The 288,358-nt window shown below is 42.8% G+C and overlaps 1 non-coding gene across 1 annotated transcript; it reads right to left on the bottom strand.

Moving 5' to 3' along the window:
• Positions 1-2,671: 2,671 nt before the first annotated feature.
• Trnat-ugu (transfer RNA threonine (anticodon UGU)) lies at positions 2,672-2,746 on the bottom strand. The gene has a single exon. It is a non-coding gene; the product is annotated as a tRNA-Thr (tRNA).
• Positions 2,747-288,358: the final 285,612 nt, after the last annotated feature.

The following is a 288,358-nucleotide window of genomic DNA, read 5'->3' as shown; positions in this document are numbered from 1 at the left end:
AGGCCGTCGGCCAATGCACTGTCCGTGGTGAAAGGTAATATCTGAAATTTGGTTCAAAAATGGTTCAAATGGCTCTCAGCACTATGGGACTCAACTGCTGTGGTCATTAGTCCCCTATAACATAGAACTACTTAAACCTAACTAACCTAAGGACATCACAAACATCCATGCCCGAGGCAGGATTCGAACCTGCGACCGTAGCAGTCGCACGGTTCCGGACTGCGCGCCTAGAACCGCGAGACCACCGCGGCCGGCTGAAATTTGGTATTCTCGGATACTTTTGACACTGTGCATCGCGGAATATTGAATTCTCAACCGCCTTCCGAAATGGAATATCCCTTGTGCCTACCTCCTGCTACCATTCCGTGTTCAAAGTCTGTTAATTTCCGTAGGGCGGCCTTAATCAAGTTAGAAATCTTCTCACATGGATCACTTCACTGCACTTTTAATTGCTGATCTTATCTTGTACAAAGTCATTGTTAGCTGCCGGAAGGTCCTAAGCGTTTTTCCCCATTGAAATCTGATCACATGTTACGAATTTCACTATTTAGAACATACAATTGCAAAATGATTTAAAGTAATACACAAGATCTTTAGTTAATTTTGTAGGAAACCATTTCCTGATAAAACTGAAAGGTAAAATTGCAATATTGTGTCTGCGGCTGATAAACAGTATTTTAGTGGATATTAGTGGCATTTTAACTAAACCTTTTCAATTAATTATACTTGAACACACAATTTTTTTTTTCTGATGCTTGTTCTGAAGTTGCTTTTATTTGTTTGGTGTGTACTATTACAGTCTTGTTCCAGCATGGTTCGATATGTTGAAAATTTGTTGTCATAAAACGAAAATAAGCAAAAGGGTAAAAGTATTCATTTCGATAAAAATACAGGGCTACTACAAATGATTCATATGTTTTCAAAGCTCTACGTTTACCAAATTATTGCATTTACAATGTGATTGATGCATGAATTGCATCATAAACTCACCATGTTTGCATCTTGCACTCTACAAATGCTCTATCAGTGTCACATTTCCAAGTGTTAGTTAAGTTCATTCTATACTTCTTGTAGCAACGTTCTGTCAATGGCCATAACAGCAGCACTGATGCCTTTTCAGAGCTTTTCCAGTGTTCTGGAGAGTGGGAGTATATAAACACTGCCTTTAAGTAACGCCCAATGAAAAAAGTCACAAGTCCTTAGTTCAGGTGACCTGAGCCACGTCATCTTCACAACTACAAACATTCTAGAGATGAGGAAGTTTGTCTTTCACGTAGTGGCGAACGTCGATGCTCCACTCAGGGGTGTCCCGTATTGTTGGAAGGAGAAATTGTCGGAGCAGTCAGTTGTGGAAATAACCACAGCTGCGTATCAAGGTAATGGTACTCGTCACAGCCTTCACACAGAAGAAAAACGACCCATGCAGCTTCGTTTGTGACACTGGACAGAAAACTTTAACCTTCGGCGAATCTCGTTCATGCTCCAAATTTCAAGAGATTTTTCAAAAAATGGTTCAAATGGCTCTGAGCACTATGGGACTTAACATCTGTGGTCATCAGTCCCCTAGAACTTAGAACTCCTTAAACCTAACTAACCTAAGGACATCACACACATCCATGCCCGAGGCAGGATTCGAACCTGCGACCGTAGCGGTCACGCGGTTCCAGTCTGAAGCGCCTAGAACCGCACGGTCACACCGTCCGGCGAGATTTTTTAGTGTCCCACACTCTCACACTGTGGCGATTAACCTTCCCAGATAAATGGAAGACTGCTACGTCGCTGAATATCACCTTGGTTTCTGTTTGTTCATCATCAAGCGCTTCCTGCTTTATGATCCGAAACTGGAGGTGCCGGCCATAATCTTCTGGTTTCAGTTGTTGCGAGAGCTGCAGATGGTACTGTCTGGAATGTAACTGCCGTCACGAAATCCACCTCACGGTTAGCTGCGGTATCCGAAGCTCCTGGCTAGCGCGGACCATTGATTACTTGGATTGGGTACACAACTTCCCCTCATCCTTTCCACTGTTATAAATGGCACACTTGGTCGACCGGCGTTTGTTTGGTTACAAGGAAAACAAGTGTCTGTAAATTGCGATGTGGAACGAGTCAATTTACAGGATATGTATAAAGGATTATCGTTAATATTATATGAAAAATGTGTAAAAAATCAGCCAACCGGTTGCATTGGTTTTCTGTGTACCTTGGCCAGGTTCTACTGATGAAACTAGACCTCTTCTTATTTTGCTATGTCTGTCTTAACCAGTAGTTTTTATCCTCTACAGCTACTATAAGTACCACGGAAATTATCCGTTGATGTCATAACATTTGTCGTTTCTTCTCGTAAGCATTTTCCACTCGTCGCTGCTTTGCAGAGAAGCTCCTCATTCTTTATCTTCATTCATTTTTAGCAGCCTTTTAAAGCTCCACGCTTCAATTCTCTCTGGTCTACCCACAGTCCATGCTTCTTTTCCACACAATCCGGTGGTCCAAACGTAAATTCTTAGCAATTTATCCTAGAAATTAAGTGTACGAAGACAGTAACTTGTTCTCGAAAGAACAGTTACTGTTGATGACCGTGCAGCTTTTCCCTGAAATAAATGATGACTAATTAACAACCTCAGCTGCTGACAGGTGTTGTTGTCATACCTCGATGTGGACAGCTGAAAATGTGTGTCCCGACCGGGACTCGAACCCGGGATCTCCTGCTTACATGGCAGACGCTCTATCCATCTGAGCCACCGAGGACACAGATGAATAGCGCAACTGCAGGGACTTATCCCTTGCACGCTTCCCGTGAGACTCACATTCCCAACTGTCCACAATTCTACATATGTATTGTACCTTATAGACATTTGCCCACCCACTCATTACTCGCGCACGCGTTGGCGATTCCCGTAAGAGTTTGGGCAACCTGTGCGCATTCGCACAGACAAAGGTCAATGGCTGGGTAGCCTTTAACTATATATACGAAGACAGTAACTTGTTCTCGAAAGAACAGTTACTGTTGATGACCGTGCAGCTTTTCCCTGAAATAAATGATGACTAATTAACAACCTCAGCTGCCGACAGGTGTTGTTGTTATACCTCGATGTGGACAGCTGACAATGTGTGCCCCGACCGGGACTCGAACCCGGGATCTCCTGCTTACATGGCAGACGCTCTATCCATCTGAGCCACCGAGGACACAGATGAATAGCGCGACTGCAGGGACTTATCCCTTGCACGCTTCCCAGCCATTGACCTTTGTCTGTGCGAATGCGCACAGGTTGCCCAAACTCTTACGGGAATCGCCAACGCGTGCGCGAGTAATGAGTGGGTGGGCAAATGTCTATAAGGTACAATACAGATGTAGAATTATGGACAGTTGGGAATGTGAGTCTCACGGGAAGCGTGCAAGGGATAAGTCCCTGCAGTCGCGCTATTCATCTGTGTCCTCGGTGGCTCATCAGATAGATAGAGCGTCTGCCAAGTAAGCAGGAGATCCCGGGTTCGAGTCCCGGTCGGGGCACACATTTTCAGCTGTCCACATCGAGGTATAACAACAACACCTGTCGGCAGCTGAGGTTGTTAGTTAGTCATCATTTATCCTAGAAATTAAGGTTTATGTTTGATATTAGCAGAATGCCTTGAGTCAGGAATGACCTCATCGTTTGTGCCGGTCTGGTTTTTACTCCTCCTTGTCTCGTACGTCAGGTGTTATTTTGCTCCTAACGTAACAGAATTCCTATGCTTTGTACACTTTGCTGTCCCCAATTTTGATTTCAAGTTTCACATTAATTTCATTGGCACTACACCGCATTACTGTTTCGGTTCTTTGATTTGCTGCTACTCAATATATGGTGAACTCATCAGACTGTTCATTCCAATTAAGCGGTCTATCAATTATTCTTGACTTTTACTGAGAGTAGAAAAGTCGTCAGCGAATCTTACATTGATATCTTATCAACGTGAATTTTAATCCGACTCTTCTTCTTCAATGTATAGATTAATAAACAGGAGAGCTGAAAGTCTGTTTTCCTGCCCAGCACCCTTTCATTCTCCTTTTTTTTCTTTTTTTTTTTTTCTTTTCTTTCAACGTCCGATCGGTCGCGAAATTAAAAATACAGTGAAAATCCGGTGAAACATTGCGCAGATGTGTTGCACAATGTCTGTAGTAAGCCCATCTATAGCGTTACGTTTTACTTTTCAGTTTAAAACGCCTAGTGAACAAACAACGATGGCTAGAAAATAGTGCTTCCCGCCAAGTGTGAAGTCCTGCTGAGGGGTCTCAACTGATTTCATGCAGGCCTTATAACGTAATTGTTACGCACTTCTTTCTTCATGAAAAGATTGCCAATTTTTCCACAGAGTTTCCTCAGAATTTAGGACAACTTGTTCAATTTATGTTGTGAAAAATTTTTATAGGTCGGCGAAACTTATCAGTGTGTTGTGATTTTTCTTAAACCTTGCATCCATTGTCAATTGTGTCAATTGCATCTTCAGAACTGTCCCTCTCGTGCCTTTATTTGTCCTAAATCCTAACTGATCATCCTATGACAGATTCTTAATTTTGGTTTTGCATACTTCTGTGTACAGAGTGCCAATAATTAAACTTTCTGTAGAATGAGAACCACTCTTCAGAATGACGTCAGATTTGAACAGCACATTATTGACGCAGGGTGAAACGTTGCAGAACAAAAGCACACCTACTACGGCAAGGTCGTACCACACCAGATGGGAAAAAAGCCGTTTTCTTAATTGTATTGGGACCAAAAACCACATAAAAATCAAAATGACTTAGCTTTGTAATTGGCGGTGGACTAGCTCAAGACATGTTCAACATGATGTCCACCATTTTCTGATACAAGCTGAAATCGGGAAACAGCATGTACCACAACAGATCGGAATGTCTCAGGGAACACGTCCAGAATGCGTTGGTCAATGCGTGCCTTCGTTTTGGCTACTTCCGTAATTGGAGCAGTGAACGCAACATCTCTCAGATGACCCCACAGCCAGAAGTCAAGCGGATTACGACCAGGTGATGTGGGACTGTCAGGCTGTAGGCAAATGACGGGTGATAATTCTAGCATTTACGAAATGCCTCAGCAACCCCCAATTTGGCAGAGAGTGCCTTCTTGCAAAGAAATGTTTCTGCGCAAACATCCGCGCTGTCAAAGGGTTGGAATAGCATTGGTGCCAAAAGGACTCTCATAGTTTTCAGTGACGACGCAGGTACCAGGATTCGCAGAACACATCTCATCGAAAAAATACGGCCCTACAATAAACGATGACGTTTACCCGAACCACAAAGTCACCCTTGCTGAATGCTTGAGGTGCGTATGGATTTTCTGTTGCCCATATTTTGCAATTCCGCGTATTGTCATGTACTTGGAAATAGAAATGGATTTCATCAGTCCGCAGGATCGTTCGAATGGCTCTGAGCAGTATGGGAGTCAACTTCTGAGGACATTAGTCCCCTAGAACTTAGAACTAGTTAAACCTAACTAACCTAAGGACATCACACACATCCATGCCTGAGGCAGGATTCGAACCTGCGACCGTAGCCGTCTCGCGGTTCCAGACTGCAGCGCCTAGAACCGCTCGGCCACTTCGGCCGACAGTCCGCAGGATGTTCCATGGCTATTCACTGTCCACTTCCATGCGAGCAAGAACTTCTAGAGCGAATGTTTGTCTTGCTGGCAGATCAGCAAGGAGCAACTCATGAACATGGATGATTTTGTTTGGATAGCATTGCCGGATGTTTCGTAGAATTTTACGCACCGTGCTCGGGCAGTTCTCCCTGCACTGCATGTTTGCACGTCACAGCCGGCCCCGGTGGTCTAGCGGTTCTAGGCGCTCAGTCCGGAACCGCGCGACTGCTACGGTCGCAGGTTCGAATCCTGCCTCGGGCATGGATGTGTGTGATGTCCTTAGGTTAGTTAGGTTTAAGTAGTTCTAAGTTCTAGGGGACTGATGACCACAGCTGTTAAGTCCCATAGTGCTCAGAGCCATTTGAACCATTTTTTTTGCACATCACAGTTCGACCTCACCTGCAATGCTGTGGCCATATTTTAGGCAGACGTCGCGTTCATTTGTTTTTCTCCCTTGCCACATTACATTTAAGAAGAATCTGCCTTTTCGAATTTTCTAATCATTTTCTTCATATCCTTGGGAGACACCAGGCTAGTGCCTTTCTTCATATATTTGAGTGTCCGGAACTTCCATAGGGCTATTGGCACCTTTCTTGTAAAACAGCTTTATCAACAGCGAAGGATCCTTCGTGGAGACTGTATTGTTGGGCGTCTCGGATGCACACAAAGGGGCAGCCGTGTGGCGCGTGTCTGTTGCATGCGTATTCTGACGGTTACAGCAACATCTATTCCATAAATTTTCTTGAAATTTTTTGGAAATTTGTGGTAAGTATTATGGGACCAAACAACTGAGGTCATCAGTCCCTAGGCTTACACACGTCTTTAACTTAAACTAACTTATCTAAGGACAACACATACATCCATGCCCGAGGGAGGACTCGAACCTCCGACAGGGGGGAGCCGCGCGAACCGTGGCAGGACGCCCGAGACTGCGCGGCTACCATGCGCGGCCATTTTTTTGTTTCACGGCGTTTTCCCCAGCGTCAATAATAAGCTGTTCAAATTTGACGTCTTTCTGAGCATTGGTTCTCTTTCTACAGCTTTTTGAAAGTGGCGCTTTAATGATGGACACCTTGTGTTATTGCGGATACACTTTTGCCGGCTACACATTCTGTAAACGTTGTTGTCCATGAGTCCTCCCACTAAGGTGCACCCTGGCAAACGTCAGCACTCTCGTAAGGAAAGAAATGCTGGATGCTCGCGTTCATCGTAACCACTATTAAGGCAAAAAATGCTACCCAGTGATGCCAACTTCAGCAATCTCCGTGTTTACATTGGCGCCTGTGTTTGCACCGTCTACAAGTTGTCCCTTTCTTGGCCGCGCCGCAGATCCTAGCATTTTTATGTACCGCGAGCAAATATTTGGCCCGTATTACGCCGTCCACGAGGTCTATCTCGGAGCGCTGTCAGATGGAGGGAAATCGTGCCGTAAGTAACAGATTTCCCGTCGTATCCGAGCGCCGCGCTGCCTCGCAGCGATCTCGGTGCCTTTCATTCTGTTCACCGGGTCTCTGCACCGCAGCGCCCGCGGGATCTGTGTTGGCGAGGCGAGCCGCAGGGCCCAGCCCCGGCGCCGCCGCCGCCGCCGGAAATAAACGCCTATTGAGTGGCGGCTGCAGCCGGCTGTCGCCGCCTAAGTGGGTTCCCGTGTAGCTGCTCAGGCGGCGAGGAAATTTCCTCGCTGATTACGCTCCGCAGTCGCGGCGGCTGCTCGCTGTCACGGCCGCGATGCGGCTTTTTGACATGTTTACCCCTCAGCGCTCGTGTTGCGGGAAATTGACTTTAAGATGGCGCGGGGAAGGGTGGCAAGAGCAGGTTCTGCTTGTCTTTCTCTGGGATGGAGAGCAAAATAATTCAACTCCGCCATGAATTCTCACACCTACACTATTCTTAAGTCTTGGGAGATTACAAAGGGTGACTTTTTTTTTCACTGTGTAGAAACTCTAGGGACTGATCGATGAGAGTGTACGGAACAGAAAAGGTCTGATAAAATGAAAGCCGAAAATGCGTGGTCTCCATGCTGGAGACCATTTATTGAATCATAATTTGTTACGGATACTGTATTCTAATACCCGCTGTACCATACAGCCACATTTATAGTATGTATGGTTTCCTCCAAGAGGGTGGTACTGTTCACATGGCTCTAAGCACTATGGGACTTAACATCTGAGGTCATCAGTCCCCTAGATTTAGAACTACTTAAACCTAACTAACTTAAAGACATCACACACACCCATGCCCGAGGCAGGATTCGAACCTGCGACCTTATCAGAAGCGCGGTTCCGAACTGAAGGGCCTAGAACCGCTCGGCCACAGCGGCCGGTGGCGGTCATGTCCTAGCGCCCTCTCCTGCCATACTGATTTTTAGTGTTGTGTCCTATTCACCTCCCTTGCTGACTCACCTTGTAGTGGATGTTACACAGCGTTGTACACAATGGTTCCGTATTTCAATAGAGAGCTGTTTACTTACGGAAAGGCAAATGTCAACGGGTGTCGGGCAGCTAGGTTGTATCAGGAGACAAAAACTACAGCATTCAATGTTCGCAGCAGTGTTTGTGTGAGACACGGTCGTTTCAGGAAGCAGGACATCATTAAGGACGTATCCCGAAATGTTCGGACACCATACTTGGAGGAAAAGGTGAGTAACACTGTGTAAAGCGACCGCCGTGTCAGTAGCATGCAGTTGGCGCACCAGTACAGGGTAAGCTAGACGACCTTGTGGAACATTTCTCATGACAGTTGTTACTACCCTTATCACTTACAGCGTGTGCAGGGCTTACTAACGACAGACATTCCACATTGGGAGCACTTTTGTCACTGGTTTCTTCACCAGGCAACCACTATTCCGGGATTTGTGTCATCAATTCTATTAACAGATTCCACCTTTGCGCGGAGTGGTATCTTCAACTTTCAACACAGTCATCTGTGGGATAGTATGCAGAACAGCAGTGGTATGGTGACAGCGAAACATCAACATCGGTGCTGCCGTAATGTGCGGTCCGGGATAATTGACGACCGTATTTTGGGACCACGGAGCCGGAACTATCGGCGTTACTTGCGGGTGAGTTTGCCTCCCTTGCTGGAAGAAGTGCCATTGATGATTCAAAGGGTTATGTGGCTGCTACGTAATGGTGCTCTATCCTACTTTGCCATTAACGCTCGGAGGCATCTCAGTCGTGTCTTCCCTCGTCGATGGATCGGACGAGAGGATCCAGTTGCATGGTCCGCTCGTTGATCAGACTTCAACCTGTGCAGTTTCTGGTTACAGGGCCATCTCAAAAGTATCGTGTCCGCAGAGCCACATTCCGGATGTGGGAACACTGGAGCAGCGTATTCAAACTGCATATGACACTGTTCGGATGTAGCGTGTGAGACAGAACATGCTACTGTGCGTACACGTATGCATGCGCTGAGGCACAGAGAAACCATTTTCAACTCATACTGTAACTGTGACTGCATGATATAGCCCTTATTATACCGCAGTTTTTGTAACAAAGTATGATTGAATAAATGGTCTCTAACATGGAAACCACACGCATTTCCGTACATAAGTTCATTAGATCTTTTTTGTTATATTCTCTCATCGATCAAGCCCTAGACTTTGTACACAGTGGAAAAAGCAACCTGTATTAATTATTTCTACCTTTTCTCTTCAGGTACAGTATACAGCTTCTTGCATAGAGCCCGACACTAGGCATGACTGTTATTCAGCTTGGCGTCATATTGTTACGATTAGTCGCCACAGAGGGTGCACCAAACAGGGACCAAATAACGCTTCTGCTATAAGTCAAATAGATAGTCTGCTCCATCCGCCATAGAAAAGCTCAGATATCCCATACGGCGCTCGAGACAGGGACTTCGTCTTGGTTCCACTTGACGGCAGACGAGTCTTCAAAGGAACATGATCAAAAAATTGGGAAGAAAAGCGCAGGTACAGCTCCACTCACTCAGTTACCAACAGTTATCGCAGTTGGTATCAGTTATCACAGTTATAATTAGTTATCGTCGAACAGCTTCATTGCAGTGTTGTAGTTTACGGTGTTTCAGGTGTGCATTGTTAACGGACACATAACGTAATTACTGTTACCACCAGCAGAACCATACTGGAACTACCGTTAGTCTAGTTAGTCATCGTTGAGTCAGGTTTAGACCAATGCCCAAAAATTTAACATCAGTGCCTCACTTACGCAACATCAAACAAAAGATGAGCATTTGTGTTTACAAGGTGTCCCAGGAGGAACGGTCAAAATTTATGGATATAACAGGAACGATGATTCGAAGAAAAAAAAGTCAAGTAAATATTGGCTCTGAAATGCATACATTAAGAGCCATGAGCACTTGATCATCTTCGCTACACTGAAGCACTTCTCTTCTACTGAACAAGTGCTCATAGCTCTTACGGCAGGCAATTTAGAGCCAATGCCTATTGGAATTTTTCCCCATATTACCAGCTCTAAAAATAAGGAAAGCAAAGAGTTTTCGGTAGAAGAGATTTATTTCACAGTATCGAAGATGAAGTAGTGCTCATAGCTCGTAAGGTATGCATTTTGAGGCCCATGTTTACAGGAGTGCTTTGCTTCGAAAGACCGCTTCTGTCACGTGCCCAAATATTGACCATTTCTCCTGGGACACTCTGTATATGATGTTAATAAATGATTGTCATTTGTTCCTCATTATGTTTCCAACATTGGTTTTAGTGTAGTCTATATTTTCTCTGTGAAAATAAGAGTTGCTACGTGCAGGTTGCCATCTATATGTACCAACCACTTTCTGTGGCTGATGGTTCACTTACTCCAACCATTATGTTTGGCGCCAAACTTATTTTATAAATGCAACAGACATTAAAATTGTACGTGTATCTGCCCGTCTTCGAAGTTTCAACATACCTTTGGTTTCTCTATAAATTTCGTGGTGTCCTGTACTAGGGATTCACAAGCATCACACACTTTCGCCACTTTGATATCTACAAACATAAATGAGGCAAAAAAATATCAGGATGAAAATTCATTCTGTGGAAACCATGTCCTATACTGTACTTAAGCTATTTCTCCGCGTTATCCTTTCTTCCAGGAGTGCTGGTCCCGCTATGTATGCAGGAGAACAACTCTGAAGGCTGGTGAGTAGGAGTGATACACCGTAAGAAGAAAAGCTTCCTGACATTTTAATATATATTCCTTATTAACAAAATTTCTGTTTCTCAGAAATTTTGGTCATCCTAGTGTCAACCAGCATTTTATATCCTGTATACAACGGTCGCTGTCCGTCAAATAACAAAACCTACTACTTTTGATGTCGTATTTCATAATCTAATTCCGTCATCATCGCCTGATTTTATTCGACCTAATACCATTATCCGTGTTCCACTTCTGCTAATATTCCTCGTGTAGTCTACTTTCAAGACTATCCGTTTGTTTCAACCACTCTCGCAACACCTCTTTCAGTCTCTGACAGAACTATGATAAGTACATTAAACCTCGAATTTTTCTCCTCTTTTCCCTAAAATCTAATGTCGTTTCCAGATTTCTCCACGATTTCGGTCCACAACTTGCTCAATGTGCTGGTCGAATAACGTTGAGGAGACGACCTTATTTTAGTGGCTAACTAAAGTAATTAGACCTTGGGACAAGTACATAAATTGGGGCCCCTTCTTCCCCCCACTCCCCCCCATACTCCAAAATTCCTGTCGCTTGACCTTTTCTCAACTCAACAAATGTCGCCCACATTCCATCTCTCACATCTAGCACTGCCCCCCCCCCCAAATACTTATTTATTTTTCTTTACAGCTTTTTTGTTCATTTCTTAGGGAAAGGGTTCTCGGTGCCATACATTTCACTGATGTCTAAAGCTTTGCAAAAGAATGTGTCAAACTGTGCTTTGTTGCTAGCTGTTTCTAACAGTGCTGTCTCTAAGCGGCCATATTCAACTGCAGTGTCCTTACTTTTGGTCTGCAAGACCTCTGACACGCTGTTTATTTCTTCTAGTATTTTGCACTGAATTACTGAACTCGTAACAAAGCTGTTGGATTTAATTGTCTTTAAACGTTTTTTTGGCTGGTTCAAATGGCTCTGAGCACTATGGGACTCAACTGCTGAGGTCATAAGTCCCCTAGAACTTAGAACTACTTAAACCGAACTAACCTAAGGACAACACACACATCCATGCCCAAGGCAGGATTCGAACCTGCGACCGTAGCGGTCGCGCGGTTCCAGACTGTAGCGCCAGAACCGCTCGGCCACCAGCGGCCGGCAAACGTTTTTTTTCTAGCGTAAATAAAGCTTCAGGCATGTTTTCATTGCCTTGATCGCATGTAAGTACACTGTACTGCTAGTTTCGGCAGGGCTAAGCTGTCATCTTCAGATAGGGTACAGATTATGAAATCGTGTTATATGGTAGAAGGCACGTTCGCATTTTTACCATCGTAAAGGACTCGTGGTGAGAAGAGACAAAAACATTAAAAAGTATAACTGTGTCCTCATGCCAACACAGAGTCATACAAGTCTGTCACGTTAAGGTGTGCAGCATGTGTCAGAGACTTGCGTACTTGAGGATGTAGCCAGAAGTCAACTAAGACACATGCAGCACGTCTTGACGTGACACACCTGTGTCACTCTGCTGCCATGACACCGTTATATGTTTTAAATATTTTACTCTATTTTCATGATGAGTCCATTACGGCCGGCCGTGGTGGCCAAGCGGTTAAAGGCGCTACAGTCTGGAACCGCGCGACCGCTACGGTCGCAGGTTCGAATCTTGCCTGGGGCATGGATGTGTGTGATGTCCTTAGGTTAGTTCGGTTTAAGTAGTTCTAAGTTCTAGGGGACTGATGACCTTAGAAGTTAAGTCCCATAGTGCTCAGAGCCATTTGAACCATATTTGAAGTCCATTACGATGGTTTGATGGTTTATCGTAAAGCGTCATTTCATAACCCGGACACTGAGGATCTGAAGATGTTAATTTAACCACACCGAAACTACTAATCTAGTGTACATATACGAGGTGTGGCTAGAAAAAAACCGGACTAGTACTGGTGAAACAATAAAACGAATGCAATGAGGCTGAAAGTCGCGTGGCCTGTCACGTGACTCTCGCTCCGCCTACTGCTCGAGTTTCATCTGCCTCCTGCACTCAGTCTGCCCGTGGCGTCTGTTTTAAGTAGTTGACGTTTTGTCTGTGCGTCGGAAAATGTTGAGTGTACAGAAAGAACAACGTGTTAACATCAAATTTTGTTTCAAACTAGGAAAATCTGCAAGTGAAACGTTTGTAATGTTACAACAAGTGTACGGCGATGATTGTTTATCGCGAACACAAGTGTTTGAGTGGTTTAAACGATTTAAAGATGGCCGCGAAGACACCAGTGATGACACTCGCACTGGCAGACCATTGTTAGCAAAAACTGATGCAAACATTGAAAAAATCGGTGAACTTGTTCGACAAGATCGCCGTTTAACAATCAGAGCAGGTAGCCACGGCACTGAACTTGTCATGGTTCCGCATCCCTGCCGGTACCTTGCACTACGTCACTAATTCTCGTACTGCTCTTCTCGAACCAGTCACCGCGCTGCAAAAGGTGATTACACATGCTTCTCACAGGTAGTCAAATTAATGTGACTGGACAGTGTATTAGCTGTTCTTACCAGGAACCTACTAAGGTTCATTTTTTTCCATATGTAATTTTTTATTGTGTCTAAGACTTTTTTCAGAGACTGGAATACTGTAATGATAGTTAATAACGCAATAGAATCAGATCAATAGTTCAAAACTTGTTACGAATTACTTTCAATATTGTATACACGTAGGTAGCTTGCCAGGTTCACTAAAATAAAGTGTTACTTGTTATTTTGTGATAAAACGACGCCATTGAAAGTCATCAGGCAAAAATTAAGCTTTAGGAGATCCTGAAACCGAAAAATTGGTGAACAGCATCTTATACTGAACTAGGGAAAATACGATTGGCGCCTTCTGGATGACATACACACAGAAAAAAAACGGGTTCCAATGGCTCTAAGCACTATGGCACTTAACATCTGAGGTCATCAATCCCTTAGACTTAGAACTATTTAAAGCTAACTAACCTAAGGACATCACACACATCCACCCCCGAAGCAGGATTAGAAACTGCGACCGTAGCAGTAGCGCGGTTCCGGACTGAAGCACCTAGAACCACTCGACCATAGCTGCCGGCTTTATACACACAGGAGGAATGATATTACGAAAACTGCGGCACAGATGTTTTCAAGCAGACATATTAAAAGTTCAAGAGTCAACAGCGGTCCTAAATCGCGTTGAACATCAGATCCTGTCTTACAAGGGAACCTCCCCATCGCACCCCCCTCAGATTTAGTTATAAGTTGGCACAGTGGATAGGGCTTGAAAAGCTGAACACATATCAGTCAAGAAAACAGTAAGAAGTTGTGTGGAACTTTGAAAAAAAAGTAAGCAAAATATACAAACTGAATAGTCGATGCGCAAGATAGCAAGATAGGCAACATCTAGGACAGTGTGAGCTCAGGAGCGCCGTGGTCTCGTGGTTAGCGTGAGCAGCTGCGGAACGAGGGGTCCTTGGTGCAAGTCTTCCCTCGAGTGAAAAGTTTAATTTTTTATTTTCAGACAATTATTATCTGTCCGTCCGTCCGATGGATTTGACGGTCTACACACGGAACAATTTGAAAACGTTAAAAACATATGTTTCGACAGAGCACAGGGAAAACTGTGCGACTGTGAAACTGTTGCATTCATTTGATGCAGTTTATGTGACAAACTCTTAGGTTTTCATCACTTTTTGGGAGTGATTATCACATCCACAAGAATACCTAAATCGGGAAAGGTAGAAGAATCTTTTTACCCATTCGCCAAGTGTACAAGTTAGGTGGGTCGACAACATATTCCTGTCATCTGACGCACATGCCGTCACCATTGTCGTTTAGAATATATCATACGTGTTTTCCTGTGGAGGAATCGGTTGACCTATGACTTTGCGATCAAATGTTTTCGGTTCCCATTGGAGAGGCACGTCTTTTCGTCTACTAATCGCACGGTTTTGCGGTGCGGTCGCAAAACACAGACACTAAACTTATTACAGTGAACAGAGACGTCAATGAACTAACGGACAGATCATAACTTTGCAAAAATAAAGTAAGTAAACTTTTCACTCGAGGTACGACTTGAACCAACGACCTCTCGTTCCGCAGCTGCTCACGCTAACCACGGGACCACGGCCCTCCTGAGCTTACACTAATCTTGATGTTGCCTATCTTTCGCATGGACTACTCAGTTTGTATATTTTGCTTATTTTTTTCATAGTTCCACACAACTTCTTCCTGTTTTCTCGATTGATCTGTGTTTTTCAAGGCCTATCCACTGTGCCAGCTCATAACTAAATCTGAGGAGGGTGCGATGGGAAGGTTCCCTTGTTAGGTGCAACATTCTGCTGGTTATGTTTGTATTACAGCAGTGCAATGAGTTTTCAAGAGCGGCGAGGGCCATACTAATAGCAGAGTGCATGGGTAAAACTAGATGCGATGTCCTAGCGGCCACCATCAACCGTCTGTTTGTATTGAGGTACAGGTTTGCATAAAAACATGGAAAACTACGAGAAACGCATGCTAGAAAATAAATGCAGATATTATCCAAGAATACAGGTCGCGCTGTTGTATTTGTCCAGGAACGGCACCTGTGTAGTGTCCTCACTACATTTCAAGTTTCAATTGTGGTCAGGACGGTGTTCTGTGTAGTTTTCAGTGCGTCAGGTCGGAGCTGAGTGATGTCGAACTTGGACACACTGTTGGTGCCAGCGTGGTAGGTGCTTCAGTAACCGAGGTAGATGAAGTGTTTGGTGTTTCAAGAGGCACTGTCTGGAAGATTTATACCGCGTAGAGGGAAAGCGGGAAAACGTCATACGCTGTCATAACTCCAAAGAAAGTCTATGTGGAGTGATCGGGGCGAAGGTCAATGAAGGGATTGTGACGAAAAGTTAGAGGACGACAGCAGCAAAAGTCAATGCAGAACTGAATGTCGCACCCAAGAGCCCTGTCAGCAGCAAAACGACGGGAGGCGAGCTTCAGAAGCTCGGAATCCCAGGGACGGCTGGAATTCCAAAACCACTCATCAGTGATGCAAATGCCCATAACAGGGAAACGAACACCTGAAGCCATAAAACCTGAACTATGAAATAATGAAAGAATGGGAAGTCTGCAAACGAGTGAAAGAGATGCAGCGGTTGAATCCAGAATTTTGTATATTGATCTCAAACACATGGGATGAAAAGTGAGGCCACTTCCACAGTGGGAGAAATGTCAATGAATTCCCAATTCTGGACTACTAGTGGCACAAGCAAGCTATCTGAGGAAAAGAATATGCAAAGCACACAAGGTAAATAAAGGTGGGAGAGCTTTCCAGTCTTTAGGAAGAATTGCTTTATGTATCGAGAGGGAACTAATCTGAAGTAAGCAACTAAGTAAGAAACTAACGAACCATAATAGTAATAGAGATGAGAACGTCGGCGCGGACGAATATGCACGTAGCTTACCACAGAAGCAATGGCGGCGCTCTGGTGCTAGGCTGCTTGCAGAACTGGCTGGGAGTGCAAGTTGTTACAGCGATGGCGGAGATCGGCTGCATCTTTCTGAGATACGGCTGACTTGCCACAGTAAATTCTCAATACACCTCTGACCCCAGGTAATGAGCTCACCACATATCAGAACAAAGTCGGTGGCAGACATGTACGAGAATCTCCGTTATGAACTATACCCAGCCGAGCACGACTGAATATTTCTTTACATTGAACTGGAGAACGTGTCTGCGACGATTTTATTGGCTTACCACCCTCAGCCAGAAAATTATAGTCCTTGGTACCAACCTTACAGTGGAGCCGGCGCTTACATATCCTTTTACTTTGTTACTGAGCGGCAGTGGTCTTTGGTTTCTTATGTTGGCTACGCCAGAGAGGCGCCAAAGCGCGCACACACACACACACACACACACACACACACACACACACTTATTTTGTTACTGAGCGGCAGGGGTCTTTGGTTTCTCACGTTGGCTACGCCAGAGCGGCGCCAAAGCAGACCAAAACACACACACACACACACACACGCGCGCGCGTAAGTTTTCTTCTGCGACAGCATGGAAAGCAAGTTAGAATGCAATGGCTTGTGCTTTTCTTCTACACTACTTTTACTATACTACACCATTTCACTATACTATACTATTTATTATGCTATTTTTACTGTACTATTTTAATAAACTGATTTCCAGCATTCTCAAAATTGTGTGGCCCTTTTCCTCGGAAACACCTCGGCCAGTTCAGAATCGTGGAAAAAATTACATTTACGGGGAAAATTTGCCTATTAGATTCATCAATTCGTTGATTATATTCATTGCCCTCAGTCACCCCTTGATGCAGTCATTTTTTCGTAATCTCTTCTAAAATTCGAATCTGTGATTGGGTTTGGTATTAATTAAATACACAGTTAGACAAAAAGCGATGCATCAGGAAGGAATTATGCAAATTGGTCAGAAATTGATATTCATACAGGTATCGATGGAAAACGCAAAATTGTAAACTTTGGTGGCTGATGGATGTATGTGTGACGCTGCAGTGCAGTTTCACCATGGAGCTTGCGGCGTTACTGGGTTAAAAGTCGCGTAACAGCTTACTGCTTCTTTCGCTGCACTGCCAACCACAAAAGTTCCACCTACCTCAATACGGCATCTGGTCACCAACCCGCTTCTCTGCAACGTAGATACTGTTCTGACGGTGTTAAAAGCACCGTTGAAGAAAAACATCGTCGATACTTACGTTAGCACAGTCCGCATTAACTCTGTAGCTAAATGTCATGTAAATATAACAATTTTCGGTCGGAGGGCGATTGTTTCATTTCTCATAAAAATGTCAAAATCCGGCAAATAGTTCTTTATTTGCTTTAGATGCCAAATCAAATAGGTGCCATCAGCCCGCATTTAGAACTAACAGCTAATATCACTGACTTCATCTCACACCTCATACCATCTAGTACACACATAAAGACAGCCAGAAATGAACCAAAGATCAACTCGAACTGTTAAGCAATTTTCACAGATTATACTCAGCTACAACATGAGTTTTACATTCAGTCCTTTTCAGTGGATTTCTTTAAAAGAAGTTGCTCGCTAACTATTTCGGAAACGATTACGAAATATGCCACGCGGAACTCTTCACAAATGCCAAGAGTTCACACGCGCTTATCTCTCCAACTAATTCCTTCACAATGCTCAAATTTTCACAATCTGTCCATAAATGCATCTGCTTTCACAGCGATATAAACGGAACCTTCTTCATTTTACATATAACTTTTTCGGACACATCAACATGACCTGCGCGTCCTACAGCGAGACCACGACTGCTCCATGCCGTTGCTCACAGCACATATACTACTTGATAGAGCGCAGGAAAGACTTCACTCTGATTGTTTGATCAAATGTATCAGCTCCATCTTTCAAGATCATTTTCGCTCCTAAACTGTTTTACTCCAATCAACTTTCACAGATGCATTTAGGTCATTTTATGCTGCAAACATTAATAAAATGTTCCACCCAACCAAACCAAACGAAAACTAATCTTGACATAACTTTAGAAAAACATTACTCTACAAATAACTATTCTGGCTGCCTCCTTACAAAAACAAGCACACTTGGACATACGTCATCAGCAACTAAGGGTACTTACAGCTTTCGTTGCAACAGCTTGTTGCACACTTTCCCATGACCATGTTACATAATGTTTAACAGGGGATAATATTGAATCTTCACGTATGTCCGACATACAGACTCTCATTTACTCTCATTTATTTACACAATAAAACAAATAGTCATTAAATGAATATTAATTCTTACTGAATCCTCTATTACGAAAAATAGTGAACGTTATTTAAGCATCAGGAAGCTAAGATTTTGCAGCCAGCTTTTTTTAATAACAAAAGGCTAAATACAAAGCTTTTTGAAATTGAGTAAGATTTAGTATAGTTAGTTTACATTCTTAAGGGTTTGAATATTCTGTCGCTGTAACTGACACAAGTAGCACTTCCCACGGTCGTGCTAGCGACAGGTGCGAGTGAATCACGCTGAGATACAAGCTGCTGTCACCTCCACTGTCTCCAAAGCTACGAGCCCATACTGCAAGGTAGCTTACTGCAATAAAATGCTATTGCGGTTTGACTCGCGACGTTATAAGCTGGCAGGGGGAGTAAACGGGGGACATTGAATACCAGGGCGTAAAGTTTTGGCGAATTTCATTCCGTGTACACAGTTGGATAGAAACTATGCGTCGCGGCTGGTCCCGGCGGAGGTTCGAGTCCTCCCTCGGGCATGGGTGTGTGTGTTTGTCCTTAGGATAATTTAGGTTAAGTGGCGTGTAAGCTTAGGGGCTGATGACCTTAGAAATTCCATAAGATTTCACACACATTTGAACATTTGAAACTATGCGTCTAAGATAGGCGCATTAGCATTGTACATACATGTCAGCGTTTGAGAGACGAGCCGCTAGGAGCAATCGGAGAATTGCTCGACATTTGATTAGGAGCGATGATACAGGAACATGTGAACCACGGTCGAACACAGCGCCAAGAAGAAAGCGGTGGACCAAGAGAGACGCCGGCCGCTGTGGCCGAGCGGTTCTAGGCCCTTCAGTCCGGAACCGCGCTGCTGCTACGGTCGCAGGTTCGAATCCTGCCTCGGTCATGGATGTGTGTGATGTCCTTAGATTAGTTAGGTTTAAGTAGTTCTAAGTCTAGGGGACTGATGACCTGAGATGTTAAGTCCCATATTGCTCAGAGCCATTTGAACCTAGAGAGACGACTGAACGAGAGAATCGAGCAGTCACCATATAGGCACTCATAATCCTGGATTTATCATTATCATTGATCCGACGTGTAACAGATACTTCAGTGACCACAAGGACCTTTAATAGCGGCTGACAGAAAAGGGGCTGAGTTCACAGTGGCCCTTTCTCCAACTACCATATTCCTCTGTACACAAAAAAGCTAAGATGAATTGGTGTCAGATACATTCGGCCTGGAACGTCATTGATTGGAACAGAACTGTCTTCAGTGACGAGTCCAGCTTCGAACTTAGATCCGATGACCAGCGAAGACGTGCCTGGAGACGTCTGAGATAGCAGTGGGATACCAACCTGATCGTCATCCGCCACACGGCTTAATAACCAGGAACGACGGTCTGGGGTGACCTCCACGGGAAGCCATCCGGGGATCATATTTCAGCAAGATAGTGTCCGCCCGTCCAGGACGAGTGTTTTTACTGCTTGTCTTCGTGCTTGCCAAACCCTACCTTAGTCAGCAAGGTTGCTGGATCTCACCCCGACTGAGATCGTTTGGAGCATTATGGGCAGCGTTCTCCAACTATCTCGGAATTTTGACGATCTAAGGCGCCAGTTGGACAGAATTTGGCAAGTTATCTCTCACGAGGACATCCAAAAACTCTATTAGTTAATGCTAAGCCGGATAACTACTTGCGTAAGTGCCAGAGGCGACCGAACGCGTTATAGAGTATCTCGATTTGTGATTCTCTTGAATAAATCATCCAGTTTGCCTTAAATTGTCCTCATTTGCTTGTCCGTACATGTACATCACCTCCACCTATTTCTGTTCTATTTGGATAACTATTTCGTGGTGCGTCTGTTTTTTTTTCTTACAGAGTATTTGATGAGTCTTTAGCGGGACTCACCACGTGTGAGAGCTGGAAAAGTCTCCGGTTCAAAAGCTGTTAGCTTTCTTTAGGAGTCGTCCTGCCATTCTTCGTTCCACACTTCCCTGGTTGAAGCTCTGAATCTTTGTGGGAAATTGAAAACTGGGATATCATAAAAACTAATTTAACAGAGGTAGAAAGTACTGCTGCAGTTGTAAGGTTCTTTTTATTTAACACATGACATGTTTCGGGCACTTATATTCCATCTTCAGGTGTCGTAACTTGGTGCTGTGACCTCGAGCGCCGCGGTGGACGTGTACAAGACATAATGAGCTACAAACGAGTGCAGAGCAAACTAATTTCTTCATCATGGGTTGCTCCATAGGCAGAAGGTCTACCGTTTCGTTGTGTCTGTAAGCGTCTTCTATGCGAAAAAGAAAGTGCAGTAGGTAGTTTTATCGGGAATCGGTTATAAACACATAACGGCTCGGAAAGTGTGTGTCACGTGGCTGCTGTATTCACAGTAATCTCCAAATGATGTGGCGGTTCACTTCTCTACTTAGCTGGCAGGCAGCCTTGTCACTGAACACTAATCGTTAACGGAATTTGTTTTCTTCCATGTCCGACCCGAGAATAAATTTAAAGACTCTACGCTGTTGCTTGTCACCATCACGAAGGGGACTATAGTGAATAAATCCTCCATGATTGTAATACCCTCGTCGCCACTGTCGAGTCTTGTAACGCGGGAAGCAGGGTTCTTTATTTACATGAACAGATAAAGCTGCTATTAACTTGAACAGAGTCCACGAGTTGTGGCACAAGCTCCTCAGTAATAGTCCTCTTGCAGACAATATCGATAATGTTGCTACAATCACAATTCTGGTCGCTATGTACTATTGTAGCCTGTGATCCACTTTGCGAGTGGACTGACAGACGCCAAACTGGAATGTGAGTTAGTGAAGACCTCCGGTCAATTGCGGCGGCTGCCTAAATACGTGATGTCGAGAGGGCGTTGGTGGTTTGTTGCCTGCAGGGTGTCTCTGGCCTCTCTCGTGATAGGTGCACTTGATCCAGGACCTACTATCGATCTTCGCGCTACATCTTTGCCGACCGGTGTGTTGGCGGCAGCTTACACCAGTAAAGTCATTCGGGTCACAAGTTTCGCCGCAAAAGACGTCAGACATATGAGGAATGGTTAACCCTAGCTACACAGTCCTGTCACATCAATGTGACCACACGTCAAAACCTGAATAATGATCTTCTTGAGTATGGATCTCTGCAAGACGTACAGGAAGAGTATAGACGAGGTTGTCGAAGGTACCGACAGGGATGTGGAGCCATGTCGACTCCAGTGACGTGGATAGCAGTCCTAGGTTTCTCAATTGTGGATCCATGGCACGAACAGCCCGATCGAACTGGTCATACAGATTCTCGATTGTGTTTAAATCCGAGGAGTTGGCTACCAGGCGAGTGCGGTAAATTCATACTGGTTCTCTTAGAACCACGCACGGACATTGTGAGCTGTGTGACACTTTGTACTTTGCTGCTAGATGCTTCCGTGCTGAGTAAAGACAAAATGCATATATGGGTGAACATGGTCGCCAAGAATAGATGTATGCTTGTATTGCTCCATTGCAGCTTCCAGAAGACGAGATCATCCAGGGAATGCCATGGAAATATTAATGCGCTTTCCTGGTTGCACAGTATTTGCTTTCAGACGACTCAGGCCCTACATGCCAACGCCCATCTGACCGATGGAGCGTCCAGCTGCGGTATTGGCGTGCAAATTCCAGCCTTCGTCGCCGATGAACAGCAGTCAGCATGGGCGCATGAACCAGGCACCTGCTGCAGAGACCCATATGCAACAACGTTCGCAGACCGGTCTCTGAGGAGGCAATGTTTTTAGCGCCTTGGTTCATCTGGCTGGCAGATGCTCAACAGTTGCACGTCTATACGCTAGCAGGGTCCCGTGGTCTAGGGGTAGCGTCTTTGATTCAAAATCAAAACGCCTTCGGTCCCGGGTTCGATCCCCGCCACTGCCTAAATTTTGATAAATAATCAGCATTGGCGGCCGAAGACTTCCGGCATAAGAAGTCAGCCTCATTCTGCCAACGGCCTTGTCAAAGAGGGCGGAGGATCGGATGTAGGTTCAGGGCACTCTCTTGTCCTATGGGTGGGAAATTTCCCCTAAAGGCGGAAGAATCAGCAATGATCAACGATATGAAGATGCAGAAGGCAATGGAAACCACTGCATTAAAGACACGTAAAGTGTATCCACAGGACATGTGGCCTGTAATTGAAGAAGTGTCATGATGATCTCTCCATTGGCAAAAGATTCCGGAATAGTCCCCCATTCGGATCTCCAGGAGGGGACTGCCAAGGGGGAGGTTACCATGGGAAAAAGATTGAATAATCAACGAAAGGATAACGTTCTGCGAGTCGGGGCGTGGAATGTCAGAAGCTTGAACGTGGTAGGGAAACTAGAAAATCTGAAAAGGGAAATGCAAAGGCTCAATCTACATATAGTAGGGGTCAGTGAAGTGAAGTGGAAGGAAGACAAGGATTTCTGGTCAGATGAGTATCGGGTAATATCAACAGCAGCAGAAAAAGGTATAACAGGTGTAGGATTCGTTATGAATAGGAAGGTAGGGCAGAGGGTGTGTTACTGTGAACAGTTCAGTGATTGGGTTGTTCTAATCAGAATCGACAGCAGACCAACACCGACAACGATAGTTCAGGTATACAGGCCGACGTCGCAAGCTGAAAATGAACAGATAGAGAAAGTGTATGAGGATATTGAAAGGGTAATGCAGTATGTAAAGGGGGACGAAAATCTAATAGTCATGGGCGACTGGAATGCAGTTGTAGGGGAAGGAGTAGAACAAAAGGTTACAGGAGAATATGGGCTTGGGACAAGGAATGAAAGAGGAGAAAGACTAATTGAGTTCTGTAACAAGTTTCAGCTAGTAATAGCGAATACCCTGTTCAAGAATCACAAGAGGAGGAGGTATACTTGGAAAAGGCCTGGAGATACGGAAAGATTTCAATTAGATTACATCATGGTCAGACAGAGATTCCGAAATCAGATACTGGACTGTAAGGCGTACCCAGGAGCAGATATAGACTCAGATCACAATATAGTAGTGATGAAGAGTAGGCTGAAGTTCAAGACATTAGTCAGGAAGAATTAATACGCAAAGAAGTGGGATACGGAAGTACTAAGGAATGACGAGATACGTTTGAAGTTCTCTAACGCTATAGATACAGCAATAAGGAATAGCGCAGTAGGCAGTACAGTTGCAGAGGAATGGACATCTCTAAAAAGGGCCATCACAGAAGTTGGGAAGGAAAACATAGATACAAAGAAGGTAGCTGCGAATAAACCATGGGTAACAGACGAAATACGTACTTCATTTGATTGATGAAAGGAGGAAGTACAAACATGTTCCGAGAAAATCAGGATTACAGAAATACAAGTCGCTGAGGAATGAAATAAATAGGAAGTGCAGGGAAGTTAAGACAAAATGGCTGCAGGAAAAATGTGAAGACATCGAAAAATATATGATTGTCGGAAGGACAGACTCAGCATACAGGAACGTCAAAACAACCTTTGGTGACATTAAAAGCAACGGTGGTAACATTAAGAGTGCAACGGGAATTCCACTGTTAAATGCAGAGGAGAGAGCAGATAGGTGGAAAGAATACATTGAAAGCCTCTATGAGGGTGAAGATTTGTCTGATGTGATAGAAGAAGAAACAGGAGTCGATTTAGAAGAGATAGGGGATCCAGTGTTAGAATCGGAATTTAAAAGAACTTTGGAGGACTTACGGCCAAATAAGGCAGAAGGGATAGATAACATTCCATCAGAATTTCTAAAATCATTGGGGGAAGTGGCAACAAAACGACTATTCACGTTGGTGTGTAGAATATATGAGTCTGGCGACAAACCATCTGACTTTCGGAAAAGCATCATCCACACAATTCCGAAGACGGCAAGAGCTGACAAGTACGAGAATTATCGCACAATCAGCCTAACAGCTCATGCATCGAAGCTGCTTACAAGAATAATATACAGAAGAATGGAAAAGAAACTTGAGAATGCGCTAGGTGACGATCAGTTTGTCTTTAGGAAAATTAAAGGGACGAGAGAGGCAATTCTGACGTTATGGCTAAATATGGAAGCAAGGCTAAAAAAAATCAAGACACTTTCATAGGATTTGTCGACCTGGAAAAAGCGTTCGACAATATAAAATGGTGCAAGCTGTTTGAGATTCTGAAAAAAGTAGGGGTAAGCTATAGGGAGAGACGGGTCATATACAATATGTACAACAACCAAGAGGGAATAATAAGAGTGGACGATCAAGAACGAAGTGCTCGTATTAAGAAGGGTGTAAGACAAGGCTGTAGCCTTTCGCCCCTACTCTTCAATCTGTACATCGAGGAAGCAATGATGGAAACAAAAGAAAGGTTCAGGAGTGGAATTAAAATACAAGGTGAAAGGATATCAATGATACGATTCGCTGATGACATTGCTATCCTGAGTGAAAGTGGAGAAGAATTAAATGATCTGCTGAACGGAATGAACAGTCTAATGAGTACACAGTATGGTTTGAGAGTAAATCGGAGAAAGACGAAGGTAATGAGAAGTAGTAGAAATGAGAACAGCGAGAAACTTAACATCAGGATTGATGGTCACGAAGTCAATGAAGTTAAGGAATTCTGCTACCTAGGCAGTAAAATAACCAACGACTGACGGAGCAAGGAGGACATCAAAAGCAGACTCGCTATGGCAAAAAAGGCATTTCTGGCCAAGAGAAGTCTACTAATATCAAATACCGGCCTTAATTTGAGGAAGAAATTTCTGAGGATGTACGTCTGGAGTACAGCATTGTATGGTAGTGAAACATGGACTGTGGGAAAACCGGAACAGAAGAAAATCGAAGCATTTGAGATGTGATGCTATAGACGAATGTTGAAAATTAGGTGGACTAACAAGATAAGGAATGAGGAGGTTCTACGCAGAATCGGAGAGGAAAGGAATATGTGGAAAACACTGATAAGGAGAAGGGACAGAATAATAGGACATCTGCTAAGACATGAGGGAATGTGTTCCATGGTACTAGAGGGAGCTAGCTGTAGAGGGCAAAAACTGTAGAGGAAGACAGAGACTGGAATACGTCAAGCAAATAATTGAGGACGTAGGTTGCAAGTGCTACTCTGAGATGAAGAGGTTAGCACAGGAAAGGAAATCGTGGCGGGCCGCATCAAACCAGTCAGTAGACTGATGACCAAAAAAAAAAAAAAAAAAGAAAAAACGCTAGCAGACATCTCGGCAGCCGGTGTTTAACCCTGGCATCTATGGCCCTTGGTGCACCACTGTTGCCTCCACGCTGGCTTTGGAAACCGCAGTTTTGCCATCCACGGTATACTTAAACCACCGCGGGGAGCGAACTGTTTGGAAACATAGCCATTTCTGAGGAGTTTGCACTCTTGGCCTTATAGCCACTGATCATGTCCTTTTGTATGTCGGATAAATCGCTCCGTTTCCACATTCGACGATGGTTTCTCTGTTTCTCACGGCCCTCCTTCTCACCTCCGCTACCCACACCCTCCTCACCCAGACACGCTACATATACCCTCCATTGAAATCGAACATAGATACTCGGTCGTGTCACATTAATGTGACCATCTCCTGTGTTCAGACCATTGTTGAATGCTGTACACACTTTAACGAGCGTACAGGTAAGACCTGAGAATTACCCTCTACGCAAACAACCTGCGTCTAAATTACCGGTGCCATCATTGAATGATCTGAGATGTAGGAGATGTAGTGCCATATTCTTGACCAAAATCACCCTGCACATTGTTGGAAGGGATAACGCAATACCCTTCTGTCCCTACATCATCACCGTCCCACACATCTCTCAATCCTGATTTTAGAATAGAGATGTCTGTTGTAAATACAAACTTAGTTTTTTTCATTCATGCTCCATATATCCCAGTAAGCACCTCCTTCTGTGTTTTGAAAATTTCCCGTCGTATACTGGTGCCACGCCCCTGTGCACATGAGTGAGTCCGTATGTAGTTTTCGTTACATTACACGTATTTTTCCCTCGTTGCCGCCACACTCGCCGTCCCTGCTCGAACTAGATCATCCGCGTAATGCCCCTCGCACGGTTGCGCTCCGTCCACAGGAGCGCTCCAGAGTTTGTTTGATGGTGGCGGGGAGAGCACTTGGGAGATTAAAGCTGTGCTTCAGGCTTGCGAGCCTGCCTCTTGTGGAGAACGCTACCAGATGATAGCGGTTCCTGGCCGGCCCATAGTTCCTAAAGTGGCTTAAGACAGTTCCGAGGAACAAGCAGGAAACTCCAATCACTATTTATGGGTAATACTCCTATTATGGATGTAGTAAACCACCATTAATTTGCTTCTTTATAAAAATTGGAATTTAACATTTGTCTTGTACGAGGTGGAAGTATTTCAACACTGCAACTTATACTAAAATACCATTTCTTGTTGAAGTAGCTTAGTAACGTGCGTAATTGTCGCATCGCCCAGTTATTGTTTTGTAGTTCCCTGGACACGTTCATATTTTTTGTGATTAAAATGATGCAAAGTATTTGAAATACTGAGAAAAGTAGGGGTAGCCTATAGGGAAATGAAATGTGTGTGAAATCGTATGGGACTGAACTGCTAAGGTTCAAAAATGGTTCATATGGCTCTGAGCACTATGCGACTCAACTTCTGAGGTCATCAGTCGCCTAGAACTTGGAACTAATTAAACTTAACTAACCTAAGGACATCACACACATCCATGCCCGAGGCAGGATTCGAACCTGGGACCGTAGCGGTCGCTCGGCGTCAGACTGTAGCGCCTAGAACCGCACGGCCACTCCGGTCGGCTGAACTGCTAACGTCATCAGTCCCTAAGCTTACACACTACTTAACCTAAATTATCCTAAGGACAAACACACACATCCATGCCCGAGGGAGGACTCGAACCTCCACCGGGACCAGCCGCACAGTTAGCCTATAGGGAAAGACAGGCAATACACAATATGTTCAAGAAGCAACAGGGAGCAATAAGATCGGGAGACCAAGAACGAAGTGCTCAGATCATAAAGAGCATAAGGCAGCGATGTAGTCTTTCGCCACTACTGCTCAACCTGTACGTCGAAATAGCAATGACGGAAATAAAAGAAATGTTGAAGTGCGAGATTACAGTTCAGAGTGAAAGGATAACTCTGAAAAAATCCCTGAAAGTGAAGAAGAATTACAGAATCTGGTAACTGGAATGTACAGCCTAATGGATACTGAATATGGATTGAGAATAAGTTGAAGAAAGACGAAAGTACTGAGATGAAGCCGAAATGGACGAAGTCAAGGAATTCTATCTAGGCAGCAAACTAACCCATGACGAAAGGAGCAAGGAGAATATCAAAAGTAGACTAGCACTGGCAGAAAAGGGCATTCATGGCCAAGATAAGTCTATTAGAATCAGACATAGATCTTAAACTGTGGAGGACATTTTTGAGAATGTTCGTTTGGAGCACAGAATTATATCGTAATGAGACATGGATGTGTTAAAACCACAACAGAAGAGAATAGAAGCTTTTAAGGTGTGGTGCACAGAACAATGTTGAAAATTAGGTGGGCTGATGAGGTAATAAATGAGGAGATTCTCCGCAGAATTAGCGAGGAAAGGAATATACGGAAATTACCGCGAAGAAGAAGGAACAGGACGACAGGACATTAGTTAAGATACCAGGGAATGAGTTTAGTGGCTCTCGATGGAGCTATCTTCTATGGTACCAGATGGAGCAACATAGGGTAAAAGCTGTAGAGAAATTCAGAGATTGGAATTCATCCAGCGAATGACTGAGGATGTAGGCCGCAACTGCTACTCTGAGATGAAGAGGTTTGTAAAAATCAAATGGTTCAAATGGCTCTGAGCACTATGGGACTTAACTACTGTGGTCATTAGTCCCCTAGAACTTAGAACTACTTAAATCGAACTAACCTAAGGACATCACACACATCCATGCCCGAGGCAGGATTCGAACCTGCGACCGTAGCAGTCGCGCGGTTCCGGACTGCGCGCCTAGAACCACTAGACCACCGCGGCCGGCGAGGTTTGTACAGGAGAGGAATTCGTAGTGGCGCGCCGCGTCAAACAAGTTAGAAGATACTTAACAGTGTGTGGATCGAGTTCCCTACATAAGCCCTCTGTTCCATTCGTTTAGAAATATCGTAAGTGCAACCACAGATTAAAATGCTTCCTCTTTTATCTGCAGTTCGGCGCTCCACTTACAAGTGCGATTGTTTGTGAAAATAATGTAAAGTTCTGTTCACTTTTGGAGCACTATGGAATAACCAATAGTCCTTAAACACACTGCGCATATTATTAAGAGTCCATGAACTCATACAAAAATTAAATAACTTTTAAACATCACGCTACCGTTCAGAATTAGTGTGTTAGATCTTCTGCGTCAAATTATTCTAAGTACACGTTCACACGAACAAAATTTACAAGCATTTGCATTAAAGCACACAGGAACGCTTAACTAATGCTTAAAAGTTATAAATTGTTACTGACTCAGCTTCAAATATCAAGGACCTCTCAATATTATTGAAAGTTAATTATTTTCTGTGATCCGGTCTAGCAATAAGATAACATATAATTCTTTTCAGATATCGCTAATTGGAATGTGCTTTGAGAGACAATATCCACTAACAGAACTTGTAAATTTCACTTCTGCTGAATCTTGTGTGATTTTATATTTTTTGGAAAACTTCTACGCTTCTGAAACTTACAGCATATCGAGTAATTTGAATATATTTCGAGATTTCCCGTTCAACGTTTCTATTATAATTTCCAAAACTATTTAAAGTTGTTTATGTTTCAGTGATGCCTCCGTCTATTAGATAACGTTTTTAATATAGCTGATATTTGAAGAGTAGTACTGGTTCAAGTTGACTGTCATTTCTTACAGTTTTTGATACGACTCTCTGATTTCTTCCGGTAGTCATTATTTTGAATTTTATCACCAACGTGATGCGGTTGCCCCCAGTGCGACAATTTATTCTCGTCGACTAACATATTTAGTAGCGCCAACAAAACGGTCGGAGCGTAAAATGTAAGAAGCCTGAAGGACTAAGGGAAACTAGAAAATATAAAATCAGAAATGCAAAGACTCTCCCTGGGAGTATTGGGAGCTCGGAAAATGAAGAGAAAAGAAGACACAGATTTATGGTCAGAGCAATATAGGGTAAAACCAACACCAGCAAAGAACTTTATAGTTTAGTTAGAGTTCTCTGTTCATAAGAAGGTAGGCAGAGAGACAATCAGTTAGCTTCAGGAAACGTAAAGACAGAACAAACCAGTTCTGAAGTAGTGCTTGTTAACGAAAACAAGACTTACGAAAAATCATGGTACCTTCCTAGGATTTTCCAACCTATACAAAGCGGCTACTATGCGAATTGGCGCAAGATATATTAATTCTTGCAATACCAACGTATTTTGCATAATGCCTACTACCCAGAGGAAGGGAAGTTTATGGCCAACACAAAAACTAAATTATGTTAAATGTTTTAACTTTTATTAACAATGTACTTTCTAAATAGGTACTAATTTTTAAGTAGTGTTCAGAATAAGAAAAATGTTTTAGCACAATCTTTAGCAATAGGAACGTATTCTCCGTAATGTGTATATCGTGCGGACAGGTGCTTTGTGACAACCACAAAAACTTTAAAAAAATACAGATTTCGTTAACTGTCGTTGACTTTTTTCATACCTGAACCTCAAAATACACACATAAAAAAAATTACGCATCACCTCGATTTCGAGAGTTCCGGAACCTGTACAGAAAATTGGAGTACAGATCAACATAAATATCATATTCGCCCTTTTTATTCCTCATGAAAACCACACATTGCATGTTGTACCACCATACAGCGCGACCTTTAGAGGTGTTGGTCCAGATTTCTGTCCGCACCGATACCTCTAATACCCAGTAGCACGTCCTCTTGCACTGATGCATGTCTGTATTCGTCGTGGCATATTATCCACAAGATCATTAAGGCACTGTTGGTCCAAACTGTCACACTCCTCAACGGCGATTCGGCGTGGATCTCTTAGGGTGGTTGGCGGGTCACGTCGTCCATAAACAGCCCTTTTCAATCTCTCCCAGCCATGTTCCATAGACGAATGCCTCGGCAATATTCTGCCGATATGGTTGCACTATCGGTCGGAGGATGGCATGCACGTATCGTACAGCTGTTACGGCTCCTTCTATGGCCACCAGTAGCGTACGTCGGTCCTACATAATGCCACCTCAAAACATCAGGGAACCTCCACCTTGCTGCACTTGCTGGACAGTCTGTCTGAGGCGTTCAGTCTGACCGGGTTGCCTCCAAACACGTCCCCCACAATTGTCTGGTTGAAGGAATATGCGACACTCATCGGTGAAGAGAACGTGATGCCAATCCTGAGCGGTTCATTCGGCATATTGGTGGGCTCATCTGTACCGCGCTGCATGGTGTCGTGGTTGCAAAGATGGACCTCGCCATGGACGTCGGGAGTGAAGTTGCGCATCATGCAGCCTATTGCGCACAGTTTGAGTCGTAACACTACGTCCTGTGGCTGCGCAAAAGCATTATTCACCATGGTGGCGTTGCTGTCAGGGTTCCTCCGAGCCATAATCCATAGGTAGCGGTCATCCACTGCGTTACTAGCCCTTCGGTGGCCTGAGCAAGGCATGTCATCAACAGTTCCTGTTTCTCTTTGTCTCCTCCATGTCCGAACAACATCGCTTTGGTTCACTCCGAGACGCCTGGACACTTCCCTTGTTGAGAACCCTTCCTGGCACAAAGTAACAATGCGGACGCGATCGAACCGCGGTATTGACCGTCTAGGTATGGTTGAACTACAGACAACACGATCCGTGTACCTCCTTCCTGGTGGAATAACTGGAACTAATTGGCTGTCAGACCCCCGTCCGTCTAATAGGCGCTGCTCATGCATGGTTGTTTACATCTTAATGCGGGTTTAGTGACATCTCTAAGCAGTCAAAGGCAATGTGTCTGTGATACAGTATCCACAGTCAACGTCTGTCTTCAGGAGTTGTGGGAACCGAGGTGATGGAAAACTTTTTTTGATGTGCGTATAAATATGATATTTATTATGAAATGTCACATTCACTACTATGACTTAAATTTTTCGGTTAAGTCTGACTGAAATTTTATAACAGTTATGGAATCTAGTAAAATAAGTCATTTTTTTTTTTCAAAATTTGGAAATCGTAAGCCCATGACTAAATTACGAACGTGGACGTAAAGTACCTCCCGCCCCCTCCCCCAATATCGTAAAGCAGTCTTTCTCCCTTAGTGTATAACCTGTACATCAACGAAACAATGACAGAACTGAAAGAAAAGAGACGTTGCGGAGACTGATTCAAATTCAGGGCGAAAGGTTGTCAATGGAAAGATCCATTGATGGCATTTCCATCCATCTTCAGTGAAAATCAGTTTATGTAACATGGTATATTTATAGGAATGAACAGTCTAATGAGAACAGAATATGTGAAGAGCAAACACAAAAAAAAAGTATTGAGTTGTAACAGGAAGGGTGTTAGCGATAAATCGAAACTGTCATTCACAAACTACCGATGCGAAAGAATTACGCTCCCTCGCATGTAAAGTAACTCAAGCCAGACGAAGTAAGGATGACATAAGGAGAAGGAAGAATTTAAAACCTAAATAGGTATACAAACATAGGCCTTAGTTTGAGAAAGAAATATTGTAGAACGCATGGTTGCAACAAAGTTGAATGGAAGAGGATTGGAGGTTGAGATAACATGTTTCGACAGATGTTTCTGTCATCTTAAGGTATAAAGAATCTTTTTGTTATGAAATGTGTTTATTTTAGTTGGACCTCACATCAATTTGTCGTGTGGATAAAAATCAACACTTTATAAGAGGTCCGTCATAACTAAAATATTTGTTATAGATTTTTAGTTATACTGAGAATTGTCTAGGCTGATTCTCCACAGAAACATCGACTGGAACAAAGGCTAGGTTGGTAGGACATCTACAAAAGCATCAAGGGGTAAACTTAGATTGTACTAGGGAGACCCACAGAGTACGAATTTTGTTGGGCAAGATAGAGCTTGGAACGTATACAGGGTGGTCCATTGATCGTGACCGGACCAAATATCTCACAAAATAAGCGTCAAACGAAAAAATTACAACTAGCGAAACTTGTCTAGGTTGAAGGGGGAAACCAGATGGCGCTATGGTTGGCCCGCTAGATGGCGCTGCCATAGGTCAAACGGATATCAACTGCGTTTTTTTAAATAGGAACCCCCATTTTTTTATTACATATTCGTGTAGTACGTAAAGAAATATGAATGTTTTAGTTGGAAAACTTTTTTCGCTTTGTAATAGATTGCACTGTAATAGTCACAAACATATGGCTCACAATTTTAGACATAGTTGGTAACAGGTAGGTATTTAAATTAAGATACAGAACGTAGATACGTTTGAACATTTTATTTCCATTGTTCCAATGTAATACATGTACCTTTGTGAACTTATCATTTCTGAGAACGCATGCTGTCACAGAGTGATTACCTGTAAATACCACATTAATGTAATAAACGCTCAAAATGGTGTCCTTGAACCTCAATGCGTTTGGCAATACGGGTAACGACATTCCTCTCATCAGCGAGTAGTTCACCTTCTGTAATGTTCGCACATGCATTGACAATGCGCTGAGTCATGTTGTCAGGCTTTGTCGGTGGATGACGATAGCAAACATCCTTCAACTTTCCCAACAGAAAGAAATCCGGGGACGTCAGATCCAGTGAACGTGCGGGCCATGGTATGGTGCTTCGACCACCAATCCACTTGTCATGAAATATGCTATTCAACACCGCTTCAGCCGCACGCGAGCTATGTGCCGGACATCCATCATGTTGGAAGTACATCGCCATTCTGTCATGCAGTGAAACATCTTGTAGTAACATCGGTAGAACATTACGTAGGAAATCAGCATACACTGCACCATTTAGATTGCCATCGATAAAATGGGGGGCAATTATCCTTCCTCTCATAATGACGCACCACACACAAACCCGCCAAGGTCGCTGATGTTCCACTTGTCGCAGCCATCGTGCGCAATAGTTCATATCATGCCAGTTTACGTTACCGCTGTTGGTGAATGACGCTTCGTCGCGTGCAAAAAATCTGTCATCGTCCCGTAATTTCTCTTGTGACCAGTGGCAGAACTGTACACGACGTTCAAAGTCGCCGCCATGCAGTTCCTGGTGCATAGAAATGTGGTTCGGGTGCAATCGATGTTGATGTAGCATTCTCAACACCGTCATTTTTGAGATTCCAGATTCTCGCGCAATTTGTCTGCTATGATGTGCGTATTAGCCGCGACAGCAGCTAGAGCACCTACTTGGGCATCATCATTTGTTGCAGGTCGTGGTTGACGTTTCATATGTGGCTGAACACTTCCTGTTTCCTTAAATAAAGTAACTATCCGGCGAACGGTCCGAACACTTGGATGATGTCGTCCAGGATACCTGGACAGCATACATAGTACATGCCTGTTGGGCATTTTGATCACAATAACCATACATAAACACGATATCGACCTTTTCCGCAATTGGTAAACGGTGCATTTTAACACGGGTAATGTATAACGAAGCAAATACCGTCCGCACTGGCGGAAGTTACGTGATACCACGTTCTTATACGTTTGTGACTATTACAGCGCCATCTATCACAAAGCGAAAAAAGTGGTCCAACTAAAACATTTATATTTCTTTACGAAGTACACGAATATGGGGGTTCCTATTTAAAAAAAAAATAACGCAGTTGATATCCGTTTGACCAATGGCAGCGCCATCTAGCGGGCCAACCATGACGCCATCTGGTTTCCCCCTTCAAGCTAGACAAGTTTCGTTCTTTGTAGTTTTTTTCCTTTGACGCTTATTTCGTTTGAGATTTGGCCCGGTCACTATCAATGGACCACCCTGTATATACAACAAATAAACGAGCAAGTTTAGTGTAAGTGCTATTCTGAGATGAAGAGGTTGGCATAGGTGACTTAAGTTGCGGCTGGTCGAATCAAACATCCGTGACCATGGATGTGCTCGATGGAACTATCCTTTTTGTTTATCAAGTTGTACCATTACTTATTCCTCCACATTCTGTTCAGCTACCCTGTTTACTCTTCTAATATCCACCATTCTTTTGTAACGTCTTATTTCAAAAGACTCTATTCTCTTCTTGTAGGAGAAAATTTTAGTTCCTTGTAAGGCAACAGCCTAAACAAGTATTTCTAGAAAGGACTGTCTAACGCTACTTAAATTCAGTAGTAACGTAAATTTCTTTCCAGGAAAGATTGTCTCATTATTGCCAGTCTACATTTTCCCTGAAATGACATATTTTCCAAATAAATGATACAGTCTCTCATCAGGTAAGATGTACCCATCTATGTAAGACCTTACGTTTCCCAAAATATTCAGAAGTAATATTTGGTTGACATAATTTGAATACATTTCAAACCAAATACACGCAAGGAATTTTGCACTGTTGAATTGCAAAGCAGTGTGGAAAGTTTGAAATGTGAAGTATGTACTAAATTTGTGAGTATGTCTCTGAGATGAACTTCGCTTATAACTAATCTCTAAATCCAAAGTACAAAACCATGTTTTGTTTTATTAGTAATTACAATCTTACAGGTACGATAATCTCTTATGTGCACTCGCCGTAGCTCCCTCTAAAAGTGTAAAACCGTGTCTGCAAAGGGTTGTACAATATACGACGGTATAATTCTAAAGACAATTGTTCATCAAGCACAGGAACTGAAGCTGCTACATAATCGTCGATTACAATGACACAAGGCTCGACAGACAGTTATCAGAGTAATCTTGTAGGTGTACCACTCCTGCGTGGGGAAAAGAAACTGGCTGAAGGAAAATAAATTGAGAAAAAGAAGAACGATGTTGTAGAGAATTGTGGAAGATGAATGTTGAGAGAGAGAAAATTTACGGTGATGTAGGGACGTGAAACCGCGCTGCAGATAACGCATTATTAACTCTCAGTGGCTCGTGTCACGCGACCGTGTTGAACAAATGGACTCCTGTGTCGCTTGTAAAATCCGGAGCAGAGATACTGAGCGCTTGTCACCCTAATGTGACAGGTCTGTCCATGTAATACGAAGAGACATTCCTCATTTGGATGTGACAAACTTAACGCATGCTATGTGCAACGCAAGGAGAGCTCAGGACACTGTTACAGACCACAAGGTATGTGTTTGGCCACACTCCGGAATCCGCCTGACTGTGTTTCGCTTAGCGTACCTCAGATACAGTTAGTTGTACGATAAACTAAACCTGATGTCCAACTTAAATTGGAAGGAACACATAGAAAAGTTTGTGGGGAAGGCTAACCAAAAACTGCGTTTTATTGGCAGGACACTTAGAAAATGTAACAGATCTACAAGGTAGACTGTCTACATTACGCTTTTATGTCCTCTTTAAGAAAACTGCTGCGCGGTGTGGAATCCTTACCATACAGGATTGAAGGAGTACATCGAAAAAGTTCAAAGAAAGGCAGCACGTTTTGTATTATCGCGAAATAGGGGAGAGAGTGTCACAGATATGATACAGGATTTGGGCTGGACATCATTAAAAGAAAGGCGTTTTTCGTTGTGACGGAATTCCAATCACCAACTTTCACCTCCGAGTGCGAAAATATTTTCTTGACACCGACCTACATGGGGGGAAACGATCACCATGACAAAATAAGGGAAATCAGGGCTCGAACGGAAAGATATAGATGTTCGTTCTTTCCACATGCTATACGAAACTGGAATAATAGAGAATTATGTAGGTAGTTGGACGAACCCTCTGCCAGGCGCTTAAATGTGATTTGCAGAGTATCCATGTAGATGTAGATGTTATGTAGAACGATATTAGATTCACTGGGCCAAATGCCCCAGATTAGTCACAGTAAATAGCAGTGACTGAACTTTTGTTCATCATCGCCTCAAAAGTTTGATAACTGTACGTGTAAACTGCATTCTCAGTTGAGTTACTCTTAAAAAATCCTGACTGTGATTCGTGAATGATGTCATTATTGTTGAGGTAGGACTCTATTCTAGAAAACATCACCTTCTCCAAAATTGTGGTTAATGATGGCTGTAGCGAAAATAGTTGGTACTCATTGTCACCTCTCCAATCACCTTTATTATTATGGGACTCAGCCGCCTCCATAAGTTTGAAAATGGTATATTTCAATCTCTGAAAATGATCTATGCTAGTAATGCATCACATATTTGAGTGATGACAGTACTTATTGGAATGGCTTTTAACTAGTCAGTTGGAAACACCAATAAAAAATGGTTCAAATGGCTCTGAGCAATATGGGACTTAACATCTATGGTCATCAGTCCCCTAGAACTTAGAACTACTTAAACCTAACTAACCTAAGGACATCACACACAACACCCAGCCATCACGAGTCAGAGAAAATCCCTGACCCCGCCGGGAATCGAACCCGGGAACCCGGGCGTGGGAAGCGAGAACGCTACCGCACGACCACGAGATGCGGGCGAAACACCAATAAATCAGAATGAGCTTTAGTTTTTGTAAGCAACTATCATTTTCCTCTTTCCTATACCATTCGCGAATGGTACGCAAGAAGAATGAATAACGGTGATCCTCCGTGATAGCTCGAAGTCTGTGATTCATCGCTCATAGTGATTTTACGTGATGTATGTCACAAGAAACAATACATTGTCTGACTGAACATCGAGTGAACCCCGCTCTTAATCCTCTTTCTGTTGTACAACTTCTGTCTTATAACATTTTTTAATGGAGATTGCTGAGTACCTGCATGACATTCTCGATCTCGCTAAACGAAAGAACTGCGAAAGCTGTCGGTTGTCTTTAGAACTTCTCCTTTAATCTTGACTGACTAAGGTTCCAAATTGGTGTGCAGTCGTCAAGAATAGATCGAATTGAGGGTTTCATGAGCTCCCGGTACCTCACTGCTTCTATTTTCTATTCTCATGCAGCTACTTAAAAAAAAAAGAAGGGGCGTTCAAATGGCTCTGAGCACTATGGGACTTAACATCTGTGGTCATCAGTCCCGTAGAACTTAGAACTACTTAAACCTAACTAACCTAAGGACATCAAACACATCCATGCCCGAGGCAGGATTCGAACCTGCGACGGTAGCAGTGGCGCGGTTCCGGACTGAGTGCCTAGAACCGCTCGGCCACCACGGCTGGCGGCTATTTTCAGCCTTATTCAACACTCTCCGTGATCGACAACCTTTCTGCGGCGTTAGTTCCATAGCGCCATTTCACTCAGGTGCGTATGATTAAATACCCTTTACACTGACCATTATATTTACCCGTCTGATCTGTTCCTGTTATATACCGGTTGAGTACCAGAACGAGTTTTCAATCTGGAGTGGAGTGTGCGTTGATCTCAAGCTTACTGGGAAATTTAAAATGTGTGTCGGCGCGGGATTCAAACCTAGGACCTATACTTTTCGCCAGCAAGTGCTCTACTGACAATCCAAGCACGACTCACAACCCACCAACACAGCTTTACTTATGCCAGACGAGTAATCCACGCAGAATGAAAGTTCATTCTGAAAACACTCTTCCAGTCTATGGCTAATCCGTCTCCACGACAACCTATCTTACAGGTGTGCCTGTTTGGAAGGTAGCAGGTGAGGTACTGGCGGAAGTAAAGCCGTAGGGACAGATCGTGAATCTTGCTTGTGTATCTCAGTCAGTAGATCACATGCCAGCGAAATGCAATGATCCCAGGTTCGAATCTCGGACCGGCAAACAATCTACCAAAAAGTTTCTCCGAGAAAGTATTCGTATAACAATTCACAGAAAAAGGAACCTAGGAAAGAAGTGTGGATAGCCCATACTAGAAGAAGGTACAGAGTTTTAGGACATCTGTTATGACAAACAGGCGGGATGTAATAGGGTTTGTGAATACCAGAAAATGTGGAAGGTGTTGTTGAAGTGGCAGCTTAAAGTAAACACGCAAATCAAAGAACATCAGCAGAAGATACGAGAATATAGGAAAGTTCACTAACCGGTCAAAATACTGAAGTAGTGAACGCACAAGTAAAGAATGCTAAAAAGCTATCGGAGTATTGGAGAAACTACAGCATCAGAACGCCGCTCACTGAGTGGCAGCCAGAGAATCAGCTAGGAAACGTAATTAACGATATGATAGATGGGGAAAACCGGCGCAATTGGATGATGGATCAGCGACCGAAATGAATGCACATTGCCAATTAACCCTACAGCAGACGTCGTAATAAAATGAATGAGTTTTGAACCAGACACGCAGAGAAGTACCTCTGGAACAAAAGAAACTGTTTACTACTGCTACCGTCATGAAACGCGCATTGTTATTCTTTGTGCTCGTCAATGGTTTACAAGTGCAGTTTGATTAACGTGCTTATCAGTCATGGTGGAAATGAGTAATAATATATTTTAAGAGTTGAACAAAGGCATGATGATGAGAAAAGTGCACCAGTAAAGCAGATCATACTACAATGCTAAATTATTTTATTTGCCGTTTTGCATGAATAACTGTTAGTCTCAATCACTTTAGGTAATTCTCTAGTGAATTTAGTAATTGGTGGTAATAAACGATGCTCATACAAGGCATCAACTATTTCTGGACCGTAATATAAGTGTCATTTCCTCTGAAGAAGTTCGGCTAAAAAATGGCCGTATGTCTGTCGACTGCATTGAGTATCGCTATAAATATTAATACGCTGCTTGGTTATTGACAACGAGTTTTCAAACATTTGTTTATGGATGCTAAATGCTTTTTATTTATCTGAAGGACTATGCTTGTGGAATTCGTAGAAACATAATTAAGAAGAGAGACATAATTACAATTCGTGTTATAGAAGAGAGAATGCCTAATTAGTTATTTAGTTAGTTACTTAGCTACTTCAATATTGCATAAATCGTTGCCACGATAATTCCTAATAATGTGGAGAAAGTAATTTTATATTTCAATCATGTATTAATTTGTAAATTGGGCTACTTGCTGGAAATTTATGACGTAGGTCATCAGGTCATCAGAACCTTTGGTTGTAGCGTTGTGGGCTCTTTTTTGTAGCAAAGACAATCTTATCTTCTGGTGTTGTAATTACCTAAATCATTGTTGGGTTGAACTGCAGCGGGTTATTTACAACAAACTTCATGACGGAATAAATATACTGCGAAGTAATAACTAGGTTCTGAGCACTATGGGACTTAACAGCTAAGGTCATCAGTCCCCTAGAACTTAGAACTACTTAAACCTAACTAACCTAAGGACAACACCCACATACATGCCTGAAGCAGGATTCGAACCTGCGACCGTAGCGATCTCGCGGTTCCAGACTGACGCGCCTAGAACCGCACGGCCACACCGGCCGGCGAAGTAATAACTAGAATGCCTAACTCCTTAAACAGACGTATATAAAATGATCGTGGTCGAGCATCACGTAAGAGTCTTACAGAACGTTTTTGAGTAATTAATAATTTATTTCTGAACGATAATTTATCCGATAACATTATTCCATATGACATTACTGAATGAAATGATCCTAAGTATGTCAGCTTCCTCTCCAAGATTTGCAAAGATTCGATGTGCAAATGTAGCTGCACTAAGTAACTTAAAAAGTTCCCAAATGCGCTCGCCATGTGTTACACTAATCATTGGAGTAGTACCCCTAGATGTGCAAAACTATGTTGTGTGTTTTTAAAATAGAAAGAGAGAGAATTCGTAGAAAATCAGTCAATGACACAGTTAAGAACGTTCTTGACCGTTTCTTCTGTTGCTATATGTATGGTCGGAATGATTACAATACTAGCTCAGTCCGCAAAAAGAACTAAATCTGCTTGTTTTATATTAGGTGGAAGACTGTTTAGATGCCTGAGGAACAATGGAAGACATAAGATTAAGCAATGAAGAACTCCATATTTCATTTTTTCCCAATCAAAAGAAACTCTTCTAATTACATTGATTAAATTAGTAAGTAAAATTTTCTTTTGGTTAGGTATAAATAAGCCATCGGTTGCCTGTATCATCACTTCGATAAAACCTCGGTTTTTCTAGGAGAGTATTGTAATTCACACAGCCACATGCCCTAGACAGGTACAGAAAAGGCCAAACTGAGCTGTTTTGGTATTTAATGCGAGTAAAAATGGTAAGCGAACGTGTAAATAGCATTGTCAGTAGAACAACTTTTCTGGAATTAAAATTGTTATTACTTGTGTATATTACTGTTGCAGAGTTGGCTACTATTCTGGAACACATCTTCTCAAAAATTTTGTAAAATGATGTCGGCAGTGAAACAGGCCGGTAGTTCTTGGCATCAGTCCTATCACCTTTCTTATGGAGGGCTTTAACGATGCCTTCAGTTAGTGATTCATCACGTGTTTCAGATAAGACAGGCCTTATTACATGGGCAGAAATCTTTAGAACTGTGTTGGAAATACCATCAAATTCAGATGACGCTTTATCTTTGAGAGAATATTTAATGTTCTTCATGTCAAAAAGAGATGTTAGTGGTACATTCATATGATTGAATGTTAAGAGAGTTGCTTCTCGACATACTGCTGTGATTTTCCCTGAACTGTTTGTCTTAGTTCTCTACCACATTTAAGAAATGATTATGGAACGCATTTGCTACCCGTGACTCATCGTTTCCATTTAATTAAACAGTGATTTTGTCGTGTACTTCGGCCTGTTGTCATTGTGTCTCCAGTTTCGCTACATTCCTTATAACCTTAACTCTGTTTTTGGAATTAGTGATTACTGGAGACAAACTAATCTAATCCCAGAATGAGATTTTCACTCTGCAGCGGAGTGTGCGCTGATATGAAACTTCCTGGCAGATTAAAACTGTGTGCCCGACCGAGACTCGAACTCGGGACCTTTGCCTTTCGCGGGCAAGTGCTCTACCAACTGAGCTACCGAAGCACGACTCACGCCCGGTCCTCACAGCTTTACTTCTGCAGTATCTCGTCTCCTACCTTCCAAACTTTACAGAAGCTCTATCTAATCCCGTACCACAAAAACAAGGGCGATGTAGATGGTTATGGAAATTATGTGCAATAAAAGCAACATCGCGAAATTTGAAGTTGTGCGAGAGAAAGCTTGCAAACAGATTAAAGACACTAACAACCACTACCATTGTGATTTTACCGGCGGAATAGGCATTGCATATCTTGTTCATACAATTAAACTCTTAATAGAAAAATATGAAAGTCTCAAGAAAGGCCTCTATCTTCTGTTTGTTGGATCAAGAAAGCTTTCGACCTATTGCCAAGAAAGCTTATATAGCATTGCATGCAGTGACGTACCAGAGTACCACGTCTATATTCTCAAAAACATCAAAGGAAGCAGAAGAAAACGACTCAAATAAATGTTGTAAGCCCTGCTGGTGTCAGCAAAGATTTGGAGGTAAAAGTTGGGGTTCACCAAAGATCTACTTTGAGTCCACTGCGCCGGCCACTGTGTCAGAGAGGTTCTAGGCTTTTCAGTCCGGAACCGCGCGACTGCTACGGTGGCAGGTTCCAATCCTGCTTCGGTCATGGATGTGTGACATGCCCTTAGACTAATTAGGTGTAAGTAGTACTAAGTTTAGGGGATTGATGGCCTCAGATGTCAAGTCCCATAGTGCTTAGAGCCATTTTTTGAGTCCACTGCTTTCAATCTCGTCACCAACTACGTCACGAAACATCTACAGAAACCAACTCAATGTAGACTTTTATAACAAGTTGTTAGCTGTAGCGTCGCTACCTAGTTTTAAGTGAAACTTGTAGAAAAGCCATCGTGTACCATTGTATTAGCTACTTCTGGCCGGTAAGTGCATGGTGGTGCCAAGCAAGATATAGCAACACGTACACAAAAGGATTACGGGACGGGCTAGCCACGCTCTGCAAAACCTGCATCACGCACTGACAACAGCTGGAGCGGCCAGGATAGTGTTACCATACCGGGGCAAGAACCTTGTTATGAGCTACATAGGTGCTGGATAACAGTGCAACAAATGATCTCCAGTACAAATAGCTGTGAATTTTGAGACAGATTCTTTCAGAGCCCAGTGACACTACCACGACTCCAGGGCTATTCTAGGCAGTGAGACGACTGGGTACGGCAAACTGCAGCCATGGGTTCAAGACTGGGTCGGGACAGCCGCATCCCACACTATACACCTGTGGAACTTGGTGCCTCAGCACAGCAGATTCGTCATCTCTGCCTGCTGTCACCAGACTCGTGCCAGGCTCTAGAGGAACATGTCCCGCACACGGCAGCCAACCCTCGCCATCATGGGAGACGTGAGCTGCGCCTGAGTCACATGGGCGCGGGCGTGCAATAGCAAAGGGCAGACGCAGCAAGAAGGAGTAATTCGCCCCAGACGTCAGAGCCTTGACTAACTGACTTTTGCTGGCCTGCAGCGCCAGAGTGGAGAGTGTCGCCCTCACATTGAAAATGGCGGAATGTGTAACTGAATTTAATGAAGTGTTGTTTTCGACCATACGTCTGTCACTGGGCCTCACCAGCCCATCACTACACCCGCTCACCTCTGAGTCGTACATAGCAGAATCTCTACAAGGAATGCAAGTCTACCCTAATGCTTCGTGCACCGCATTAGAAAGTAGAACACAGAGGACCGAAACGAAGGACACGTACTGCGACTTCTCAAGAAGAGCCACCAGTGTTAAACTGCTGCTGTACTAGACCGTGACCTTATAACACCAGCCCATCAGTTCAGATACGTCGGATCGATAATACACTGAAGCGCCAAAGACACTAGTATAGTCACGCGCATTCAAATCCAGAGATGTGGAAACAGGCAGAATACGTCGGTGCGGTCGGCAATACCTATATAAGACAAAGAGTGTGTGGCATAGCTATTAGATCGGTTACTGCTGTTACAATGGCAGATTACCAAGATTTAAGTGAGTTTGAACGTGTTTTTATAGGCGACGCATGAGCGATGGGACACAGCATCTCCGAGATAGCGAAGAAATGGGGACTTTCCCGTACGACCATTTCATGGGTGTACCGTATCAGGAATCCGGTAAAAAATCAAATTTCCTACATCGCTGCGGCATGAAAAATATCCGGTAAGAACGACTGAAGAGAATCGTTGAACGTGACAGAAGAGCAACGCTTCCGCAAATTACTGCAGATTTCAGTGTTGGGCAATCAACAAGTGTGAGGGTGCGAGCCATTCAACGATGTGTCATCGATATGGGCTTTCGGAGCCGAAGACCCACTCGTGTGCCTTTCATGACTGCACGGAACAAAACTTTACGCCTTGGGCCCGTCAACTCCGACATTGGACTGTTGGTGACTGGAAACATGTTGCCTAGTCGAACGAGTAAAGTTGTATCTAGCGGGCGGACGCTAGGTACAACTCTGACAGGTGACACGTAAGTAAGCATCCTGTCTGCTCACCTGCATCCATTCATGTCCATTGTGAATTCCGACGGACTTAGCCAGTTCCAGCAGGACAATTCGAAACCACACACGTCCTGAATTGCTGCAGAGTGGCTCCAGGAACACTCTTGTGAGATTAAATACTTCCGCTGGCCACCAAACTCCCCATGCGTGAACATTATTGAGCATATCTGGGATGCCATGCAACGTGTTGTTTAGAAGAGATCTCCACCCACTCGTACTCTTACGGATATATGGACAGCCCTGCAGGAACCATGGTGTCAGTTCCCTCCAGCACTACTACAGGCATCGGTCGAGTCCATGTAACGTCGTGTTGCAGCACTTCTGCGTGCTCTCGAGGGCCCTACACGACATTGTGCAGGTGTACCAGTTTCTTTGGTTGTTCATTGTATCGTACAGAGCTTCAACGGGTAAAGAGGTAGAAAGCTTTATAAAAACCAGGCAGCTGATATAGAGAGCACTACCAAGTCATGTATGTTGTAAAAATGCCTCTCGGAGTAAAAGTAAATCAATACAAATGAACGCTTCAAAACGTTTCAAAACGCTTAGCAGTGCATATATCAGACGAACGGCAGCTCCAGATTACAGAGACAAGGATCCTACGCTGCTCTGAAGAAGTAACCCTAAAAAACAGTGTGAGGAGCGATAACATGGCGAAAAAATGTTAAAGAGAATCACATATGCTGATACGGCCATATCAAGGGCCATCAAACAAATGACATGACAAGCACAGTGACTGACATAAAGGGCCTAGAACTGCGCCAAAAAGAACGATCGGACCGCGCCCTGAAATGTAACAATTTCGTTCACAATGACATAACAAGACTAGAAAGGATAGACCACAATAAATGCGGGAAATAACACAAGGAAGAAGAAAAGGAACATATACAAGTACGCGAACTACAGCATGTCCTCGCACTACGTTCGTGTATCTCCATACGCGTTCACCCTCAGACTGAAGCCAACAAATCGTGCCAGGCATTTGTCCTCCAACGCCAGCCTAAGACGGTTGTTTCTCGGTTCCGCCTCCGGTCATGACAGAATTAGGATTACGTACTTCAAACAGTAAAAACGGAGCTCTTATAGCATCACTGTGTTGTTCGTCAGTCTATCTGCCTGTCTGCTTGTCTGTCTCTACTAGTGTAAAATTCCTTTTCCTGATAAACAGGTAGAGGTAGCAAGCTGAAATTTGTGTTGTAAAACATTTAAGCTTCTTAGTCGGTGGAATCAAACTAACTCAACGAAACCTATAGGGTATTTTCCATTGACCTAGGATCGTGAAATGTAACAAGAGGTAAAGTTTAACAGTAAAGTAAAGGAAAAATTTCGAAACTTGTTACTTTGTAACCAAAGGGGCATTCAGTAAGTAATGAGACACTTCTTTCTGAAAGTGGATTGGTTTTCTTCAGGATTCCCATACACCATACTATTCCCCACTCTTTTTGCTACAAAAACAAGTCTTTCAATGCCATCTCAATGGGAGGGCATGTACGCGCGCCTGGGTCGACGTCGGGGTTAACGTCTTGCTGCAGCCTCTCGATCATCCACGTAGTGCTTCTTGTGGAGTGCATCCATCATTGGTCCAAATAGATGGAAGTCGGAAGGTGAGTGATTCTGGCTGTAGGGTGGATAAGGAGAACAGTCTAATGAAGCTTTGCGAGCTCCTCCGTGGTGCGCAGACTTGTGTGAAATCTTGCGTTGTCATGCTGAAAGAGAAGTTAGTTTACACTTCTGTGACAACGAACACGCTGAAGCAGTTTCTTCAATTGATTGAGGGCAGGACAATAAACTTGCCAACTGCCTTGCCGCAGTGGTAACACCGGTTCCCGTCAAATCAACGAAGTTAAGCGCTGTCGGGCTGGGCTAGCACTTGGGTGGGTGACCATCCGGTCTGCCGAGCGCTGTTAGCAAGCGGGGTACACTCAGCCCTTGTGAGGCAAACTGAGGAGCTACTTGATTGAGAAGTAGCGGCTCCGGTCTCCGAAACTGACATACGGCAGGGAGAACGGTGTGCTGAACACATGCCCCTCCGTATCCGCATCCAGTGACGCCTGTGGGGTGAGGATGACACGGCGACCGGTCGGTACCGTTGGGCCTTCATAGCCTGTTCTGGAGGAATTTTTTAGGACAATAAACTTCAGAATTGAAGCAGGAAAAAAAATCAGAATAACCCCTTTAGAGTCCTAGAAAACAATCACCATGACTTCACCGGCTGTGGGTGCGGCTTTGATATTCTTCGGAGGAGGAGACGCGATATGGCCCCACTCACTGCACTGCCGGTTTGTTTCCGTGATGAACCCGTGTTTCATCGCCTGTGACGATGTTCGACAAAAAGATTGTCACGATGAGCCTCATAACGCGCAGGCAGTTCCGCACACACGGTCCTCCGTTGCTCTGTGTGGTCTTCTATTAGGCTGCGAGGAATCCAGCGAGCACACACCATTGAGTACCCCACATGGTGGCGAGTGTGTCAGCACTACCAACAGAAACGTTCAGTCGCGCAACGAGATGTTCGTTTGGGATTAGTTGATCACCTCGAATGAGAGTGTCACCACGTTCCAACATTGCGGGAGTCGCAACTGTGTACGGCCAACTGGCACGCGGAAAATCGGACAAACTTGCGTGACGTTGTTGCGATGGTGATAAACGCCTCGCCCAATAACTCACCATGCTTTTGTTCACTGCCAGGTCTCCGTCGACATTCTGGAGGAGCCTATGAATATCTGCGATGTTTCGACTTTCCTCCGACTGAAACTCAATGACAGCTCTTTGGTGGCAGCGCACCCGCTTTACGGACGCAATTTTGAGAGCTACATATGTTTCTGCTACCTATCAGAACTTCTTGAAACAGTAAGGGCTGAAGTGAGAATATTCCACGAAGTTCCACAACAAATTTCGCATTTTTTCATCCGATACTGGCAGATAAAGAAATGTGTTGCATTACTTGTTGAATGCCTCTCGTACATCACGTAAAAAATTGTTTTATTGCCATTACAAACTTATCTTACGTTTGTCATCCCTCAGAACCCTCAGCAAGGATTTTGATGTTTTTCGTAATAGGTAGAGTGATCTTCGAGGAACGTTTGTGGGTGTAATTTGCAAATATTTCGTGCTAAGTGGCGGAGCTACGATAAAGCGAAGTCCCCTGACGCTGCGAAAACGATGCACATGTCATCTAGTGTTGATGGGAATAAGGACTGCTGATTCCACAAACAAACATTCTCTAAGAGTCTGTACCTACGACAAGTACAGCCTCTGCAGCGTTCCAAAGGAAAGAATACTGTTAACTGATGCAGTACTGCACTTGGACTGTTTGGGATTATTTCCGATATCGTAAGAAATTTTCGTTGTAGCATTACGCGGAACAATTGGAAATTTCCGTAACAACAACAGCCCCATGACCTGCTGTACAGTTTCCTTCTCTGAAAACATCCATCAAATCTTGCAACTAATAACAAGACGTACGAGAGCTGATTAGGTCAACGCTTCCAAATTTAACAATTAGCAAAGCATGTTAATAAAACTCCAAAATTAATAAAATAAAAGAAAAAATATAATATTGAGTGGGAAATTACTCAGATATTTTTTATGATTAAAACACTCTCGAAAACCTTGGAATTCCCAGGATAGGTTGCCTGTATCTATATCAATAACAGGCAAAAATAGTCGAGATTCTAGATTACTTGAACGGATGAACTATTAAATTCATTATTAAGTTTGCACTGGCACCCGGAGCACGTGTCACGCCCTCGTTTCCTACTTGTCTTACTCGGAATTTTTTTTACCATTCTCGTATTTGTCATCAAATTACGTTTTGTACTGTATATCAGTTATTTACCCTTTGGCTCCTAAATGGTTGTTAGAAGCCGAAGGCCAAGTAAATAAATAAATAAGTAAATAAATAAATAAATAAATAAAAATTACTTACTTGTAGTGGATTTGTTGCCGGCAGCAGTTTTCGATTGCCTGTAAAAGGGTGCCTATATCTGACTGCAATACTGTCTGAAACCGGTAAGTTGACAGTCTACAGGACCATCCATGTGGACCTTGTCTCAGACGAGCAACTGAAATGTGTAGTCCATCAAACATACCTAGTAAATTTCTAAAATTCCTAGCTATCTTTAGAAGTTTTCATGACATTTTATTTTACGAACATTATCTAAGGAACTAGTAAATTTCTGTGCGTAAAAGTATCAGATCTTTCAGTAAAATGTTCTTTAGTTGGGTGAATGACCCAACAGCCGTTTTTACTTTTTCTTATTTTAATCAGTACATTGAAAATCTCTCTTAACATTTGAGTATCGCCAATTGTCTGAAAAATAACAAGGAAAACGAGAATTACGTCAATGACGTGTTCAGCGTCTTATGTAACTCTTTTCATGTCTCCTCGAAAAACCTCACCTATATATGTTTCCACAATATTTTACACTTACGTCCTTTTTCTCAAATGTTAAAAATTAGGATGTACGTTCAGCAGCAAAAACCGAAGATTTTTCTGTTTCGCACATACAAGGTGAAATTTTTTCATTCCGCTCAGAGTTTTTATGTGGTACTTTTTAAATATCCAAATAACAGGAGTGATGTAGAATGTAGGCTGTCTAAAACTTGAATATTTGTTGCATGGAATTAAAACCTCAGTGACGATTAGAGAGAATAGCGGTGCCATTCCCAGTTTAGCCGTGCAGGTCTATGTCTTCAGTGGTTTCAGTAAATTAGTTATGGAAAATGCGAGGATAGCATTTTTGATTACGACTTGGAATTGCAAAAATCTGTATACAACAAGACATGAATCGAAACAAGATTTGCAAATAGAGCCCTCTTGATTTTTTGCCTGCAAATTATTTTAGCGTAGTACCTATGACGATTCAGTCTAAAATCGAGAAAAATGTGTATGATCCTAAGCCAATACTGCTCGAAATTTGCCACGATTGCATGCTGTATGAAACGTTCGTTTTCCCTGTGCGTTTTCTTGTCCGTGTAAGACGACGTTATCACCCTTCATGTGATACAAAGATAATAATTGGCATAATAAATGGTTTTCAGCGAAGACGATGTCCTTCATAACAAATGCTCTGCATTTCGGCCTTCATTCATCAACAATACTTGTAGTCGAGGGACAATAGCCGGCCGCTGTGGACGAGTGGTCCTAGCTACTTCAGTCCGGAGCCGCGATGCAGCTGCGGTCGCCGTTTCGAATCCTGCCTCGGGCATGGATGTGTCCTTAGTTTAGTTAGGTTTAAGTAGTTGTAAGTCTAGGGGACTGATGACCTCAGATGTTAAGTCCCATAGTGCTCAGAGCCATTTGAACCATTCGAGGGACAACGTTGTGTGTAGGTATGGTAAGAAACTGCTGTCAGGTGTTGTTTTCCAGAATTCGTAATGGCGTCGGACGATAGCGGTAGAGTCCCTATTTCGGGTAACCTCACAACCAATGATCACACGAATTGAGGTCTGGGGCCCTGGGAAGCCAAGCATGACGGACATGGTGGTTCAGTACGCGATCCTCACCAAACGGTGTGGGCAAGAGATCTTTCACACGTGTAGCATTATGGGATAGAGCGCCATCCTGCGTAAAAGTCCTATTTTCCAGCAGGATTTCATCACCCGGACTAGAGATGATCTGATTCCCTCCCTCACTACAACGTAAAATTCCTGACACGGCGTCACTGATGTGTTGAAATCCAGTGCCATCTGTTGGTCGGTTTCTGCACTCGTTGTTGGTTTCAATATAGCCCCAAGCCATTTCAAGCATGTGTGTCAACTTTAACGTCTCTACCTACCTGCACTCTTATATATACACTCTACCTGTATATTGACAGTAGACGAAGCTTCTCTTGAAACTTCCTGGCAGATTAAAATTGTGTGCCGGACCGAGACTCGAACGCGGGACCTTTGACTACCGCAATTACGAGTCTCGGTCCGGCATACAGTTTTAATCTGCCAGGAAGCTTCATATCAGCGTACACTTCGCTGCAGAGTGAAAATTTCACTCTCGAAACTTTCCTTCTTATTTTTTTTTACAGAAAACTGATTTATACTACGTAATGAATTCCATGTTACGTTCCGTTTCTTGCATATATGAGGTTACTTGTCAAAAGAACGGAGAAAGACCAAACATTTTCGCCTGGCAGACTGCAGTGCTCCTAGGTTTCGCTGACGTATTTCACTACCATCATCAAATTTCATTCTACATTTCACGACTCATTAGTGATTACACAGGTGACTGATGAACCCAAGACAGACGAACGCTATGTTCGAGCAATGATTTCAGAATATGTAATCTGCTGCATTACGAGTAATACTTAACACTTAATTTTTTTGTTATAGACATCACATCGGTACCGTTCCCAAAGCAGAATGTACAGACGTCATGAATGTGTGTTCCATTTTGAACAGTTATATTTAAATGTAATATACACTCTTATAACTCTTTAGACAGATATAGTAGTTGGATATTGCATTTTGTTGTCACCTGTAAATCTTTCGTGCAGAAAATGCTGAGACGGAAGTATCCATAATGTAGAGTATTTCGGAAAACATCATCTGTCCCGTTCTGCAATACCCGAGATTGTTTCTGCACGTCATAGCGTCGTCAGTAAAGGCTGTATAGCGTCTGACGTCTCAGTAAGCCGTCGCGCATCTTCTCGCGTGAGCGAAACGTTCCTAAATTAAGCCCTGCCAGCAGCTACCGCGATATAAACGCGTTGCAGGGAAAGCTATATTACGTGCCTGTTCCCAGAGATACCTCCCTCGCCACATCTGGCTCCGGACTGGTTTCAGTCGTTCTTTCATATGAAGGCACGTCTCCTGCCGACACAGTACTAAGATTAAACTGCTCCGAAATCCATTCTCCACTTTCAGTGTATGAGGAATAGTATTCTACTGCTTCAGTCACTGATTCTGAATACATTTTGTGAGCGTGTCTGATAATAATACTGAGAGGCTATAATTAATTTCCGCTACTTTAAGCAGTTTACACGGAAAGCTATTTACCGTATGGGCGCAACGTTATTGGAACGATGTTCAGGCTGTGCGCTGCAGGATTTGCGTTGTTAGTAGTGTTAGTATTCTGGCTAGCCATTAGGCCCCTGTAATGGTACGGCGACGTAGCATTCAAACAGAAGCATTACTGTGCATTACAGCTGCAGACAATCAACATGACTCTGGACAAGGTGAGTAGGACTTTATACGCAAAACTGCTCGTTTTGGTTATCGACTCATTAAAGGAATACGGAGATGTCTTTTTCCACAACGGGGCCGAAGAACGAGATTTGGGAGTTTGAATTAACTGGCGGTTTGGGAATTGGTCCTGGGAAAGACCGACGGCCAATTGGAGCACAAAATGTTGAAGGTTACTGTTGCCATGACTGAGAATTCTGTACGCACTGTGTTACTTCAAGCAGTTCACGAGATGTGTCACGTCGTTTGAAAAGTTTTGCGAACAGTTGTGAAATGGTTTCTTTACTGCGGTTTTAGACTGTTGTGGATGCAGATGGCTGTCACATTGAGCAAAGTTTGTAACTTGGAATGTAAACATGGTATGCAACTAACAAATGTTATCCTCTCACATGGAAATTGAAGTGTGTTTATTTCAAGGGTTTATTGCCGCGCGGAGTGGCCGCGCCGTTGGAGGGCACATGGAACCTAAAAGTGATGAAATTTTGGGTTTTCAGTTTATTGTGAAATAAAATACTACAGATCGTCTTCTTTAAAATGACATGTTAATCTTACCTGTAGCTCAACTCCGAGTATTGAAAATATTATTTGCAATAATGTGCTGTAGAGGGCATGTCGCGACATTGAAGTTCCATGCATACATGTTCATTGAAAACATCGTTTTTCAAAACTACTGGTCTTTACAAAGACTTTATATTATGTTGGCAACACGATTTGATAGGCAATTGTTTTGTCTGCGTGTTGTACTCTTTGGATACTGTTGTTTACATTGAGCATTTGGTGGTTATTGCACCATTTGTGTTGTATTTCTATTGCGTAACTGGAACTTATCAAATATGCCTCGATTTAGTAACAGAGTTTACAAGAGGAAGAAGCCTCCTCCGAGGTACAGTAGTGGAACTGTGACAGTTTCTTCGACCTTGGGAAATGATTCTGAAAATAGTGAGGTTATTCATGAAGTGAAATCTACTCCTGTATCTAGCACAAGCAAGAAGTTGCATGGATCAACTGAAAAATACTGCAGTTTACTGGAGAAGTGTAGTGAGGATAATGTGAACGAAATAATTAACATTTCATTGCTCTCAAAGGTGATCGAGAGTTCATTACGGTGTAAGGAACGTTGCAAATTGAGCATGTCAGTAAATGTCAAGCGACACATAGGACTTGCAGCAGAAATCTGTCTCCATTGTACTAGTTGTCATTAGAGTGTTTCATTTTGGAACTCAGAATATGTCGAAATAGGCAAAGGTAAAGCTGATAGTGAGAAAAGCAAGTACTATGGTGTAAATATTATATGTGTTTATGCTCTGAGGTCAATCGGTAAGTGATACTCTGCTGGTCAAATGTTTTGTGGTGTAATGAATCTTCCACAACCAGCAACGAAATTCTCAAAATATAACTCGGTTGTTGGATCCTGTGTTGAAGATATTGCCCATGAATCCATGAAAGAAGCAGTGGAGGAGGCTGAATGAAGAAATTCCAGATGTTCAGAATCCTCGGGACCTGACTGTCGCACTAGATGGTACGTGGCAGAAGCGCGGGCACACTTCACATAATGGGGTAATAACGGCAACAAGTGCTGATACTACAAAAGTTATAGATGTTGTAATTAAATCCAAGCACTGCAGGTGTCCTAAAAGAGTGAAGGATGTGCATGCAGAAAACTGTCGAAGGAATTATATTGGGTCTAGTGGGGCCATGGAAGTTTCCGGTGTGAAAGACATTTTCAGTCGCTCTCTTCTGTGGTTCAAGGTCAGATACCTACAGTTCTGGGTTATGGTGATTCGAAGTCTTTTGCTGCTGTATCTGAGCTGAAACCTTATGGAAATGATGTTACCATTACTTAACAGGAGTGCATAGGTCACGTTCAGAAACGTATGGGAACAAGGCTGCGTCGACTGAAGACTACAATGAAAGGCCAAGTACTCAGTGATGGAAAACCTTTGGGTGGAGCTAAAAGATTGACAGACGAGGTAATCAACAGATTGCAGAGAGACTATGGACTGGCAATAAGACAAAATACTCACATTGTTGATGCAATGGAAAAGGCTGTAATGGCACTTTACCATCACACCTTATCGACTGACGAGGAACCACCACATGGACTATGCCCACAGGGACCCAATTCCTGGTGCAAGTACAACAAATATCAGGGATCTGAACGTGTATACAAGCATCATCACAGTCTACCAGAAACTGTCATGAAAGCTATAAAACCAATTTTCTGAGATCTTTCTGCAACTGAACTTTTGAAGAAATGTCTCCATGGACGTACACAAAATCAAAATGAGAGTGTGAATAATGCAATTTGGACGAGAATCCCAAAAATGTATATAATGCCATTGCTACGTACAAAAAAGGTAACATTATAAAGTGCAATGTGCTGCAGAAGTTGGATGTGATGCCCGGAAAGTACATGGTGAGTGCAATGATGTCGATAGACAATGAGAGGAAACGGGATGCTGAAAGGAAAGAAAAGGAGTGTGAGAGGCAAGCCAGACATAGAATGAAAGCTGTGAAAAGAAGGTTAGATGGGGAGATGTCTAGTGACAGTGAAAACCCCTCTTATGGTGCTGAACTCCAGTAAAATGTTAGTGAAACTTTGAAACTCGTTTTTACAAGTTCACTTTTTTCCATATAAGCAACATTTTCTGCTAAACTATTAGAGATAAAGACTTAAAATTTTCAACGGATGTAAACAGTGCCAATATACACCTTGTATCATAGCCTTTTTGTGATACATAATTGATAACAGATTTTATTTCAAAGATACTATGCCAAAAAGTGTCAATTTTTTTCAGTAACAAAATAATTAATATCTTCGGGAAAACACCAATAAATTAAAATACTTATGGTACATGGTATTAAATATACGTAATATTATACTGTAAAAGTTTCATCATTCTGGTGTTAACAGTTCGTAAGAAAATGTTCCTTACATTTAACATAGGTATAGGACGTTCCGGGTCCCCTTGAGGCGCTATGACACGGAATGCGCGGCTCCTCCCACCAGAGGTTCGAGTGCTCCCTCAGGGGCCGGAAGTACGCTCCATTAAACATTTGCAAGCAGTTTTGTATGACAATAACGTTGATAGTCTAATGGCAAGCTACAAACCTGTACTTCAGTACACCGTGGACAGTAGGATGTGGAAACGTCTACAGTGTTCTATTTTGTCTCTTTAGTCACGCTTCCTTCATTCCTATTTGATCTAATTTGTGACCCTTCCTTCATTCCGTTCTATCCTTCCTGGCAGGCGTATGAATGAATGAAAGTACGCGTGGAGGCAACTAACACATGACTAACCAAACATGTTTAGACGGTGGTGGTTTACAAAGACAGGGTAGAAGGGAAGGTTGAGCAAAGAGGCTAGCAGAGTCTTCCGGCTATATCGACAGTCTAGAGGGAGTTAGGCCGGTAAGTCAATAAGGGCCTATATCCGCCCTCAGTTTTAAACGAGTGGACGTTGGCGGGCAGGTGGCATTGTTCGTCACTCTGTCACCGGGAGCTGATATGTTCAGTCGCCTTCACGGCAGATGTCGTCCTGGTAAGACAATGCTGCAGGAAAATGAGCTTCATCATCGTCGATGAGGGTAGAAACGTGTTTATTTAAGTCAACGTTGACGGTGGAATATCAGCAGGCGTAAAGTTTCAGAATTTTGTTCGTTTAGGTAGTCAAGACTTGGTAACTTAATGTGGTGCAGGCTCTCAACCTGGCGTCTGTGCGTGGATAGAGTTAAGCTAAATATTCAATAAGTAAAATCAGGAATAAAACGTTTCATTCTGATATAAGGTTATGTGTTTTTTTTTATTAAAAATTAGCAGTATTTTCTGTGTGTAGGTGTTGTACATGTGCCTGGCGCGAACAACTTTTTTATACTTTTTAAAGTTACGATTAGGGGTAAATTTTCATATTTTTGCAGTTTTCTTTCTCCTGTGGTGAAGTTCAGCGTAGCACAGCTAATGGTTGTAAAGATTGGTTGAGATGAAGTTGAATTACTTGCTGTATTAAGTTTATATGCATACAAAGTATGAAGCTGCAAGAGAAAATTAGTGCCACGGTCGGGAATCGAACCAGGGTCTTCTGCTTACCAAGCAGGTGCGTTAGCACTTTTTTTTTTAGGTACCATTTAAACATATACAAATGACTGTTAGTTAAACAAAAAATATTAGAGAAACATTAAATACAACAATATATATATATACTCCTGGAAATGGAAAACAGAACACATTGACACCGGTGTGTCAGACCCACCATACTTGCTCCGGACACTGCGAGAGGGCTGTACAAGCAATGATCACACGCACGGCACAGCGGACACACCAGGAACCGCGGTGTTGGCCGTCGAATGGCGCTAGCTGCGCAGCATTTGTGCACCGCCGCCGTCAGTGTCAGCCAGTTTGCCGTGGCATACGGAGCTCCATCGCAGTCTTTAACACTGGTAGCATGCCGCGACAGTGTGGACGTGAACCGTATGTGCAGTTGACGGACTTTGAGCGAGGGCGTATAGTGGGCATGCGGGAGGCCGGGTGGACGTACCGCCGAATTGCTCAACACGTGGGGCGTGAGGTCTCCACAGTACATCGATGATGTCGCCAGTGGTCGGCGGAAGGTGCACGTGCCCGTCGACCTGGGACCGGACCGCAGCGACGCACGGATGCACGCCAAGACCGTAGGATCCTACGCAGTGCCGTAGGGGACCGCACCGCCACTTCCCAGCAAATTAGGGACACTGTTGCTCCTGGGGTATCGGCGAGGACCATTCGCAACCGTCTCCATGAAGCTGGGCTACGGTCCCGCACACCGTTAGGCCGTCTTCCGCTCACGCCCCAACATCGTGCAGCCCGCCTCCAGTGGTGTCGCGACAGGCGTGAATGGAGGGACGAATGGAGACGTGTCGTCTTCAGCGATGAGAGTCGCTTCTGCCTTGGTGCCAATGATGGTCGTATGCGTGTTTGGCGCCGTGCAGGTGAGCGCCACAATCAGGACTGCATACGACCGAGGCACACAGGGCCAACACCCGGCATCATGGTGTGGGGAGCGATCTCCTACACTGGCCGTACACCACTGGTGATCGTCGTGGGGACACTGAATAGTGCACGGTACATCCAAACCGTCATCGAACCCATCGTTCTACCATTCCTAGACCGGCAAGGGAACTTGCTGTTCCAACAGGACAATGCACGTCCGCATGTATCCCGTGCCACCCAACGTGCTCTAGAAGGTGTAAGTCAACTACCCTGGCCAGCAAGATCTCCGGATCTGTCCCCCATTGAGCATGTTTGGGACTGGATGAAGCGTCGTCTCACGCGGTCTGCACGTCCGGCACGAACGCTGGTCCAACTGAGGCGCCAGGTGGAAATGGCATGGCAAGCCGTTCCACAGGACTACATCCAGCATCTCTACGATCGTCTCCATGGGAGAATAGCAGCCTGCATTGCTACGAAAGGTGGATATACACTGTACTAGTGCCGACATTGTGCATGCTCTGTTGCCTGTGTCTATGTGCCTGTGGTTCTGTCAGTGTGATCATGTGATGTATCTGACCCCAGGAATGTGTCAATAAAGTGTCCCCTTCCTGGGACAATGAATTCACGGTGTTCTTATTTCAATTTCCAGGAGTATATATATATATATATATATATATATATATATATATATATATATATATATATATATATATATTACATGAGAACGTGGGTAAGGGTGTTGCATCATGTGACAGGTAGGTATGGCACACCCCAACTTTGAGGGTGGTCAAGGAAGACGCTGCGGAGATAACTGGCAAACGTTTGTCGGTAAGATGGTTTTCGGGTGAGGGTGCTATGCGCGGTCACAACTTTGGACCAGAAGTCAAGGACTGTATGCGGACCACTCTGAAAGAGGTATTCTAAAGCCTGTCCTCGAAACCAGATTAGGGTATGGTGCTTAGCAAGAGGGTAGTGAAATGTCTGGGGCAACAACAGGAAATCCGGAGTTACCGTCGTTGGCGGGGCACGGAGGTAAAAGCCCACGATTCGATGGATGAGGAGCCATACGTTTCGTTTCAGGGGGCACGTAAGACGGTGCTCGTCGGTGTCTTCGAGCTGACAGTCAGTACAGAGTGGGGAGGTGGCCAGTCCTATGCGATAAAGTCGACTATTAGTCGGGAATTCGCCATAGACATAAAACATGCCAGAGAACGGACACAGACGACGGTAAAAAGGGTGCATGCACACACCCGCAAACCGTTCGCCAGTTAATTTCCGGGTGCTGTAGCACCATGGGATCGCAAGTGTTGGACAGCATAAACAAACGATAATAATCTCTTGTACGGGGAGGACGGTTGACTGGAAGACCGGCTCGAACGTAGCTGAGTTCTATGAAACAATTGGCGACGTGGTACAATAATGGAGAAATAGGTGCCACTTTGATCGGTGGATCGAGAGAAGCTGGTCTGAGGATATCTAAGAGACTGCGTGTTAAGGACGGGACCGTCCCCTGCCAGTGCCGCAACATATTGTGGACAAAGAGCGTAGAAGATCGTGCCCGCACGTTGACGAGTCCGAGGCCACCTTTTGTAGGACGCAGCGTTAGAGTGTTGTAGCGGACTTTGAAAAGTGCCCCTGCTGACACGAAATATCCAAAGGCTGATTGGATGCGGCGGCCAAAGAGTAACGGCATTGGGAGGATCTGAGCGACGTGTACCAGTTTAGGGCCAACATACATATTGACATAGGACACACGTTGGAGTTGGTTTAAGTTACGGTGCACTTGACCGCGTACATGGTGCCGAATCGACTGCAAAAGCCGCCGGTAAGCGAGGGCCACTGTGCGGTGTGTGGAGCTCGTAAATTCAATACCCAAGTAACGAAGGGTGGTACTGACTGGAAGTGGGGTCGGCACCATAGCCGGGAGCCTGCGCCCAATGTGCATCATAGTCGATTTACAGACATTAAGAATGCTACCAGAAAGACGTCCATACTGGTGGATCCATTGGATGGCGTCACTGAGTTCCGTGGAGGAGCAGGTGAGAAAGAGGAGGTCGTCCGCATTAGCCCTGCAGTGAAAGGTGTAATCACGTAAAGTGAGACCCTGCAGTCTTGAGGTAAGACCAGTGATGAGTGGCTCAAGTGCAATGGCGTATAGTAAAGTAGACATAGATCATCCTTGACGCACAGAGCGGCGTATAGGAATCGTTCCTACAAGCCTCCCATTGACTTGTACCATCGAGACCGCGGGAAGTAGTAAGCGGCGAATGGCATCGACAAAAAGTAATGGGAACCCCAAACGTGTCGCCACCATGAGGAGGAACGGGTGTCGAACGCGATCAAAAGCACTCGTGAAATCGATGGATACCAGTGCTGCACGAAGGCGACAAACCGACGCCAGCGCGATGAGCTCACGGCATTCTCCTAGGGCTGTTTGTATGGTAGTCTCACAACCACGTGCAGTCTGCTCCGGTGAAAGGACCGTAGGTAAGACGGTGCGTATGCGCGCTGCTAAGAGGCATGCATAGATTTTATAGTCTGCATTCATCAATGTAAGGAGGCGATATGCAGACACATGGGACCCTCCCTTCGGCTTAGGCACAGGTAGAAGAATGCCAGTGACGAATTCAGGTGGAATTGGGAAGGACGGAGTAAAGAGTTCCTGAATCATTTCCGTCCAGCGAGGAAGCATTAACGTGGTGAACGCCCGGTAAAACTCCACGGGGAGACCATCTGGCCCTGGTGATTTGTTCTTGGCCCCCTTGTTGATCGCATCTACCACCTCTTTTGCGGTGATTGCAGACATCATGGACGTTGACTCCGCTACGGTGAGGGTCCTATCAGGGGAAGGGCGGAGATCATAAGGAATTGGCGTTGCCAACGATTCACCATCATAAAACTGGCGATTATGTTCAGCAAAGGCAGACTCCACTGCCGCCTGTGTTGTGTGGTGAACACCGTCGGAGGTCGTGATGTTGGGACGAAAAGTCGACGTCGACGACTATGGTCGGATGCGGCATGGATTGTGGATGGAGTTTCGTCGTGGAGGAGGTCCTGTCGTCGGGAACGCATCACGACACCATGCAGTCGTGCACGTTGGAGAGAAAGGAGATGAGCTTTTAGTACGTTGTCGTTCCCTATGGGTTTCAGGTGATGGAGGGAGTGCATCGAGCTCACGGAGGACGGCGTAGTGAAAATTTGTGATGTCTTGATGCCATGCTGCTGCTTTCTTCCCACATTGCATGAAGACCTTTCTGATCGCAGGTTTGGGACATTTGAGCCACCAATGGAACGTGGATGTGTTCTGCGGGAGGCGTCTTTCGCAAGACGCCCGTGTAGTGGGAACACATTGTCGGCAATGTGGATCATTAAGGACAGAGGTATTAAGCTTCCTGTAACCTCTGCTACGCCACACTGACTGAGCTGGCAGAGCCAGGGAGCAAATGACGGCGCAGTGGTCCGAAAAAGCAAGGGGCCATCGTTCAGCTTGGGCTACTTTGTTGCCAAGGTGGCAAGGTGGGCAGAGACATAAAACCGGTCCAGTCTGCCCGCAGAATGTGCTGTATAATGGGTAAAACCGGGGGTATTGCCATGAATTTTCTCCCAAACGTCCACTAGATGGAAATCTTCGATTAAGGTGAGCAGCGCCGGGCAAGGCGAATAATCCCCTCCCATGATAAGGCGATCATAGCGTCAAGAAAACAGGGGCGCCACGTCATCTCCGAAGAAAGTGGACCGCTGCCAACGGTTCGTGGAGCCAGACGGACCGTAGATATTGATGACGCGCGTGTCAAAGATGGTAACAGCCATGCCCCTTCCACAGGGAAGGATTGTCGTGTTCTTGAGTGGGATTCTTTCGCGTATGTAGAAAGCCACTCCACGACTTGATTGATCACATGTGGACGTGTATGAGTCGTAGCCGTAGACTGCTGGTAGTGTGGCAACGCGTACATCCTGAAGAAGGGCGACGTCGACGTCAGAGGCCCGAAGCATGTCACATAGGAGCTGCAGCTTGGGTGCTGTGCCGATCAGCGTGGCGAACCGGTACGTTTGTTTCAGTGGTGGTGGACGCGCAACTACGATCACCAAGGGAAGTATGAGGAGGGCACCGACAGGAAGTCCCGTCCCATCAGCTGCAGTGCCTCGCTTTTGATGTTAACAGGCAGCCTCGTCCGGCGGAGGCAACTCATCCGGAGTGTTCCTCAGTGTCGGACGACGGCAAGGAGGAGCGTTGACCTGGTTCGAAGGCGTCGGAGGGTAGAACGAAATTGTCGAACAGGTGTTGTGAAGAAGTACTGGTCTCCTCAGCGTCCGGTGCGGGAGCCTGTTTGGCGGCAAGGTTGTCAGGTGGGACGTCTGCACCGTTCGCAGGTGACTGGGACGGTGGGACGTGCCGATCGGAAGGACCGGGCGACGGACCGGACGAAACTGTAGACGTGGCAAGAGCCGCTGCGTAAGTGATCGGTAGGGCGGTCATCATGGGTGTGACGGTCGCTTCCGACAACGGGAGCTGCTCGATACGTCGTTGAATGCATTCAGACCGTAGGTGAACTCCTTTCCCGCTAACGGAACATGTCCGAGGTTGGCCATTGTAATTATAATGGCACGGCAGCCTGCGATACGTAGATAGGAAAGCACGTGTTCCTGCAATTCGATGTTGACCTGTCTAACACCGTTTAAAACGGGATAGGTTAGAAATTGTACCCATCGTTCGGCAACATGTTCCAGAACGTTGCCATAGGAACGGAGCGCCTCGATAACGACGTCTGCAGGGAGTTCGAACGGCATTTCGAAGATCCTTATCGTTCGTGTGCCGAGACCTGCGTGATCGACGGTAACGGGTCCGACGTTGCTATCGGAATGACAGAAGCACAGTCCACGTTTTTCCTCTTGAAGCACCTTGTCGCAAGCCGCATCGTTGATCATTTTGACGTAGACGGTACTGCTAACTATGGACAAGTGGATACCAATTAGATCCGTTGGTGGTATTTGAACTTCAACGCGAATAAATCGTTCTACCTCCAGGGCCTTATTTCGGGCGAAGTCGGAACAAAAGTTAAAATGTAATGTCTTCTTCCGATAGTTGTGCGCCATGGTGGTCTAGAAGGAAAACGGCACTTACAGCGGCCGAAGTAAACACAAACTCACGGTGCGCGCCTCGCCCGCAGCGCTTGGCGCGTGACCGCCTCGCAGCACTGCCGGCGGCAGACTGCACTAATCCACCACGGCACAGGGGCTCACACAGCTGCACGGGTTACTCATTTACGTTCGATGCTGAGATGCTATTCCAGAACGTGAAGAGCCTCATCAATTCTGTTCTTTTGTAAAGATGAATTGATTGTGGACTGGAGCGGCAGTGAGAATCTGGGACGAGGAGGGGGATGAGCCAAAGTGGTTTACTGGATACCGCACCTGAGTCTTAAGCAGGAGACTCACGTTCAATTCCCAGCCTTAGTACGAATTTTCACTCGCAGTTTCAGTCTATATACGTAAATTCATGTATGTATGAGAACTGTGTCATTTCATTAGCCACGTTGTCTAGCTGATCTCAGATAAATGCGGAATAATTTTGAAAAAATTTTATTTGGATTTAGAGGTAGTTCTCCTTATGGAGCGAGGACCTGTACACTTCGCCCCAAGTGCGGTAGACACGATTCGCTGCAATTGATGCTTATTAAAATGCCTGTTGGCTACTGTGTAATGTGAGACAAGGAAGCCCGCATCTCGTGGTCGTGCGGTAGCGTTCTCGCTTCCCACGCCCGGGTTCCCGGGTTCGATTCCCGGCGGGGTCAGGGATTTTCTCTGCCTCGTGATGGCTGGGTGTTGTGTACTGTCATTAGGTTAGTTAGGTTTAAGCAGTTCTAAGTTCTAGGGGACTTATGACCACAGCAGTTGAGTCCCATAGTGCTCAGAGCCATTTGAACCATTTTTTTGAGACAAGGAAAATTGAGGAAAGATGTTGTTCTCCCGCACCACAATGCAACACCCCACTTGGCGCGCAAAGACAGGTTTTGCTTCAGCGTTTCCGACTTTAGTGATCAGCAGTAATGTTTTTAATAATTTTTTAAAGAGTTAGACTGAGGGAGGTGGCGCAGTGGTTGGCACACTGGACTCGCCTTCGGGAGGACGATTAAAACCTGCGCCCGGCAAAGCTGATTTAGGTTTACCGTTATTTCCCTAAATCTCTTCAGTCAGGTGCCGGGATGGTTTCTTTGAAATGGCACGGCCGACTTCCCTTCCCATTCTTCCCCAATCTCAAGGGACTGGTGACATAGTTGTTTGCTCCCAACCAACCAAAGAATTAGCACTTACTCTACTTGTAATAGATGTCGTGATTCTGACTCGGTTCTCTCTCTCAGTAGGGATCTAGCCACAGTGATAAACTGAGACAAAACTACATATATAGTACATGTATGTTGTATATATAAAAGGAATAGTCCTGACTGACTCACCATCATCCAGTCCAAATCGCTAAGGATAGAAGCTTGAAATGTTGAGGTGTGGATCTTATGCGGTAGGCGTCGTTTAACAAGGAATGTTTCGGCATTTCATCTCTAAAGGGGTCAAATACGGGATGAAGCTTTTTCTTGAAAAATGTCGCTATTAAGGCAATTTTGAAACTAAATCTATGAAAACTGGGATATTTGTTTTCTCTATCTGAAATAAAGAAACATGTTTCAGCATATTTGAAAATTTGACCCTATGGGAGTGAAATATGAGTGATAGCTTTTTTTGAAAATACATCAGTACTAAACAACTACTAAAGTATACCTGAAACCACGTGTATGAATGTTGGTATTTTAATTCTCAATTACAAATAAAGATATACGTGTTTCGGTGTTTTTGGAAATTGAAACCCTAAGGGGGTGGAATAAGGGATGAGATTTTTTGTGAAAATATTTTAATATGAAAGCATTTTTAAAGCTAAGTGTATAAAAATTTAAAATTCTCTTCTTGTGTGTCACTTGTTTTGGAAATTCAACCCCTATGGAGTTGAAACGGGAGATGAAAATTTTTATGGAAATAATTCATTGTACAAGTAGTTTTGAAGCTAAACTGTGGAAATTTGTATCTGGTTTCTCTGTTATAAATAAAATATAAACGTCACTTTCTCTGTAAATTCAACCCCTAAGTGGGTGAAATAGGGGGTGAAATATATTTCAATTAAATAGCATGTTTAAAACTATATCTTTGAAAATTGGTAATTGCCTATTCAGAGATAAAAAAATACGGGTTTCATTGTTTCTGGGAATTCAACCCCTAAGGGGATGAAACAAGGTCAGACTGATTCACTGACTCACCATCTCCCAGCCAAAACCGCTAAGGAGAGAAAATTGAAGTTTGGAGAGGGTGTGGATCTTATATTGTAGGCATCGTTTAAGAAGTCAATGTCCGAAATTCTACCTCTAAGGCGGTTGTAACCTCCCTCTTCCTAATTGGCCTAATGGATTGTGGTGTAATTAATCATGATCGCTTACGCCTAGTGAAATTTTACACTGAATAAGGCTGTCGTTATCGAAGGAAAATGACGAAAATCGCGTGGTGCAAGATCTGTACTTCCCGAAAAGCATCACCCACAGCTTTGCATTCTTGGTCAATCGTTGGCAACATTCACTATGGCTGCAAGCGGCATTGTATTCTGTCCACAAACCGTTCCAGTTTGTTGGTGCCATTAAGACGTTTTGACCACAACAATTGTTCAGCTTTGGAGTACGCTTGCACGTGCAACGTCATTTCATTCGCACACCCAGAACTCTCTGCGTAACACGTATTCACTTCTGACACTGCGCCATTCCAGTTGCTTCATGATCTTAGTGCGGGATGACACGTGTAACTTACACTTTGAAGTCACTACCTACTTGTCACGACACTGTTACGCCTAAACGAGAAACCGGCGCCGCACAGTGGATCTCTTCGTTTCCAGTAGTTAGTAAACCCAACAACCTATTGCTGTAATACACTGAAGTGGGATACTGCTTTTCCGTGGGCTCAGAGTAGCAAAGACGCTGATCAACGGAAGAACAATACATATGTTAAGGTGCGATGAATCAATATTATATTGATGTTTTATGTAAGAAAGGGTCAACGGAGAGAGCAGTTGCTTACAAGGGTTGGTTCAAATGGCTCTGAGCACTATGGGACTCAACATCTTAGGTCATAAGTCCCCTAGAACTTAGAACTACTTAAACCTAACTAACCTAAGGACATCACACACACCCATGCCCGAGGCAGGATTCGAACCTGCGACCGTAGCAGTCCCGCGGTTCCGGACTGCAGCGCCAGAACCGATAGACCACCGCGGCCGGCGCTTACAAGGGAACCTCCCCATCGCACCCCCCTCAGATTTAGTTATAAGTTGGCACAGTGGATAGGCCTTGAAAAACTGAACACAGATCAATTGAGAAAACAGGAAGAAGTTGTGCGGAACTATGGAAAAAATAAGCAAAATATACAAACAGAGTAGTCCATGGGCCATATATGCAACATCATGGACCATGTGACCTGAGGACCGCCGTGGTCCCGGGGTTAGCGTGAGCAGCTGCAGAACGAGTGGTCCTTGGTTCAAGTCTTCCCTCGAGTGAAAATTTTACTTTCTTTATTTTTGCATAGTTATTATCTGTCCGTTCGTTCATTGACGTCTCTGTTCACTGTAATAAGTTTAGTGTCTGTGTTTTGCGACCGCATCGCAAACCCGTGCGATTAGTAGACGAAGGACGTGCCTCTCCAATGGGAACCGAAAACATTTGATGGCAAGGTCATAGGTCAACCGATTCCTCCACAGGAAAACACATCTGACATATTCTACACGACACTGGTGACGGCATGTGCGTCACATGACAGGAATATGTTGTCGACCCACCTAACTTGTACACTTGGCGAATGGGTAAAAAGATTCTTCTACCTTGCCCGATTTAGGTTTTCTTGTGGATGTGATAATCACTCCCAAAAAAGTGACGAAAACATAAGAGTTTGTCACATAAACTGAAAATAAAAATTTAAACTTTTCACTCAATGGAAGATTTGAACCAAGGACCTCTCGTTCCGCAGCTGCTCACGTTACCACGAGACCACGACGCTCCTGCATTGCCACTCTCCTTGATGTTGCCTATCTTCCCATGAACTACTCAGATTTATATTTTTGCTTATTTTTTCATAGTTCCACACAACTTCTTCCTGTTTTCTCAATTGATCTGTGTTCAGGTTTTCAAGTCCTATCCACTGTGCCAACTTATAACTAAATCTGAGGGGGTTGCGATGGGGAAGTTCCCTTGTTAGAAGGAGCACGATTACAGAGACCTACAAATAAGAACATTACGTCAGACTGAATTCCAGGTCTGCGTAAACACCAAATGAGAAGGAATTTTCATATAGCACACTCAGGTGACAAAAATTCATGCGATGCCTCCTAGTGTTCGATTTGATTCATGTAGGGCTACCTGAGTAGCCAAGCTATTCGCTCGAATTGTCCAGAATTTTCTCTACACCAATCGCGAATTGTTGTGGCCCAGTAACATGGCCAAAATATCATGTACAAAAATTCGTTGTTTGGGAACATGTAGTCCATGAATGGCACCAAATGGTCTCCTAGTAGCCGAACATAACCATTTACAGTCAGTGATCCGTGTAGAAACAGGTCAGGTCGTTATGGAGCCATCACCAGTTTTGCACTGTGTCTTGTTGACAACCTGGGCCCATGGCTTGGTGTGCTCTGCGCCACACTCGAACACTACCATCAGCTTTTACCAGCTGAAATGGCGATACATCTGATCAGGCCTCAGTTTTCCAGTCGTCCTAACGGATATGTTCGTCCTACGTACCATATTGATTTCTGTGCTTATTACACGCAGTGTTACTTGTCTGTTAGCACTGACTGCTCTACGCAAACATCGCTGATCTCGGTCGTTGAGTGAAGACCGCTGACCATTGCGTTGTCCGTACTGAGAGGCAATGCCTGACATGTCGTATTCACGGCACACTCTTGACGCGGTGGATCACGGAATACTGAATTCCCTAACGATTTCCGAAATAGAATGTCCCATGCGTCTAGCTTCAACAACCATTCTGTCCGATAATTCCCGTATGCAGCAATAATCGTGCCAGTGACCCTTTCACATGATTCACCTGAGTACAAATGACAGCTCCGACAATGTACTACTGTGTACGTGATACTTTCCGCCATCTGTAGAGGTGCATATCGCTATCCCACGACTTTTGTCACCTCAGCGTACACTAAAATGTAAATGTAAACTGTGTCTTGCAATGGCTCATTTTTGAGGAAGTACAATTTCTTAAGTCAACGGATGCCTGGAAAAACTCCATGAGAATTACTGTATTACACTACTGGCCAATAAAATTGCTACACCAAGAAGAAATGCATATGATAAACGGGTATTCATTGGATAAATATATTATACTAGAACTGACATGTGATTACATTTTCACGCAATTTGGGTGCATAGATCCTGAGAAATCAGTACCCACAACCACCACCTCTGGCCGTAATAACGGCCTTCATACGCCTGGGCATTCAGTCAAACAGAGCTTCGATGGCGTGTACAGGAGCAGCTGCTCATGCAGCTTCAACACGATTCCACAGATCATCAAGAGTAGTGACTGCCGTATTGTGACGAGCCAATTGCTAGGCCACCATTGACCAGACGTTTTCAATTAGTAAGAGATCTGGAGAATGTGCTGGCCAGGGCAGCAGTCGAACATTTTCTGTATCCAGAAAGGCCCGTACACGACCTGCAACTTGCGGTCGTGCATTATCCTGCTGAAATGTAGGGTTTCGCAGGGATCGAATGAAGGACAGAGCCACGGGTCGTAACACAGTAACCAATAGCACCCCATACCATCACGCCGGGTGATACGCCACTATGGCGGTAACGAATACACGCTTCCAATGTGCGTTCATCGCGCTGTCGCCGAACACGGATGCGACCATCATGATGCTGTATACAGAACCTCGATTCATCCGAAAAAATGACGTTTTGCCATTCGTGCACCCAGGTTCGTCGTTGGGTACACCATCGCAGGCACTCCTGCCTATGATGCAGCGTCAAGGGTAACCGCAGGTATGGTCTCCGTGCTGATAGTCCATGCTGCTGCAAATGTCGTTGAACTGTTCGTGCAGATGGTTGTTGTCTTGCAAACGTCCCCACCTGTTGACTTAGGGATCTAGACGTGGCTGCACGATCCGTTACAGCCATGCGGATAAGATGCCTGTCATCTCGACTGCTAGTGATACGAGACCGTTGGGATCCAGCACGGCGTTCCGTATTACCTTAATGAACCCACCGATTCCATATTCTGCTAACAGTCATCGGATCACGACCAACGCAAGCAGCAATGTCGCGATACGATAAACCGCAATCGCGATAGGCTACAATCCGACCTTTATCAAAGTCGGAAACGTGAAGGTACGCATTTCTCCTCCGTACACGAGGCATCACAACAACGTTTCACCAGGCAACGCCGGTCAACTGTTGTTTGTGCATGAGAAATCGGTTGGAAACTTTCCTCATGCCAGCACGTTGTAGGTGTCGCCATCGGAGCCAACCTTGTGTTAATGCTCTGAAAAGATAATCATTTCCATATCATAGCATCTTCTTCCTTCCGGTTAAATTTCACGTCTGTAGCACGTCATCTTCGTGGTGTAGCAATTTTTATGGCCAGTAGTGTATTATTATTACTATTATTATTCGAGCTTGAACCCTACTGAACTGCGTCACGTAAGAAAACGGCAGTCTCTCAGTTTTGTTTGATCTCCTCTGTATGCCTATATTGCTGTCATTATCTCAGAATGGCCCCTTACCCGATCGCAGACCAATTTATGACAGTCTTATTGTATTTCTCTGGAAGGCTAATAGTCCAGTCATGGATCTTCTTCCTTCTTGTATTTTGTATCAAATTGCGTTATTCTTGATCGTTGCTGATGTTCGTTTCCTGCGCCAGTCCATATTATTGCTTCAGTTTTAGCTTTTGTGCGACTTTCAAAGACTTCGACAACCTGTCTAATAAATCTCGTTGGTTCCATTCTTTTAATTTTTGTCTGAAACAATTTTAGCCTGCGTTTTATCATGCCCGAAAAAATCTTGGTATACTTTCCAACTTTCTATTAGTTTTTGTGTTCCGTCTTTAATATAATTCTGACCTAAGTAGCTTTACTATATTTATTTCCATAGCATTCCAATCAGTTAGAGACTAGTTACCGCGTTCCGACAAGGCCGCCGAAACATTCTGAGTGAGAACATCTGGAGATGTTGCACTCCCTACGCACGCCTATGGCGTCGGTTGACGCAGAGATGTGCCTGGAGTTGCCGATACAAAGCGAGCCGAGGCATAAGAGGCGGCGCGTATTCCCCTCACGCTTGGCAGGCAACCGTACTGGAGCGAGATTCCGTGCGCGGCAAAACGCCTGTGATACTGATCACGCGCCCACGGAAACGTTCTCTCACGGCAGTTACTGGACAGGCCTATGTTTGAAGAAACCGCTCTACGATGTAATTAAGATTATCAATAGGTCACCACCGACGACGCAAATCGTACCCTATAACTCTAACGAGAGTGGAAAAACTTACATGACGAATAAGAAAGGCATCACCAGGGCTTTTAAGTTAGTTCAGCCTCGGTAGTTGCCCATCGTGTCCATGCAAGAACTACACTTCAGAACAGATACCGTTAAAACGTGCAGAGCCGGCCGAGGTGGCCGAGCGGTTCTAGGCGCTACAGTCTGGAACCGCGTGACCGCTACGGTCGCAGGTTCGAATCCTGCCACTGGCATGGAAATGTGTGATGTCCTTAAGTTAGTTAGGTTTAAGTAGTTCTAAGTTCTAGGCGACTGATTACCTCAGAAGTTAAGTCCCATTGTGCTCAGAGCCATTTGAACCATTTAAAACGTGCATAATAAACGACGTAAATTTGAAAAAGGTATCAACACAGTTGCTGAATCCCCTCGCGACAAATTTTAGAAATGTTTCGCAGATGCCTTGAGACACCCACCAATAACAAAATTGCAACTGTCCCAGTAGATTGTTAGATTATTGAAGTCTCCTCCAGTGGCTGCAGTATGAAATTAGGTACTAGCAAACTTTTCTAAAACGTTTTCGGTTGCATCTACGGTTATAAAGTGTGACATAAAGTAACCGAGGAGACTTGCAACCTTTCTAGTAAATATGCGTAGATCTGTGGTTAAGCTGGCTAGGTCAAGAATGACTTTTTCGATCACGAAGTATGCATGGCGCGTTTCGAAATTATTTCCACTCTCAGAAATACAAGTGCTTTGATAGCACAAGAGGTTTATCAGTTGTCAACATAACATGAATTGACAGACTACTTAAGAATACTTGAGAACTGGAATTAAAAACTTCTGGGTTGTTAGGTTGCGTTATATTTCTTCAAACAATCGACGTTTCGTCCCCTCCGCTGGAATATTCTTCAGGATCTTGTGGTATCCGCTGTAGACTGGACAGAGTCAGAGCCCAGCCTTCTCTTATACATGGGAGTATTCCCGCGCTTCTGCTGGAGAAGTGGGATTATTTGGTTAAAATCTTGGGCTACCATTTGTGGGACATCGTCAATCGATAGCAAGAGAAGTTTTTCCGCGCTAATACCGAAGAAGGGCGTATGGCTAAAACTTCTGTAGCTAGTACTTATGGGCCAACGTCGTTGGTTAGGAATGGATTTTTCCCCCACTTATGCTGGAGAAGAGTTATTAATTAAAATTCCTCCTACTATTATTGGTGGGCTCATATCATTTGCTGGAAGTGAAACGGGTAGAGCACGAGATGGGGAATGTTTATCCAAAATATTATTGACCGCAGAGTTGACTTTCAGGTGTTGGTTGTACTGCTCTCACGCAACCGCCGCGTATTCACGTACTTCATGGCGGGAAGACATGAAGCCAGAAGCCTATAGCCGTCAACTCTATTGAAATTTGAAGCATTCCTAGAAATTTCAATCGCTTCTCGGACTTTTCTTCTATAAATTTTGGTTTCCTTAGCCACGACAAGTACATTATGCCAATGCCCCCTTCTTCGTGATGCTTGCTACCGCCGATTTCATACTTTGTTTCAGCCGCATGTGGTGCTGGTATTCCTTAATACGTTCCTTAGCAGTCCTTCCCGTTTCACCTATATACACTTTGCCGCAGCTTCACGTCATTTCATGGACACCCAAAATGTGGAGGCAATCAGGTGCAATCGTTTCCCGTGGGGAACGTCTTTTATCTTGTTTTGACTGAATAAGTGGCATTAATACCATTTTTTCATTGAATTCTACATATTCGGTCAGGGACCTCATAAACAGACAATAACTTAACAGAGTGAGAAGATGGTTGCTCGTTTTTCCTGTTAGTTTAGTTAATATTTCGCTTAAAACTGTGGATAAACTGTCATAGCCATTGGCTTACATAGTCTTCTTTAAAAAAATCCAACTCCGATTCCAAGCTGTCGTCTTCGCTGGCACCGAACACACATGAAGACATAGTGTTGAGCACTGCTTGCTTCTGAGCTGGGTGGTGGTTCGAAGTGACATCTAAATACCTGTTGGTGTTAGTAGGGTTTCTATACACTCTGTCTCAGAGTGCTGTCAGATTGTATACCAGCACATCCAGAAACGGGAGAACGATCTTACTCTCAGCCTCAAGGTAAAGTTAATTTTTGAGGTGAATACCATTTAGGAAATTGTAGTAATCTGTCATCCCATTTTACGTACACAGCTGGTAACGTTCTTGTCCTTGTGCTACAATTGAACTTGGATTTCTAAAGATGGAAATAATTCCGAAATGCTTCATGTATACTTTGTAACCTTCTTCAGTTGCTATATGCCTTTTTATGTGACCTAGACAGCTTAACTAGAGATCTTCGCATTTTTACATCTTGGGTAGTTCTGGTGGTCGACTGAAGGATCCAGTTATTAGCTTATGCCATAGCTGCCACTCTGCCTTCCCGCAAGCAGCGTCAAATTATAATTCGGTGCAAAAATGGTTCAAATGGCTCTGAGCACTATGGGACTTAAATTCTGAGGTCATCAGTCCCCTAGAACGTAGAACTACTTAAACCTAACTAACCGAAGGACATCACACACATCCATGCCCGAGGCAGGATTCGAACCTGCGACCGTGGCGGTCGCGCAGTTCCAGACTGCAGCGCCGAGAACCGCTCGGCCACCCCGGCCGGCAATTCGGTGCATATGAGTTCCTTGTCTAATGCGACAAATACGAGTACACCACCGCTGTTTCCCTACCCTTTTGATGTATGCTCACATCTTCCCAAAAGCGTCACGCTTATAGATTTTGGGTTTAATCACCTTATTTAATATTATGAGAACTCCACTAAATTTTAGGGGCGCTCCAGCTGTGATTAACCGCGTGACCAATAGAAATACAATGTGCGGCAGTAGCAGATTTGCTGGCTTGGATACTGCATGGAATCTTGCCATTGGAAAACTTCCTGTTCTACGTATCCGACGCCTTCATGTGAGATTATCGACTGAAGATAATCTATCAGCTCTCCCAGCGTCTTGCTGTGGTCTATAGCCCTGTAAGAAAGTATTTCTTTTTGCAAACGACGTAGGTATCTGCTTTACTGTGCGTGTGAACGTTTGATCAAGTGTGTGTGTGTGTGTGTGTGTGTGTGTGTGTGTGTGTGTGTGTGTGTGTCACTGAGTGTGGGAGGCAGCGTAAGAGGGAGAAGTGTGGAAGATTACCACGACTGGCATGTTGTAGCTTAACGTGAGCCAACCCGCTCTGTAGTGTCGCTTTAATCCTACATGACACCTGTTTTAAATTCATGGAATAATTATTCACTCACCAGTTGCATTTTAACACAGTTCGCTGTATTTTTTCTTAATTACAGATACAATGAACGCCGCTGAGTACCTCAGATTTACATTCGTAAGCCGGTTCCGCATCGAATACGTCCCGCACACGCCGTTCCCCCGTTCCCAAGTTAATACAGCCAAAACCTTCTGACCGCTGATGCTTTTCACAGCTTCTCGGTCTCTCTCTCTCTCTCTCTCTCTCTCTCTCTCTCTCTCTCTTTCTACCTTAAAAGTATTGTGGTGCGTATGGTTGATTGCAGCATGTGGTAATTTGCAGGGTGAGCTTTCGATATTTACAGAAAGTCATGCGACGAACAGATCAGATGATGCTGAAAGGAGGCAAAAAGTTAAGAACCATTTCTTACAAAACGATACAGTTGTGGAACTATGGCTACTTTTCTGTAGATCAGAAACGAAAAAGCAGAACAACATGAAACTTGTCAATTAATACGTAAAACAATCATATAAAGATATTATGGAGTTGATTTACGTAAACGAAACACATTAGCCCTGAAAAGGCATGAATAAATCTCAGTAGTGAATCAGTCGAAAGACACTCACTACTTTGGAAACACAGCAAGGCCAGCAGAGCTACGTGGAATGTCGTGTCGCGCATGTGGCATACTTGTACTTCTACATATCCGTCACATATTGCTAACATGAACCAAGAAACCTAAGTGGAAGAGGAATACTCATCTTCAGATTGTCTGAAATATTATAAACATTAGGTAGTAAGCAGCGGAAAGTGTAAAAGGGGCCTGCAACATCTGCTACAGTCATTCAAAATTGTAACTGAAAAAATCCAGTCATACTAACACACCATGTAAGTATAGGTGCTTGTTATAGAGAAAAAGTTTGCCAAGCAAACGTAGACTGCACTTTATTGCCCAATAACTTATAGTAAGCAGCATAAATCCCAAAATGATCAACTCTCCATGTACTCTGTGCTACATCACCTGTCTCGGAGTTCTCTGCAGCTCGAGCGTACGCTATAGTGATTGAAAAATGCATGCGAAGAAGGAAGATACTCTACCTGCCGTGAGTAGTTTCTCGTTACATTAATTTTACCGAAGGTGGATTGTTTTCGGATAGCTGTAGCGGTATCAACTACGAATGTGGAAAAAGGATAAATAAGCAAATGTAAACTAAGCGTCACTGTCCGAAGTTATATAGATACGTATTTGTGGGAGGAAAAATAATAAAGGACTTGATATAACTCACTTTATTATTGAAGAAGTAAACAGGAAATTTCACAAACTTGGGATACATATCTTCTACACCAGACCACGTGGAAATGCAATACCACATATTATCGAAAAACAACTGAAAACGATTCCCATATATTTTCAGTTTCCCGTAATATTTTTAAAAGAGTGGGAAAGTAACATAACACATGACCTACTTTCACGGATAGCTTAGTGAAAAAACTGTATTGATACTTGAACTGTAGGAAAAGCCTCAATCAGGAAAAAGAAGTTGTAAAGGAACTTACTAAATTTTCTTATTGATAAATAGATAGATAGTTATTCGACTCTCATACCAATGATTAATGTGAAAAATATTTAACACTGATGGATAAAAGAAGCTTTACGCTCTTCGTTTATTAGTTTTAGTATTAGTTACCTTTCGTTATTCTCCTGCTCTGGTGATAGATAAGACGTGTTGTGTAATTTTAAAGTGACACGGTGTTATACAATGGAAGCAATTCATGGTCAATATGATTTTCTGATTTACGATACCGCGGATCCCAGCTCCTTTAACTCTGGGAGATTATAATTATTTTAATTTTATATGGAGAATTTAGATGGAGGCGACGAGATTCACTACGGCCCTGTTCAACAATAGAGGTACCTGAATGTGTTCATCGCATTCCCTTCGTGGTCGCCAATGTCAATTTCGATGTATTTGCCGCGACATTCAGAACCTGCTTTCTTTCTTTACATTTAATTTGGAAGTCCGATAATTTTCCTTCATAGATGAATAAATGCAATTTAATCACAATTATTTTTATGTAGGCCACGGGGAATGATAGTACTTAGAACGTACGTGCCTCTATCCCGATCGTACGTTCGCATACAACTGAGTGTGTACAGACGGAACTATATTTATGACCCATTTCCTTTACGGCATTAATTCGTATTTTGAACCACTCACTGGTCAATGTACGTGCCCTCTTATTTTGTGGAATCAGTACTCTATAATAACGTTACTTGTAATATCCAGTGGCTTAGTTTCCATAATTGACCTTTGCCTATGTCCCAACGGCGCTTCACGCGAAATACTTATTACGCGACCAGCATAACAACTCTCATTTCAAAATTACGACACCGGCTGACTAAACGTCCAACAATTTAACAGGGCGGTTACAAAGTCTAATCTCGTGATCAATGAAAACACGCCAGCAAAAAATTATGTAATACGTAATTACGCAACCGCAATACTAGCAAACATCGCTCTCACTATCAGTTCTGAATATTGCATACCTTGGAATTGTCCATCCCAGTAGTGCGCAAGACGCTACGTCTGAATTTGAGATACATTAGGAGATATCTGACACTGTTGCTGACCACGTGAAGATAAATCTCATGGCAAGCACGAGCATCTAGTGACAGAAACAGCCAACCAGGAAAAATCAATAAAAGAAAGGTTAAATAGTGACATTAAAATTTAAGGTGAAAAGATACCAATGAGAAGATTCGCTGATGACATTGCTATGCTCAGTGAAAATGGAGAGGAATTACACGATACGCTGAATAGAATGAACAATATAATGAGAGTATGGACTGAGATTAAATCGAAGGAAGACGAAAGTAATGAGAAGTAGCAGAAATGAGAACAGCAAGAAACTTAACATCAGGATTGGTGACCACGAAGTAGATGACGTTAAGGAATTCTGATACCTGTGAAGCAAAAGGACACTTGATGGAAGAGCAAGGAGGCCATAAATAGCAGACTAGCACTGAAAAAAAAAAGGCATTTGTGGCCACGAAGAGTCTATTAGTATCGAACACAGGCCTCAATTTGAGGAAGAAATTTCTGAGAATGTACGTTTGGATCACAGCATTTTTTGGTACTGCTACATGGACTGTGCCAAACCGGAACAGAAGAGTATCGAATCACTTGAAAAATTGTGCTACAGAAGAATGTTGAAAACTAAATTTACTGGTACGGTAAGGAACTAAGTAGTTCTCCGCTGAATCGGTAAGGAAAAAAATGCATAGAAAACTCTGACAAGTAGACGGGATCAGAATGATAGGACATCTTTTAAGACATCAGTGTATAATTTACACGATACTAGAGGGGGCTTTAGAGGGTAAAAACTGTAAAGGAAGACAGAGACTGGAATACACCCAACAAATAATTAAAAACGTGAGTTCCGTGGAGGAGAGTTTGGGCGGAATGGGAAACAATCAAGAATGTACAATTTATTTGTGTGCACTGCCATAAAATCACAACAAATTACTAGTAGCCCGCCTCTACAGCCATTTAGAAACAGCTTCGGATCCTGGTGACGGTATTATTTGTGTGGCCGCCAGTTCCCCTTTCTGCTGCCCCAGCTGTCCGGGTCATAGCAAACACGTCACATGGGGATGGACTTTAGCCAGATACAGTAAATGGTGGCTAGACAGGCAGTTCGTAAATCGTTATAGACGCTTTCTTATGGAATCCTTTTCACGTCAGTTTCAGAACCGAGTGTTTGATATGGAGATCTCTTTGTGTGTTGATACAAAGGAGATTTTCTCTTTGTCCATAGTCAGTGGTTTCAGCTCACGTTAATTGCAGCTGTAGCGTTTACGGCTATTGATTTAGCACCTATCTTGGTTTCCACTTGGTGTGTAGTTCGGGGCACTTAATTGCGTAGTTCGTGTCCGGCTATTTAAATTATGTGGCCACGAGGACTCGAAGGTTTGCGTGTCGTTAGTACATCACGAAGACTAAAAACAACACCAAATTCAGAGACAGTCAGAGATACTACAGAAACTGCGACTGAGTTCCTGAAGTGCTTAGCAGATAGAGAACATGTTCCTCCAGCAGTATTAACACCACTGACATCGATATCAGTGCTACCAGCACGTACATTTCTGGCGTTTGAGGTTTCTGTGGAGACTTGAGATAAACAGCTCCAACGATTTATCTTGTCTTGCAAGGCTGCTATAATTTATGATACACATGCTCTCCAACGATTTGTCTTGTCTTTCAAGGCTACTGTCATTTATGATACACGTGCTGAGTCAGTTATGTTACTGTACGCCGGCCAGTGTGGCCTAGCGGCTCTAGGCACTTCAGTCTGGAACCGCGCGACCGCTACGGTCGCAGGTTCGAATCCTGCCTCGGCCATGGATGTGTGTGTGATGTCCTTAGGATAGTTAAGTTTAAGAGTTCTATGTCTAGGGAACTGATGATCTCAGATGTTAAGTCCCATAGTGCACAGAGCCATTTGAACCATTTTATGTTACTGTACTACAGCAGTCATATTTACGAACTGGTTCGCAAATTATAGCCACTTGTTGAACGTAGTAGCTTATTGATGACTTCTTGTTTGTTGCCCACCCATTTCGAAATGGAAACTCGTGTAATGACAGGTAGTCTACTTTTCAGTCTGTGTCAGAAGAAAGTAAACCAAATGGCTCTGAGCACCATGCGACTTCTGAGGTCATCAGTCACCTAGAACTTAGAACTAATTAAACCTAACTAACCTAAGGACATCACACACATCCATGCCCGAGGCAGGATTCGAACCTGCGACCGTAGCGGTTGCTCGATTCCAGGCTGTAGCGCCTAGAACCGCACGGCCACTCCAGCCGGCGAAAGTAAACCACTGGTATAATTCGTGGTTGGGTGACTTAGAGGTAGTCAAGTGTGATACCTTCTTCACAGTGTAACATATTTTATGTTGAATCTGTAATTCGGTGGCTGGTTGTGTATTAGATCTCAGGCTGATTAACTTTCCCAGTTGCACAGTTCCTCAAATGCTAATCTCACCACGTAGTTTCTCCTTTTTGTGAAGTATCAGATGTTCACTATCGCTCAAAGTCATATAATAAACTAAAATATATTCCGTCCGAATAAGCACAATGGTGCCGTACTTAAGCATTAACAGTTGCAGTAATTTTCAAACAGGATAAATAAACAACTTCTTTCAGTCTTTCTCTAACGAAAGGCTTCGGGGGTTGTCATGAGTACGGAGCGTTTATCCGGAGCGGCCTTAAATGAAATGACCACATAAAACAAACAGTGAGGTAAGCAGATGCTAGACTGAGTCTCATAGGAAGAATCTTAATCAAATGTAATTCATCACCAAGAAACTGGCTTCGAAGGCGCTTGTTCGATTGACTGTAGAGTATTACTTATCGATCTGGGGCCCTTACCAGATAGGACTTATAGAAAAGATGGGAAAGAGCGAAAGAAGAGCGGTACATTTCGTCAACAGATCGTTTAGTCAGCGAGACGGCGTTAGAGAGATGCTCAAGAAATACCAGTGGCAAATGTTACAAGAGAAGTGTCGTGCATCACCAGAGTTTTACTGTCGAAATTCCGAGAGAGTATGTTCCGGAAAAAGTCGGACAAAATATTATCTCCTCCCACATAAGTCTCGTGAAATGACCTCAACGAGAGAATTCGAGAAATTAGACCTAATACTGAGGCTTACTGACAATAATTCTTCCAACGCGCCATTCGCAAATGGAAAAGAGGAGGACGGATCCAGTTAGTGGTATGAGAAGTAACCTCCGCCACAGACCTTCAAGTGGCTTGCGGTGTAGTGACATATATGATGCGTTCTGAATTTTAGGCGACTACCGCCTGTCGTCTTTTTCATTAGTTGTCGATATTATGTCTCTGAAAGGAGCGCTTCTCTGTAGACAAATTGGAAAATGAGAGTCTCTCATGAATAAGTTTACGATTGCTCAGACAGTCCACGGGTGTACTGCCGGTCCGAACAGTTTCTCCGAAAACCACTAAATGGACTACCAACATACCAGGGTCTTTGGCACAGACATCTAAATACTGGGACAGCGTCGTTAGAGAGGCTATAGAAGTTCGTACCAGGGACGGACTCATCAGCCCAGATTGCGACTATTACCTCAGTAAGGCAAGGGAACCAGCATTGAGTCTAATTAAAAAGACGCTCAGCGAAGAAAACGAACGGGCGACAAGGGCGGACGAGGCAATTACACCGACGCCACCACAGACGCCGACGCCAGCGACTCAGCGACCGCCGACGCGCGGCTGCGGGCGCGGACCGCAGAGAGAACGCCTCGGAGGGGGCAGGGATTTAAGAGGGCCGCCCGCCCTCAGGAGCTCGGTTCGTCAGCACGTTAACGTTAACGTTAACGTAATATTGGTAAACTGCAGGAGTATCCAGGGCAAGGTTCCTGAATTAGTATCGCTTATTGAAGGAAATAGTGCGCATATAGTATTAGGAACGGAAAGTTGGTTAAAACCGGAAGTGAACAGTAACGAAATCCTAGACACAGAATGGAATTTATACCGCAAGGATAGGATAAACGCCAATGGTGGAGGAGTATTTATAGCAGTAAAGAATTCAATAATATCCAGTGAAGTTATTAGCGAATGCGAATGTGAAATAATCTGGGTTAAGTTAAGTATCAAAGGTGGGTCAGATATGATAGTCGGATGCTTCTATAGACCACCTGCATCAGCAACCGTAGTAGTTGAGCGCCTCAGAGAGAACCTGCAGAACGTCGTGAAGAAGTTTCGTGATCATACTATTGTAATAGGGGGAGACTTCAATCTACCAGGTATAGAATGGGATAGTCACACAATCAGAACTGGAGCCAGGGACAGAGACTCTTGTGACATTATCCTGACTGAGAATTACTTCGAGCAGATAGTTAGAGAACCAACTCGTGAAGCTAACGTTTTAGACCTCATAGCAACAAATAGACCGGAACTTTTCGACTCCGTGAATGTAGAAGAGGGTATCAGTGATCATAAGTCAGTGGTTGCATCAATGACTACAAGTGTAATAAGAAATGCCAAGAAAGGAAGGAAAATATATTTGCTTAACAAGAGTGATAGGGCACAAATCGCAGAATATCTGAGTGACCACCATCAAACGTTCATTTCTGAGGAAGAGGATGTGGAACAAAAATGGAAAAAATTCAGAAACATCGTCCAGTACGCCTTAGATAAGTTCGTACCGACTAAGGTCCAAAGCGAGGGGAAAGATCCACCGTGGTATAACAATCATGTACGAAAGGTACTACGGAAACAAAGAAAGCTTCATCATAGGTTTAAGAGTACTCGAATCATAGCTGATAAGGAAAAGCTGAACGAAGCGAAAAAGAGCGTAAAGAGAGCAATGAGAGAAGCATTCAACGAATTCGAACATAAAACATTGGCAAACAATCTAAACAAGAACCCTAAAAAGTTTTGGTCATATGTAAAATCGGTAAGCGGATCTAAATCCCCTATTCAGTCACTCGTTGACCACGATGGCACCGAAACAGAGGACGACCGAAGAAAGGCAGAAATACTGAATTCAGTGTTCCGAAACTGTTTCACTGCGGAAAATCGTAACACGGTCCTGACTTCAGCCGTCGCACGGACGCCAAAATGGAAAATATTGAAATAAACGATATCGGAATTGAAAAACAACTGCTATCACTTAGTAGCGGAAAAGCATCCGGACCAGACGAGGTACCCGTAATATTCTACAGTGATTATGCTAAAGAACTTGGCCCCTTTCTATCAGCAATTTATCGTAGATCTCTGGAAGAACGTAAAGTACCTAGCGACTGGAAGAAAGCGCAGGTCGTTCCCATTTTCAAGAAGGGTCATAAATCAGATGCGAATAATTATAGGCCTATTTCGCTTACGTCAATCTGTTGTAGAATAATGGAACATGTTTTATGTTCTCGTATTATGACGTTCTTAGATAATACAAATCTCCTTCATCATAACCAACATGGATTCCGCAAACAGAGATCATGTGAAACTCAGCTCGCCCTATTTGTCCAAGAAATTCACAGTGCCGTAGACACTGGCGAGCAGATTGATGCCGTATTCCTGGACTTCAGGAAGGCATTTGATACGGTTCCGCACTTACGTTTAGTGAAAAAAATACGAGCTTACGGAATATCGGACCAGGTTTGTGATTGGATTCAGGATTTCCTAGAAGAAAGAACACAACATGTCATTCTTAACGGTTCAAAATCTGCAGATGTAGAGGTAATTTCGGGAGTACCGCAAGGAAGCGTGATAGGACCTTTATTGTTTACAATATACATAAATGACTTAGTTGACAACATCGGTAGCTCCGTGAGGCTATTTGCAGATGACACGGTTGTCTACAAGAAAGTAGCAACATCAGAAGACTCGTACGTACTCCAGGAAGACCTGCAGAGGATTAATGAATGGTGCGACAGCTGGCAGCTTTCCCTAAACGTAGATAAATGTAATATAATGCGCATACATAGGGGCAGAAATCCATTCCAGTACGATTATGCCATAGGTGGTAAATCATTGGAAGCGGTAACGACAGTAAAATACTTAGGAGTTACTATTCGGAGCGATCTGAAGTGGAATGATCACATAAAACAAATAGTGGGAAAAGCAGGCGCCAGGTTGAGATTCATAGGAAGAATTCTAAGAAAATGTGACTCATCGACGAAAGAAGTAGCTTACAAAACGCTTGTTCGTCCGATTCTTGAGTATTGCTCATCAGTATGGGACCCTTACCAGGTTGGATTAATAGAAGAGATAGACATGATCCAGCGAAAAGTAGCGCGATTCGTCATGGGGACATTTAGTCAGCGCGAGAGCGTTACGGAGATGCTGAACAAGCTCCAGTGGCGGACACTTCAAGAAAGGCGTTACGCAATACGGAGAGGTTTATTATCGAAATTACGAGAGAGCACATTCCGGGAAGAGATGGGCAACATATTACTACCGCCCACATATATCTCGCGTAATGATCACAACGAAAAGATCCGAGAAATTAGAGCAAATACGGAGACTTACAAGCAGTCGTTCTTCCCACGCACAATTCGTGAATGGAACAGGGAAGGGGGGATCAGATAGTGGTACAATAAGTACCCTCCGCCACACACCGTAAGGTGGCTCGCGGAGTATAGATGTAGATGTAGATGTAGACACCTGACGATAGCGACATGTCTGGTCAGCCGGCCGAAGTGGCCGTGCGGTTAAAGGCGCTGCAGTCTGGAACCGCAAGACCGCTACGGTCGCAGGTTCGAATCCTGCCTCGGGCATGGATGTTTGTGATGTCCTTAGGTTAGTTAGGTTTAACTAGTTCTAAGTTCTAGGGGACTAATGACCTCAGCAGTTGAGTCCCATAGTGCTCAGAGCCATTTGAACCATGTCTGGTCACCGAAATATTGAACCCGTTGAACACAGTGGACTGGCAGTACACCCGAGAAAGAAATACGCCGGGAGAAACTGAAGAATCACAAGTTTACGATTCATTCAGTAAATTCGTCCAACAGCCCATTTCCCAACAGAAAGTGTGTCGCTTTGATAGGAGGCTGTCAGGGTGCGATTTAACGCGAAATAACAAAATCTGTGGAACGGTGTGAAGTAGGGTCTGATCTCTAGTTAGCGAGGCAGCGCCTGGGTCTGTGGTAGGTGGGTGGTGAGTATCATGAGTACGATGGCAATGACAAGTGTGATGCTGTTGACGATGATGGTGATGATGAATATGATGATGGTGGTGCTGATGATGAGTAACTATTCACATACTTGTTTCTATAATTGTCCAATGTGAGCATTTCTTCCATCTCTACCATCCTACGACAGGAAACTCTATAAAGGAAGAACTGAGAAAGTGGTACTTGCTCATTTAACCCATGCTCGCTTGCGTTTCCTGAGAACCACCTGCGAAATTTACCGGAATATCTTACGAATGTCAATCCTTTTTTGTACGCCTACAATCAACATATGACCTAGAAATCGAACACACCTCAGTGGCGCGTAAATCTATTAGTATTTGGTAAAAGTTTTGCGTTTATTAGTATTTCTCTCTTCATAGTTGTCTATATTGATGTCTGCATTGATAGTTGTGCTATTTGATATTAATATCCTGTGGACAGTGGGCAAGCAATTAACAGGGCCACGCGCAGACGGTATCGTTTTATTGCTTGCGCGTAGTGCACCACGCAAACGAGCTTTCCTCTCTGTGAGCGCAAATGTTGCCGATAGCCCGTGTATATTAATTATAAAGAGCCATAACACGCCACACGTGCTTTGCAACAGGCGACACGTTTAATGGAGGAAGCCATTAGCAAGTCGTACATTATTCAACATACGGATACAAGGGGCATGTAAAAACTACTAATGGTATGACTGTTATCGTGAACTAAAAATCGTTAGTTTACCAGCGTTCGCTGAGTCGTCAGCGATTGTGGGGGATGTGGGGGACCTGTACTGTCGCAATGCATAAACGTAAACGTTTATGCCGTAAATAGCCGAAATATACCCTTGGTCTTTCAGAAATTCTAAGTGGCGTAATAGTAACTCTCCTCGAAACACATTCGTCACTCTTGTACAATACAAAAAAAAAAAAATTTCCTTTGCTTTGCAATAACGATTACATAAGGCTGCATTAATTGTAAGTTGCATTACGTCTATCAGTCAGTAGAGTGAATGTTTCATTCTGCGTATTTAAATTCAGTGTTGCACGGGGTGAAGAAAAAATGCCGCACTTGGAGGTCGGCATGCAATTGTTCATCCAGATGCAAGACAAAAAGTTTACCTTGCAAAATCAGTTCGGGTGCGTTTTGAAAGTACATGTAAGCAAACGAGGTGCTGGCAACACTCAATGAGTAGACTGCTGGGATAGCCTGCTGGAACGTCAAACCCACATCTACTAAACAGCCATGGTTCAAACCTTCTTCAGGTTCCTTTCTTTTGTTTTTAAGATGTCCGTTGTCCAGTTCTCGTCGTTCACAAGCAGGACTTTATTTTGTCACATGACAGTAGCCGGACACCTGACAGTGGGATCCATTCAGCTGCATGCATGTTTTTATTAACAGCGCAGTGCACAACCATAACTGGTCCCGTCAAGTTCGCGTTATAAACAAAAATCTATTGTAACCCACCTCCTCTTAACTATAAGCTGCACCTTGACCTGAAATATTTTGTAATTATAGATCTTGAGAATTATAACTCTAAAAAGATTCTCTGATAACGGAGATATACAAACAAATAAATTAAGTAGAGTAAATCGTGTATTATCAGTCACGGGGTAGGTTCCTCTGAATGGAATGAGATACCGCCAAATTCTTTGGGTTTAAAGACCTTAACTAATAGTACCCTGGTAAATATAATTAACATTTAAAATAATAGGGTATCTAATCCTAGTTTATTATTTAAATTTCACAGATTAATAAAAAGAGCTATAAATAAATTTTAACATTTCACCTTACAAATCTATATTTTAACCCTAAAAATATAAACAACTGTTTTAACCAATAATATTCACTTGTATCAATCGTATAACCGCGGCTGCTGGCACGAATTATGCCGATACTAAATCAATTGCTAAATCCAAAATCACTTGATAATTAAATCAAATTACTGCAAAAAGAACATTTAGTTTAACGAAACTTACATATAATACAAAGAAAAAGTCAATAAACAAGCAATAATAAAACTTTTGGAAACAAAAATAAGAAATTTGAAAATTTATAAAATTAAGAAAAAATAAAAGATTCAAATATTTAAAGAAAAAAAAGAAAAAAACACAAAAATGACAAAAAAAAGAAACGCACCCCCATATGACCACAACAACTTCTCTATTATATATAAATAAAGATTAATATGGAACTTGTATACCAATAAATGTATTATATTCTTTCTTATTTAATCTTTCTTTTCACTAATAATAAAGAAAGATTAAATAATATAATAAATATATTTTATACAATTATGTAATTTAATGTAATATGTTATTAACATAAAATTAACTTTATATTAAATTAACTTAAATATTAATTAGTTAAATAATTTAATCATAGAAAATTATGTAATTAAATTATTATAATTAATATAATTATTTATATTAATATAATATTTTATATTTATTATTATTAATTATATAACGATGAATACGTTGTTTATGCTTTTGGTGCTGGGTGCGTCCGATAACCAAGCTGCTCCTGCTGCTCGTGCGTATGCTGCACGATACCCTCAAAGGCGCTGTCTCCATAAGAATGGTTTTCGTCACCTGGAGGTTGTCGAAGGACTAGACGTACTCCACAATCAGAGGACGTGGTACTTGAAACCGTTCGCCAGTCACCTCGGCGAAGTACCTGTGATATTGCAAGGCGTTCCAGGTGTCTCAAAGACTGGTTCTTGAAGTGTTGTACGAGTAAGAACTGCATTTCATTTCATTACTCGTTATCTCAACACCAGCGGCCAGAAGTGCATTCGATGAGTACAATAATTGTGAATGGCTTTTTCACGAACATTTTATAAAGTGATGTGGACTAACGAATCAAGCTTCACTCGTGAAGGTATTTTAAACAACCCACATGTCACCCGTGGACGTGGCTTTCCGATGTCCTGTGGTGAAACTTAGTGGTGTGTGAGAGCTTCATACAGTCTTCGCTGCTGTACGAACACAAGCAGTCAGCATTGGAACATAATGGCACAGATTTTTTAGCGGCACCACCACCCCGAGGAAATTTAATCATTCGGGAGTATCTTAACGTGAACAAGCCGTCTGATGATGAACCTGTCGGTTCGAAACAGGTAACGACGCTATTTAATTAAATAAAAGCATTATAAAAAATGGCTGCTTGCCGTTATCTTCTCTATAAGAGAACAGGCGATGAAGGCCCAACGGTACCGACCGGTCGCCGTGTCATCCTCAGCCCACAGGCGTCGCTGGATACGGGTATGGAGGGGCACGTTGTCAGCACGTAGCTCCCCCGGCGGTATGTCGGTTTACGAGACCGGAGCCGCTATTTCTCAATCACGCCTCAAAAGGTGTGACTGCACCCCCGCTTGCCTACAGCGCTCGGCAGACCGGATGGTCACCCATCCAAGTGCTAGCCCAGCCAGACGGCGCTTAACTTCGGTGATCTGACGGGAACCGCTGTTACCACTGAGGCAACGCCTTTGGCAAGTGTCAACCAATTAGAATGGAATTATCGTGTGTAACATAACGTGCAATCTATTGTAGTTTACCAACCTTTTCTTTGTTTCCTGTTGGGTTTCTTTGTGTCACGGATGAAATAATCGTTTACGTTTCCAAGAAGTTCATATCACGTATTAATATTTAAATACAAGTAACAGGAACAAAAAGAAATACACAAGACACCGCATTGTGGAGGTGTAAATTGGATACAATCCGATGCGTTAACTGAAAAAGACTTTAGCGCGAACGCGTTTCCAATATTTCCTGTGTGCCAGAGCTAAAAGTACAGCTCCCTCACAACGCGGAGTATATGCCACTCATTCTTGGTCACGCTACACGCATTTGGAGCATTACAGAGCTCCACTTTTCGAATCGTATTTCTGTTAAACATATTGGCGGGACTATATTTTGCTAGCCACACTTTTTACTTGAATTGGGATGCGGAATCGCATGCCAACAGATACGTGCAACATTTTTTCCTGATCCAGTATACCGATGCATTACGTTTAGTAAAGTATGCACTTCAGATTCGACACAGAAAGCTGCAAATATGCTCCATTTTTAGCTGACTACTATCATTCGGTCAACGAGGACAGAATAGGTGAGGAATTAGACAGTTACAGGGATTACAGAAGGTAGTAATTATTACATTATGTCATGAAATGTATTCGCAGATTGGGAATACGGTTCCACAACAGCTACGCAATTTACTGGACTCATAAAAATTTGTGCCGGACTGGAAATCGAAACCGGATTCCCCGCTTATCGTAAGCGGTCGCCTCAACAACTTCGGTTATGTGAGCACGTTCCAGAACCGATCCCAACCTCCATATGTCCCACTGCATGAAGCTATACATTCACCGCCGAGTACAGACAGTGAACCAGTGTATTAGCTTTTGGTTTCTATCGTTCCAATACCGGGGTACTGCGTCGCCAATGAGCAAGAAATTCTATGAGAGAAACAATAAAAGACAGGAACCTAGCCATGATTTTGTGGCTGTCGTTTATGGAAAAGAGACATATAAAAATGATCAGAAAATGGATGTGGCCAGCCGGAGTGGCCGTGCGGTTCTGGGCGCTACAGTCTGGAGCCGAGCGACCGCTACGGTCACGGGTTCGAATCCTGCCTCGGGCATGGATGTGTGTGATGTCCTTAGGTTAGTTAGGTTTAATTAGTTCTAAGTTCTAGGCGACTGATGACCTTCGAAGTTAAGTCGCATAGTGCTCAGGGCCATTTGAACCATTTGAAAATGGATGTGCGCATACGAAAAACGATAAGTGATAACATCTACGAATGCCAATAGGCTGTATAATTTCAAACGTTTATTAGTATATGGACACAAGTCAGATACTGGGAATTATACTCACATAAAAAAAAAAAAATTGCATCACCCCCGTTCCCAGAACTCCTGAACATAGACGTTGACAGTGGGTATTGTACCACATACACCCGCACCAAGATGTGAAAAACGATGCATGAGCAGGGCCTAGTAGATGGAGGGGTCTGACAGCTTATCAGTTCAGTAATTCCATCATGGAGGAGGTACACGGCTCTTGTTGCCTGTAGTTCAACCGTGCCTAGACGCTCAATACCGCGGTTCGATCGCGTCCCCATTGGTTCTTTGTGCCAGAAAGGGCTCTCAACAAGGGAAGTGTCCAGATGTCTCGTAGTGAACCAAAGCGATGTTGTTCGGACATGGAGGAGAAACAAAGGGACAGTAACTGTCGATGACATGCCTCGCTCAGGCCTCCCAAGGGCTACTACCGCAGTGAATGCTCGTTACCTACGGGTTATAGCTCGACGGAACCCTGACAGCGCCACCATGGTGAATAATGCTTTTGGTGGAGCCACAGGACGTCGTGTTACGACTCAAACTGTGTGCAACATGCTCAAAATGAGCAAATGCGCAACTTCACTCCCAACGTCCATGGCGAGGTTGAGGTTCCCTGCTGTTTTGGGGTTGCATTATGTGGGGCCGACGTACGCCGCTGGTGGTCATGAAAGGCGCTGTAACGGCTGTACGATACGTGAATGCCATCCTCCGACCGATAGTGCTACCATATCAGCAGCAATTTGGAGATGCGTTGCTGGTCCCGGCGGAGGTTCGAGTCCTCCCTCGGGCATGAGTGTGTGTGTTTGTCCTTAGGAAAATTTAAGTTGTGTGTAAGCTTAGGGACTGGTGACCTTAGCAGTTAAGTCCCATTAGATTTCACACACTTTTTTGGAGAGGCATTTGTCTTCATGGACGACCATTCGCGCCCCCATCGTGCACATCTTGTGAATTTCCTTGAGGATAACGACATTGCTCGACTAGGGTGGCCAGCATCTTCTCCAGACATGAACCCTATCGTCTATGCCTGGGATAGATTGAAATGGGCTGTTTATGGACGACGAGACCCACCAACCACCATGATGGATCTACGCCGAATCGCCGTTGAGGAGTGGGACAATCTGGAGCAACAGTGCCTTGATGAACTTGTGGATAGTATGCCACGACGAATGCAGGCAAGCACCAATGCAAGAGGACGTACTACTGGGTATTAGGAGTACCGGTGTGTACAACAGTCTGGACCACCAACTCTGAGGGCCTCGCTGTATGGTGGTACAACATGCAATGTGTGGTTTTCATGAGCAGTAAAATGAGCGGAAATGATGTTTATGTCGATCTATATTCCAATTTTCTGTAGAGGTTCTGGAACTCGCGAAACCGTTGCGATGCAAAACTCTTTTTGAGTGAGACAAAAATCAAAAGAAACGAACGCTAAGATCATAAATTAAATAGGGCGTCAGATCATTTACTGCGTTCACGTTGACCAAATTGGAAGTTTACCCGTCACAACAGAAGTTTATGTACACTGAAGGTGGAGGAGGTGGAAAGGAAAGGAACTACTGATGTCAGCCGTATCGCGAATGTGAAATCAGTGGAGACGAGTGAAAATGTGTGTCGGACCGAGATTGGAGCCAAAGATCTCCTGCTTACGAGGTGTTAACCACTGCGCCACCCGGACACAGTGTTTACCACAATGGCGCAGACTGTCTCGGCAAGCCTCTCTCCCCACCCACATTCCTATCTAGTGCCATCTATCCGCAGGCCCCGTCCACGTTCTCCATACTTGCTACTTTGAGATTCTCACAGGAGTTCGAGCGTAACGAAGCATCCACACTGAAGGTGGTGGATTCATTGGCTATCGAAAAGAATCAGTTACAGCACGCACTTATGTAATAACTTTTGATGTATTGTGATATGATTATCGACATGTCAGGAAGCACAAGTGGTAAAGAACGCCTTGATACAACTCTTGGGTGCACAAAATCTTTGTTAAGTGAGTAGAGACTCTGCAAAGCAATGAATTTGTAAGTCATCTATATTAACGGAAAACTGCTCTTTAAATAGTATATGGAGTCTTCAAACGAAAAGGTAGAAAACATCATCACAAGCTCAAAATAAAATAGCTCTGAGCACTATGGGACTTAACTTCTGAGATCATCAGTCCTCTAGAACTTAGAACTACTTGTACCCAAGGACATCACACACATCCATGCCCGAGGCAGGATTCGAACCTACGACCGTAGCAGTCGCGCGGTTCCAGACTGTAGCGCCTAGAACCGCTCGGCCTCCCCGGCCTTCTCGTAACAAGCAAACCAGTTGAAAGTTGTATGTATCGCTTTGGGGTTACGTAATGAGACACCTTGGATCGCGAAGCTTGCATCGTCACCTCCCTGTAAAAAATTCAAAGATGTACCCTCCGCAGGAAACGTGATGCTCACTATCTTTTCTGACTCTCGACGTCCGATACACACCGAATTCCTCGAGCACGGAAAAGCCAAAAAGAGTGGACTCTGAGACATTCCATAGCCTACGCAGGTCCTCAAGAGCAAACGGCCTGGACTACTCACGGATGAAGTAATTCTCCTCCGCGACAACCCGCGTTCTCACGTCTTCAGCGTCACACAAAGTTTAATGGCCAAGTTCAAGTGGGAGCAGCTTGAACATCCGCCCAGTAGTCTGCATGCCACCCTGCGACTTCCATGTGCTTGAGCCGCTAAAAATCATCTCAAAGAAAAGCCCTTCAACTCGAATCAAGAACTGAAGGACGCAGTGGAGGACTGTCCCTCGTCACAGCTACAGGAATTCTGGGAAGAGGGAAGCCTTACGCTCCTGAAACAGTGGGTTGGTTGTGCTCATATCTCTGGGGATTACTTTTGAATAAGGACTTCAGTTATACCCGTAGCTTTGTTTCGTACCTTTCCTGTTGAACACACCTCATAAATGTGCTTGGTGTTAGCACGATGTTTTAGGCAGTGAAGTAAAGAGTGGACTCATACATCGTGTCCCTGAGGAAACCTCTTGCAACATGGACGGAGCTCAGATTGCTAGAGGTACCACGGTGTCATTAATTTTATTTTTGCTCGAACAGTCCACGGGTATAGTGTCCACGGGCCCGTTGGACACTACGGACCGGCAGTACACCCGTGGACGGTTCGAGCAAGAAATACGCCGGGAAAAACTGAAGAATCACAACAATTTTATTTTTATTTGACTAGACATATATTTCAGTGACACAGTGTCGTAGAATACTTTACGATACACTTAATTCAAGGAAACAAGACACACAGTTAAAATGTAGATGTATTCATTGCCCAAATGGAAATAACGTTGCAAGTAATAATAGTAATAAATATACACAATATGAATATCCTTTGTAACGCAAATTTAAATAACTAGCTGGCAGTTGTGTACCATTCGGCTATAGCCTATTGGTAGAAATCATATCGGAATAAGCCTGCGATTGTGGAAAAAAAAACATCAAAAACCTAAGTAAAAATGGGTGAACCATATGCGCAAGCTTGTACCTACTACACAAGAATGGCTTTCGTACTTATGCATAAATTTTTAAGAAAAAAAAAAAGCCTGAATAATTCACATGGATATTGCACTGTCAGCAAAAGTTTTCCACAAATCATATCTCCACAACATAATTAAGAGGAACTAAAGTATTATTACACAAAACATCCGTGACCAAACCAATTATCATATCAGGATGTGCTCGATGAAACTATCCTTTTTGTTTATCAAGTTGTACCATTACTTATTCCCCCACATTCTGTTCAGGTACCCTGTTTACTCTTCTAATATCCACCATTCTTTTGTAACACCTTATTTCAAAAGCCTCTATTCTCTTCTTGTAGGAGCAAATTTCAGTTCCATGTAAGGCAACATCGTAAACAAATATTGCCGGCCGGAGTGGCCGAGCGGTTCTAGGCGCTACAGTCTGGAACCGCGCGACCGCGACGGTCGAAGGTTCGAATCCTGCCTCGGGCATGGATGTGAGTGATGTCCTTAGGTTTAAGTAGTTCTAAGTTCTAGGGGACTGATGACCTCAGAAGTTAAGTCCCAGAGTGCTCAGAGCCACTTAATAAATATTGCAAAACGTATACGTTTGTTTCGATGCGCATCTATTGCTGCAGCTTTTATAACAGTTAGTGTTTACGTTTTCCTGCCCAGTGCTTAAAATGACGATCTCGATTTGGTTATGAAGTGAGTCGTCGCCACTCGGTCTCTGTACCCAGAAGGACGTATTATGCGAATTGTCAAAATAATTATGAAAATTTGTCGCCACTGATTACAAATCGGTTTTTCGGAATACGATGAGTGAAACACATGATATCCTATTAATATACTGGAGAATAGAGAACAAGCAACCTTAATCATGCAGAGAATGACTTCTGCTGATCCATGGACATAGCCCTAGACTAATACCTTGTAAATTATCAACACTTCAGTATCTATTCAAGCCACATTGTCTCTATGAGCAATCTACCAAAAACCTTATGGAAAAAGAGAAGCTACAGATTTTATAATATCGACCGCTCAAAATAAATCCAACATAACTTTGCTCAGTGTCGGCCGAAAGCGTCAGTTTATTTCCGATCACAAACAAGTGATTTTGAAAGCGGAATTTTACGTATGCATTAGATACAGCTGTCTGTTAGGATATTCGTTTTATCGATATATATTAACAGGAATGGCAAAACATGAATAACCAGTACTCCAACAGCAAATGAGCATCGCTGCTGTGTGGCGGTAGCAGTCAGTGCGAGCCAGGGCGGTTTTTCACTGTTAGAGTAGTGGTTATTCTTCGTGTTTTACTGTTTATGTCAGTGAGACGAATATCGCAGTAGACTAATTTGGAATCGCTCTATATAACGGGTATGTAAAATTCAGCTTTAAAAATTATTTGTTTGTAACGGGAAACAAACCCACGCTTTCAGTCGACACTGGGTGTCTTATGAAAGACTTGAAAAGCACTATTTATTTGGGCTCTCTCCAGATACAACCAAACTGTAAATATCTGCCGAAACACCAGAGAAAACTTATCTGGCGACTCCTAGGAAGAACATCCTGTATAATGATGTTTTTAGTACCGAGTATTGTTAATATAGCAAAAAGAAACAAACAGAATGTTGTAAATACAATTAAATGATACAATGTAAAATAAAATTAATATAATTTAAAGTCCCAAGTGACTAATGTTCAACGTAAATTACGAGGTGCATTCAAGTTCTAAGGCCACCGATTTTTTTTCTAATTAACTACTCACCCGAAATCGATGAAACTGGCGTTACTTCTCGACGTAATGGCCCTGCAGTCGTACACGTTTTTCACAACCCTGACACCATGATTCCATGACAGCGGCGAAGGCTTCTTTAGGAGTCTGTTTTTACCACTGGAAAATCGCTGAGGCAATAGCAGCACGGCTGGTGAATGTGCGGCCACGGAGAGTGTCTTTCATTGTTGGAAAAAGCCAAAAGTCGCTAGGAGGAAGGTCAGGTGAGTAGGGAGCAAGAGGAATCACTTCAAAGTTGTTATCACGAAGAAACTGTTGCGTAACGTTAGCTCGATGTGCGGGTGCGTTGTCTTGGTGAAGCAGCACACGCGCAGCCCTTTCCGGACGTTTTTGTTGCAGTGCAGGAAGGAATTTGTTCTTCAAAACATTTTCGTGGGATGCACCTGTTACCGTAGTGCCCTTTGGAACGCAATGGGTAAGGATTACGCCCTCGCTGTCCCAGAACATAGACACCATCATTTTTTCAGCACTGGCGTTACCCGAAATTTTTTTGGTGGCGGTGAATCTGTGTGCTTCCATTGAGATGACTGGCGCTTGGTTTCTGGATTAATGGCATCCACGTCTCATCCATTGTCACAACCGACGAAAAGAAAGTCCCATTCATGCTGTCGTTGCGCGTCAACATTGCTTGGCAACATGCCACACGGGCAGCCGTGTGGTCGTCCGTCAGCATTCGTGGCACCCACCTGGATGACACTTTTCGCATTTTCAGGTCGTCATGCAGGATTGTGTGCACAGAACCCACAGAAATTCCAACTCTGGAGGCGATCTGTTCAACAGTCATTCGGCGATCCCCCAAAACAATTCTCTCCACTTTCTCGATCATGTCGTCAGACCGGCTTGTGCGAGCCCAAGGTTGTTTCGGTTTGTTGTCACACAATGTTCTGCCTTCATTAAACTGTCGCACCCATAAACGCACTTTCGACACATCCATAACTCCATCACCACATGTCTCCTTCAACTGTCAATGAATTTCAATTGGTTTCACACCACGCAAATTCAGAAATCGAATGACTGAACGCTGTTCAAGTAAGGAAAACGTCGCCATTTTAAGTATTTCAAACAGTTCTCATTCTCGCCGCTGGTGGTAAAATTCCATCTGCCGTACGGTGCTGCCATCTCTGGGACGTATTGACAATGAACGCGGCCTCATTTTAAAACAATGCGCATGTTTCTATCTCTTTCCAGTCCGGAGAAAAAAAATCGGAGGCCTTAGAACTTGAATGCACCTCGTACAACAGTAGTTACTAGTTGCCTCAGAAGAAAATTTGTAAATTTGTGGTAAGGTCTTATGGGACCAAACTGCTCAGGCCATCGGTCCCTAAACCAGCACACTACCTAATATAACTTAACTTACGCTATGGACAACACACGCAACCATCCCTAAGAGAGGTCTCGAACCTCCAACAGGAGGAGCCACACGGACCGTGGCAAGGCTCCCATGACCGCGCGGCTACCCAGCGTGGCTGCCTCGGAAGAGCTTGAGGTTTCTCCCACTAACTACAGCTATGCCTGGATCTAGACATATTATTGCTATTTCGTTCTACGTTTCTCCCACTGGTATGTACGTTCCTTGGCAGTCCTCGTGTCTGTGCGCATACACACTGATACTTCTCTTCTTTTTATAGACTGTTTTGTGCCATGAAAGTGAAATTTGATGGTATTGCATCCCTTCGTGCTCACAGCCAGTCACGTCTACACACGTGAGGCACTGAACTCACTCCAGAGGGCGTGTGTTACGGAGCCAGTGCCTCACCGAGCTTACCTGTGGCAGTGTGACAAAAAGGAATGGAGTCTACAGGTTAGATTGTCAGTGGCAACATTGACTTGGGGCAGAGCAGGAGGTCAGTGAAATAGTGGTGGACGAGTTGGGGACGACACCGGTGCCTGCTATGACGGCATGCCAGCTGCACTTGTTTGATTTGTCATGCTTGACCCCGGTGGAGTGAGTCTCGTGGAGGTGGTAGTCAGTGGGATGGTGGGAAGGCAGCCACATGTGCCACTGCAAAGACATACTTCACCTCGTAGCAGAGAATCTATGCGTTCAGCACATGACACATCGGCCGCGCTAGTCTTCATATTTGGTGTTTCTGATCAAGGTGTCAGACGGTGACAGCAGAGAGTTTGTTGAGTGGCTCTGAGCAAAACAGACTAGAAAGGGTAACAATGTGGAACGAAGCAGTGTCGTACAGTACAATCTTCAATAGAAAATTTAGTGTGTGGTTTGCTGTACGCAGACATCATCGAGCTGGGTAATGGACGGCATTTTCTGCCAGTGTCCAGTATAAGACGGCAGCTCAATGTTAGTGAGGAGGAATGGTGGAGAAGCTGGTTATGGCGAGGCAGCACAGTGCTTAAAGTGGCGTGTGCTTTTGTGAGCCGTATCTGACTGCGGGAGTTGTTGAAAGTATTTGTTCGATTAATTTACAGTGCGTCAAAATAGGTGATATCGTTCTGAGTCAATAGTAGTTGTATGGAAGAATGGTAAGATTGTAAAGAATACTGATAAGTAAATTGCAAAACATTTGTTGAACAGCGTGCTGCATTTTCTTATGATTCGTGTCAGTTAGTTTTGTTTAGTTGTCTTTTGGGACTGGTACGGCAGATGGTGATAGTAGATAGTAGTAGATTTTAGATAATACAGTGAATTCGTTGCTTACCTCAGTGATCTGTATGCCCAATTCTAAAGTTAATCTTGATCTAAAACAAATTGTCATTTTCAGTTCTGAGCCCACTTGTTTATACGGGTCTTGTAGTTTTATTTTATCTAAGTAACATATATACATTTGTTTCAGAATGAGTTCTGATATGTAGTATTGTTGCCCATTTGAGTCAAGAATTATTGTGTTTCTGCCTTGGTCAAATAGTGTTTGTTTCTAAGATCAGCAGTTTATTGAATTCATTACTTGTGTTATTGAGTGCCAAGTATTTAATTTTACAATGTGATCGAATATTGCACCGCAAATAATCGTTTAATAAATACAGTACTCACGTGACAACCGAACATCCATCTTCTAGGTGAATGGGTGACATAATTGAAAACCGCTTGATACAGTACTACGAAGGAAATGCGCATTCTTCAGAGATAAGACAGTCTACAAAAAAGTATGTCATAGATAAAACACAGCAAATAGCGTCAGCAATTCTATAGCACCTGCGAATTACGTGCTTAATTAATAACGTTTTGGACTGCCAGAGAGCTTTGACCACTGTCTTGAATATCCCGTAATTCATGGAAATACAATACTTAGCCACTGAAGATTTCTTGAGGTGTCCGTTGTTGACGTGTATTTGGAAGCACCGTTCTTGTACATCCCATTTTCTTTGTGCGGTGTATTTTTTACCAAGTGACTAAAAAATTTTGTAACGGTTTTCTTTTCATAAAAGCATATCATCTTTCACAGATCGCAAAAGAGGTACAGAATTGGCCAGTGGGAGGAAGATGAGAGTCCGAAAGAACACGTACACTAGGGAAGTTCAACAATTAATGCAACATACTGTTGGTTTTATTCAGGATTCCAATACACCATTCTATTCCCCCCCCCCCCTTTTGACTAGAAAACTCTAACTTTCAACATGATCTCCGCTCAGTTTGACGCCCTTCCATCACCTTACTTGGGGGGGGGGGGGGGGGGAGGGGCTGTACGCTAGCATAGTACCACTCTACAAGTCCATCTTCGGAGCCAACATCTAGCTGCACCCCGTCATCCACGGAGTGCGTTCTTCACTGAGCCAAACAAATGGAAGTTGGAAGGTGCGAGATCCGGGCTGTAGATTGGATGAGGAAGAACAGAGACGTTTTATGAGCTCCTCTTGCGTGCTCAGACTTGTGTGAGGCTTTAGGTTGTCATCGAGAAGGAGAAGTCCGTTTGCATCGCCACGAATGAGTGTCCGCATGTTCAACATTGCGAGAGTTATAGCAGCGTGCGGCCGGAGGGAACGGGAGATCTCGGACAGGTTTGCACGACCTTGTTGCGATGACAACAACCGTCTCGTCCAATGACTCACTGCGCTTTTATTCACTGCCAGGTTTCCGTAGACATTATGCAAGCACCTGTATGCTCTGGTTTTCCGCCAAAAGAAACTCTATGACAGTTTTCTGCATGGGACGAACCTTCGTTAGCGATGCCATTCTTAAGGCTACGTATAGCGCCTCCGTCTTCATGAAACTAAAGGAGCCGAAGAGGTAATGTTCCACCATGTCCAATGTCAAATTCCACAGTTTCTGAACCGAAACTGACCGAGAAAAAATTCTGCATTCCCTCCCTGCAGGGAAACTGGGGCTAGTGAAAACATGATCTGCTGTAGGCCTATTACTTCATTCAAATGTACTTAGATGTTTCGGGTGTGACCATGACCCCTTAATAGATGCACCATACCAAAAGTAAGGTAAGTTTAGATCTCACTGTACCTGTCCCCAATGCTTGTGAATATGATGTCTTCTCGCCTACCAATGTTTCAGTGAGACTGTCATCTGTCTAATCTCCAGGCTCATTGGCTCCTTTTATTAGATATTGCTGCCACCAGATGCGCTCTCATGTCAGTAGTTTTGTCATGATGGGGATGATGACTAAGTAATCTGTTGTACGTGCGATAATGTCAGCTGTGCAGGAGCGCGCATCTAGGCATCGTGCTACTGGAAGAACGATAGATAATACAACGTGGACATTAAGCAAAAAAAATTTGACAATTTTTGACGTAGTTTATGTTCAATGATGTAAAAAAGAAGGATGTTCCATCACTAACGTCACGCTCTTCCTCGGGATTCAAGCTAACTCCATACGAAATTTCATCAAAATCAGTTCAGCAGTTTAGTCATGGAAAGTAACAGACAGGGTTACCTTCGAATTTAATAATGTTAGTGTGGGAGTATCGATTAAACATGTTGGAGATTGATAAGCATTTCATTCATTATGTTGAATCGTATTACGCAGAACACATTAATCAATAAAACTGTTTTTACAAATATGATGCACTTCAAACCTGAAGAAGTAAACAGCTTTTCAAGAAGTAAATATTGCCATGTGTTGTTTATATTGTAACGTCCCCTTAGAGCAGCTCGTGGTCGTGCGGTAGCGTTCTCGCTTCCCACGCCCGGGTTCCCGGGTTCGATTCCCGGCGGGGTCAGGGATTTTCTCTGCCTCGTGATGACTGGGTGTTGTGTGATGTCCTTAGGTTAGTTAGGTTTAAGTAGTTCTAAGTTCTAGGGGACTGATGACCATAGATGTTAAGTCCCATAGTGCTCAGCGCCATTTGAACCGTCCCCTTAGAAAATTTATGAATTACTGTGCTGGAAAACCTCTTACGTTATTTGCTTTTCAAACAGCTGAGCAAAACTGAACGTACTCAGACATTACTCTCTTTACTTATTCTGATCAACACTAAACTGACACACAATATTTTTAGCGCAATGCAATCTGACTTTCAAAAATCCCTACAAAAGAATGGCCCAGACTAACAATAACCTATACCTTTCATGAATCACTTACCTCACAAAAATCTTCGTTCCTCGAACTACTGCAATACAGCGAGCGCCACTACTGCCAGCTAAATAAAAGATTCAAACTACTGAAGGCACTAACTACTGATAGGAATAGTTAGCAAATGAAAGATTTTGATAGAGAACAAACAATGTATTTACCTTAATAGTGTTCAAAAGTGATAATATATATATATCAGTTCATCACATCCAGTCTTACAAATTTACTCTTTCCTGCGGACACACGTCCAGATCATCCGCTCTCAGAACTCCGCTATCTCACTCCCCACATCCACCACTGCTGACGGCTCACCTCCAACTGCGCAACGCTACGCGCTGTTCATATCCAACTGCCCAACACTACAATAGCGACTATTCCAACAATGCCAACCAGCCACAGACTTTACACAGCATAGTCAGTGATTTTCATATAGAGCGCTACGTGGCGTTACCAACATAAAAACCTAAACAGCCTACTTACAATATTACAGTATCTTTTCTCTGTGATCCAATTTTGATGAAGTAAAACCTGTACGTGGCCCAAGCTACGCTCGAGTTTGCCTGTGAAAACCCTATGAAAATTCGTGAAGTAGTTTTGGAGATTAACATGTTCAGACAAACAAACAGTGCAATGGTTTTGCAGTTTTATTAATAGTACAGAGAGATATGTACTCAATTTTTTTTAATTTTTATTTTTTAATTTTAATTTTTATTTTTTTTAATAGTTGATGAGAGTTCTTCTGCAGCGAGTGCTGTCAACGTTGCTACATTTTCCATCAATCTGCTTGGCCAGTCATACCACAAAAATGCTGAAAAATCACGTAATACGTAATAATTTTTCTAGGACAGCGGCACGTGTAAAATATTTGTGGGTGCAGTGCAATTAAACATGACAAGGTTTATTTCAGACTGTAAGCTTACATCACCACGTGGCCATAAAAAATACAAGAAAAACGGGGATATCGACATCAGATTTGTTAATAGCTTGCTGTTTTGGAAAAAAAACTCTTCATTTGTAGAATATACAGACGTGGATTCAATCTTCTTATTCAAAATCGAAAATCTGACAGATCACCAGAAATAAATCACTTCACAGAATACACAAAAATAATAATATCAGAGAATCGAACTGACTTCTTACTGAATGAGAGGGGTACTGAACACGAGGGGTTTTTAGTATGGATCGTGATGTATGAATATTCGTTCCACGTAGACATGCAAGTCTAGCCCATCCACAAAGTACTAAGTTCCTTTTCGCTCGGGGTGCCAAATGCTGGCAAGAGATTTACCGTCTGCTAGCCACGACCTATGAGGAAATAGCTTGTCTTGCATAAATGCAGCAATTCCGTTTGCAATGCGTTGCTTTAGGTAACAGCATGTAACGATTGATACGCCCGCTAAACCTGCTGGGCAGAACAGGTAATTAGGATTGTGGAAAGGGCCAAATATGTTGGGGTCAGTTTCATCTTCTAATTGTAATTTACTACCAAAGCGGCCCATAGCCGGACCTTTACCGAATGCAACCCTTTCACTGCTGAAGGCCTCCAAAGAAGAAATCTTAACAAATCAACAAGATAAAAAATCCAATTAAGATAGCAATAAAGTAATTAAAAAGAAAAAAAAAACATCACAGCAAAGTAGATAGAACAAACATATGCAAGGTGCAATAGAAATGGCTGAAGGCCACAATTAAGTTTCAAAATTTTAAAATATATCCATAATAATTTAAAGGCAGAAGGCCGCAGTGTTTAAGCTTGGAAGACAAATTTAAGAACTGATTTTGCAAAATTTTAAAAAAATAACCATAAGTCTTAAATTTTAAGTAGCTGAAAGCAGATAATTAAACGCGGGTGGCACTCAGAAGCCTCCAGGGAGGTCGGTCTGCCCTCGTTCACTTAGGCGAGGAAAGGTGGTTAGCCCAACTACACTTGATCCATCGGAACCCAACCAGGGGACAGCCATGGATCGCCCAACACAACGACTTGCTTCCCATCAATCAGCACATGAGAACTCAAACAGAAAAGGTTACAAACACGATAATCCACAATGGAGTATGTATCAGCTGTCAAAATTACACACCATACTGGACAGCGGCAACATGTGATGAAAGGACGCTGTCTGAAATTACGTTAGTGGCCAGGGCAGGTAACGGTAACACTAACGGCCACAAGACAGAAAATTCCACTGGTGCACTCGAATTGTAGTCAACCAAATTAGATAATTCCACCGCATGGCGGCTAAATTTCAGCTGTAGAAACACTCGGTGTTGCTCACCAACAGAAAACCACCGAAACGAACCACCACAACGTGAATGGACGTGGCTTGGGTAGTTGAAACCACTATTCAACTTTGACGTCCAAGGTCGGTGAACCACGAAGCTCGTAGCGATCGGACAGCTCCACACATGCTCCGACACTGTGCAGGGGTTTGCCAGTGGACCCAGCCGACTGCACCTCGTCCGCAAAAACCGACCGACTGACGGCTGGTCCGTCCGCGACTGCTGCTCCGTCGCGACTGCACTGCTGGTGCGTCTCCCACTCACTTCCAGACACATGACGGCGGAAATACTGATTCGGACCCAACCATGCAGAGGAAACACGCCCACTGGCTAAACGACATCCCTACACCAGGAAAGGACCGGCCCAAGTTCCACAAGTTGGTAATTGAAGGGGCCCAGAAGCACTCGGAGAACCAGTTACACGTCGCCGACTGAGACAACCGACCTCTCAGAGGCAGTACAAATGGTTCAAATGGCTCTGAGCACTATGGGACTCAACTTCTGCGGTCATTAGTCCCCTGGAACTTAGAACTAGTTAAACCTAACTAACCTAAGGACATCACACACATCCATGCCCTAGGCAGAATTCGAACCTGCGACCGTAGCGGTCTCGCGGTTCCAGACTGCAGCGCCCAGAACCGCACGGCCACTTCGGCCGGCATAGGCAGTACACAGACAACATTCAAAATCACTTGTCAAAGGAAATAACGCGAACTACACACACAACCTGACAAACAATTGCACGACGACCTAAACGGTACCCAACAGTAACTAAACACACAAGAAGACAAATCGGGAGTCGATGCGCACACACACACACACACACACACACATACACACATACACACATACCGAGCGAGGTGGCACAGTGGTTAGACACTGGACTCGCATTCGGGAGGACGACGGTTCAATCCCGCGTCCGACCATCCTGATTTAGGTTTTCCGTGATTTCCCTAAATCGCTCCAGGCAAATGCCGGGATGGTTCCTTTGAAAGGGCACGGCCGAATTCCTTCCCCATCCTTCCCTAATCCGATGAGACTGATGACCACGCTGTCTGGTCTCCTTCCCCAAAACCACCCCACCCACCCACCCACCCACCCACCCACCCACCCACCCACACACACACACACACACACACACACACACACAGCCGATTCATGAACGATTGGCGAGCCAAAACGCGTCGTCCGGTAGGACGACCGACCGACAAAGGTCAGGCAAAGGAGAAACTTAGTGACAGTAGTAATTTAAATTAAAGTAGTGAGGTGGAAGTACGTTAGAAAGAGGGTGTAAAATTCATGATGGCGGGAACACGAGCCATGCACGGCTCAACGGCCTTATCTACAAACTTGCGACAGTAAGATGTTAAACAATACCCAGTCGCCAGGTTAACCAATAAAACCAGAACCATCAGAAAATGGGTAAGATGAGCAACTGTGACCACGCCATTCGAGTCAAACGAATTCTTGTGGTATGCAATCTTATTCGCCTCTGCAAAACAAAGAATAGCTATACATAAACGCTTCAGTATTATTTAACTATTTTTGGCTCGCTGAAGACATAACAGAATTTGTATGTGGTATAAACTGTCGGCACACGGACAGACATAGACAATTTTACAGATTTTTGCTCTCAGTTTGCCACGTAATCGTGACTTAGTTTCTGAATAAAAACACATATGTAGCATCGAAATACACAAGCTCTTTTTCAAATTCGTCGTGGAGACGTAGAAACTCTACCTGAGGAACACAGTACAGACAAAAATGACATTGCAGATCGATCAGTTACCCCTGCAAATGCATAGGGGAGCTTTCAACTAAGTCTTAGAATGGCTTTGAAAACAGCTCGAAAACAGATTAATATCCAATCTCCTCAAAACGTTTAGAAAACTATCCTTCTAATTCTTTCGAGGGCTCAAAGAATACTTCAGACCTCCTATTTTCTATAACGCCAGAGAGTTCAGCAACGTAGTCTATATTTGTCGGAATTTGTCCGTTCTACAGGGCTAATTTATTTTTAAATGCATCCCCATCAAATCAGAAATAAGTTTATTCTCAGTTTGCAGTGTATTATTGTGGGTAGCACGCAGTCAAGTCCACTCACAATGCGATGTCTGCAGTCCATTCCAGATGGTGTAATTTTCATTCCTGCATTCTTTTTTTCTTCATAAATTCAATAATAGTCGCTTTTACAACGAAATTTTTTTTCAGGCATGCCCCTCGACTTAACCAACATACTTGGAAATAATATATAGTCTCCATACCCTTCATTTACTACCCTCGACAACTGTTGCAGGTGGCAGTGGAATAATGCGTGCGACTTCAGAAATTTTACTATTTGTACCACCAATTCCTTCATGTGCTCCGGGGCTGCAAATTTAGCACAAGTGCTTTTAGATGTACAGACCAATGAATCGTCTCTGTCAATCACAGTAATGTTTTGCTCTTTTAATGTCAACTAAATCTTTAACTCTTTCTTCATATTATTTAATGTCGCTTCATTCCCATTCAGTTTTAGAGGCTTATGACGATATTATGCCAGATTGCCTCCTCTTCTCGAAAGAGCCACTGCACTTGTGAACGTCATTCATACCACAAATAAATAGCGAAGGGGAAACAGCGCTAACAGCATGACTCTGCCTAAGTGAAGAGACTTGTACCGACTGAAGAATGTCACTTCCGCAATACTAATATCGCGCTCTGCCCGGTACTTCCGAGAAGAGGGCATGTCTCGGCCCGCACGCTCGGCTTACAATCCGGTATCTGATTTCGGAATCTGTGCCTGACCATCATGTAATCTAGCTGAAATCATCTTGTATCTCCCAACTATTTCCAAGCATACCTTCTCCCCTTGTGACTTTTTACCCATCATAAAATTTAATGTCATCCCATAGGGGATAATTATACTATGATGGAAAGTCACTGGTGTAGATACACAGAACTCGGTTGAAGTTTCAGTCTTCCGATCAAGGAAAGAAGATTCAAGATAACTTTACCGTTTACGGCGCGATCATTAGAGACTGTGCACTGGTTGAATTGGGCAATTAAAGTAAGATAATGGCCGTGACCGTTTGAATATTATGCACCTGGTTTCGATTTGAGTAAACCTAGGGTGAAATTGTAACCCCTTATCCTCCAGAAAATTATTATTAGGTAAAACACATAATATGTTCAATACATGTGTAATGGAGAAATGTTAAGCTCTGTGGCAAGGACAGAAGCAGTCCTCGTTCATTTCATACAGGTGTCTCACAAACACTGTGTACAAACTTCATCAAAAGACAACTGCTGTTCCGAGGGATTACAAAGTCACTTGTGTTTCTGCTCATCGAACAACCGGTTTTACCGGACAGTAGGCAATCTGCAGACACCGCGAAGTGCGTCTTTAGTGCTACAAGGCTAGAGCAGACCCGCCTACGCCTGCCCCGGCGGATAGACGAACGGGTGTGTGGGAGGTAGGGGAGGGGCGCGATCTGAATAATGAAATGCTGAACGTGGGCCAAGCGCTTCATAGTTGGCGCCGCGTCGCCTGGTGAAAAAATTGCACGTCGCTGAACGCTCGGTCCATCAGCGCTGTTGTCGAGCCATAATAAAACCCCGAGGCAGGGGGCCTTGACTCGGCCGCGCGTCAGGAGGAAAAGGAAAGAGAGAAGGAACGGGGGAGGGGAGAGAAGCGAAAGAATAAATTTGCTCACGTACACAGCTTTGCTGGAATTTGTCACTCAAGTGAGCAGCACCACCCGTTCGCTCCCTGAAGCAAAGGGAGATAAAAAAATGAGAAAAAACAAGTATGTGATGTGAGTTTGGGGTGGCACGCGCAGCGAAGCGAGATAAAGGCCTAAGTGATGGAGCCCCAACCCCCTGCACCCCGCCCGTTCCCCCGTTACAGCCCCCCGTGGCGACGTGTGCTAACAGCGTGCGACGTGTCTATCGCCCGCCCAGCTACAAGAAACATCGCCGCAAGCCCCACATAACCTCCTGCGGGGATGATTTGTGCCGGCACTTAATTTCCCTACGTGACGCGGCTTCTCGTTTCAGTGGCTCCGTATAAAACTCCGAGGGGTCTTTTTCTAACGTCTTCCGTCGAAAATATATGGTACCCTCACCACAACCATTTCCGACTGCTCTTCACTCGCAATACAGGCAGTAATATTTGTTAATAAAGGAAATAAATTTCCTAAATGCATCTGCTACATTTTTTCCAGCGTCATACGTAGGATGTGAGCTAGCTTTAAATTACCTCAATAAAATCCACTCAGTTCAGTAGCGAAAGGTGTCAAGCAAACATACTCAGACAAGTACAGTTTTCCATAATTTTATTTTCCCAAATGTCTCCATGGAAAATGGCCAGTTTAGTAACTTGAGTAACAGCAATAAATATATAAGAATATACAGCCTACAGTTGCAGGTTAACTTTATCGTTTACCTAGATTTCAACGTTAGTAATAACGTCTTCTTCAGAACATAAAATATTATTTAAATGTTTGCCTAAAACAAGCTATGTCCTAAGTCAACTTTATAAAACTAGATACATAACCATAAGGTTTTGTCACTTCTATTAAACAAGCTGTAGCAAATGCACTTTAAGCCCGTTGAAACCTAGGTAAACGATAAAGTTAACCTGCAACTGTAGGTTGTATATTCTTATATAAACAATATCAGTTAAAGTCGCTGCATAAAAATGTTAAAAACAACAATAAAGGCCACAAAAAACGAACAACAATATTTCTTTAAAACATGTACTTTTGAACATTAAATTAGGTAACAATTCCACTGTGGGTTAAATAGTTTCCAATACCTCTTAAAAATTAACTGCCGCATCCTGTGATTGAAAACACGTTTCCTCCTCAAACAAATACCAATTCTTATAAAAAGGAGATTACGCACTTCAATAATGTAAAACCCAGATAAAAAGCAATCATAATGAATGTCTTAAAATACAGGGTGGCTCACGAAAAACTGACCCGAATTTATTGTTTCGAAGTTGTGTCGACCACGTTTTTTATTGTCAGTATTCCTTGAGTATCAGATTATTAAATGTTCATTTATTTCTTGTTGTATCTGCTGGTGGCGGGCAACAATTTTAGCATAAATGAAGAGCAGTTGGTACCGGGCGCCACCCTGTAGAATAAGCAAGAAAAGCAGTTTACACTCAAAAATAAAGGAACACCTTACACAAAAGCCTCTTGGTATAATACAGTGAAACAACAGATCTTAATTCGGAGGGCCCACATTCGATTAAAATTTAACCCTTGACGATGGATTAAGGAAACAAGGTTTCACCATTAATTGTCAAAAACACTGGAAATAAAAAAAAGTCCTTCCCAATATATAATTTCAGAAGCACATAGAGCGAAATGAATCACTGGCTTGCCGCAATCTCTATCTTTATCTTAGAAAAGATGGTTACTAATCTCAGCCAAGAGCAAAGCTATAAAAACATGTTTCCATTTAAAACAGTATGAATATATTTAAAACATTTTGTGAGAATAAAGGTGCCTGGTGGTATATAATTCTAAAAGGACTGCATCAGTAAACACCGAAAGAGTAATCAAAATGCTTAACGGGGCTCAGCCAAAATTACTAAACAGATTGGAGAACATATTGTACTATTCGCAATAAACAATTTGAATATATACGATCCCAAACACAATCAAAGTGTTGAATAAAGATAACCAGCAGCATATATTAATATCAGAAGCTGACAAGCGTTTGCGTACTACACTGTTAAGCTCACCGTTTATTGGTTTGAGTTCCACCTTCTTCTCATACTTAAAAATAATAATAATTATTATAATAATATGGTCCTTCTTCGGGACACTTTTGTGTTGAGGGCACTGGCAGTGGCCACTGTGCAAGCCCTCAAGCTCCAACGTTGAATTTGGACGCCGTATTTCAATTTTAAAAATAACGTATTTCAGCTATAAGCAACATGTTTGTTGCGCAAGTGAAAGTAAACAAAAGGAATGTGACTGTTAAGAAAATTTTACGTACATTTATTTCAGATACAAAACTACCCCGCACAATCAGTCTAGAAACGAAAATTTTAGATAATCGTTTTGTCTAATTGGTTTGTGCCACACTTCAAACTAATGAAGTTACTTACAATATCTTTCTTCGAAGATATCTACAACCTGACTCTGATCAGTTTCTATTTTGAAAATAACTTTTATACACGGCTGTTTCCGGCTATCACACGTACATTCTTGGTGTGACCACGACACTGCAAATTCTTTCAAGTAGTTAATGCATCCTTATGAAGCCACCGATGAATTAGAACATGATACCCATTTTTTCGACAATATAACAATATAATTATGTATGTCCGCTATACATCACTGTAAAGACTACTAGTAAATATTATGCATTTGTTACTGTTTTCAGTCTTACCTAACAATAACCGACCTTTGTGACTATTTAGGCACAATGGGTTAAGTCTATTTAAGGTGAGTGAATTGTGTGTTCCTACCCAAAGAATCTATCCTTTCTTTCCTATGTTATTCGAGAGATCATTTACAACTATCGTGAACAAGAGCAGTCTTATAACAATCCGGATGTGAACGCTTGAACTCGCATTCTCGTCAAATAAGTACACGCATTAAAAACGACGAATTGAGTTTTATCTATTTTCAATTTCATAATTCTCTGACAAAGCTGGATTGATGTTCTGAAAGTTAGTACTTTTTCACTAGGCTGCACTATGGAACTAGCTACATCGATGTCAATTATTCAAATAAAGTGTGAAAGGAGAAAAAGGAGAAGGATGATTTCGGTTTAACAGATCATAAACTCGAGTTAGGGAACGTTTGGAAATCAAACAGACTGCGTCCTTCGCCTGTACATTAAGCTACATATGGAAGCCACAGAAAATCTAAAAATGGATAACCAGATACTGATTTGAGCTACCATTCTCACTCATCCGAGTCCTGTTTTCTAGCTCTCTGCCATCTCTCCTGCATTATGCATTGCGAGAAAGCAATTATAAACACTGAGTAAAACAATGCAAACCTTTAAGCTACTGAATTTGTGGCTTGTTTGGGTAAGGTTCATCGATAAGCAGCGACATGTTCTCATTTTCTCAGAGATATTAAATACATATAGCGAAAAGAAACGCAAGTAGACAGAAATCGATATACCTTTTATTGTACTATAAAGCTAGAATTAAAACATGCTTTGGAAATAAAAGTGGTGTTTGCTTATGTGGATTTCAGGGAGCGCAGCGCATACAAGGGATTATTCAAGTGTCACAGCCGCCTGGGGCCGGGCAATAAATAAAGAGGATGTATTACTTTCATTTGCTCGCCACCGACACCGAAAGTAATGGAACCTCCATTTGCTACAGCAGTTAACCACAGATAGGAAAGCTTATTCGCAGAATTTTCGTTGTGATTAGTCCGTATCTGAGGATTTATGAGCAGCGAGTTGTGTGGTCTGCGTTTTACCCACATTTTATCTACGCCGATTCCGAAACTGGACGGTTAGATTCAAGTCCGGCTGTGAAATTGTTCCAACAAACTACGAAAGAGTGCTTCGGGAACAGTTAGTTCCTACAGTCAGTTAAGATACAAGTTGTAATCCTTTAACTATGGCAGCGGATGTAAAGTAATTAGGCGCTGCGTAAGGAATCACAGGGCTGACGTAGGGAATTGAGACTGTCTTCCATAGCCAAAGGTGCTAAGGCAGGTTTTGATGGTTCGACTCTTCTCGATGGTGAAATAATTTGTATACAAAGTATTTGGACAGATAGGTGAAGAGTGGCGTTAGCGAACACTTGCTGTACCACACTTTGAACCAATAACTTCGATTAAATTTCAAACCCCTCCGCAACTTTTCATGGAATGATGATGTATCGATTGTGATCCGCCTGTCGCATGCGGACGTTATGCTTATCGGTCCCCGAAGGGTTGTTTGAAGACGGGTGCGTTATATGCCTACGCAGTATTTCAAGTTCTCCTATCATCTGATGATGATCATCATCATTATCGTCACTGATAAAAGAACATGGCGCTACACTATACAAGAGACTCATCTACACAATTCACACTACCGCCCAAGTGGCGTCAACAACGAAGATCATCATAAAGTTAATAATAATCTGTGTTACGTACGGACTTACACATGTCGTCCCTGCAGTAAGAACAGCGCGTTATCAGAGAGCCTACATTTTCCGGGTTTTCTGCAGACACATTTCTGCTGCTGTATGAATAACAGGTGGTGAAAAGTGTGCGAGTGAATTGACGTTATAACTTGACGCGTACTCCAAAGTAGAGGTGCGCGGAACAGTAAGATTTTTATGTGCAAAGCGTCTAAACAGCACACACATTCAAAAAAATGTTCAGATGTGTGTGAAATCTTATGGGACTTAACTGCTAAGGTCATCAGTCCCTAAGCTTACACACTATTTAACCTAAATTATCCTAAGGACAAACACACACACCCATGCCCGAGGGAGGACTCGAACCTCCGCCGGGACCAGCCGCACAGTCCATGACTGCAGCGCCTTAGACCGCTCGGCTAATCCCGCGTGGCCACACAGATTCAACGTGAAATTCTGGCAGCATGTGGACCTAAACATAATGTTGCGTCCAACCGTTACTGAAATGGCGCTAACAATTCGATCAAGGTCGCACGGTCTGGATGAAGCTGATCGGGAAGTAAGGCAATCGACGTTTATCACAGACTACAATGTCCAGGAATGCGAAGGAACTTCGCCTCTACGAAATACAATATATTACTTGTATTTATTCAAAACATTTTGACACCTATGTGTTATTATTGTTAGTATCGAATTATTTCCGATATTAAGTGACTTGTGAAAGTGGATTTCTACAGATCGGCCCAATGTTATGCCTTTCGTAGTTCGTTAGACAATCCGTGGTCTATTTGTATCGTCTTTGAATCGTAATCAAACGTCCTTGAGCTCAGGTTCGAACCTCGTCACCGCTTAAATTTTGCATGAAAATCATCAGCAATGGTGACGAAAGACTTCCGGCAGAAGAAATCAATCTCATTCAGCCAAAGGGCTTGTCAAAGAGGGCGGAGACACGGACAGAGGTTCAGGGCACACACACACCCTGAAGGTGGGAATCTGCCCTTAACGGTGGAGAATTAGCACTGATCAACGGCATGAAATGCAGAATGGAATGGAAACCATTGCATTGACGAGACGTAATGTGTATCCACAGGACATATGGCCTGACAATAGATTCCGAACTAATACCCCATTAGGATCTCTGAAAGGAAAGTAGCAGTGGGGATGTCACCGTGAGGAAAAGATTGAATAACAAACGAAAGGATAACGTTCTACGAGTCGAAGGGGGGGGGGGGGGGTTGGAATGTTAGAACTTTGAACAGAATATCTGAAAAGGGAAATGCAGTGGCTCAGTCTAAATATAAGGTGGGGAAGGGAGGTGGGGGGGGGGGGAGGGTCAGTAAAGTGAAATGAAAGAAGACCAGGTAATATCAATAGCAACAGAAAACTGTATAACGGGAGTCGGACTCGTTATTAATAGGAAGGGAGAATGAGTTACTATAACTGTTCAATGATAGGCTTGTTCTCATCAGAAATGTCAGAAAACCCTCAACGATAAAGGTAGTTCAGGTACAAATGCCGACTTCGCAAGCCGAAGATGATGAGATAGAGCAAATATATGAGAATGAGAATGTCGAAAGGGTAATTCAGTATCTAAAGAGACATGAAAATCAAATAGTCGTCGGAAATCGGAATGCAGTTGTAGGGTCAGGAGTGCATGGAAGGGTTACAGGAAAATGTGGGAGAAGAAAGAGTGATGGAGTTTTTGCAATAAACGTCAGCTAGTAATAGCGAATATTCTGTTCAAGAATCACAGGAGGAAGAGCTGCGCCTAGAAAAAGGTTAGAGATACGGTAAGATTTCAGTTACGTTACCACATAGTCAGGCAGAGGTCAAAATGGTTCAAATGGCTCTGAGCACTATGCGACTTAACTTCTCAGGTCATCAGTCGCCTATAACATAGAACTAATTAAACCTAACTAACATAAGGACATCAAACACATCCATGCCCGAGGCAGGATTCGAACCTGCGACCGTAGCGGTCGCTCGGTTCCAGACTGTAGCGCCTACAACCGCACGTCAGGGAGGGATTCCGAAATCAGGTACTGGATTGTAAAGCTTATTTAGGAACAACAGACTTAGACCGTAAGTTAGCATTGATGATGAGCAGACTTAAGCTTTAGAGATTTGTCAGGAAGGATCAATATGCAAAAAAGTGGGATACGGAAATACAAAGGAATGAAGAGATACTTTTGAAGTTCTGTGAGGCAATAGATACTGCGACAATAATAGTTCAGCAGTCAGTATAGTTGAAGGGAAATGGACGTCTCTAAAATGGGCAATTATGAATGTTTGTAAAGAAGAACAAAGGTACAAAGAAGGTAAATGCAAAGAAACCATGGTTTACAGAAGAAATACTTCGGTTGATCGATGAGAGAAGAAAACACAAAAAGTTCAGAGAAAATCAATAACAGAGAAATACAAGTCACTTAGGGATGGAATAAATAGGAACTTTGGAGAAGCTAAGACGAAATGGCTGCGTAAAAAAGTGAATAAATCGAAAAAGAAATGACTGTCGGAACGACTGACTCAGCACATAGGAAAGTCAAAGTAACCCTCGAAGAAATTAAAAGTAAGTGCGGTAACATTAAGGGGGCAATGCGAATACCCGTGTTAAATGCAGAACAGAGAGCAGATAGGTGGAAGTGGAAAAAGTACAATGAAGGCCTCAGTGATGTGGAGGACTTGGCTAATGACATGACAGAAGAAGGAACAGGCGTCGACGTAGAAGAGATAGAGCATCCAGTACTAGAACCAGAATTTGAAAGAGCTATGGAAGACTTAAGATCGACTAATGCAGAAGGAATAGATAACGCTCTACCAGAATTTCTCAAATCATTGGGGTTTGTGTATAAATATATAAGTCTAGCGATATACCATTTCGCAATAATATCATCCACACTTCCGAAGATTGCAAGAGCCGACATGTTGGAGAATTACCAGCAATCAGCTTAGCAGCTCATGCATCCAAGTTGCTGACAAGTGTAATATACAAAAGCACGGAAAAGAAATTTGAGGATGTGTTAAATGACGATCGTGAAGTTGCCGTAGCTAAGGGAAGCAAGACTGAAGGAAAATCAAGACAAGTTCATATGATTTGTCGACCTGGAAAAAAGTTCGACAATTATGAGAAAAATCGGGGTAGCTATATGGAAAGACGGGAGAATATACAATATGTACAGGAGCCAAGGCGGAACAATAAGTGTGGAAGACCGCGAACGATGTATGAGGACTAAAAATGCTGTAAGGCTGGTATTTCGCCCTTATTGTTCAACCTATACGTCGAAGAAGCAATGACGGACAAGAGTGGAATTAAAATTCAAGGTGAAAGGATATCAATGATAAGATTCGCTAATCACATTGTTATCCTCAATGAAGGTGAAGAATAATTACAGGATCTGATGGATGGAATGAGCAGTCTAATGAGTACAGAATACAGACTGAAGGTAAATCGAAGAAACACGAAAGTAACGAGAAGTAGCAGAAATAAGAAGAGCGAGAAAATTATTATCAGAATTGGTGATCACGAAGTAGATGAAGTTAAGGAATTCTGCAGCAAAATAATCCATGGCGGGCGGAGAAAAAACAACATAATAAGCAGAGTATCACTTGCAAAGAGAGCATTCGTGGCCAAGAGAAGTCTACTAGTATCAAACCTAGGCCTTAATTTGAAGCAGAAATTTCTGCGAAAGTCCGTTTCGAGCGCAGCATTGTATAGTAATGAAACATGGTCTGAGTGAAAACCAGAACCGAAGAGAATTTAAGCATTTGAGATATGGTTTTACGGAAGAATGATGACAATTAGGCGGACTAATAAGGTAAGGAATGTGGCAGAATGTGTCAGAATACGAAAGTGAAAACACCTGTCATGCTCACGAGCCATTGAAGTTGGTATTAAACATGCCAGGTATACACCTTTCCCTCCTTTCGCGTCTGCGACGTTAGCCATGACTGTCTCAACGCAGGATCGCGCTCTGCTTGTAAAGCTGTATTACGAGAATGATGACAAGTCGCTCAGCAGAAGTTCCGGACACTGAAAGGTTTGAAAAAAGGCGTTGTTCCAATGACAGCCGGGTCTGGAGAAAATTATTCGGAAATTCGAAAGACGGCTTTTTTGGTCTGCAACGTGTTAGAGTGAGGAAACGAATTGATTCGACGTTAGTGGAAGCAGTGGCCACAACAATGAAGGAGAGACGAGTGGTGGTGTGCACCGAGAATTGCCTGAACATAGGTCATATCCGTGAGCACGGTGCGTTAAATCCTACGAAACATCCTTCTTTGTTATCCATTCAATATTACCCGGGTGTACGAGCTGCTTCCTGTTGACCTGCCAGCAAGAGAAAATGGTTCACATGGCCCTGAGCACTATGGGACTTAACATCTGAGGTCATCAGTCCCCTAGAACTTAGAACTACTTAAACCTAACTAACCTAAGAACATCACACACATCCATGCCCGACGCAGGATTCGAACCTGCGACCGTAGCGGTCGCGCGGTTCCAGAATGAAGCGTCTAGAACCACTCGGCCACACCGGCCGGCTGCCAGCAAGAGACACCTTTGCTTCAGAATTTCTTGCTCGTATGGAAGTGGACAATGATTGGCTGTGGAACATTCTGTGGACAGACGAAGCCCACTTCCATCTGACAGGATATGTCAATACAGAGAATTGTCGAATATGTGCATCGGAAAATCCACACGCAAATCAACCAGTACCACATTATCCTGAAAAGGTCACTGTGTGGTGCAGGTTTACGGCATCATTTATCAAAGGGCTTTATTTTTTCGAAGAGACAGATGCTACCGGTCCTGTTACCTGCACCGTCACTTGTAAGCGCTATGAGAGTCTGCAATTTGTCATTCAGATCAGTGGTGTTATTTTTACAGCGGTTTGAGAGTTTAACTTCAATTGTAATCACCCTGTATGTACACTGTTGCCTTCAACCTTTGTACTTCACTGTTAGGTGTTTTCACACGATTTTTACACAAAAACGAGATTTGAGAAAGCACTTACCTCACCATAGGACCGTATGACATGCCGTCAAACTTTAAAAAGCATAAAAAGAAGCCGACCTTTAGAAATACATTTCCACCAGTAATTTAGTTACAGATAATAATGTACACCCACGGAAAATGACACATAGGTGTCGTAACACGTTAAGGTAAATGGAAACAGAAACAGTTTTTTTTTAAGAAGGCGTGGTTTAAAAGCCGAAATAGTTTGTCACTGTACGTACGTCTTACACATGCTGCAACAAATTATCACGCGGATCAGCCGAAACATATTTAAACATACCCGACAAATCAATTTTTCCACAGGAATTTAGAAAGTGTTGCGCTCACGTCACCTGAAGCTTCCATGTTGTTAATTACTCGTGTAAAATATACCACACTGTTCCTTTCGATATTATAACGACACCTGATGCTTCCTAAACATTTAAATATCATTTGTCCCTTAGGATATTGTGTACTTTTTAAATTTTGTTCGCAGTTTTAAGATGGTGTTCAAAAACGGATCGTCTTCAGGAGAGGGCTGTCACATTTAAATTCAGCTGCCCATTTCCTATCTGATGATTCCTAATACTCTTTCATCCACGTTGTTGACAGAAAATTGTCCAAAACAATTTTATAATGGCACGGTATTTGAATTTCTCCGTTTGAACGACACCAAAACAGCACTAGCCCCATAAACAATACTATTCCACAGTCTAAGATGACATTTAATCTGCATTAAACCATAATTTACTTCCTTTTTTATCTGAATTATCGTACAGTAGGTACCAAAAGAACGGTAACGAAATTTCATTTTTGTTAAACCCATCTCTGCGTCAGCTTCATAATACAATTCCATATCATCATATTATCTTACCAATTATTCTGTACGTGTCCACTTACTCTTAACCTCATTACACAGCCTCTCAATTCATAAGTTTCCAGTTTTTTATCAGCGACGTTTCACCCGTCTGCAATACTCTACTTCCGACGTCCTCCAAACTTCATCCGTCTTACGTAATATTTCTCCAAACATAACAGAGTATGTTGAATTCTTCTTTATATATTTTTCTTTACGAGGTGTTTAGCGAGTTGCTATATTGCTTTCTTTTATTTTTCTTAGAATTGATCCTCTATTTGTTTATCAATAATTCAAATTCTGAGCTAAAAAGACTGTCCCCTCCCATTCCTCTCCCTACACTTTGCCTGTTAGCCAAAGTATCCTGTTATTATTGTAATTATTATTACTTCCTCTTGGAAGTAAGGTCTAACACGAGCGGCGACAAACTGGTACCCTGCCCTTCTACAAAAACTTTTCATGTCTCGAATTTCCATTATTGTTGCTCCTCCTCAATGTCTGCTTAGAGAAATTTCTCGTCTGTCTTTACGTGGTCATACGTCTCTACATCCACAAATTCCATGAAGATAGCTACTTCTCTGTGAGTCTAGCAGCCATTATTCTCTTTAACTTCAGAAACATTCCAAAGAAACCTAAATTTCTCTGTAAAAGGATACCTCTTGAAATTTTAATTTGTGTGTCATACCATGTTTCTTTAAATTTATGCAACTTTCAGTTGTAGGATAATCAGCTTTATCTGTAATTCGCAATTTTTTACAAAGCATAGCATTTATCATCGGCTCATATCTAGAGTAACATTTGAATCAGCCTGACCGGATGAATATTCCACATGCCATAATCGAGTCTTGTTTGATGTCTTAAAACATGTCCTGTAATCCCTTTCCTCATTCGTGTCACTGTTTACCACACTTTGTGGAGAGGCTCATCCATTCTTATCATTTCCCCTAACTATCACGTCCTTCTTCCATATCACCACATCTCAGACGCTTCAGTTCTCTTATTTTCCAGTTTTCCCACAATCCATGTTCATACAATATTGTGTCCATACCTACATTCTCTGAAACTTATGTGTCAAATTAAGACCGGAGGTTGATAGTAGTCTTACATTAATGAGGAATGCCTTTTTTGCCTGTACTGGTCTACTTCTTATATCCTCCTTACCTAGTACGAAGTACGTTATTTACCTTTTATCTTAGCATGAAACCTTCACTTCATTTTCTACTTTATCTGTGATTTTGACAGTACGTTTATTGATAATCTAGCTGCTGCTGCTGCTCTTCACTACTTACCTGACAGTTTGCTTTACTCTCAACCGATGTCCGGTGTTTTTTAAACTGCTGAAATCGTTCAAGAAGTAGCAAGAATCCTTCACTGTCAGTGAAGTCAATGGTCATATTACCAACATTCTTTCTCCCTGAACTTTAATAGCATTATGAATATTTATTTCTCTCACTGCTTCTTACATGTATACGTTTGGTAGAAAGGCAACATCCCCGCACTCCTAGCACATTTTTCATGGTCTTCTATACTTATCGTTCCCTCTTGATTGTGGTATATAGAATATTACTCGTCTTTCCATGTAGCTAATATCTGTTTTTCAAAGAATGTCAAACATATTGCATTATTTTACGATAAAGAACGCTTTTTCAGAGCGCATTACTTTTCACTTACTGAGATTCATTGTAAGCATTGGAAACAGTGGAAACAGATTAAATGTAGCACCAGAAGCCTGTAAAAATGTTGTATAGAAACTGGAGTAATAGGATGTTGGAGAGGACTGTGAAAGAAAGTGGAAAGGAATTTACCATGAAGCAGAATACCGACTGCGGGGACGAGTGGTAAGGCTTTCTGATGTTTTTGTTTGGAAGGGGGGCTGCAGACAGCATAAAAAGTATCTTGCAGGGCAACGACTCCACGTGAGTCTCTAGCGGTGTAATTGTAGTTGGGGGAGAAAATACACATCTGGTTTTGGTCCACAGGCTCTATGATAGCGCACAATGGACGAGTTCAAGGAAAAGGAAGTTCATGACGAATAGGAACAACGGGTTTACAGAATCTGGGAGAGAGATTAGTGAACTGTGCTTTGCAGTGGAATCATAGAAAAGTGGACGTTACTCAAGAATAACGTAATTTTTAATAAATAATTCGCTTGTAAGCACGTAAAACAAGACTTAACCAAAAATATCAGGATAAGTCGAAGTTGAAAACCAGATAGGTCAAGAGATTCCGAGGTAATCATATTGTTGTGAGACTCTGCAGTTTATGCTGGAAGATTCATTACTATCTGGAATCCATTATTGCATTCTTCTGTACTTTAGTCTGCAAGAGAAAATGCCTTATGACGCGGAAAATTCGATGTTATTGCTCACATGTTGCTTTGATCTTCTGTGATGCCATTGTCTTTAACCAAAAAATCATTGCTGTCTTCTTCTACGTAACCTTTACATGTAACATGATGGACTGTGAAGATCTGGATCAGTTATCTTAGAACATGACGTATATACTCTGTAACAATCATGGTATCTATTACGTAAGTCATGACACAATGCAAAACAAACATATGAAGTGGCTTATAATTGCAATAATGTATGAGGCAAAAAATTGCTATTATTGTGTACACATAAATGTACACGAAAGAAAACCTGCAGAAAAAGCTTAACTACTAACTATGTACAAACTATTGATATCAAAAGAAAATGAAATACACGTCGTCACAACGTGACTGTTATTTATCGGTGCGTTGTTGTCATCATCAGGGAAAAGAAAGTCAAATAATTATTCAATGAACGGTTTTATAATGGTAATATGATGAAGACCTCTCGAAGCTTTCGTTTTGAGTGATTCAAGATATATTACACTGGGATGTGGAATTCGTCGAATCCGAAACGGTCCGTTAAAAGTAATGCAAATTTCTGACACTTGTTCTTTGCTTCACAAGAGAATGAGTGTGCTCGAACTAAAACGTTTTGTCCAACTTCGAATTTCCTAGTGTGACTTACCTTCTTTTGTAGCATTCCCCTCTTCTCAGCTGCCCTTTTTGTATTAGTATTTGCAATGTCAGTCAGTTCACGATGAGGTAAACATTGTGACCTGGGAAAAAGAACAAGTCCTTTTATTTTGTCTCGCCGACTTTAACTGTTCAATATTAAATGTCATTAATCTGTCGTGACTCTAAAACAAGCACCAATGATCCTTTTTTTTGGCAACCACGCGTAATGAATACATATACGTACTTGTTGCCGATTCAATAATGCCTTGTGGAGCATGGATTCTAATTCTTGTTTCACTTTATCTCTGTAAATAAAAGATACCAAGTAATGCTTCGAAGCAAAAACCATGAGGCTTTTCTTGGAATTCATACATAAATCGTGGAACAGTACCGGGTACATCGTCGAAAACATGTGACTGTGATTTTTAAACTTCTTGTAACTGTTGTCTGTCTTCGTTTTTTGCTATATCACAATTGTCTACTTTGGCTTTGATTCTCTGCGAAACGCCGAAATTAAACTCTTCATCTGCATTGTCGGTAGCATTAGATGTCTCAGTGAAACATGTTTTATACCACTGTTTATTCTTTGTGTACGAAAAGCTCTAATCTGTTAATTTCCTGTTCATCTATTGAAATGCTTTGCTGAAACTGTAATGCAACTTCTGCGGTACTGTTGCGTACCAGAATATAAGAGTCTTTAAAGTCCAAAATCGCTTTATATTCTGTCAAGTAATCCATACCTAGCATAACTTCACTTGTTAAAATTGGGACTTTCCAAAAATTTGCATAATATGTGTGGTCATGAAAACAAAATTTTAAGTGTGTCTGTAGTTTAAATCTACTTTTTTTTTCAGAAACTGCTCCACTAACTTTGGTCTTTTGCAGTAGGAATTTACTGAAAGAATTATTAGCATTGCATTTACTAAACGCTGCATCACTAATCACTGTAACTGGAGGTTCAGTGTCAATTCCTGCGGTGAAATTATGTGAGTCAATCAGACGGTCATTCTATTGTGGCTGTTCTTTTTCCTGCAATAAAGTGTCTCTTATGTCTTCCAACGTGATAATGCGTTCTGTTACCGTGTTCATATTGTCTGTAGATGATGTTTTGCTGTGGACATCAACAGTATGCTGAGCTTCTAGTCAGTACTTGTCAGGATGATGGAAGCGACTACCTGGTTCATTTAATACGCAGCGTTGTTGCTATCCGTAACTATCGGTTCGCCTGTTGTCATTGCGATTACTGTGACTGTAATTCTTATTGTGGTTCTGTTGTCTGTTGTGCAGTTACTGTGACTGTAATTCTTATTGTGGTTCTGTTGTTTGTTGTCGTACCTTCTGTTGCTTAGTACTTGAGGACTGGAATTAACTCATTATTTCGATGAATATAATTGTTTCCCTATTATTATTGTAATTTTACAGTCGGAACGAATTGTGACTGTTGTTATCTTGCTCCTGAAACTGTTGGTTGTTGACAGCAAAATTTTGGTTTTGATGCTGACTGTACTGAGGTTGTCCGTTAAAATTGTTTCACCTGTTGTAATTGTTCTGAAAAATTTGACTATTGCCCTATCGTCTGTTGTGTCTGTTATTCAGTGATCAGTTATAACCTTGACCGCTATTGCCATTGTAACCTCTGTTGGTTGGAGAGAAAATTTACTAGCGAAAGAATTGTCAGAGTAGTGAATTTCAAGTTACTGAAGTGGGTCGCGAAATGCTTTAATACTTCCTTTCTGTTGCCCTGTGAGTACAGAAATACGCAGTTAACGAGGAGGTTTTGAGATACAAGGCTGAATAAGAGCTAGCTGATTGTATGGCTCTGTTAAATGCTGGTTCTGTTCTACAGTTTGCTCAAAAAATTGCGTAACTGCGAATTCTCAACATTGGGTAGGTTGATTAACTGACGTTAGACACCTCGCAATGTCGTTTCCGTCCGATACGCCGCTAAAAATGCGTTCTGGAGTTCTTCAACAGACTAGCATTGTCTGGCTCTGGGTGCATTCGTGTGGTGGGTTCACCTTCTAAGAAGCTACGAATGAACTCTAATTTGTGCGTTAGTGGCCAAGCTGGCGGTAAAGAAAAAGACTGCGGGATCCAATGTAATAGATGCAAGTCAGTATTACCATTTTAAAAAACGTTTCAATTTTTGTATATAAAGAAAATGTTTGTAGTCGAATCCGTCGTGTCTTGGAGAATTTTGTAGATCGTTTCTATTGTAATATGTTTGTGATTGTCGCTGCCCTGTTTCAAAGTCCATAGTTCTTCTCATTCACTGTCCATGAAAAGTAATTGGAGAATCACAAGGGTTTTGCTCGTATAAAATAGTTTTCGCTATGTTGGTACGATTACTTTTTAATCTCCTTTGCGTAGATGTTACTCACTGTTTGCTGGTCATGCTGAAAACGTTGTAATGAAAGAAATTCTTCTGTTTGTGTAAAAGGTATGGGAAGTGTTTCTGCCGAATTTGAGTCTGTGTTCAGCTCTAATTGATCTACTTCCAGAGAGATGTCTTATATTTGTGCTCTTAAAGATTGCAATCGTGTCGTAGTGTAATTTTCGACTTTATTAATTTCCGATACCAAATGACTGATCTATTTCGAATGTTTGAACGTTCTGCGTTGCTCTCTTGTGACTGCGGCACTGGTAACCACTTCATTTTCTTCAGAAGCAAATCTTTGTCTCTGTACATTGTTTGTGTAATATTTTAAACTGATTATCTACTTCAAAAACTCGTTGCAAAAATAAAGACTGCAGTTGGGTCTCATGTTCTTTAAGCGCTTCTAAATGGTCAGAAATTTTATTCAGTTTTGTGTCTATGTGGCTTGTTAGCCGATTCTCAAGTGTTTCACTGTGCTTTCGTAATTTTTGGTCAGTATGCCTTGATAGCCTACTAGATAATTTTCTTACTTCCTGTTCTGTGTCAAAAATAGTGTCTAAAATTTCATTACTTTCTTGTTGTTGAGTCTCAACTATTTCGTTGTTTTCTGCGATGAAAATCAGAAGCATAGTCCCAAGATCATTGGTCTTTGAACAATTACCGTTAATCATTGTGTGATGAGCGGATTGTTCATCACTATTCTCATTGCATACATCTGTTGTGACCTGACCTTGCAAAGTCTCTGTTGTGGCGGATTCCGTGTGTCTGGAATCTAAAAATTGTGAAGTTGAAGTAGGTGCATCATTGACGAAAGAAAGACTTAGACTTGCAAACACATTCCTAACCGAATTCGGTAACGTTTCCATATTTATCGTAAAATGACTGACTGTGCAGGAAGAATCTACCTCTTGCATTTTGTAATTTGTCTGATTTTCTAAAATAGGATGCAATAATTCTTCATAAATCACGGAATTATTTTCCGATGAATTAGACATAGGTAATGGTTAATGGTTACCAGTTCGAAAACTTTCGTCTCTCTGTGCGCCAGCTGCAATTTTCTAACTATAGTTGCTGAGAGCTTAGTGCAATGCTCCAGACAAGTAAACTACTTTATACCCATAATTGAGTGAGACATGCTTTAAATAAAATTGACTTGGATTGAGGATGTGGACAATACTCTTAGGTGAACTGTATTTATTTAACATACCGTTTTTAAATTATCTGATATATTTTTACTGGTTCGAAATTCGTGTTAAAATACTCATTAACACTGACAAAGGGCAACATTAATACCAAAATCTTAGTCTCACAAATATTAGACAAATAATTAATAAACAAGAAAAATACCTTAGAGTGAAAATTACTCAATCTTTAATGAAAAATCTGAATTCCCTGGTATGGATATCTCATTCAACAATGATTCTAACTACTCGCGACTAGCGCCAATAAATAAAAATATTACATTCATTCCTCTTCATAATCTTGTCATTCTAAATCACTAATTGAAGCCTTCTCCTCTGTTTCACAATATTTTCAAACACACACAATTTTACTGAAACACAGATGCATTTAACTTTACGTCTACATTGACACTTGTCCGCTGCTCGGCATCTGTTTCACTACAACAATAACTATAGAACGCACGCTCCGCGATGCCAGAACGATCAAATCTTCCAGCGGCACATCTACTCTGCCCAAAGAGTGTGCACGAATAATAAGCGATTAAAAATTTTCGCTTACCGTTTGAGACATCCAAAGGATGTACATATTCCAAAAATGCAAATAACGAACTCCCAACAGACATGTTTCACTAATAAGATGTTCACTTCAGATCTGAAGAACAGGCTGTAACCTCCCCCTCACTTATCGACCTTAATGACAGTGGAAAATTAAAGCGCGTGCACCTAATGGAAATTTGGGAAAAGCAATCGTCACCGAAGTTAATTTGTCAGTAAAGTGGGAGGAAAGGGTTACATCTAAATGAAAGGAAAAATACAAATGAAATTGGTGGAAATTAATTTTGAGAAAAGGGTAAAATTAATAAAGAAAGTAAATGTGCGGTCGTTACGTTAACAATCAATTGGCGTTAATTAGATATTTGAGATTTGGGGAAAATTACGGTCGCCAGTCCTATGGACAACTACTGTAATAACTAAAAATGAAAGATTAATGCACATATAAGTAGCACTAAAAGCGTGGCAACTGAAGGTGTGAAAACTGAATGTTTGTCAGAAGTAATAAATTTCGCTACACTCTGACTTAATTTAGCAAAAGAATTAACAAAACCGGAAAATTGTAAGTTAATTTAGTGACTGAAATTAATGGTGAACTTAGTTTCTGAAGCACTACGAAATTCAATAAAATAAGGTTACTCTTGGGCTACCTCAACAATCATTTCAAAAGCTACTTGAATCTACGCAATTTAGAAATAAGAGATTTAACTTTGAACTTGAATTAAATGATTCTGAGCAATTAACAGTAGTAAAATTTAGTACGTACCAATCTGAGCTGCAGTCACAGGTAAGCTAAAATATGGTAACAAAACTCGCACTCTTAATTTCTGCTTGTTTAGTCTAAATATTGTAGCCGGCTATAAATACTTTGACTGAACTTTGAGATTAAAGCAGTGAAATGGAATGATATTACTTTAATGCTGGCGTATGAATTTGAACGTCACTCGGGTTCATTCCAGAAAAGGAAGGGACCCTGCTTGGTAATGCAATTGGGACAATGAGCAACAAAGGTTCATGCTAAGTTGCAGTATTTTTGTGATGCAACAGTTTGAAAAGCTGAGGTCTGCCATATAGTTCTAAAACTTTACGTGCTTTTAGTCTTCCTTGTTGGTTGATTAAAGGTTTGTAGTCGTCGATCGGGGAGGTGGTGACAGTCACTCATTGTCTACCGTCGCTGTTGCAGAAGCTGGATGTTGGCGCGCCTTCTTCTCGACACGGTCACCAGGCGAAACGGGCTCTTGATATGCGCCAGCTAATGCTTCCCTTCCGCGACACCGTGTCAGAAACTATCATAGCAAGTCGAGCGAAATTACATGTTGCCAAACCCCGAAAGCGTGGCAACTCGCGGGAGCGTCAACCAACACACCCGCTCCACCCCCTACTCCAGCCAGACTCCCTCTGTCCGCGCTCCATGCGGCAGAGTTAACACTACCATAGATCCTAAACACTTTGGTTCCCCACACGACCTATCGATGTAATAGTTCGATAGCATGGTTTTCCGTAGGCCAGACTCAGCGTAAAAATACAAATAATATTTACAAAACAAACCAATATATATATATATATATATATATATATATATATATATATATATATATCAATTGCAATATATAAAGAGACAGAAATGTCATATCTTCAGGTAACAAAATAAGGAAAAAAATTTATAGTACAATAGATGGAAATAGGAGGATATGCATTTCCGGCGTTACAAGGCTCTTCCACACGTAAGAAGTTAGAACAAGTTCTAAACTACAGGATAACAAACATGCAAACACTGATATTGTACGTATTCTAAACGCAGGAAATTTGAAAAAGTTTAAGAGATCGCACAGTGGTATAAAATCAATGGAAGAGACGTTCCAAGCACATGTAGTTGTCGACAGTATTTCGGGATAGGTGACTGTCGGCTATACACTGACCAACATCAAACTTAGCTCCCTTCTCAAGCAAGTACGCTGAACAATTCATGATGTGATCCTCTATTCGTCCCTGAGGCCTCGTTGTTACGAGAGCTCTGGAGACGGCCCGGTGTGCCCAGAGTTATTACGAAACTAATTACCATGCGCAATGAGGGCGCAGCCCACGGCGCGGTGGCAAGGTGTGTACCGGCTGAGAGCCGCGACCGTCTCCACTGGGACCCGCTTCTTTGTAGGCATCTTTACTGAGAAGATATGCCGAAAAAAAAAGACAGAAGTCTGCAAGAAGTTTCCAAGAATCAGGTTTCAGTGGACCAGTGCTGCGGAGAACTGCTAACGGCCTTGGATGTTCCTGACGAAATACGTATAAAGGAAACAAACTTGAAGGCAGAATATTTTTGACAGGGAAGAGGATGCAAATGGAGATGAAATGGGAGGTATGGTACGACGAAAAGAATTTGGCAGAGTTTTGAAACAGCTAAGCTGAAATAAGTCAACAGTAAGAGATGCCATTACCGCAGATTTATTTGGATACTGACAAAAATATTCCGTAAAACTATTTCATCTTCTATGCAAGACAGATGAGAGTGAGGAATATCCCAAGACCTCAAGGAAAAAGTAATAATTACAGCTCAAAAGGACGCAGGTGCTGAAACGTGTGAATATTGCCTAACTATCCGTTTAACGTCAGGGTTGCAAAATACTGACACAAATTATTTACAAAGGAGTGGTAAAAGTGGTAGGCGGTAGGCCTGGAGGAAAGTCAGTCTGTGTTTCGTAGAAATGTAGGAACATGCAACCTTATAAGATAAACCTACGTTACAGCACTTACAGATTTACAGAAAGCTTTTGACAATGACAGTCGTTAAATTCTGAAGGTAGCATTTTAATATACAGGGAGAGAGAGATTTTATTTAGAACTTAAAAAGTAAGCGACACTGGCTGTGAGAATGCAAAATGCTTACTGGAAACAACAGAAGTGTATTCGCATTATTTTCAGGCAATGATTTACAGCTGGTAAAAATCGTTAGGAACTCGTCGCTGCACGAAACTAAGTTTACTTCACAACCATCTTCAGTCATAAACAAATCAGCCTCATCTGTATTGTGTGAACATACATGTCACTACCCATGTTACGTACTTTGCAGTACACGTATTGCACACTTTGTGCGTTCCTGGTATATGCTTAAATGGAGATGTTGGCTTCTGAAATGTTGTTTGATAGTGGTTGTGCATTGCCACAAATCTGATTACGATATCACAATGTACCTGAAGGAGGTCTGTTTATGCCTGAAATTGGTCTCCTGAAAACATGTTAGCAGCCACAGTTCCTTCTGTAATTTTAAACTTTTTTCCCTAAAGAAACAGAACTTAATACTGCAACCATTTCATAACATAATCAACATTTGACACATTCACAAATATTTGTTTTGTAAATGATATTCTGTGTAACTAATATCGTAATGCCTTTGCATCTCCCTTGAAATAATAACCGCTGCGTATCTGTAGAAATCCTGCATCTTTACATTTGAAATTCTTTGATTTGTGTATAGGAAATATGCTGCAGAAAAGCATATACATGTACATAAACGCATTTACTCACGCTATGCTTCAAAAATCATGTACTCACCACTTGAAACATAAGTTATTTTTCGATTTGTATTAATACCTTCACAATGTGCCCACTGTTTAATATACCACTGTAACCTTACAAGGACCAGAATAACCCAAATTTGGAAAAATAATCGACGTAAATTGTCAAAGCACCTCAAGAGGAGCTCCCAGGGCTCGAAATACATCGGGCATTTGAGATAAAATCACGATTGTGACTGAAGACGGTTTTAATTAAGTTATATTTACCTGTCCAGGCACTAAGAACAGCGTATTCATTTAAAAATAAGAAACTTAAATGAACGAAACTGTCCTGCACATCAGATTTAACAAAGAATGTGTATCTAATGGTTTATTTCCAAACTGTGTTGACATCATGAAAAATATCGTTCAGAAGCAGCAAAAATACTTAGACGATAATTTGAAAAAGCCTGGTTACGTCCAGAAATCAAGCTGCAGCACAAGCAGGAAGAACTTAACAGATGCGTTAAACATTTGCATCTTGAATTGGCTAACATGCTACATCAATTACAAATGAATTTTGTAGGCGAATATGTTATAGTCTTATGCAGAGAAGCTAGAACTGCGGTAACTGATAAACATGAATAAATAAAAACTTGACTGACTTAAAGAGAAATACCAAGTGCCCTTAATAATGTAATCCCAATACATAAATTTCGTTGAAAGAGTTATAAACAAAACCTACATTAGGGTTACAAAAGCAGAACAAACCTTATTGAACAAAGTATCAGACCAGTGTTTAGTCACCATAATTTAAAAAACCTCATAGTAAATACTGCGAAAGCTGCGGATATGCCCAACCTGAACGACAATGAACAGATTGTCTAAGCACATAAAATTAATGAAATTATTCAACAAGAAGAGAAAAAAATAAAACAATGCTTCAGTACAATCTTTGAAGAGAACAAAGCGTCATAACAGTTGCAACATAAACGCAGTGAACGTGATGCTATCATTATTAAGGCGAATAAACGAAACTCCATTTTTTTGTTTACAAATAGGAATACATTAGTGAAACTTTTAATTTTTTCTTAGAAAAGAGCATTACTGGATTGAACCATGACCCAACAACTAAATTTCAGCAAAAATTAAAGAATATGCTTAACCAAAGCCACTTCATGCTGTCTGATAAACAATAAAACGATACACATTGATAAACCCAACTGCCCGAAAGATCTACAAAGATAACTCTCCAGTTAGACCAATTGTTAATTTCAAGAATGCACCAGTATTGTAAGCTTCACAACTGTTAAATATATCCTAAGTGAATAATACACATTTGAAACAATGTACTCAATAAAAACTATAAATGAGTTACCAACACTCCCCAGAGAAGCTAGATTTGCCTCATGTGACATTGATAATTTATTTACAAATGTAGCTGTCTACAAGACTATTGAAATTATCAGAGAAAACTTTTTCAGAAACAAAAAAACTAACCATACCTGAGATTTCACAGTTGATTAATCTGTTTGAACTAGTAATACATCGTAACTACTTCACTTTTAATGATAAAATCTACCGACAGAAAGAAGGCTTCGCTATGGATTACAACATATCTAGCTTCCTGGCTGACATTTCCATCAACCACTTAGAAAATAAATGTTTTGAAGGGAAAAGTAAACGTTATGAATAAACGGTATGTTACAAAAGATATGAGGATTATACTCTACTATTATTTGATGGCATAAAAGATGATCTTGATGAATTTCGTACATTATTCATATCACTCTATAATAAAACAAACTTCATGATTGAACATGAAACAAACCAATTGATAAATTTCTTAGCTCTCACAATTGTTAAAGAACAATAAGAACATAATTTTTACATTTACAGGAAGCCAAAGTACACTGATATCACAGTACATGAATCACCACACCATCTGAACACATACAAGTATGCTTCATTTAGATACATCTTGAAGCTCGTGTGAAGCCCATCAGTGAAATGGCCAGGCAACCTCTTGCACACCTTAATTCTAATCATATTGCTTCTATATAACCTTTGCACAGCGTTAATATAAAGAGTACATAAAACACTATATATATATATATATATATATATATATATACTTTAATCAAAATAAGATTATACAAATTGGTCACAAATTGCTTTGAAACCCAAAGCCTTAGCACAAGAAAATGATACGATGAAAGCAATTGCAATAAATAATGAATATTTAGAAAAGTCAGTTGACAAACTATCCAACAAATATACTCCAACGTTAGTAACAGAAGCATTCAAGAATAACAGCTGACACAAAACATTTCTTCACAGGCATTCCACATTTAGGCACTGCATCACAAAAAATGCTAACTTATTTAGAAACACCAATATTAAAAGTATCATTCTCCAAAAACCAAAAACTTGGACACCACCGATACATTAAACACAAACACACCAATAACTATACATAGTGGAATATACAAATTACAATGTAACAGCTGCCCTGCAATTTACTCGAACATAGGCAAAACAGGGAGAATTTTCCACAAACGATAACAAGAACACACTGATGCTTTTAAACTTAACCAATTTGACAAATCCACAAAAGTAGACCATAGGCATCGTAACAGACACAGGCTATGTAACATCCACAACAGCCTAACTGTACTCCACATAGAAAACCATGGTAAATGATCCCTTGACCAACTAGAACAATTAGAAGTAATGTTACACAAAGAAAAATCGTCTGAAAACATGTTGAATGAGAAAACAGAGGTTACGAGCCACAGTTCTTTCAGTAATTTCAAAAGTTTATTTCTGTTCGTAGAGAAACAGATATTTAATAGTGCAACCATTTGATTACATCATCCTCATATGACACATTCAGAAATGTTTTGTTGTAAATGATATCCTATATAACTAATAACATACTGGATTTGTATCTCCTATGAAATAGTAATACCTGTTTATTTGTAGAAATGTGTCATATTTACATTTGAAATTATATGACTTATTTTGATTTGTGCTTACAAAATGTGCTGTAGAACGAAAAGTGTATGTACATAAATACGTTTACTCACACGTGTTTGGAAATCATGTGTCCAGCACTGGAATCAGTAAGTTATTTTTCGATTTGTGTTAGTTTTGTAAACTTGTCTTCACAATGTGCCCGCTGTGTGATAAACCGTTGTAATCTTACCAGGATCGGAATTAACCTAAATCTGGGAAAAGGATCGATGTAGACTATAATACAACCTGAAGATGGGCCCGCAAAAACTCGAACTGCATCGTGTATTGAAATAAAATCACGACTGTGATTGAAGGTGGTTGTTTTCATTTTACGAAACAGTAATATCTGTTTTGAATAATGGTGTGAAGCCCATCAATGAAATGACCAGAAAGCCCCTTGCACGCCTTAACTCTATTCATATTGTTTCTATAAATACTTTACACTGCGTTAACATACAGAGTAGATAAAACACTGCTTTTATACACACTTTTATTAAGATAGTAAAAGACATCATATTTATGCCAGTGACTGTAGCACTTTCTTTATTTCATGATTACAATTTCGGCCCTAGGCCAGTATCAAGTGCAGATTTTTGTGGCTTAAAGCCATGTCAACTTCAAATGGGCTGACACATTTATATGTCGTTGTCATTACTATTAAATGAGCTGACACATTTATATGTTGTTGTCATTACTATTAAATACAACGACATACAAATGTGTCAGCTCATTTTAAGTTGACATGGCTTTAAGCCACAAAAATCTGCACTTGATAGTGGCCTAAGGCCGAAATTGCAATCGTGAAATAAAGAAAGTGTTACAGTCACTGGTGTACATATGATGTCTTTCAGAAAGTTCTACATGATTGCGAATCCCATGTATAATAGATACGATTACACAAATTGGTCACAAGCTGTCTGAAAAGGTTTTAGTGGTGTTGCAGGGAAGACTCTGCTAAGAAAAATTCTGTACATTGCACCGTTTCCGAATTATTATGCCATTGAAGTTAGCCAATCAGATCGTCACACATGAAAATTCAAACAGCCTGCCAGAGGCAGTATTGCCAAACGTGTTTCTCGTTTGGTTTCCTCAAACCAAAAAAACGTAGCTTTTATTCACCTGGCATAAATATATTAAATTCCGGAAACAGGCACCTTTTAGTTAGTGAGCGGCCGGCCGATGTGGCCGTGCGGTTAAAGGCGCTGCAGTCTGGAACCGCAAGACCGCTACGGTCGCAGGTTCGAATCCTGCCTCGGGCATGGATGTTTGTGATGTCCTTAGGTTAGCTAGGTTTAACTAGTTCTAAGTTCTAGGTGACTAATGACCTCAGAAGTTGAGTCCCATAGTGCTCAGAGCCATTTGAACCATTTAGTGAGCGTTTCAATAAGTGGTAACTGAGACCTACAAATGTCTGTGCATTAATGCACTTTGCCGCATGCGAGAGCTTGAATTTGCGCGCGCAACAATCAACTTCATTGCTAAATCTCTGAAACGGCGAAAGTATCAATTTTTTTTAACATTTATTTCTGTGTGCTACACCCCTGCAACATCTTTCTCTTCCTTCTTCAGCTTTCCAGACTGTTTCTGGTTGCCCTGTATATTATCATGAGTATTACAGTGACTCAAAGTGAAACAATAAGTGTTCAGACTGAAAATCTCCCCCCTCTAAACACTTCTGAGCACATGCCGCACATTTTGGGTCACGTCTTCCAGCGTAGTTACAAAAATTTCTAGACAAGTCGTTTCAGTTTCATGAAGCAGTTCTGCTAGTGTGCGTGGTTCCGTGCTGTATATTAGATTCTTGGTGATACCCCGCGAATAAAAATGAAGTCGCGTTATATCAGGAAAACGTGCAGAGTACTCCGTGGAACCCTTTAGTTCAAACCATCCACCGGGTACGTTGTTATCGAGACAGGTGCGCGCATACCTATGAAAGTAGGCTGGACCGCCATCATGTTAGAAGAGATACGATTCGTCACCAAATAAAGCACGAATGTATTGTAAACGTAATGAGTGCCAAATCCACAGGCAACTCCTGCCAGTAAAGATAGGCCCAATTAGTCCCCTTGATAGTCCACACGAGACATTAAGTCCCGGAGCAGTGACCGCTTGCTCGACATGAACATGTGGAATTTGTGGGGCCCAGTAGACGCAGTTATGCCTGATTACCGTGCCATTTAATTTAAATCCATCAGATCACACCACTCTGAAAACAAAATTAACATCATTTTCGATCTGTGTGAGGAACCATACACTAAACTGCCTTCTGTCTTCGTCGTCCCCTGTCAATTCGCATAACAACTGCGGAATGAAAACTTCCCATTTTTATTCTGTGCAAAATACGCCTGAAGCTTGCCCTACTCACGCCTGTTTCAAGTGCACAGTGTTGAGTCGATTTCTGTGGTGGACGTGTGAATGCACCCGACACCTGAGCAGAAGGCTCTTTACCTGTTTCTGTGATTTGCTGGTCTGATATTCCCTTATCCATGCCCATAATTGTTCCGGCGATTTCGGACTTATCGCGAAGACGAGCGATGCACACTTCACTTATGTTCTCGAACTTCCTGTACCATTTGAGAATGACTTGTGACAACTCGAATGACAGTTGTGTTTGCGCTATGGCCTCATTTTATACACTGACACCGGCGCGTCACAACACTACTGCCATCTTTTGCTCAACGACTGTCTGCAGGTTCAACTCACACTCATCGGCATTCCAAAGCGTATGGTTTGTGTAGCCAGTTCTTTTTATCTACCCTGTATAAGACATTATAAAAAGATTCATCCAATTTCACAAGACTATATTGTCTTCTACATTAATCAAGATAGAAGCTTGTCGTAAAGTGTTACTTACGAATTGGACTAAATAGTTTTTATTTACAGAACAATCAACCAATATTTCAAGAATATATATTTTACAGCATGGATATGTAATCGTGAGGTAAGTTTTACAATAACGTTTTGGATCAAAATTTTAATTTACTTTTCATAGATGTTCAGTGTAACCTCCACTGGAAACACTAGAAACATACAAACTGAATTAAAATTCGTCCCATGCATTTTCGATCATGCCAGGAGTACTGCACTCACTGCCCTTCTTACGCAGCGTCATAGTTCACGAAAGTTATTGGAAGGAGAAGAAAAACACACAGTATTTCACAAATCCCCGCAAAAAAAGCAGAGTCTCATACCGTGAAATCAGGTTACCTTGGTGGCCAGTTGTGCAGTGCGATATTTGTACACCTCTCACAGCCGAACGAACATTGAGGGAATACACTTAAATCATAAAAATGAATTTTCCCATGTCTCCGCATTTGTGGAGAAGTCCAGGTCTCCGACATATGAAGATACGTGAGTATGCATGAAATAATGGGCCATGAATCTTTTCTCTGAGAACACGAAACTTAGGAGAGTCCTTCACGTAATCGTGTGTGAGGTGTAGCTACGGTCCCATAACGTAGGTAACAATCATAGTGTTAGACCCGTTAGATAGCAGTAATTAATCGATACTGCAGAATGTGATACGCAACAGTGCTAGTGATTCTTGGTAACTAACTATCGAAATTTTATACTTCATTTACTCTTTTATTCTGATTTTCTTACCTTGCGTAAGCGAGAGGTCGCTGGAAGTAGATTTGGGACGATGCAGAAGTACTTGGCCTCCCAGAGGAGTAAAGAACGCCGCCAACTTTGGAGCCGTTTTTGCGGAAGGACGTGTCAGGGGAGGCACAGGTCACTGGCTCACAGACCAACGGACAGCGTTTCGTAATGCCGACCTGAGGCACCCGGAGTATCGTAGACAAACAAAAATAGGTCGTGTGGTGCGAGCGCTTAAACCGTGACCGCCTTATAACGCAAGAATGGAAGGAAGAGCAACGATTTTTAACAGAAGACACTGTTGTGCACAAAAAAAGAAAGCTGTTTTTTCGGCAAAGCATCAGACGCTACAGATAAACATCTCAAAAATACAGGGTGATTCAAAAAGAATACCACAACTTTAGGAATTTAAAACTCTGCAACGACAAAAGGCAGAGCTAAGCACTATCTGTCGGCGAATTAAGGGAGCTATAAAGTTTCATTTAGTTGTACATTTGTTCGCTTGAGGCGCTGTTGACTAGGCGTCAGCGTCAGTTGATGCTAAGATGGCGACCGCTCAACAGAAAGCTTTTTGTGTTATTGAGTACGGCAGAAGTGAATCGACGGCAGTTGTTCAGCGTGCATTTCGAACGAAGTATGGTGTTAAACCTCCTGATAGGTGGTGTATTAAACGTTGGTATAAACAGTTTACAGAGAATGGGTGTTTGTGCAAAGGGAAAAGTTCTGGACGGCCGAGAACGAGTGATGAAAATGTAGCACGCATCAAGCAAGCATTTGTTCGCAACCCAGGAAAATCGACTCGCAGAGCTAGCAGAGAGCTGCAAATTCCACAATCAACTGTATGGAGAGTCCTACGAAAAAGGTTAGTTATGAAACCTTATCGTCTGAAATTGGTTCAAGCACTGTCTGCAGCTGATAAGATTAAATGGCCTTCATCAATGGCCTCCAAGAAGCCCTGATCTTACCCCCTGCGATTTTTTCTTGTGGGGGTATGTTAAGGATATGGTGTTTCGGCCACCTCTCCCAGCCACCATTGATGATTTGAAACGAGAAATAACAGCAGCTATCCAAACTGTTACACCTGATATGCTACAGAGAGTGTGGAACGAGTTGGAGTATCGGGTTGATATTGCTCGTGTGTCTGGAGGGGGCCATATTGAACATCTCTGAACTTGTTTTTGAGTGAAAAAAAACCTTTTTAAATAATCTTTGTAATGATGTATAACAGAAGGTTATATTATGTTTCTTTCATTAAATACACATTTTTAAAGTTGTGGTATTCTTTTTGAATCACCCTGTACAATAAGGACCCACAGTTTTGGCTTTTGAAAGCACGCGGTGCCGCTGGATCTTTGACTTCACACAAACCAAATGTTTGCGCAACATAATAATCTCATGTATTGGCTAAAATACACTCATGTTCAGAAAAAGGAGAACACCCTGAACGACTAGAGATAGAACTTCATATTCACAGGACATTTACAGTGGTATGCTCTGCAGAAATGATTAGCTTTTCAGTCACTTCGTTTTAGCATGTGTCCTGTTGCATGGTAGGCACAGGGTCCGCCATGGTCCTTGATAATTTGTTCCACGTGTGGTGCCATCGACGTGTATATGGCGCGAATGGCGTCCTGTGGTATAGCCATCCGTCCTGCATTCACCTGCTTACAAAGTACATCTGAGGCCTTGTGTGACAACGCTGCACCTGTTATTGCACCATATCCCACTTATTTTCGGTTGGCGACAAGTGTGGTGATATGGCGGTACAGGGCAAAAGGCTGCTGTGATACCGAAATGGCAAGTGTTGTGCAGCAACATGCGGTCCTGCATTATACTATTGAAAAATGGCGTCTGGGGTGGTTTGCAGAAAGGGTGTGGCTACTGGTCGCAGGGTGTCATTCACGTAGGTCACTTGGCCACAGGGCCCTGGACACGCACCAACTGTTCAAATGGTTCGAATGACTGAGCACTATGGGACTTAACATCTGTGGTCATCGGTCCCCTAGAACTTAGAACTACTGAAACCTAACTAACCTAAGGACATCACACATATCACAAGATTCGAACCTGCGACCGTAGCAGTTGAGCGGTTCTGGACTAAAGCGCCTAGAACTACTCGACCACAGCGGCCGACGCACCAACTGTGATTTCTGGTTGTACGCATCCAGTGTGTGGGCCCACAGGTTGGCTCTGGTGCGGCCTGCCGCTGCTGTCAAGCGAATACAGAGGAGTCCCACAGATGCAATATTGGTAATCATGGGTCTATGCCCACTGAACCTGATAATGAGGCAGCACGCAGCCTTCTACTGGCTGCATAAACAGAACATCGACAAGGTGCAAAATATAATGGGCAGTCCTCTGATAAGTGTTAAAGCTCTTAGGGAAAAATGCTTGACATTTGGCAGGACGAATGGGATGGGTCCAGTACGGGCTGTAGATTCCACGGGTTTCTACCCACGGTAAGGGAAAGACTAAAGAACAAGATAATGAAGGCCTCACAGGGCCTAGTTCACTTCTTACAGGTCACGGTCCCTATCCCACGTACGTGCATAAAATAGGAAAAAGGCCAAAACCGGAGTGTGACTGTGGTGCCCACGAAGGATCGCCGGAACACACAGTGTTCGAGTGTCCAATATACGAACAGGCTGTCTCAGTTGACAGACAGCTTCTACAAACAAGGAATGTCAATGAAATATTGACGAATGGCGAACTGTTCAGCAACTTCGTAAAATTGGTAAACAAAATCTCAAGGGAGGCCCAGCGAGCCTACCTTGGGAGAGGGTAAATGCGTTTCAGATCTAATGCGCAATAGTAAATATGTAAATATAATGTTAGTTTAAGTCTCTGACTTGTAGTAGCTTGTAGTTGTAGTTAGTTCAATATGGTGGTGGAGGGAATAAAACAGTGGTATAAATGGAGTGGTTTCTTCTAGTAGTAGGGGCCCGCCTCCACGTGGCTAGGGACGGGCAACTCTCTGGGAGGATTCCAGAGAGGCTAAGAGGCTGATCATTCACACATAGTACTATTTTGTTTATTTGTTAGATAGCGTGCTCGGATTAATAAACCACTTCTGTAGAACTAATGGCAGAGTTTAGTCTTAACACACCCACTCAAAAGTGTTAGACAGTGGGTTATGTATGTTTCATAAAACTCTGAAAAAAAACCAACTCTGTACCCACTGTCACCACACACCACAAGGCCTCGAATTTGTGCTGTATGTCTTGTTCGGATACGGTCACTGTGATGCCACAACCCCCTGTCTGCGGCGAATCAAAATGCGGCCATTTTTTTCAAACAAACAGAAACTGCATTAGTCGTAAAACACTATCTGGTGCCATTTCTGCCCCAAATGACTTCGTTCCATACACCATTGCCGTCTAGCATGTTTCGCATATTTGTCGAAAGTAGGCGGAAAAGTGGACGACGTGCACATAACCCATGCCTCAATAAACAGCAATGGACTGTCATCCCTGACAGTGTTCGTTGTGTGACACTGTTCCAATGTTGCGCCACAGATGAAGAGGACGCAGATCTGTCCTGCAGTGCCATTCAGATAAGGCGTCGATATTCTCGCGGGGTCGTCAGGACGGTGCGACCTCATCCAACTCATTGTGTTCCACGGCCTTCTATGAACCATTCTGCACACACCCGTTGCACTGCCGACACACTTCCTCCCACACGAGCAGCAATTTTCCGGATGGATGCATCACATTCTCTAGTGCCAGTAATGCGCCCTCTTTCAAACCTACTGATTTGACGGTACAGTTAATGTATACGTTTGCGACGCATCCTGCGCGTCTGCTCAAGTTACATTGATTCATTCCCTTCGCCTTATAGCGTCAACGAGTGCCGCAGACACAATTTACCGGTAGATGGTGTCGAGCTACGACATCGATACTGACGTCGAACCCGCGGGCCGACATTGTTGAAATGTTATAATCATTTCTTCAGAACATACTAATGTACATGTCCTGTGAATGTGAACGTCCTATCTCTAGTCGTTCAACGTGTTCCGGTTTTTTTCTGACATGTGTGTAAATAAACTAGAGGGTAGACAGAGAAACTCGACTGTGTTAACGAGGACCATCATTAGTCACAGAGAGAGATGACGTTTTCTGTGGTAAATGGTAGAGCACGTTACAAGTCCCAAGGAGAGGGATTAGAATTTTCTAAGCAGCTGTTTTACCAATTGGTGCTCGGAAGATTCCAAGCCCAGCGACTCTGAATACGGTAAGGGAAGCAAAACGCTGCAATTCGAGGTTTGGTTCTAGTAAACATTCGATGAAAAATTACTTGGTCTTCCAGAATCTTGATCTTTGGAAGTCTCCTTTGTGAAAATTCATCGGTGAGGACCGCCAATGGTTTGTCACCGCCAGAACTGACGTATCGAGGGACTTAAAGAAATTTTACGCTGCTATGAATTTTTCCGTCATCTGGTGAGGGTTTTTAATGCCTCCAATAAGTTTGCAGCCACTTCAGCCTCCACCTACAATTTACTGTGGTGAGTTCGAGTCACAACTGTCACACGAACTCTCGGTTGGCGCTACGAGTGTACAATACTGGCCATTAAAATTGCTACACCACGAAGCTGAAATGCTGCAGACGCGAAATTTAACTGACAGGAAGAAGATGCTGTGATATGCAAATGATTAGCTTTTCAGAGAATTCACACAAGGTTGGCGCCGGTGGCGACACCTACAATGTGCTGACATGAGGAATGTTTCCATCCGATTTCTCATACACAAACAGCAGTTGACCGGCGTTGCCTGGTGAACCGTTGTTGTGATGCCTCATGTAAGGAGGAGAAATGCGTACCATCACGTTTCCGACTTTGATAAAGGTCGGATTGTAGCCTATCGCGATTGCGGTTTATCATATCGCGACATTGCTGCTCGCGTTGGTCGAGATCCAATGACTGTTAGCAGAATATGGAATCGGTGGTTTCAGGAGGGTAATACGGAACGCCGTGCTGGATCCCAACGGCCTCGTATCACCAGCAGTCGAGATGACAGGCACCTTATCCGCATGGCTGTAACGGATCGTGCAGCCACGTCTCGACCCCTGAGTCAATAGATGGGGACGTTTGCAAAACAACAACCATCTGCACGAACAGTTCGACGACGTTTGCAGCAGCATGGACTATCAGCTCGGAGATCGTGGCTGCGGTTACCCTTGAGGCTGCATCACAGACAGGAGCGCCTGCGATGGTGTACTCAACGACGAACCTGGGTGCACGAATGGCAAAACGTCATTTTTTCGGATGAATCCAGGTTCTGTTTACAGCATCATGATGGTCGCATCCGTGTTTGGCGACATCGCGGTGAACGCACATTGTAAGCATGTATTCGTCATCGTCATACTGGTGTATCACACGGCGTGATGGTATGTGGTGCCATTGGTCACACGTCTCGGTCACCTCTTGCTCGCATTGACGGCACTTTGAACAGTGAACGTTACATTTCAGATGTGTTACGACCCGCGGCTCTACCCTTCATTCGATGCCTGCGAAACCCTACATTTCAGCAGGATAATGCACGACCGCTTTTTGCAGGTCCTGTACGGGCCTTTCTGGATACAGAAAATGTTCGACTGCTGCCCTGGCCAGCACATTCTCCAGATCTCTCACCATTTGAAAACGTCTGGTCAATGGTGGCCGAGCAACTGGCTCGTCACAATACGCCAGTCACTACTCTTGATGAACTGTGGTATCGTGTTGAAGCTGCATGGCCAGCTGTACCTGTACACGCCTGCCAAGCTCTGTTTGACTCAATGCACAGGCGTATCAAGGCCGTTATTATGGCCAGAGGTGGTTGTTCTGGGTACTGATTTCTCAAGATATATGGACCCAAATTGCGTGAAAATGTAATCACATGTCAGTTCTAGCATAATATATTTGTCCAATGAATACCCGTTTATCATCTGCATTTCTTCTTGGTGTAGCAATTTTAATGGCCAGTAGTGTATTTCCCTGGAGTGCGTGAATAACTGTTGTATTAGCTGTACGTTTTCAACGAGCATTCCGATGCGAACTGCAGATTTCCCCTTACGTAAGAAACCAGTGTTTTAAAGCTGCTGGCACCATCGTCGAATGGTTAGAGCTATAGGAGGTACGGTGACGTACTTGCGTCGAAATTTCACCTCTCGTTTGTAACTGAATTGCACCTGTTGAAATAACCTTTTGTTGCTGTGTTACCGCCATCTACACTCCACACACATTGGGTAACGAGCAAGAAAAAGTGTGTGAGCTTCACCCCTACCGGCAGCAGCATGAAATGGTAGCTTAGAACTCGAACCAAGGCCATTTACCGCCACCTCGAAAGTGAGTGATGCGTTAAACGGTAACATTGCTCCTGTTTAAAACTATTGAATACTACTTGGAAAAATGATAATATGAGAGGGATACGAAAATAAAAGAAAGCAATTAAAGCTTAGTTTTAGACTATAGCATTAATTCGAAGGTACTGGTTAACAAAAACTGTTTAATAGCTGAAAATTAAACAGTATAGATATATGTAGAGAAATGACTAATTTTAAGAGTTCCCGCCAATAAAAGAACATCTTCTGATGAGCATCTCTCCATCTCCGGTATAATGGGCTGCAGGCAGAAACAGGGAGCACTTTGTTTTAAGTCTCTGTCTACTGGTCATGTCTCTGTGTGGGACTCATATCTGCTGCGCTAGATGGATCATAATAAATCGTTGGAGTGGCTCCGTGACATTCATGTTCATTAGACGTCAGTTTTTCGGGATTTAATAGTGGAGACTGATAAAAGCATTAGTTTATGCAACTAATATTCTGTACAGTTTGTTAATACACCATGAATACCTGAGAGAGCTTTCAGGGTCGTTTGGAGATGTATGCCTGAATCTGACAAGGAGGTGGATGTTTTCAGTAAATATATACGAACTGATGGCAATAAAACACCTCTTGTGGATGACGTGGTGTTGTACACAGTCGATTTCGCAATAATACAAAAAAGTGAGTTGTTTCGTGGATGTGTTTACATGGTATTTTATTTTTCATTGTGTGACCCTTGCCCCAAGAAATTCTGTGTTTCTATATATACTGTGTGTGTAATTGAAAATTTGTTTTCCTTAAACGTTATCTGAAAACCATTACGCTATTAACTTTTGTATGGAACAAGCTACCTACACACTTAGCTCGTATCTTTTGCATATTTGTTGACAAGTGTGATTAAGGTTTTGTTTTATAAAGTGCAAACGTGTTGCTCCACATTTCGAGAATACTTTTTGTCGGAAGATTCTGCAAACTACTTCACACGATGCTTTAATTCAGCCTGACGTTTGGTGGTAAATATGTTACCTCAGCACAAAGATATTACATAGAGGGATTATAATTATTGCGACCGTGGTGGTGGTGGTGTGGTCTTCAATCCAGAGATTGCAGCTCTCCATGCTACTCTATCCTGTGCAAGCTTCTTCATCTCCCAGTACTTACTGAAACCTACATCCTTCTGAATCTGTTTAGTGTATCCATCTCTTGGCCTCCCTCTACGATTTTTACCCTCCACGCTGCCCTCCAATACTAAATTGGTGATCCCTTGGTGCCTCAGAATATGACTTACCAACCGATCTCTTCTTCTACTCAAGTTGTGCCACAAATTTCTCTCCTCTACAATTCTATTCAATACCTCCTCATTAGTTATGTGATCTACCCATCTAATCTTCACCATTATTCTGGAACACCACATTTCGGAACCTTCTATTCTCTTCTTGTCTAAACTATTGATCGTCCATGGTTCACTTCCATACATTGCTACACTCCATACAAATACTTTCAGAAACGACTTCCTGACACTTAAATCTATACTCGATGTTAACAAATTTATCTTCTTCAGAAACGCTCTCCTTGCCATTGCCAGTCTACATTTTATATCCTCTCTACTTCGACCATCATCAGTTATTTTGCTCCCCAAATAGCAAAACTCCTATACTACTTTAAGCGTCTCATTTCCTAATCTAATTCCCGCAGCATCACCCGATTTAATTCGACTACATTCTATTATCCTCGTTTTGCTTTTGTTGATGTTCATACACTCCTGGAAATGGAAAATAGAACACATTGACACCGGTGTGTCAGACCCACCATACTTGCTCCGGACACTGCGAGAGGGCTGTACAAGCAATGATCACACGCACGGCACAGCGGACACACCAGGAACCGCGGTGTTGGCCGTCGAATGGCGCTAGCTGCGCAGCATTTGTGCACCGCCGCCGTCAGTGTCAGCCGGTTCGCCGTGGCATACGGAGCTCCATCGCAGTCTTTAACACTGGTAGCATGCCGCGACAGTGTGGACGTGAACCGTATGTGCAGTTGACGGACTTTGAGTGAGGGCGTATAGTGGGCATGCGGGAGGCCGGGTGGACGTACCGCCGAATTGCTCAACACGTGGGGCGTGAGGTCTCCACAGTACATCGGTGTTGTCGCCAGTGGTCGGCGGAAGGTGCACGTGCCCGTCGACCTGGGACCGGACCGCAGCGACGCACGGATGCACGCCAAGACCGTAGGATCCTACGCAGTGCCGTAGGGGACCGCACCGCCACTTCCCAGCAAATTAGGGACACTGTTGCTCCTGGGGTATCGGCGAGGACCATTCGCAACCGTCTCCATGAAGCTGGGCTACGGTCCCGCACACCGTTAGGCCGTCTTCCGCTCACGCCCCAACATCGTGCAGCCCACCTCCAGTGGTGTCGCGACAGGCGTGAATGGAGGGACGAATGGAGACGTGTCGTCTTCAGCGATGAGAGTCGCTTCTGCCTTGGTGCCAATGATGGTCGTACGCGTGTTTGGCGCCGTGCAGGTGAGCGCCACAATCAGGACTGCATACGACCGAGGCACACAGGGCCAACACCCGGCATCATGGTGTGGGGAGCGATCTCCTACACTGGCCGTACACCACTGGTGATCGTCGAGGGGACACTGAATAGTGCACGGTACATCCAAACCGTCATCAAACCCATCGTTCTACCATTCCTAGACCGGCAAGGGAACTTGCTGTTCCAACAGGACAATGCACGTCCGCATGTATCCCGTGCCACCCAACGTGCTCTAGAAGGTGTAAGTCAACTACCCTGGCCAGCAAGATCTCCGGATCTGTCCCCCATTGAGCATGTTTGGGACTGGATGAAGCGTCGTCTCACGCGGTCTGCACGTCCAGCACGAACGCTGGTCCAACTGAGGCGCCAGGTGGAAATGGCATGGCAAGCCGTTCCACAGGACTACATCCAGCATCTCTACGATCGTCTCCATGGGAGAACAGCAGCCTGCATTGCTGCGAAAGGTGGATATACACTGTACTAGTGCCGACATTGTGCATGCTCTGTTGCCTGTGTCTATGTGCCTGTGGTTCTGTCAGTGTGATCATGTGATGTATCTGACCCCAGGAATGTGTCAATAAAGTTTCCCCTTCCTGGGACAATGAATTCACGGTGTTCTTATTTCAATTTCCAGGAGTGTATTATATCCTCCTTTCAAGACACTGACCATTGCATTGCGACCGTAGTATTTCCTAATTAACTGTATCTTTTTCCACACAAGGAAAAATGACTCTTCTCCGCCACAGTACTTCTTGGCCTCTAAACTGGTATTATTTCTTATCTTCAGTAATAAAAACAGTTCACATATTGATTTACACAGACCAAACCATATGGAACGACATTCTATCTTTATTCAGTTATAAAGTATTAGTGTAAATCTTGAAATACGCAGTCTGTAAATCATTCGGAATTTTCCTATCTAAATGATAAATATTACTATATTTATTTTCTCGTTCCAGGACACTACCGCTAGAACCTTGAGGGCATACGTCTTCTACCCAGCTACATCTGGACGTAAGTACACACAGTAAAACTTTAAACTGTTTTTTGTATTTCATTAATAGTATGTAAATATCGTGAAACCAATAACACATTTAGTGCAGATGCAACAAGAAATCGTATAGGAAACATGCGACCATATTCTATGATTGAAACGATACTGCACTAATGCCCAATACGTCACTTAGTAAAATATCATTCACTGATGTATGAATGACTAGCATGACGCGTTCCGGTATAACCTATCATCGAGCCGTGCAGCTGAACTGAGGTTATATGTTACATACACACCTGTCAGGAGCACTTACATTCGCCTCGTTCGTAATCGTTCACGATCGATGTTTTCAAATAGTGACCACTAAGAAAAAGTTTTAGTTACGCAACAAAGTGATCGGTTACGAAACCTAGGCGATGGAATGGCGATATAGTTTCATGTTCAGGCAAAGGAATTGGATTGTTTAACACTAGGTAAGTAAACGTTCAAATTTCGAAAATCTCAGCCTAAATACTTCAAATAACTTAGAGGAAGCATACACACATAAATTTTTAGTCAGTTGTACGTCGAATTACTCGCAATTTGACTTACTAGAGAACAATGTCCAACCCAGTGCACAAAATCTAACTGGAATCAACAGTTTAAACCCAATGTGTAGCTTATTTCACACAAATGGGTGTGTATAATTGCAAATTGTTATCTTTCTACATTTTACTCCTCAACACAAGTGTCTCTTGTAACACATGTAATCTGCTGTTGCGTATAACGTATCAAACATTAAACTGTTATGATTCTCACATTTAGTGCTACTGACGTATGATACACAATGTACTTATCTGTAGGATACTAGCCACTGGAATCGCAATGGAACTACCGATAATGAGGACCTCTAGGTCACTTTTGGTTCCACTAGTAAATTGTAATCAGCTGCCCAGCTGGTATACGTAGATTATCACCATTCGTAATGTTAACGCTGCCTTAATATAACATGTTTCAGTCCACTGGTTGGCACATTTTTATTACTGTGGTAGTTTTTTATTGTTTGACACCAGGTGCTCTGTATAAATGTGATGTACCGATGTTGTGTATGTATTTTGACAGTATTTCTTATGTTAAGTGTCGTATGCGTACACCCAGTGACGAATTCATGGATTGTTATTTGATGCCGCTGATTTTATAGCCTAGTATGATGCTGTAAATATGTTTATGTGAGTGTGACACGTTATTACGCTAGTTTTCTTTTTCTTAAAGAGGTATGTCAGATAGTGTCAGTTCAGTTTTGCAATGCTGTTTATATGTTATTTCCCTTGGTACACACGAACTTCATGATCGACAGTGACACTGGTCACTGCCGACTTCCATGTTGAGCACGTATTGGTCTCATCGCGGACTTCTCAGCCACACACAATTGATATCATCAAAGTGTACGGGCCTGAAGTTGGCGTTAACGCAACGTCGAAAGTAGTAGCCAAATATATATATGAAATTTTAAGTACAGCTGGAGGAGTTTCATTTTTAATACAAATTGTAACTATGTGGATATCTCATATCGGCTGAATTACGAAAACTTTATCAGTATTGTCCCAAACAACAATTCCTTTGGTCTCCATTTTTTATTTTTATTCTTTTATATTTTTAATTTTTTATTGTTTCATTTTTCGTTTCATTTTATTTTCTACGAATGGAGAACTAATTAGCTATAACTGCATCTGTGAGATCCTACAGGCATCCACACGAACCCGCAATTTACAACAGCTACTATGTTGACCTTCCTGTTTCACTCGTGTAGGAGATATCCGATTTGTGAATTAGGATGAATCCTTTTGAAGTATATTGCACTTCACAAATATGGACTGTGTAGCACATTTTTCTGAAGGGAAGAGAATTTATGTGTTCACGAAATCGTATACTCCAGTTCCATCTAGTATAGACTACACGTATCTTCAGGAGAAAGAGTTCACATATGCCAGTACTTCTCCGGAAGAGGAAAAAAATATTCGACATTAATGTACTGAGTGAGAACTCCACGATAACCAAATGCACACCAGTTCATTGCCAGAACACGGCAGTATTTCGGGATTGATAAATGTGTCATTTGCTGGCTGTGTGTGACATTACGACACTTCTAAATAAAGTGACCGTATATGACAATACTGCCGACGATATAGGAGTTCTGCTAGTTGTGAGGGTTCCAGAGTTCATGCACGGTGTCGCAGGCATACGTCGCAGAGTTATAATTAGCTCTCACCTAGATATTTCGCGCTAGTGGTCGCCGATTCTTAGATCACTCCATTTGATGCTACGTTGACTCATAAGGAAAATATACCACATGGCAGCTGAAAACTACACAACAAACTGGAGAAATTAATGAAACCGTCCACAGTGGCGTGATATTTATGACAAATAGACTTGGGCAGATCCACAAAAGAAGTTCAAAGATTTTTACAATACTAATGCACACAATGCACGTCGATATACATTAATCTGCGATGTTAACAGATGACAGCTCCTGCTACAACCACGCCCTGCCACCTCCAAGTCAGGTCTCCGCTTTTGTGTTTATTCTGCCCCCCCCCCCCCCAACTAGAGGCTACAACTACATCTACATGATTATTCTGCTGTTTACACTAAGTGCCAGACAGAGGGTTCTTCGAGCCACTTTCACTTACGAAAAGTTATTGAAATAATTGAAAAAAGAAACATTCATTTTCACCGTGATCATTTCATTAATAAATCAGCCATTACAGCACATATTCTACAAATGAGTATTCTCTTTGCGATTTGTAGTTAAAATTTAAAATATTTCGACGACACTCTAACGTTCCACTCTCGAACGGCGCACGGGGAAAACGAACATTTACATCTTTCCCTACGAGCAATGATTTTTCTTATTTCATCACAATGATCATCAGATGTAAACAACATATATTCGAAATTAGAGGAGAAAATTGGAGATTAAAGTTTCGTGAAAAGAAATCGCCGCGAATGAAAACGTCTCTGTTTTAATTGTTGCTACTCAACTCTCGCTGTGATATGCTTGACGTTCTCTCACCTGTTTCGCTATGATAGAAAACGAGCTGCCTTCTTCTGAACTTTTGCGATATCCTCCGTCAATCCTATCTTATAAGGATCGTATACTCTACAGCAATAATCCAACAGAGGGTAGCGTAGGCCGCATCATTAGTAGACCCGTTGACTCTTCTAAGTGTTATGTCATGAAAAAGTAGTCTTTAGTTTGTATATCATCTACGTGATCGTTCCAATTTAACTGTAATTACTAGTGATTTAGCTGAAGTGATAACCTTTAGATTGGTATGATATATCATGCAACCGAATTTAACGGATTCCTTTTAGTGTTCATGCGGATGCCCATAAACTTCTCATTAGAAGTTTGTGGTCATCCGCATGAGCACTGAAAGGAATCCGTTAAATTTCGGTTGCATGATATATCATACCAATCTAAAGGTTATCACTTAGGGTCAGTGGCAACTTCTTGCACCATCTTGTCCAAATCGTTTTGCAGTTGGTTTTGATCGTTTTATGATTTTTCTGGGTGGCTAAATTAGAGTATCATTCGGAACAATCTAAAGTGGCTGCATAGATTATCTCGTAAATCATTTACGTAGATTGGGTATAGCACAGGTTCGTAACACTTTCCTGAGGAACGCTAGACATCACTTCTGTATTACTCGATGGCTTGCCGTCAGTACTACCAACTGTGACCATTCTCACCGCAAATTCGCCAACTGAGACAATAATCCATAAGCACGTAATTTGATTAGAATCCGCTTGTGAGGAACGGTACCAGAAACCTTCTAGAAACCTAGAAATATCAAATCAGTTTGAGATCGCATGTCGGTAACACCCATTACCTTATGAAAGTAAAGAGCTAGTTGTTTTCCTCAATAAATATATGTACTGAAAGTGTTATGTGTGTCAACAGATCGTTTTCTTGGAGGTGGAAATGAGCGTAGGGCATTGTGGGCCGGGAGACCCCATTCGGGGAAGTTCAGCCTCCGACGGCAAGTACTTATTGCATTCGACGCCACATTGGTGACTTGCGCGTCGGAGATGGGGATGAAATGATGATGAGAACAACACAACACCTAGTCCCTGAGCGGAGTAAATCTCCTGCCCCAACCGGGATTAGAAAATGGTTCAAATGGCTCTGAGTACTATGGGACTTAACATCAATGGTCATCAGTCCCCTAGAATTTAGCACTACTTAAACCTAACTAACCTAAGGACATCACACAACACCCAGTCATCACGAGGCAGAGAAAATCCCTGACCCCGCCGGGAATCGAACCCGGGACCCCGTGCTCGGGAAGCGAGAACGCTACCCCGAGACCACGAGCGGCGGACCCGGGAATTGAACCCGAAACCCTTGGCGGGGCATTCCGCCGCGCTGACCACTCAGCTAACGGGGGCGGACACTTCTTGGAGGTAATTGAAAAGGTTCGAGCACAGTATACTTTCCAAAATACTACTGAAAATCTATGATTGCGATATGGGTCGGTAAGTCATCGGATTTGTACTACTACCTTTCTTGAATAGAAACAGTGTTTAGTCACTGATATTTCATCGAGCGAGCTGTTGTACATGATAAGTACGGAGCTATTACACTGAGCTGATAAAAGTCATGATATACCCCCTAATATCTTGTCGGATCTCCCAGGCATAGTGCAGAAACATGACATTGCATGGACTCAAAATGTCGTTGGAAGTTCCCTGCAGAAATACTGAGCCGTGCTGCCTCTATAGCCGTCCATTATTGCGAATGTGTTGCAGGGTATTGTGCACGAAATGACCACTCGATTATGTGTCATAAGTGTTTGATAGTATTCAAGCCAGACGATCTGGGTGGCCAGATCATTCGCTCAAACTGTCCAGAATGTTCTTCAAATCAATAGCGAACGGCTTTGGCCAGGTGAAGTGACGCACTGTCATCCATTAACATCCCAACGTTGTTTGAGAACATGTAATATCCCTCCTCTTGACATGTGTGTGTTATTTACTATCCTCATATGTAAAACCAGATGTAATACTTGCGTGTATTTTGTATTCTCTGAATTGGTTTACAAAACATACTGTCATGCAGAGCCAACTGTAATATTCTTACACTATTAATAATAAGCAATGTAACAAACAGAAATATAGTTACCTATCCGGACAGCAAAACCACAAAAACAAGCGTAATAACCGTGTGTGTTAACCTAAGGAATAAGCATCAGACTTTAACTCGTTTCTTCAATTAAGTCATTAGTTCAGAGGTATGGCAACAGTAGTTAGGCTACTATTCTGCATCGATAAAAATATATGTGGTTGGTGGTACACTATTATTCGCCAGTCTAATTAGGCACACGTAATGAAGCAGAAATGATTGCAACTCCCTACTTACCTAACAGACTTCACTTTAAATTTAGATAAAAGATGGTTCAGCAATACAAGAAAAGTTTAGCCGCTCTAAACAAAACTACAGCACCCAATTGCTTAATCAAACAGAGTGATTTCATGAAAACAAAAGTAAATTTGGACGGGGGGGGGGGGGGGTTCTACATCAACATATATGGTACTCAACATTTCATTGATTCACTATAAACTGTTTAACGTTACTATTTATCACCATTAATCATCAACTTAGTACTTCCTTTCATTAATACGTAATGTGAAAGCAGAAAACAATTTATGTAATGTGTTCTCTGCATCTGGTATAGCCTTACGTAATCATTTTAACACAGAAAATAATAGCAATGTTAATTATGAAATTCTCAGTTATTTTTTTCATCAATTATTTCACTGATTATTAACTGATTTGTCAACAATATATTAAAGATTTCACAGTCTTGGCTGAATACAGGTCACTCGGAATTTTCATTTACCAGGTTAGGATCCTGCTTGGTTTATGAGCGGGATAAATTACCAGGTGGACACAATTGTTAATTTGGATGATGGTTATTATTCTTAAAGCACACACTATAATACATAGCTAAAATGTCGCATCCTGTAAGCTGCGATCAGCGACGGTGGCGTTGGTGGCAACAGCTGCGTTAATATCAGAACGGCCAAGAGCAGTTATCCATGTCGGGCTTATTTCGTCTTCATAGCGATGATCCATCTTATACTCAATAGCCCGTTTTTCTCCCTATACCAGGCCGTGATAAACTGCAGTTTCTAACCGATGTAAGCTGCAACAATATGGCGCTGTACGTGCTGCCTCTAAGATCACTGGCCACCGACTGACTTTGTTCACGCCCGCAAAGCGCTCCAAACGTTTCCGCTCCCACCTTTTCCTATGCTTACACAGCTTTCCGTTCCTGACGGAACTACTCCATCTTTTATACTACACATATCTCATACAGCCCTAAATGAGTGCCAGTAACTATTAGATACATCATTACATTATAGCACCTTTTTACATTTAATAGTTATAACAAATAGATATCTTTACAATATTTGAAAGTAAATATTACACCCTTTTTCTTAATATGTACGTTCATTTTAACCTTATCAAAGAGTTTCAGTATCGATTTCGCTTCAAACAAGATGTGTCTAATTCTGCTTTAACAGTTTCAATAAAATATTTACAAATTTTTTTTTAAAAATATGAGCAGTAATGTCACAAACATGGAGTGATTTATTAATGGCTGAAAATAGCCTCCAAGTAGCCGAACATAACCATTTACAGTCAGTGATCGGTTCAACTGGACCAGAGGAGCCAGTCCATTCATCATAAACACAACCACTCCATCATGGAGCCACCACCAGTTTGACAGTGCCTCGTTGACAACTTGGGTCTATGGCTTCGTGGGATCTGCGCCACATTCGAACCTACCATTAGCCCTTACCACCTGAAATCGGGACTCATCGGACCACGTTTTTCCAGTCGTCTGGGGTCCAACCAATATAGTCACGAGCGCAGGATAGGCGCTGCAGGCGATGTCATGCTTTTAGCAACGGCGGTCGAGTCGGTCGTCTCGTGCCACAGCCCATTAACGCCTTCCTGTCCTAATGGGTACTTCACCTTACCACAACAGATACTTCGCCCTACATCCCACGTTATTTTCTGCGTTTATATCGTGCAGTTAGCTTGTCCGTGAGCTCTGACAATTCTACACAAACGCGACTGCTCCCGGTCTTTAGGTGGTCAAAGTGGGTTTTCCGTGGTGAGAGGCAGTGCCTGAAAATTGGTATTCTTGACACACTCTTGATATTGTGGATCTCGGTACACTGAATTCCGTAATGATTTCCGAAATGGAATGACCCATGCGTCTACCTCCTACCACCATTCCCCGTTAAAAGTCTCTTAATTGACGCCGTGTCTCCAAAATCACGTCGGAACCCCTTTCACATGCATCACGTGAGTACAAATAGCAGCTTTGCCAATGCATTGCTCCATTCATACCTCGTGTACACTATAATAACGCCAATTGTGTAAGTGCATATCGCTATCACATAACTTTTGTCACCTTAATGTGTATACGCATACTCCGAAAGGGATCTAATTGGTATACTATATGGACCGGAGGACTTGATTTTATTAGCCGGCCGCGGTGGTCTCGCGGTTCTAGGCGCGCAGTCCGGAACCGCGCGACTGCTACGGTCGCAGGTTCGAATCCTGCCTCGGGCATGGATGTGTGTGATGTCCTTAGGTTAGTTAGGTTTAAATAGTTCTAAGTTCTAGGGGACTGATGACCTAAGATGTTAAGTCCCATAGTGCTCAGAGCCGAGCCACTTGATTTTATTAAGTGACTGTAGCTGCTGTGCTAGACCAACGATAACTTTTTAAGTCACTCATTTTGGCAGCAGTTCTTGATGGAATGTATATGTCTCCGTGGCTTCAATTCCATCAATGTGCAAGGAAATGTGATGTCATCTAATAAAGCAATATCACACGTCTCACTAAGCTGCAAGAGACTGTCAGTTCAATTCGCTGTCGACGATGTCGACGATAACGTTTCTTTGAAAAACGTACTTCTGAGACAGCTTGTTATGTGGTCAGTCATGGACGTTGCACCGACTGAGGTGGCGCAGTGGTTAGCACAGTGGACTCGCATTCAGGAGGAAGACGGTTGAAACCCTCGTCCAGCTATCCTGAGTTAGGTTTTCCTAAATCACTTCCTGCAAATACCGGGACGGTTCGTTCGAAAGCGCTCCACCGACTACTTTCCCCTTCCTTCCGTGATCCGATGGGACCGGTAAAAATAAATGTCATGTGACTAGGGCGTCCCGTCGGGTAGACCATTTTCCAGGTACAAGTCTTTCGATTTGACGCCACTTCCGCTACTTGCGCGTCGATGGTGATGAAACGATGAGGATTAGGACACTTTTTTTTTTTCACTAGCTGCTTATATTTTATGACCCACCGTCTAATTTCTTATGGTGGGTCGTATATTGCCACTTAGCCGCTGTGACTGGGTCCGGGGTCCGCAGTGACTGAAAGTAACACCACACCGGCTCCCGTCCCCACTCACACCGTTGCCCGTGTCCCGCCACGTGGAGGCGGGCTCTGTTCAGATCCATTTGATTTTTTTTTGTGCAGCATTAGAAAAACTTATAACTAATACAAAATCAAGTAAGATATTAATAAACAAAACGAAATTAAATATTTAGAAAGAAGGAAGGAAGAGAACTGAATAGAGAAGTTATAGGTATAATATGGCCCGTCACCTGGTTGTGGGCGGCGGCCCGGGTCTTGGAATGACCCTCAAGACGCTGGCCGTTGCTCACCATGCTTTTAACATCTACCATCCTAAAAACTACCTTAACTAGAAGAGATTAGGGTACGTTAAAGCTAGAAACTAAGACTAAGACCTCCATGTCCAGCCGGCTAAACTATTTACGATATACAATAGAGAGGTAACTGATTTTGTGCTTGGCTCAAAGTTGCTAATGAAAGGGTACTCGTGGTAAAAGTAATAAGGTAATGACGCTAACGGTTTGTGTTGAGCCTGCAAGGCTCCTAGTAGAGTACATCAGGCGCGAGCACCTCCCGGCCCCGCCGACAACACGACCTGAACGGTGGTTTTCCCCGATCTACCATAGGTATCCGTCGGGTTGGGCTCAAAAGAGAGGAACCACAATTAAGATCCTTCCATCCAGGACGTGCGCCGCCTCATACCAGGGGGGCGTGGGTCCCTTGAAGAGGTGCCCAACTTTAAGCTTCAGATGAGAAGTTCTTAGTATAGTGGAGGTTGAGGTATAGGCTGTGTAGGTTGGTTGTACAAACAGTTCACACTGAGCCAATGAGACTTACAATGATACATGGTGTGGCAGTTAGCACCTTCCGGCCCCGCCAGCAACACAGCCTGAGCGGTGGTTTTCCCCGATCTACCATAGGTATCCGTCGGGTTGGGCTCAAAAGAGAGGGACCACAATTAAGATCCTTCCATACAGACTGTGCGCTGCCTCTTAACGGAAGGTGTAGGTCCCTTGTAGAGGTACCTAGCTTTAAGCTCTTATTGGACATGGAGATGCTGTTAACTATTTATATATACGGTGCAATCTGTTTTTAGGATTGTGTGTGACTTGTGCACCTCTTGTCGGTTGTTCCACTCTGTTCTTTGAATTTGACTTGGTTGACACTATGGATCATCCGCACTGGACGCTTCAATATCTGTGTTGGTGCCCTGGTCTGTATCTGTTTCTTCTTCATCACTCGTGGTGCTAATCATATCTGTATCTCCCTGGGCATCGTGACGTCTGTTTGGACCGACTTGCCTTCGGTAGGGTCTGTTGCGCAAGTATTCTATTTGTTGGATCTTCGAGATTTCGTCCGTTAGTTTGTTGAGTTCAGTCCACCTTTCCGGGTCGCGTATTATGGCATGTAGTTCGTTCTGTGTGTTCAGGCGATTTATGTGTACTGTGTGTCTTATGTTCGTGCGTTGTCCGCAGAAGAAGACAGTATGTTCAGGGGAACCTTCTTCCCCGCATGTGCATCTATTAGTCTGCTGCAGACTCACGCGGTACAGGTGCGTGGGATAAGGGCCATGTCCTGTGATGAAATGTACCATACCGCGGCTGGGATCAATATGTTTTAGTTTTAGTCTTTCCCGGATGTCAGGGAAGAAGTTGTAGACACGGCGGCCCTTATCGCTGTTGGCCCACTCGCTCTGCCAGGTATCCACTCGCCATGCTCTGGGTTGGCGTGTTGTCTCAATCGGTACACCAGTGATCTGCCGAACCTGGTCTATTCTCCCCATCCTAAGCCAGTACATTGCTGCGCGGTACCTGATGGTGATATCTATGGGGAAAATTCCCATGACGACACATAGTGCGTCATTTGATGTTGTGTTAAATGCCCCTGTTAGTCGAAGTAGAACACTTCTTTGGCCTCGACGTACAATGGTTCTGTTGGTTGAGAGATTTAACCTGTGGGCCCACGTACTGGCAGCGAAGCATAGTACTGACTCGAAGAGAGCGCAATGGTATGTTCGTGTCACTGACAGGGGTAGTCTGAATTGTTCCGAATTTAGCCTAGCCAGTTTGTGTAGTATCTTTTCTGCTTTGTTAGTGCATATTCGCATGTGTTCGTGGAAGTTCAATCGTTCATCAATGTATACTCCTAGATAGCGTGTGACTGCTAGTCTTTTTATGTTTGTGTCCCCGATTTTGACTATTGGGTTCCTGCGCAGGATACCCTTTAGCAATGTATAAGTTGTTTTGTTTCCTGCTATCTTTAATTTATTATCTGTGCACCATTGGGTTATTGTCCTAAGTGTTCCATTGGCTCTTTCTTCTAGCTGGGCACGGTTATTTGCTGAAACTACGACGAGTAGATCATCAGCATAAGCGACAGCTCCATCTGTCAAGATGTGCTCCTCTAGTAACTGTAGGAGCGGTTCTATAACTATGTCCCAGAAGATGGGGCCGCAGATCGACCCTTGTGGACAGCCTTTTGTAATTCGTTTAATCACTTTCTGGTTGTCCATTTGCCAAACGACCGTTCTGTCTCTGCAGTAGTCCATGAAACTATTATACAGAGACTCCGGTACCTGCAGGTGTCTGAGCCTCTTGAACAAGGCCGGCCACCAGAGGTTGTCGAAGGCACCTGAGATGTCTATCATAATTGCAAGTGTGTATTTGGAGGGTGTGTCGTGTACTATTTGAAGTGCTCTGTTAATTGCGTCGTCTATAGATTTCCCTTCCCTGAAGCCGTATTGGTGTGGTGTCAGTCCCCGTAGTGTTCGGTGTGCTTGTAGTCTTTTGCAGAGTAGTTTTTCTTGTACTTTACCGAGTGTATTGATAAGGCAAATTGGTCTGTATGACTTGGGGTCTGATGGGTCTTTGTCTGGAGCCTTTTTTATGATAACCGCCTTCGAGGTCTTCCACACTGCAGGCACACGGCCCAGCCTTAATGCATCGTTTAACAACGTTGTGAGAAACGGGGTGATCTGCGGTGCAATTTGTTTCAGTACCTCAGAGTGGATACCATCCGGTCCAGGCGCCTTTTTGTTTTTGAGTTCTGAGATCGCTGTCGCCACTTCTTCCTGCGCAAATGAACAGGTGACGGTTGGTGTGGTGTATACTGTGCCTACTTCGCGTCTCAGTGCTGCATGTTGTGGTGTGTCTGTGTATGCGATGTCGTCGGGCAGGAGTTTGCTCAGCAGGAACTCCGCTGTGCGTCTCCAGCCCTTAGTCATCTCACCATCCTCCTGTCGCAGCGTTCCCAGAACCAGTGGGCTCTTAATTTTCTCTGTCACGATTTTGTATGGTTCCCCCCAAATGTTTAGTTGTGTTTGTGCTGCTACATGGCTGTTCCAATGGTCTTTCCTGGTCTTATTCAGCTCAAGTTTATATTTATCCTTGGCAAGCCGGTAGTCGTGTAGTCGTAATTGTCTTTCTCTATCTGAAATTGCTCGTTGGTAAAGTTTACGTTTACGTTTTGAGTCTTGTTTGAGTCGTGTTAATTGTGTAGTCCAGGGAATATTTTGGTGTTTTGTCATTCTTTGTGTGGGTATGCAGGTGTTCTGTGTGTGTGTGATGATATCTGTCAGCATGTGTGCTCTGTAATCAACACTGCCGGTGATGTCTTGCGGTATGTGCTCATGTATTTTTTGTCTGACCCTGTCCCAGTCTGTTTTGTCAAATAGTAGTCTTTTTGGTAGTGTTTCTGTGTTGACGTTTGGTGTGCCACTTAAGGTTAGTGTGATGATGTTGTGGTCGCTAGCAGTGATCTGGTCATGTACGGTCCAGTCTCGTACGTGGTTGATGGCGGCATTATTAACGAGGGTGATGTCTATGTTTGATGAATGACCGTTGTGTCCGATGTGAGTCGGGTGATGTCCTTCCTTGTTGAGTACGTGTAGTCTGTTTTCTTGGATGATGTCATTTATTATTCTACCTCTGTCGTCGGTTCTGTCTGAATGCCACAGGGTTGATCTGGCATTTATGTCTGCACAGATGAGAAGTTTTTTGTTGCCAGCGTATTGCGCAACATCTCTGATGAGGTCTGCGTATGGTTTGATGCAATGACAGAATTGGGCGTACAGCGACGCGATGATCCAAGTATCCCCCTTGTGTGTGACTTCAACTGTAACTAGGTGCTCGGAACAGAGTTCTGTAATTTTGACTGGATGTATTTCTTTGTTTAGGATTATGACAGATGCCATGCAGCCTGTCCCCTCCGCAACTGTCACCGCACTTGGAGGAAAGTTGGGGATATGCCCTTGTCTAGTGTAGGGCTCCTGTATGCACAGAATGTCACTTTTTAGTTCACGTAGGACCCGTGGGAGCTCCGAATTTACAAGTATACTCCGCATAGCATTAAGCTGTGCTATTAGCAGTTTGGGTGTTTAACTGTGGCGTAGCACTTGCTGCCAGTTTGACTGTAATCGAAGTATGTTCTCCCATGAGCCCTTACGTGATCCTTGTAAAGCTTGTCCATATCGAATGGTTCCTCCCTGCGGGCGCACACCTGCATGAGCAGGTCTAGTAGGCTGTCTGGATCTGTTGGAATATTCTCCGTTTTGAGAATCAGTCTATCGGTTTGCTCTGATGTACGGAAACAAACAGATTGGCCGTACGGGTGTAGGGTGCGGATGAGCATCCGCTGTGCCGTCTCTAAGATGTCTCTTTTTTCTAGCCTACTTAATTTTACATTTATATCTAGCTTGTCGTAACTAAAACTATCGGTGTCGATGGCGTGTGTTGGCGTCTCTGCAGCCGTGACGTGTCGTGATGGTGTAGTGGCGTTGTTGTGCACCTCTGCGGGGGGCGCTGGATTGATTTCCTCGTTGGTTGTTGTGGGGGTTTCCTTGGGCGTCGGCATTGAGGTTGTTGGTTGGGAGGCTGCGAAGGTGTTGGTATCATCAGGGGAATGCACTTTCGTATCACTAGGTTTTGACGCAGCCTGCGATTGCCGCGATTGGTCGTCACACGCTTTCACTTTCGGGACTCTCTTAGGCTGTTTGGGTTTCCTATGCGGTTTTAGTTTCCTAAAGGCTGCGATGATTCGTTTGTTTTTTGTGTGTGTTTCGTTTGTGCAGTCTTGATGTGTATCAGATGTGTCGGTTGTTTGTGCCTCCATTCTGCATTGATATGACGTGATTTCGTTCCCACTTGACTGCTCGTCTACGCTACCTGTGACAGACATAACAGCTTTTGGTATGTTATGCGCACTATCGCCTCTGTTGCCAGACCCTCCGCAGACTTTTGTTGCGGTTGTTGCTGCGGCTTTTTGTGTGGCATTCGTGATGTCTGCCGGCGCTGTGGCCTGTTCTAGGTCGGTATTACTGTTTCGAATATCATTGTTATGAACACTACAATCTCTGGCGTAAGGGCAATAATAGACGTCGTCTTCTTCCTCTGTCAATGAGTTAGAGAGAGTTATTTTGCGTTTGATTTGATTACAGTCTGAGGTGTCTGATTTGTTCATGTTTTCCGTTTGGACTCCAGTTGTGCTTGCTTGCGTTACGGTTGTGTTTAGCACCGTTGGGTTCAAGGTCTCACCTTGTATGAATTTGATTGGTTTGATGCGTCCTTCGCATTTTGCAGTGTCGTATGTGCGTCGTTGTGCTGGAGTGGATGGGTGATCTTGAGTGGTTAGCAACGCTGTTTTGTGCAGTTGCTTTGGTTGGTCATGTGTGGTGTGGTTTTCTGGTCTGTCGGTATCAGGATTTGGGGTTATCATGTCTATTCTCAGTAGTTCGTCTTCGAGTTCGTCTATCCTGTTCATAAGGGTTGTCTGGAATGTCATCCAGTACATTATTTGTCTTTTGATTAGTTTGGCGGCTTCTGGTGACATTTGTCCTGTGAGTGTTAGGTCGTCTATGTATTCAGTGATTGCATGATGGCTGTCCTCCAGGTTTGTATTGTGTATCAAGCCTGGAATGTGACCATTGTTGGGGTAGTCGTCAGGTAATAGTTTTTGCCTCTTACGCCAGAGTATTGCACGTAGATGGTTTCTGTGCCTGGTGGATGGTGATTTGTATGATCTTGTTTTTTCAGGGGTTGATTTATGGAGCATGTTGTTTGACTCAGGGGGGTGTTCAGTTGCCATAGTCAGTACTGTCAATTAGTCTATCAAGCAGCTGTTTGTAGGTCTGGCAGACGCCACCCCTGCTCTTATTGCAAATTCGGTTTCTGTTCCTGCAAGGGATGCAATCGATGGGCTCTGATGCTCGACAGTCCGCGCGTTTGTGGCCCTTTTTGCCACACCTTGAACAGGTCGTACCTGTGTCTGCGCAGGCTTTGGTTGTATGGCCAAGGTCACAACAGTTGTAACACTGGCTCACTGACGTATAGTCTTTGACAGATAGGGATTGGAAGTCTATGTACACCCTTCCTTTTTTGGTGAGGTACCAATAAATTCTTGGTGTGACTTCCAACACTTGGTGGTTGTATCCCTTTCCTTTGGGCCCTGTGCGGAATCTGATTTTCACGTCTTTGTCGAATTCGTCTTTTGTGAAATCGTCACTGAGATTTTGGTCGTATAAACACTCAAGAAATTCTCTATCCGAGATAGTGTCTGTCACTCGATAGACTATCACCAAAGGTTGCCGCTTTCTGGGCCCCTCACACGCGATATTCTCAATATCTTTCGTCTTTTCTATTATTTTCCTACAGTCCTCCTGTGTTGCTGCTTCGACAATCACAGCTGTCTTCGTGTTTCTTATTGACTTAATGTGTAGGTTGTCTCGTCTTGGGTTGATGTTTTTTGTCAACGTTTGTTTTATTGTTTTCGTGTCTTGGTTGTTGGTAGACTTTATGAAGAGAGTGGTTGCCTGCTTGGCTTTTGCCACCTCAATGCGTTTATGTTCTTTGGGTGCGGTGGAGAGTGCCGCGGCGTATGTTAGTGTCTTGGCCTGTTGCTGTGCCTGTTCAGTAACCTTTCCTGTCAGATCCCTAATTTGGTCCCTGAGCTCTTGGTTTATTTCAGCGAGTTTTGTATTGTCTTCCTCGAGTTTGTTGACCTGTTCTGTGAGAGACTCAATTCTAAGGTCCTTAACTGGGTCAGCTGAGTGCTGAAGTTCGCGCAGTAGATCTTTGTTCTGCTCTTGCAGCAGCTCGACCTTTGCTTCTGCTGACGTGAGTTGGAAAGCCAAAGGGAATATTTTATTCCTTATCGTATTCAGTACGCTACTCGATACATGTTTGGCCTTTAATTCCGCCCCAATGTCATTTAATAGCTCTTCAATTGCAGCGATCTTCTGGCTCGGTGACATGACGGCATATTCGTGGGCACCAGACGCCATGCCTATAGGCGATACTTTGCAACTGGTGCTGCTCTGCGCTCTACTAAGCGTCCCTTTCGTGGACTTGGGTGTGGTGTTAGCACCACTTAGTTGGCGTGCTCGATCCAGGATTGCGAATCTGTGTTATAGTTCTTAAAGAGTGACCTTTATTTGGTGTGTATTGCGTATGCGGCACCACATTGTGACACGTAAGTCCCAAAAGCGATACGTCACAGAACGAGGCCGAATGTGGGCTGGGTGGCTTCGCCGGCGATGTCCGATCGACACCGAGCGCCGCGGTCAGCTCCGCACGTCAGCCGACCACGTGGTTCGCGGGACCAGGTGGGGACTGTGAGCTCGCGTAAGCTGCTGACTCCCGCGGTTGGGCGCGGAAACACGAGTCGTGCTTAGCAACACCGGTTTGCTGTGGCCAGCGCAGTTTGGCCTACTTGCGAAACTCACGCGTAGTGCGTGTCAGCTGGCGCACTGCGACCTACTCTCGGGACTTTACGTTCCGTCGCTCGGCGTATCGCTTTACGTTACTCGTAATCAATTTTCTTCACTATCGACAGTTTATGACTTTTACCTATAATATGTCTATAATTCAGAATTATGATCGTTTCATTTCACTGTATGGGTTTTTGGAAGCTACCCTTCACTGTTCCAACATGTTATCGTGAGTTTGGTGGATATTTAACGTCTAATTACGGAGAAAAATCCTACCATACGTTACTTTGATGATTCGTCACACGGTAACTTTCCTTTCATATTATTTTTAACACTTTCACAGCACTGCGGTTAGTAATGTTAGTAATGTCAAGCGTTCCTAATCGTATTAGTAGTGTTTTTGGATATTAGTTGTAGTGAAATACCTTTGATGAGGTCCGACATTCTGTAAATGTGCCCGCGAAGTCACTAATGCACTGTTTCTCTAGTCTAAACACGAGAAAATTTTGTAGGACTGCTTCACTTCACTATTATCCATCACTGATCACTGTTTTTTTCGTTCACTGGCGTGATTGTTCCCGAAAGAACCGACAAAAAGACCGTAGTTGCGGGAGCGCGAGCGAGACACGTCCGTACGCGCTCGTACTCAATAGGACAACACAACACCCGGTCCCTGAGCGGAGAAAATCTCCAACCCAGCCGGGAATCGAACCCGGGCCCTTAGGATTGATATTCTGTCACGCTGACCACTTAGCTACCAGGGGCGGACGATGGGACTGGTGACCTCGCTGTTTTCTTCCCTCCCCCGAATCAACAAAATAACGATCCATGAACGTTGCAGTGGCCGGATTTGCATGTGCTAATTCTGGAAGTCGGCAATAAAGGGATTACAGCCTTCAACATTTCTTATGTTCGAACCGTAATTGTGTAGAGGACAATTGTCAGAGAACCTCTCTAAGCTAGCTCTCATTTTGACGTGAAATTTACAATAGTTAGTCCTTTCCAAACTTTTATCTCAATGTCCCCAGGTTCACAATAGAATTTTGGTATATGTTTGGGACAATGCATTACTATCTTTAATGCTGATTTTATGTCCTATAGTTCGTATCGTTGATTGTTGAATCAAGAGATAATGTGCCGTATATCGTTATAGTTTATGCTGTCGTTTGCTCTCCAGTCTGAACACTGGTTTAACGGATCTGTCCACATTAGTCTATACTGTGCAAACCTCTTCATCCCTGCATAAGTAATGCAGCTTACATTTACTTCAACCTCCTTAGAGTAATCAAGTTTTGGTCTTCCTCTACAGTTTCCTACTCCTATTGGCTCCCCCTTCCCCCCCCCTCCAAAACACACACACACACACACACATTTCCATTACCAAATTGACGAATACATAACGCCTCAGAATGTCTCCTGTTAACCGATAATTTCTTTTAATCAAATAGTGCAATCTTCGTCACTGTTCCTAGCGACATATGTATAAAGCTTCTATCATCTTTATATCTGTTTTGTTTACCGGCCATGTTTCACTTCAGTACAAAGGAACACTTCTTCAGGAAAGGAGTCCGTAACTCTTTAATTTATGTTTGAGGTTACTAATTTCCGTTTTTCAAAAACAATTTTTTCATTAGTGGCTATTTGCAAAAACAGTGACGGAATTATTGACACCTTCTGATGGAAAGCGGCATCACATCTGCATGGTTAATTATTATAACAGTGTAGAACGTGCAGAGAAGTTATTGAAAAGAAAATTTGAGTTTGTGGAACGATACGGCAAAATAGAGGATTTCCGGAAAATTAAAGCGTGCAAAAGTCGATGTGTCTGAAGCTTGTACCAGCGCCATATACTATGCGGGCCTGACAGCAAAACTTACTTATCTACTGCTTTTACTGTCACATTTCTTAATCTAATTTCCTCACCCTGCACGGAAGTCATTTGACTGAACTCTGTTTTCTTTGTTTTACTTTTAGTTAGGTTTCTCACAATGAGCTATGAGAAGGAGCGATCAGTACATGCTTTAAACACATTTTTTTATAGCCAAGATCGCGTCCAAAACTACTTTTAACACTTTGGCGTCCGCACGTCTCGTAGAAAGTTATTCGCTTGGCGCCGGCAGCGCTAAGTCGGATTATTTCTTTTATCGCCGGGCGCTTGTCACCTTTCCGTTGATGACAAGCTTCAAACACATCGACTTTTGCGCGCTTTAATTTTCCGGAAATCCTCTTTTTTGCCGTATCGTTCTACAAACTCGAATTTTCTTTTCAGGTAACTTCTCTGCACGTTCTACACTGTTATAATAATTATCCATGTAGAGGTGATGCCACTTTCCATCAGAAGGTGTCAATAGTTCCATCACTGCTTTTACTAAAGGCTGTCCAGCGCCGGAATGTATCCCGTACTCGAATCACACATGAATATATCTTGAATGAGGAAATGTACCCCGTACTCGAATCACACAGCATCCGAATGAATATGCCGTATTTCGTAATTTTCGAAGCATTGTAAACTTTAAAATTTAACCGTCCATGCCACGGTATCATTCCTTCATCAATTGAGATGTTTTGATTTAGATTAAACGTTCCTTTAAACTTTTTGGAAAAATAAAAATCATAATATTTGTCTGAATCGGTTGCGGGCATCGTTTAGCGAGTCTATCAACGGATTCGTTGACCAATAATCATTGATCCTTGCTTTTCTTACAGTTCCCATAAGGATAGCAAGCCTAAACCGTTTTCTAACCTCGACAAATTTGGCATTTCTTAAATCCAGTTTCCTTCTATTGCAATTTTGACTATAGTACTGTTTGGTTTCGTTGCTAATATATTAAAATAGATCGTTCCCAATTTATAATTGTACGATATCCTCGACGCTCAGTGTATCTTTGGGAAATATGTTTCGACCCGTGGGTCCTTCAAATTTATTATTGGTCCTCGGTAAATCAAAGTCTGACCACTGTGCACTGTCTTCTTCGTCTGATTCAGCCGAATCAGTTGGTAACCGTAGCATTCGCCGAATTTTCAATATTTCACTATGTCCCTACGATTCTGCTTCACTTTCATTTTTTTGATATCCAATGTCTTCTTCCCAAACGGCCAAGTCGTGCGGAACGTCAGACAAGACGTCCGCGCATTCATCGTGAATAATCCTATTGTCTCTTTCGTCCGCCGTGATGAAAGGGCACAAGTACTTATAAAAACAAAACACTTGTTGATGTGTGTAACTTATTGTTATCTAAACAAAACATCAACAGAATGCAAAAGATACTAAAGTGCTGTCACCGGCCACTGTGCGATACTATGCACACGACACCAATGTGGTGTCGTCGGCCGTTGACCGCTATTTCGCGTATGACACCACTGTGGTGTCGCCGGACAGCATAGTGTTAATGACTGGCTCGACAGGTGAGAATGTCATCTTCAGATCTTCAAAAACTTCGTTGGTTGTACTTCATATTACATTGTGCACTCATTATTCATGCGATGTGAAATGTGCAATAAACTCTCCATGAAAATGTTAACGTAGCATGAAAATGAATGCACTGTGGAACGCATCGCACAACCAAAAAAGTTTTTCAAGAGCTCAAAATGAAATCCTTACCTTTCGAAATCAGTCAGTAGAAGATAGTTGTAAATGCGATCTTGGATACAAAAAAATTTTAAACGTTCAATTTTTGTTAATATTCTTCTTACTAAATCATCTCCATACACTGTCCATTCCATTCAACTGCTCTTCCAAGCCGGCCGAAGTGGCCGTGCGGTTAAAGGCGCTGCAGTCTGGAACCGCAAGACCGCTACGGTCGCAGGTTCGAATCCTGCCTCGGGCATGGATGTTTGTGATGTCCTTAGGTTAGTTAGGTTTAACTAGTTCTAAGTTCTAGGGGACTAATGACATCAGCAGTTGAGTCCCATAGTGCTCAGAGCCATTTGCTCTTCCAAATCTTTTGGCGTAGCTAACAAAATTGTTATGTTATCGGCAAACTTCAAGGTTTTTGTATCTTTTCCCTGCCCTGAAACTTAATTATTTTTCCAAATTTTACCTTTGTTCCCTTTACTGCTTGCTAAGTGTATACATCAAATAACATCGGTGATATACTACAATCTTGTCAACTACTGCTTCTCTTTCATGCCCTTTTACTCTTATAATTGCAATCTGGTTTCTCTACAAGTTGCAGATAACTTTTCACTCCATGTATTTTATACCTGTTACAGAATTTCGACATTGGGAAAACTTTTCTCTAAACCTCCAAATGCTATAAACGTAGGTTAGTCATTTTTTATCATTCCAAGATGTTCCCTCTTGCGTACCTGCGTTTCTCCAGAACAGAAACTGAGCTTCACTGACAGTTATTTCCGTTCTTCTGTAAATAATTCGCGTCGGTGGTTTGTGCCCGATACCACTTACCTTTTTGAAGTCGGTAGGTTTCTCACACTCACCGTGGTACACAGACACAATGCTGATTGTACCCTCTACATAATTTTCTCCGCATTCAAATATCTCTTTGTATACACCAGGTGGTGTGACACCCAAGTCGTTTTTCACTGAACCCAACATCTCTTTAACTTTAGGCAGTGCACGGAATACTCGGCTAATGCCTGATCTGCCTTGCAAACGACCTATCTTTCTTGAGGTGGCTCTGCCGAGTGGAGGAAGGACTGTGCGTTATGTCTCTGATGGATGAACGTGGGTGTACCTTTCTTTAACCGGCAGTCACAAAATTTTGTTTGAAGTCGCTTGTATCAAAACACAGCCTTTAGATATTTTTATTCAGATATCTGATTGTTGCGCTCGAAAATGTTCTAGCTGTGTATATTACTCTTGACGTACCAATTTTCAGCTGCTTGATGGGTACTTCAGGGTCAGATTCTCCTATATTATTATTAAATATCCTTTTACGCAATGCGATCTGCAAATGGCGTGGATACCAAATCACAGACAAACGTTAAACAATGCTAAATTGAGTATTTTGAGCAGAATCTAAGAGCAGGAAATGAATATTTCAGGCACTACACTACGACGTCCTGAACGAGAACTGCGTGTTAGTCACTTTTTTGTGAACTGCTGATGCTTCATAAGACACAACTGTGTTTGCTAGCGCTATCTTAAAAGTAGCAAGTAATCGCTTGTGACACTAGAGCACTGCATGCGAAGTACACCTTTGTTTGTTTCGTAACAAAAAGTAATTATCGCAGCGATGTCGGTAGCGCAACCATAAGAACAAAACACACAACCGTCTATGACGTGTTCACGGTGGAATTTTCCGGTTCATGATTGGCTATTGTATACCTAGCGTTACTCGTTACAAGAAATGTCAGATATAGATTTAATACGAGGCCCGACCAGAAGGTAAGTTCCGATCGGTCGCGAAATGGAAACCACTGGGAAAATACGGCAAAGTTTTGCTCAGATGTGTTGGGCAATGTCTCTAGTATCTCCGTCGATCGCGTCGGGTCGCTCTTTTCAGTTTTGAGTGAGCACATAAAGATGGGCAGGGAATAGCGTCTCCAGCCAAATGTGAGGGCCTGGTTAGAGATTTCGCCTATGTCATGCAGCCCACATAACACAACTGTCGAGCACTTCCTTCTTCATGCCAATTCTCGGCCGCACACTGCAGGGGCAATGAAGACACTCCTGCAGCGTTTCCGATGAGAAGTGTTTGATAATACAGTCCGTAATTGGCTCCCTCTGAGTCTCTTCCCTGCTCACAAGAACCGCTGGCTATAAGGACAAAATTTTTCCACAGACAACGAGCAGCAGACCAGTGCAGGTAACTGGCCGAAAGCATAGGCGGCTGCTTTCTTTGACGAGGATGGTGGAAAGTTGATACAACACTACGACAAAACTCGAGGTTGGAGCGGCGACTATGTAGAGAAGTAGGTGGAAGGTGTAGCTAACTGTTGCAAATAAAACGTTTCTGATTTTCACTGTGGTTTCCATTTCGCGACTGATCGGATTAGTGCCTAGATAGTCGAAAACATGTTTTAGAAATTGTATTATTTTGGCGGCATAGCTTAATTACTCACTGCACCATAGATCCTATTACGTGCCTTACCTTTGCCTTACCTTTCTAATTACACAGCTAAATTAAATTGTTTTCACTTTAAATGTTGTATGCGAGAAGATTCGTCGATATATAAGGATGTTTTAAAATTTACTCTCGTAGTATGGACCAAAACAAAAACAGTGCAATAGCCATTGGCTCCAAAATGTACTTGTTCATCTTCGCTGCTGTGAAACACGTCGCTGCTACTGAACAAGCCCTCGAAGCTCTTAAGGTATGCGTTTCAGAGTCCATGTATACTGGATATTTCTTTTCTGCTTTAGTCCATACCACCTCCTCTCAAGATACAGAAAGCAAAGAGCTTGCGGTAGAAGAGACCTGTTTCACAGTATCTAAGATCTTCAAGCGGTCACAGTTCTTCAGGTGCGTACTTTAGTCCCCTGTTTACTAGACTGTTTCGCTTCGAATGGTCGTTCCTGTCATATCCCTGAATATTGACCATTCATTCTGAGACGCTCTGTGTCTACATAATATTCACCGATCTCGATGCAGCACTTTGCCTCCAAGCGAAGCACTGTTTTAGTAGTGTATTAATATGTGTTCTGTTGTGAATATCATGCTGTTATTTACGTGTGTATACAGTGTGCTTCTGAACTAAGAATCCGAATTTTAAAACATAATTTAGCATCATAACTGCAATGAAAAATTTTGTAATTAGTCCTTGTGATAGGATAGTAAATGCTTGAGACATAATACACAGAACTAGAATGTTCACATGGGAGCTCCTGCTCAATATTCAATTAACATTTGAATTTCATAAAAAAGCTGGTCATTAATTCGCAAATAACCATTGCATAAATAGTTCAGTTAAATGTTTGAATTTAGTTTTTAGTACTTTGTTTTAGTGTGTGGCTAGAATACATTTATCCATGTGTTCTTAAGCTACTAGAATATTTATGTAATGAAAAAATACCTGTAGATTAACTTCCATGATAACTTTAGATGTTGCTTTATTCAAAATCATGCAGATTTTGCTTTATTCAGAACCATGCAGATTACTTTTTAATAAATAATGTGAGAGAAAGATTTTGTTGATGATTAGTATCCTACAGCAAAGTACAAAATTAGTACTTCAGTACACTATTGATTCTACGAGGTAGTTTTCTCATGGAACAGCTGCAGGGGACATCTGATTTACTTATATAAATTTTTAATTTAAAGACTGCAGTTACATTATTTACTAAAATGGATTATCCTGTTTGGACCGGCGATCGTAAAATTACCTTTCTGCAACTGGTAATAACTGCTTGTATGACCCAAGTTGAACGTTTCGAAATATGAATTCTTATGTATTTCTTTGAACAGACCTACTAATTACGGTGTGTTTCGGAGACGAGTATATAAATTTAATGGTTTGCTATTGGCTAAGGCAGTCGTACGTAGTTACAGTAACACGGTCAAAATATAATATGTGTGCACAGTTCGAGTATTGAGGTTTCTCCGAAATTTTTACTCGTACTGCATACAAAATAATACAATAGTCAAGTTGGATGCTTTGAAGGAACTCTGCAATTGACCTAGAAATTTCCTCAGACTGCAAAATCTGATTATCTTTCAGTACGTGTATCGCCGACCCTTGGAATGCTTGCTTTTTCGGGTTTTCCGTGGGCCATTATACACGTTTGTTACAAACCGTTGGATCCCATACTTACAGAAGCCCATTACTGACGCGCACTTCGCCGTGTGAGTAATTGGAAGCAATTTCTCTTTCCCTAAATTAGGGGCCTCATTTACTGAACTGTTCGAGAAATTGACTCCGGCACTTGTTCATGAGTATCTACATACTAACGGGATTGCTCCTCTACAGTATTACCAGATGCGTGGCCGAGGCCACTTTGCTCTGCGAGATAACGAAGCACGTCCGCAGTAGCTCTCCTTTCATACAGAAAGATAGGAACTAGCTAACTTGTCTGAGCCCGTAAAATCTTCCTCCGGCACACTAACAAGCGGATGATATTTGGCAAATGGTGCATGTTTCTCCGTAAGCTTAGATCAAAGACAATGTTCCCTCTTACGCTCAAGTTACAAAGTTATATTACACACAGGAAGATGGAAATTTAGTTGTGACATGCGGAAAACTAAATTAACTGGGTTCTCTGCAAGATAACATGTAATTGTTATTTCCTTTGCGGATATCATAGACAAACGCAAACATTTCAAGTTATCCTAGCGTTGCACATTTCAATATTTTGTATGAAGTAAAAAGTAGAAGTTAGGCGCAAAAGCCTCCTTCAGTTAGTCTTAAATGCCATAATCATTTTACGGCTAAACTGCAACACCATCTTATTACTGGGATTTTCATCTGCGATTACAATGACCATAGAAGCAGTATGCCTTTTTATTATCCAGCACAACACTCAGCCCTGCATTCAGATCTAGAGGTGCCGGCCTCATGGCTGGGTAAGTGCAGTTTTGACAATTTAAAGGAGACGCCACAATCCGAGACGACAGAATTTATCGTGGGAAGGCGAGAAATGTACAAATATAAGACAGCGCCGGCGGAAAATTAAAAAAAAAAAAAAAACAAGATAAAGGAACTAAACCAGTCGTGTTAGCAGAAAAGAACTTCACATCTCCCAATCACAGCCCAGTATTTTACCAGACTACAGAAGGGAACAGCCACTCAGTATGAAGTCCACATCTTCACGATATACCAAAGCTTCCGTACACTCTGAATTTTGCGTAAACTGGCGCTATGTTCCAAAGTAACTGGGTGATCTAATATTCTGCCTTTTTCGTAGCTACCCGTACGATCTGAAATTTATGTAAATTGGTGATTTGTTCAAATGTAGCCGAACGATCTGAATTTTGCGTTTATTGGAGCCATGTTCAGAAGTATCTGAACGATCTGAAATTTGCATAAAATAGCGTCAAGCTTATAGCCAGTCAGTGACGTCTGCATATAATCGGCGAAACATAAATGGGCATATGAAGATAAGAAGAGCATCTTAATACTTTGTCACCATCTTTCTTAAGTCTAGACTTATCTGACTTGACACACATTCGTGTCTGGACATATTTGCATGCAGCTCAGTCCTTACATACACCCTGTCTTACAAGATAATCAAAGAAGAAATGTTGCCTTCTCACTACGATAATCTAATAACTACTAGTAACGTGTAATAAGGGTAAACTTATCGAAATAGGTCAGCTGAATCCTTTTCATGGATGTTAGGTACATTTGGCGCCCTAGCATACTAGCTAGCATTGTTTACTTCATCTGGTATTTCAATCCGTCATAGCTACACTTAGTCTCTGAGAAAGGGACGGAGCTGCTTTGTAAGAATCTTCTCCTCTGAATCCCCTATTTAATTCCCATTCCTATTTTCGATATAAAAATGCATGCTGGCATGAGAGCGCTTTTTAAGTTGCCTCCAATATGTCCAGATTTCGTAGTGCAGATACCAGACAGCTGTGAGGGGGGAGGGGGGGGCAGCTACCAGCACTCTTGTGTTGCGTTCTGTAAATATTGGTCACTTGAGTCGGCCACGGTGGACGAGCGGTTCTAAGCGCTTCAGTCCGGAACCACGTGACTGCTACGACCGCAGGTTCGAATCCTGCCTCGGGCATGGATGTGTGTGATGTCCTTAGGTTAGTTAGGTTTAAGTAGTTCTTAGTTCTAGGGGACTGATGACCTCAGACGTTAAGTCCCATAGTGCTCAGAGCCATTTGAACCATTTATTGGTCACTTGTATAAGCAGTCGTCTAGTAATATGGTCAAAGGTTTTAGTTTCTTTAGTTTAACTCCAGATTATGAATAATTACATTTATTACAGTTGCGATGGATAAGCAAGTGTTTCACGACACTCTTTTATTCGTACTTTCTAGCAATTTGAGTGTTTGTGTGGAACTTCGAATCATACGTTTAGTTCTGAAAGAGGAGCCACCGAATGTGTGCCTTTGCCCAAAACGTTAAACCATAATGAGCAATTTTATTGCTGGTATGGTTCTATTTTACTACAGTCTGCATGCTGAGTTATGGGTCGTGGTTTCAAAATATCTTGATGGAGTTTTTGGCCTGGCACTTTTTATTCATTAGCCCCCCCCCCTCCCCCCACGTGTCCTAAAGTTCGCTGCTCCAGTTAAATGCCGTTGCTCAAGTTGTAGAACACAAAGTACCAAATCCAATGAAGACTCATACATTTGCAGAATTTCTCTCCATTTTCAGACTTTTGAATTTATTGCTCTTAGTGCAATTTCTGGCCTTCAGCCTACCATGTGTCTTGAATATGGCTACCATTATTACTAGTTCCAAATCACATACATTGAATGTATAGCACATTGCTTTTACCTTCTGCTTTGTACATTTATGTTCCGTTTTGCGTGATGGTTATGGATAGGTCTTCCTAGGACAGATGCTCCTCTGTGACATTTGTGATAATCACATGAGTGATAACAAATTGTAGCTGTAAATATTGCTGGGTTTCTGTATGTGACTATATACAAGTGAATTGACTGTTCTCCAAGCTCTTTGCCATATTGCTTTTCACTTTCTAGAACTGGGCTTTGGTATTTTATTTAGTTGCATATGTACTAATTTTCCTTGCGTGAGTGTGGATATGGGACCACTTATGAAACACTTTCTCATAGAATTCATTGATCTTGTAAGTGTATGATGATGAATTTTTATTAATGGGATGTAAATGAGAGACTTTATTCGTGCTTAATACATCTGCAGTGTGATTATTGAACCTCATTTCTACTCAGACATGTAATCCCATTTCCCTAACCGCTCATATGAAATCCCCAAAAGATTGATTTGGATGTTGTTCATTTGTTTATTTTGATTTGAGAAGAAATGATGATTAGGAATCAATTGAATGAACTGAAAAGTAACGTACCATCCGTGGCGTCACCTACACCCTCAAACACTTGGATACCGAAGAAGAAATCAATTTTGTCCTGCTTACCCACTGTGTATAAATAGTAATAATAATTACTCTGAGTGGGGGCCCAGTTGCAAGAACGTAACTAGCGTGAATGGCTTGCAGGACTACCCGACGTGAGATAGATGAAAGTAAGACTCCAGATGGTCTTACAGAACCAAGCAAAGACTCCAAATTGTCTTACAGTACCAAGCAAAGACTCCAGATTGTCTTACAAAACCAAGGAAAGACTACAGATGGTCTTAGAGAACCAAGCAAAGATAAATAATCACCACAAAAAAAATTTTATGCACACCCATTTCAGTATGATGACATCAACTGACTGACTGATATAGCTTTTTGGTTACTTTTGATCTTGAACTTACCTGTGATAGCATTTTATCTACTAGTGTCATACTTTCAGATACTTTGGCACAACAAATTTTACAAAAACTGGTGCATTTTTATGAAACATTTAACATGTTGTATTATTTAAACTACACATTTCTGAAATATGGAAACACAATTTTGTAATGCACCCATCAATTTTTCTTACAGTTACTCCATGCTACGACATTATCTTGCACCACAAACTGTTTGCTGACATTAGCTACTTATGCTACTATATATTGTTAAGCAGTGCACTTCATATCATACATCATCATTTTACAGCAAAATTGTGAGAAAATCCGCCACTTACAGCAAAATTGTAAAATGGTTCAAATGGCTCTGAGCACTGTGAGACTTAACTTCTGAGGTCATCAGTCCCCTAGAACTTAGAACTACTTAAACCTAACTAACCTAAGGGCATCACACACATCCATGCCCGAGGTAGGATTCGAACCTGCGACCACAGCGGTCGCGCGGCTCCTGAGTGTAGCGCCTAGAACCGCTCAGCCACTCCGGCGGCAGCAAAATTCTAATAGATTTCACCTCTTAATCGAGACTGTAACATGTTACCCCATACCTCGATATGTTACAGCAATAATGTAAAAAATTGTAACTGTTGTAGCAAAATTGTAAAAAATTGTCTATACATTATCATTTTATAAAAAAAAATTCTCCCGTACATTATCATCTTACAGCAAAATCGTAACTAATTTCTCCATACATCACTATTTTACAACAGAATTGTACCAAACTGCCCCACTGATCTATTAGTTGTAGAGAAATTGCAACCAGTAGCCTATACAGTGCTACATTGCAACAAAATGGGAACTAATTACACTGTATATCACCATTGATACTCAAACTTGTGATAGAATGCCAAATATGTCACACACATATAGTGGACATTATTGTGGGGTAACTGTGGTCAGTTTACAGGGTGGCTTAATTACTGCAGATACTATTGGGTGGGCAATATTGTTGGGCAGGGAGTGATAGTCAGTTTGCAGTGTGACTGCCACTATCCCAGATACTGGAGCCAATGATGGTCAGTTGATACAGTGATAGAATGCAACCTGGGGTAAGGATGATTAGTTGGTATGGTCAGTGTCACCCACCACCTCACGTACCACTGTGAACCAATGACTTTCACTTTAAGGAGGCTTGCCATTACCATGGATATTACTGGTGGGGGAAAGATGGTCAGTTGACTGCTATTACACTAGACAGTATTAGCTGAGCAATGATGGCAACTGACATGGTGACTACCATACCCTGAACGTATTGCAAAAATGTTCAAATGTGTGTGACTTCCTAAGGTACCAAACTACTGAGGTAATCGGTCCCTAGACTTAAACACTACTTGAACTAATTTATGCTGAGAACAGCACACACACTCATGCCCGAGGGAGGACTCGAACCTCCGGCTGGAGGTGAACACATTGCTTTATAATACACTTTAAAAAATAATGTGCTGAGAGTGGATCTCAGTTACTGTATCTCAAATAGTATTCTAACACCAAAAGCTGACAATGTGTCAGCTACTGAATCAAAAATAGCATCCCAATCAACAAACAAAGTTGTAATGTTTTGCCCTACACAGTGTCAACTAAACAAGGTGAAACTTGTGTCCAAGAAGTTACGATTTGTTGAAAAAGCAAAAGCGATTAGTTGGGAAGTTGAGACTTGTCGATGCCAGCAAGTCAAGAATTGTTTCAAGAAGCAAAACTCTTGGCCAGCTGGTTGTGATTGCTGACTGTGCATAACCTCCCTAAGTCACACACATGAAGTCAGGAGGGAGAGGGAGGGGTCAGAGGTGGGCCCATGTGTGTGAGACACTTAGTCGAACGTTCTCATCTAATGACTCATAACTGGCGTCTTCACTCCGTATTTGGAATTGCCGTGCAGGACAATGAAGCATGCTCATTTTACCACAATGTGTATGCCACCATCCCTCGTTTCACTGCCATGAAAATACCAGTCTTAAAAATTTGTTACTCTCCCAGAGTTGAAACTGGTTACCTCCTGGTCTAGTGCCATGAACTGTGTGTATTACCATAAAGATATCTTATTTCAGATTTTGATACATACAGAAATTCTGATAGGTTAATCTGAATTATTAGTCTGAGAAGAACAATTTTAGCTGTTAACGAGTGAGGTGGTGCAGTGGTCAAGACACCATCAGTGGGTTTGAAATGCCTGTCCGAGTGTCTTGATTCAGTCTGTCCATAGATTTTGTAAAAAGCTTAATGCTAATGCCACATAGCAAATCCCATTTCTTGTACAAGCTTATTCTCACTTGATAACCTAGTCAAAGACTCGACCATAAGCGTTAATCTTTCTTTCAGCCTCTATCACTTCTGATTTCACATGTTTTTCTTATTAGATGATTTTTTTCATTTTGCAACATAATTTCGTTCCTTTTTGTCTCAAGTAATGCAGCATGAAATTAAGCTAATCATTTCAGAAGTATATCTTATAAGGAACACCATAGAAAAGGGAAACTGGTGTTGATGTTCGTTCTTTGATGTTCCAGACAGCAATAATAAACTGAATAAATATTTGTACAAAAATCTGATTTTTCTTTATCATCTTATTAGTTATTTTGTATGTACCTTATGTCGGTTGCAAATATCCAAGTGAATAAAACAAGTATGGCACTAATACAATTAAACTTCCGAAGTTGCTGAACATTTTACTCCAAAAGGACCAACTCACTATTATGCTTGTAACACTGGAAGATAACGAAGCTGTTTGTTGGACGCCATTCCCGGAAGGGGATGGGGAGATGGCTGGTTTGCGTTTATGTGGCTTTTTATATTGGTGGTTGTTTTTTCTGTTACTGGTTGAGCTTTAATAGTAATATGCATTTCATTTCTTGGTTTCTTTTAGTCCCTCTTCCATGCGTTATATTTCACGTAGGTTTGTGCGTTTGATTCCCATTATCAGGTCTACAGCTTTGTTGAACGATATATTTGGAATTCAACTAGTGCTGAGAGTTTCAGAGAATGAAAATCCGGAGTTATACCACAGAGTAATCCAGAAAGCTATATCACAAGAAAAGAAAAGTTGAATACATTACCAGTAGTATTAGGTTTAGTTTTTTATTTAACATCTCCCACTTACTTGAGATGGAACAGACAAGATACTATCGTTTGTGTATAACATCATAGGAAACTACTTTAAATAACGCAATAATTGTGATAGAGTTTAGTAACTGGAATTTCTGTGTCCTAAGGCCCGTTTTGTATATTTATTCTATATTCAAAGACACATAAATAAAAAGACCGACAACGAAACCAGGAAAGAGAATATTGTGTTGTTGTAGTCTTTAGTCCAATGACTGGTTTGATGCTTTTCTTCGTACTACTACATTCTGTGCAAGGTTTTTCATCTCCACACAACGACAGCAATGCGTATCCGTTTTAGCCTCCTTACTGTACGCAACTCTTGGCCTCATTCTACAACTTTTATCACTCATACGTCCCTCCATGAACAAACTGACGGCTCTTTGGAGCATCAGGACGTGTCCTATCAAACGAGCCCTTCTTTTAGTCAATGTCATGCCATAAATGACGGCCGAATACTCCCGTAATAAGGAGTCACCTCCGTTCTGCCAGTGACCTTGTCAAAGAGAGCGGAGAAGTGGACGAAGTTTCAAGGCAACTCCTTGATCTTGAGGTGGGAAAATGCCCTTACAATGCAGATCAACAGTCATTAACGGCATAAATGCAATAGACAATGGAAATCAAAACATTAAAGAACAAAATGTGTTTCCGCAGTACATTTGGCCTGCAGTTAAGAGAAGTGGCCATTCTTAAAAGATTTCAGACTAGTCCCGGAGTCTCACACGTTTCGGCCTTTGTGATGGTCCCCTGTAGGGTTTGACCATTCTTCAAAATTTTTCGGAAGAGCGAGCCAATTGGGGAAGAGTACCGTGCAAGGTGCATCGTGTCCATTGTGCATTGAGATCCTTAGACCACTTTCTCATCGTCGCATTATAGTCCCACCCATTCTCCATCTCTTGGGCCAGGACACCTTCCTCGATGCGTTTTCCACCATACACTATGCAGTGTCACTTTCTGTGCCGACGATGACCATGGACATCTTTGCACCTCATATCCAGCACGGTAGCCAGTTCGTTCTGATGGGGCCGCCATGTACCCTGTTGGCCGGCCGGTGTGCCGTGCGATTCTAGGCGCTTCAGTCTGGAACCGCGTGACCGCTACGGTCGCAGGTTCGAATCCTGCCTGGGTCATGGATGTGTGTGATGTCCTTAGGTTAGTTAGGTTTAAGTAGTTTAGGTTCTAGGAGACCGATGACCTCAGATGTTAAGTCCCATAGTGCTCAGAGCCATTTGAACCATTTTTATACCCTGTTGGTTGTAGCCCCCTGACAACACAGGGATCGCTCTGCTGATGCCTGTGCCGTTAACTCCCCACGTATGCCAAGGAGTAGATGCCAATCACCCTGGGGCATTGGGACTCCCAGCTGTGGATATCCTGCCAGGTGGCCTTTGCTGCAGCTGGGTGGCGCACGTGGGGAGGCCCCTGGTCAAAGTGGGTGGCATCAGGGCGGATGACACGCCATGAAGTGTAGAACGTCATCTCTTGCTCGTGGTCCGCCACCAGCAGTCTCTAAGCAGCCGAAGTTTATCTTTAATGCTAAGAAACATGACTCCTCCCTGGCCACACCATGGAAGGAACCCCAGGCTAAGGATCGCAGTGGAGCTTATTTGCCCTGGTACCTTGTATGTACAAGAGTTGATGGGGAATCTTTAATGTCCACGAAGTCTCAGTTTTTGTGGAGCATTCGCAGGACAAGTTTGGGGAGGTGGAGGGCTTGCCCAAAATGCGCTCTGCATAAGTTTTGATAAAAACAGCATCCTCTGCCCAGTCATGAGCATTACTCACTTGTGGCAAGTTTGGGGATGTTTCTGCTACCATCACTCTTAAATATGGTCCAGGGTATTATATTCCACAGGTACCTTCTTTTGCAGTCTCACGACGAGCTGCACGCCAATTTAGAGTGGCGAAGTGTTCATTTCTTCCAGCGTGTCCATCAGGCTGCCACCGGTTCCTTCACCTTGGCCTTTGAGGGCGACACATTGCCCAAGGAGGTCAAGGTGATGGTCTACCGCTGTGACGTCAAGCCATATATCCCTCCTTGGATGTAGTGCTTTAAGTGCTGGAAGTTCGGCCATATGTCTTCCCACTGTACTACCAGCCCCACCTGTCCGATTGTGGTTGTCCTTCGCATCCCAATACACCAAGTGTCCCACCTCCCATCTGTGTCAACTGTATAGAGCATCATTCGCCTTGCTCGCCAGACTTCAGGATTTACAGAAAGAGAGGAAAATCACAGAATATAAGAGCCTGGACCGACTGACCTACACTGAGGCTAAGAGGAAATTTGAGCGCCTACATCCTGTGGTTACAACTTCCTCATACACCGCCGCTACGAGAACAGTTTTCGCCCCATCAATTCCTCGAATTCCTGTCGCCTCTCAGAACTCAAAAATGGTTCAAATGGCTCTGAGCACTATGGGACTCAACTGCTGTGGTCATAAGTCCCCTAGAACTTAGAAATACTTAAACCTAACTAACCTAAGGACAGCACACAACACCCAGCCATCACGAGGCAGAGAAAATCCCTGACCCCGCCGGGAATCGAACCCGGGAACCCGGGCGTGGGAAGCGAGAACGCTACCGCACGACCACGAGATGCGGGCGCCTCTCAGAACTGGAGGACTACACCTTCCCCCTTTTTAGTTAGGGGCACTTCCCTCACTGTTACACCCTCATCACCTACTTTGGGAGTAACACCCCCACAACCACCAGGGATTTCAGTCCCCGCTTCAGAGCCAGAAGCGTAAGGCTTCTTCAGCTCCTCTCGCTATGAAGGGGTCCCTTGGGTCACTTCCTTCCCAGGTTTCTTCTATTGGGAAAGATGACACCTACTAGCGGATGAAGAGCCCAAAAGCAGCTGGTCGAAGAGCTTCAAGCTTATCCTCAGTCCCAGAGACTGATTCAGTGAAGACCTCCCAGCCAGGGAAACCCAAGGAACAGTGCGAGAAATCGAAACAGAAGACCTCTAACAACAAGGAATTTGCAGTGGCACCCACACTACCACTACCTACAAGCTCTGCATGTGAGGATGGGGTGGAGATTCTGGCGCCCGCTGAGGACCTGGATCTCGCTGGACCCTCAGACACAATGGATATAGACTGCTCAGGCAAAAAGTCGGTGGCAGTAGGAGACCCTCAGGCGTAAACTGCCTCATTGAATGTTCCATGCTTTCCTAGTCTCACGATGATGTCATACTCCAGTGGAATTGCGGCGGTTTTCTCCACCTCCTGGCTGAGCTGTGGCAACTGTTAAGCTTCACACCTGCTTTCTGCTTTGTCCTCCAGGAAACCTGGTTCCCAGCAATGCTGACCCCTACCCTTCGTGGCTATAAGCTACAGTACAGGAACCGTAGTGACTGTAATCGAGTGTCAAAAGGAGTTTGCGTTTATGTCCTAAACTCAGTCTGTAGTGAAACATTACCCCATTAAACCCCTCTTGAAGCTGTGGCCTTTTAGAATACAGACGACACAGGAAATAACTGTCTGCAATGTGTATCTTCCTCCAGATGGTGCAGTAGCCCTGAATGTAATAGCTGCACTAATTGATCAAATGCCTAAACCTTTCCTACTTTTGGCGATTTTAACGCCCGTAACCCCATGTGAAGTGACACCATACTCACTGGCCGAGGCAAAGATGTTGAAACTTTACTGTCTCAGTTCGACCTCTGCCTCTTAAATAATGGGGCCACCACACATTTCAGTGTGGTTCGAGGTAGTTACTCGGCCATTGATTTATCAATGTGCAGCCCAGGACTTCTCCCATACATCCACTGGAGAGCACATGATGACTTGTGTGGTAGTGACCACCTCCCCATCTTCCAGTCGCTGCTTTAAACAAGGCGGACTTGGAAACTTTCAACTCTGATATCACCGTTGGGAACATCGATATGATGGTTGAGCAGGTGACGACCACAATCATTTCTGCGGCAGAAAACGCGATCCCTCGCTCTTTAGAGTGCCCCCCTTGGTGGTCGCCGGAATTACAGAGCGTCGGCGAGCTCTACAGCGACATAAGCGACACCCTTACCTAGAGCATCTGATAACCGTTAAGCGGCTCCGTGCCCGTGTACGCCAGTTTATAAAACGACAGAAACAGGAGTGTTGGGAGAGGTACATGTCGACCATTGGGTGAAATACGTCGCCTTCCCAAGTTTGGACGAAGATCAGACGTCTTTTACCAGACCCAACAGGTGTTCCTGGCGTTCCCATCAATGGCGTGCTATGTACAGACGCAAACGCGATTTCCGAGCACTTTGCTAAGCGCTATGCTCGAGCCTCTGCGTCGGATAACTACCCCCAGCCTTTCGCACTCTCAGACGGAGGATTGAAAGGAAAGTCCTCTCATTCACTATACGCAACAGTGAACCCTATACGGCCCATTTAAGGAGTGAGAGCTCTTCAGCGCACTTCCACATTGCCCCAGCACAGCTCCTGAGCCGGATCGAATCCACAGATGATTAAACATCTCGCAATGGCGTGAGAGCATCCTAATTCTGATGCTCAAACTCGGAAAAAACCAGCTTGATGTGGATAGCTATCGGCCCATCAGCCTCACCAACGTTGTTTGTAAGCTGCTGGAACGTATGGTGTGTTGGCGGTTGGGTTGGGTCCTGGAGTCACGTGGCCTACTGGCTCCATGTCAGGGCGGCTTCCGCCAGGGGCGCTCTACCACTGATAATCTTTTATCCCTCGAGTCTGCCATTCGAACAGCCTTTTCCAGACGCCAACACCTTGTTGACGTCTTTTTTGATCTACGCAAAGCGTATGACACGACCTGGCGACATCATATCCTTGCCACATTGTACGGGTAGGGTCTCCGAGGCCCACTCCCGATTTTTATCCAGAATTTCCTGTCGCTCCGTACTTTCCGTGTGCAAGTTGGTGCCCCCCATAGTTCCCCCCATATCCAGGAGAAGGCGGTCCCGCAGGCCGCTGTATTGATTTTATCACTATTTTTAGTGGCCATTACCGGTCTAGAAGCAGCTGTAGGGCCGTCCGTCTCACCGTCTCTGTATGTAGACGGCTTCTGTATTTCGTACTGCTCAACCAGTATTGGTTTTGCTGAGCCGCGCCTATCGGGAGCCATCCAGAAGGCGCAGTCATGGTCTCTCGCCCACAGATTCCAGTTTTCCGTCACTAAGTCATTTGTCATGCACTTCTGTCGGCGTCGTACCGTTCATCCGGAACCATAAATTTACCTTAATGACGATCCACTCACTGTACTGGAGACACATAGATTCTTAGGACTGGCTTTCGACACCCGATTGACATGGATTCCTCACTTTCGTCAACTTAAGCGGAAGTGCTGGCAGCACCTCAATGCCCTCCGCTGCCTGAACAACACCAACCGGGGTGCAGATCGCTCTACGCTGCAGCAGCTCTACAAAGCCCTTGCTCAATCCCGCCTTGACTGTGGGAGTCAGATTTATGGTTCGGTGGCGCCCTCAGCGTTGCGTGTACTTGACCCAGTGGACCGCTTTGGCATTCGCCTAGCGACGGGAGCTTTTAGAACGAGTCCGGTGACCACTGTCCTGGTGGAGGCTGGAGTCCCTCCATTGCAGATCAGACGTGCACAACTGCTCGCGAATTACGTTGGACACGTTCTTAGTTCACCTGAGTATCCGAGTTACCGTCTCCTTTTTTTCCACCCGCGGCAGTTCATCTTCCGCGGTTTCGGTTTACGTGCGATCCCTTCTGTCTGAACTTGAGTTGTTCCCTTTACCACCTATAGTTGCAGTCCATTCACGTACACCTCCACGGTGTATACCTAGGCCACAGATTCTTCTGGTCCTTTCGCTTGGCCCTAAGGACTCCGTTAATCCTGCGGCTCTCCGCTATCACTTCCTCTCGATTCTCTACATGTACCGGGGCCATGAAGTGGTTTACACTGACGACTCGATGGCTGATGCTCAAGTAGGCTTTGCGTATGTTCATGGAGGACATATAGAACACTGCAGAGCTGGCGGCCATTTCTCGTGCTCTTGAACACGTCCGCTCGTGCCCTGGCGAGTCATTTTTCCTTTGTACTGACTCCTTGAGCAGCCTACAAGCTATCGACCAGTGCTAACCTCGTCATCCTTTGGTGGCGTCCATCCATGAGTCCATCTACTCCCTGGACCGGTCTCGTCGTTCAGTGGTGTATGTGTGGACCTGAGGACACCTCGGCATCCGAGGCAATGAACTTGCCGATAGGCTGACCAAACAGGCTACGCGGAAACCGCTTCTGGAGATGGGCATCTATGAACCTGACCTGCGTTCTGACTTACGCCGTAGGGTTTTTCGGATTTGGGAGACGGAATGGCATAGCTGTACACGCAACAAACTGCGTGTTATTAAGGAGACTACGTATATGTGGAAGTCTTCCATGCGGGCCTCTCGCAGGGAATCAGTTGTCCTCTGGCCACGCTTGGGCGAACCACGCTACCTCCTGCACCGTGAAGACCCGCCTGAGTGTCGGTGCGGCAGCTGGTCGACAGTGGCCCATATTCTTGTTCACTGTTCCACTTTGACTGCCCAGCGATGAAATCTTGAGTTACCGGACTCGTTGCTGCTAATTTTATCTGACAATACCTCATCAGCTGATTTAGTTTTACGTTTTAATTGTGAGGGTGCGTTTTATCATTTGATCTAAGTTTTAGCACATGTCGTATGTCCCTCCGTGTCCTCCACCCTAGTGCTTTTAGAGTGGAGGTTTTAATGTGTTGCAAAGTGGCTGGCTTCTCCTTGTTTATTCTCGTGGTCAGCTAGCCATGGAAATCTAATTTGTTGTTTTAATCTCTTCATTCCGTTTCTTGCGTTTCTGTGGTTTTATTGTCCCCTTTTTACCATTTACATGTTTGTTGCCCTTCATCGCTTTTGTAATTTTTCCTTTCATTCCGTTTTGAGTAATCAGTCTCGTTCGTTTTATTCTCACACTTGTGGCATTGTTTTATTAGGAACATGGGACTGATGACTTCATAGTTTGATCCCTTACCCCCACTTTTAATCCAACCAACCAACCAATCGTACAACAGAAGTAACATTGTTATGAATAGGAAGAAAGATTAGAAACTGCGTTCAGCGTTAGGGTCGATCTCATAAAAAATTAGTGAAAATTAGTAAAAAGTGCGTCACAATTAAGAATGCGATGAAAATCTACTGTTAAGCGGAGAAGGGAGGAATTGCTTGGTGGCGTGACTGAGGAAGAAATGGGTGTCGATATGAAAGGCACGGGGGACCTAGTGTTAGAATTTAGTAGAGCGTTGCAAAATTTAGAATGAAATTATTGATAATATTCCTTGGAAGTTTCTAAAATAATTGGGGAAATTGGCAAAAAAGTGGTTGTTCAAGTTGGTAAGTACAATCCATGAGACTGGCGACGTACCGTCAGATTTCTGGAATACTATTAGCACGATTTTGAAAACAGTAAGGGCAGATAAGTGTGAGAACCGTTGCATAATCAGCTCATGCAAGCAAGTTGTTGACAATGATGGAAACGAAATCTGAAGTTCTGTTAGATGACGATCAGTTTGGCTTTAAGAAAGGTAAAGACACAAGTTCTGACGATACCCTTGGTAAAGAAAGTAAGACCTGAGAAAATCAAAACACGTTCATAGCTTTTGTTGACTCAGGAAAGAAATAGGAGTAAGCTGTAGGAAAAGACTAGTAAATACAGTAGGTACACGAACCAAGAAGGAGCAGTGGAAGACAAGGACGAAGCGCTTGGATTAAAAAGTGTAGTAGACAATAATGGAGCTTTTCGCCATTACTGTTTAATCTGTACATCCAGGAAGCTATGACGGGAACAAAACTGAAGTTCGGAAATGGGATTAATATTCAGGGTGAAAGGGAGTCATCGATAAAATTCGCTGATACATTGGTATCCTCAGAGAAAGTGCAGAGGAATTACAGGATCTGTTGAATAGAATGAACAGTCCAGTGAGTACACACTACGCACGAAAGCAGACTGAAGAAAGACAATATTAATGAGAAGCAGCAGAAATGAGAAGAGCGAGAACCTTAGCGTCAAAACTGGTATTCAAGAAGTAGATGAAGATAAGGAATTCAGCTATCTTAAATCTAAATCAACACGCAGCAGACGAAGCAAGGCGGACGTAAAAAGCAGACTAGCACAGATCATGGGGACATTCCTCACCTAGAGTTTTCTACTATCGAGCAATAAGGGTAATATGTCTATGCAACGAGTGGGCGTTGTTCCGCTGCACTTAATAAACGTCTTGCCTTAAGCGGGGTATGAGGTCAAAAAACTAAAAAAATCGGTTTTTCAAAATGTCTGTTTTGTAGCGCACATCTTCCTGATTAGTTTGATGTATAAAACATATATATTTGAGATATTACAAGGCACGTTATTTGGTCTTATGTGTACCAAGATGCAGCGCCTCATCCGTTTGCACAGCATTCTTCCGTCATACATAAGTGAAGAATATCATCACAGGAATTCTCTACCAACTGCTGTAATGCAGACCATCAACCCTATATTCAGCGATCTTGCATATAAAACTTATTGAAGAGGTGTCTTCACGGTGGTACACAAAACCAAATGAAAGTTCAAAATGGTTCAAATGGCTCTAAGCACTATAGGACTTAACATCTGAGGTCATCAGTCCCCTAGACTTACAACTACTTAAACATAATTAACCTAAGGACATCACACACACCCATGTCCGACACAGGATTCGAACCTGCGACCGTAGCAGCAGCACAGTTCCGGACTGAAGCGCCATAACCGCTCTGCCACAGCGGCCGGCTCCAAATGAAAGTTTTAATCAATCTGTATGGGAAAGATTGCCAAAAACCATTTTTGTGGGAAGAAATACACTTGCTATTGGTGTTTATGATGCAGTTTCATGTTTTAATGATGGTGTGCAAAGCAGGAAATATGTTTTAGAGGAACAGGTAATAAAGCCCGGAGTGAACTGCATGAAAGTTTTGTTTGCGATAGACAGAGAGCATGTAGTGAAAGGCGTTTTTGGAGTGATAAAATCAAGAACATTACGTCATAGAATGTGGAAAGGAAGAAAACTGGTTTAAAAATGAAAAAAAAGACCTGCTTTTGGTGCTAGACAGGCTTTTAAATCATTTTGCTGTAAGGAAAACACCTGATTACACTATATTTTTTACTCTCCCTAAAAGCAGGGTGGTGGCGGTGATATGGCCTCCCTTGCCTGCGGGTATGGGTGCCTCTGTGATGCTCTAAACAAAGTGTCAATAGTTGATTCCTGGACCAGACTAGAACAATTAAAATGAAAACTACAGCCTTACGATAGGGTTTTACTGAAAAATATCTCTCAAGTGGAACTAAATTTCCCTGCGGCAAGGATGTTACAGAGATCGGTTCTTACGCCTGTGCAAATGAAATTACGTGTTTCTATCGTAATTCTCTAGTATTTGCGCCTCTATAAAACAAAATAGTCTGTTGCAGCAAAGATCGCGTTTATTTCAAGGTCCTTAGTTCTTTGTCCGTAGTACTGACATATACACTGAAGGATTATGTGCTCCAAAGGTTTCATTATTGCCTACATCACTGTGACATAAAGGTGCAAAGAATTCGATGTGTGTCCCATGACAATTTTCACCATTCGCTGCATGAGTACCTGGAATGTAGTACACAATACCACGTGGAGAAACATTTCCTACTTCTGGATTCTGTGACATTTTGTTTCGTTGCTGGTATGTCTACTGGTCTATACTGAAACTGGTGTAATCATTCTTCTGTAATTGCATTTCATGTTTTCCCAGTTTCTCCTCGGAGCCAATATACGGCTCACCCCCGTTCATCTCCGCGGATCCAATGGAAGTATCCGCAAGATTACCAATAAAGCTTCCACGAGGGCCTGCTATAAGCTCCAGTTAATCATGCCGGGACTCCACCCCGCTCGCTACGGGAATCTCACCGGACTTCCTTGCTTAAGCCTTTATTACCATGCCTATCCTGACGAATATTTCGTTGGACTTATTTTGTTTCGAAATGCGGAATCATTCACATATTCGTTGGAAATGGGCTTCAGTGTTTTTTATGACGGCCGAAACGTTAGGCTCAAAAAATGTGAGAAAAATGCAAACGGTATATTATGGTTAAGTAATGAATGAAATTAGCTCCCAAGTTTAGGGAAATACGGAATGGTACTGTGCAGTGCTGAATAGAGCCGTAGTCGAGAGCTATGGAAAGTACTGAAATAAAGAAAGATCAAAAATGTCTGAACAGGGCAGCTGTTGAAATTTAATGATTAGTAGTTCAAGGGGCGAGTTAGTACTCTGGATTAAGTGTGCAGAGCAAGGGTGCGTGGCGGAAGAGTAAGGCAGGGAAACGCTGTATGTTGCCCCCTGGACTCTCATTCTGTTTCCGTCATATTCTTCCTACTGATTATAACGCACAGTTGACCAAAATTCATTGTAGTATGTGTAACCAGGAGGGTGGAGGGTATTCACAAGTATCAGATTTATTTGTAGTAGTTACTATACATTGTTTAAATAGGAAATGAAACCATCACGTATTCAGTCTCGACAATCTAATATTCTGCAAATCATAGAAGGATATGGCCATTCTCACATTTCAGATAGATTCATCTAGTCTTACAACTTACTGTTTCCAAATGATTTCAGGCTTCACTCAAAGTACTAAAAATCAACATTCAGTTTATTTTATTTTCAGCTCACATACAGCAGAACATAAATCACTTAGATGAATGTAGAGTATCTGATCAAAAGTATATGGAAAGCTATTAGTCGATATTAATATGTGGGGTTTATCCACCCTTCGCCTTTATGACGTCTTCAACTTTGCTGGGGACACTTTCAATGAGGTATCTGAATGTTTTTGGAGGAATGACGGCCCATTCATTCTCAAGAGCCGAATAAGAGGAGGCAGTAATGTTTGATGCTGGGGTCTACAGCGAAGTCGACATTTCAACTAATCCTAAAGGTGTTCCATAGAGTTAAGGTCAGGAATCCGGTAAGGTTCAAAATGCGGGAAGTACCAATCTAAAAACACTTCACAAATCAAGGCGTCCTCTTACATCAGTGCTAAAGGGCTTCGTTCCGAGTGCAGTTTTGCGAATACTGTGGCGCTGCGCTTGCTTCGTACTCTTCGGTTCGTTTTCTCTGAAGCGTGCAGGAGTGTAAGGTAAACCGTGACGTACTGTTAGTGCGGAAGACTAGTACCCGATCTTGTTGATGTCAAGTAGCAGTGACATGACGAAATGGCTGACTGTCGGGATCAGATGGCCGATAACGAAGCTGTGTTTTGTGACTCTGTGGAGAGTGTAAGACGAAAATTAATTGAGGCAAAGTGGAGAACTACAAATGTATTCCGTTAGAGGTGGTGTGATATCTGGAACGGGCTTTACGCTGTAGTCCACACTTCAGATGAAAGACATCCAAATTTCGTCCGGTTTCATTCCCGCCTAATACCATTACTTCCCGACGTTCCCGCTAGGTGGTATGCACGAGTGGGTTATTCCAACAGTCATCATGGACTTTAACGATGCACAGCGAGCGCAGTGTTTTTTTTATGGTTTCATGACTCCATAGCCGCTACTACAGTTCGGAGACAGCACAACTAAATATCGCGACCCACCACCTCAAACACAAACGGTTATTAGTTGATATGTTTCACCAAAACTGGCTATGTAACACGTAGGACGCCAGGTTAGGGTATGATACAGCAGTAGAAGAAATTTGACAGTCTTCCATTCGAAGTCAAGGTAAATTAATGAGATATGCCAGCTTACAACTGACTATGCCTAGTGTTACAATGTGCAAGGTAATAAGGAGACCCCTGTCATTCAAACCCTTCAAATAGGGAGCGCTGCATGGTTTAAAAATTAGTGACAAATAAAAGTGAGCTGAGTTTTGTGTAGAGATATTTAACATGGTTCAGACTGAAATAATTTTCATAATAAGATAGTGTTCAGTGACAAAGCAACCATCTATACCTGCGATAAAGTGAATCGGCATTATGTTCGGATATAGGTTGAACAGAAAGCACGTCACATAATCGAACATGTGTCGGACTCGCGTAAGGTAAATGTTCTATGGCAGTAACAAGCTTTGCAATCATTTCTTTTTTCCGAGTCAACAGTAACTGGTATAACGTACCTGAACACGCCTAACGTCATCTAATGCCTCAATTACAACAGAACGAATTTATTTTCCAACAAGATGGCGCGCCACCACATTATGATCCTGAATTTGTCGCTTTCCTACGTAGGGATGAGCTGATTAGGATTGGACGTGGTGGAAGAATGCCCATCCACCACGATCACCTTATTTAACCGCAATGGACTTCTGTGTATGGAGTTACATTAAAGACAAAGTGTTTGTTCCTACGCTTCCGGGAAACGTCTACAACAGCGAATAACACTAGCAGTTACATCAAGACTTTCTGCATAGGATTTGATAGGAAACTGATTTTAGACGGGACATTTGTCGTGCTGCAAAAGGTAGCTACATTGAATATTTGTAAATAAATCTTGAAGATACACAGCATTCGATGCCGTGTTAGATATTTCTGTAGGTCATTTACGTTTTTCACAATATTAACATTTCCATACCAATGCTGTATGTTGCACTGGCCAATGTCAACTTTCTCTAACTAGGTTAAACGACATGATTTAGGTATTTCCATAATTTTGGCAGATTAGAAGTTAAAAATGTTGATTATTACTACAGGGAACGGTTTTCTGGGACTTGTGTTTACAAAATAATTCCTTACAAAATTGTTTAAACAAATATAAAAATGATTTTAGATTTATTTATATTAATTTCACAATTACAAGGGTTCTTAGATTCACATTCAGAACGCTTTACAGTTCGAACTACTACTTCTTTCTTGGTGTGCGCAGGGCAGATACACTTCTTGCAGGAAGTGCAAACCTGCATGTATTTACGGTCTTTACTTCGGGCGCATAAGTAGCAGCGTCCTCTCTTTGGCAGATTATCCACAGCTGCACGTGTTACTTTCCGTCGCGGCTCTGTAATGATGTTTCCTCTGCTCACAGCACTTTGATGTTGATTACATACATACCCGAAGGTTAATAACGCTGTGGTGTATTTTTAGTGTAGGCCTACAGCATTTTGGCCGCGAGTTTTCATGTTGAGATCGCAAAGTTCCCGAGCAAGGTCTTCCAGGTAGTGCTTTATTCCAGAACTCTTTGTCGGGTGGTTCTTTGCCCATTCCTTGTGTGTACCTTGAAATGCAGAGTCATATGCTACAATGTCAATCTAGTTGAAAAACACCGCCATTGGCCATCGACGTTTTGCTCGAAGGCAGCTGTACATTCTTACACACCTACCGAATGTATCCACTCCAGACTTCGTACAGTTGTAGAATGGGATGATGTCTGGCTTCTCTTCTGTCACATTCATGTCGTGATGTTGAGTTTACCATACTGTAACAACCTCTCCTGACTAAAATGGCATCATCACTAAAGGCAAACCGGACTGTTCCCGGTGTAACTTTCTTTAGAGAAACAGGACAGAGTTCTATAGGAACATGGCGTTGGTCACTTCGAATCGTACCAAGTGTAGTTATTTTCCGTTTCAAAAGATCGGATGCTAGTGGAACGGTATTGAACTTTCTGTCCATTGTAACATTTATTCCTGATTGTTTCCAGTTAGACTTATCAACCTCCCCTCTATTTCAGGGCCACTGTTATGGTTCTTCTCATTGTCCTGCTTTCCAGCTTTGCGATCCGCAGCGAAGCAGTACTTCGTATTTAAGTCACATAACAGGATCACTTCTGTTCCATATTTTCCTCGTTTTCTTGGAATATAAAGCCTTAAAGGACATCGCGCATGGAAGGTCACAAGTTCTTTATCCACCGAAACTGACTCATTAGGATTATGAAACTCAGGAAATTTACTAACTGTCACGTTCCATATATTCGTAATAGCAACAAATTTGTCGGTCTGTATTCTAGCTGCTCGAGTTACAGCATCATCAAAGCGCAGGCAGTTTAGTAAGAACCTCAGTCTATGCTCAGAAAATGAAGCTCGGTACATCGGAAAGTTTTCTTTACTAAATATATCACGTAAACGATTCTTGTTCGGTCTATGGCCTCCACAGTTCAAAAGAATTCCAATTGCTGACAGAATCTCTTACCTTTAAAATGCTTTAGAATTTTTCACGAAAATATCTTAAGATAAATGTGTAAGGTTGCCTAGCTTTTGGTTTGTATACTTCAAAATATTATCCAAGATGTTATCTTCAAGCTAAATAAAAAATTCTCATTCAGTTAAATCAAAAACGTTTTACCTGGTGTATCAAGTTTTATCACTGGCTTAGTTCATTTTGAGGTCCTCATTACGTTAGTAGCAGCCCTCCTCGTTTGATTTACGTAAGAATCTCTCTTCCATATCACACCTGAGGGGCCACCATGTCTTTTTCAGAGTGATAAATTTGTGCCTTCGGCCTGGGACACGTATTTGCCGCGCGGGATTAGCCGAGCGGACTGTGCGACTGGTCCCGGCGGATGTTCGAGTCCTCCCTCGGGCGTGGATGTGTGTGTTTGTCCTTAGGATAATTTAGGTTAAGTAGTGTAACCTTAAGTCCCATAAGATGGTTCAAATGGCTCTGAGCACTAAGGGACTTAACTTCTGAGGTCATCAGTCCCCTAGAACTTAGAACTACTTAAACCTAACTAACCTGACATCACACACATCCATGCCCGAGGCAGGATTCGAACCTGCGACCGTAGCGGTCACGCTGTTTGTAGCCCCTAGAACCGCTCGGTCTCCCTCGCCGGCAAGTCCCATAAGAGTTCACACACATTTGAACATTTTTTGAGCCTTCTATTTGCTTGAATATTTATAAAAAATGTGACAGCAGAACCAAACATTAGCACACAAAACTACCGAGACAGACATCCTAATATATTCCAAAATATATGCAAAAAGTAATAAGAATCAATACTAACCCCATGCATTTTCATCGAACTCGCTGTTGTCAGAAACTACTTGATCTGGTATTTCCAGGACCACATCTCCAGCTTCACTGCTTGTACTTTCGGATAGTTCCACACTGAATTCATCGTCTGAATGCTCAAGCAACTTTATTATTTCCTCATCTGTAAATTTCATCTTTTTGTATATTGCCGGCCGGAGTGACCATGCGGTTCTAGGCGCTACAGTCTGGAGTCGAGCGACCGCTACGGTCGCAGGTTCGAATCCTGCCTCGGGTATGGATGTGTGTGATGTCCTTAGGTTGGTTAGGTTTAAGTAGTTCTAAGTTCTAGGCGACTGATGACCTCAGAAGTTAAGTCGCATAGTGTTCAGAGCCATTTGAACCATTTTGTATATGCTATCAATATGCCACAGAGAAATTAGCTTCCACTGACGACACTGTTTACCGGTTTACTGCTGCTGGTGATTGTTGAGCTGCTACACCTTCAGTTACAATAATCGCTATAACTCAACAATTAATGTAAACCAAAAGCTGTTCTCAGTATCAATTGTAGTAATAATCATTACGATAAATATCCTGTATGTATTAAGTAAAATACGGAACGCAATTGGTACCTTTAGTTCGCCTACTTTTGTATAACTAACTCTTAAACACCCTGAATAATAAAAAAAATCTGCTGTATAAGTAGATAAATAACAATCTCGTATGGCTCACAGACTAGATCAAATATTTTCGTCTGACGCCATTTTAATGATGGGGGTGACTGTTTAAAATGGTGCTGTCACCAAAAATCGATTCTAGGTTCACCCTGGTAAAACTGCAAACACTACCATTCAATTATGGAGGGAGATAAACATATATGACATGAGTAAAGTGAAAGAAAGTCCAAGAACATTCGGATGATTTCTCATGGAAACAGGGTGGTGGTAGGGCTGCGAATAATATTTCATTAATACGGAAAAATGTTTCTGAATCGGTGCTATCGACAACTAATAAGAGCTTGAATTTTACAAAAAATTATCAGTATTCTCCTTTTGCTTCTAATTTTTTTAAACTGCTCAAAATTGATGTTATGATGTTATAAATGTGGATCATAAAACTATTTGGGCATTACGATTAATCGCTGCTAAATAGTAACAGCTGATGTTGGAGGACTCTTATTTTTCGTTTTAAGTCTCCGTATGCATGCAACAGCATGCAAAATTAGTATGTTCCAAAACGCTGCACACAAAAACTGTATGTTCCGGTGCTTATACCTCGGGTTCTATAGGTGATAAAAAGTTATGGTCGAGCGTTTTGCGTAGTCATTGGGCTAGGCCAGCGGAACGATCGTCTTAATGTCACTATCTTACAATATAGGGTCAAAGTACGAATATATACACTTCCTCCACGTTAGCCAAATAGAGTGAATCGCTTGGTTCTTTTTCCATTTGGCGTGGTCTGTGTTGGGCTTGATGGGACTTATGGTGGCACCATTAGTTCATGGGCGGTTCCTCGGAAGATCCTAAAAAGGTATTTTTACTATAATTTTGCCGTCACCAGTTGACCAAAATCCGCCCGAGGACTCCAAGAGCGATATGCACAACAAATGGCTGAAATTTTGACGATACAGACCTGGAAAAACTTCCAAAATTTTCTTGACATCGTTATCCGTTTCTAAGATGTAGAGGTTTAAAGTTAACCTGCTTCGTCAGGCAAGGCCCAGTATGAGCCAGTGATAATGACAGAAGAATTATGATAATGACAACGAGGAAGAGTGAGATAAATACAGTGACAAGAGACAGGAGACATAGGAAGGAATGAATGACGTGAGGAAGAAAAAAAAAATGGTTCAAATGGCTCTGAGCACTATGGGACTCAACTGCTGTGGTCATCAGTCCCCTAGAACTTAGAATTATTTAAATCTAACTAACCTAATGACATCACACACATCCATACCAGAGGCAGGATTCGAACCTGCGACCGTAGCAGTCGCACGGTTCCGGACTGCGCGCCTAGAACCGCGAGACCACTGCGGCCGGCAGGTGAGGAAGAGGGATGCAATAACAGTCACAGGAGACTGTAATAGTAAGACAGAGCAAAGGGGTACTGTGGCTGTGACACAGGAGGCAATGACAGAGAGATATTAGTGAGTTGGGCTGAATGCGTCAGTGAGTAAGAGCAACTGGGAGTGAATGGGTATAGGAGTCTTATGGCGATTGACTGTTGTTGTTGTTGTGATCTTCACTCCTGAGACTGGTTTGATGCAGCTCTCCATACTACTCTCTCCTGTGCAATCTGCTTCATCTCCCAGTACGTACTGCAGCCTACATCCTTCGGAATCTGCTTAGTGTATTCATCTCTTGGTCTCCCTCTACGATTGTTACCCTCCACGCTGCCCTCCAATACTAAATTGGTGATCCCTTGATGCCTCAGACCATGTCCTGCCAACCGATTGCTTCTTCTAGTCAAGTTGTGTCACAAACTCCTCTTTTCCCCAATTCTAATCAATACCTCCTCATTAGTTATGTGATCTACCGATCTAATCTTCAGCATTCTTCTCTAGCACCACATTTCAAAAGCTTCTATTCACTTCTTGTCCAAACTATTTATCGTCCATGTTTCACTTCCATACATGGCTACACTCCGTACAAATACTCTCATAAACGACTTCCTGACATTTAAATCTATACTCGATGTTAACAAATTTCTCTTTTTCAGAAACGCTTTCCTTGCCATTGTCAGTCTACATTTTATATTCTCTCTACTTCGAGCATCATCAGTTATTTTGCTCCCCAAATAGCAAAACTCCTTTACTAATTTAAGTGTCTCATTTCCTAATCTAATTCCCTCAGCATCACCCGACTTAATTCGTCTACATTCCATTATCCTCGTTTTGCTTTTGTTGATCTTCATCTTATATCCTCCTTTCAATTCACTGTCCATTCCGTTCAACTGCTCTTCCAAGTCCTTTGCTGTCTCTGACAAAATTACAATGTCGTCGGCGAACCTCAAGGTTTTTATTTCTTCTCCATGGATTTTAATACTCACTCCGAATTTTTCTTTTGTTTCCTTTACTGCTTGCTCAATATACAGATTGAATAACATCGACTCTTATAACTGCCGTCTGGTTTCTGTACAAATTGTAGATAGCCTTTCGGTCCCTGTATTTTACCCCTGCCACCTTCAGAATTTGAAAGAGAGTATTCCAGTCAACACTGTCAAAAGCTTTCTCTAAGTCTACAAATGCTAGAAACGTAGGTTTGCCTTTTCTTAATCTAGTCGTAAGGTCAGTATTGCCTCATGTGTTCCAACATTTCTACGGAATCCAAACTGATCTTCCCCGAGGTCGGCTCCTACCAGTTTCTCCATTCGTCTGTAAAGAATTCACGTTAGTATTTTGCAGTCGTGACTTATTAAACTGATAGTTCGGTAATTTCCACATTTGTCAACACCTGCTTTCTTTGGGATTGGAATTATTATATTCTTCTTGAAGTCTGAGGGTATTTCGCCTGTCTCATACATTTTGCTCACCAGATGGTAGAGATTTGTCTGGACTGGCTCTGCCAAGGCTGTCAGTAGTTCTAATGGAATGATGTCTACTCGCGGTGCCTAATGGGTGTGAATGAGTTACAGTTAAGAGAGCTTGCGGTAATATGAAGTGAGCTGCACGTTACAAAAATTCGCGAAAATGTTCGCATGCGAAAACTATTGGGAAAATTGTAAAGATATTGAGGAAGGTAGAATGAGGCAGCTGGTAACCATCTATTAGTCAGAGTCTTTTAATTGAAGAGGAACGTATTCACACTTTTATTCTCCGATAGGAGCATTTTCCGCTGCTTCATTATTACTGACGTAACTCTTCTTTATGTTTCATAGAATTTGCACACAAATAATGAACGTTTTTATTCATATATGTTTACTTTTTCAACCAGTTGTAAGCATGTCTTGCACACTACAGGTTTATAAAAGGCCACACCACACCACACTGCTACATTATGGCCTCAGCAATGCTGCACCGATTCTAATGTTATGTTTTTGTTCCTCGTCTCTAAATCGGCGTTGTTACTGAAATAGCACCGATTGCTTTCTCCGTTTCACGTGATAACAATATTTCATAGCAATGGAAATTTTACAAATAAACATTACACTTTGTAAGTAGGCTGTTTAGGTTTTCTTATTGGTAACGCCACGTAGCGCTCTGTATGAAAATCACTGGCTGTGCTGTGTGCAGTCTATGGCTAGTTTGCATTGTTGTCTGCCATTGTAGTGTTGGGCAGATGGATGTTAACAGCGCGTAGCGTTGCGCAGTTGGAGGTGAGCCGCCATCAGTGGTGGATGTGGGGAGTGAGATGGCGGAGTTTTGATAGCGGATGATCTGGGCAGAGACAGTAAATTTGTAAGACTGGATATCATGAACTGATATATATATATATTATGACTTTTGAACACTATTAAGGTAAATACATTGTTTGTTCTCTATCAAAATCTTTCATTTGCTAACTATGCCTATCAGTAGTTAGTGCCTTCAGTGGTTTGAATCTTTTATTTAGCTGTCAGTAGTGGCGCTCGCTGTATTGCAGTAGCTTGAGTAACGTAGATTTTTGTGAGGTAAGTCATTTGTGAAAGGTATAGGTTAATGTTAGTCAGGGCCATTCTTTTGTAGGGATTATTGAAAGTCAGATTGCGTTGCGCTAAAAAATATTGTGTGTCAGTTTAAGCACAGTCATGTATAGTTGTTCAAAGAGGACGTTTCATATGTCGACCCTTAGCCGAGGATACCTCACTGGAATCTTCTGATTTTTTCTTGTACTTTGTGTAATTAGTGTACCTTTTGTTTATTGCTAGCGCGTAATTGTAGAGAGAATCTCGTTTGTAGTTGCAGTCTTTCATTATTGTACAGTGAAACAGTTGTGGCATGCATGTAGATTTGCACCAAGTATTTCGCAGCTGCGCTTGCGATTAACTAGATATTATTTTCAGTGCTATGTTAATGTGTTTTCTTATTTTTGCTCTTAAAATTGTGCTTTTCTGTGTTATCGTGTGAAACATTGTGACAATTATGGCGTGTGAAAAACGTAATACTAGGCTCCAAAGTAAACTGAGAAATGACAGTGAAGACGAAAGCAGTGTGTTAGTGCCACCGTGTAATGAATTAACTAATGTTGAACATAGTAATTTGGTAATTGTTCATAGGGAAATGGAGCAGGCGGCAAACAATGGTGTAGACAGTGAAACAATTACTGAACAGGGAAGCATTATGGATCGATCGGTCGGCAACAGCTCGCCTCAGGAATCCTAAATGACAGGACACATTCTTGCAAATACTGCAGATTAAGGTTTTAGGTCCTCACCGCTTTCTCAAATAAGTCAAGACACATGTTCTGCTTGTCAAAATGTGAATGTTGCCGGTGCAAATTCATTGCTGAAATGCACTGAGGAACATGTTTCAGACACCAGTGCATTGTTATTACAGTTAATGCAACAAATGGGACAAAGGCTACAAAAGTTAGACGCAATGGAACAAAAGCTTCAAAAGTTAGGTCAGTGGAACATACGCTTGAACAAACACGTGAAGATTTAACTACTGAGTTACATAACATTGAATCGAAATGTCAAAATTCTGTAATGACGTAAAAACACAAATTTGTGAGCATTTCCAACGTATTTTTTCGCGGCATGAAAATACATTACAGAATCACGAAGCAGCCATAAAAGAACTGCAAACTGTTGTTCATGAAAATCATGAGACCTTGCAAGCTAAAACTGACTCGGTTGCATCTACCGATTCGGTTACGCAACTTGCAAAAACTCAGGAAAACTTAAAGGACACATTAGATACGATTTCAACACAAACGGACACTCTGAAACTTGGTTCAGAAAAACACACTGAGGAAATAAGTACACTATCGGAGAAAGTAGCCGAACTTTCGGATCAGTTCACTAACTTATCTGCAAAGGTAGATGATGATCTGAGTGACACAAGACCTGTACCCATCACTGACACAGAAGAGTATGAACAAATTAGGAAATTCAAACAAAATCAGAATCAAATTAATACGCAACACAAAAGAGAAATCCTGGAAGTACAAGATCAGTTGGCACAAGTAATACCAAAATTACATATTTCAGAGGAAACTCGCGCTCCAACACGGAAAGAAGGACTTAGAAATACGGGAAAGCCACAAAATAATAACACAGGGCATTTCGGAAATTATGAAAGAAATTGGCAAGGTGCACCGAATTTTGAGATGGAACCGCCGACACGACGTAACAATGACCGATATGCGACTCGCCGACACGATGATTTTGACTGTAAGCTGTTCATCACTACACGTAAATTCAAAACATTTAAGAATTCTGGCAACGACATTCATCCACAAGCGTGGCACCATCAATTCTCTCATTGTTTTCCTCCCAACTGGTCATTAGAGCACAGATTAGAATTTATGTGTGGCTGCTTAGAGAATGAACCAGCTGAAAGAATGCGATCGGTCATTCACGATTGTCACAGTGAAAGAGAAATTTATCATGCCTTCCTCTCAGCATATTGGTCTCAAGCTACACAAGACCGAGTAAAACATAGCATCATAATGATGAAACGTTTCGAACAATCTGAATTTTCCAGTCTTGTGAAATATTTTGAAGACATGTTGCACAAGAATCAGTACCTGTCAAACCCATACAGCCCCTCAGAACTCATCCGCATTTGCTTAATGAAATTGCCTGAACATTTACGACATATTATTTTGGCAGGACGTTGCAAAGACGACATTGAAGCTTTTCAGGGATTCTTACAAGAATTGGATATTGACACTGACGATCGCGGGACGCGAAAACAGGAAGACAACAATTACAGGTCATATCCGTCACAATTCTGCGATGAAAGAAATAATAAATGGACACGACAAGGCTATTCTTGAAACGTAAATCGTGACCAAAACAGACACCACCCACATGATAACCACTGGCAGAGTAATAGTTGCAGAGAAAGATCGCATTTCCTTAGTAATGAATATGACAGAGACAATCATAGAAACAGAAAATATGGCAACCAGAACTATTATTATCAAGGGAGACAGAATAACTTCAGACGCAACGGTCCACCATGCAGTGATAATTCAGGGAGAAATTCTCCACCACTTAACCGACAAGAAAGAAACTACAGGAACTACCAACATGACGACGGACGATATAATCATAACGACAGGCCTGAATTTCATAAGAACTGGCGGGATTCAAACAGGGCTGGGCCCTCTCGGCAAGGTGAATTTGTATAAGTTAGGTCTCCGAATCCCAATAATGACGCACACCAACAAAGAGATAGCAAACAATGACTCGCACCACAGGGAGCCATGTGCGCCGGCTGGCTCAGAGAGAAATAACATAGCCGCTAACCTTGAGAAAAATTTGAATATTCTTTACCGATGTACCATGTACCACATGATAATTGCGTTGGAGTTGAAACTCTGCGACCTAGGAAGAGTAAAGGATTGCACCACATTACACATGAAAACCATTTATTGAGAGATAATCTGTTTTTTAACTTAGTCTTTGCCATAAGATTTTTCACTCTACTTTACTAGTATGCTTTGTCAGACTTAGAATCTGTTAACATGCAACAATGTTTGAAGTTAAATAACCAGTCAAGAACCAAGAGAACGAATGCATTGTTATAGTGAACAGAGGACACGGTGTTATTGTGTGGGTACATTCTTGCTTGTTAATTGCACGATTACATAACGACTATAAGGCTTACATACTTAGAACATATACTGCTAGTGAGATTTTAATGCAACATTTTGGTTTACTTGAAAAGACATTCTTTATTTGAAGTACTTTCTGTGAGATAAAATATGACTTAGCATTTGGTTTCATTGATAGCTACACGATTGTATCATCACGCTACTAATGTGTGATACAATTTACATAGTTGCTTTTGCGGTTTATCTGTTTCATATCTGCAGAGTTTTTATATGTTACTCTGGAAAGTAAAACATATTTTAGTAGTAACTTTTGTGGTATAGCTACAATGAGACAGCCTTTTCGGTAGCACAACAATACGTTACAGTACAGTACTTTCTTCATCATGGCAACAAGCATAATAACTACGATATCTATACGCAAAGCATTCCACTTTTGTTTATGATGAGGTGAGTACATTGACTTCAGCAGAACTTTGCTTACAGAGGACGATAACTACGACACTTCCACAGAATTATCTTACAGCAAGACGCACATTTAGCGCTACAGGACACGCATTTGAGTGATTAATTTTGTATTTAAACCATTTATTTTTCAAAATTTTTGACATACAAAGAAAGTTTTCAGTGATACATTTCATTCCATTGCTGTAATCTGTAACACCTGAGGGTATAATTACATTAATCCTCAGGGGGTACACGCTTACTTTGTGTACCATGTGTGTGGCAAACACTAGGAGCCCTAGCTAATATGGTATTTGCTTATACAACTTTACACATCGGTACCATATTCCTCTAAAACAGAATTACACAGCTATCTGATTATTTGACAGAGAAACAAACATCTTTTTACTACATCAGTGACATACGTTTACGTAATTACACAGTTGGATAACTTCACACTTATGAAATTGTATTTTGTCTGTACTTTGTGAACTGTTCATATTTTTTCGGAACCATTGGGATACTATGAGAGTTTTGAATGATGTATTTGGTATGGGATCATGATTTTAAAGTACGTTTGATGTAGATTACAATATTGAAATGAGCAGAGAATTTTCTTTAGGTTTTGAAATTATTTGAGGAAGCTACGACGATTTTGAGATTTGACTGAGGTGTTATGATGTTATTACTACGACGACGATGTGTATTATGCTGTTCAGGAATGTTTATTATATGTATTTATTATGATGAAATATTGAACAAGTGTCGACGAATATGTATATGTGTAAGAAGGTGAGCAATAATGAGTAGTGGTTAGGGACTCTGACTTGTGAAAAAGGATGTTGGAAACCAAGAATCATACTTTAGGAGTTATGAAATGTGTGTAAATGCGTGAATGTATCACAATGCCGGCGAAAATTTTTTGGACACTGTTATATTTATAGGATTTTGTTTCTACAGATTTGTAACGCAAATATTTCGACCTGTGAAATTTTATTTGTATCAAACTGTCACTGTAGCGGTAACTGATTTCGTAAATATTTCGGTAAGGAAGGTAGGTCACCTTGACATAATGCACTGTAAGCACCCAGCTGTGCGACAGTCGCCTGAAAAAAAACCATTAGTGTGTGCCTTTCAGAGGCACAGGTGGAAAAAAAAGGAGAGGCCATTAATCTCGCTATTGACATTCCTTTCTAGAAAGCATCGCAAATACGACACGCTCATTACTTGGAAAGATACTTACATCTGCACACCTGATTATGACAAGCGTCTTTCTACGAGAGTTGAGAGAATTTCTACTAACTTATGAAATGCCACATGACTATTGACTGATATTTTTATGCTTTACTTTGTACATAGTTGCTTATTTCATTTGATATTTGGTTTCCAGCTGTGCTGCAACATTGGTTTTATAAAAAAAAAATTGAATGCATTTGCTAATCTGAAAACTTTCTGTCAACAGATCTCTTAAATAATAATTTTATGATCCACATTCTTCAAAAAAGGAGCACTTGGAAAGGAAAGAACAATAAGAAGGGACTAGTAACAGTAACTGCATACACAATTTTATTTTCAAGTACATGGTAATATTTTTTTTACAATAAGTTGTTGTGGTGCACCACTTTAATTACATAGACACTAAGATGTGACATAGGTATTAGACATGGCTATCTTTACTGTAATATTTTTTCTGCTTGAGCTTTGCCATGTTTAGGTATAAGTTATAGTATTTGCTGCTGCTGTTTGCCAGGCATAGTGCTACTGAATTTCATTTTTTATTACTCTGTTAAGCCAGTTTTACTACTGATTTATTTTTCTTGTTGCTGCACATTGGCTCATGTTAGTTGTAATGTTGCATTTGCTCTGTTAGTTTAGATTTACTGCTGCTTGCTTTGACAATTTCCATTTTTTTTTTCATTGCTGTTTGTATTAATTGTTTTGTGCTGCTGCATTGCCTTGTCCCTTAGTTTAGCATCCTTGCTCAGTAGATTTAAGTTAGCTTAAGAGGTGGTAGACTATATAAGAGAATGAGTTGCGATGAATTGGAAGAAATGCATTGAGAAGTTATACGAAAAAAGTACAGAAAGCAGGCATAGGTAGGATTTTCTTGGAAAGAAATGATGAGGTAAGATAATGGAAAATAAATAATGAGGTAAGAAATATGTGAACGTATAAATACAGAAAGCATGCTTCGATGGATGTTTTTGGTGTCAACAAATGTTGAAATAAGACGAAATATCTATGGAATGAAGTTTTGGGTTGGACCGCAGTACCAAATGTTACACTGAAAACAAACCCTGTCCTTTCCTCCTGTGTTATTCTGCTATGTGTTTGTGTACTCTTTTGTATTTGTGTTTTCCTGTCTTTATGTGTTTAGCTACTAAGATTTATGTTGTAGAATTTTTGTAGTACTAAGCCACATTCACTGTGATGAGGAATACTGTTATCCTCAAATATAATTTGCATTAATAATATGTTATTTACTTTGTAAAGATGTTTAGACACTATTAATTCTGTTCTGTTTCAATGCTCATGTGTGAAATTAATGTTTCGAAAACTATTCTCATTATTTTATATATTTACTTATGTCATAATTCCTGTAACACTGATGTATATGTTTATTTCTATTCTTTTGTAAAGCCTGTATTACTACAAATGTTATCTGTATTATTATGTTTTAATGATGTTTTCTGTATTTCTGTAATTGTATTCTGATGTTATAAAATTGTAATTGACACAAGTTTATCAAATTAAGTAATTTGTAAGCATTCATTTCACTACACACATTCCTGTTGGTCATAGTATATGCACAATATGTGAAAAAAAGAGGACTGTTAATGTTTGCACATGTGTTAATAATTCAGCAAGGGACTGGATAACAGCATTGCTGGTTCTAAGGACATTTCAAAAAAAATTTTTTGAGTGCACAAGTGGTGGTTCATGGACTTGCTGTATTCTCCGCAACACTCTTCAATGGTGATTGTGAACCTGCACTGTCACAGCAGATGGCTGCTAGCCATCTCTACAAGGCCTGCAGTGGGTCTGCACCTCTGGTGGCCCACCAATATCATACTCTCTACCAAGACTACAGTGGGTCTGCTCTGTGATGACCTACCTACCGATATTCTTCAAAACTTCGACTGACTCTGCTGTGCGTTTGCTCTGTTGTGGCCCATTACCTGTCTGCATGTCAAGAGTCAACACTGTCTTTCCGTTGGAAGGACAACACTACTTCTTCAAGACTGCAAGAAAATCCACTACTTCCATGTGCATTTTCTTTTACTGCTCAGACTTTGAGAAAAACACTGCTATTTTATTGTGATGAACGATCAGGACTGTCTTTATGGACTGCGAGAAAATTTTAGCTTTTGACCAACATTGTATCAATAAGTGTGTGCATTTGATTTCTTTGTTATTGTAGTTGTGAAAAATGTTTTAACAAATATGTATTGGCCAGTGCCCAAAACAATTTGTAAAATTTTTTGTGGGGAGCATGGGGGCTATGTAAGTAGACTGTTTAGGTTTTTATATTGATAACGCCACGTAGCGCTCTGTATGAAAATCACTGGCTGTGCTGTGTGCAGTCTGTGGCTAGTTTGCATTGTTGTCTGCCATTGTAGTGTTGGGCAGCTGGATGTTAACAGCGCGTAGCGTTGCACAGTTGGAGGTGAGCCGCCAGCAGTGGTGGATGTGGGGAGTGAGATGGCGGAGTTTTGATAGCGGATGATCTGGGCAGAGACAGTAAATTTGTAAGACTGGATATCATGAACTGATATATATATATATTATGACTTTTGAACACTATTAAGGTAAATACATTGTTTGTTCTCTATCAAAGTCTTTCATTTGCTAACTATGCCTATCAGTAGTTAGTGCCTTCAGTAGTTTGAATCTTTTATTTAGCTATCAGTAGTGGCGCTCGCTGTATTGCAGTAGCTTCAGTAACGAAGATTTTTGTGAGGTAAGTCATTTGTGAAAGGTATAGGTTAATGTTAGTCCGGGCCATTCTTTTGTAGGGATTATTGAAAGTCAGATTGCGTTGCGCTATTAAATATTGTGTGTCAGTTTAAGCACAGTCATGTATAATTGTTCAAAGGGGACGTTTCAACGTGTTCTAAAAAAAGTTTTATTGAAACGCCAAAAATTTTAGCACCACTGCTATGGTAAATTGATATACCGGTATTTAACACGTTATTAGTACAGACTAAAAAGACTGTTGTTACCTAGACCAAATAAACACCTAATTATCCCCGTTATTCAGAACTAAAATATCGCTATCGGTTTTAGGCTGTCGGGTGCTCCCATTGCTACTTAAGAGTATAGCCATAGCCCCAGCCGGTTGATGTCCAGCTGTGGTGGAAAAGGGGGAAGGAGGAGCGTCTGTGTGTGTGTGGGGGGGGGAGTTATTACGTGTCAATATTTCCCAGGTGTGCCGTTTGTGCTAACACTCTAACTCAGATGGGCATGGCCGACGCAACTTGTTGATAAGGCCGCTAACGACTTCTGCAGAAGTCCGGCAGGACTCCCACACTGGAGTCGCCTCAGAGAGCAGGACGTCGCACGCCTCGCCGTCAGCATTTACATCTCTATAGGAAGTAATGCTATGCAGTTCCACGGAACATTGTTACTCCTAATCGATGCTTTATTTTCTGCCGGTGGAAATGAAGTGCCGTAGGGGCAGTAGATTAATTATAACAACTTGTTGACTGTTACTCCCTGTTTTCTGAAAAGGAACACTACACCGTCTTACTAATTTGTGGATTGGTGCACTGGTCAAACACACACCGCAAGAGCTAAGTTGAAATTCCTTGTCGTCATCATTTTGTTTTGTTAGCACTGGCGGCTGAAGCCCGTATAAGAAGTATCCTCATTCTTCCAACGACCTTATGGATGATGGTGGACGAGCAGAAACAGGTTGGAGTATTCTCTTGCCCAAAATGGTACTTAGTGAGATGACGCATTACTGAAAAATTTCTAAGAACGCTCCGGCCCTCTTCCTCCCAGAAAAAGGTAATGGTGAGGTGAGCAACTATTGCAGCACTTCTTAAAAAAGTGCTATAAACGTTCGTTTATGAGCGTACGCACCGTTGCTTGGAATAGAACAAAACTTAGTAAGTAGTAAGCAAATAAACCGTTTTACATTTTACTCAAAGATGCTTTCAAATACAGCAAGTAGATTACTGATTTCCGTACGTAAATGGCTGTAACTTGAAGTCTCTCTACTCGAAAATCTTCAAAAATACTAAATAAAGCAGCCATCTGCTTGCTACGATATACACGGAAAAAGTCATGGGATACCTCATGATATGGTGTTAACACTTTCTTTTGATTGGCGTTGTATAGCAAGTCGACGTGGTGTGGACTCAAAAGCTCATTGGAAATCCCACGCAGAAATAATGAACGGCGCTGCTTGGATCGCCGTCCATAATTGCGAAAGTATTGCCGGTGCAGCATTTTATGCAAGAACTGACCACTCGGTTATGTCCCATAAATGTTCTTGGGATTCATGTTGGGCTATGTGGGTGGCCAGATCATTCGTTCGAATTGTTCAGAAAGTTTCTCAAATCAGTATCGAACAATTGTGGCCCGATGACATGCCACAATGTCATCCATGAAAACTTCATCGTTGTTTGGGTACATGAAGTCCATGAATGGCTGAAAATAGTCGCCAAGTGGTTCAGTTGGATCGGAGGACCCAGTCTGTTCCATGTAAACTCAGCCGCACATCATTATGGCCAGCATCATCTTGCCTTGTTGACAAGTTGTGTCCATAGTTTCGTGGGTTCCATGCCACAGTCGAGTCCTATCATCAGTTCTTATCAACTTCAGTCGGGACTTATTTGACCAGGTCACAGTTTTCCAATCGTATAGGGTCCAACTGATTCACTCACGCGCCCAGGGAGGCGCAGCAGACGACATCCTGCTGCTAGCAATAGCTCTTGTGTGGGTCGTCTGCAGCTACAGCCAATTAATGCCAAATTTCGCCGCATTGTCATAACGGATACGTTCGTCGTACGTCCCAAATTGATTTCTGCGGTTATTTCATGCAGTGTTGCTTCTCTGATAGCACTGAAAACTCTACTCAAACGTCGCTGCTCTCCCTCGTTACGGGAAGCCAGTCGACTATTGCGTTGCCCTTGGTGACAGGTAATGCCTGAAATTTGGCATTCTCGACACACTCTTGACACTCTCGATCTCAGAATACCAAATTCCTTGACAATTTCCGAAATGGAATGTACCATGTGTCTAGCTTCTACTACCTTTCCGCCTTCAAAGTCTGTTAATTCCCCCCGTTCGGCCATAATCACGGTCGAAACCTTTTCACATAAATCACCCGAGTACAAGTGAGAAGTCCGCCTATCCACTGCCCTTTTAAGCCTTATGTATGCGATATTACAGCTACCTGTATCTATGAATGTCTCTATCCCATGACTTGTGGTCACCTCAGTGTAACCGCACAACGTATGTATGGTTATACAGTTGCCTCTACCCATGAGTTCTATGCCTTGGGTAAGGTTTTCATATTCTCTCCCTCACTATATGCAAATTACTAATTCTACAGAAAAAATGAACAGGGTCATCCTGTAAAGTAATTAAATTGTGTGTTGAGATACATTTTCGCTAGAGTTTTCAAATTAGCCAAGTAAAGCGTACAAAAGAGACCTCCAAACGCGTTTTTCTTGAGTAACTCGAAAAGCATGTCCTCCAGCAAAATAGTATCCCAGTATTAAATTTAACTACAGAAACGTCCTTTCCATTTTTTCTGTAGGGATAACAGCTGAGCGTAGTGGTGAGATAATATGAAAATCCCGCACGTGGTTATCGAAGGGGTCTGATGTTGTACGAAACCTATAGCTAGGTGCAGCTTTTATATATCCTAATGAATGCCCAGATAACACCATAGTCACAGAAGAAGCTGGGTAGCGCCGTCGCGTGGTGGTTATTTACTAAACTGTTGCATGGTGGGTTGCGAGTTCAAAACTCACCTGGATGTACAATTTTAATTTCTATATTCCGTTCGAATACATTCTATAAGTATCCACAAATGCCAAGAACCATTGTACTGGAATGTTCTGTAGCTGTATATATACTGTATGTGGTCTGGCCGGAGGCAGTTCGCTCCGCACTGTTGTGTGTGCAAGTTCAAATGGTTCAAATGGCTCTGAGCACTATGGGACTTAACAGCTGAGGTCATCAGTCCCCTAGGCTTAGAACTACTTAAACCTAACTAACCTAAGGATCCCTCAGGGGGCTCAGCATTCGTTTGCTGGGTACGGGCTTGGCGAACCCGAGGTCCTCGGGCTGTGGACTGGTGTGCGCCGCCAGTCTGCTGATACCGTAAGCTCTTGGCATGCTTCAGCGACCACCGTGTGGCTCAACGGTGGAACGTTGTGTGTCGTAGGGACCGGGTATCTTGGCTTGATTGCCTGACCTCTATAAAAAACCCTTCAATCTTAAGGTGTGCTGCGCGCCGATAAGATGCATGGCTGTTGAGGTGGAACAGTCGCTAGCGGGTAACCTCTGGGGAACCTGCCGCGCCTCAGTTGTACAAGGCATGCGGGGCTCTGTCTGGATGGACATAAGTTTCCCTAGCTGCTCGTGGGACGACCATGGATATCACGAATTCTTCCTCTTTTCCTCCTTCTAATTTTTCGCTGGCCAGTGGGATGGTGGGATGGGTGGACCGCTGGTAGGCACTACCGCCCAATCCAACAAGAGGGCTAGGTTAGCCAGTCCTCCTGACTCAGGCGTCAGCAAACGTACAGCAGTTCAGAGTAATAATAGAGCACATACTGACAACCAGAATGTGTTTTTAATAATAAAAAGGAAAGAGGGTTCCTTTGAAAAGGTTTCGCCATTCTATATCCAAAAGGGTCTAGAAGGAATAGCTGGAACTTTAAAATCAGTGAAGCGTTTACGGAAAGGGACACTGCTTGTTGAAACATCAAATGCTCAGCAAGCAGTTAACCTTCAAACAGCTAAATGCTTGGGGGAATACACAATCGATAGAGAGCTTTACAGCACCCTGAACTCCAGTAAGGGTGTTGTTACCTGTAGGGATCTCGTTGACATTCCTGTAGAAGAATTAAAGAGTGAGTGGGCTCAGGAGGGAATTGTTGACGTTCAGAACATCATGAAAAGGGTGGATGGGAACCTGGTGAAATCTGACTCCTTCATTCATACTTTCAATACCCCCAAACTCCCAGAACACGTCAAGGCAGAATTTCTTCGTCTAAACGTACGGTCGTATGTCCCAAACCCAATGCGCTGTTTTAAGTACCAGCGCTTTGGGCATACAACTCTAGTGTGTAAAGGAGAAGCGATGTGTGGCAACTGTAGTAAGGCTGCCCATGACGGAGTTGACTGTTCGTCGCCTGTCAGATGTATAAACTGTTGTGAAGCCACCCTGTTTGGAGTAGGGGCTGTAGAATCTTCCTAGAGGAACATAAAATACAAGAAATAAAAACAACTAAGCGTATCCCCTACAGTGAAGACAAAAAGATATTTAAGGCCATGCAGCCCCCCACATTCGTTACGTCTTTTGCTTCCATTGTTCAGAAGCCGCCTCCAAAAGTCGATGCATCTACACAGACGAGGTTGTTAGTATTTGCACGAACACCTGCACATATCATTGCACTTGCAAGGCAGCAAGTGTATCAGAGCCTGTAGCCCCTCCTCGAACAGCAGAGAAAGGTACAGTAGCTCTGAAGAGCCCCAGGCATCTCCGATTGCTGAGGCTGTTCCAAAGCCCAGCATGGTCATAAACGCCCCAGCTCCAGTTCCAGCAAAGCCCCCTAAACAAAGGAAAGCACACGTCAAGCAGCACCAACAGATTAAATCGGCTGGTAAACCCTCGGATCATGTTAATGTGGTCCCACTAGACGCTTCATCAGACTCTTCCCCAGAGCTGATGGAGTCTGAGAATATGGGGCAATCATCTCGCCCAAGACTGAGCCTCCTCCCGCTGCAGTCTCCCCACCTCGGCGGAAAGAGAGGCAGAAAATACAACCACCGTGATGGCTCCCATATTGCAATGGAACCTGCAAGGGTTCAGGACACATGTGGAGGAACTACGTCTGTTGGTTCAGGATAGACCTATGTGTGTATGTCTGCAAGAGACAAATTTCAGTGAAACATACACCCCTGAGCTACGTGGTTATGTCCCCCACAAAAAAGGACGACCTGAGTGGCCAGAGAGCTCGAGGAGGAGTAGGTATCTTCGTCAAAACCGACTATCACTCCTCGGCTCTCTCCATCACGACGAATTTACAGGTAGTTGCAATATTAGTACACGTGCGTCATATGCTAACAGCATGTTCGCTTTACCTGCCCCCACATGATGTGCTCGACGAAGAGGCTCTCAGTGATCTTCTTACACTGCTCCCCCACCCCTTCATCCTCTGTGGTGATTTTAATGCACACAATATGCTTTTGGGCTCTGTGAGTACTTGCCCCAGGGGTAGAGCAATCGAGAGGCTTCTTCTGTCTTCCAGTGCCTATTTGCTAAATACAGGTCAAAGCACGCATTTTTGCATTGCAACTGGGTCGTTCTCTGCCATTGATCTATCGCTTTGCTCTCCAGCCATCGCCCACACTGCTGCATGGGAAGTGGTTGATGACTTACACGGCAGCGATCACTTCCCCATCTGGATTCACCTGCCACATGCAGTGGAACCGGAAAGGAAACCGCCTCGATGGGTGCTCGGTAGAGCTAACTGGGCACTGTAAACTAGCCCAGTTTGAACATCGGGTCAGTGTCCAGGAGTGGGTGGATCATTTTTTTTGAAGTGATCCACCGCGCCAGTGAAGCGTCCATCCCACAGTCCACGGGACAACCGAAGCGGCAGCCTGTCCCTTGGTGGAGCGACGAATGCCGCTCTGCAATCAGGGCTAGGCGGGCAGCTCTGCGTAGGTTCAAATGCCGGCCAACTGTAGAGAACCTAGCAGCCTTTTGGGTGGCGCGGCAAAGTGTCGTCGGATTATACGAGAGAGCAAGAAGAGGTCGTGGCAGCAGTTCCTGAACACCATTAATCGTTCTGCACGAAGTTCCATTGTATGGGAGACCATCAGGAGGATTTCTGGGAGAGGTGGGAGGTGCCCTATGGCTGCTATAATGTGGAATGGTACTCTCCAAACGACCCCAAAAGATATTGCCCAGTCTATGGCGGCTCATTTTGCAGCTATTACTGCAACCGCCAGTCATAATCCAGCTTTCCAGCCCCACAGAGTGGCTGCTGAGAGGAGCAGTCTTGACTTCCGCTCACCCAATACAGAAGAGTACAACTGCCCATTTTTCATGTGGGAACTGGATTCTGCATTGTGTGGGCCTCGTGATACATCCCCTGGTCAGGACAGAATCCACTATAGCATGCTGCGGCACCTCACAGGGAGAAATAAAGAAATCCTCCTCCGACTTTTTAATCTTGTTTGGATGTCCGGTCACTTCCACGACTCGTGGCGTGAAGCAATTTTAAATCCTCTTTTAAACCCTGGGAAAGACCGCACGTGCCCGGGTAGTTACCGTAGTGTTGCCCTCACTAGCTGCGTGGGAAAGACCTTGGAGCGGATGGTCAACCGCCGCCTTGTCTGGATGTTAGAATCCAGACAACTCCTTAGTCGCTTTTAGTGTGGGTTCAGGAGGTATCGCTCCACCTTTGATAACCCGGCCCTCCTGGAGGCGGCTATGCAACAGGCTTTCCTGCGCCAGCATCACCTGTTGGGAATATTTTTTGACATTGAAAAGGCACAAGACACTACTTGGAGGCATCTTATCATCAGGCAGCTCCACGAATGGGGTTTTCGTGGATGTCTTCCCAATTTTATTCGGTCCTTCCTGTCGCCACGTTATTTTCGGTACCGAGTCGGAGACGTACTGTCTAGTCGCTTTGAACAAGAGAACGGTGTCCCTCAAGGTAGTGTTTTAAGTGTGGCGGACTTTGCTATTGCCGGCCGCTGGTGGCCGAGCGGTTCTGGCGCTACAGTATGGAACCGCGCGACCGCTACGGTCGCAGGTTCGAATCCTGCCTCGGGCATGGATGTGTGTGTTGTCCTTAGGTTAGTTAGGTTTAAGTAGTTCTAAGTTCTAGGGGACTTATGACCTCAGCAGTTGAGTCCCATAGTGCTCAGAGCCATTTGAACCATTTTGAACTTTGCTATTACTATTAATAGTATTACGTCTGTTGTGAAAAGTCCTGTGCTTTGTTCCTTGTTTGTGGACGATTTCTCTGTATTTTGCTATTCTTCAAGCCTTGCAACGACGACTCGTCAGTTGCAACTCACTCTGCGACGTTTGGATGAATGGGCACAGAAGAGTGGTTTTAAGTTTTCAACTGATAAGTCGGTGTGTGTTCTTTTTAACCGTTCTCGTTCCATTTTTGACTTGCCTGAGTTGAGGATGAGGGACGCCGTTCTGAATTTTAAAGACACAGTGAAGTTTCTGGGCCTCACTTTTGATTTTAAGCTTACGTGGCTGCCACACATTAAGGAACTGAAAAAACGGTCTCTTAAGGCGCTGTCTATTTTCAAATGTCTTAGTCACCACACATGGGGAGCAGACAGGACTTGTCTGCTCCGGATTTACAGAGCCTTCGTGCGGTTCCGGCTTGATTATGGATGCACGGTGTATGGGTCTGCAAGACCCACTTATTTGAAGCTGTTGGATGTGGTGCACCATGAGGGGATTCGGTTGGCCACTGGGGCGTTCAGAACGAGCCCCATACCGAGCCTCTGTGCAGAGGCAGGTGCACCGCCACTTCACCTCCGGCGGCGTCTACTAATGGTGCGCCAGACCTATCAAACATTATCCACACCATACACACCTGCATACCACACTGTTGCTCGGCCTCCACTGGAAAGGCTTTTTCGCAACCGGCAACGAGCAACAAGGCGCTATGGGATTCGTGCAAAGGATTGCATTTTAGAGATGGGTGTGGCCGATTTTAATGTTACACGTCGAGGTTGGAGCAGATATCCACCTTGGCTCCTCCAGAGGCCCACACTGATTTTAGATTTGGCAAATTTTAAGAAAGACAGTACATCAGATTTTACTTTCAAATCTTTTTTTTAACATTTTAGATAGGCATCATGATTTTACAGTAGTCTACACTGATGGATCCCAACAGGGGGATTTTCTTGGCTGCTCAGTAGTGTTCCCCGAACGTGTCATCAGGATTCGCCTTCCACAGGAATACACTGTTTTTTTCCGCAGAACTTCACGCGATCCTGAAGGCATTGGAGCAGATACGGTGTATTCAGGGCAAACACTTCCTAATTTGCTCTGACTCACTGAGCGCATTACAGTCACTGCAGAACCTGTACCCAGCGGAGAAGTTGGAACAGCTGATTTACGACCAACTGTACATCCTCCAACGACAGGGCAAGCAAGTGTCCTTTTGCTGGGTGCCAGGGCATGTGGGCATACGGGAAAATGAACAAGCTGAAAGAACTGCCAAGGACGCCTGCAGATTACCGGAGGTGACACAATGTTCTATTCCTTTGCAAGGTGTCGTTTCTGTGCTGCGGCGGAAATATATGCAATTGTGGGAGGAGGAATGGCTGGCGGTGAGGGAAAATAAGCTGCGGTTGGTGAAACCCACCATCCAGCCGTGGTGTTCCTTCTGCCGGTCACCTAGGTGTGACGACGTGGCCCTCACACGTCTTTGCATAGGGCACTGTCCTCTTACGCATGCCTTCTTACTACGGCGAGAGGAACCCCCGCTGTGTGATGCCTGTGGCGTACGAATCACTGTACGCCACATTTTAGTTGAGTGTGATTTATATCGTTCTGTCAGGACGGAAGTTAATATTAGTGGGGATCTGCCCTTGATTTTAGCCGATGACGAGGCGAGTGTCAAGAAAGTTTTAAGGTATTGTGATGTTCCTGGGCTTCAGCCTAAAATTTTAGGCTGGAATTTTTAGTGTTTTGCCGAGTGGCTGACCACTCCTTTTTATTCTTGTAATAGGCCAGTTCCAAACACGTGCTGTGTGTTTTATTTTAACCCCTTCCCCTACGTTCTCCGTCAGTTCTCCTCTTTAGGTGCTGCTTTCCACTTTGCTACTGTTGACGTGCACACTGCCTATGTAGGCTGTCACCTTTAATTTTAGTCCTATTTCTGCACTTGCTGCATTTTAGTGACACTCGTCCGTTGTTGTTTCCGTTCGGGCGCTAAAGACTACACTGTTGAGCGCCCATAACACCATATCCATCCATCCATCCACTAACCTAAGGACATCACACACATCCATGCCCAAGGCAGGATTCAAACCTACGACCGTAGCAGTCGCATGGTTCCGGACTGAAGCGCCTAGAGGCCGGCCGAAGTGGCCGTGCGGTTCTGGGACTGCAGTCTGGAACCGCGAGACCGCTACGGTCGCAGGTTCGAATCCTGCCTCGGGCATGGATGTGTGTGATGTCCTTAGGTTAGTTAGGTTTAACTAGTTCTAAGTTCTAGGGGACTAATGACCTCAGAAGTTGAGTCCCATAGTGGTCAGAGCCATTTGAACCATTTTGAAGGGCCTAGAACCGCTCGTCCACCGCGGCCGGCTGTGTGCAAGTACTGAATAATCCTTCATTAAGCGAAGTTAGTGTTCGTCATTCAGCTAATTACACCTTCTTCTGCGTGACACTATGAACATCTGTTGAGTACATAAAGTTTGGATAACCGCTGGAGTTTTGCTTGAAAACCAAGTCCAGATAAAACTTACCTCCTCGTATCGTTCTCTTTTTCGTGCGCCTCCTGTCACAGGGTACAAAATAAGGTAGTGATTTTTAGTTTCTGTGTTTCTTAGATTAATAATACAATTTTGAGACATATGATGTTTTTCATTTAATATTTTCGCGATTTCTTATAGTAACAATGATTTTAAACATTTTTTCAGCTTTTGTGACGGTGAGCAATAAGTTAAGCCGAACGCTGCTAATATGTTGGTTCTGTTGACCGGTCGTCATTACAACAGGCCTTAAGTGCATATCACATTAACAGTAATAAAACCTGCATTTATTCTAAGTTTATTACACGAAGTCCAATGCCTTATAAAGAATCATTGCATTCCGAAGCCCGTATAGGCATTGAAATACAGAACCACAGTCTTGCATGATCGTGTTTGCAGCGAATCAATGATCACTGATTACGCTTTTATTTTTCCTGGCTCAAGTTATTAAAAAATTCCACTTCATTTTCTTACTAGTAGTCAAATAATTAATTCTTAATGTTTCATTATGTAAAAGAGGAACTATAAGACCAACAAGGTCAACACACTTGTTTAGGCACATACTGTTCACGAGCAAGGTGATGGAACAGGTGTCAGAAACAGGAGTCCTCAAATGAGTGTTGTATAACTGTTGTTCAATTGAAATAGGTCGATTTGATTGTGGTGTAGCGTAGCATAAGGTCTGGTTTAGGTTGAAAGGTGACAGTTAACCAAACTATCACACATAACCATTGAGTTGGCAAAGCCTACGAATGTGAATGACAAATAATGATAGTGATAACGGATGAATGCAGCCAAATGCTCACGTTTGCGCGATATTTAATATGTCGATTTCAGTTAAACGCCAGTTTTACGTTATTCATTTTAGCTGCTCATAATAGGTCGATCTGCAGTTACAAAGATAGCAGCTGTGGACTACATAGAACTAACTACCTTTTCAACATGCTTAGGGATCACAGATCGAAATTCAAGAACAAGACGACGGAGCAGGGTCAGAGATCAAACTAGCAGAGTAAGACGGCGGATTTTGGACGCATACAATGAACTAGCGTTGTAACATCTTCGGTCAGAGATCGAACTAGCAGAGCAAGCTGATGAGGCAGGGGGAGGGGGTTCACAGAGAAAGCCGGCCGTTGTGGCCGATCGGTTCTAGGCGCTACGTACCTCAATACGTCACATCAATAAAAACGTTAAAACATTGTGTAATATTGTAAGATATTAGTGTGATTCTTGGAGTTTTCCAGGTGTAAAGAGTACTGAATGAATTTTTGGTAGGGCAGCCGGATGTCTTCAACACCTTGTCATGATATTTTGGATGATAACCAATCATGTTTAGTTGCTGATATAACGACTGCCTGATTAGCATCCGAAATATCAGGGTAAGATGTCGACATCATCCAGCTTCAGTTTCGAAATCTCAGAGAATCGAGTGTTATTAACTGAAATTCGTCAGGTTGTTTAGCAGCTCCTATATGTGGACAAATCCAACCATATACACTCCTGGAAATTGAAATAAGAACACCGTGAATTCATTGTCCCAGGAAGGAGAAACTTTATTGACACATTCCTGGGGTCAGATACATCACATGATCACACTGACAGAACCACAGGCACATAGACACAGGCAACAGAGCATGCACAATGTCGGCACTAGTACAGTGTATATCCACCTTTCGCAGCAATGCAGGCTGCTATTCTCCCATGGAGACGATCGTAGAGATGCTGGATGTAGTCCTGTGGAACGGCTTGCCATGCCATTTCCACCTGGCGCCTCAGTTGGACCAGCGTTCGTGCTGGACGTGCAGACCGCGTGAGACGACGCTTCATCCAGTCCCAAACATGCTCAATGGGGGACAGATCCGGAGATCTTGCTGGCCAGGCTAGTTGACTTACACCTTCTAGAGCACGTTGGGTGGCACGGGATACATGCGGACGTGCATTGTCCTGTTGGAACAGCAAGTTCCCTTGCCGGTCTAGGAATGGTAGAACGATGGGTTCGATGACGGTTTGGATGTACCGTGCACTATTCAGTGTCCCCTCGACGATCACCAGTGGTGTACGGCCAGTGTAGGAGATCGCTCCCCACACCATGATGCCGGGTGTTGGCCCTGTGTGCCTCGGTCGTATGCAGTCCTGATTGTGGCGCTCACCTGCACGGCGCCAAACACGCATACGACCATCATTGGCACCAAGGCAGAAGCGACTCTCATCGCTGAAGACGACACGTCTCCATTCGTCCCTCCATTCACGCCTGTCGCGACACCACTGGAGGCGGGCTGCACGATGTTGGGGCGTGAGCGGAAGACGGCCTAACGGTGTGCGGGACCGTAGCCCAGCTTCATGGAGACGGTTGCGAATGGTCCTCGCCGATACCCCAGGAGCAACAGTGTTCCTAATTTGCTGGGAAGTGGCGGTGCGGTCCCCTACGGCACTGCGTAGGATCCTACGGTCTTGGCGTGCATCCGTGCGTCGCTGCGGTCCGGTCCCAGGTCGACGGGAACGTGCACCTTCCGCCGACCACTGGCGACAACATCGATGTACTGTGGAGACCTCACGCCCCACGTGTTGAGCAATTCGGCGGTACGTCCACCCGGCCTCCCGCATGCCCACTATACGCCCTCGCTCAAAGTCCGTCAACTGCACATACGGTTCACGTCCACGCTGTCGCGGCATGCTACCAGTGTTAAAGACTGCGATGGAGCTCCGTATGCCACGGCAAACTGGCTGACACTGACGGCGGCGGTGCACAAATGCTGCGCAGCTAGCGCCATTCGACGGCCAACACCGCGGGTCCTGGTGTGTCCGCTGTGCCGTGCGTGTGATCATTGCTTGTACAGCCCTCTCGCAGTGTCCGGAGCAAGTATGGTGGGTCTGACACACCGGTGTCAATGTGTTCTTTTTTCCATTTCCAGGAGTGTAGGTTTAGTAGGTTGTGTGGAATGTAGATTATTGACGACATTAAAAACAGAGTTTGGTGAAACACTGATACTTCGGCACGTAAACAGGTACGATATTATATTCAAGTAGCAATCCGCTCTGGCTTCGCAAGTGTAAAAATGTCAAGGGCCAGACGCCATGTCTATAACATGTAATGATGAACATAAACCTCCCTCCCTCGCGAAACAATGTATCTACTAGTGAAAACTGTATTCATGTCCCTACAGCTGTTCCTGAGATTAGCTTTCACGTACAGACCTACGTGACATCTTAATTTATACGAGGGAGGGGTGAAAACTGATGTCTCCAAATGTTCCGTTCCAAATATCGGTTGAGGTATTACATGTTATGCATATTACTCGGTCGGCTTTCAAGCTTCGCTGATGCAAGTTGTAACTATTTGTCACCAGAGGGCTCCGAAATTCGAAGAGCTCGTCTATACATGGAGCACCCCCCCCCCCCCCCAATCAGCATTACAATGCCAGAACACACACGAGCGCTGCGACATTTGCAAAAATTAGACGCCTTGGGTTCACAGGCATCGATCGTCCTCCATAAAATCCCGGCTTGATCCCATCGAAGGTTCTGGCGGATGTAAAGCTGTGAGGACTGGTCGTGAGTCGTGCTTGGGTAGTACAGTCATTCAGACTTTAGAAGCCGAGCGGAGCGGACGCACGTTGTGTTTCCGCCTACGACGTGCACAGCCCACTTTTTTTATCTTGCGGACTTTGACTCCGCTTGCTAGTGAGCAGAAACACAGCCAACCGCTTCGATTCACCTTTAACAAGGAATAAACACAGTCAAAAGCGCTGGAAGTAGAACGCTTCCTCTATGATGAGGCTGAGATACTACCATCGGACGTATTGGGAATACACCTTTCCATTCTTGGTAGTGTCGTATATATCAAGGTCGTTGACAGTACGACTTGTGACAGGATCTTGAAATCAGCTGAAAATGGGCTGCGGTTTTGTCACGCTGACGGAAATTTCAGAGAGGTCATGGTGGCACATGCGGGCTTGGGCATGCGTAGCATACGAATGTTCGAGCTGCCTTTCGAACTTTCTATGGAAGAAGTCATAGCGACCTTCCGGCCCTACGGCGTGGTTCGCAGTCACACCGCAGAAAGCTGGATGCAGTTAACAACGTAACCCGTTTCAAATGGGGTGCGTCAGTTTACGATTCATCTTCGTTGTTACATACCGTCCTATATAAACGTCAGTGGGCGTCGCGCGATCGCTATAAGCGACGGCCAGCCCATGAATTGCTCTGGGTGTGGCAAGAAGGGTCATCTCCGTTCTGAATGCCTAGCAAAGGCGCAGCACTCAACTGCCCCCGCTGAGACACCGAGAGACACTCCACCAACGGTGTTGCCTGTCGCATAAGCGGCGGCCCTCACTTCGCCGCCCACCGGACGGCGATCAGTACAGCCACTGTCACAGGTGACACGCCCCTGTGCGGCGCCCGACGGAACGGAGGCGTCTCATTTCCCTCCCTCCTCCTACGACATCGCCTCGTGCCGACGCCATTGCGGACACTTTCACGGGAATTTCAACACTTGTCGTTCCTAAGACGGTTTTTGTGCCGGAACATCGGGACTCGCTCCCGTCTTCCGATAGTGAAGGTCGTGTGTATAATCAGTGATCACCAAAGAAACGCAAGCGGTGGCCCCGTACGACATCCGACCAGGATGGCTCGTCCCCCCATCCTTGATTCAGTGACCGATCGACATAGTAACACCTCGGCAGTTCTCAATATGAAGAGGACCACTATGTTAATTTGGCAAACAGACCTGCAGTGACAAGTGCGAAGCCTGCGCAAACCGACAATCACGAAAAACTCAGCGTCACTGGCGATTCGGCTTTTCTACCGCCGCCTTCGGCAGTGTTTGCGTTGGATCGTATGGACACATCTGAGGCGCCGACGACATCGGCATGGAGCGACGACCTCGAAGAAGCACCGGACCCCATGCAGATACCTGTGGCACGGAACAATAAATGCATGGCAGCAACAGTGGATTTCAGGGACATCCGGCGTACGGCACTACCTGATGCCCCCCTTCTGCTGTCTACCGGCGGAAATCCACCACGAGGCGGTCCACAGCTGCAAACGTACCGACTGCCTCAGATTACAATCAACGACCGGTGAAAATCAAACTTCTGCAGGCAATGATCTGGGCTACAGATACTGACGTCGCGCTACCTCCGTAGGTGCACTTGGTCACCCTGTCGAATATGGCCGGTTACGCCTCTCCTGGGGACGACCTTGGACGCGAAGTACCCGTGTATGTTCGTGAGGGCATATTAGTTGAAGACGCCATGCACCTGCCATCCACGAGGGGTGCGACACTTACCATGTTAAAAACGCCATTGTAAATGAGTATGCGCCCTCTGGCTCTGGCCATAGAACAGACAGAGCTCTGTTTTACTCTGAGGAGATCTCTCTTTCTTAGCCGTCACGAACATTGCTTGGCAGCGACTTCAATTGTGTTTTACATCGGAAGGGCTAACAATCTCACTTCAGCCCTTGACAAGAACTGTGGTTTGTCGTTCACGGCCGCCGGCCGCTGTGACCGAGCGGTTCTAGGCGCTTCACTCCGGAACCGCGCGACTGCTACGGTCGCAGGTTCGAATCCTACCTCGGGCATGGATGTGTGTGATGTCCTTAGGTTAGTTAGGTTTAAGTAGTTCTAAGTCTAGGGGACTGATTTAAGTCAAATAGTGCTCAGAGCCATCTGTACCGCTCTTTTTTTTTTTGTCCACACTTTTCCCTCCGTGACACATGGGAAATTCTCCTTGGCGATGCGCATGGCTATACTTATCAGCTCATCAGACAGGCCACTCTGCGCGTCGCCTGGATAGGATTTACCTCTCCTGGGGACTCGTCGGTTCTATCCATGATGCCGAATGTTGGCCCTTGGCATTCTCGTACCGCTGTGCATCTCTCAGTACTACCCTCCTCCCAAGGCAATGGGTAAGGTGCAGTCGTGTGTCTCGGAAATTAAACACAACACAACACACCTCACCAATACTGACTGTAAGAGGCGTGTAGTGGAGGTCTTGACAGCTTGTGAACGCTGGCGTTCGGCATGTATGACGATGATGTCTTGGTTGCGCCAAACCTGCAACTTGAGTCATGATGCAGTTCGGCATTGAAATGTCTGCACAGAACCACCACATAATAGACTTCGTCTTCGCTGTCCTTCGTGACCTTGATATGCAACCATCCTCTTCGGCTGTTCAGATGGATGGCAACAGGATCAAGGCTTACATAATTGCGCTGGCCCGTCGCAGATTGCAGCGAGTAGTCGTGAGGACTTGCCGTCAAGATACGGCGTCCAAGGAAGACCCCTCAATGCTCGTGATTGACAGGAAGCGCAGCCGGTAGCAATTAGTCTCGAAGCTCGTCATTCGTGGGGGAAATCGGGCCACCAACCAGGCAAATTTGATGGCTGACTTTGCTGAACACATTCGCCACATCTACCAGTATGAGCAACGTGAAGTTCATGATTTAGTGATTCTGTCCACATCGCTCACACCATCCCGGACACTGAAGCGGAAACCCCTGATGGAGGCCATCACCTGTGATGAAGATTGCGATGGTGATGGCTGCTCCACATAAGTTACCTGGAATGTTATTGGGATTTTCAGGATTTTCTGGCGCCAATGCTGACTGCGATCTTCCACGAACTGTTGACGAATATCGCCACAATTCAACTGTCATTTGTCGAAGGCATTATCATCCCAGTTCACAACCCATCACAGGGAATACAGTTGTCCATTACCGCTCCCTAACCTTACTCATTGCTGGCTACAACATATTTGCATCTATTTTGGCGACACAGTGCCGCCGGATCCTTCAGGGTATACTATCTACAGAACAGACGACGTCAGGTGGACCTGTCAGTGACCAGACGGCCAGTGGTGAATGTCGAGATGTGATTGTCCTAGCAATGCAGATTTAGTGGCCATCGATTTTGGCAGTGCTTTTGATCAGGTGGGATACCTCATCGCTGTCATGGAGCGGATGAGCTTTCCGGCTCCCTTCACTGGTACCATACGATATCTCTACGATAGCGCCCACTCCCTTGTCCAGGTGGTCGGTGGACATGTCGTCGGACCGTTACCAACCTGCTGTTCCTCACGTCGGGGATGCCCGCTATCGGTGCTTCTCTATACTCTCTCCCTGGAGCCATGATTGAGAGTCTCGTGACACGCTTTTCAGGATTTGTGCCAGTATACGTTCCGCTGTCGTGACTATGCAGACGACCTGTTGCTCCTGGTACGGTCACGAAAAGAGCCCTCAAGCGTACTTGTTCTGATCTCTGTGTACTGGGACGTGCCAGGCAGTGCTTTGAGTATTGCCAAATCTACGGCAATGCCAATTGGCCGCGGACTCACTCGAGAAGAATTGCCGCCTATACCTTGCGTCCAGAGCTTCTGATACCTTTGCGTCCACCACCTGTCGTACCGCAGTGATCACCTTCTGGCGATCTCCCCCCTCCCAACTCATCCACACGACCGTTCGACAACGTCACCTCCATTACCGTGATGTTTTGCAAATTTTGGAGTATTTGAATGTGCGTGTAGCTTCCAAGGTGGAGCACACAGCACAGTAGCCAGCGGCTGGCTGCGTTGGGATACTTCCTGACGGCTGGTAACATTTCTAAGGTCAAATATGCCCACCCGGTTAGCCGTGTTGTCTAACGCATCGCTTTCCGGAGTGGGAAGGAGTGCCTGGTCCCCGGCACGAATCCGCTAGGCGGACTTGTGTCGAGGTCCGGTGAGCCGGCCTGTCTGTGGATGGTTTTTAGGCGGCTTTCTATCTGCCTCGGCGAATGCGGCCTGGTTCCCCTTATTCCGCCTCAGCTACACTATGTCGGCGATTGCTGCTCAAACAAGTTCTCCACGTACGCGTACACCACCATTACTCTACAACGCAAACATAGAGGCTACACTCATCTGGTGTGAGACATTCCCTGGGGGGGGGGGGGGGGCACCGCACAGTAACCCTGAAAGAGTGGTTTGGAGTGGGGAGATGGAGGGGTGAAGTGGACTGCGGTAGTCCTTAGGCGTTGTGGACCACTGTGGCTGCGGCAGGGCGGAGCCTCTCCGTGGTTTGTAGGCCTGCGGTTAACATACATTATAATACAATACAAGGTCAAATATGATACACTTTCCCTACCCTGGGGGACTTGGACACACCAACGTCCAGTGTCGTGCGACGGCCTTATATCTGAATACCATGAACAAACAGTAGTCGAGTACAGGGAACTCAAGCGACAGGTCCTCTATTTGTACATCTCTCTCTCTCTCTTTTCTGTGGATCTTAGCTATGTCCGCTCAGGCCTCCCATGTACGTGTCCTTTCTTCGAAAGATTTCTACATTCAATTGCCGTGTGGCGTACCTTGCAACAACGTTGAGATCAGTTATCAATAACCATTAACGAGGTGGACGGCAGTGTGACGCAACCTGCGTCATCCGTACCTGCAAACATCAGTCCTAGCGCACGTCGCCTGTGGAGAATTCGTTACTGATCATGCAATTGGTTTAATGGGCACTCCTTTATGCTCCACTTACCACTCGGTGGACGAGGACGCCCATCACTTGACCTGTCCCGGTGTTCGTGAAGCCTGAATTCTGGGGCGGCAAATGGTCGCCTGTTTCATCCGCGGCCCTCTATCCATGATCGAACCATACGCTTTCTTTCGCCTGGAGGACGTGTGTTTCCTTGCAGCCAAGACTCGTACGATAGTCGAACATCGCTGTTCGCCTACTTTCATTGAGCCGAGGACAAATAGCGGATCGGTCTTTGGACACTCGTGCAGAATGGGCATGCGATGTCCACGCTACCGAGCCTATTTCACCAGTTACATCCATGGGGTTTTGTGCGACCCCCGCTAAGCTATAATGTGTCTGGCACGGTTGGCTCGGCTGCTGTCGAGATGCACTACTATTACTTCCCTCACGTTATTTCAAACCCTCGTCGGATGCAGCGACTGATACCACACTGTCCATGTTCTCCGTTCCCATCTCCCCTACCTACCACTGGCGTGTCACACTATGAAATTTCAAGGTTACAATTAATTTTGTCCTTCCTTGACTGTGGTGGTGTGGACTCCGTGGCGCCGGCCGAAGTGGCCGTGCGGTTAAAGGCGCTGCAGCCTGGAACCGCAAGACCGCTACGGTCGCAGGTTCGAATCCTGCCTCGGGCATGGATGTTTGTGATGTCCTTAGGTTATTTAGGTTTAAGTAGTTCTAAGTTCTAGGGGACTAATGACCTCAGCAGTTGAGTCCCATAGTGCTCAGAGCCATTTGAACCATTTTTGACTCCGTGGCCAGGCCCTATGTGGTCGACCCCTGGCGACTCCGCCCTTCGCCCTGCCATCGAGCCGGAGGCGACCTACACGTACACGTATCCCTACCTTCCGTCTGCTTAAAAGGAACAGTCAGTTTTCTTCACTGTATTTTCTGAGATTATGCTGATTCAGTGTATTGTTTGTTTATAAATAAAGTTTATATACCTTCTCATTTTTTAAAAAAATAAATAAAAAAGTCAGTTTAAAAGCCTGATAATTTAGAAGTTAAAAAAAAAATTAGTAGAGCACTTGGTCATGGAAGGAAAAGGTCCCGAGTTCGAGTCATGGACCGCAACAAAGTTTCAATCTGCCAGGAAATTTCAAGTTTCATCTGTTTACAAAACTTAAAGAACATCTCAGAGGACTTAACTGTAACAGTGACGAAACGGTGCAGGCAGAGATGAGGTTGTCACTATGTCAAACATTCCACAGTGAAACTTCCTGGCAGATTAAAACTGTGTGCCCGACCGAGACTCGAACTCGGGAACCTTTGCCTTTCGCGGGCAAGTGCTCTACCAGTGGTAGAAGGCAAAGGCAAAGGTCCTGAGTTCGGCACACATTTTTAAACCGCCAGGAAGTTTCATATCAGCGCACACTTCGCTGCAGAGTGAAAATCTCATTTGATGACTGGGTGTTGTGTGACGTCCTTAGGTTAGTTAGGTTTAAGTAGTTCTAAGTTCTAGGGGACTGATGACCATAGCTGTTAAGTCCCATAGTGCTCAGAACCATTTGAACCATTTTTGAAAATCTCATTCTGGATTCCACAGTGATGTTACCAACAAACGCGTCTCTTGATGGAGGAAATGTATTCGTCGTCAGGGTGACTATGTTGTGAAATAAATATGTAGACATGAAGAATAAAGATGCAGAATGTTGATCCGTTTGTCTCACTTAAAAATATTTAATAATTTTTACAGCACGCCCGCATGATACGTACTTATCGTATACCATTCGTCTAGCCACTGATATTAAAACGAGCAGTTAAAATTGACGCTAGAAACGTTTCCGCAACCATGGAGCTGCATGAAACAGGGTTATTGACGTCGAACTACAGAGAAATTCACGGTATTGGTTTTTACATTCCAGTCTGAATGGTGATGACATTCACGTCATGGTGCCGCAGATATCGACTTGATCTCTCGAAGCATGACGTCACGACGACATAAGTCAGCCAATCAAACTGTGACAAATAGCAATAAAAGGCCACCTCAGCAGAAACTTATTGAAAAGTGACAGTCTCTGCTTTCCTGGCGATAACAATGGAAGTAATTTTAGGAAGCAATAGCTTCTATTCTGAAATTACAATGAAATGAATACCCTTAGCTGCATACAGGAGTTGATATAAGTCAACGGGAACAGTTGAAAATGCGTGCCCCGACAGGGACTCGAACCCGAGATCTCCTGCTCACATGACAGACGCTCTATCCATCCTTTTTTTTTCTCTTCATTTTTGTTCGGTATCGTTCGTTGCGTTTAGTCTGGGCGGACGTCACTAGACATCCGTTCAAGTTGATCGTTGATTCCTTTACTCAGTTTTTTTTTAATTACAGAGGGCGAGCAGCTCTCTGATCGAACACGGTCCATCTGAGCCAACGAGGACACAGAGGATAGTGCGACTGCAGGGACTTATCTCTGGCACGACTGTTTCTTCGAACATATCCGAAAGAAGAGGCACCATGCATTCATATAATTTATTCGTCTTAATGACCAATTAATCCAGGTAATTAATCCACTACCTTCAGTATGGCTGCATATTTACGTTCGACATGTAGCAGGAATCTAACATTTGCGAGCATGCTGGACATGGACGCACCTGCAGATAGCTAGTGCTAGGAGGGAATGTGGCTCAATCGGAGAACATACCGAGATAGTCCGCCCATTTGACATAAACACTGCATCCTGGTGGCGCCGTGGTTAACGCAATTGCCTAGTAAGTAGGAGATCCAAGGTTGTATTCCCGGTCCACCGTACAACTTCACTCGATGTCGCTGATTCTGCATAAAGTCCCGATACAGCTGATATGATTAGTTCCTTTCCTTTCTTTTTCTTTATCCCCCTCCACTTTGAATTACATGACTGAACTGAAACACGTCTGCTAGTAACATGCAGACAGGTTTCAGATTCCAATCAAGATTAGCTTTCCGCATACGATAGTGACAAAGCAGATCTACGTAATCAGAGAAATAAACAATATTTTGTGGGTGTGAATGCATGTATTCTCATTTTCCTTTTTCAACGTAGTAATCGCAGTTGGGATCCTCTCTGAGGATCCTTAGTAGTCCTTCCATTAATTTCTATGTAACTAAATAGAGTGTCACTTGTTGTTTACTTTGCACACAAAGTCGCTGGGCAGAAAAGTTACAAGGCATTATTCAGCCTAGGTTGCAAGTAATGGTAACCGGGGAATCTCCCTGGGCTGCAGTGGACTAGGTAGTGAAGGAGAGGGTAACAGTTTGCAGTTTGCTGGAGGGCCCACGTGCGCGGCCACTCTTGACGTGTAGAGCTAAATTTTCTGAGGATCCATTGGAAGCTGGCACATCTTCGGTAGGTATTTCCAGGTGTGGCCTGAATGTCATACAAGACGGAACGTGTTCTCCTTGGTATTCCAAAGAAGGTTGCTGACTTACTTGTTCCAGTTTACGACACGGTCTTTGTTTGATGAAGCACATGGGTTGCAGATTAGTTATATAATATGGGTAAGGATCTGATATGGTATTCTTGCCGTTTTGACTGCTAAATGAACAGTACGAATTTGGGATATTTTTTGTGTGATGAAACACGTGTGTGTGGTGCCAGGTAATAGCTACTCACATGAAACACATATTTCTGTAATGTCTGTTTCTTCTCTCTGCATGCGATAGAAGTGGTTTAGCCAACAATTCTAGTACAGACTATGCATATACTTGATCGATTTCTGGGTTCTTGCTTCGTCTAAAACTCGATGTAGATTGTACCACAACCAACGATGTTATCGTGGTGTCAAATCGCTTTGAATCAGAATTCGCAGATGAGTTATCTCGACTCTCGTTGAGGCAGCGCGTTCTGTGTTTCCAGTATCTTTTTCTCGTGGGTTTCCCTTCCTCCGTATTACTATAACAAGTCGTTTCTCCGAACAACGTCTTGTAATTGTGATTCCAGAAGGGCCTTCTACGTCAAACATTCCTTGCGCATGTAGAGTGTGTGTTTCCCCTAACTACAATTACAATGTATTTCCGCACTAATAAGAATTGTAGCTTATGTCTCTTTACATGACTGTTTTGCTATTTGAATTTATGTTTCTGGTGTCTTGCATTGTGAGGGACGATGGAAACGACGAGAGGGGTGTTAGATTCCCGCAAAATAAATACCATGACAACTTCGAGTGTTTTATTAATTACTCAGGTCTTGCTGTGCCATCCTGTTTCTGTTACACAGAAGTGCAAAAGCGCCTTATAACTAAAGTATTTGATCTTATGTGCTTATGAACAAGGTAGAATAAGAGTGATGAAATCTGTACAGGGTAGTCAGAAACAGTTGCAAAGGTGTTGCAGGGCAGGTTGTGTTCATAAGTAACGGTTCAGGAAAAAATTTGATACGTCCTGCCGTTTCCAAGTTAATTAGCATTGAAGTTGGGCAGTCAGGAAACCCGCCAGATACAGCCAGTGTCGGTTGTTCTCATAGCGTAGATGATAGCGCACGAAAGTACTCTGCCTTTGGCTTGAGTGCGATCCTTACTATCGTCACGTGACCAGTTTTTGACATCGCTCTCTTGTTCGGCTTGAGGAAACCAAAGAAAGGTCACGTTTTACGACACCGTCTCTGGCATGCCGCTTGAATTTGCATGCGCAAAGCCCTGATTAGCTAACTTCAATGCCAATTAACTCGGAAATTCAGCAACGGATGGAGTTTGTTAACAGTTATTCCTCATCAAGAAAATTCTGAAACACACTTACAATCTTTACAGACTGTTTCCGACCACTTGGTATATGTGCTGTCAGTTCTATGTATCATTGCCTTAAGCCAGAGCTGGCATTATGATAACTTTGTCAAGTTTTTAATTAAATCAGTTGTTAAGTTACTTACATATCCTCTATGTTTGCCAGGATTTCTTCCCTTTTTTATTTATAAAATAAGACAGGCTACTTACAAAGTATCTGACGATTGAGATACATGTTTGAGTTTTGATTTCGAATGAACTTTAACAGTGTTTTGAAAGCTAATGCAACATTGTATTTTCTCATGCGAAATGTGTTATAATATAATAAAATAATGGAATAGATGATAATAAAATGTTGAAATGCGTGGCTTTTTAAAAATGTATTGAATTAATGAGATTAATTTTTCGGTATGAATGACAAGCACAATAAGCTGAGCTATGCCTGGAAATACGTTCGTATTATTTATTTATTTATTTTTATTTATTTATTTATTTATTGTTCCGTGGGACCACATTTAGGAGAAGTCTCCATGGTCATGGAACGAGTCAATACATGAAATTATAACACGATTGTAGAAACAGAATGAAATGAAATATAAGAAACATATTCAGGCGACAAGTCGTAGTTTAAAAAGAAAATCAAGAATGTACCACTGGAATTTGCTTAATTTTTTTGCCCTTCCAGGAGCTCCTCGACAGAATAGAAGGAGTGAGCCATAAGGAAACTCTTCAATTTAGACTTAAAAGTGTTTGGGCTACTGCTAAGGTTTTTGAGTTCTTGTGGTAGCTTATTGAAAATGGATGCAGCAGAATACTGCACTCCTTTCTGCACAAGAGTCAAGGAAGTGCATTCCACATGCAGATTTGATTTCTGCCTAGTATTAACTGAGTGAAAGCTGCTAACTCTTGGGAATAAGCTAATATTGCTAACAACAAACGACATTAAAGAAAATACATACTGTGAGGGCAATGTCAAAATTCCCAGACTATTGAATAGGGGTCGACAAGAGGTTTTCGAACTTACACCATACATAGCTCGAACAGCCGGTTCTTGAGCCAAAAATACCCTTTTTGAATCAGAAGAATTACCCCAAAAAATAATACCATATGACATAAGCGTATGAAAATATGCGAAGTATACTACTTTTCGTGTTGAAATGTCACTTATTTCAGATACTATTCTAATGGTAAATAAGGCGGCATTTAGTTTCTGAACAAGATCCTGAACATGGGCTTTCCACAACAACTTACTATCTATCCATACGCCTAGGAACTTGAACTGTTCCGTCTCGCTTATAACATGCCCATTCTGTCTGATTAAAATGTCAGTTCTTGTTGAATTGTGAGTTAGAAACTGTAAAAACTGAGTCTTACTGTGATTTAGCATCAAATTATTTTCCACAAGCCACGAACTTATATCATGAACTACATTATTTGATAATGTTTCAATATTACACACAAGATCCTTCACTACCAAGGTGGTGTCATCAGCAAACAGAAATATTTTTGAATCACCTGTAATACTAGAAGGCATATCATTTATATAAATAAGAAGCAGCAGTGGCCCCAGCACCGACCCTTGGGGAACGCCCCATTTAACAGTGCCTCATTGGGACTGAACATCATTACCACTCTCAATATTGCGGAGGATTACCTTCTGCTTTCTGTTATTAAAGTAGGAGGCGAACCAATTGTAAGCTACTCCCCTTACCCCATAATGTTCCAACTTCTGCAGTGATATTTTGTGGTCAACACAGTCAAAAGCCTTCGTTAAATCAAAGAAAACACCTAACGCTCGCAACCTTTTATTTAATCCGCCCAAGACCTCACAGAGAAAAGAGACTATAGCATTTTCAGTTGTTAAGCCATTTCTAAAACCAAACTGTACATTTGACAGCAAATTATGTGAATTTAAATGCTGCAGTAACCTTGTATATACAACCTTCTCGATAACTTTAGCAAACACCGATGGCATAGAAATAGGTCTATAATTGTCAACATTATCCCTGTCTCCCTTTTTATAAAGTGGCTTCACTACCGAGTACTTTAATCGGTCAGGAAACCGACCACACCTAAAGGAAAAGTTACAGATATGGCTAAGTACTGAGCTAACATACGTGGAACAATACTTCAGTATTCTGCTAGATACCCCGTCATATCCATGAGAGTTCTTGGTCTTTAGTGATTTAATTATTAACTCAATCTCCCTCTTGTCAGTATCATGGAGGAGCATTTCAGGTAACAGTCGCGGAACACTTTTTTCTAAGAGCGCTATGATTCCCTGTTGGGACTAGGTTTCTATTTAGTTCACCTGCTATATTCAGAAAGTGATTATTAAGTACTGTACATATATGCGACTTACCAGTAACACGGTCATCCCCACTACGCACTGATTCTATATTCTCGACCTGTCTCTGCAGACCAGCCACTTCCTTTACGACTGACCATATGGTTTTAATTTTATCCTGAGACTTAGCTATTCTATCTGCATACCACATACTTTTTGCCTTCCTAATAACTTTTTTAAGCACCTTACAATACTGTTTGTAATGGGCTGCTGCATTTAGATTGTGACTGTTTCTAACGTTTTGATATAATTGCCACTTTGTTCTACAAGATATTCTTATCCCTTTAGTCAGCCACCCAGGCTGCCTGTTTGTGCTAGTACCCTGTTTTGAACGTTCTAACGGAAAGCAACTTTCAAAGAGCACGAGAAACGTCTTGAGGAAAGCATTATATTTATCGTCTACTGTATCAGCACTATAAACATCTTGCCACTCTTGTTCCTTGATAAGGTTTACAAAAGTCTGTACAGCAACTGGATCAGCTTTCCTAAAAAGTTGGTAACTATATTTAACATGTGTTGCAGCACAAAAATCTTTTAGACTTAAAATTTGTGCATCATGATCTGAAAGGCCATTCACCTTTTTGCTAACAGAATGCCCTTCTAATAATGACGAATGAACAAAAATATTGTCTATGGTTGTTCTACTGTTCCCTTGCACTCTCGTTGGAAAGAATACGGTTTGCATAAGATTATATGAATTAAGGAGGTCTACCAGCATCCTTTTCCTTGCACAATCACTTATACAATTAATATTGAAGTCACCACATATAACTAACTTTATTAGTTCATGTTATTTTGCAGGGCGAAGTAGTTTCTTACTCCGCTGTAGATTTGTGCTTACCATTCTTTATAATGCTACGTTTGGTCGCCTTGTTCACCTTTGAAGTCTTGACCGTGTTCCCATTAAGCTTATCGGATCTTCGTAATTTTCCGAAGTACACAGGTGGGCTTCAGTTTTTGTAATTATCGTACTATTTGAAATAACAACTCACACGACCTTTCTGTTCATAAAACAATACTGTATTTTTCTAAACGATGCACATATGAAATACATACTCCTCACTTATTCATAGCGACCCCAAAATGGCGGTCTATAATTACTCGCTAAAAATGGCGTGCTTCTCACTCGTTAACTAGCTGAGCGCGAATCCTTCCTTCCTCCTACTGGTACCAGAAAAAATCCTCTGTTTTTTAACAACTGAAAGTCAAAAAATACATGACGGTAGGCATAGGCTCTATGATGTGCTACCGCTTCATCTTCTCTCTTTGCCTTTAAAGAAGACGAAAACATAAAGGAAATGCAAAAGGTTTATCACAAATGCCCCCCAACTGTATACTGTCGGAAATAAGTCTCTTTATTTAGGGAGACAGTATACAGTAGCCTTATTAACCTTGGGGCTCATAGTTCAGTCACTTGGTGCACGTCAATGGAGTTTTAATACCCTTATGCTACTACAAGTATATCTACAAAGCTCATTTACTCGGCCATTACAAATTCATACATATAAATACTTTCACATATACTTATATCACGTAATTACATTCACATATATTCATATTACAGATCGCACGTCCATGGCGTGCTAACGTCGTAGTCTCTTATTTCTCCTTACATTTGTTAAGCAGTATTACCAGGGGGAAAATGTAACATTTCTTAAACTGTCCTTTCACTATATTTTAATAATTGTTTTTCTCCTTGGCTTTTGGTTCATTAGCCATTCTGAGAAGCTGTCCTTTCGGTACACGTTATCTCATTGTTCGCTGCATTTATGGCTAGCAGCAGCTCATTGTTTAACGCGCCCGAGGGGGCAGTGACGCAAGCGCCACGTGAGCAGCAGCACTGTCCGCGCACACACTGTAATGTCGCTCCAGGCTCATGAAGTCGGTGTTGTATATGCCCTCCAGTCCGAAGACTGGATACGACGGATTCAGCTCCAACGCTCAACCTTAAGAACACCAATTCCTCATCTCGCGCCTGGGCGAGGTTTTCGGCCAGAGACATTGTAGGTAAGAGCCGCACTGCAGGATACGGCATTATCTTCCGTCGTGCATTATAGTTCAGCGGTTCTCACACCTCAACTCGTGGTTATACGGATTTCCTCTGATATCTCCGTCACACACGCATCACACTCTCTGTATTCACTTTGGTAGACTGTAGCGTTTACTCATATTACGGCTGAGCCTTTATTTTCAATATTATTACGCCTTAATATTTTTGTATCACTTCACACGTGCGAGTATTTTACTCGTCCGTCTCGTTGCACTTCACATACATACATAAGTTGTTCTTCTTGAAGTATAAAATCTCACATAAAATTTATAATAGTACATACATAGACATAAACATTGACAATAATAGAGTTGACACATAAATTTACAATTCACATTCACATTTCATATACGGACTCCATGACATGCACCCTCTTACACACTAATACGTAAATCAGGAGGTATCTTTCATTTATTCTGAATATTGGCATTTTCTATTGTTGTCTTGCAGGACCGACCACCTGCGCGTTTTTACGTCCACAACTACACATAGAAAAGAAGAAAAGAGTACATACATACATTTTACATAGACATCGACATTAACAATAATATAGTTGGCAAATAAATGTCCAATTCACATTCACATTTCGTATATGGACTCTATGTTAAGCATCATCTGACACAGCAATAAGTAAATTAGAAGGAAGCTTGCACTTGTTCTGAATGTTTGCTCTTTCTTGTTATTGTTTTGCAGGACCGACCTCCTGCGCGTTTTTACATCCACAACTACAATAGAAAATACTACATACATATTTTCATAGACATCGACATTGGCAATAGTAAAGTTGACACATAAATGTACAAGTCACATTTACATTTTCTATATGGGTTCCATGTTAGGCATCATCCATCTTACACACTAATAAGTAAATTAGAAGGAATCTCTCATTTGTTCTGAATTTTTGCTTTTCTCTTGACTTGCAGGCCCAACCTCCTGCGCGTTTTTACTATCACAAATACACATAGAAAATACGTTCCAGCACTACTCACTACATGGAAAACAGGATTCGCTAAGGTCTGCTTCAGAGATCAAGCTGCTTCTAGGATTGCTATTTGTAGTGCGTCGTTAGTGTACTTATTCTATCCTTGGCATTTGACAAATCTTCATACTATGTATAATATTTACAAGTGCTCGTTTGTGAGCGAGTGTGGGGGATGTTTTATCCCTTGACAATCCTGACTTCATCACTGCTTGTTAATCGTGGTAATATTCCACATTCGTGAACACATATTTCAAGCCATATTTCTGCCTTATTGATTCGACGACATGTACATGTTTACCTTTGTGACGTGTGACCGATAATTTTACCGTATTTTTGTCATGTGTAGCTCCACTCATAATTCATTGCCGCTAAATAAGAACGCGCGTGTGTTAAAATAATGCTTTCGCTCCTGCGTGCGTCAAGAACTCAGTGTAGAAAATATTGTTTCACTGTATTTTGTGTTCATTCCTCATACGAATCGTGTATCATATTTTTATTTATACTAACCTTATAGTTTCTCGAGCTGTAACAGTTAGTCGCTAAGGAAATATTTTTCATACTAGGTTGTTTTACATTCTGATGTCTGTGTAGCAAATCACTGTGCTGTGGTGTGTTTTAAATGTTATCATGTACCATTGTTACTATCTACTTCACTGTTTCTTCTATACTCCTCACTGCTTCTTGGTGATGTTCGTTTTCATAATTACTTACCGTACATGCATCATCATACTTTGCTTTCCACACTCATACAACCATTCATTCTAAGACTTAAAACTATATAGTGTATTCTTTCTTACGTCGGCTTCGTGGCCCTTTCCTAGGTACCCTTGTAATATTAATCTTCATATTCATCACCGTATACCCATATAATTATTCATTAAAAATATTTCACTTAAATAGCCATTTATACTCATGTACAACCTACAGGGTTCTCACACTAGAACCACCGCACTATTTATTTCTTCCCACAAATATAAATAAACTCGTATTACTCTAATACACTTTCATTCTCTTCCTAGATTCACTCTATGCACGGTACGTCACCAAAAGCGTAGATTAACTAATTAATACCTTCAATCGAATCTAATAAAACCTTTCACTCTCTCTACTTCAAAATATTATCCAGCAGTGAAATTTCATTTATTTCTCCATATCGCTTTTGTAAACATACAGTACTTACCTCAGTTCTTATGTTTTAAGTTCATGCAATTACGTTGTGTGCGTATTGGTTGGTGTTTGTACTTACTTAGCTTATCTCCCGCGTTCAATTGTTCAATTCATGTTTACAGCATTATTTTGCTGCTTATACTATAAAGTATAGTGTAATTAATAGCAACTAACATAGGTGAGTTCTGTAATAACAAATTTGTGGATATGTATTCTCCCTGTACATTAAGCTCACTACTTCTGATGTTGTCTGTAAAGAAGTGTAGTTCTATAAGTGTAGAACTGCTCCTCTCGCTAAATCTTGTACGATATGTTATTTTATAGTTTACGTCTCAGTCACACGCACGTCTGTCACACGCATTTTTCTATGTTTATATCTCATTCTACCTTTCACATCGTCGCTCACTTATGTGTTGTATGTAAGTCGCTTAGTTCTTAAGTTATGTGCTAATCGCGTTCTTTCAAGTGTACATGTTGTTCTTCCCTTTTCAACTTGTCTTAATCCTGTTGTATATAGTCGGATAGGTCATTTCCTGTGTTTATTCTCTTCTACGTTGAATACTGAGAAATAAGTATAACTATGTACGTTCAATGGATTGTGTTAAGTTCACAAATTTAGCGTATTCTACTCTCCTTATAGTTTACTTGCGTCAATGCGCTCATTTTCTTAGAGCTGCATATGTTTAACTTAATGATATACTCTTCAAATTAGTGCTCTTTACAGTATAGTCGCCGACTTAGGAATAAATGTCTCTATTCGTTTAGTTTGTGTTGCTCATCTACGTCAGAGTAACTAGCTGATAGGTACCCCACTTCGTGTCGCTTCCGTTTTGTCCAGCCGGTTGCGCGGTGTGGATGCCGATTCGCTTAAATCCTAGAATGGTTTCCGTCGCGGTGCGCAGTGTGTCTTTGCGCATCTTTAACAGGGGACACTGAACTCAACCTTGCTTTTTGCCTACTTGGTCCCTACGATCAGCTGCTAGCCGCTTCGTATATAATTGTTGAAGTACGCTCTGCTTTAAGCGCGGCAGCACGGCTCAGTATACCTCATCGCTCATGCCTCTCGCTTAAAGCTCGCGCGCTGTGAATTAAGTCTTAAGAAAGTACAATATAAAAATACAATGAAAATTTATTTTCACTAGGCTGCATCTCACTCTCTGCATGTTAGATAGTAAAAGAAAATTGAACATTCCTTATTGATTAAGCAGGATATTAGAAGAGGGAGAGGGCACCGGAAATATAAATATTGTACCCCCTAGCTGGAGAGGAACCGAGCGCCAGTCGGTTTCTTCGTCAAAGAGCGACAAACCTCCTACCTTCTTGTGTTTTACTGATGCAACAGATAAGGACAGAATGAGATTTGAATTTTCATTTAATAAATTTCCGCAAATCTTTATGTGGATACATGCCTTTTATTTTACCATTTTTTATATTTCCTATCAAGTAGCACCCCAGATGTGGCTTGTCAACAATGATATACGGACCAACATATAACAATTACCATTTTTTATTCAATGCCTTTAATTTCGATGATTTCGGATGCGTTCTTAGTAGTACCTCCTGTCCAATTCTGTTACGTTTTTCAATTTCCTGTCGTAAATTCCTTTCCTTATTTGAGCTTGCTCTTCCAATGTTATTAGCGCTCGCCGTACTTTCTCATCTAAGACTACGTCTTTGTGCCGTAATTTAGGTATCGGTTTTGCCCATTCATCTAGCTCCACCTTTCCAAACATTAGTTCGGTCGGTGTGTGCCCTGTTGATGTGTGTGGTAGGTGATTTACTATGTGCTGAAACGGACCCAGGTATTCTATCCATTTCCTTTGGTTCTGTGGTATATATGTGCGGATAACCTATTAAATTCACGGAAGCACCGTTCGACGGGACTTGCTTCCGGGTGGAACTTGGATACTTAAATATGACGTATGTTTTGTGATTTTAAAAATGATTTCCATTGGTCACATGTAAAATTTGAGGCGTTATCAGTTAGGACTGCTTGGGGTTTCCCAATGCGTGGTATGTAGTCTTCCAGAATTCGCCTTATAATTGGCCCTGACCTAACTGTTTTGACTGCGTACAGCTGGAGATACTTACTAAAAACATCATACATGGCTACGATGTATTTAACTCCGCCGCGGGCTTGGGGATAAGGTCCTGCGGCGTCAATAGATACAAGATCTCTTGATTGCTTAGGTATTATTGGGTTTAGTACGTTAAGACATGTCCTATTCTGATGTTTGACCTTTTGACACACCGCACAGCGTCTGATTACTTGCTCTATACGTCGCCTCATATTAGGGAAATAACAATACGTAGAAATTTTGGCGGCACACTTTAGCACTCCATAGTGCCCCCATGTGCGGTGCGTGTGTTGAATTAAGTTTTCCACATATTCCTGAGGTATGCACACACACCACTTATCCATTCGTCGATCTCTTCCGTGAAAGAGGACGCCATTATGTATAATGTAATACTGCTCTAAACGTTCGTGTGTTCTAGCCTGCAATTTTTTCCTTACCTTGCTCCATCTCGGGTCTTCTTCCTGTAAACGTTGCATGTTTTTGCACATTTTAATATAATATGGTTTAAAAGTTCCATCATTTATTAAAAGCACCTTGAAGTCTGATGTTTGTTCCTCTAACTCGTGGAAATCGGTAAGACCTTGAGGTAACCGTCATAGTGCATCTGCCAAAACATTCTGTTCCCATTTTATGTACACTATCTCAAAATCAAACTCTTGGACATACATGCACCACCTCGCTATTCTCTTATGTAACAACTTGCACGTCAGAAGAAAGGACAAGGCTTGATGATCACAGTAAACTTTGGTATGTTTTCCCCAGAGGTAATATTGAAATTCACGAAACGCCCAAACTACTGATAACGCTTCTAGCTCAGTTAAGGAATAAGATCTTTCACATTCTGTGAGGGTTCTACTGGCAAAACTGATTACATTGACTCCTTCCTTATTTGACTTCTTCCTTATTCTTATTGTTTGAAACAGGCTCGCACCGAGCCCCTGATAACTAGCATCGGTGCTTAAACAAAAATCCAATTCCATATTTGGGTGTTTCAGGATAGGCGCGTTAATCAGCGCCTGCTTAATCTGCTGAAAATCATTTTCACATTCTTTAGTCCACAACCAACTGTGGTTTTTACGCAGTAAGTTTAATAGTGAACTACTGTTCAACAATTGTTGTGGCAGAAACTTCGTGAAAAACGAGGCCATTCCTAGAAAACCTTTTAATTGTTTCTTACAAGGGAACCTCCCCATCGAACCCCCCTCAGATTCAATTATAAGTTGGCACAGTGGATAGGCCTTGAAAAACTGAACACAGATAAATCGAGAAAACAGGAAGAAGTTGTGTGGAACTATGAAAAAATAAGCAAAATGTACAAACTGATTAGTCCATGTGCAAGATAGGCAACATCAAGGAAAGAGTTGGCTCTGGAGCGCCGTGGTTAGCGTGAGCAACTACGGTACGGGAGGTCCTTGGTTCAAGTCTTCCCTAGAGTAAAAAGTTTAATTTTTTATTTTCAGTTTATGTGACAAACTCTTATGTTTTCATCACTTTTTTGGGAGTGATTATCACATCCACAAGAAAACCTAAACCGGGCAAGGAAAAAGAATCTTTTTACCCATTCGCCAAGTGTACAAGTGAGGTGGGTCGACAACATATTCCTGTCATGTGACGCACATGCCGTCACCAGTGTCGTATAAAATATATCAGACGTGTTTTCCTGTGGAGGAATCGGTTGACCTATGACCTTGCGATCAAATGTTTTCTGTTCCCATTGGAGAGGCACGTCCCTTCGTCTACTAATCGCACGGTTTTGCGGTGCGGTCGCAAAACACAGACACTAAACTCATTACAGTGAACAGAGACGTCGATGAACGAACGGACAGATCATAACTTGGCGAAAAAAAAGGAAGTAAACTTTTCATTCGAGCTTACCACGGGACCACTGTGCTCCTGAGCTCACACTCTCCTTGATGCTATTTATATTGCACATGGACTACTCAGTTTGTATATTTTGCTTATTTTTTCATAGTTCCACACAACTTCTTCCTGTTTTCTCGATTGATCTGTGTTCAGTTTTTCAAGGCCTATCCACTGTGCCAACTTTAGTTTATTTCCCTCGCGTCTAACACCAACCGCACCGTTCCGTCAGTTTTACCAACTGCGAGAATCGGACTGCAGTAAGGTGAGTGCGATGTTTCAATAACCCTCCACCTAATCATACGCTCTATTTCTTTTCTTACTGCCTCTTTCTTTGCCCAAGCGGTGCCATATGACGTTCTACAATGTTTCATGCGGGTATACTTCCATTTTATACTCATATCCCTTAATAACACTAGGTTGTTTACGAAAAATGTTATGATATTTGAAGAGTAATTTTGTCAGTTCACTTCGCTGTTCATTGTTAAGACAAGTGGATTTACTTATTTTACTGTCTACTATTTGCTCATCGAGGATCTCCCTACCAGTGTCATCAAGTTCCATCTCCTTTGCCATTAAGGATTGAGGGTAGACAAGTTTAACATTAATGTCTGGTATCGGCCTAATCTGATTTGTCATTGTATTTCTTATTAAGTCCACAGTCAGTGTGCGCTCCCCTACATGAAATTGGCGTTCCCCGCTGCCGATATCTATTTTTATCCCATATCTTCTGAACACCTCCATACCAAGTATACAGTTCACTATAAGTTTGTCTACCAACAAGGAAGTACACTGCAAAATTACACCACATATGCTAATGGGTATGCTGGCCTGTAATTTTATAACTTTAGACTTACTTCCCATCGCCGTTACGATCTTACAGTTCTCTACAGGTAGTGTGGGAACATTTACTTCCCTCGCTATCTCTTTGAACAAGCTAGTAGACATTAGGCTTGTCGACGCGCCAGTATCCAAAACAACTAGAACATCTATGTTTCACACCTTTACCTTTATTGTGGCTTGAATAATTTCACTTACCTTGCGTGTTGTTTCTTTCTCTTCGATAAACAAGTCTTCTTTCATTTCTGCGTCCTTATCATACCTTAAAAATAGATTCCGGTTATGCTGTATGTGTAGGTTTGTTTCAGTGTCTGCTTCCTCCTTTCCGTTCCTGTTCGTTTTAGTGTTTAAGTCGCTCATATTAGTACTGTGGCACACTGGCAGTTCATTACCTTCTTCCTCTAGTCACGCTCGATTATTATTTCCTGGGGCCGGTAAAGGTATTGTTTCATTTTCTGCCGTCACTTCTACTATGTTTACCGTATGTTCGCGTGCTCGCCAGTTCGTGTCCCGGTTGTTTTGATTTGGCTGTACTGGCTGCCTGTAATCTCTCGGATCCCTGTGTTGCATATTCCGTTCCTGATAATTTGCATTTCCTTGTCGCCTATTGTCGAAGTTTTCCCTCGAATTTCTATTGTCTCAGCCATTACCGTACCTATGGGGCTGATATTTAGTTTCATACCCTCGGTCACCCTGTGGCTGATGGGTAGACCGATTGTACGGATTTCAGTTGTGGCGCGGCGGTGCATACGGATGCCATTCATTCATACGCACACGACCGTTATAATTTCCAAAGCAATTGCCGTTACCGTAGATCTTCCCGTTTAGGTTGTGCCCATTACAGTTACGATAACTAGGCGTGGCTTGCCCATCCTTATGAATCAGATCTATTGAGTCGAGCACTGAAAGAAAATACGCGAGATCATATTCGGGAACAGTTATTAATTTTTCCCTAACATTTGCAGGTAACTTGTTCTTTAAGATTTTCAGTAAATCGACATGAGATATCGGATTATTCCAGTAACGGGTCTTGTTAAGGTATTTTTCAGAATAACTTCTTAGCCCCCCGAATTTTGAATTATATGGTACTGGGTTAAATACCTCTCGTCTTAACCTCTCCTGGATAGCTGTTGACCAGTATTTATCTAAAAATGCATTCTCAAACTGATCATATGTCTCGCAAAGTTCTGACATCTCCGTAGCCCACAAAAGGGCATCACCCTCGGTGTGTCCTACTACATATTTAATCTTTTGAGCTTCTGTCCAAGTCCTGGGCAGTACATTTCTAAAGGCTGGGACAAACACTACCGGGTGCGTTCGCTTTTCCTCATTTGAGAATACGGGAAACTGTCGATGTTTTATTAAGCTCTCATCCATTAACAACGCTGTCCAGCACGGCGGAACAGCATTTCCCTGCGGTGATGGTAAGTTTGTTTCAGCAAAGTTTTGCCCGCTGCTCGCGTCGCGCGTCGACATGCGGTCGCGCGGCGTGGGTTGGGCATTGTTGTCCGCGCCACTTATTTCTCCCACTGGCGGATGGCTGTTTATCGCTCCGATTACCGCCCCAGGCGAAGATATTACCTTACTTTGTATGTTAATTATTTCGTCTCTTAACCGTTGTTGTAACTGTCTGATATCATGTCCTACGCGTTTTAAGATCTCTTCTTCCTTGTCCCCCATTACTTCCTTTACCGCTTCCACATAGGTACGCTGTTCTCGTGCGCATTTTTCTGCGAACGTTGTATTTTCGTCCTTTGCATTGCTCTTTACCGATTCATAAAGCTGCACAATGTCTGAGTTGATCCTCTTGTGTTCTAACTTGAGTAATCCTACCTCCAATGTGATTTTTTCTACATTTTCTGGCAGGTCGTCACAGAAAGAATGTAGGTTCGCTACTTCTGATTGTACATTGTCTAAGTTGACCTGCGTATTCTTTTGCATTGCCTTTAAATTCTCTTGGGTTTCTCTAGTTCCGGATAGCTCCTCTCGATACGTGTGAGTTAGTGTTTCAAATTTTTCGCCCTTTATGTCTTTTAATTTCTCACCCATATCGTGAACCGAAATTTGTACTTGTTCATTAATTTTCCTATCCACCTCCGTGGAGATTTGTGAAATCTTCTGTGTGAACTTCGTGTCCAGACTGTTGAGTTCTGTGCGCAAATTTTTTACCTCGTTTGAAATGTGTGTCATGTTTGTATTAACCTTCCCGATCTCGAACTTTACTGTGGTCATGTCTGCTTTCGTATTAGTCATGTCTGCTTGTATCGTTTGTAAACTTGACATTTTAGTCTCTAAAGCCGACATTTTTGAATTTATGTCTGCTTTCATTGCATTCATGCTTGTTTGTATGGTTTCTGTTAAGGCTCGAAATAAGGCTTGCATATCTTCCGTATTCACTTCCGGCCTACGCCTGTCAGCATCTGCGTCCGTACTACGCGTACTGCTCTCATTTAAAATATTCTCTTGCCTCGAGGTGCCGTTAGTTACGTCTACTGTAATTAACGTATTGCTTGTAATTAAATTTTCTGTATTCACGGGCGTCGAATGCAACAATGGCATGCCGCGCCCAGCCTCCAAATAATCACCGTTAACGGTTCCAAACCACTCATTGTTGCATTTTGCAAATGAACATCCACTACATTGGCATTCTGATTTTCGAATGACATTTCCTTATTGTTTTGACCCTCCATTATAGAAATCCTTACACCACTGCAGTTATCAAAATAAAAATTTTCTTCTTTAAGATTTTACTTCCACGCTACTTCTCATGCATATGCATATGCAGTTGTATGTAATTGTAGTCTCAACTGTTCTTCAATCAATATATTTTCCGTACTAATAAAGAAATGTCATCATCTCTACTTGACTACAATAGCGTTAATCTCTGAAGCTTTCGGTTCTGGATTTTTAGGAAATAGGTGGATGGATTTTCTAATAGGTCTACTGGAAACGCGTTCTCTATATGCATTGCGCGGTCCTACCTGATTGTTGTCTTGTAAATGGTACTTCCTCTATTGTGCTTTGTTGTGTGCTCTTGGTATTGTCGCCTTCTTCCTTCTAATTTATTGTTATTTCCTTTTGATAGTATTTCTTCAGTATCACATCACCGTCTCCGTCACATCATCAGCGTACATGGAACATAAAGAAATTGTTAACATACATGTATATTAATTTTCCTAACAATACTAGTACTCACAGTTTTGCCCACAACGTATCCTGCCTGTCACCTGTCGCCACTTTATAATATAATAAAATAATGGAATAGATGATAATAAAATGTTGAAATGCGTGGCTTTTTAAAAATTTATTGAATTAATGAGATTAATTTTTCGGCATGAATGACAAGCACAATAAGCTGAGCTATGCCTGGAAATAAGTTCGTATTAGTTCATATTATTTTGCAGGGCGAAGTAATTTCTTTCTCCGCTGTAGATTTGTGCTTGCCATTCTTTATAATGATACGTTTGGTCGCCTTGTTCACCTTTGAAGTCTTGACCGTGTTCCCATTAAGCTTATCGGATCTTCGTAATTTTCCAAAGTACACAGGTGGGCTTCAGTTTTTGTAATTATCGTACTATTTGAAATAACAACTCACACGACCTTTCTGTTCATAAAACAATACTGTATTTTTCTAAACGATGCACATATGAAATACATACTCCTCACTTATTCATAGCGACCCCAAAATGGCGGTCGATAATTACTCGCTAAAAATGGCGTGCTTCTCACTCGTTAACTAGCTGAGCGTGAATCCTTCCTTCCTCCTACTGGTACCAGAAAAAATCCTCTGTTTTTTAACAACTGAAAGTCAAAAAATACATGACGGTAGGCATAGGCTCTATGATGTGCTACCGCTTCATCTTCTCTCTTTGCCTTTAAAGAAGACGAAAACATAAAGGAAATGCAAAAGGTTTATCACAGCGTCAATATGTATTTAACATCGAATTACATATTAAGCAGAATGACCATCTGTAGTCGCTAAATGAACTGTTTTTCAGACAACAAAGATCTTCCTCCCGTAGCTCATTGAATGACAAAAGTACTTGAGTAGCCTATGCATCATTTCTGGTAGATGTTCCTTTGCTTTTTCTTTTATTTTTTATTTTTTAGCGACGTGAACCTATCCAAGTAAGTATGCATTTTTCTTAACCAGCAAGAAAGATTAAAGTCCACCATATTTAACATTTAAACTGAGAATCCTAGGTTCCAAATTTGGTTCCACCCTTTTTTGTTATTTTTACACATGCCCCAACAGTTTTTACGTAATCCTTGGTCATCGTTTCTATCTTTATACTGCTCATTGGTAACTGTAATAATCCATCATATTGCTACTTTTGATGTCATTTCGATTCGTACTAAATCCCTGTTTATGTGTAACTCACTGTAATTACAGTGGAGTATTATGAGTGACAGTTCTGTTATTTCACAGTAACAGTGTTTCAGTCTTTCCACGAAATTCTGATGCTGAATTAGTACGGTCCAGTGTGATAATAATGTGACGAGTTCGCTTTCCGTTTCAATTTGCGTGCTTCCTGTGCCGCTAACGGAGTGTCTGCCCTCATAGACAACCAAACCGCTGACGCTCATTAGCGGATTAGCGGCTCATTAGAGGCAAGGTCAATAGCGAGCCGTATATCGATACTGCTATATGCGACGGCGGTATCACGTCACCGCTGATTGGCCCGGGCGTTCGGTATCACTCCTGAAGCCATTTAGTAGCCGTGCAGGGTTGAATTTGTAAAGTAACACCCTGCTTAGTGAATGCTCCAGACTGCGCGTATTGAAGCCACTCGCGTAATGTTTGCTCGTTAATTATTTTAGACATCCTGGATTCATGATGCAAAAAAATTGTGCAATTTTTTCATTGCCTTGTTGAAACGGGAATTTGTGTGAAGCCACTTTCGTTGGAGGGCTAAATTCCCACTCAAAAGCATGGTATTAAATGCTGATTTGAAATGAGTTTGCTTCAAATTTTCATTTAACTGACCTGTAGTATGCTCAGTTGTACGTCAAAGAAGCAGTGAGTGAAATAAAAGAAAAATCCGGGATATGGATCAAAGTGCAAGACGCAGCTTAGGTGTATGAATGGAAAGGTTCGTAAACGATGTAGCGTTTCTGGCCGTATGCAAGTAAGATAAACGGAACAAGAAAGAAGGTTATGAAGTGTTGTTGAAAGATGAATAACAATTTGAATAACATCCTTATTGATAACGGCATTGTAGTGGAATAAGAGAAAGAACTAAGAGGCAGGATTACACCGGACGATTGAAGCAAGGAAGACATCAGTAGATTGACACAGGAGAACGAAACTTCTGTCTATAAATAGCTCTTCAGATATAAGATATTGATACGGAACTGAGGAAGAATTTCTGATGATCTACGCTGGGATACAGTATTCTATGGAAGTGAACCGTGGCTATCAGAACTCTACAATAAGCCAGGAGATACATGAAATGTGTACCCATTGAAAAACGTAGAAAGGTGAAGAGACAAATTACGAAATTAGAAAGTGCTAGAAATAATAGCCTGTGATATTGGTTTATGAGTTACGTTTCAGAGGGGGGGATGGGTTGGTGGGAGGATGTCGACGATATCCACTATCCTATCCAGATTTGTAGAAGATGGTGATCGGGACGTCAGCTTGTCAATGTGAAGAAAACAGCGGTATAGCTTCATCAGTAAATTTATTAAGTAACTGTTTTCGATGTTGCATTACATGGTGTCATCAGGCCGGCCCCTTGACAGAAGTAGAGGCCGGCCGGGTTGGCCCAGCAGTTCTAGGCGCTACAGTCTAGAACCGCGCGACCGCTACGGTCGCAGGTTCGAATCCTGCCTCGGGCATGGATGTGTGTGATGTCCTTAGGTTAGTTAGGTTTTTGTAGTTCTAAGTTCTAGGGGACTGATGACCTCAGAAGTTAAGTTCTATAGTGCTCAGTGCCATTTGATCCACTTGAACAGAAGTAGAATGGGTAATTTTGTGTCGTCTGGTTGTCCCTACAGAGCTGTACCATGGGAGGCAAGGAGTTGTTTGGTGGCTGGTATCTATCCTCTTTCCATAACACAACTTCACGCATGTATTAACTCGGTTCTTCATTCATAAGAACAAGAGGTTATTTATGACAGTCCAGGTGTTGTTGTACGAGCTCTCCGTAATAGTCCACGTTAGTCTCACAACTGGTGAAGTACAAGTCCCACTACGCACACTACTCTGATCGCTAGGTGGTGACCCACTCTGAGCTAGAGGCTGAACTAACTGCGACTGCGACTCCCGCTGGGCTGCGACTGGTGACTCGACACTTTGACTCACTGGTTGACTGACTGACTGACTGGGCCCTCCAATCCGCAGCAGCGTTCTAAATACTGGCGGCCGAAGGTACGCTGGCGGCTCGTTCCTTGTGAGTCTGTCTTTGGCCTCTATGGACCTTCTCGCAACATCTTTGCAGAGATAAAATAGAGTTGCATGTAGTCGTTATAGGACCCACAATAAGATGTGATCATGTCATTTATACCAGAGATTAGCAGACACTGGGTAACTTATTGTGACTCCTGCAATGATTACACGCAACTGGATTTTATCCAATACACTTCCGTCAAGGGGCTTGATGACGATGTAATGTAATATCGAAATTAGTAGTTTAATGAAGAGTGAAAAATTGGACTGAAGGTGTACTTCTGTTTAATTCGTATCCAGTAATAGTCTGTCGCTGGGAGGAGTTGTCATGCCACCATCTCGAGCCAGAGGGCGAACACAAAACCAACAACCATATCTCCCCAGCCAAAGAAATTCAGAGATGTTCCTGTAAGTTTGAGTAGACAAGATGATCTGCTTCTTTGATTGCAGGGGTGCTCTGCTCGTCGAGATGCTCATGCGCTGAATCACAGTCAATGTGTAACGCTATGAAGATACTTTGCAGAAACCGTGACACGACATAAAGTCAAACCGCTCAGGAACGCTGTCGGACGGAGTCACCCCGTTGCACGATTACGACGACCCCCCCCCCCCCCACACCACCACAAGGCCAATCGTAGCCTTCGACTACCCTTCAGCGATTAGGTTGGGAAATACTGCAACGTCCTCAGTACAGCCCGGATCGTCCACTGTGTGATTTCCACATCTTTGGCGACCAGAAGGACATGTGTGGGCCTCGGTTTCAGTCGGATCAGGAAGTGCAAGAATGGGTGCGGTTTCGGATCCGTCAGCGGCAGACCGCGTTCTGCGAAACAGGATAAGTGTCTTAACGCGTGTAGTGATTACTTTTGAATGGAACCATTCAGTGGTCCCGTTGTGGTGGGTGTTCAGTTTTCATTTGACTGCTCTTTATAGCAGAAGCACGCCGAGAAAAAATGTAAACTGACCGCAGATTTTATTGCGTAATAGTTACGTTAATATTTGCACACGATGGGAACAGTTGGAGAACAGCTTTTAAAACCTTCTGAAGACTCATGATTTGACAGAAATAAAAGGAAAGACTGACTAGACATACTCTGCTGTTTTAGTTCTCGGTATTTCGTTAGACTCGTTATTTTTATTTTCAGATTGAATTCAGAATGCGACAAAACGGTTTTTTTTCTATATATTTTGTAGACGGTTTCCTATTCTAGCATTCATCTTTCAACCAAAGCAAACCTACTGATAATCATGGCTGTTATATGGGAGGGTGTGAGGGGTAAGGAATCTGAGTAGTGATGGAAACATTCTCGAAGTAATTTTCATTCGTAACGAGAATACTGTAGTCCCAGTCAAAAATATGTAAGCGAAACGCGCAGAGGGGAAAATTCGATAACTGCTTGAAATAACAGTGTAGTTGACGGCAAAGATTTTCAAGAGTAGAATTGTTCAAAATTATATAACTTTTTTTCAAAATTATATCAAAGTGTTTTAAAGTTATGTAAGGAAGGAAAGTCCCATCGGTAACGAGAGTATTAGAGAGTAAAGTGTATTACTGCAGCCATAGCTAGGAAATGTCATAACAGAAAATCCATCGTTCTTTAACTATGCAAAGCTCTTAAATAACGTTAAGAGCAGTTTTCATCGGTACAGAGGGAAACGATGTTATTGTCATAAAAGTAAATAAGGAGGTGAAACATGGACGATAAGTAGTTTGGACAAGAATAGAATAGAAGCTTTCGAAATGTGGTGCTACAGAAGAATGATGAATGCTAAAGATTAGATGGGTAGATCACATAACTAATGAGGAGGTATTGGATAGAATTGGGGAGAAGAGGAGTTTGTGGCACAACTTGACTAGAAGAAGGGATCGGTTGGTACGACATGTTCTGAGGCATCAAGGATCACCAGTTTAGTATTGGAGGGTAAAAATCGTAGAGGGAGACCAAGAGATGAATACACCAAGCAGATTCAGAAGGATGTAGGCTGCAGTACGTACTGGGAGATGAAGCAGCTTGCACAGTATAGGGTAGCATGGAGAGCTGCATCAAACCAGTCTCTGGACTGAAGACCTCAACAACAACAGAGACTCCGATCTCGAAATGCTGTAAAACACGTGTATCAGTTGATTATGGGGTATGTAAGGGAAATACTTGTTTCAAATATCTTCTGCAGAAAATAATTATAGCTACTAGGACCAGATGAATAGCTCAAAGTAAGCTTTATGTGAACAACATTCATTACTCTATTCCATTTACTTCAATCAAAAAAGCCTGAGTCTATACAAGCACATTAGAAGCTTTTTCTAAGTAGACAATGATCTATCTCACCGTACTGGGTAAATTCTTAATGCAGTTTCCCAAACCACAGAAACAGAAAAAAAATTATTTTTTTGTATGGGAATGAGCAACATTATTCACATTACTACTGAAGTAGGACGATACCTCCCTTACAAACGATATGGATCGTACTGTGTTCTTTCAGGACGTCGACATATATCGCTTGATGATGGATGTATGGACCGAAACCTGAGTGGTTTTCAAAATAAAAAGGAAGGAACAACTGGTGTTGTCATTTTAATCAAAATCTTTGCTACAGTAGTGGAGCTGCATGAATGTACAATAACCGCTCGCAGACGGCTGTGGAGAGTATACAGAGCGTGCTGGGGGGACGCGGGAAGCAGTGTAATCGTTGTCGTATGCGGAGACGGAGCGATTTATCTGATGTCCAAAAGGACATCATCCATGGCTTTCGGGCCATGGGTGAAAGAGATTCCGAAAGGACTGCGGAGATACGTACTGGCGAATAGTCGTGCAACTGTTGAGCAACTGACTGCCCATATGAACCAAGAGCTACCAACAGTATCTTCGTCTCAACGATCGTTCAGCGAGTGTTGCAGCGTGCAGGCCTCCACACCAGGCGCCCGGTTCACACACCCATGCTAACTGCTGTTCGTCGGCGACGAAGGCTGAACGTTGCAAGAAAATGTCGAAACTAGACGTCCACTAGTGCCGACAGGTGCCCTTTCCAGATGGCAGGTGGCCGTTGGAGTGTAAGGCGTGAAACGTCTGAAAGCAAACTTCCTGCGACGAAGTCGGGTAGATCCAGGCCGGATGAGGTAGCGTTATGGCGTGGGGAATGTTTCCGTGGCATTCGACGGGTTATTTCGTCATTGTAGAAGGCACAATGTATCGATACAACTATGCATCTATTCTTGGGGACCTTGTCTGTCTTTCCTCGGCACGGCAATGTAACACGTCGCTGAACTCTCGTTCAAACAACACCAGGATGAGTTCACCGAACTCCCTGGCCACCAAACTTCTCGTATTTAAACCCAGTCCAGAGCTGGCGTGACCGCCTGTGTCGGACTGTTCGCGCCATGCATGCTCAACTGAGGAACCTAGTGCAAGTGGCCACGAAACTGAAATCGGCTCTGTATCCCTGACGGTAACTTCCAGAACTCTCTTCTTGCACGCCTCGCAGAGGTACCCTCTGCAAAAGATGGTTATACAGGCTATTGACGGGTGGTCACCTTAATGTGAATGGACAGTGTATAAGAAAGTTTTAAATTCAATGTTACAGCTGACATATTACTCAACACACGTAAATAGATTCTGGGAAACATATTGTGTTTGACGAAATGTGTGTCAATACTACGTACCAAAATTTGTCTGACGCACAGTTAATTACCTACACAAGAAAATCCTTGCGTATTCGTTGTAAGAATGTTTACCTACATTCTCAATGTAAAAAGATTGTAATAAAAACGAAACTAAATCTCCTCTGTGTGAGGGTGTGTGTGTGAGCGTGGGATAGGGAAAGAGAGAGAGAGAGAGAGAGAGAGAAAGAGAGAGACTGAAGCGTAGCAAAGAGTCTTGGAAACACTTTTAACTCTCACTGAAGTTTACTAATACCCGAACTCTAATTTATGGCTTGCTGGATAGGCGCTACAGTCTGGAACCGCGCGACCGCTAGGGTCGCAGGTCCGAATCCTCATCGGGCATGGATGTGTGTGACGTCCTTAGGTTAATTAGGCTTAAGTAGTTCTAAGTCTAGGGGACTGATGACCTCAGAAGTTAAGTCCCAAAGTGCTCAGAGCCATTTGAATCATTTCTAATTTGTGTGTAGGGAAAAACGCCAAACAATGCGCTCTCAATGTCGTTTGGAACGATATGTTAGTTTAACAGCACTGAAAGATGGCTCAGCTTTTCAGGAGTGATGTTAATTTAATATTAGACCAGAGATGCTAAATATTCTCTCTTACACCGAAAAAAAGATTCAAGTGAATTCATGTTCTAGGCAGTAAGAAAATTAGAGTGGCAGAGTTAACTACTCATAAAAAACAAGGCAGTAAACAGAGTCGAAGTAGTTTAGATCCATCTCTCACTTTACTACTCACAGGTGTGAGACAGTGTTGGTCACTTTGTCACAATGTCTTCTTGGCCCTGCGTTCGGCGAGTCAGATTAGTCAGAAGTGATTTTATGTATCTTGACTGAAACGGCGAGTGAAAATTTGTACTAACGCCGGGAATCGAACCCTACCATCTCGTGTTGTTCTCATCAAAGTGTCCATTCAGCGTCGTCATAAAGAGATTTATCCACAAAGTCCCACACATCTGATGCTAAATCATTTGATTCAGCACAAATCGTAAGATACTGGAATGGAATTAGGTGTCATCGCTGTATAGCTGTGACCTATCAATTGAAAGACCTACCGAAGCTGAAGCCTTTGATTTTTCTGGGATAGTTATAAACATGACGGCGACGTACTTTTCTATGCTGTTTTGCATACGGCAGCTATCATTACCTTCGAGACTAACATGTACCTGGTCATTATTACCACAGGTGATGCTAGGACGAAGTGTAATCTCAAACCGTCGTCTTGCAGGACGAGTTAGCTCACGCTGACATGACATTTTACGAGTTTTGTGACGTACGTGCAACGCGAAGTACGTTTTGCGTTTTTTTAGTAACGTGCCACGTAATGTAGAACAAGTAAGAAGCAAAAAACCCCCTCTACAGCACGTAAAGAACTTGCAAGACCAAGACGCCATATTTAACTCGTCGTGTTCAGTTGAAACCCATATTTGGTCCGTTTTATAATTTACACCTTATGAATATATTCTGATTCTAAGCATCAGAACATTGAATCTTTCGAGAGCGCGTCGCTTTTAGCATGCTTTCTTGTAATAAAATGGCTGGAAATGTCACAGTGGTGGTTAAGGTTCAAAATGGTTCAAATGGCTCTGAGCACTATGGGACTTAACATCTGTGGTCATCAGTCCCCTAGAACTTAGAACTACTTAAACCTAACTAACCTAAGGACATCACACACACCCATGCCCGAGGCAGGATTCGAACCTGCGACCGTAGCAGTCGCGCGGTTCCGGACTGAGCGCCTAGAACCGCGAGACCACCGCGGCCGGCGGTGGTTAAGGAATTTTCGTATTTAGTCATTTTTGTGTTATGAGAGTATGCCGTTTTAAGGCAACGGTATATTGAACATTCATCACAAACGTGTGACTTTTGATAGTATCAGTTACATTTAAATGCCTATTAGTAACATGTTGGTCATTAAACCCCTCAGAAAGTCATTGAATAAAACTGAAGGTCGCTGATTTCAGTGTTGTGTAGGTGAACTATATAGGTTCAAATAGTATCTCAAGATCGCTGAAATTCCTTTATTGATTGCTAGTTTCAACTCACTGACGATCCATCTTCGGATCAATAGAAGTTATTATTTAATTCAGTGTGTATCAGCTAAACAAATTATGACGATACCTGGTGGTCGATAAACAATGAATTAAATAATAATTTTTATCTATTTGAAGACGAGTTGTCAATGAGCTGAAAATAATTCTCAGTAAGGGAATTTTAGCGATTTTTATCCACACATTTTAACTTATTAGATCTACCTATCTTCCGATTTGACAATATCAAATAACAACGTAACGTAGTTGAAAGGGATACCACATTACAAAATAGGTGGTCGTGTTCCACTGCCTCCTGATTGTTTTATTTATTATTTATTTCACCTTCGCTTTTTCTTGAAGGTTATGGAACATTCGTAATAAATGAATAGAAATAATTCTGTAATAGATGATATTATTTAAGTATAAGTGCTCTCTTTCGCAGAAATGAGTTTGTTAGATTTTGTGAACTTTTATAAGCTGATGTCTTTGTTAAATGAACATGTATCTTTCCCTTTCGTCTCATTACATGTCCGTGAATATTGAAGCTTTTATTTATACATATAGGCTACTATAAACAACATGAGTAGTACATAGACAGGGATGAAATGCCCGTTTTAATCAAGCTAAAGTAGAAATTTTGTCAGTTTTCGTAAACAAATCGTGTGGTTTGCGAGTCAAGTAACGCCGGTAACTGCCACTGGAGTATGCTGCGAGCGCAGAAGAAGGTGAACGATCTCGTCCCGTGGGCAGACAGCGCTGTGTCTCGTGTCGTTGGTTCTCCTGTCCGCTCCACTTCAGCATTGGCTGACTCGTCCAGTGTGACGACGGCTTTAGCTGGAGTCGCGCAGATAACTAGTTCTCGTAACTGCGACTGTTGGAGACCCCCTTAGAAACTGCGTCGTAGTTTCCTCGTTCTTCATCCCACTCCGTATGGCCACATTCAAGCCTCTTACTGAAGTGGCATATACCATTGTTTCTTACACAAGTAGCGTTCTGACTGGTTGCTTTTTACACTGATCTTTTATATTGTGTTGGTGCATGAGTTCGTAGCATTTTTTTGTTTTGATATTGATATTCCGGTTGCTGTGGGTTTATTCAACAATTGTCATTTTCTTTGAAATATACTGTCGCTGTTTGAGATTACATATTGTCGTCATTTTTGTTATTTAGAGATAGTGAGTGGAGCTGTAGACGCTACAAAATGGAGTGCCATTTCCGACATATTTTTCTAGCAGAATTCAAGACAAGTGAACGCATGTTGTATGGGTAACGTCATTGATCAGCAATCAAAATGTATGAGTCTCGGGTTCGAACACCGCCACCGCTTAAATTTTCAATAAAGTATACAGCAATACCGGAAGAAGACTTCCGACATAAGAAGTCACCCTCACTCTGGCAACAGCCTTGTCAAAAGGAGCGGAGGAGCGGACCGAAGTTCATGGCACTCTCTTGCCCTTGCGATGGGAAACTGCCCGTAAAGGCGGAAGAATCAGCAATGATCAATGGCGTGAGGATGCAGAAAACAACGGAAACCATTGCATTAAAGGTACATAATGTACAACCATGGAACATGTGGCCTGCAATTGAAAACTTGGCATGATCACTCTTCATTGTTAAAAGTTTCCAGAACAGTCCCACATTCGGAGCACTGGACGGGGCCTGTCAAGGAGGAGGTCACCATGAAAAAAAGACCGAATAACCAACAAACGGATAACGTCCTACGAGTCTATGTGTGGAACGTCAAAAGTTCTAACGTGGAAGGGTAGCGAGAAAATTTGAAAAGCGTAATGCAAATGCTCAGTCTAGGTATAGTGGGGGTTAGTGAAGTCAAATGGAAAGAAGACAAGAACTTCTGGCCAGACGAGTATAGGGTAATATCAACATCAGCAGAAAATGATATAACGGAAATAGGATTTGTTTTGAATGGAAGATATGCCAGAGACTATGTAATTGTAGCCAATTCAGAGGTAGGATTATTCTCATCAGAAACGAGACTAAAAGACACTGACAATGATAAATCAGGTAAACATGACGATGTCGCAAGCTGAAGATGAAGAGACGCACGAGGAGTGGCCTTGCGGTTTGAGGCGCCATGTCACGGATTGCGCGGTCCCTCCCGCCGGAGGTTCGAGACCTTCCTCGGGCATGATTGTATGTGTGCTGTTCTTAGCATGAGTTACTTTAAGTTAGCTTGGGTAGTGTGTAAGTCTAGGGACAGATGACCTCAGCAGTTTGGTCCCTTAGAAATTCACACACATTTGAACATTTGATGAAGAGACAGCAAAGTAGTTGAAGAGATGTAAGTCTACTAATCAAGAGCGACTGCAATGCGGATGTACGGGAAGGAGCAGAAGAATGGGTTGCAGAAGAAGAGCGCTTGGTACTACAAATGAGAGAGGAGACAGACTAATTGAGTTTTGAAATAAATATCAGCTAGTAATAACGAGTACTCTGTTTAAGAATCACAAGAGAGAAGCTATACTTGGAAAAGGCTAGGATATACGGCAAGACTCCGGTTAAATTAAATTATGGTCAGACAGAGATTTCGAAATCATATACTGGATTTAAGTCGTGTATAGGAGCAGGTATAGACTCAGATCACAGAATAGGCTGAAGCTTAAGAGACGAGTTAGAAGAATGAGACCGTAAACAAGTGTGATACGAAAGTTCTAAGGATTGAAGAGATAAGCTGGAACTTCTCTAAGGTTATACATACTGCGACAAGGAATAGCTCAGTAGGCAGTTTAGTTGAAGACGAATAGACATCGCTAAAAAGGGCAGTCACAGAAGTTGGAAAGAAGGGAACTGCTAAGAAACCATGGTTAACAGAAGAAATACTTCAGCTGATCGATGAAAGAAGGAAGTACAAAAAATTTTAGGAATATTCAGTAATACAAAGGCAAAAATCGCTGAGGCATAAAGTAAATAGGGAGTTCAGGAAAGCTAAGACGAAATGGATGTATCAAAAGATTTAAGAAATCGAAAAAGAAGTGTTTGTCGGATGGACTGACTCAACATACAGAAAAGTCAAAACAACCTTCGGTGAAAGTAAAAGCAAGGGTGGCAACATTAAGAGTGAGAATTCCACTGCTAAATGCACAGAGCATGTAAGTGGAAAGAGTACAATAAAGATATCTATGAGGGAGAGGACTTGACGAATATGGCTGAAGAAGAAACAGGAGTCGAGAGGGAAAGGACAGAGGACCTATTTAAAAGATATTTGGAAGACTTAAAATCAAATAAGGCAGAAACAATGGATAACATTCGATCAGAATTCCTAAAATCATTGGGGGAAGTGGCAACAAACGCCTACTCACTTTGGTGTGTAGAATTATGAGTTTGACGATATACCATCTGACTTCCGGAAAAATATCATCACACAATTGCGAAGATTTCAAGGGCTGACAAATGCGAGAATTACCGCTCATTCAGTTTAACAGGCCATGCAACTAGTTCTAACAAGAATAATATGTATAAGAATGGGAAAGAAAATTAAAGATGTGTGTAGATGACGATCAGTTTGGTCTTAGGAAAGGCAAAGGCCCTTTAGAGGCAGTTCTGACTTTGTGGTTGATAAAGGAAGCAAGACTAAAGAAAAATAAAGATAACGTCCATAGGATTTGTCGATCTGGAAAACGCGTCGACAGTGTCAAGTGGTGCAAGATGTTCGAAATTTTGAGGAAAATGGGGGTAAGGTATAGGGAGAGACGGGTAATACACAATATGCAAAAAAGCCAAGAGGGAATAATAAGCGTGTTAGACCAAGAACGAAGTGCTCGGATTAAAAAGGTTGTAAAACAGGCATATAGTCTTTTCCCCCTACTGTTCAATCTGTACATCGAAGAAGCAACGAAAGGTTCAGGTGCAGGATTAAAATTCAAGGTGAAAGGATATCATTGACACTATTCCCTGATGACAGTGATATCCTGAGTGAAAGTGAAGAAGAATTACGTGATCTACTGAATGGAATGAACAATCTAATGGAAATTGAAATGCCGTGTGGCTAGGGCCTCCCGTCGGGTAGACCGCCTGGTGCAAGTCTTTCGAGGTGACGCCACTTCGGCGACTTGTGTGTCGATGGGGATGAAATGATGATGATAAGGACAACACAACACCCGGTCCCTGAGCGAAGAAAATCACCGACCCAGCCGGGAATCGAACCCAAGCCGTTATGTATGTCATTACGTCGCGCTGACCACTCATCTACAACGGGCGGGTACAGAATATCGAATGAAAGTAAACCGAAGGAAAAGGAGAGTACCAGAGGCTGAAAGTACCGCTTCAGTTGTAAAGTTCTTTTGCTATCACACGCCCATCTTCAGGTGTAGTAACATTTTGCTGTGGCCCCCGAGCGCCGTGGTAAACGTGTACTAGGCGCGGTGTGCTACCTATAATCGCAGAAGAGGAAAGTAATGAGAAGTGGCAGAAACGAGAACAACGATAAACTTAACATCAAGATTGATGGTCACGGAGTAGATGAAGTTAAGGAATTCTACTACCTAGGCAGCAAAATAACCAACGACGGACGAAGCAAGGAGGACATCAGAAGCAGACTACCACTGGCAAAAAGGGCATTCCTGGCCAAGAGAAGTCTACTAGTATCAAACACAGCCCTTAATTTGAGGAAGAAATGTCTGAGAATGTACGGTTGGAGCACAGTATTGTATGGCAATGAAACTTGGTCTGTGGGAAAATCGTAACAGAAGAGAATCGAAGCATTTGAGATGTGGTGCTACAGGTAGATACAGAAAATTAGGTGGACAAGGTAAGGAACGAGCATATTCTGCACAGAATCTGAGAGGAAAGGAATATATAGATGAAACACTGCCAGGAAGGAGGGACAGAATGATGAGACATATGTTAAGACATCAGGGTATAACTTTCGCCGTAGTTAGGGAACTGTAGAGCATAAAAGTGTAGAGGAAAACAGAGATTAGAGCACATGCAGAAAATAAGTGAGGACGTTGGTAGTATGTGCTAAGCTGAGATGAAGAGATTGACACAGGAGAGGAATTCGTGGCGGGTCGCATCAAACCAGTCAGAAGAATGGACTCAAAAGAGAGAGAGACACAGAGAGAGAGAGAGAGAGAGAGAGAGAGAGAGAGAGAGAGAGAGAGAAGGGTGGTGACAGCAGCGATGGCAGCCGGAAATATTTTCGCCGAGTATGGGGATAATGGATAATGCCACTGGACGCAGCCCGGAAAGAAAATGGTTTTCTCGTTTCAAGGAGGATCGTTTCGACATTACTGACTGTCCACGTTCAGAAATACCTCCACGGTTTGATGAAGATCGTTTAAACACATTAACCCACAATGATCCACGTCATTACACTCTAGAACCGGCAAATTAACTATGATCATTCTGCCATTGTGCGACATTTGATTGCAATGAGGAAGATTCAAAAATTTGGTATACTGGTACCGCATGCTCTGAACGAAAATCACAAAAATCTGCCGGTGGCCATATGTGCATCACTGCTTGCTTGTGAACAACACCAACCATTCGTATCCTGTATCGTTACTGCTGACGAGAAATGGAAAAGAAAGGTATGGTTGAGCCCAAACAAAGCAGCAACTCCCAGTAGAAAGATCTGCACGTATCCACGAAAGATAATGGTAAGCAGCTGGTGGAACAGTGACAATGTGGTATACTAAGAATTGAGTCCCCCGAGCAATAACCATCACTGACATTTATTGTCAGCAACTGAGACATCCAGCAAACGCAATCGAGGAACAACGAACAGGAAGACTGCGTGAAGTGATGCTACTCCACGATAACGGCCATCCGCTTTCTGGTAGACTGACAAAAACACTGTACAGGAGACGGGTTGGGAGGTCATTCCGCGCTCACCTTGTTCACCTGATCTTGCGCCCTCAGATTTTTCACCTTTTCCACACTCCACGGAACAGCTCTTAAGGAACTTCCTTTCCAGGTGAAAATGCACTCCGAACATGGCCGGACAATTTCTTCGTTATAAAACCACATTATTTCTACAGTCGCTGAATCGGAAAGTTACACCAGCGTTATCCCTCCCTTAGTTGCACAGGGGTTGGGTTGGGTTGTTTGGGGGAAGAGATCAAACAGCGAGGTCATCGGTCTCATCGGATTAGGGAAGGATGTGGAAGGAAATCGGCCGTGCCCTTTCAAAGGAACCATCCCAGCATTTGCCTGGAGCGATTTAGGAAAATCACGGAAAACCTAAATCAGGATAGCCGGACGCAGGATTGAACCGTCGTCCTCCCGAATGCGAGTCCAGTGTGCTAATACTGCGCCACCTCGCTCGGTCCAGCGTTGTCACACTGTTGTAAATAAGAAGGATATTCTATGATGGCTAAAATCTCTGCTATATGTGTCATGTTTCAGGTAGATTAAATAATGGTAAGACAGAGATATAGGAACCAAGTTTTAAATTGTAAAACATTTCCAGGGGCAGATGTGGACTCTGGCCACAATCTATTGGTTATGAACTGTAGATTAAAATTGAAGAAACTACAAAAAGGTTGGAATTTAAGGAGATGGGACCTGGATAAACTGACTAAACCAGAGGTTGTACAGAGTTTCAGGGCGAGCATAAGAGAACACTTGACAGGAATGCGAGAAAGAAATACAGTAGAAGAAGAATGGGTAGCTCTGAGGGATGAAATAGTGAAGGCAGCAGATTATCGAGTAGGTAAAAAGACGAGGGCTAGTAGAAATCCTTGGGTGACAAAAGAAATATTGAATTTAATTGATGAAAGGAGGAAATATAAAAATGCAGTAAATGAAGCAGGCAAAAAGGAATACAAACGTCTCAAAAATGAGATAGACAGGAAGTGCAAAATGGCTAAGCACGCATGGCTAGAGGACAAATGTAGGGATGTAGAGTCTTATCTCACTATGGGTAAGGCAGTAGCCTACAGGAAAATTAAAGAGACCTTTGGAGAAAAGAGAACCACTTCTATGAATATCAAGAGCTCAGATGAAAACCCAGTTCTAAGCAAAGAAGGGAAAGCAGAAAGGTGGAAGGAGTATATAGAGGGTCTATACAAGGGCGAGGTACTTGAAGGCAATATTATGGAAATGGAAGAGGATGTAGATGAAGATGAAATGGGAGATATTATACTGTGTGTAGAGTTTGACAGAGCACTGAAAGACCTAGGTCAAAATAAGGCCCCGGGAGTAGACAAGATTCCATCAGAACTACAGACAATCTTCGTTTCTAGCATTTGTAGGCTTAGAGAAAGCTTTTGACAATGTTGACTGGAATACTCTCTTTCAAATTCTGAAGGTGGCAGGGGTAAAATACAGGAAGCGAAAGGCTATTTACAATTTGTACAGAAACCAGATGACAGTTATAAGAGACGAGGGACATGAAAGGGAAGCATTGGTTGGGAAGGGAGTGAGACAGGGTTGTAGCCTCTCCCCGATGTTGTTCAATCTCTATATTGCGCAAGCAATAAAGGAAACAAAAGAAAAGTTTGGAGTAGGTATTAAAATCCATGGAGAAGAAATAAAAACTTTGAGGTTCGCCGATGACATTGTAATTCTGTCAGAGACAGCAAAGGACTTGGAAGAGCAGTTGAACGGAATGGACAGTGTCTTGAAACATCAACAAAAGCAAAGCGAGGATAATGGAATGTAGTCGAATTAAGTCGGGTGATGCTGAGGGAATTGGATTAGGAAATGAGACACTTAAAGTAATAAAGGAGTTTTGCTATTTAGCCCTTTCCAGCCCAACTTTTATTTACTTGTGGCAAAAAATATTTTTTCGCGTATAATGATTGGAATAATATATATTTATAAGAAATTTTGTTATTTTTTTGTTTTTGGAGGGAAATTTGGGATGACTCCATATGGCATCATTCGGTAGGATATGTTTCCTTCAGTCAGGTGGTTGGGATGTCACAGTGCTTGGTAATGGAACTTGAATGAATATTTTAACTACACTATTTGATGCAGTTCGTTAAAGAAGAAGTAGTACATACAATAATGCAACTTGCATTTCAGGACAGTTTTATGTTTTTTTTACAGCATGATTGTTACTTTACATGAAAATTTAAGAAACAGTTCCTGTCTTTGGTAAAGCAAAGAGGTTTATTACATTTGATGCATATCGTTCGAGAATATGATGTAATGCACAATGTACATCTCTGTTTGTTTTGTACATGCTGTGGTCAGCGTCCAATGTTGTCATAACTTACATCATCAAATGGGCTGGGAATCAATGGGGCTGTTTCTTCACAACTGTAGGCGACGGACTGTCATCTGATGGTCGTCCTCGTCTTCTTAGCAAAATGGATCCTGCTTTTAGTAGTCCATGAGCTACATCAGACCGAAAAATCAACAGAGACATTTGTTTGGTAATTCCTCTTTGTCTGCAATGTCGGCGGTATAGGAGCCACGCATTCACAACACATGACAAGGAGGTGGAATACGATCCTTAGATAAAAATCTTTTCACCCCAATATTACTCCTATACAAAGCAACCAGCATGTCGTGCAGATCAACTCCTCCCATCGAACGGTTATATTCTCTAACAATGTCTGGCCTTGGAACATCAATATATTTTCGTTTTCCCACTGACCAACTTTTCACTGGTTCTACTGGACTTACTCCTTTGTACGATGATGGAAGAACGACAGACTTGTTATCATACCACTTCAGCGCTATGATGTTCCTTTCTGTTTCAGTTCGATAATCGTATGATCCTCGTCCCTGCTTTTTCAGCTCACTGTCTGCTTTTAGATTGCAGCCTTGAAGTCTTGTGGGCTCTAACAGTTCCAACAGCCAAAAGGCTATAGTTTTTCAGGGCAGAAATAAGATTGTAAGAGGTGGAACAATTGTCTGTAAACACTTTAAAATTTTTATATTTTGGCAGTCCTTCCACAAGCCTTATCACAATATCACCACTTATACCAAGACCAGTATCATTATGTACAGTTCCTTTCCCTCGGTAGATTTCAAAATAGTACATAATTCCACTAGAACTATGCGGGCAAAAACTTTTGTACCCCACTTGTGTGGTTTGCTTTTTACATACTGTTTCAGGGATGAATGACCTTTGAAAGGAATGATTAATTCATCCACTAAATGATATTCCTCAGGTTCAATAATTGAAAAACCTTGTTTGATTTTGTCAACAAATGGTCTCACCTTGAACAGATTGTCATAATCGGGGTCCTCTCTTTGTTTCATTTTAGTGTTGTCATTCCCATGTAAATAATTTCTTAGCTTATCAAACCTATTTCTAGGCATTGAATCAGCTATTGGAGAAAATCTTGTAGACTCTGCCCAGTACATTCTGCAACTAGGCATTTTCACAACATCTGCTAGGATGTTTATCCCTATATACTTTTCTATTTCACGAACATTTGTATGTAAAGATGCACCTGTTTTCTGTGTCCAGTATAGATTAGATTGCTCGGCTATGTTCTGGATAATGTCATCACTACACATTGTTCTGAAATACTGTAAAGGTGTCAGTTCATCTCCTGGAGGGTCAGTAAAAACTGCATTACATGATGTGTCCACTTCTTCAATTCATTCTCCAGCGAAGATCCCGGTGTGTATCACACTGAATTTCCTGAGCTGAATGACATTGGTGCAAGGTTTGGCTCAGCAAGTAATCTTGAAGCTAAGGGAACATTATCTTCATCATTGGCTTGAGGGTCCAGAATTTCAACCATATCAATGTTCATTCCTTGAAGAAACTGTATATCCAGTGTGGTAGGGTCCTGCTGCCGAGCATTTTCAATCTCTTCCTCCACATCAGACGTATCGAGGTCCAAATCAGATAAATCACCTTCGACAAGCAGCAATATTTCTTCTTCTGATAATGATTTATGATTCCGAATCATCTGGTAAACAAACCAGCAATTTTTTACTAAAGCTGCAAAAAAACTGATAAATTATATCAATAAAAATTTCAACATATTAATATTAGATAGTATAATAAAGCTTCAAAAGAAACTTGAAAATATTAGAGTTACACATTATGGTAAACTTTAGTCGAAGTTATTGCATGTACTACATTTGGTAACATAACAAATGCCCTATGATGCCAAATGGAATTACACATGTTTGTGACTTCCAAGCAGAAAATTACCGTAACTAGCATTATTTTCAATGTGTTTACTAGTTAATTTACAAATGGTTCAAATGGCTCTGAGCACTATGGGACTCAACTGCTGAGGTCATTAGTCCCCTAGAACTTAGAACTAGTTAAACCTAACTAACCTAAGGACATCACAAACATCCATGCCCAAGGCAGGATTCGAACCTGCGACCGTAGCGGGCTTGCGGTTCCAGACTGCAGCGCCTTTAACCGCACGGCCACTTCGGCCGGCTAGTTAATTTACACTTTCAACAATAATTTATTAGTGCAACTTTTATATTAGTATGCTTCCTTTACCTTGATATAATATTTTGAAAGTCCAGCCGGGTGCACTGTACTATAGACACCATGGAACAATACTTTAGTCAAGGCATTGTAGCCTGGTGCTCTCTGTTTTAGCGAATTCACGGTAGCCAACCTAAGAACAATGAACTTTAGAAAGCCCTGCACACTTGTTTATAATCTTTGGACAAATAGTTTGGCCTTGGGAAAAAGTTAAATATGATGATGCCATATGGCATCACTGGGTTGGAAAGAGTTAGGGAGCAAAAATAACTGATGATGGTCGAAGTAGAGAGGATATAAAATGTAGACTGGCAATGGCAAGGAAAGCGTTTCTGAAGAGTAGAAATTTGTTAACATCGAGTATAGATTTAAGTGTCAGCAAGTCGATTCTGAGAGTATTTGTATGCAGTGTACCCATGTATAAAAGTGAAACATGGACGATAAATAGTTCGGACAAGTAGAGAATAGAAGCTTTTGAAATGTGGTGCTACAGAAAAATGCTGAAGATTAGATGGGTGGATCACATAACTAATGAGGAGGTACTGAATAGAACTGGGGGAAGAGGAGTTTGTGGCACAACTTGACTAGAAGAAGGGATCGGTTGGTAGGACATGTTCTGAGGCATCAAGGGATCACCAGTTTAGTATTGGAGGGCAGCGTGGAGGGTAAAAATCGTAGAGGGAGATCAAGAGATGAATACACTAAGCAAATTCAGAAGGATGTAGGCTGCAGTACGTACTGGGAGATGAAGCAGCTTGCACAGGATAGAGTAGCATGGAGAGCTGCATCAAACCAGTCTGTGGACTGAAGACCACAACGACAACAACATGTACCAGTTGCGTTTATTAAACCTTTGGAAAAACAGTATGAACTTATACAGTAACCCAATAATTTAATCCATCGTGTGGGCATGTTTGTCACAAAAGCTTAGTATGTTACTTCTTTATATTAATGAGTGAATTAAATCTTAAACTTTTCTAGCCAACTATAGTTGAAATATTTGGTATAAATAGAGAAAATATGAATTTTTTTCCTGCCATTGGACTGTTTCTTCTTGGCTTGAGTAAAGCTCGGCTCCTCTATTCCTGCGTGTTGTGCGTGTGTCTTATTATCTCTTAAGGGATGTTACACAATGGTAAATGAACTAAAACCACGAAAAAATAATGTTCTCTCATAGTGGAGCCGTTGTAAACTCTGATATTTATAGGTGCACCATATTATTCTGCTCCACTTCCTAAACACCTTCTTGATATCGTGATCCGCAGATTATTCCTGCACAGCAAGAAAGCTCAGACGAAGCTGATTGAGGTAACCTGCTGTGCCACGCGTGATCCCTCGAGACGAGCGCTATCTCTTGCTCGGAGCTACAGCACAGCTCCCACTGTAAAATTGCGTCATTCGTCTTCCTGCGCCAGAGGTAGCTGGACTTGAAGCCTGCCGGATTATGCTGGCGTCCTGACAAGTGAATGCGCCGCAGTAGCTATTCTCTGCCGCCCGCCACTGGATGAACGCCACCTCCTTCGCTCTGCTGCTATCGAGCAGCAGTGATTAATTACTACCCGCCTCCAGTGCCGTGGTTACTGACGCCCGATAGTTTCGTGGGGGCAGGGCGTTCGAATCCTGGTGGAAGGACACGATACCTTCACCATTACAATAACGACCATTTAAATTTCTGCACAATGAATAAAGCACGCAAGAAACGTTTTATTGCTTCTCCTTCTTCTTCTGCTGTTGCACTTCAACGTTTATACAGTCCTGCCTGTTCCGTCTTTTCACTTCCACCTCGTTCTATGTCTTCCTACGCCCCTTCTTTCACTTGGTTGGTTAAGCGTGGACTGACGTGGGATTCTCCCTACACTCATTCCTTGTAATTGATCTTTCTATAAAGTTTTGTTTTCTTCAGTCATTTCATTAATTTTATAAATATCTGTGTAAGTACTAATTTCTTTATTTTTTTATATGGTTTTCCATGGTAACACTTCTAACTTTCTTAGGAAATCTCATTTATACTGCTTTTAGTTAATTTTTATCATGTTTTTTAGGGCTTCATGACTGATGTTGTGGGGCGGCACGGTAAATAATCTCTTCGCCGTTTTTACAACAGCCTGAAAACTAGTTTCAGTAAGCCAGAAAGCGGCGGAGAACATTCTGTACATAATTTCCAGTCTGCTAGTGCACATTCTTACTGTGCTCACTGAAAGAAAATGTTTCTACTTGCTGTCTATTCAGCGAGTTCAGGAACTATGACTACACATAAAAGTTTTGAGTTCTAACTGATTAATATATTCAGTAAAGGTTCGCACACAGAAAGATGATAATATTCACGATAGTAATAATACGAATAATTTCCCTGTCAGAATCAACGCTATTAGCAGTTCAGAGGCGACCTCTACTGTAAGTTCGAAGTAAAACGTTATATCGCCTAAACTTCTAATCATCAAAGTTAATTGCTCGCCAAAAAGTGGAAAATAATGTCACCATTGACCACGAGATGTCAACAATAAGGGCGGCAGATACTTCCGTGAAATCTAAGCGACCCAGGGCGCTGTAGAGCCCTGGCGAATTCACTTCCTACCTTTATTGACAACGTGCCTTTGTATATGAAGATCGTGTCTGTTCTTTCGGACATGTTCGAAAGAACAGACACCATCCGTGACCGGGCAGCTCGTTAGAATGAATTTACAACTAAATTAGTACAATGAAATGAATACCCTTACCTGCATACAGACGTTGATATACGTCAACGGGGACAGTTGAAAATATGTGCCCTGACTGGGACTCGAACCCGGGATCTCCTGCTTACATGGCAGAGTCTCTATCCATCTGAGCCATTGAGGGCACAGACAATAGTGTGACTGCAGGGACTTGTCTCTGGCACTCCTCCCGTGAGACCCACATTCTCAACTTATTGTCCCGAACTATATTCGTGGTGCACGTGCGCATTACACTCATTACTCGTGGCTTTACCGATTCCCGCAAGAGTTCGACAGAACAGACACCATCTTCATATATACACATGTAGTTAAGGCTCACCGGCCATTTGATCATCTTCAGGACCCGCAGTAGACCTGTTAGCGTTCGAATGTGGACCCGCCATGCGTTATATCCGGAGCGATCTTGAGACGCGGATCCACAGTATGCCGTGCACGGCATAGGGTTTGAAGGTGGATCCGCCATGCGCAATGTACGAAGCGGTGTTGGGATGCAGATCCACAATATACCATATCCGAGTTAGCGTCGAGTGTGGATCTGCCGCGGACTATATATCCGGACCGTTGTTCGGAGGCGGATCAACCTCACGTCACATCTGCAATAGGGTTCGCGGGTGGACCAACCATACGTTACGTCCACACACGTATTCTATGGTCGAAGTTTAGTCCACCAGCTGAGGGGTTTGGCTCCTGGGAGCCGTCCACGAGGCATGTATATACACAGACATACAGAAAACAGAACAAACGCTCTCCAGATGTGGAGGTGACTGGATACAGTCGAGTACAGTTTTGTATTACGCCTCCCGATCAGTGCATTTGCGCCAGGTGTTGGCTGCTGTGCTACATTTACAAGCAATTTTAGAACACAGAACGAGAGGCTAGTCATGATCGCATGGATAGATCTGACATAAAATATACAGAATTGTGGAAAATGACAAGAGAATAGATATAAATTGACCGGATATACATCGAAATGCGGGGAAATTGAGGAAGTACTGAGGTATCTTCTGGTTAGCGCTGAACAATTTGTACATTGGAACAAGTATGCGACAGCAAGAGGAATCTGAGAAAACGCCTACATCGAAACGAAGGAAATCAGGGAGGCAGTCAATTTTCCTCCGTCGAGGCGGCATTATACTGTATGTCTATTGGGGTACCAGTGATACACGCGAGTTGACTACTGTATTTGATGCTTTTCAGGAAGAGACAGAACCATTGACCTTTAAACTTACTTGCATCTGCGTTAAAGGATAACAGACAATGGACGGTGTGATCGATTGAGATGGAGATATAACGAGGTACGATTTAATGGTTGACTGATGGTGCATTACAAGGAAGGAGAAGTGGCTGCAGGTCGATTATTCCACAGTTCTGTCATGATGCATCGGTCACGTGATATAGCATGGGTTCTCCTGGTATACAGCCACATGTTCTGTATGTGGTTTAGAGCAGTGTCCACTTGCGATCGTTAACGGTAAACCTATCGGTCATCAGAGGACTTCCATCTCAAGTGTGATGAGACGTGACACATTCCTCTAAACGAACTTTGATTTATGCAATGTACTCCTGTCGCATCTTCAGTGTAAAATTCAGACTTCAACGTCATAACTAGGTCTGCTATAGGTGCTTGCAAGGCACTACGTTCCCCGTGTACACATTTGCCTGACAGGTGTGCTGTTTACAGAGTTAGTGACGGAATGACTGGCCATTTTCACATGTCAGACGCTGCTGCTACGCGTTTATCTGTTTCCTTGTAAGAGGTATGCGCCGTTACTAAAGATCATTTTATATATGGCTGATGCAGGCATAGTATAATTTCCGAACCATGATCGGATGTGAACAGTGGGCGCTATATATCTCCGGGAAGCTATATTGTACCCGTATCACAAAGAGCCATTGTTTTAAGGAAGTAGTTTTTTCGTTTTACGTTTCGATAACATAGTTTATCGTAGAGAAACCGGGAAGAAGGATGTATGTCCCGCACTTGAAATATATTTCTTACATTGGCATATTATCAGCGCTACATTCCGTACGACAGATAGGCTGGAAACGCAGGCTGTCTAACATTATATTTTAAGTGCGGAACGTTGTAGTTCGAGGAGTGCGTGTGTTCATGTTCTCTCTCGCCATTACCTTCCTGGTACCAATACTAGACTGTAGAATAATACTTTAGAATATTCTCTGTGACTCTCATACGCAGAGAGATAGATCGAAAACTAAGCACTGTGCTCGAGGTGTTAGAAATATGTAGAGCTCTTTCTGTTATACTTTGATGATTTATGTGTTCGAGAATTAACAATGGATGGACGTACTGGGCAGTCGTCTATCTACATTCGCAATGATACTTGCGAAGTAGAGAAGGGGCAGTTCAGCTATGATACTGAAATTGGGGAAACATGCTGTCACATCATTGGCTGGTGTTGAAATTATTGTAAAATTGCTAAAATTGTTTGCGCTATCAACTGTGATGCTTATTATTACAGTACATCAGCGGTGTCTTTTCCATCCAATCCATGCATTGGCCCGCTTTTGGTTACCACATAATGACTGACTGACAGCGCTTGTTTCATTTGGGGAATGAGTTTCCTGGATGGGTGACACCTTCTGGGGGTTGCTAGCACCAAAGCAGTGGTCACTTACACGAGAGGAATATAAGAAATCAGTCGAAAGGGAACGCAGAGCCATCATCTATTCTGTCACTGTGGCAGATTAGTTTAAATGTAGAGGTCATCAATCACGTTCGTACATCAGTTTGGAAACTCTAAAAAAATGGTTCAAATGGCTCTGGGCACTATGGGACTTAACATCTGTGCTCAGCAGTCCCCTAGAACTTAGAACTACTTAAACCTAACTAACCTAAGGACATCACACACATCCATGCCCGAGGCAGGATTCGAACCTGCGACCGTAGCAGTCGCGCGGTTCCGGACTGAGCGCCTAGAACCGCTAGACCACCGCGGCCGGCTTGGAAACTCTCCACAACACAACCAAACTCATCTAGTTACCTTATGCTGTAACCGTCTTTTATTAAAATCATCCACCGTGTGTCACACGTTACAGTAACCGCAGTAGCAAAATGATTTGCACCTTGAAATGTCTAGTTTTCTGTGAGAGGCCGTGGATCAGAGCGTCTTAATGTCAGTTTAGGACCTGACACAGACCTCGAAGACGTGGCAGAAAAAGAAAATGTGTGGCAGTGTACAAAGCGTGTAAGAAAACAATGTTTCAAACAACCAAACAACGACACAGGGAGCGTCTCTGCGACTTACAGCATAGTCTGCGGGATACGGTCATCATCCTGCAGTACGGGTGATGAATCCTTGAACTGGTCTCTACAGTTGATCAATACCAATAGATTTAATAGGATCGTCACATGTGTTCGATGCCTGCACACATGGGCATTTGATTTGGATATATGAGAGGAGGGAGATGCATCAAAAATCTTATCTTATTCTCTATCGGATGAAGTTAGTTGAGCTTTATAGTGCATAATTTTTCTCTGGCTGATGGAATAGAATAACGAAGACAGAATGTTGGGGTGATAGACATGAATGGACACTGAGGGACGCAGATCTGTAGTACCAGCTTGTAGTTTGGGGATGCAGCACAGTGCAGTAGCAAAATCCACGTCCTTCCCCAAGCTCCCGTATTGTCTTTTATACTACTTCATGTTGAAGGACCAGGCTTCGTTTCCGTCGAATGATCCAAACACAGTTCTGTCACAGTAACTCAGCTTCGCCTGTTTCTACATGGGTTGCCATGTAGCTTTCTCTGACTTCCACTCAGTTTCGACTTATATTGGAACAATCACGTGCGCAAAGCTGTAGGGGTGGTTGCGCAGAGTCTTAAGGGTAGTTGCAAGATACATAGGGGCTACCTAAAACAACGTTGGAATTTTACTGTAGCAGATAGATTCGAGAAAGATGGCTAGTTTTAGAGATATGTGAGTGTAAGAAGTATGATATGGCATTGAGACGGAATGCGTTACAAATACTGGACAAATATCTAGTGGCGGTGGCGTGAGGGGGTTGCACATTTCTGTTTCATACCACGCTCCTTATCCGAATCAATTTCAAAATTGAGCGAATTTATCACGAGGTTGCACTGTGGGCTACGTGTAAGCATGCTGATGGTGTGATAATATACACTCTGGCGATCACCGTCTCGGTGTTTGTTCAGATAGGAAAACCACATCATTCGTAGCTAATGCCATGCGTGGATTTATAAAGCAGGTATAGCTTTTAAAATGGATACTAGTGTGCATCTGTAGAACCAAGACCGCTTGTGACAGTAACATACAGTAGTTGTTGCGATCGGGGTTTTTAAATATATGATACGATTACGGCTCTCTTTCTAAGAAACAGTAATATCAGTCACAAGGAAAACTTATGAGACATGTCCATCCATCGCTGATTTTCTCTCATTATTATTCTGTATCGTAGGTAATCAGTTGTTGACGAAGTATTATACTTAGCAGTAGGGGGTGCATTATAAGTTCGCTTTGAGCATCAGGCTTGTAAAGTATGTATATCTTCCGACACTTGCAAAGGAAATGACTATGTCTATTCATAAGGAAGGTATGGATCTGACGTCTAGTACTGTGACAGCAAAGGGAAGAGTATGTCAAGCGGTAAGAGTGGTACTGATATTCCTACTTCCAGAGCCACAGCTGTCAACAGGGTGTATTTCCGATACTTTGCTCTTTGTTGAATGTCGTTCAACTGAGACCGCAATCGTAACATTTAGTTGTAAGTACAGGGATAAATATATATGTGACCGATTTCTTAGGATGATTGATTCTGCCTGTGCATGCTCGGCCTGCAATGCCAGCCACCTGCGCGGGGGTGTCATTTAGGTCCGCTGAGAGCACTCTGGTCACCCATTGGGGGTCGATGACCACTGACCTCGCATGGAAATATTCAGTGCTGCGAGGAATATATATGGTGCTGTCTGTCTTCGCGGTATATGTACAGATGATGTAAAAGGAATGATTTTGTATGGCACAGGATAGGAAATGTATGTTTACTACATCGACACGGTACGTGGTGATATATAGCCGGGTTGGTGATTGTCTCGCGCTCTAATATTCAAACACCTGTCCCCAGTGGGAGAGCAGTGCAATTAAGTAAGCGTCTTTCTGTATTTTACGATAAGTAGGGCACGTTGCAGGGTTTAATTGTGGATGCAATATGGTGATCTGTAGAAAATACAATCATAATGCTCTATTCACATCCACTGTACCAGGACGAAGGAGCATCTACAAACTGATTTCAACAAGATGGAGACAAGGTATGTATGGAATGTTCTGAGGAAGCAAATGTTCAAAGACAAGTTGAAGCCAATCATCCATCTCTTGCAGGGAAGCCACAGTGGCTGTGACATTAGGACATCTCCAGACCTGTAGGATACCGATAATTCCCGCCATTTTTTTCTCTTCTGTAAGACAGTGCTACGAATTCTGTTTGTGTAATTGTTCTGATTTCCCCGTCTATGCTTAGAGAGTGCTCTCTTTCGAAACAACAAGAATGCTTTTATGATTAATGGTGTTTTTCGCGAGCGTGCACAGGCTTTTAGTGGTGAGAACGTTTGCATATGTTGAAAGCACGAAGGGTACCACGTGATGGACGGGCTGCCACGTTATTCTGCACTATTTTCATAAAAATGTTCTGTTACGGCAAGAATTTCCGTGCATACAAGCCGAGACATCACAAAAAACTCCTCTAAAAGTGCACGTTAAGTACTTCAGGGACACTACGCAATTTGCGAGAGTTCGCTATAGATACTGAGATTCGTTCCAGAACCACAGCCGTCAAGAGGAGACATTACCTGTACATCGATCGGTGTCAGACTGTAGCAGCAATCGTAATATTTAATTGTAGTTACACTGGTAAATATGTTCCTGGCTTTCAACATTCTTGTGAGTCTTGTATGTATTTAATGATCTCTAGATAACTTCAGCGGTGTTTAACCGTCAGTGCAATTTAGCGATCTGTGCAAAATAATTTTACCGCTGAAAGTCTCGTCTGCCGGAAACAATGGCGAAAGGATCGCTAGGAACAATGCACCCTGTGTTATTCTGGGAAGCATTGGAACATCTCTCTCGGTGCTGGACCACACCAGAGCTATGCGTCATCGCGTATGGGACCAGCGTGAGCGCAACTTGGAGTTCTGTGATGTCAGTATAACACTCGAAGAATTTTAACTGTATACACGAAAATAGACCCAACATTCGCCTGCAGCGGTGTGTGAGAGCACTGGCTGGCGCTGGCTTGCCTCCTGCCGTGGCTTGCGGAAGCGGCTGCGGTGGGGGCAGCAGCGACGTCGGGCATCAAGTGGCGGGATGTGTTTTTTTTTATTAGTAATCTTTTGTTTAAACTATATTCCATCGATTTCACAGAACAAAAGGATGCTGCGAATTAATAAAAACTACTCCATATAAGTGAAGAATACCGATTTAATTCATTTGCATAATTTTTTTATATCAATGTTGTGTTAGTGGTACAGTAGTTAGTGGGAGGGAGTGCTTGAATGGGTGACATGGAGCAGAACAACAGGTTATGTGCAGAAAACTACGTTAATTTGCATAATTTTTATGTAAAACGCAGTACAGTAGTTTAAGGGGGTGGATGACAAAGAAGAATGTGCCAAAAATGGCGTTTAAAACCATGTGAAATTTGAAAAGTGTGCTGGAAAATGGTGGGAGGACATAACTGATTACTTAATTTGGTTTCAAAGGTTGTACAATAGTTTAAGTGTGGTGAGATGGAAAACCGCTTAACAGAACAATAGGTTAAGTGCCGACAAAGGCCCATACATTAGTTTAATACACCCAGAGTACAGTCCCTAACATTAGGTTATGCAACATGTTTTCCCCATGTAACTGCTTCTTCCAACACCTACATGCTTCCAAACAGCGAATAACGATGAACAAGAGAAATCGAACCACCACAAACTGATTTTTTTTATAAACATCTGGCCATGGTGGCAGAGCGGTTCTAGGCGCTTCAGTCCGGAACTGCGCGACTGCTAGAGTCCCAGGTTCGAATTCTGCCTCAGGCATGGATGTGTATGATGTCCTTAGGTTAGTTAGGTTTAAGTAGTTCTAAGTCTAGGGGACTGATGACCTCAGATGTTAAGTCCCATAGTGCTTAGAGCCAGTTGAACCATTTTTTATAAATAAACAATATACCATTTCCATATATTGTCTAAATTGTTTAAACAATATTCCACACAGAGCAGTCAGATTCCCTCCAAATGATGGATCAACTGCATGTTTTTCCCGCCAATTCCTAGGAAGAGGTGGCAGTCAGATGACTTAAGTTAGTGGAGGTAGCCAAACTGGCCTTTCTTCCCCACCTAAATTCAAAGTTCCAGCCAGGGGGAGTGGGTGGCACTTGCGTCATCAACTGACACCACACAAGCCATCTTGCATGATGTCATGCATTGTGCACATTAGTACACGTTAGTGCACGTTAGTATACATTAGTACACCAAAATGGGTTGGTAAGTGTATGCAGTGGTCAGTTGACGATCATGGTGAAGACTTTAAATATTTCCTTCCAAGTCTAGGTGGGTGTGGCACTCGCGAAAATTCATTCCAAGTCCAGGTGGGCATGGCAGGGGGCATGGCACTTTCCCACTAGAAAGGTTAATTAATTGATCAATGTAATTAAGTAGTCAATGTGACCTATCTTCCCACCATTTGCTTAGGTTAGTAGAGGTTGCATTGTCCTGATGTAATTGTGAACTTCCCAACAGGGGGGTGTGGCCCTTTCCCACCAAAGATGTTAATTAATTGATCAGTTTAATTAAGTGGTCAATCAAATTGATAAGTGTGTGAGAGACCTATTCCAATAACACAGACCCGAAGGTGTACCTGTAGCAGTCAGGGGTGAGGAGGGGTTGGGAGAGGGGGAGGGGGTGGGAGGAACAATAGGTTAAGTGGAGCAACATGGAAAACCACTTAACAGAACAATAGGCTAAAGACCTGTCAATCAAAGGAGAACAGTAGGTTAACTACCTGTCAATCAAAGGAGAACAATAGGTTTGCCCCTGAGTGCATACCTGCTCCTGATGTAGGCAACCCACACTAACAAAATGCGCCAGAAACCGCTTAGTCCCCCTACTTATGTACTGTGAGACGAGGTGTACGCATCTTGCGACTGATCCGTCGTTGAAGTTAATCATTATTGAGAAATGCTCTTACATGCAGATGTCCCATACGATGATGCTTCATGCTTTTGATAAACACATTTTTTTGTCTATTATTGGAAGTGCAGTAAAAACAAAATGAACGAGCGAACGAGCACTTACACCTGGGAGATACCTGCTGACAGCTGAATAAACCCATCTTTCAACTCGCGCCAAGATAAACATTTAGTTTCAGTGTGTGAGTTACCTTTCACTCAAAGTTTTTATCTTCATTCATGTGGAAGATATACAGAGTATTATTACGTTATTTGAGAAACGTGCCTGAAAAACGTACTGCTGGACAGAGCAAACTCTCGAGTTTCACATGGTTCTGACTAGGTAGTAGGAGTGTGCACCCACTTCAGTTCTAGCAGAAATGGTGTTGGGACAACAGAAAGCGTTTTGTGGTCTAAGTTTTGCGCATTGGGGGTCAGTAATAACTGTTCACATAACTCTAGTACTAGACATAGTGTGGATTCTCCTACAGCACAGAACATTAGATGATGGCATGAACAATTCCGAGAAACAGATTGTCTGTGAAAAGGCAAATTGCCGGGTCGTTCCCGAGTGTCTGACACAGACGTCTAACGCACCCGCCATAGTTTCGCAAGGAGTCCGCAGATATCCGTACGCCGTGCAGCTCGACAGCTCAACATGTCCCCGATGTCCATCTGGCGTATGTTGCGCCGCCGTTTTCACATGAAACCATACAAAATTCAGCTACTGCAAGCTCTACGTGAGGGTTACAAACAACAACGTGTGAAATTCTGCAATTTTGCTCTTGGCAAGATGGAGGATTACAGTTTTCTTCCACGTTTTGTGTGTAGTGACGAGGCAACATTCCATTCAAATGGAAAGGTGAACCGTCGTAATGTGAGAATGTGGAGTACGGAATAACCACACGAAGTTATACAACATGAGGGGGGACGCACCAAAATTTAATGTGTTTTGTGCAGTTTCACGGGAAAAGGTGCATGGTCAATTTTCCTTTGCCGAGAACACTGTTACAGGAAGCACATATCTCGATATCCTTAGGACTTTCTTTCCCACGGCTGGAGACTGGTTCTAAAGACTTCATTTATCAACAGAATGGAGCCGCCCCACACTGGGATCTAGAAGTGGGGGAATTTTTCAATCAAAGGATTACTGAACGATGGACTGGTAGCACTGGACCAAATGATTCAGCCTCATACTACTGGCCTCCAAGGTCACCGGACCCGACTAAATGTGATTATGTCCTCTGGAGGTTTTTAAAAGGCTCTGTTAATGTGTTTCCGATACCAAAAACAATGAATGAACTGAGACAAGGCATAACAGCAGCTGTGGAAACTGTAACTCAAGACATGCTCACTTCAGTGTGGGAGCAATTCGAGTACTGCACTTCAAATGGCTCTGAGGACTATGGGACTTAACATGAGGTCATCAGTCCCCTAGAACTTAGAACTACCTAAACCTAACTGATCTAGAGACATCACACACATCCATGCCAGAGGCAGGATTCGAACCTGCGGCCTTAGCAATCGTGCGGTTCCGGACCGAAGCGCCTAGAACCGCCCGGCCACAACGGCAAGCAATACCGCACTGACATATGCCGTGAATCTCAAGGGGGTATATTGATCACGTATGAAGAGATATGAAAGAAATTTTTTTTTGGGCTTCCCGTTCACCAGAAAACAAAACTCATTGTAGATGTTTTTTAGTTTCACAAATATAGACTTGCCAAATAGGATGAACCTCTTTGAAACCCCCTGCATATTAAAACAAAGCCGGACGATGTGGCCGATCGGTTCTAGGCGCTTCAGTCGGGAACTGCGCGACCGCTACGGTCGCAGGTTCGAATCCTGCCTCGGGCATGGATGTGTGTGATGTCGTTAGGTTAGTTAGTTTTAAATAGTTCTAAGTTCTAGGGGACTGATGACCCCAGATGTGAAGTCCCATAGTGCTCAGAGCCATTAAAACAAAAAATAAGAAGTCTATCGTAATTAAGAACTGTCAACTACAGCAGATATTATAGAAACGTTCGAAAAGTGAACTCACATTTGTTGGAAATCTCTTATACCATGTCCATTGCTAATCCTAGTCCATAAAACATTAGTGATGTCCAAACGGGAGATTATTTAAACAGCCATTACGCGCCTTAATCGGAGAGAGCTTTTTCAGTGTTTAAAGTACACCGCCATCGAGAAATTGCAGTCTTAATTGTGTTTTGCTTATTATTCCGTCAACCAAAGCGAAATGAATGGCTGTATTCTCCCGCCCCCTTATTAATTCTGCCAGAGAAATTGGGTTGCAGCTAGCACATGCAAATTGACGTCGTTAAGTGGAATATGCATATCGAGCCTTTATTCGGCTTCACAACGTTTCATGGCAATTGAAATTTGGATTAGTTGTGGACACAGCTTCTACGAGACCCCGCGGAGTTTGCTTTGTGGACGACCGTAGTTGTTGAGCCGTGTACCGTTGCGGGCCGAGGTCAGCAACCGTAAACACATCTCGCTGCAAGGTGCGCTCGTACGCTCTGTGGCTCTCTCTAACGACAGTGGCAGACACACAACGCGTCGCAGATTATACTCATCTTTCCTTGGTTGTATTACATACTTCGGTGTACCAAATGATGCTCCACTACTATACGCCTCTCAAACGTTTACGAGAAAGCGTGGTGTAAAGTTTTAGTACAGGAATGCCATACTAGAGCTCCAATTGTCGAGCAGCGCTGTTAGAAATACTGGTCGAGGTGACAGAGTAAAGGCCTCCAAGCATTGCATTCGAGTCAACCAATTTACTTACATCTTTTAATTTTCCACAAGACTTTGTATCGCAACAGCGAACTACAGGCTTTTCGGAAACGATAGCAAATAATAGTGGTAATCGGAGTGTTACATTCGTGGCGAAGATTCATTGAGGTTTAATAAAGAATTGTAATAATGTGACCATTTACTCATCCATACATTCATGCACTTATTTAGAAACTAAGGATTACGCAAATTAGTTGCTATGGCTTCACAATGCTGTTGGTGTTGAATACTACGAAATTTGATTCGTAAACTGCGAATCTTAATTGACTTCAGTTGTACATTTTATCGGGGACATGTGAGAATTTGTGCTGGACCGCAACACGAATCCAGATTTAGCGCTTAATGCTAGCAGCCGCCTTAACCACCTCGGCTAACTAGGCACGCTTCCAGGACCAATCCAGATCTCAGAATGTCACACTTGTTTACGTGCATACATGGCTTCAAATGGCTCTTAGCACTATGGGACTTAATTGCTGAGGTCATCAGTCCCCTAGAACTTAGAACTACTTAAACCTAACTAACCTGAGGACATCACACACATCCATGCCCGAGGCAGGATTCGAACCGGCGACCGTAGCGGTCGCACGGTTCCAGTCTGAAACGCCTCGAACCGCTCGGCCACAGCGCCCGGTTCGAGTCCCAGTCCGACACAAGTTTTCGCATGTCTTTAATAAACAGCAGTCAATTTAGATTCCGAATTTTCAAATCATATTCCGTAAAATTTATTGGTCAGCAACGCATCTGTTCCTCCAAACATCATGCATTTCTGATGCAACACTGTACAACGTGAATTATCAACACAGACATTGTACAACAACATAATAAGGGTTACATGCTCCGAAGTGTTTAAACGACGAACGGTGTGTGTGTGTGTGTGTGTGTGTGTGTGTGTGTGTGTGTGTGTGTGTGTGTGTGTGCAAGTGCGCGTGCTTGTGCGGGCTTTAGGAGATTTGAAGATTTGATTTGAAGATTTGAACAAATGTGATATATGGAGGTTTGGTCAGGTCCTGAAAGCGTGTCTGGATAGACAAAGCGATTGAGGTGACTGCTTACGTCAAGTGTAAAATGTAGGCTAAGTTCTGGTGGCCCGGCACAAATTTTCATATGTTACCCATAAGCAGTACAGCTTAATTCAGTTTGGATTCCCAATTTGCGAATTAAATTTCGTAATATTTAATTAGCAGCTTTGATTGTCACGCAGTGTCGGTTCCTTCAGACGTACATACATACCTGAAGGAACATTGAATAACGTGAATTGTCAATCAGACGTTGTAGGTATAACACAATCAGTACTCTTAGTTTTGTGTTACGGCTGTGCGCCATGTTATGCTTCTCAGGTATTGTCAGATTTTTCTGTACACTCGGCCTTCGGAGAGGAGAACCTGTTTTTGTAATAGTAGATTTTTTTCTGCTTTTTAACATACAACAGTAAACCGTGACCGGTCATATGAACATCATTCTATACCACCACATCTCAAATAAAACTTCGATTCCCTTCTTGTCGGCTTACCCTGCAGTCCATGATTCATTTCTAAATCATTTAGGGATCCAAGCGTACATTCTCAGAATATTCGTCAAGTTACTGCTAATTTTTGATACTAGCAGACTTCTTCTCGTCAGGAATGCCCTCTTCACCTGCAATAGTTTCATTTTTATTTCCTCAGTTCTTCCGTTATGTTATGTTTTCCTTCCCTAGAATCAGAATTCTTTGAGTTAAAGTACTTCTTCGTCACAAATTTTTATGTTACGCTTGTCACCAATCTCATTTCTGGTACCCGGAATTCCTTTTGTCTTTCTTCGGTTTACATTTCATCAGTACGCTGAACTCGTTAGACAGTTCATTCCATTCAGCAGATCCTATAATTCGTCTTGACTTTCACTGAGGATGATAACGTAATCAGCGAATCTTTTCACTGATGTGCTTTCAACCTGAACTTTAATCCCACTCCAGAACTTTCTTTTATTTGTCATTACTTCTCTGATGTACTGAGTAAATAATAGTAGTGAAGACATACACCTGTTTTACACCCATTTTAATCCGAGGACTTCCTTTTTGGTCTTCCATTCATTTTGTTCCGTCTTGGTTCTTATAAACAGCTTGACTATTGAGGAAACGGAATTAATCACGGGCAGTGACGAACAACATGAAACACAGTGCACACTTAATTCAGCTGGAGTGGGATATTTATAATGAAAACTGGTACATATATCACTCGCTGAAAAAGGAGAATATCAGACATACGAAACGTTGATGTTTGACACAGTTCAGACGTCAACATAAAGTTCGATATCGGATTCTCGATAAGAAATATGCGCTCCTCGGGCAGTAATAGCCATTTTGCCACAGCTACTCTTGCTGACTGGCGAACTGTTGGAGGAATCCCGGGGACAAATTGTCCCATTGCTCTCTCACGATAATTTTCAATTCAAGCACGTTTCGGGCATGAGTGTTCGTTGAGAAATACGTCTTCCAAGAACATCCCAAAATGCCCAACATGCGCTATAGGGTATATGTCGAAGAGAGCGCAGGCCATTTCTTACGTTCAATATCTTCACTCTGCAGTGTGACCGACACCCCAGTGATCCTGTGTGAGCGGGAAATGTCGTCCACGAACGGGAAGTCGGGACCTACCGCACCCATAGTTAGTTGGACATGGCCCAGAATAATCTCCCTACCTTACCGTTGTTTCGTGAGGGTGCCCCGTGAAAAGATACGCAGCGTTGTTCGGCCGTTGTGCATAATGCAGGCCTACATTATAACACCTAGGCCATACCCATAGCTATGAACATTCTTCACACTAACTGATAAGCCAGAATCACTTGCCACACTGATGCAGGATTCATCGGAGAAAATCACTCTGGAGCATTGTTGCTGACACCAACCAACACACTCCCTGCCCCAACGAACTCTCCTTCACTGATGGCGTGGTTGAAATGAGATGTTTTTAACAGGCTTCCAAGCATTCAAAGCAGCCTGATTTAATCTCCGCGAACTGGTTCTGCCAGAGACATGTGTATCGGTAGTGGCTGCAAGGTCTACAGCGATCTCTCTGAGAGTGTGATGTCTGTTCTTCTTCGTCCCTAGGGTTACGGTTTGGTCTTCTTGCGATGTGTTGGTCCGTCTCCGACCACCGGAATACTTTCGCATACCATTTTACTCTTCAGCGACCTTTTTAATTTAGAGATATTTGGACACACCTATTACTGCGGCCACAGTAGTGATACTCTGACCGACTTCGAGCCGTCCAACAGCTCCTTCCTGGTCTTAAACACTCAAATGATGTCTTGCAGACATGTTGCCGCACCACACAAAATGTCGCACTAATCGGTCCCACAACAACCTTCGTCAAACACCGTACTGCATACACTTTCGAATACGTGCGCAGCGTTCATGCACACGCTTCGCACCTCTAAATTGGTTTTTTCTGTCAGCGGTCGGGTGTTTCGTAGCAGTTGTCAGATTTGCTAAAGCAATTGGCAGTTGTTCCCTTGTAAGTGTCTGTTCTTCCTTAGCAATTGTGTACAGTCATGCTCAAAAGTATGCGAACGACCTAAATTGCATTTCGCCTAGTTGGCATGCAACCCACATAACGTAGCTGTCTATCAGGTCCTCTAATCGCTCCTTGGTACAGTCGTTTGACTATTGAAAATGGTTCCAACAAGTCACCACTAGAAAACACTGATCTGTATCGCAATAACTCAAGATGTAAAATATTACCACGATACTACAAGTATCAGGGAACACCTTATCACAGATAAGGCTGTCCTTAAGGCTTGTAAGCTCACATTTATTGCAACAAAAGACATACCTGAAATGTTACCACTCTCATTATTACGTCAGATAGGTAATTCACGTAGTAAGTTCGTCGTATTCATGATTTCCTCTTCAAAGTAACATACCGTGCTTGTTATTTAACACAAAGTGACATTAAAACTTTACGTTATTCACTAGCAGCTAGTTGAGAATATGTATTAACTTCAAATAACACGACGAACCGTCTCGTTATGCATATGGATTCAAACCCAGGTCATTCAGACTAAGATTTCGTGACTGACGGAAACTAACAGTCATTCCGGACTAGGCATACAGAGAGTGATATACCTCGATTTTAGACAGTATCCGTTAGCAAATATCAACTTTAAATTACATAACGTAAACATTTTTAACGGACATTTTTTACTCCCAGTGAGACACAGAACTATTTGAGAGATCACTGTACGTTCAAGGATGTTATTCCGAGCTGCCGGTGGAGAAAAATTCGGTAGCTGACGTCTCTTTGTGTGTAGTCAACAACGATATGTGTGGGGTTCGATTCCCAGTCAGCACTGAACTCTTCGTCATATTATTTCTAGTTCAAACATGCTCACATGTCGCTGGCGGTGTAACAAACCCATACTTAACGTTCGTTTTCTCTAGAATATAACAAAGATAGGTGCCGCGTTGGAGTCCTGGGAACGAAAAAAGTAATGTTTCGTCTCGTTATTTCAGTTAAAACATCTAGCGACTGGCGAGAAAATACGATATGTCACAGTTGATTGTGCTTCGATAACAATCCGATTTGTTCTGAGTTCGAATCCGTGTCCAACAAAAAGCTTTACCTCACGGCATTTCAAATACGTTACTTGTGAGGAAGCAATATTTAACATCTCTCGTAGTTTGTTAACAGGGACAATAGATACTGCTTAGGAATTCGCGTCCGTCAAAAATGTTTACCTTATGTAATTTAAAGTTGATATTTGCTAACGGATACTGTCTAAAATCGAGGTATATCACTCTCTGTATGCCTAGTCCGGAATGACTGTTAGTTTCCGTCAGTCACGAAATCTTAGTCTGAATGACCTGGGTTTGAATCCATATGCAGAACGAGACGGTTCGTCGTGTTATTTGAAGTTAATACATATTCTCAACTAGCTGCTAGTGAATAACGTAAAGTTTTAATGTCATTTTGTGTTAAATAACAAGCACGGTATGTTACTTTGAAGAGGAAATCATGAATACGACGAACTTACTACGTGAATTACCTATCTGACGTAATAATGAGAGTGGTAACATTTCAGGTCTGTCATTTGTTGCAATAAATGTGAGCTTACAAGCCTTAAGGACAGCCTTATCTGTGATAAGGTGTTCCCTGATATTTTTAGTATCGTGGTATTATTTTACATCTTGAGTTATTGCGATACAGATCAGTGTTTTCTATTGGTGACTTGTTGGAACCATTTTCAATAGTCAAACGACTGTACCAAGGAGCGATTAGAGGACCTGCTAGACAGCTACGTTATGTGGGTTGCATGCCAATCAGGCGAAATGCAATTTAGGTCATTCGGATACTTCTGAGCACGACTGTGCATATTGTGTTTTACTCAACTCTCCCTATAGCCTACGCATATTTTTCTGCTAATTTCGAACATTTGGTACAATTTTACATTGTCAAATGGTTCTTCTAGATCGATAAAAGCTATGGAAGTGTCTTCATTTTCCTCAAGTCTTGCTTACTCAGTCAAGCGCAACGTCAGAACAGCCGCTGTGTATTCTGTTTTTACGCTCCTGTCTTCCCCTGCTGGGTAGGCCTCCCATCCACTGCAACGGTGTTCGGTGTAGCACACATCGGTGCGAGGCTAGGAGCAGCGTGAGCTGCTTGGTTGTTCACAGAGGCCTCCCTCAGCAGCGGGACTACTTTGCCGCACCAGCACGGACGCAAACCAGACGCAACAATGACATCATTCTACATGGTGAGGCAAGAGGCGAGAGGCGCATAGTCTCCAGCAGCGGTAACCAATGGTGCGGATTCGTTGCAGCAGTCCGTTCGGCGTTGTCAATCTGCAGGTTGCCAAATTGGTTGGCAATCTTCAGCGTGCAGTCTTCGGTCATCGTCAAGTTCAGTCTACAGTGAACAGTGAGCTACCTTTGACGCAGCCCTTGGGCAAAGTGTGTCTGTATTTAGCAACTTCCACACTGCAATACTCCATCAGCGTAAACAAACCGCGAAGATTGCAACCGTCACAGCCAATAGCGCACTGATGAAAGGCTACAGACTTTATCTCTGGGCTAATGTTTAGTACAGAAAGTGACAATCAGTTACGAAACTCAGTTTTGACCCTGTTGAGACTACATGAGTAATCAGTGTTGGATGCTAAGGTACTTGTGATTTCCAATAAATGTTATTGCAACTGGACTAATTTATTTTTTGTAATGTTTACAGAGCTCTTACATCGTGGTACGATCGATGGTGTGCCAGTTATAATAGAGCCTTTACCTTTTCTACAGCCAAATTGTCGTTATCAATCGGATCATCCATTCTTATTGGCAGCAATCTCGATCCATGACGTGTTAACCTGATGGTGCGACAGTTCATTTTCGCATGTGAGCAGGACTCATAGAGCGATCATCACACACATTTGAGGTATAGCACATTGAAGAGCACAGTACAAACTGGAAGCAATACATCCTCTTCTTCGCGACACTCGCGCTATGGGGATACGACGAGACCAATACAATGTACTGCAGATGCTTCCTGTAACAGCCATTGTTGAACGTGAGGCGCTTTATAGTGTTCGCGAATCTTCTGGAGTATCGACGTTTCTGGTGCCAGAAGCTACTAATCTCACCGGGTTCACTTCGGCACAAAATTTTCTTATGGATGCTGCTGTCTTCTGCCATTCTGTATTCCACTTCTCTCTGACTACTTATTAAATGTCGTTTAAACCAGAAGTGGTTGCTAGTTCCATTTGTCCCCTCTCTCCGTCACAGACGTATATTTCGGCTAGCTTTTTTACTATATCACAGCCACGAATGTCACTGTCTGCTTTGATCTAGCACATGGCACCTTCCTGCTTCCTAGTTATGATCTATAATATCAGATTCATGATGTTATATGCTATTGAATGGTTGGATTGCCCTCTGTGCGAATGTTTTAGTAGTTCCATAGCTGATATGGGGAAGATAAGGAATTCATAGCCCATGTGCTTCTCGGAGTAGTGATGCTGCTGTCTTCTGCCATTCTGTATTCCACTTCTCTCTGACTACTTATTAAATGTCGTTTAAACCAGAAGTGGTTGCTAGTTCCATTTGTCCCCTCTCTCCGTCACAGACGTATATTTCGGCTAGCTTTTTTACTATATCACAGCCACGAATGTCACTGTCTGCTTTGATCTAGCACATGGCACCTTCCTGCTTCCTAGTTATGATCTATAATATCAGATTCATGATGTTATATGCTATTGAATGGTTGGATTGCCCTCTGTGCGAATGTTTTAGTAGTTCCATAGCTGATATGGGGAAGATAAGGAATTCATAGCCCATGTGCTTCTCGGAGTAGTGAAGGGTTAGCAGTACAGCCAAACGCTCTGCTGTCATAATCGTTAGCTTTTAGGTCGATTGAATTTCATTTCAGCTGTCAGATTGAAATGAAATCCCAATAAACACAACTACACTTATCTTCATTCTACGAAGCGTCGATGTAGATGAACCTTGAGTTTTTATGTTTGAAGGGATACACCATCAAAACACTGTTCCTTGAATAACCACAACCGACGACAAGGTCAAATAAAGCTTGTGGTTCCAATACACTGGTGTGGTAATCTACTCCAAAAACTATATTTGTGTAGACACGCTTTTCTTGAGAAGTGGCCTAGCATCCAAAGGTGGTAACAAGAGTGGGAAGACTTTTATTGAGCCAATGTCTGGAGGCGTAGCAAAATTCCTTTAAGGTATAGATGCCTCGTAATATCTGATATTGTGCGAACTTAAACTGTTTGAGTAAAAAGTTACACTCGGGTATCTGCTACTTTGATGTAGGGCAGGCTCATTTGCTTCGACTAAGAGAACGTTAGTCGGTGCAGACTGAATACTCTAGGTGCTCTGTACCGTTAATTGACTAGTCGTCTTAGATTTGTGTCGACAGAAGACCCAAAATAAAGACATGTAGACTTAACAAAGATGCTGTAGTCTTACTCCAATGCCTGTGTGTGCTCTGCTACTTACAACAATGATACCATAAAATATATTTGTGGGCTTCTAGCAGTTTACAACTTCTGTAATGTGTGTCTTCCATCGACGTTTATGTTCCATACAGATTCCAAGACATTCGACTATTGTCTTGTAGTTCGTGCGGCCCAAGCTACAACCTCTCCATGATTGGAACTCATTGTCTAGCAGAGAACTGATTTTCTAGGTGATATAAACACTGAAGCGCCAAAGAAACTTCTTTAAACATGCTTATTAAAATAAAGAGATACGTAAACAGGCAGAACACTCCGCTGCGGTCGGCAACGCCAATGAAAGACAAAAAGTGTATGGCGCAGTTGTTAGGTTGGTTACTGCTGCTACAATGGCAAGTTATTAACATTTAAGTCAGTTTAAACGTGGTGTTATAATCGGGGCACAAGCGATAGGACACAACATCTGCCAGCTAGGGATGAAGTGGGGATTTTTCCCGTACGACCATTTCACGAGTCTATCGTAAATATCAGGAATCTGGTAAAACATCGAATCTCCGACATCGCTGTGACCGGAAAAAAATCCTCCAAGAAAGGGACCAACGAAGAATGAAGGGAATCATTCAACGTGACAGAAATGCAACCCCTCCGCATATTGCTGCAGATTTAAATTCCAGGCCATCAACAAGTGGAAGCGTGCGAACCATCGGGCGATACATCATCGATGTAGGCTTTTGGAGCCGAAGGCCCACTCGTGTAACCTTGATGACTGCACGAAACAAAGCTTTACGCCTCGCCTGGTCCAGTCAACACCGACATTGGTTTGTTGATGACTGAAAACATGTTGCTTGGACAGACGAGTCTCGTTTCAAATTGTATCGAGCGGATAGACATGTACGTATATGGAGAGAACCTCAAGAATCCATGGACTCTGCATGCCAGCAGGGCACTGTTCAAGCTCGTGGAGTCCTTGTAATGGTGTGGGGCGTGTGCAGTGCGAGTGATATGGGACCCGTGATACGTCTAGGTACGACTCTGACTGGTGACACGTACGTAAGCATCCTGTCTTATCATCTGTATCCATTCATGTCCGTTGTGCATTTCGACGGACTTCGACAATTCAAGCAGGACAATGCGACACCCCACACGTCCAGAATTGCTACAGAGTTGCTCCAGGAACACTCTTCCGAGTTTAAAAACTGCCGCTGGCCACCAAACTCTGCAGACGTGAACATTATTGAGCATATCTGGGATGCCTTGCAACGTGCTGCTCAGAAGAGATCTCCACTCCCTCTTACTTTTACGGATTTATGGACAGCCCTGCAGAATTCATGGTGCCAGTTCCCTCCAGCACTACTTCAGACATTATTCGAGTCCATGCGACATCGTGTTGCGGCACTTCTACGTGCTCTCGGGGGCCCTACACGATATTAGGCGGATGTACCAGTTACTTTTGTTCTTCAGTGTAGAAAAGCTTCTTCGTCACACACGTGTGTAGTCTAGACACAGCTTGATCCATCTTCTGCAGACCACCAGGAAGGGTGTCACCCTCTGAATAAATCACAACTCATCAGCATACTGTAAAACTGTTACATTTTGCTGTAACAAACCGTGTAGGTCCAATGTAAACATATTGGAAATATAAATGATGTATGGGTACACACACTAATCCTTGGCCTCTCATGGCAATTCCCACTTTTTACTACTAGTAATCGATGGAAAAGTAAGTGTGTAAGTTTGCTGGCTAACTTAAAGGGAATATTCTGCCACCGTATTATGGTTGTCGGCATCGGTAATATGACGTTACCATACGCGTTGCTTATGTCAGTAAAACAAAATATACATACGAGTTACGGTTGAGACTTACCTTGTTATCGTTTTATAATTTTATTAGCGTTTCATTCGTGCCTTGCCCTCTCCGAAACACTTGTTTTTGGAAAAATGTTGTGGTAATGACACCATCATTGAAGTTTGTAATTCAGCATCCTTTTCAGCACTTTACATGCAAATCTGAGGAGCGTTATTACCCTATACTTTGCATCAGCATTTCAGAGATAGCTCTTCCATTTGCGCGCTAATAAAGATGTCATACAATGATGCATATTGTCAGTCCCACGAGCCCTACTTTTCACTAACAACATGGCTCTTTTCAGATCTGCAACAGCAAAGCATTCGTTTAGGAAACGGTCTGCTTCACCATCTTCCTCAGCAATGGGTCTTTGTACTGAGTCTGCTGCCAAACGTTTCAAGTAGTCATCGACTACTTGGTCGTAAGCACTGCTGTACTCCTGTGCGATGGAGCATGAAACTAATTCATCTGAAAGCACCACCTGTCGCCACTCACTGGAGGTCCAGTTCCTTTCTTCGCCGTTGAACAGTAGTCTGCGAGGGTGAATGAACAAGACGCCTTCTGCAGAGGACTGTATGCAGAACAGTAGTTGAGGAGACACTGAGGGTAGCTCCTTGATTCGTCTGGGCTGTCACTTTCTAAACTGTTGCATGTCTATTACCCCGTACCAACCTCCGCAGCTGTCATTCACCCCGCGGTGCACCACATTTGCCTCGGTGCCGGTTTTGGTCAGCACACTTTTTCTACACACGGTATGCTCTAATAACTGCGGCACTCTGAGTAGTTTACAATATTAGCCGTTTCGGAAACGCTTCCAGCCTTGACACGGAAGCCAGTGATCATACCCTACTGGACGTCAGATAAGTCGCTCCACGCATACGACAACGACTGCACTGTTTTCCACCTCCCACCGACACGCCTTATTTACACTACTGGCCATTAAAATTGGTACTCCACGAAGATGACGTGCTAAAGACGCGAAATTTAACCGACAGGAAGAAGATGCTGTGATACGCAAATGATTAGCTTTTCAGAGCATTCACACAAGGTTGACGGTGGTGGCGACACCTACAACGTGCCGACGTGAGGAAAGTTTCCAACCGATTTCTCATACACAAACAGCAGTTGACCAGCGTTGCCTGGTGATGACTCGCGTAAGGAGAAGAAATGCGTACCATCACGTTTCCGACTTTGATAAATGTCGGATTGTAGCCTATCGCCATTGCGGTTTACCGTATCGCGGCATTGCTGCTCACGTTGGTCGAGATCCAGTGACTGTTAGCAGAATAAGGAAACGGTAGGTTCAGGAGGATAATACGGAACGCCGTGCTGGATACCAACGGCCTCGTATCACTAGCAGTCGAGATGACAGGCATCTTATCCGCATGGCTGTAACGGATCGTGCAGCCACGTCTCGATCCCTGAGTTACCAGGTGGGGACGTTTGCTAGACAACAACCATCTGCACGAACAGTTCGACGACGTTTGCAGCAGCAGGGACTATCAGCTCGGAGACCATGGCTGCGGTTACCCTTGACGCTGCATCACATACAGGAGCGCCTGCGATGGTATACTCAACGACGAACCTGGGTGCACGAATGGCAAAACGTCATTTTTTCGGATGAATCCAGGTTCTGTTTACAGCATCATGATGGTCGCATCCGTGTTTGGCGACATCGCGGTGAACGCACATTGGGAGCGCGTATTTGTCATCGCCATACTGGCGTATCACCTGGCGTGATGGTATGGAGTGCCATTGGTTACACGTCTCGGTCACCTCATGTTCGCATTGACGGAAATTTGAGCAGTGGACGTTACATTTCAGATGTGTTACGACCTGTGGCTCTACCCTTCATTCGATCCCTGCGAAACTCTACATTTCAGCAGGATAATGCACGACTGCATGTTGCAGGTCATGTACGGGCCTTTCTGGATACAGAAAATGTTCGACTGCTGCCCTGGTCAGCACATTCTCCAGATCTCTCACCAATTGAAAACGTCTGGTCAATGGTGGCCGAGCAACCGGCTCGGCACAGTACGCCAGTCACTATTCGTGATGAACTGTGGTATCGAGTTGAAGCTGCATGGGCAGCTGTACCTGTACAAGCCATCCAAGCTCTGTTTGACTCAATGCTCAGGAGTGTCAAGGCCGTTGTTACTGCCAGAGGTGGTTGTTCTGGGTACTGATTTCTCAGAATCTATGCACCCAAATTGCGTGAAAATGTAATCACATGTGAGTTCTAGTATAACATGTTTGTCCAATGAATACCCGTTTATCATCTGCGTTTCTTCTTGGTGTAGCAATTTTAATGTCCAGTACTGTATGTTCCACTGTTAGTGCTTCCAACTGCCATCTGCGAGACGTTATTGCTCGTTGACGTCGAACACTGCCGTTGGTCACATTAATGTGACTGGTCCGAGTACTATTTCTAGACCATCATCAGAGATTGCAGACAAATTTCTTTTATTATGAGAAGTGCACTCTGCCCCCCTCCCCCCATACACACACATACACACACACACACATCACACATATGTTGTCTGTCGTTTAGAATGACATAACTATACATTTGGCAGCAACCATGTTTCAGACATTATCTTGTAGGAGCGAAAAATGTAATAATCCATCTTTGTTACTGATAATGTTACTGATAATGATATTCTTATCATATCCCGCCATTGTTGGGAGCCAGATTCGGTAGCGATTCTTCGATGAATTCTTTTACCTTGCTGTTATTCGACCCTACATGTGTACGACCCATTATCTGTCTTAGTACATTCATTGCTGTATCATAAATTGCCTAGTTTTGAACAGGTGGGTCCTCCTGAAGCGTGTGGGGCTGCGTTGGGTATGGGTTGTTTACCATCTAAGTAGCGTGAACTCTGTTTCCTTGTAGCCGGCCTGTGTGGCCGAACGGTTCTAGGCGCTTCAGTCGGGAACTGCGCGACCGCTACGGTCGCAAGTTCGAATCCTGCCTCGGGCATGGGTGTGTGTGATGTCCTCAGGTTTGTTAGGTTTAAGTAGTTCTGAGTTCTAGGGGACTGATGACCTCAGATGTTAAGTCCCATAGTGCTCAGCCATTTGAACCATTTGTTTCCTTGTACCGTATATACTATTTTCTGTGCAGTTCTCTGTTACGCCGTTACTGTTCCCGCCTAAGATCTATTTGCTTCATTATTGTCTCCTGAACTGTAAAAAAATGTGACGCCGTTCACTGATATACTCGTATGTATCCGGTATTATTAAAACACGTGGATTCTGTTGGATCGACTGACTTGCGGGAGGATTGCTTCTTCCATGTTTTTGTTTCGTGTATTTCTGATGTATCAGGCGACTAGCTGCAGTACGCTGAGAGCGTAGAGGTGTCTGTGATTACGTTTCCTTACATTAGAAAAAACGCGTGCCAGGCTACTTGCCGGTACGTCATGCCATCTAATGCCATGTGCTGGTTATCTTTTCCTCATTAGATCGTACTCGGGGTACTCTCTAGAGTTACACGGCTGCTCTCGTGAGCAGTGGACCAAAAACGAAGGTGTTTGTTTGTTACACTCGCTAACGTCGCGCGGCTCAGAGCAGTGAGTGCAGCATTTTAGACTACGACAATGTTTACTTGGGTGACTATACCGTATGCAATTAAAGCACTGTATAACAGGGTGCACGTCCGGTTGCTTGAACAGAATAGTGAGGACGAGGTACGTACACGAAGTCGGGTCATTTCTGTGCTTTAAAAGTACAAGACCCACTCGCCACGACCATTTCCTATTATTTCTATTTTCGTTGAGTGTCTTAATATAAGGTGTGGCTTGGAGTACTGGAAGTTGATAATCAGTGACAGCTATTATTTCTTCTCCAGACAATTCATTCACTACAATTTTTATTACTCCTCATAGTCTGGTATGGGAAGTTGGACTATCTACTTCAAGAGCCTTGTGCGCGTAAACAGCAAGTTTACCTTTAACTATAGACCTATAAATATCGTCCCCCCCCCCTCACGGCTCCAATGAATTACGGACCTTCTCGTGGTTGGGTGGCTTCCGTGACGCAATTGTACAGATGGGTATATGTTGAGAGGCCAGAAAAACATGTGGTTCCTGAAAAAGCGGTAGCCTTTTAGGTAGTGCCATCGACAGCAGTCTGGATAATTGACCAATCTAGCTTTATAACACTACCAACATAGCCTTGCTATGCTGTTACTGCGAACGGTTGTAAGTAAGGGGAACTACAGCTGTAATACTTCCCGAGAAGATGCAGGTCCACTGTACTGTTGAAAGATGATAGCATCCCATTGGGTAAAATATTCCCGTGGTCAAATGGTACGCCTTTCGGATCTCCGGGTGGGGACTTCCCAGCATAATGACATCATCAGGGAAAACAAAACTGACGTTCTGCGGATCGGAGCTTGGAATGTTAGCTCCCTTAATCGGCCAAGTAGATTAGAAAATTTATTGCTTATTAGTGATCGGCTTTGTACGTGTGAGTACAGGTTTCTAAATACAAAATGAAATGGTCTAACGGTTGCTTCTTTTGATTACTTATCAAAACGTAATTGGTCCCTGGTTCGAAACCCGCCATCGCTTACAGTTTGATTAATAACATTGGCAGCCGAAGACTTCCGGCGTAAGAAGCTCCCCTCATTCTGCCAATGGCCTTGTGAAAAGGACATGTGGCCTGTAATTGAAAAAGTGTCACGATGATCACTCCATTGGCAAAAGATTCCAGAATAATCCGCCATTCGGATCTCCAGGAGGGGAGCGCCAGGGGAAGATGACCATAAGAAAAATATTGAATAACCAACTGAAGGATAACGATTCGGGGCGTAGAATGATAGAAGCTTGAACGTGGTAGAGAAATTAAAAAATCTGAAAAGGGAAATGCAGAGGCTTACCCTAGATATAGTAAGGGTCAGTAAAGTGAAATGAAAGTAAATAGGCTGAAGATGAAGGCTTTGAGAAAGTATATGAGAACATTGAATGTGTAATATAGTACATAAAGGGAGATGAAAACTGAATTGTCATGGAGGACTGAAATGCAGTTATAAGGGAAGGAATAGAAGAAAAGGTAACATTAGAATACGGACTTGGGACAAGGAATGACAGAGGAGAAAGACTAATTGAGTTCGGTAGTAAATTTCAGCTAGTAATAGCGAATACTTTATTCAGGAATCTCAAGAGGAGAAGGTACACTTGGAAAAGGCTGGGTGATACAGGAAGAATCAATATGCAGAGAAGTGGGATACGGAAGAACAAAGGGATAACTAGATACACTTGAAATTCTCTAATGCTACAGATACAGTGATGAGCAATAGCTTAGTAAGCAGTACAGTTGAAGAGGAATGGACATCTCCAAAAAGGACAGTCACAGAAGTTGGAAAAGAGGACACAGATACAAAGAAGGTAACTGCAAAGGAAGCATGGGTAACAGAAGACATACTTCAGCTGATCGATGAAAGATGGAAGTACAAAAATGTTCAGGGAAATTCGAGAATACAGAAATACAAGTCATTGAGGAATAAGATAAATACGAAGTACAGGGAAACAAAGACGAAATGGCTGCATGAAAAATGTTAAGAAATCCCAAAAGAAATAATTGTCGGAAGGACTGACTCAGTTTATAGGAAAGTGAAAATAACGTTCAGTGAAATTAAAAGCAAGGTTGGTAATATTAAGAGTGTAACAGGAATTCCGCTGTTAATCGCAGAGGAGAGAGAGGATAGGTGGAAAGAGTACATTGACGGCCTCTATGAGGGGGAAGATTTGTCTGATGTGACAGAAGAAGAAACAGGAGTCGATTTGGAAGGAATAGGGGGAGGGGGTGTCCTGTACTAGAACAAGAATTTAAGAGAGCTGTGGAGGACTTAAGATAAAATAAAGCAGACGAGATAGATAACATTCCATCACAGTTCCTAAAGGCATTGTGGGAAGTGGCAATAAAACGGCTATTCACGTTGGTGTGTAGAATGTAGGAGTCTGGCCACATACCGCGTCACTTTCGAAAAAATATCATCCACACAATTCTGAAGACTGTAAGAACTGACAAGTTCACACAATCAGCTTAACAGCTCAGGCATCCAATTTGGTGACAAGAATAACATACAGAAGAATGCTAAAGAAAATTGAGGAAGTATTGGATGACTAGCAGTTCGGCTTTAGGAAAGGTAAAGACGTTCCAGTTGGTAATGGAATCAAGAATAAAGAAAAATCAAGACACGTTCATAGGATCTATTGACCGGGAAAAAGCGTTCGACAATGCAAAATGGTGGAGATGTTCGAAATTCTGAGAAAAATAGGGGTAAGCTACAGAGAGAGACGGGTAATATACAGTATATACAAATGCCAAGAAGGAATAGTAAGAGTGGACGACCAAGAACGAAGTGTTCGGATTAAAAAGGGTTTAAGACAGGGATTTAGTATTTCGACCATACTGTTCCATCTGTACATCGAAGAAGCAATGATAGAAATCAAAGAAAGGTTCAGGAGTGGAATTTAAATTCAAGATGAAAGGCTGAGTGACAGTGAAGAAGAATTACATGATGTGCAGCATGGAATGAACAATCTAATGAGTACAGAATGTTGATTGAGAATTGTGGTGTGCGTACTGTAAGACCTTCGGTACACACACCATCAGATTATTTGACTTGTCGCTCTAACGAAGTAGGCGAGTGTCAGCAATATGTCTCGTGGTCTTATCGTGGCATGTTTATCTTCTGCCGTTAGGTCAGACGATAGAAATGCCACTTGCACGCTTAGAGTAGCAGATTGACGGTACCAACTTTAAACGGAACTTGATTAATTTTCACACACACATTTATTAAAATAATAAAAATCATAGTCATTACGTAACTTGATTCTGGATACTGTTTACAATTGACAATCTGAAGTTCCTTTAGTCTTGGTACGTTAATCTTATTCTCACATATCTCTGATACTTGATAGCTGTTCATGGCTATGTACAGGAATATGATAATCTTATTAGGCACACACTGAAACTTGACTATAGACTGGTACAGACTAAGGCAGACTAATGCAGACTGACTAATTGGAGGTCTGTATACTCGTTATAATGCCTCGCGCGTTCAGGTATCACTTCGCGAGTGTAATGCGCGAGGAGGAAAGGTTCTACGTTAGCAGCAATGTCATTCGCTGCGTTAAATATTAATACGCGGATCGGCGGAAGCAGAATTTGGTCCGTCTCTAAGACAGCGCCATCTCATAGACCGGAGATGGACGAGCGCTGCGTTTGCGCTGTTGTGATTAGCGGGGCGCGCTCTAGTGGGAAAGTTGTGTACGCGCTGACTGCGCGGAACTATATACACAACAAGAATAAATCGAAGAAAGACGAAAGCAATCCGAAGTAGCAGAAATAAGAACAGCGAGAAACTTAACATCAGGATCGATGGTCACGAAGTAGATGAAGTTAAGGAATTCTGCTACCTAGGCAGCAAAATAACCAATGACGGATGGATCAAGGAGGACATCAAAAGCAGACTACCACTGGCAAAATGGGCATTCCTGGCCTCTCAGAAGACTACTAGTATAAAACGTAAGCCTTGCTTTGGTGAAGAAATTTCTGAGAATGTACGCTTGGAGCACAGCATTGAATGGTAGTGAAACATGGACTGTGGGAAAACTGGAACAGAAGAGAATCGAAGCATTTGAGATGTGGTGCTACAGACGAATTAAGGGGACTGATAAGGTAAGGAATGAGAAGATTCTGCACAATATTGGAGAGGAAGGAGTGTCTGGAAAACACTGATAGGTAGAAGGGACAGGATGATACGACATGTGTTAAGGCATCAGATAATGACTTCTGTCTTACTAGAGGGAGCTGTAGGGTTCAAAGACTGTAGAGAAAGACAGAGATTGGAGTACATCCAGCAAATAATTAGGGACGCAGGTTGCAAGTGATACTCTGATATGAAGAGGTTGGCGCAGGACAGGAATTTGATGTGGGTCGCATCAAACCAGTCAGAAGACTGATGAATCAAAAAAGTCTAATAATGAATAAGACAATAGGAATGCGGATAAGTTACTTAGAACAACATTGTGAACCCTTTATCGTAGTCAACATGCATCAAAATAGAACCAGCTTATACGTCATCTATCTCTCAGATGAGAAAGAGATTGAAAAAATGAAATGTGAGTTGAAACAATTTCAAGAGTTAAGAGAGACGAAAATTAAATTGTTGTTCACTGGAATTCGATAGTAGGGAAAGGAAGAGAAGGAAAAATGTGGATGTGGACTGCAGGAAAGGAATGAAAGAGGAAATCGCCTGGTAGAATTTGGCATGGAGCATAATGTAATCATCGCTAACACTTGAATTAAGAAACGTGACAGAAGGATGTGTACGTGGAAGTCACCTGGAGACACTGAAAGGTTTCAGGCTGATTATATAATGATGAGACAGAGGTTCCAGAATCAGATTTTAAGCTGTAAGATATTTTCAGGGGCAGATGTGGACTCTGATCAAAATTTACTGGTTATGAACTGCACATTAAAAGTGAAAAAACTGTCAAAAGTAGATAATTATGGAGATGGAACCTGGATAAATTGAAAGAAGTAGATGTTGTTGTGAGTTTTAGGAGAGCATTGGGCATCGATTACCTGATACAGGGGAAAGTATTACGGCAGAATTTGAATGGGTAGCTATTGTAGTGAATCAGTGCAAAGGGGACGATGCTACTCAAAGTGGAGCAGCAGGTGTTCGTTGTGGAAAGTTACGTGACAACAAAGTCATGGAAACAGTTTGAAGAGTTGTTTGCAGAGAAGTTTAATGGTGTCAAAGTGCCAGCAAAGAGTGCCATAGACCGAAAATGGTGTCAGACGGGATTTGTTTTGAACAAATCGGAAAACATTCTGAAATGTGCCCGCACACCAGAAAATGTGGCTGCAGTTCATCGGAAAAATGCTTCAGAAACCTACTAAATCAACCCCAAGCCTATCGCAAGATACCGGCATATGCACGGTGATCATGCGGACGAATACTCCCCATGGACCTGCGCATCTCCACCCACTGTCTATTGTTCATGCATTAAAACTAGGGGGTGCTCTACAACGCCTCCAGTTTTGTGAGATACTGTTCATTGAGATAACAGTGAATGGCTTGGACTTGGACCTGTTCTTTATGTCTGATGAAGCCTGGTTTCACCTGAGGGGTTACGCCAACTCACCGAAACACAGGTTCTGAGCCACGGAGGATCTCTGCAACTTCCACGAAACACCATAGTATGATCAGAAGTTTGAGGGTTCGTATCCAGTGTCTGTTCACCACATTATTGGTCCTATCTTCTTTTATCAGTCGCTGACTTCGGCGCTTTACATTCTCAGTATGTAGAAACAATTTGCGGCAGCCATAGCGGAAGAGGAAGAGACCTACAGTTACTTCCAACAGTATGTAGCAGACGAAACTTGAAGCACGTTTACACAATATTCATGCATCATAGAGTTGTTGGCAGAGGTCAGTCTGGTCGCGGACATAGCTTTACACCCAGGTCACCTGATCTGTCAGTGCGCAATAACTTTGTGGGGGGAGCTCTCAAGTCTAATGTGTGTCCCAACAGTCATCATAGTCTTCAAGAACTGCAGCAGTAAATTTCGAACAAGATTTCAGTAATATGAGAAGCACAGTTTCGATCCGCCTTCAGCAACTTACTGACCATGGCCCAAAAGGTCCAACAGATGAATGGTGATCACTGTCAACATCTGCTGTAGTCAAGTTAGCACTGTACTTCCTTTCCTCTGTTGTGTTTCATTGTACCCTGGAGCTTTGTTCACTGAGGTCTTTTATTTGCCCCATCTTGAAAAGCAAGGAGAAAGGGTACACTTCCGCCAGAACAGACACCTGATACATGTAGTGTATCAGTAGGCTTGACTCCTATGATATCCGTAGTACAGATGAGCACTACAGTCCGTTCCTCTTGCAGAAACACAGGAAACGCTAAGAGCAAAACCAGTTAAATGGACAGGGACGCTACATCATACCGTGCGATATGTTGAGAATTTGGGTCCGATGGAAAGAGCGTTGAGATAGCAAAAGCGGTTCAGACGACTGCTCGTATAAAGCTGAGATCCGGGTTCAAGTCCCAGTCCAGCAGAAATTTTCACTTGTCTCCGATGAATTATTTCTGTGCTCAGTTATGACGGGGCTCTTCGTTTCTCTGAAAATACTTATACTGGATGATTCAACTGCCACTACTGCTATCATTTTATGCAACCCGGAATGTTACTGCTGGCCTTCATTTACCACACGCGAGATTTTCATCTCGCTCGTTACGCGCAAATTAGTGTTTGCCTACAGAAAATATGA

Source organism: Schistocerca nitens, chromosome 2 (assembly GCF_023898315.1).
Source record: "Schistocerca nitens isolate TAMUIC-IGC-003100 chromosome 2, iqSchNite1.1, whole genome shotgun sequence".
Taxonomy (NCBI): Eukaryota; Metazoa; Arthropoda; class Insecta; order Orthoptera; family Acrididae; genus Schistocerca; species Schistocerca nitens.
This window is presented reverse-complemented; position numbering and strand designations above follow the sequence as displayed.